Raw genomic sequence first — 265,296 nt, 5'->3', positions numbered from 1 at the left:
GAAAATCTGTGGAATTCCCATTTAAACAGAAGAGCTGGGATGTTCTAGAGCAGGGCGGCCCAAAGCATGACCCACATGCCAAATTAGGCCCATGAGGACGTTTTGTTTGGCCTGCCAAACTGCCTCCTCAAGCAATAAGGCAATAAACTTGTTTTAAGTCTATATATATATATATATATATATATATATATACACACACACACACACATATATATATATATATATATATATATATAAAACATTACCTTCTTATTTACAGTTAAACAATTTTTATATGTATTTTAGTAATAAAATAAAGTGTTATGTTATAAAATCACAGTACTTCACATCTAACCACTCTGAATGACTTTCTTTACATCTTAATGACTTAATTATCTGAACATTTTGGGTTTATTTGGATGGTCCACTGTATATCTACAGTAGACCATCCAAATAAATCAATAATGTGTACTTTGTAGATGCTCGATCTTTAACTAACTTTCAACTAAATATCTATTAATGCAGGTGAACTTGACCATATTATAACTCTAACCATAACACTGATGCTAACACTTTACTGTAGGGTGCTGTTCATAAGGCTACATGACACCTAATAAGCTTGTCATGATAACTTATATAGTGCTACATACGTTTTTATAAGTGTTTATTCCAAAACACATCATTCGCTATAAACGTTAAATTGGACAATTTTGATTAAAGTCAGCTAAAGTAGCCTTTATGACAGATGACGCCTGTTGTAATAAGCATTCACAAACAGATATGTAGGGATATGTCAGCTGTCATGACAACCTTATGTAGGTGTTATATAGACTAAAGAACAGTGCCCTACAGTAAAGTGTTACCATGTTGATGATAATCAACTGAGCATCACCAGAAAGTTTGTTAATGATTTGAGTCTGTAGGTCATCTATAGGGCACCATGCAGATAAAGAGTGGCCAATTTTTTTTCCTTTACATCTAACATTTTATGCAAAGCACATGCATTTTTAAAACAGCAAATTCACATCATTTTTGTTTGTTGACATAACCAGTTCATATCACTTTGCCTTACTGTTTCATCACAGACAATACCTCACAGCTGGGGCCTAGCAGTACTCCTGCTGGGAATTTCTGAGAGTTTAATTTGTTTCCGACGTTTGAATATCTTAGAAGGGTCTGAGTGCACTGGGGGGCTTACTGCTCCAACTTTATCATATTGATTATCTCTATGAACACTGCCGGACCAATAAAACCATCCTCGGAGGTTCAGGGAGGATCCCCGAATCAATACCACAGGACACCACATTTGCTGCTCTGCCAAGATGGGGTCAGCTGGTCAGTTTAGAAGAGAAGCTGGAAGAGCGTCTGCAACATAGACCTGGACGACCAAGGACGCAAAGATTGTCCAAGCGGATGTCAGTGTCGATTAAGCCCGGCGGAATCTCTACAAAAGCTATTGATCCGAGGAGTCAGACAGATACCATAGCAAACTGTGTCTTTTTAGTTTACCATCACCCGGGCATTCAGGATCTTTTCATTTTCCCTTCAAAGGCACATTCGCACACTTTCCGATCTCCGGCCGTTTGAAAAGCACACGTAGCGCGAGTGACCTTGATTTCAGGATGGGCTTTTAGAGCCAAGCAATCGCTGGTAACCCTTCTCACCCTGTCTTAACACAATTCCATTAGCCTTTCACAGCTCAAAACGGCCAGGAGCTGCCCTGAACTCCAGATATGCTGGTTTCCGCAAAATAACGTTTTTGGTGGGGTGATGCCCCCCACCAAACCACCGCCACCACCCTCTGGATCTTCATCTCCTTTTGCCCCCTCAGTTCCCCTTCACTTATCTTCCCTGTGGGCATTGCTTTTGGCACCCTTGCAGTCCGCTGTAAATAGGGCAAAACAAAGCCGCGGTTCACTCAAGGCCAGGCTTTTTTCCTTCCTCTCCCGTTTCCCTAAATTGATTGATACCTTTGAGAAGTCACTTGCTGACGCGCACGCTCCGTGAAGAGAGACGGGCTGATCCGCTGCCCTGCTAGTTTTATATAACGGCTGTGTGGGAGGCCGGTGACAATCGAGAAGGGGGCCGCAGCCCATCCAAGCAGATACGGCTCCCTGTTCGGAGCTGCCGAGATGTGTGGGCAGCCGCTTTTAACAAATGGATGCTGGCTCACACTTGGGCTTATGGGGGAGTGCTGAAATGAAATTATGTAAATACCCTTCAGAGTAGTGACACACACACACCGGATATGGATGCGTGCTCAAAGAGAAATCGCTATTGATTGTAAAATATGACAGAGATCCTTGTGTGGGTCTGCCCTCAAATTTGGAATTTGGGATCTCTGAAAACACTCTGTGGCTTGTTCCGGAAAACAACCGAATCTCAAACCTACATTGAGTGGTGAAAGATCCTTTCCAGTGGCTGCTATCAATCAAAAACCAAGCAGTTAACTTAAATTGTGCAATATTTTACAATTCCAGCAGATAAAAGTAGAGCCGAACATGCTTGTGCAACAGTTCCGAAGTGGCATTCAAAGACAACAACCAAATCTTAAAGGAATGTTATGACCAAGAGACCAGTTTTGCTTATTTATCACTAGAGCGTCGTGCCTAATGCTACCGACAAACTAAAGTCAATAGTCACCCAAATCTTTTTCTGTAAATACAGTGACAAAACATCTCTCAGTTCACTTGAAACACATCCAGGTCTACCATTAAAGTGTGGATACCAAAGATGTATTTTATCAACTACTTCTGAGCCAAGGTACTCATATAAGATTTACCTACGTTTTACATTCAATTACATGAGCCTTTATGTTACGCAAGCAAAACTTGTGCATAAATATGCTTTTATAAATTAGATAATACTTCATTTTCAAAGACTCCCCACCAAAACTTTAGATACTAAGATTTTTAAGGGAGCTGAACTCTTTTTAGGGGAGCTGAGCTCTTTTTCAGGGGAGCTGAGCTCGTTCTGGCATGCTGTACCTCACGAACAAGCAGTTAGTGGCAGGGCTATGTGCAGTTTTCATGATAAGCTGCAGTCTTAGTAAATCCAACATTAAATTCAGACCCATTTTGGGCACATATTGTGCCAAGCCTGCACTTGTAAGGCTCAGAATGTGCGCTGGATTCGAATTATTTAAAGAGGCATTCCATTGATATTTCTCTGCGCAATTCAGTGGTTAAGGTGTAATCAAAGTCATTCAGAGTGGTTTGGTGTGAAATGCTTTGTTCTATAGAAACTTACCAGTCAGAATTGGTCACAGTGGTAGGAACCAGATGTCCACCACTAAAAGCTCCCTCACAGAAAGTTACTACATGATATGGTTATGAATACACTGCCTGATGCACGGGACATTGTTTTATACTAGCTTTGAAAGTTTTGGCCTTAAATATATCACATGTGTTCATGGCAGAGACGATTGCTTGTGAGGCAAAATTGTTCCCAAAGAAATACTTTTTTGCAGATTTTCCACTATTTAACCATCATCAGCAGTATATGTAGTGTGTCAGAAGAAACGTCTAGGTTCACTGGTGGTTCTGAATAGTAAAGAAAATGGCTATATTTGTGTTGTAGACATGGTGATCCCTGGTTCCTATCACCACCACTGTAAAGACATTTCTCCACAATTAGCACACAATTTCACATCAAACCACTCAATGACTATGTTTACATCTCAGTAACTGAACTATGCATTTCATCCATATATGCGCCCATATGTCCTACAAGCTAGAAGTATCCTTTATTAAGGCCATATTAAGGATAAGGATACGGATATATTTCAGCTAGGTTTCATGTTTTAGCATTAGGCCTGCAGTGTGAACTCAGTTCACTCAGGTCACTCCTGTTGTTTACATCGTGCAGCCTAGACAGTGGATTCTGCAGTAATGCTGCTGTGTAACAGTCTAACAGGCATAGTGGAGGTCTGCTGATGTAAGGCCTTGTCTGCCACCTGAAAACAGCAATAACCAGATGGTGCACACCTCTAAAAAAACAACTACAATGCAATGGAGACTGGAACTTCATAGCTTATGCTGAGTGAAGGCTGCAGTCTGGACTGTATTGACAGCAGAAAAAAACTGTAAAATATAAAGGCTGTAAAATATTTTTTTTTGGGTTCACTAATTTGTTTAACAATTACTTATACACATCTAATAACATTATTTCTTGTATAATCCTTAGTTACAGAGGTAAATCTGCTTCAGTTGCTGTTCATTTTAACCCTATATTTAATTGAAGTACAATAAATAAATAAAATGTACTTTTTAATAAAAGTACAAAGACAATGTATCAAATGTTGACACTGAGAAATTTGATTGTTTTTCAAAAAATATATGCCCGTTTTGAATTTGATGCCAGAAATCCGTTTCAAAAACGTGGGACAGGGGCAGCAAAAGACTGGTAAAGTTGTGTAATGCTAAAAATTGAATTTCTAACAACTAATTAGGTTAATTGGCAAGAAGTCAAGAACATGATAGGGTATAAAAAGAGAATCCCAGAGAGGCTGAGTTTTTAGATGTAAAGATAGGGAGGGCCACTCTGTGAAAGACTGCTTAGGTAAATGCAACAGTTCAAAAATGATGTGTCTCAACATAAAATAATAAAGAACTTGGTAATTTTATTGTGTATAGTACACAATATTATTAAAAGATTCAGGAAATGTGGAGAAATCTCTGTATGCAAGCGACCGAAAATCAAGATTAGATGGCTATGAACATCAGGCCATCATGCATTAGAAATAGACATGATTCTGTAGTGGAAATGACTGCATGGTATCAGGAACACTTTCAAAAACCACTGTCTGTAAACGCAGCCCAGGCAAAGAATAAACCATATAGAAACAAGATCCAGAAACACCGCCGCCTTCTCTGGGCCCAAGCATATTTAAGATGGACTAAGGAGAAGTATAAAAGTGTCCTTTGATCTGACAAATCAAAATTTGAAAGTCTTTTTGGAAATACTTGATTCAGCATACTCTGGGCTAAAGAGGAAAGGGACCATCCAGTTTATCAGTGCACAGTTCAAAAGCCAGCATCAATGATTATATAGGGGTGCATTAGTGCACATGGCATCGGTGACTTGCACCTCTGTGAAGGCAACATTAATACTGAATGATATATACATGTTTTGGCAACATATGCTGCCATCCAGATGACGTCTTTTTCAGGGAAGGCTTTGATTATTTAAACAAGTCAATGGCAAACCACATTCTTTATGTATTACAACAGCATGGCTCTGTAGTAAAAGAGTCCAGATGCCAAACTGACCTGCCTGAAGTCCAGACCTGTCACTCTTTAAAACATTTCCTGCAAAACAACAACAAAAAAGTACAACCTGAGAACCTGAACTGCTGAGCAACTGAATATCAAGCAAGAATGGGAAAACATTTCAATTTCAAACCTATAGCAGTGTGATGAAGCACAGTGGCAAACATGCCCCATGCGAACTTTTTTGAAAGGTGTTGTTGGCATCAAATTCAAAATGGGCATATATATTTTAAAAAGCAACAAAAATGTCTTTAGTTTTGACATTTTATACATTGTTGTTTGCACATCATTGCATTCCCTTTTTATTTACAATCTGCACAGCGTCCCAACTTTTTTGGAAACAGAGTTGTAGTTAAGACCAGTTAGTTTGGATAAGTCAATGCAAACTGAAGTGTCTTGTGCACAAAAACCTTCCCATCATTATTAGCGTTTTGGTTGGTTTCTGTTAATTAACTCTCATTCCTCTAATTCCTAAATAGATTTTTCATTGCCGATTGTTATTTTCGAGTCAAAGCAAACTCTCATGTTAAATGTGCATTTGACATGTTTTTGTTTTTCCCACCATGATGGTGTTTTGTATTCAGGTTTACCAGTTTAGTCTGAAACCATGAGTGCTTACAGAATGGCAAACACCAACATTCTGGTCTTATCTAAGCCATGTATTCATTACTGTAGAGAACTATCCACTTAATGCAAAGAAGTTGTTTTAATTGATGCTAATACATTTAACAAAGAAAACTTTGATTCAAGGTAACCTAACTAATTAAAACGTGCACAGAACTTGTAAAAGTGGAGCACTGCCAGCTCAGTGGAAACCATTTATAATTACTGGGCTGTATGAATTAACCTTACTCACAGCAGACGTGAGGATCACTGAAAATTAGAAAGTAACTATAACTCATTTATGAGTTATTAAGGCTTAAACCTGTTAAGTAACAGTACTTTATTTTTCATGGCAATACATTTGCATGGTTTTAAGTCAACTAATATATGCTTACAGTGCATACACTGCAATTAACACGACCATTTCAGTTCAATTCATTTTTATTCATATAGTGGGTTTTACAATAGACGTTGTCTCAAAGCAGCTTTACTCAGATCCGGGCACAAACCCTGAACGAACAAGCCAAGGATGAAGCTGGCAAGGAAAAACTCCCTGAGATGGCGAGAAGAAGAAACCATGAGTGGAGCCAAGACTCAAAGGGGGAAATAGTCTCTGAGGCTTTAACCCTCTGTTTTCTATGGCAAGGGAATTTTAGAGATTTCATATGGTAATACACAATACACTGCTAAAGTCAGAGACCACCCTTCGGTCAAAACAGCCATTATGTACAAGTTATTAATTTTAATTTATCTGGAAAAATCTTTTTTTTTTTTGGTATTTATTGATTAATCACGTCCACTCTTTACCTTTATTACAGCTTCCATTCTTTTCAGGAGACTCACTTTCCATTTTTCAAAGAAATCTGCAGCCACACCTCCAAACTTCAGTCTTAAAAGTAGGTTTTAACATTTTCTGCTTCTTACGATTCCCAAACACGTTCAGTGATGTTGAGGTCTGGACTCTGGGGTGGTTGGTCCATTGTTCTGAGAACACCAGCAGCTTCTTTGTTTGATGTGTTTGTCTCCTTTTCTTAGTAAAATCTTCTTGAACAGATACACGTCCTTTCAGACCCATTTTCTCCTCTCTCTCAAAGGTGAAAGCTTTTAGTGCTGTTTATCTGATGGGGGAAGTTTTGGTGTCTACCAGGTCTTCCAGTTGGTTGTTAGGAGTCCAGTTTCCTCTAAATCTCATCTCATTTCCCAGTTCTTCAATTCAAAATTTTCCTTTGACTTTTTTTATTTCCTGGGAAATATCTTCTGAATACGGAGCCCCATACCACCTGGTGACATCCTGTATAAATAAAAATAAAGTGTGGCCACTCCTTATTAACAAGAACAAGATCCTAATGTGTGGCCATGACTTAGGAAAGGTGTGGGAATGAGATGATTAAGTCATGGGCATTACTTAGTAAGGCATGCTTTACTAAATCATGGCCATGACTTAATCATCTCATTTCCACACATTAATAGAGATATAAGTAATAGTAATAACGATATATATATATATATATATATATATATATATATATATATATATATATATATAATCATCATGTATCCCTTTGTTTTGACATAAATGTGTCCCAAAGTCTGAAAATCAGTATGGAACATACTGTGTTGTCACTACTGAAACACATATTTTTTGGTATTTTCATGAAAAATGTTATGATTTTATGTGTGTAACTGTTCAAAGCTGTGTTTGCTAGTCATGGATTGGCTAGCATGTTTGAGTTCTGCTCACTTTGATAATGACAAAACAGAATTTTTAATCATTTATTTTGATAAAATAAACATAACTTATAGGGTAACTCAAAGAAAAATGATTTCAGTTTAAAGTCAAAGTCCTAGATGTGTTTTCAACTAGCCAGTTTACTAGAGCCAGTTTAGTAGAATGATCCATACATGTTTCAGGCCATACAGGCTAAATAATGATGCACTGCATATGAAGAACCTGGCACTGCTTATATATGTTTCAGGCCATACAAGCTTTATAATGATGCAGTGTAAAAGAACCTGGCATTGCTTATACACAGATTACACAAGGCTTTCTAATGATCCACTGCATATAAAGAACCTGGCATTGCTTATATGACTGTTAGGCCACACAAGCTTTAGAATAAACCAGTGCTTACATACATTTCAGATTATACAAGGCTTTCTAATGATCCAGTGCTTACAAAGAAAGTGCTGTTGCTCGTATGTTTAAGGCCATACAGGCTTTATAATGATCCACCATACATAAAGGACCTGGCATTGCTTAGGGCCTACATATATGTGTTACAGACCACATGCTTTCTAATGATCTGCTGTGTATAAAGACCCTTGAGTTGCTTTAATTTCTCCAATACCGAGCAGAGCTCAGGATCAGAATCATAATTCAGGTATTGTTTCATTGCGTGTTGATGTAAGGTCGCCGCGGCTTGAACCCGAGCCATTCAAGGAGCCATCCCTTTTGCCCAGAACAATACAGCCATCAACAGGACTTGACAGCTCTTGGCTTATCTCTCCGGGCCATGTTGGTCAGCCGGCCAGCTTTACCGCCTCAGTCCAATAGACTGCAAACCACACGCGCCATTATTTCCCCTGATCCTCAAATGACAGTGCAAATCCTCGCCCAGGCTACAGCTTCTCTCAGGCGCCCACCACATAACGAGATCCAGCAGATTTCAGACTTTCCATCCTGATATATGATCACCTCCTGGGGGGCTGGATGGTATGAGTGTGTGAGAGTGTGAGTATCTCCCTTGTTTTTTTTTATATATATACTTTTTACAACATGGTGTGTCCAGACATTCGGCCCAGTGCGCCACTCTCCAGACCGGTTATTTATCTGCAAATTGGTCGCCGGGTCTTTCCAGGGAGGTGGCCGCCACTCGTCTCCCGGTGAAATTGGCGGGGCAGGTTTTAGCCCTCTCACATTCGCCATGGCTTTAGTGGTGTTTAATGGAGCAATCTGCCTCCCTCCTGAATCCTAAAAAAATCACCCCCCAACACCTTATAGCCCCAGATGGCTTTCGTGGTATTATTCATCCCTTCAAAAATTTTCCTACCTTATTTGTCCCCCGAAGCCACATTTTACTGGGCAGTTGACCCTCATCATTCATATTCATCCAAGTGTCGGCAGGCACCCATCGCATCAAATATCGCCCGTGGGGGTTTGCCTGTTTTCCACAGTGACCCCAGCACTTGTGTTGTATTGCCATACTCACAGCAAGAAGCCATTTCATTTAGAAGCACCACTCAGATGAACTCAATCGCAATGAAAGAACATGAGACAAAGTTATTTCTGGCTTGCTGGCATACGCTAACAATATATTTAACCATATTAGGCCCAGCATTGTGTACACAATGAAACTCTCAATGTAAAATGCAGATTCTAAACTTTAAAACTATTCCACATTTGCATATGTAAATACAAGAGTTGTAATCTTTTGATTCAAATTGGAAAAGTGTACAGTGTTGTCATTTTGTAACTTGGAAATGAATGGAAAATATTTGGACGTTGGTAATGCTTTACTTGGATACTCCACTTTAGATACTTTGCAGATACTTCATTTACTTTCAAGTTACATTCAACAGAATATCTACTAAATTGACCATAATTTTCTGTGACTCTAAACCTGCTCTAATCCTAATCCTAACCTTAACCTCAACCCAAAACCTAAACCCAACCCTCACCCTGGTCCAAATCCTAACCCTAACCCCACCACTGTAGTACCAACTGAGTTTCAACAGACTGTTTGTTAACAAACAGTACATCTTTAGAAAATCCATAGGGGACTATAGTGGAGTATCCAAATTAAGTGAGACTTTGTAACATGGGGGAGTAGTGAGTCCCAACAACATATTTTGGTTCTTGCTAAATAATTGAGCAAGAATAACAATATTTTATACAAGCAAGCAAGCTATATGTGTCTATGAGTGCAAATGTTACACTGTACAACACAGGCAGGGGTCATTTTAGTTGTTATTGTCCTCATAAAAATGGTAAACTGAAGCAACACACAATTAATTTAATACATTATTTGAACCAAATGAGCTTTCCAGCTTAGAATGAAGCAAATGAAAACATGAGTAGTGAAGAGAGGTAAGGTATGGACTCTCATTTGCTATACTAAAGCCCTATTCGAGCTGAATTTGTTGTACCAGAAGAGGTCTGCTAGTGTAATTTGTGCATGATTTGCCTGGCCAATTTGTACAAGATAAAGGATCTGTGCAATGTCACCAAATTCCCAGATAGCAAGCAAATATTGGCCTGCTGGCTTGATAAGGTGGCACCCTGCTGACTGTATGCCACTGCAGGTCCATCTTCAGACCATCTAGATTATTGTCCTGAACAATGGAGAGGAAAAAAATTAATGACTAGGTCTAATATAAAATGATTTTGTTGAAAATGTGCTGACACTGACACTGTGCTAGGTTTGTTCCAAATGTTTAACCAGATATTTTAAATATTACTATTAAAATTGTAGCTTAAAGTAATTTACAATGGATAATGAAATGAAGAAATGAAGGAAAAATCATAAAATTGGACTACAAGGGGAAAATTAATGACGAAAAGTGGCACTTTGTCAAATACTCGGCTATACCACTGGTGGGCTGCCCGGAAAATACTGACCAAAAAGCCAATGGGACACCAGCCTTACCATCAGTGGGCCTGCTCTCCCCTTGCTATAAAGGATTAACCCCAAATAGCCCGGATGGAAAGGTCATCGGATGGATGTTTACCTCAGCATTATGCGACAGACACCATACTTCCAAATTAAAACACTTTGCGTGGCTGCATGACATACAAACTAGTTTTAGGCTAGCAAAGTGGGTTCTCTCCACCAAATGCTCACCAAATGCTGCAGAACAAGACAGAAAACACACTGCCTTGCGAGAGGCACATTCAAGATATGTCATTTGCCATATTATTGTAGTTTGGCCATCAAACCAGCCATTAGGGGTGTACTTTGTGTACTTCTGGTGCTGGTCCCAAGCCCGGATAAATGGTGAGGGTTGCGTCAGGAAGGGCATCCGGCGTAAAACTTGTGCCAAAACTATCATGCAGATCACAAATATGATTGCCATACCGGATCGGTCGAGGCCCGGGTTAACAACGACTGCCTCCGGTGCTGTTGACCAGCAGGGTGCCGGTGGAAATTGGACTACTGTAGGTCGAAGACCATCAAAGAGGAGAGGAGGAAGGCGGGTTAGAAGGCAGCGAGAGAGAAGGAAAGGCAGGAGTGTGGAGGTTAGAGTAGGGACTCTGAACATAGGGACAATGACTGGTAAAGGCAGAGAGCTTGCAGACATGATGGAGAGAAGGAAGGTAGATATTCTGTGTGTCCAGGAGACCAGATGGAAAGGAAGCAAGGCCAGGAACATTGGTGGTGGATTCAAACTGTTCTATCATGGTGTAGAGAGGAAGAGAAATGGAGTAGGGATAATCCTAAAGGAACAGCTTGGGAAAAGTGTTCTGGATGTAAAGAGTGTCAGACAGGATCATGAGCCTGAAATTGGAGGTTGATGGTGTAATTTTGAATGTGGTCAGTTCATATGCACCACAGGTTGGTTGTCAGTTAGAGGAGAAAGAGGAATTTTGGAGTAAGATGGATGAAGTGGTAGATGGTGTCCCTAGAGAGGAGAGATTAGTGATTGGTGCAAACTTCAATGGACATGTTGGTGAAGGGAACAGAGGGGATGAAGAGGTGCTGGGTATGTATGGTGTGAAAGACAGAAATGCGGAAGGTCAGATGGTTGTAGATTTTGCAAAGAGAATGGAAATGGCTGTGGTGAACACGTATTTTCAGAAGAGGGAAGAACACAGGGTGACATACAAGAGTGGAGGGAGGTGCACACAGGTGGATTATATCCTTAGCAGGAGATGCCACCTAAAGGACATTGGAGAAGTGGTACCAGGGGAAAGTGTAGCAAGGCAGCATAGGGTGGTTGTCTGTAGAATGCCCCTAGACTCTGGAACTCTCTTCCACTACTGGTCAGACAATCCTTTTTGCACTTGCTTATAACCTCCCTCATGCCTTCAATGTCTGACCCTGTCATTATCCAGCATTTCTTATTTAACTGGTCTGCCCCACCACACTGATAACCTGCCCTCAATCTGTTATGCTCTTTCATATGACCTCCCATATACTGCCTTGTCATTTTGTTTGTAGTATTGGGCTCTTGTTGTCTGTGTTAGTGTGTTATTTATGTGCTTTGAATTGTAAGCGTCTTTGGGTCCTTGATAAAGTGCTATATAAAAATAAAGAATTAATATTATTATTATTATTAGAATGAGATTAGAAACAAAGAAGAGGAAGAGAGTGAAGACAGAGCCAAAGATTAGATGGTGGAAGCTGAAGGAGGAGGATGGTTGCAGGCAGTTCAGGGAAAAATTGCAACAGGCCCTTGGGGGCAGTGAGGAGCTACCTGAGGACTGGGAAACTACAGCTAAGGTGGTGAGAGAAACTGGCAAAAATGTGTTGGGTGTTTCGTCTGGTCAGAGGAAAGAAGACAAGGAAAGTTGGTGGTGGAATGAGGAAGTCCAGGAGAGTATTCAGAAGAAGAAGGCAGCTAAGAAAAAGTGGGATAACCAGAGAGATGAAGGAAATAGGCAGGAGTACTGTGAGGCTAGTCGCATAGTGAAAAGAATGGTGGCAAAGGCTGGACAGTAAAGAAGGAGTAAAGGACTTGTATCGTTTGGCTAAACAGAGAGATAGAGCTGGAAAGGATGTACAGCAGGTTAGGCTGATAAAGGATAGTGAGGGAAATGTACTAATGAGTGAACAGAGAGTGTTGAGTAGATGGAAGGAGTACTTTGAAGAACTAATGAATGAGGAAAACTAGAGAGAGAGGAGGACAACGAGGGGAGAGAAAGTGGATCAAGAAGTGCAGAGAATTAGTAAGTTGGAAGTGAGGGCAGCTTTAAAAAGGATGAAGAATGGAAAGGCAGTTGGTCCAGATGACATACCTGTGGAGGTATGGAGATGTTTAGGAGAGAAGACAGTGGACTTTTCAACCAGGTTGTTTAACAAAATCCTGGAGAGTGAGAGGATGCCTGATGAATAGAGAAGCAGTGTACTGGTCCCCATTTTTAAGAACAAGGGTGATGTGCAGAGCTGCAGTAACTACAGAGGTATAAAGTTGATGAGCCACACCATGAAGGTATGGGAAAGAGTTGTTGAAGCAAGGCTAAGGCGAGAGGTTCAGATCAGTGAGCAGCAGTTTGGTTTCATGCCCAGAAAGAGCACCACTGATGCAATTTTTGCATTGAGAGTATTGGTAGAGAAGTACAGAGAAGGTCAGAAGGAGCTACATTGTGTCTTTGTGGATCTAGAGAAGGCATATGATAGGGTGCCAAGAGAGGAACTATGGTACTGTATGAGGAAGTCAGGTGTAGCTGAAAAGTATGTTAGGGTGGTGCAGGACATGTATGAGGATAGTGAGACAGTGGTGAGGTGTGCAGTGGGAGTGACAAATGGTTTCAAGGTGAAGGTAGGGTTACATCAGGGATCAGCTTAGAGCCCCTTCTTGTTTGCAATGGTGATGGAAAGGTTGACAGATGAGGTCAGGCAGGAGGCTCCATGGACCATGATGTTTGCAGATGACATTGTAATCTGTGGTGAGAGTAGAGAGCAGGTAGAAGAGAATCTGGAGAGGTGGAGGTTTGCACTGGAGAGGAGAGGAATGAAGGTCAGTAGAGACAAGACAGAATACATGTGTGTGAATGAGAGGGAGGGAGGTGGAAAGGTGAAGATGCAAGGAGTAGAGGTCGTAAAGGTGGATGACTTCAAATATCTTGGCTCAACCATCCAGACCAATGGACAGTGTAGAAAAGAGGTGAAGAAGAGGGTGCAGGCAGGATGGAGTGGGTGGAGACGGGTGTCAGGGCTGATGTGTGACAGAAGGATAGCAGCAAGTGTGAAAGGGAAGGTTTACAAGACAGTAGTGCGTCCTGCTATGATGTCTGGTTTGGAGACTGTGGCTCTGTCTAAAAGACAGGAGGCTGAGCTGGAGGTGGCGGAGATAAAGATGCTGAGATTTTCGTTGGGAGTGACAAGGATGGACAAGATTAGAAATGAGCACATCAGAGGGACAGTGAAGGTGGAGCAGTTTGGAGATAAAGCCAGAGAGGCCAGGTTGAGATGGTTTGGACATGTGTTGAGGAGGAATAGTGGATATATTGGTCAAAGAATGTTGGAGATGGAGCTGCCGGATAGAAGGAGAAGAGGTAGACCTCAGAGGTGGTTTATGGATGTAGTGAAGGTGGACATGGAGATGGTTGGTGTAAAAGTAGAGGAGGCAGTGGATAGGGCAAGATGGAGGCAGATGATCCGCTGTGGCGACCCCTAAAGGGAGCAGCCGAAAGAAGAAGAAGAAGAATTGTAGTTTGGCCATCACCAAAATTGATGTGGATTTCAGTAGCCGTGAACTTTTATATTGCCCATTTTTGTCATTATATTACTGTGATGTTGATTCAAACAGGACTGCTATGACTGAAGGAGGTCACTCTCGAATTATTATTTAGCATATTTGTAGTAACAACTACAGACATGGCAGATTAATAGTGGACTAAAGTCACAGATCTCATCGGTAATCACTCAAATTACAGCACCTGCCCAGATAACACTAATTCATCTCAAATAAGGCTTTAGTTGTAACACTGTTAAAACTAACCCCACAGTGCGGAGACTGTACTTTAGCCTAGCTAGCTTTCACTGTGAGTTGTTTATTTGCTTCTGAATGGAGCTGTGTTACAACCACAAAGACATGGACGTGACTAGCAGGATATCGATTCCGCTGTGGTGACCGTGGTGGTCTTCCCTGCCTGGCTGGTCTGCCTGGTGTCATAGATGCGGTTCTGTTGACTAAATTCACTTACATAGTTACATGAATGCCAGCGATTGAATAACACTTTTAATCATTAGTAAGAAAAGAGCTGCTGCTATGTATAAAATGCTAGGTAGCTTACATTAGCTGTTAGCAAATGCTACTAGGGGGCATTTGAGCAAAGCATAGTTCAGATAGTAGTTAGCTAGCTAGATGACATTATCTTATATGAAGATTATGATGGCTCAGGCTATTTCATTCGAAGGAGGACCTTCTGGGCAGTGACGATGACAGCAAAGTGTTCTCATGGGAGCATTTTAGCTAAATACAAAAAGCTAATTAACTAGCTAGCTTGGTATTTTGCTACTGTAACTCTAGTATCACCAGCAAAACCAGCATATATTGTGTTTTGGTTGCTGTGGCTGGTCAACAGCTGTGGAACCTTGTATGCTGATCACCACCAATTTATTTAAATAATAAATAATACTGCTTTCTGTTCACTTTTTGGATTACTTGTCATAAAACATTTAAAGTCATAAAATAATGAAATAATGAATAATGAAATAACAATATAACAAAGACAAGAGAAAATAACAAGACGTATTTAACCCAATAAAAGGTTTTAACCTGACACAACAGGAAAACTGCATCGCTGAAACAAACAATAGGTGACATTCAGAGTCATGTGCAGAAGTGTGGGTGGCCTGGTCAAACCTGTTTTATTGATTTTCTGAAGTGAAAATAAGTGAACCCATCCTCAGAGAACACAGTCCTGCACATTTTACTACTCATTTGCTGTTTATTTGCTGAATTTAACATATTGGGAAAAATATGGCCAGTACAAAAGATATGGCACCTTTTATGTTTGTTGTTTTCCAATACCTTAAAAGAAAATGCACTTTTTTTTTTGCACTTTTGTGCACTTTTTTGCAGAAAAATGCCATTTTGTATTAAAGTGTGTTGTCTATAAAGAATATGTATCGAAATCAACAATCAAAAAGTCTTTGAAACTGTCTTTACAGCTGAAAACAAATGGGTAAATTAACAGTTAAATAATTGGTCATATAAAATTACCTTTATGGATCACTTTATTACTAATATCATATCAGTTTATGGAAAAACAGAGAGATTGGAAGTAAACAAATAGCTAAAAATGATAGGTGAGTAAAAAGGAGCAGTAAACTAGTGAAAAATATCGATTAGAGATAAAGATCATAAACATATTTTTGGTTATAATGTACATATTATGCAGACAGTTTATTCACTGGCCCACATTCATGCAAAACGGACCTCATTAAACATTTGATCCTTGTCCCAGCGCTGCTCTAACAGGGTGAAAAAACATAAATCACCTTATCAAAGAGGACATGACCAGGAAGTGAGGAAGTCGTAAGAGGATGCAGAACGGTGAGCTAAATTGATAAGTAAATCACCCACGCTTGGAAGGTGCAACAACGCCGTCCTGCGTGACGCCAACCAAAAGAACATTGGCCAAGTGTCATAGAGGATTGAGAACAGAAACGTACATGGCACATATGTATTTTTATCCTCCCGTTAGCCCTCTGTACGTTGGGAAGGGGGGGAGGGGGTTGCTGGGAGAGTTAGGTGTGTGGGAGGGAGAGGGAGCGGGAGGCTTTACACACTGAGCCCTGCACTGACTCACCCCGGTGGGCGAAAATCCACGGAACAGCGGGACACCCACGCCCTGGGCCCACTCCGAACCACTACAGCCCCGGAGAGAAACCACACAGAGAGACAGAAAGGAGAGAGATAAAACACAATCACTCCCTTAGCTGGGTATAAATAGTTCACCGCTGGTAAAACTGTTTTAGATAGGAGGATATCTCAGATGCTCCGTTCCAAGCACTGTGATCTGCCATATCGATCGCTTTGCCGGAGTTGCACAGGGCAAAGTACTTTTGCAGCAATTCCTGGTCTAGGAAGCAAGGCAGATTGAGCAGAATGCAACTTTACTGTTTCAAATCTTGCGATCTTACTCCCTGCCGTGATACCGTGTCAATAATGGTGAGATTTAGGACTGACTGTGGTGGTTCAATATTAGTGAGATGTAGTGGCCATGCATTAGATATGATGGCTTTAGATCTTCTTCTATTTCCGTGCAACAAAGAACATGGTTGATTTCCACATACACTCTTAAAATAAAGGTACCAAAAGGGTTCTCTTGGAGCAGAGCTCAGATACAGAATAAAAAATCAATTCACTTTTCACATAACATGTTAGAACAAAATGACAAACTGGTTTATTCTATTACTTTTACACAGGCTGTGGACTACACAGTTAAAAAGATGGTTTTTCAAGAGTTCTTTAGTAAAGGCAATGGTTCTATTTGGAACCATGAGTTCTATATAGGAACATTTGCATGCTTAACCCCTTACATGGCCAGACAGGCCCATAGTCCCCGTAGTAACTGTATAATAAGACTTATTATGCAATAAGCCTGGGATTTTAACCTCCCAGTCTTATCACATACTAAGGCTCATATGCAAACTGGCTGAACTATTCTTAGGTTATAGAAGTGTGTAATAAAACTCTGGGCCTGCTGGCGGACCCTTACCATTTAAGGGTTTAAATGGTTCTTTGCATGGTGAAATGGTTGTTCAAACTGATGGAGAATGTATATATGTACACGTATAAGGTCTCTAAATAGAACCTTTTTAACCCTTGTGTGGTTTTCAGGTCTGTGGCACCCATTTTCAATGTTTACCAAAAGAAAAATCATGTGATTTATTATTATTTCAACCTCAGATATTTGGTCTAGGCTCATTTTCTGTGAAGAACATATAAAATAACACATTCTTGGTTTCTTCACACTGTTCACCCCCTGCACATTTATATTACATATGTGGTGTTGGGCTGAACCCTGTAGGGAATAAAAGTGTGGAGATGCTCTGTCCCTGCTATCTTTTCTCCTCCTACATGGCCTGCTGTTATTGTATGTTTGTATATGTCTGTGTGTCTATGTCTTTGTATATATGTGTGTGTATGTGTGATGGTGGACAACATGGATAGGCTGCTGACTGGCTACAGCTGCTAAAGGAGAACCCTAGACTGGCCACTTGTGATATTTTAAACATTTATGTTATTTTTACATAAATTGTTATGGCAGTAATGATAAAAAAAAACAGTAATGTGGTGGGTCCATCACATCAACACCACACAAGGATTAAAAGTGCTTCTGTATAGCTTGAAAAGGGTTCTGCTACTGTGTACAATCTCAAGCTTGTAACAATAAAAGTATCCTCTTCTATATAGATCCATTTTCAAATAGGTTCTATATAGAATCTTCTATAAGACATTCTCCATCAATCTGAAGAACTATTTTACCATGCACAAAACATTTAAGCATGCAAAAGGTTCTATACCGAACACATGGTTCTAAATAGAGTCATAGAATAGTCTTTACTAAAGAACCCTTGAATAACTATCTGTTTTTAAGTGTCTATGTCTGGAATGCTAATAGACCCAGCAGTTGTGTTTGTATTAGGTAAAAAAATATAATTTATGTAGATGTAAGCTGTAACGTTCAAAGCTAGACCTTAAGTTTAGGCCACACATGTCAAAGCAAGACAAAAGTCATTTGGCTAATTTCTGTTAGTGATGATGCTAATTTCTGCTCGTGCTCCTATGGAATTCTGGTTGAATGGTAGTGCTAAGATAGAGGCCATTCAGATGATTCTTTTCTTGGCCAGTCCAGATTAAACATGGCCATTTGAAACTTGTAAAAGACATGTACCTTTCTACCAGTTTTACAGCAATTCCTTCAGTAAAGACTTCAGGCATAGTGCTGCCACTGCTGTTTTCCATTCCTAACAACTACCTGAAGCCTATGGCTGTGGTTTCTGTTCTTTTCATAATTTCCACTTAAACAGCCATTAAGCACAAGTTATTGTTCAATGTCGTTGGTTTTGCATTTTCTGCTTCTCACCATCCAAATAATCCCAAATGCATTCAGTGATGTTGAGCTCTGGACTCTAGGGTGGTCAGCCCATTGTCCTGAGAGCACCAGCATTTTCTTTGTTTGATGAGTCTGCCTCCTTTTCTCAGTAACAGCTTCTTGAACACCTACACATCCTTTCAGACCCATAGCACTGAGTCGTCTTCTCACAGTGGAAGGATGGACAGAAACACCTGTGGCTGTTTTCAGATCTGAAGCAGCTTGATTTTCTCCTCCCTCTCAAAGATGAAAGCTTTAAGTGCTGTTTATCTGATGGGGGCAGTTTTGGTGTCTACTAGGTCTTCCAGGTAATTGTTAGGAGCCTCTTTTTCTCTGTAGCTTTTAATCATTTTCTTGACTCTAGAATTGGAAACTCCTGTTTTTTCACTTGTTTTCTTTTGACTTTCCATTTCTTTATATTTGACTTTAAATTAGGTAGATAATAGTGGATATGCCATTTAAAATGCCACTCTAAATCATAAAATGATATAATGAATGAAATCTCTTGTGAGTTTGAAGCGAGTTTTGAAATGAACGTTAATGTTCTGGAATGATTAAGGATAATTACATTTTTGTTGCATTAGCAAAAAACTACTGCTGTTTCCAACAGTTTGGAGGGCCACCTTTGCTCTAATGGCGGTTCTTTGAAAGAATATTCCAGTCTTGCCAGTGGTACCAAGAAAAAGTGTTTAAATTATTAGGTGGTAGTCGACTGTACGGTACTGATTTGGTGAATAGAAGCACTTAAAAAACACTCCTAAAGCCAAAGCTAGAGCTAAATTCCTAAAGCCTTAAACCACAGGTCACTAATAGGTGGACTGTGGTCTGAGTCCAGACCCAGAAGTTGTGCTCCGCAGACCTGGACCTGTAACTGATAAACTATGGATAATTATGTAATTTTGACCGGGTGGTCCTATTTTAATTGAAGTAACTTTTCAAGCCTTTACAGTAGCTTTAGCAGCCCAGGAAACTCACAGACCAATCATATGCATGGTAAATATCACACGTGATGCTACTTAGCCAATCAGATCTGTGCATTACGATGAACACTGCGACTCGAGTGAGTAATACACACAGAGGGGAGGGATGTGGGGAGAAACAGCAGTCAGAGAAGAAAGTGAGGCAGAGGGAAGTTATTCCACATTGTCTGCTCTAAAAAAGAGAAAACTGGCAATAAATGTCGTTGAAATATCACGGAATTGTACTTTATTCGATTTGACATTCAGTTATTGACTACATAAGATGTTTATATACCTATCAGGCTACTTCAGTAAACAGCATATGGCACTGAATCAAGATGCAAGTTAGACATTATGATGTTCTGGACCTTTGCTTAAGGACATTTTCTCTAACTGGACCTTATTGAATTTTTATTAAAGAGCCCTGCTTTAAACCATCTGGTAAGAATATGTGGTTCTTGAATGGCATTGCTTAAAAAAACCTTTTTATCTTTTATCTTTTAACCTATTTATTTTAGAGGGTACAGGGCTTACAGTTAATCAGATATTACAAAAGGTCTGGTTGAGGTCTTGTAATCTGCCTATAGTACACATATGTAGCTATATAAGAGAGAAGATAAAAAAAAGCCTGGCTGGGGGCACAAAGCAAAAATGGATGGCTAACATTTTTCATCTTTTCTGCTAAAAAAACACCTCAGAATGTGGCGTCTTCCAGCCTCTTTCTTGGCACTGGCACCAGTGAACTGATAATAAACTGGTTCGGTGACAGAGGGGAGGTGTGGTGGGGAGGAATGGATGCAGCTGCATTCAGCGGCAGAAAGCAAAGCAAACACTAAAGTGACAGCACATTTGTGGAGGCCAAGCAAGGCAGAAACAGAACTACACAGTAGCAATTACAAAGAATCGCACCAGACTCTGGCTAAATGTTCCACCAGGTGATATGGGGGAAAAAAGGCCAGCGAATACAAATGGACTCATGCTTTCAGGCTGACAAAATGGTCTGGATTAGCAGCAAAGCACACAGGTCATATCCTGGAGGGTTGGTAACAATTAAGGGAGATAATTACCCCACGTCTCAAGCCAGCCGTTAGCGTAGCATCGTTGGCCGTCTTCGTTGGGACTAATGGATTGTAACAGTTCACGTTAAGATGTCAAAATGAGTTCATAATGGTATCTGGCAGAAATTGGCCCGTGTCAAATTGTTTGTTTATTTTGTGCCACTGTCCAAGTGCTGTCAGATGCGTCCACAGTTTGGCACCTGATGCATTGTAAAAAAAGAAAAACAGCATGGCGAAGGATTGGGTTCAATGGCGGACGTGTTCTGGACTGGATGCCACTTTTAACTTAACAAGATTGCTGTTCTGGTGCGATGCTTAGACATGGTTGAGCATTTGAAATAAGCCTGTTTCGTTCCCATACAATAGTTCAGGAGCGTAACCAAAACAGTGGGAGGGGGTCATATTGGAGCCTGTGGTGCAGACAACCAGGCCTGCTAAAGTCTTTATCGGGTCCCTCATCTGGAAACTGAGACAGTTGTAAACCACAGCTCTTAAAGATGAATTCCACCAATTTTCCTCAGTTTCTGATGAAAACAGTGGCAGATTTAGATAATTTATTTCAGATTATTTGCCAAAGGAGTGGCATACAGTTTCAGCAGGGTGGCAGTATGAAAATGCTAGCTGAGGGGGCTAGGGGTGGGGGTGGCAAGTGGAGCACAAGTTGTTGTTACGCCTTCCTCCTTACATGTGCAAACACCCAGCCCAGAGCAATGTGAAATTTAGGAGTCTTATCTGTCGTCATGCAGCTCATCCATAGGAACTGTTATCAACAGATCCTTCGCAATTAGCAAAGTATCATCATCATTTACCAATTCTAAACTCTTTAATAGGTAGCCTGAAAAACATTTACAGTACTATGCAGAGATCACCAGTTCATTCAAATAGTTTCAAGTCAAAATAGCCACACACACACACACACACACACACACACACACACACACACGCGCACACACACACACACACACACACACACACACACACGTACACACATTTTCTATGCCGCTTCTCCCTCAGGGTAGCAGGTAGCCATTAAATGCTTATTCATTTTTTTTAGGAGGTAGATATAACCTAATCAACTTGCATAAGAAAGGAGAAAGTCCAAGGGAAATCAATGAAAAAAGTTTTAAAAACTGCAATCCCAAAAATGATTAAAAGCTACAGAGAAAATGAAGCTCCTAACAACCAAGTGGAAGACCTGGTAGACACCAAAACTGTCCTCATCAAATAAGCAGCACTTAAAGCTTTCATCTTTGAGAGAGAGAAGAACATCAAGCTGCTTCAGATCTGAAAACATCCACAGGTGTTTCTTTCCATCCTTCCACTGTGAGAAGATGACTCAGCGCTATGGGTCTGAAAGGATGTGTAGCTGTTCAAGAAGCTCTTACTGAGAAAAGGAGACGGACACATCAAACAAAGAAGCTGCTGGGGTTCTCAGAACAATGGACTGACCACCCCAGAGTCCAGACCTCAACTGCTGAATGTGTTTGGGATTAAATGAGTCATGAGAAGCAGAAAATGTAAAACCAACTTCTTCATTTGAAAGTGTATTATGTATGGGGGGTGGGCGGGGTTTGCACTGGGGTCCATATGCTATTTTCACCTCTGAATTAGTTAGATGGTCCTTTGAAAGCCATCACCAGCTGGAGAATCCTTAGCAAGACTGAAATCAAACCATCTAGCGATTGATCTGACCACTCCATTCTCTTCTACTCGTGTGCTCGTGTGCAACCGACAAGGAATGACATGAGGAGCGCCCCCGGTGAATAAACAAGGAAATTACGCCTCTCGGTTATGAGTTTATGCCCTCAAGAGGAGAGGCTAGATTATCAGGTTTAGCGGGCTAGGCCGGCTTCACCAGAAGGGACCTTCTCCTCCTGTCAGGTGGCTGGTGTGTCGGAGAGATAACATTTGGAAGTCCTGCATGCTGTTGTCAGGCAACCTCGACCCCACATCCCGGCTGTCTCGGCGGCTCCCGCAGACAGAGATGATTAATGCTTGGGGAGTCGGCCCTGCACCAGCCTCAGCCTCAGCCATTGTGCGTGCACGGGCCGATGGGGAAAAGGGAATCTGAGCAATTAAAAAGGGACACCGCTGGCAAAGATCACATTACTCAAAGCCTTCAGCACAGAGGAGTGGAGGGGAAGGAGGGGGTTGGTGAGGGACGAAGGAAAAAAAAACGTCTGCTCCCGTAACAGGGGATCAAAAGGTTGTTTTTTTATCATCACACCACCGCCAAGTCCTGTTGTTACGGTGCCATCGGAAGGCACAAATAAAGTAGCGTCTCGGTAAGATTAGAATGAAAATGGCCAAGGTTATAACCCAGGCAACGGAAGCCAATAAAACCTTCAGCTTTGATTTGCAGGGCCCTGCCAGACACATAATTGCAGAGCGGTAGGACGAGAAGCTGGCAGAGGGAGAAGTGGCATCGGCGCTTCACATTCACAGCTGTCAAGTTTGGAAGAACTTTGTCAGGCTCGTAGTTTGTTGTTGACTGAGGGGAAACTTTGGACATCGCAGGTTCCCTCGCCTGAGTAACGAGTAACCTTATTCCAAAGGATCGCACAAACGCAGCGATGCATCATCCTTACGTCCTTTTGCTTTTGAATTGCTTCCCATTTTAAAGTACAAAATGTAGTGGTGCACTATTTCCATCCAGTAAAAGGACAGCCTAAAGCATATGCTTCCTCTTAGCATCTCTAAAAAATGCCTTTAATAGATTTTTGAAAGGCTGCAACTAATATTCAATAATGTTCAACACATTTGAAAATGGAAAAGCCAATCAAACTAAAATGTTTGCACGGGGTCCTGGGCGGTCCTGAATTTGTCTCAAAATCAAAATTTTGCAGGGGTCTCTGAAAGTTATCATGAAGTTATGCTATTCGTTTTAGGATTAATAGACATTCAGCTATAAATTCTTGTCATTATTTATGCTGCTTAACAATGGATGAGGTTCTATCTTTAATATTCTTAATGAACTAGTCTGCCTCAGGGTGGCGCTGTAGCAAATTAGTTTGCCCTGTTGGTCTTTTATAGCCTTACAACTATAACTATACTCAGAATACCTCGGAAAAATAGCAGTCTTAAATCTGAAATCCTGCCTAATTTTTCAAGAGATTGGTGGAAAGAGTGAATTGTTACTCATTTCTCAAACCAAAGATCTATGTGTAAGATCTAAATTATGTGAGTAAGACTGCACTACTAAACCAGAAAAAAAGCCTTTCCAAAAGAAGAATTGTTGAACAGCACAGCTAAGGCATGTAAGACATTAGCAGTTAGACTGTGCTAGAGTAGACATCCCCCCAAACAGTTAAGTGACCCTTATTAGTCCCACAATGGGGAAATTTCACTTCCGCATTTAACCCATCTGTGAAGTGAAACACCACATATACACTAGTGAGCACACACACACTAGGGGGCAGTGAGCACACTTGCCCGGAGCGGTGGGCAGCCCAATCCGCAGTGGCCGGGGAGCAGTTGGGGGTTAGGTGTCTTGCTCAAGGACACCTCAGTCATGTGCTGTCGGCTCTGGGGATCGAACCAGCAACCTTCCAGTCACGAGGCTGGATCCCTAACCTCCAGCCCATGACTGCCCCATGCACTTCTAAGGGGGAATGAACAACCATTTAATTAGCAAGCCAGATACTAGCTCAATACTAGCTCATCATCATTAGCATGCAGTTGTAATTATTTAATTGCATAATTTAGAATGTATATGTATTTAGAGTTTAGCTATGTAGCTATTATGGAAATTTTCACTTCATTAGGATGTAGAACATTATATTCTATAATATGAAGCTGATATATAAGTAATATATGCCAACCAAATATGAATGTCTTCTATCATACATTGTTAAATATGTGTTACACATACATGTATACATTGATATATAGCTAAAACATATTTCCCATATTAGAAATAGGCCGTTTTTAAATATGGAAAACATATTTTAGCCATTTCTAATATTTGTCACATATAGACACATACATTACTCTCAAAAGGTTTGGGATATTTGGCTTTTGGGCCAAATTTCAGGAGGAACCTAAAATGCTTTTGAATGCACATGTCCAGCTGTTCAGTTAGTACTTTTTGCACAACTTGCTGTTCTCTAACAAGGAGCAGGTGTGTCTAGTCAATACAGAACAGCCCTACACTTTGTGAATGGTACAGTGACCATACTACTGAATAACATCATTAATCCAGCCATTGTGCCTCTGCATGAACAACACAGGCCTAATTTCATCTTCGTGAATGACAATGCTCCAGGTCATCGAGGTCACATCATTAGGGAATGGCTGCTGGAGACTGGGGTACCTTAAATGGAGTGGCCTGCACTTTCTCCAGACCTGAATCCCATAGAAAACCTATGGGATCAGCTGAGTCGCCACATAGAGGCTCGTAACTCTGTACCCCAGAACCTCAATGACCAGAGGGCCGTCCTTCAAGAAGAGTGGGATGCCGTGCCTCAGCAGACAGTAAGTCGACTTGTAAACAGCATGAGATGTCGTTGTCAATCTGTAATTGATGCTCAAGGGCACAGGACAAGTTATTGAGACGCTGACATTTTTTGTTGGCGTATACCCGCCACTGTTGTTGACTTTTGTTTCAATAAATTGTTTGAGATGAGGAAATCACCATCGCATGCTTCTACTTAAATGCCCTACTTTCATAATATAATATCACTGTAGCGTGAACTTTTTACGTTTTCCATAAATTTCAACCGAAAGCCAAATACCCCTTTTTGTGAGTAGTATATTAAGTTAAGTGATACTTTTTTAATCCCACAAATGGGGAAATTCCACCTCTGCATTTAACCCATCTGTGAAGTGAAACACCACATACACACTAGTGAATACACACACACTAGGGGGCAGTGAGCACACTTGCCCGGAGCGGTGGGCTATCCCCAGCACCCAGGGAGCAATTGGGGATTAGGTGTCTTGCTCAAGGAGACCTCAGTCATGGACTGTCAGCACTGGGGATCAAACCGGCAATGTCCCAGTTACAGGGCCAGTTCCCTAACCTCCAGCCCATGACTGTCCCCTTAAATGTTACATATATGCCAACTTTTTGGCCATTTTCAAATATGTTGGCATATATGTCACATATATGTGTCCACATGTGACAAATGTAAATTGGAGATATATTAGCATATACGGTAATATATGTCATATACTTGAAAGCCATATATGGCCATTTGTCACATTTCAGTATGCATTTATTACTTACATTAGTCAAAGTCAAGCCAAAGTTTATTAATATAGCACTTTTTACAAGTGTTGTCACAAAGCAGCTTTACAGAAAAATCAAGGTCTGAGCCCCCATGAGCGGCCCCAGTGGCGACAGTGGCAAGAAAAAACTCCCTAAAAGCAAGAGGAAGAAACCTTGAGAGGAACCAAGACTCAGAAGGGGAACCCATTCTCCTCTGGTCCACACCGGTTATTAAACAGTGTTAGTATAAAGTACTATGGGATTTGGAGACCTATTTGGTGGGAATGTAATTGCATGCGACACGCAGTAGAACATTTTATTACATGGCGGACCCCCACAAGCAGACGAATCTGACTTTTGCAGGTGTGTAGAAAGAGTGTTAGAAAAGAATTCAGTCAAAAACGTGGTAAAGGACGTGTCTTCAGAGCAACTTGTCCGTAAATGATCTACTATTGTCATCTTATCTTCATCAGTATAATGGAGATTTTGCATTTGAGGCCTAAACATCGAACAGGACCTTCTTTTTAAGTCTTGTGGCATTTATACATAAAGACGTATGACGTGGCTCAAACGACTCCCGCCAAATCTGTCCCAGTACCCCCGACTTTGAAATGATTATTTCAGGTTTTACAGGGCGATTCACAGTGGTGCACACTCAGCATATATTTAGTGTGTTCTTTCATCTCTATACTCACTAAAGCTACTTCTTTCAGTTTTAACACAGAGGAAAAGATGAAACATTGACTTCAAATTGTGCCAGAACTATTGCACAGGCCATATTTTATGCTTCATTTTCCCCAATATGTTAAATTCAACAAAGAAACAGTGACTGTGCATTAAAATGTGTAGCAGCATTTTCCCTGTAGGGGGTGTTTTTACTTATTTTCACTGCAGTGAAATCATCTAATTTGACCAGGGATGCCCTAAGTTTTGCTTCCAACTGTATTTGATGGGGATGAAAATTCCCCATAGTGGTTACATGCACTCTAAAAAAAGACTCTTCAAGCGTTCTTTACTAAGGCAATGCTTTCATTTGTATAGAACCACAGGTTCTATATAGAGCCATTTCATGCTTAAATGACTCTTTGTATGGCAAAATGATTCTTCAGGTTGAAAGAAAATGTGTTGTATATGGTTCTATATAGAACCTTGTTTAAAATGGAAGAACACTTCCAGTTCTAGAACCATTTAAAAGCTTTTTGAACCATGCACAACACCATCAATAAGAACCATTTTACCATGCAAAGAACCATTCAAGCAAGAAATGGTTCTATGCAGAACTCATGGTTATAAATTACCCCATTACTGAAGAACCCTTGAAGAAAGATCTTTCTAGGAGTGTAGGGCCCACTGAAGGAGGCATATACTGACAGACATAAAGGTTCTGTGCAGGTACATTTTGGGTCATCAAGGTACAAACAATGTAAATGTTCCCTCAAAGGTACAGCAGTGGTTTTAAGGTCCAACCGTGAACCTTAAATCAGTTTTTCCAGGTGAAAAGTTCGCATTTGTACCTTTTCATAACCGAATGTTTTAAAACAGAGCAATAAAATAAAAGGCCTGTAGACGAGAGACGAGACGGGGTGTGGAATGAAAATATCATTTCAGTGAATTATAGTACAAGTATGTTCCCTGACTAAAGGTATTGAGATGTACCTTCAAGAGTACCACCCTAGTGACAAGAGGAGCACTGCCCCAGTGACATAGAGTGCACCCAAGCAATGACAGTGATAGTATGCGATAAATTCTAGAAGGTTCTTTCTTTCATTCCTAAGGAACTTTCCCATGTCTGTCCCTCTCATACTACATCTGTGGGACAAATCTGCTACACCTTTCTCCACCACTCCACTTCTGTCTTCTGCTATAGCAGCACAAGACAAACCTGAATTACGACGCTAGCTGTCAGAAGCTAATCAGGGCTCATCCGCACCCGCCCTCCTCACTTCTTTGTCCCGCTGTTGTTTTTGTTTGATTAATTGCGGAGGCATTCAAACTGGGAGCAGAAAAAAAAAAAAAGAAAGTGAGGCCTAGCGTCCATAAAGTAGCGTTCGCTAATGCGGCTTGGTGAAAGCTGTTCGCTATCCAAACTGATTAATCACGCAGCACTTGGAGGAGTATTTCTTTCCTCCTGTGATTAAGTTAAATCGTTCATTAATGTTCGCCCGCCGCCACGGTGTGATTTTCATGAAGGTGGACATGTCTGGCTGTCGCAACCTTCCACTTCGATTAGCGCGCCTTGATCGCGGACAAGAACTCCAGCTAATAACACTAACGCACCACAGCCCATCATGTCCTGCTTTTAAGTGGAGAAAAAGCTCTCGAGTGGCTCCATGCGTTCTTGTGGGTGGCTTAATTATTCTCTTATTAATCTCTAATTTCTCTCAATTTCATGATGTGTATCTTTTGTCCGGGGTAGGGGGGCTTCTTTAGAGATTTATTCACAATCACAATTAATTCTCTTTGAAAAAGGCAAAAGCTGCTGAAATTTTAAGCAGCATAAACATGACACTCTCAGAAAAAAAGGCACTGAACTGTCACTGGGGCAGTTCCCCTCTTGTCACTGGAGTGGTTCCCTCAAGGAGCGATCTCAGTACCTTTAGTCAGGGAACATAATTAAACCATAAACCATCCATTGACATTATATTTTCTAAGTTGTATTGACTCCACACACCCCATCTCATCTTCTGGCTTTTTATTTTATTGTTCTGTTTTAAAACATTTGGTTATGAAAGGGTACAAATACAAACTTTTCACCTGGAAAAACTTATTTAAGGTACACAATCGGACCTTAAAAGCACTGATATACCTTTGAGAGGATGTTTATTTTGTACCTTGAAGAAGAAGAAATGTAGCTGCAGAGAACCTTTATTTCCAACAGTGATGCCATGCAAAATGATATGTGTTTGAAGTTTTAGGCCACTACTGAAGTTTTTAGGCACTATAAGGCCCGTTTCAATGATCAGAACTCTCTATACATTTTCACTGGATAGCTTGTGTTTTAGTGACGCCAATTGGAGTAAAGCGACTCAGGTTTTGAAAGTAGCACTGTGCAAACATCTGAGACCACCAGTCAAAACAGAGGTTAAGTAGAAGTAATTCATTTTCAGCATCAGGAAAAAAAAATGCCCAAATATAATATCAGATTTTTCAGTATTCAGTCCATCCATTCCACTCAGCTTACATTCTTTTTACAAGCCATGCTCTCAATTTTTCATACTTCAGTTGGTTATATTTTCTGCTTCTTGTGATCTATGTAATCAGAAATTACAAATATAGATGCATCAGTCCATAAAACCCTACTTTGAATATGAGACACCCAGCTTTGTTGTTATTTTACAAACATTATTCTATTTTTTTGTCTGATACCTCTTCTCAGTAATAGCTTCTTGACAGCTACATATCCTTTCAGACCCACAGCATCCCAGGTCACATATTTGAGGGCTGGAGGTTAGGGAACAAGCCTTGTGACTGGAAGATCACCAGCTCAATCCCCAGAGTTGACAGGACATAACTGAAGTGGCTTTGAGTGTGCTCCTGGTCACTGCGGATAGGGCTACCACTGCCCCTAGTGTGTGTGCATTCACTAGCATGTATGTGGGTGTTTCACTGCACAGATGAGTTAAATGCAAAGGTGAATTTCCCTGTTGTGGGATTAATAAAGGGTCATTTAACATTATATAGTCGCTGTCCAAAAAAATCTCCATTTTTGGTGATTTTTATTTTTCTGCTTAATTTCAACACATCCGCTGTACTTTACATTGTGTGAAAATTTCATGATGAATGAACGAATAGAAATGCTATAAAATCACTTGGAATAAAGCCTTTTTACATTAACTTGCATTGGAAGGTAAGAGTGTTTTTGCTTTCTCCTGTAAAGTTTTTTTTTTTTTTTTTTGATTTTGGAGATACTTGTTTTTCTTTGGACAGCGACGATGTGCAGGGTTGTTGCTAGTGATCTCATGTTCTCTGTAGCTTTTGATCACTTTTGAACACAGGTTTTTCACTTATTTCTCATTTGTCTTTCTCCTTCCCAAAGCAAACGGATTATCTTATATCAAATCTTCTCTGAAATATCTCCTTTCGTCCTGTTAGATGCACATGAGAACGCTGTAACTGGTTGGTTTTAAGATTGGAAGGATGGCTGAGTTAAAGTGGCAGTGGGTGCACCAAAAAAAAAAGAGTGGACAAATTCAATACTGATAGATTTGATTTACTTAGTGTTGGAGGCTATGTGTCATTTTCTCATTCTGGAAATTGAGTACCTTGTACAGAATGGCCGATTTTGACTAGAAAGTGAATTAAGGTAATGAGACCATGAAGGTAGTGCATAAATAAAATATAAATTACAACACAAATTTGACCATAAAACACTCACAAGTCTAACTAGGCTGCAATTATTTTAACATCCATTTCTTTGACTATTTTACGACAGGGGAGTTAAAGTCGAGCACTAAAGGGGCCATAATAAAAAATCTCAACAATTCTGCGGGCCAGAGAAAAAATGCTTTTATTTCATTTTTAGTGAATGTTGTGCTGCAACCCAAACTGACCACTGTTTATTCAAAATATGCAAAAACCTTTTTTGAATACTTGAAAACTTCAAAACTTAAATGTCCTCAAGGGCTCAGTCTACCTATTTGCTTGAACAGATGCCTGGCATCCTTTCTTTGCTGCAAGTTCATTAATACTCCGGCTTTATTTCTGAGCTGCTAAGCCTTTATAGTGTTTATATATTTTTTTAGTTTATATACTGGTTGAATTTCAGCTAAAAAGCAGCTGGTGTGTAGAACTGAGCTGTTGAGACTGTTGTTGGGGTTGGAGGGTCAGAGCGTACATTACGTTGCAGTGGGTATTGTAGTGCAGCACATTGGGAATCGAGCTAATATTAAAAGAAAATTAAAAGAAAACCTTTGCGGGCCAGATAGGATTGTGCCACGGGCCTGATCTGGACCACAGGCCTTGTGTTTGACAAATGGGTTTTAAGCAGTCACAGTTAAACAATCCTGAAAACTGGGATTCCTGCAGCCACCTCGGCCCCCCCACATCCCGCGTCCCTGTCTGTTATGCTTTCACAAAATGCCAATATACCATCTTTTCTCTTGGAAGCTGGAAAAAGATGACTTAATTTTTTTTTCTACAATAAAATCCAGTTTCTCCCTGTGCTAACGATGTGTTTTTAAACGAGAAACTCTTTGTTAAAAACCTGCAGCGCGGCGATGGAACACCACAGGCCTCCACTTCAAAAAGACGGAGTTCAACTTTTTGATGTTTGTTTTAAACAGAGACGAAGAACAAGTGTTTTTCATTAATGAGTAGCTGAAATGTCGAGGACACAGGCAGAGGGTACGGGAGCAAGGTGACATTTATTCTCCGCGGTTTGGATTTCAAGAGCTCCGTGACAGAGCCGCTCTTGACATGGACTCTCTCTCTCCCTGTCATTTAATTAACCTTGGTGCGGATTAAAATGTTATCCGTCGTTATCTGAAAGCGAGGGAGGAGGGCACCGGAGCACTTCCCCCCGTTTGTTAAGGCGTCGGAGAGTGAGATGTTCCCCGCTATCCTGGCACATTAGGATAATGTGCTTTGATATTTGAAGGAGTTATTATGAACCATGAAGAGGGAGCAAACAGGTAGTCTTTTCTCTCCTGTAGCGCTGAGGTCTGACTCCCTGCTAAGGTTAATCCTCAGGATTCAATAATAAAAAAAGAATACTGAAGGTGCCGATTCTCCAGACGCTTGCTTCCATTCTGCGAGCGGGGTCAAGTGGCACACTTTTGGCATGTTAAATAAACGGATGTTCTTGCACCTGCAGATAATGGAATTCAAAGTCTTTCTACAACGAAAGTCTTTGGCAAAAAATAAGTGTCCAGTATTCATATGTCCAACGTGGATGGACATGAAAGACTGCTAAGCAGCTAAAGTATACAAATACAGTATATGGCCTCCATTCTAATTAGTCAGTTTTCAGCCACAATCATTGCTACCAGGTGCTCAAAATTAAGTTTATGTTCGTGTAATCTCTATAGACATAGACACTGGGTCATTCTAAAAAGTTCATTCAACATAGTACTGTTAAAATTTCTTCACAGCAAGTCAGTGCATCAAATTCTTGCTCTACTAAAGTCACCCTAGACAACTGTAAGTGCTGTTATTATGAAGTGGAAATGTCTAGACCTGGCATGTCAAAGTGGGGACCTTCTGGGCCAAAGTGCTGCGAGGATTAGCATTTACCCTCATCTAATGCTTTGAATTCACTTCATGACAGCATCGCTAATTAGCTGATGAGCTCACTCAGGTGTTTTTAATGAGGCAGTGTGCAGTGTTTTGGCCCGCAAGGACTACTCAGCCATGAAGTGATAGACCACCCAAGCTCACAGAGTACATGATTGTGAACTGTTGCATGCTTTTCAGTTTACTTTTCAGCGTATACTCATGCAATGTGTCCAGCTTCAAAATACAAATAATATGAACTTAAACCTCACAAGATATGTCACTCTTATTTGTTATGTTTGGCAATAAAGAGGTGTTATGATGTAATTAAAAACACATTATCATTTCATGTTGATATCAAGATGGCACATTAAACTTTATTTAAATTGCAATATTTCTTTACATTATAGGTTAATGCTATACCCAAGTTGGACCAAAGCTTTCCTGGCATGCTATCTGCTATTGTCACACAGTGCTTGCGCATATGTGAGCTTGAGTAACAAAATTAAACAATAAAATAAAGAATCTGATTTATATTTTATGGGCACTGTAATTATTTAATAGGGCACATTAAGATTAGGTCTGTTTTTGTTCTTGGATAAAGAAATAAACATTATATTTTTCCAGTCAGATCTAATCTGCATGCACAATACCACATTATTACAATAATTAAACAAAAAATGCCCTTTCAGACAGTTTAGCCCCTGCCCTCGCCTCAAGCCAAGTGTGTACACCACTGAGCTGGAGTGCTATAAACCATACCATCATTTACACTCTGGAGCTGTAGAAGCACATTCTCTGGAGTGATGAATGATGCTTCACCATCATGCAGTCTGATGGATTAATCTGGGTTTGGCCAGAAGAAAGCTGCCTGCTGCAGTGTATTACCTGCAAAGTTTGGTGGAGGAGGAATAATGGGCTGTATGGTTTGTTGTAGAAGAACTTGACTGTCCTGCACAGAGCCCTGGCCTCAAGCTCATCTGACAGATTTGGGATGACTTGGAATACCAATTGCAAACCATGTCTTCTCATCCAACATCAGTGTCTGACCTCACTGCTTTTGTGGCTGAGAGGGACGTGGATCTCTACAGCCAAAATAGGGAAAGCCTTTGCAGAACACGTGAGTACATTCCAATGCATTACTTGGACGCCATTGATTTCACACAAATAAAACTGTGTACATATAGCATATAATCCACACATGTACAGCACACATTACCAAGCACATTTAGCCAATACAAACCTCCATACAGCACATATAACCACAGTCACCTTTTATCATCATAATTAAAGCATCATGGAGCTTCTTTTACAAGGTAAACATAGCAGCACACAGATTACTCCAATTCCACATTGCTGAGCCATTTAACTACGGCCATCATGGACATGCACGCTCACCAACTACCCTGTGGGCTGAATTTTAATGAGCTGAAAGGGACAAAGACAAAGATATTATATAGGGAAGATCAGCCAGACTGCACCTCACCACTGCCCATTGACCTCAAATGGCCTGTAATGATCCCAAATCATACCAAACTTAGGCCCAATGACGTAAGCGTGCAGTCTAAATAATGCTGAATAACTTCATAACCTGCCCCAGCCTTGCAACTTTTGTTATGTCTCAGGGTGGCAGCCCCCCCCCCCCCTCACCCCGTCTCCAACAGTCTCTATTATTAAGCACAAGTCCTGGGTGCATTGTCTTGTGCGGGATGGAGGCTACAGCATCTGCTGACCGCAGGCGCGGCGTGGGAGGACTGCACCTGGAGGCACTCGCTCTGTGCTCCGAATAGAGACAGCGAGGCTGCTGCGTAAGCGAGAACGCGACATCTATTTTATCTGAGCCTGAAAGGAAAAGGCGGGCATTTGGGAACCGACTGAAAAGCCAGTGCAAAGTCAGACACTCCATTCTCCAAATGTGAGGGCCAGATGCACTTCTGCTTCATACGGCTCGGGCCAATTAGGGCCAACCTTAGATGACCTTGGAAGTGGGTTCAGCCAGATTCACTCTGTTTCGCCACATGCACCTACTGCAACTAGCAAACATATAAGCACATATGTAGCACATATAGCATATACAACTAGGGCTGCAACCAAGGTCAATGATTTAATTGGGCCCATATTGCAGAATGTAACCTACTTCACACAGTGCACAAACCAAGCTACGGGTAATGTGTGTAGAACACATAAGTGCTAGTTTCTGATCCTCATTTATGTTTTTCATCATTTCATTATGATCTTTTTTTGACCCATTTACAGTACTGTAAAAAACAAATTTGTCTTTGATATTAAATAGTACACTAGTTTTACAATAAATACAAATATTAATATAGTAAGTATTGATTTTATGTATGTCAGTGTGTTGGTGTTAACTGTAGTTTTAATTCAATACCTGGTTTATCTAATCAGGACTTTATTCAGTTAAATCAGTCTATACGGTGTCTGGGGTCTTCCAGAGGAAACCTGAAACCTGACATTGTTCTTCAAACTAGCTCACAAAGTATCAACTACCTTGCAACTGTATTTATGCTTATTTTCATTTATTCTAATGCTTTTACAAGCAGAAACACACTTTTTTGTCCAGATGCCTTTAAATAATGTGTTTAGGTGCCTCAGACTTTTGCACAGTATTGTATAATGTTGCATAACTGTGCATGTTTAATTCATTCATTTTCCTCCATTCTTCAGTAAACTGCTATTACTCTTCCCTAAACTGCATTGCGTTTAGTTAGTGTTTAATTTTATTTACTTAATTGCTATTCACTCATAACTATTACCAATTGTATTTTCAACTGTAAACACACACCTATTTACTAAATAAACTGACAGTTTCACTTGAAGAAAGAAGGTTCTTCAAGGGATCTTTTGTAAAAGCAATGGTTCTGTTTAGAACCATGAGTTTTGTATGGAATCATTTAATGCTTAAATGGGGTTTTAAACACTGTGTCCACTCACTGTCCACTCTATTAGACACTCCTACCTTCTTATTCCACCTTGTAGGTGTAAAGTCAGAGACAATAGCTCATCTGCTGCTGCACAGTTTATGTTGGTCATCCTCTAGTCCTTCATCGGTGCTCACAGGACGCTGCCCACAGGACGCTGTTGGCTGGATATTTTTGGCTGGTGGACTATTCTCAGTCCATCTATTCTCAACGACACTGAGGTGTTTAAAAACTCCAGCAGCACTACTGTGTATCCACTCAGACCAGCGCAACACACATTAACACACCACCACCACAGCAGTGTTACTGCAGTGCTGAGAGTGACCCACCACCCAAATAATACCTGCTCTGTCTCAGACAGACCCCCCATGGGGGTCCTGACCACTGAAGAACAGGGTAAAAAGGGTATATATATACTGCTCAAAAAAAATGAAGCGAACATTTAAACAACACAATATAACTCCAAGTAAATCAAACTTCTGTGAAATCAAACTGTCCACTTAGGAAGCAACACTGACTGACAATCAATTTCACTGCTGTTGTGCAAATGGAATAAACAACAGGTGGAAATTATTGGCAATTAGCAACACACACTCAATAAAGGAGTGGTTCTGCAGGTGGGGACCACAGACCACTTCTCAGTACCTTTCTGCTTTCTGGCTGATGTTTTGGTCACTTTTGAATGTTGGTGGTGCTTTCACACTCGTGGTAGCATGAGACGGACTCTACAACCCACACAAGTGGCTCAGGTAGTGCAGCTCATCCAGGATGGCACATCAATGTGAGCTGTGGCAAGAGGGTTTGCTGTGTTTGTCAGCGTAGCGTCCAGAGGCTGGAGGCGCTACCAGGAGACAGGCCAGTACACCAGGAGACGTGGAGAAGGCCGTAGGAGGGCAACAACACAGCAGCAGGACCGCTACCTCCGCCTTTGTGCAAGGAGGATCAGGAGGAGCACTGCCAGAGCCCTGCAAAATGACCTCCAGCAGGCCACAAATGTGCATGTGTCTGCACAAACGGTTAGAAACTGACTCCATGAGGATGGTATGAGGGCCCAACTTCCACAGATGGGGGTTGTTCTCACAGCCCAACACCGTGCAGGATGCTTGGCATTTGCCAGAGAACACCAGGATTGGCAAATTCGGGTGGGGTGGGGTGGTATTTCTTTGGAGGGCCGCACAGCCCTCCATGTGCTCGCCAGAGGTAGCCTGACTGCCATTAGGTACCGAGATGAGATCCTCAGACCCCTGTTGAGACCATATGCTGGTGTGGTAGGTCCTGGGTTCCTCCTAATGCAGGACAATGCTAGACCTCATGTGACTAAAGTGTGTCAGCAGTTCCTGCAAGATGAAGGCATTGAAGCTATGGACTGGCCCACCGGTTCCCCAGACCTGAATCCGATTGAGCACATCTGGGACATCATGTCTCGCTCCATCCACCAACACCACGTTGCACCACAGACTGTACAGGAGTTGGCGGATGCTTTAGTCCAGGTCTGGGAGGAGATCCCTTAGGAGACCATCCGCCACCTCATCAGGAGCATGCCCAGGCGTTGTAGGGAGGTCATACAGGCACATGGAGGCCACACACAACACTGAGCCTCATTTTGACTTGTTTTAAGGACATTACATCAAAGTTGGATCAGCCTGTCTTGTGTTTTTCCACTTTAATTTTGTGTGTGACTCCAAATCCAGGCCTCCATTGGTTAATAAATTTGATTTCCATTGATGATTTTTGTGTGATTTTGTTGTCAGCACATTCAACTTTGTACAGAACAAAGTATTCAATGAGAATATTTCATTCATTCAGATCTAGGATGTGTTATTTGAGTGTTCCCTTTATTTTTTTGAGCAGTGTATATATGTCGCTGTTGTCGGAAGAAAACCTCATCTCTCCATTTTTGACATTTTTCAGTTTTTGCCATAATGTGAAAATGCCTGGTACTCTTTACATTGTGTGTAAATTTCATGATGAATGGACCAAAAGAAATGACCCAAAACGACTTGGAAAAATGTCTGATTCCATTGACTTACATTAAAAGTAGGTTTTTCCTTCTCCTATATAGTTACCATTTTGGAGATACAAGGTTTTCTTCCGACAGCAGCGATATATATATATATATATATATATATGTAAGTCAATGGAATCAGACATTTTTCCAAGTCGTTTTGGGTATATATATATATATATATATATATATATATATATATATTTATTTTTAAGGAGTTTTGCAGATTAAGTTGCCGTTTTACAGCAGAATTCGATATGAACTATTTCTCACAGCTCATTGAAACAAGTGGAGGGATTCTCGGACTTATCAACGTGGAATGTAAACTGAATGTGAATGCGATTCATTACATAACTATGTGACTAATTATAATAATATAGAAATACATAAGTAATTATATTTGAATTGTATCACAAAGTGACAGCAATAACTACTGACTTGGATATCCACCCCAAATAATCTAAGACTGAACTGTTAATGTTCAGGAAAGTCTGCAGATCTTGGTTTATAGATTAGAAGCACAGAAAAGAGACAACCAGCGTTTCATTTAATTACTGTTTCTAATATTCCAGGATTTGACTACTTTTTCATCACTGTTTCTCATAATGTGACCCTCTCTGCCTTGCAGGGAGAGGAATAATATGGCGTGATTAATTATTCAAACCCGTTTCGCGCTCACTTGTCCCTCGGCACCCCCACCGACAATGAAAAGATCCACAAATAACCATCCAGGTAAATGTTTTCTTTTCTTTTTCTGTGGAGCAACGTACACCGTAGTCACCCTGAACCTTCCCATCAGCGCAGAGGTACGAGCCGGTGTCGGATATTAAAGCGGACGCCTCGGCCTCTTATGTACCTCATCATCTCCTTCCCACCCCCGCGGCCTCCATCACCAATAATCTTCCCCCCGTCAAGAGACAAACACAGCAGCAGCGGCGGAGTCCGGGAAAAAAACTGCTGACACGCGAGCATATGAAAGATTGATGCATCGCGTCCCCCGCCCTGGCCGCCTTTTTTTTCCCGGGCTGTTTGCCTGCTCGAGAGCGAGAAGGTACAGTCCCCCAGTGTGTTAGCCGCTACTCGCTGAATGTTTTATGATTCTGGAGCATTGGGGGAACGAGGTGTGGCGCCGTTTGGTTTTCTCCAAGAAATTGGGCCCGGTGGGCCTCCTGGGACAGAGCGAGCGAGATGATGCCTCCTGAAAGAAGAGAAAGAGCTGGGGTTGGTGGGATGGACGTGAACATTCCTGCCACTCCTGATTTCGTCTTGTCCAAGCATTCCTGACAGGAGAGCTGTCTTGGAAGCAAGACTGTTAGCTAGTCGGACATGTGTTGTTCAAGCTAAATAGTAGAAGACAGTTTGCTGAAATACTCCATAAGCACCTTTTCCAAGTGTCCTCCCCATCAAAAGTTTAGGGACGCCTACCTTTCCTGATTACATTAGGACGACCAACCCGAATATGGTATGTTTTTTTTGCAAGCTAACACGTTTTTCAGCTTTTGCTACGCGCAGTCATTACCGCAATGGTGCTCTCCTGCAGCTGCGCCAGGTTTGATTCAGCTTCAAATAACAAGCCTTTCATTACTGAAAACCTTCAGTCTGAAGGGGCACATGAGGCGCTAACAATAGGCTAAATGAAATGGCTAAAAAGTAGTTCCAAAGCATGCTAGCTAGCACACTAGCTGTTAGATCCAAGGTTGTCAGCTAATCTAGCTTCAGTTTTATACGGTACAGATCTTTCTTTTAATATTGACTAAAGTTTCAGCTGGGTTAGTTATTAAGCTTTCTTATTAAGCTTTCTTTTAAACACTAGGTGCATTCCAAGGCCTCGGCTGCAAGCAAAGTGTGGGGACTCCTCCTTTGCAGCCTATCGGCCACACAAATGGAACAATCCTAACGAGGCTGCGTAGTGATGTCAAGGCCCTGCCTCTTGAAACTGAGGTGCAAAACTTATAAGGGAGCATATATAAAAATACTTCTGATTAAAATGTGATATCTACGCAGACGCATTAAATCAATAATTTCATATTTTATAAGGCAATGAAGATGAATTCAAGGACGCGAACAACTTTCCTTTTAAAACAACCTCCAATGGCTCAGTCGGCCTACTATGACGACACAGCCTGTATGTATGTAGTACTTCAGTACTGTTCATCAGTCTGCAGGCTTTTCTACAGCCTTGTTATTTGTAGCCGTGTCAGACCTGAGGGTTTACTTTGGTAAAATGCAGGCTGAAGCTAATAAGATGCTAAAATTCACGACTAAAGACTCAAGACTTGCATTAATCAACTTGTGAACATTTCTGTTTCGGAATATCTTTTTCAACGAATGGTTGAGGAAAAAAATACAAACATACAGTTTTCCACTGACCCCAGATTATAGTTGATCAGCCAAGCCATGATTGGGGTTGCAGTTTTTCTTCTTTATGGAGCTACAAGGCTGATAATGCTAACAAACACTAGAAGTCAATAGTCACCCAAATGTTTCCTGTAAATACACCCCCAAAACTTCTCGCAACCACAAGCAAGTCTTTATTAAGGTCCCCCAGACTTGTTAGCATAGCTTTGTACACAGTGTGACGTACCATGAATGTGCATCACCCAGGGATATGGACACACACACACACACACACACACACACCTTCTAAGCTGCTTTTCCCTCAGGGTCATGGGGGATGCTGGAGCCTATCCCAGCTGTCATTGGGCAGAAGGCAGGATACACCCTGGACAGGTCGCCAGTCCATCAGACAAACACATTCACTCACATCTAGGGGCAATTTAGCATGTCCAGTCAGCCTGACTGCACATCTTTGGACAGTGGGAGGAAACCGACGCAGACAAGGGGAGAACATGCAAACTCTACACAGAAAGGACCATGGTCACCCGACCGGGGAATCGAACCCATGCCCTTCTTGCTTTGAGGTGACAACGCTACCCACCGCACCTCCGTGCCATTTATATATATTTATAAACATATATCTTCAATTTCAGGATAGTTATTCATGAAAAGAAGCAACAGAAAGCACAAACGTAACCTTAGTGTCCATATGTCTATGTGACATGTATGCACGCAAAACAGTGTCACATTTGCAGATGTCGACAATGCAAGTTACCCCTTTTTTAACCATCCAAAACCACCATTGAACCTACAAGCGTTTTCTGAATTTTAATATGAATTGAATTTTAAACTCCAGCAGCACTGTTAGGGTCCATGGGAGTCCTGGCCACTGAAGAACAGGGTAAAAGGGGGTAACAAAGTATGCAGAGAAACAAATGGACTACAGTCTGTAACTGTAGAACTACACAGTGCACCTATAGAGTAAGTGGAGCTGATAAAATGGACAATGAGCATAGAAACAAAGTCATAATGTTATGCCTGATCGATGTATATTGTATAGCACATGCTCTGCAACTCTACGCAGCATGGTGCGGCCGGTGTGTGGTGGCCTTAATGGATAAAGAGAGGTTGGAAAAATGAATTATGACAGTTTTTTTTAAAAGAATAGACGGATGTCCTAAGACAAATGTCCTAAATGGATCTCATAAAAGAAGAGTAAAGTACCGTAGTGTTAACTGAAAACGAACAGCAAAAGAAGGCAAAGTGTCCCAACACTTTTGACAATACAGAGAATGCTCCACAGGTTTGAGGGAACTGGAAAATGGCAGATAAGTCAGAGACCTGAAACATTTCCCAAAGTGCCTGCACACATTGTTCCTCTGAGATGAATTAGTTCGAGACACTTGCTTCTAAAGAAAGAAATCTCACAAACTAATGAGTTCTTGTTGTTATTGCAGGGGAAAAAAGCTCCCGCTCGCTGAGAGTTTCAGCAGCAGGCTAAGTTGACCTGTCTGTCGCTACCATGGTAACGTCGGAGTGGATCTGTGATGTTGCCTGCCAAGCGCTGATATTTATAACAATCCTGAGCTTTATGTTAAATTGTTAACCTCTTCCTGGAACAAGGATGATATCCCATTCCTATAGAACATCACAACTGTCAGCATCTACTCTATGAAGTTTCTGAAGGTTATCAAGAGGGAATGCACTTCTGATGCTCCTCACAGCCTAGATGACATGCCTTCCTCCTTACCTCTGAGTGCGGGGCGACATATGGAAAGAAGATAGACTTGAAAACAATACGTGCCACAACATTTGCACAACCGAGACGCCGCACATACATAACGGAAAGAGATCAGACATGCTGTTAAGGCGAGTTTATTTGTTCTGCCGAATTAATTCGCTCAGGATTTCCAGCACGGCAGGAGGAGGTTATGTCGTATAATTGGACCTTGCTCCCAAATGTCACCGCTTTATTGGAAGAACCTCCTCCGTTCTCGCAATTTCAGCCACAGGTGGCAAAATGGGGCTTTTTTCTGTCTTCGCTTAATGAATTCAGTCACGTCGCCCAATAATTGAAACCACCTGAGAGCAAATTAGTAAATAAGTTGATTTGAAATAAATTTACAGCCAAACCAATAATGAGTTTATTTATTAAAGGAAATATAAAGAGGAGAGGACTCTTTGTGGGGACATTGGTTTGAAAGAAGGAGGGACCATTATTGAGTGCCTTTCCACTTAAGTCTATTTAATCCACTTCAAGTCAGAAGTCGTTCTTCGCCTTCGGTTGTTTGTCTTGTCGCTTCCTTTTACATATTGCTTAATTGCTATATAATTCTCATTAACGGCGCATACTGCATAGCTTTAATTACACATGCACTATGTAGAAAAACATAACAAATTACCAAGTGTAATGACGCACGATTTCCATAAATAATCATAAGGTGGGCGGAACTGGAGCCAGTGTTGGCAGTCATATTATCATGTACAAATTAAAATCTTTTCATCTTTTCCGTGAGGTTTTTGAAGCATCAAAAGAGCTCGGCGAGTACAATACCTTCCCCAGCCTTTGCTCCACCTGCCTGAAGGGGTAGCGGGCCGCCGCATTCATTTCGGCCACTTCCGCTCCCGCTAAATGGGGTGGGGAGGTGGTGGTGGGGGGGGGTCAGCGCTGATGAGACGTGTCCCTCTAAATTGTTTGCCGTGACATTTGGGGGCCCAAGCAATCCACAGCTCATTTTAGCTCTCCAAGATTATTTGGAAAGACCACCGCCTGTTAGATCGATAGAGCAGAGGGAGAGACAGAGATCATGGACTGCGGAACAAAATCTGTCTTACAAATATTGTTGGTACGCATTTATTATCCTACTCATTCTGTTGCTTGTAAATTGAAGCACTCAAATTAAAGATTTTCTGTGGTTGAGATTCAGGTTTCTTTGCAGTGGTGGTGATAGGAACCGGGGGGTCATTATGTCTACAGCACAAATGCATTTTATTGACTATCCAAAACCACCAGTGCACCACGTTGAGCTTTTATATGTAATGATGATGGCAAATAGTGGTGAATCTGAAATGCATTTTCTTTGAGGACCGTTTTACCTTATAACACAAGCCTACATGTACGAACAATGGTTTTCTCAAAACCATCATAAAACAGTGTATTCATAGCTTTAGAAGCATTACACTCAGCTTCCTATCACCACCACTGTGAACCATTCTGACTCAGTAAATTAGTCTAGAATGGAGCACTTCACACCAAACCACTCTGAACAACTTTGTTTACATCTTAGAAATTTAATTATTCCGAAATGTAGAAAATCAGTAGGACTCCCTTTAAACGTATGCGCCTACTGGGTCCACCTGTAGCACAATTAATGCCATGAGAATATACTCCACTTGACCTCTGCTTCACGAATGGTTGGTTTAGCTCTGCAATGATTTGAATGTAAAGGCAAAATTGAAGGAAAACCCAAGTGTTTGAGATGTAAACAAAGTCATTTAGAATGAGAAATTTAGCAGAGGAATTTGCAGGCTCCGATTTCTTTACAGTGGTGACGACAGGAACTAGGGGTCACCATGTCCACAACCAAAAAAAGCTATTTTATTTACTATACAGAACCACCAATGAATGTTTATATGCAGTGTGGATGATGATGAAACAGTGGTAAATCTGAAAATCTTAAATCTTTGAGGGCTATTTTGCCTTAGAACCACCCCCCCATATGTATCCCTCCACCATGAATGTATTTGTACCCATTTCATGTAATAACTTTATAGGAGGGACTTTGTAGAGGCATGAAACTCTTCTGACTCCAGATATCTGAGTTGGTCAGGTTCTCTATAACAGAGAATTTCACATCAAACCATTCTAAACAACTTTGTTTAATCATTTAATCACGCTGAATAAAAACAAAATCAGTGGAAGTCAGTCTTCTTTAACCAATCAGGAAGCCTTCTGCAAACAATGAATTAGCATAGAACTCTCAATACAGATTAAACACACTAACTGCACATTTAGATACTCATTGCAACGTGTTTTCATAAACTTTGCCTCTCCATTTCCCCCTCGGGGCATTCCCGACGTCATCGTAAGTCCCATTCCTTTACTCCGGCAGCTGAAGTGAAGTTTGTTCACTTGAGCTAATAGAGTAATGGGATGTTCACCAAGATGAGCTCTTGAGGGGCAAAGGATTGAGTGAACATTAGTGTAACTTCAGCAGCAGAACTAGCATTTCCTTCCTCAAACCCAAAAAACAGCACACAAAGCTGTTCATAAGCAAAAGCAATGAAATACATATTTCAAACTGACAACATTCTCTATTTGCTGTTCAAAGTGTGATGCATGTAGCGAACTACAGCATCTGTTATATATGACTGCTGATACACCTTCAGTACTTTTCTCTGCAAGTTTGCTAGTTAGCAAGCTAAAGGCTACACAGCTAGCAAAAAGAAAGGCAATGCATCACAGTTTCATGCAAAAGCTTACAGAGACACAAAGCTGTTGTTCAGGTAATTTATGTAGGTTATGTTCAGACTTCTCAAAGAATGCTTTGCATTACAAAGTTGGCACGGCTAGCTAACGGCACAAAAGTCAAAGATCAGCCTTCATTAAATTTAATTTCCAGTCAAAATGGAGATGAAGTTCGCTTTTCAGCATCAGGAAAAAAAGCAGAAAACAATAGAAAACTGCCCAGAAGCCTCAATAACTAAATAGAACGGTAACACTTTATTTGGATGGTCCACTGTAGATGCTTTGTGAATGCTCAGTATATCTTTAAGTCAAATTCAACTCAATATCTGTTAAATGCAACTGAACTTCAGGTTCAGTGTGAAAGAGCTTATTAAATCTATCCCTAACCCTAAACCTAACCCTAGCCTTAACCTCAAGGCTAAACTTACATCTACTCCTAACCTTAACCCTAAGCACAATGTTGTTGATAACTGAACATCACCATACACTCTGTTAATGATTTACATATCTGTAGAGCATCTATAGGGGACCATCCAAATAAAGTGTGACCAATGTAACATCTTTTTTTTTCTTTCAGTGTCTGGTGTGTCCACTCTTTGCCTTTCAGTTTTTCAAAGAAATCTTTCCACACCTCCGAATTTCAGTCTTAGAAGTTGGTTTGGCATTTTCTGCTTCTCACCATCCAAATAATCCCAGCCACATTCAGTGGTGTTGAGGTCTGGACTCTGGGGTGGTCAGTCCATTGTTCTGAGAACACCAGCAGCCTCCTTTCTTGATTGGCAAATTAGCTTCTTTTTGTGTATTTCCTTTTTTCAAAGATGAAAGGTGTAAGCGCTGTTTATCTGATGGGGACAGTGTTGGCATCTACCAGGTCTTCCAGGTGGTTGTTAGGAGTCCCATTTTCTCTGTAGCTTTTAATCATTTTTGAACTTGGAAACTCCTGTTTTCTTCAGCACATTCATCTTCAATTTCACCATGCAAAGAACCATTTATGCACAAAATAGTTCCATATCAAACTCATGGTTCTAAATAGAACCACAACTTTTATTAAAGAACCCTTGAAGAACTATGTTTTCTAAGTGTCGTAGATGATTTTATATCTAATCTCAGAAATATCTCCTGAAAAATTTGAATAACTTTGGACCAATGTCATTTCACCCCTCACCCCTACCTCTGAACCCTTAGCCCTCTATTACACATTCACGTCTAGGGGTAGGGTGTCCCGATTTTTGTTGAGATAGAGGGGTAGGACGAAGTGTTAGAGCTACATGGCCCTCCAAACAGAGTGTTATGAAAAACTAGCAAGATGGCTGCACTAGCGAGCATAGAAACCCACAAATGTGAGAATTTTCCCTGTTAAAAATGTTTATATTATATGATTTGATGTAATTTCAGTGTATTTTGATCCTTTTCTTCATAACAAGTATTTTAAAAAATCACTAATAGTATGCCTATATCTCAGAATCTAGTCCGTTCCACCTTAAATAGTCCAGCACCGCTGACACCTGAAATGCCAGAATGTAATTGCTGCTTAATTTAAGGTGGAACAGAGCACCACCAGTAGTCTGTTAATGAAATAATGTTCTTTTTCTATTTTAGGGTTGTTCCATTTCATAGTGGAAGATTTCAACCACTACCTCTTGTAAATCAGTTTCAAGGGGCAACACTCGTAAACAAGGGGTAGGGGTAAAAATAAGACAGGGCCTTAATGATAATTTTGACTGGAAATTAATAAAGGGTGGTCTTGAACTTTGTAGCTCACTATGTTAGTCTCACTGAGCTAATCAGATAGCCATGAGAAGTTTGTAATGCTGGATAATTAACTGGCTTAATCGACCAAGCCATGAGTGTTCCAGTTGAAGCATCCACTGTTAGCCGTCTAGCCAGTAGGAGTTGGCAGTTGTAAAAAGAGTACTAATATAGGGCCTGTGTTGTCTTGCAAGCAACGTAGGCTACAACAAGTGACCACTACAAAGTTAAAGAATGAAGAGCCATGAAACAAAAACAACAAATTTCTTCAAATCAAAGCCAAATTCAGAGAGACAACTGAGACGACCAGTGCACAGTGGGACTTCATATATTATATAAGTTGAAGTCAGCACCAGGTGTATTAGTTGTTGATGGTGTGCTGGGGATGCTGATGCTTAGCCCCACCTATCAAACGCACGTTTTGAGGACCATGGGGCCAGAATTAAGATCCCGGGATGAGAGCAATCAGGCGTCTCTGAAAATGCACGTGGGCAGCACAAAAGCGGCCCTGGCGGTAATTGCTGGTTATTAAAGCCCGTAATCACTCCCAGCGCGCAATGAGGTATAATGAACTTCACTGATGGAGCCGTCTCGGAGGATACGAACGTCTTGTACATGCAGAATAGAAGGAACCGACAGAGAGAGAGTGTGAGGAGAGTGGGTGAGGGAACGGGGAGATGTGGGGGGAGGGGGTGTTAATTTGGGAGCACAGCGGCGCAGGATTGAAAGTGATCCCTCTTTGTGTTTGTCTGTCGACGTCCTTAAGGGAAGTAATCAGCTGTAACCCCAGAAGTGCATTTCCCCCCCGATTGGCACTCGAAAAGAGGAATCAGAACACCGTCAAGTCGAGATGTTCCGTCACAGCTGCCCACACACTCGCCCGCACATGTCCACCCACCACCAATTCCCAAACCCGCAAAATGACTCCCCAGGCCCCCGTTCGCTCGCGATGAGTCGAGCGGCTGTATCACTTTAGGAGAGGGAGAATAAAGAAGAAAGACTCAGGCCTAATGATTGCATGCAAAGATGTTTTACCCTTAAAGGCCGACACTGTATTTCACAATGTTTACAATGAGTTATTTACAGTAATATACTACATATTTTCTGTAATAATACAGTTATTGATTATGTATAGATGTTCAAATTATCAACAAACTATCTGTTAAAACTGCAACACTGTTGAGTTTAGGATCAGGGTGAGGATTAGGTTTATGTTTCGGGTTGAGGTTAGGGCAAGGGTTGGGTCCTGTGCTAGAGTTCAGCAAAATTAAAAATGCATAAGTGAGATTTTCTGTGCATATACAGTGCAAAACATGATGGATTTATGTGTTCATTAATATTGTTGTTGTGTGTTTTTTTTTTTTTTTGAATAACACATTTATAGTTCTGGTAAAATTAAAAGTCTAGTTTTCATTTTAAACTTGGCCAAGTACATTTAAATTACTGACTACTGAGTTGCCTTACCTTTGCAGTTCTTATGTAAAAATACAGAAGGTTACTGTATATTGACTATATGGAGCGAGTCTTCACAAAACACAAGTACAAGTTACTGTTTTGCTAGATTTACTGTTAATATGATACATTTCATTGTGTACGAGTATAAAATGTAATGCAACTCGTAGACAGTAATTTACTGTAATTTTACCGTATTTTTTTACAACACATGCAGGAAGTGGGGGGGTCGGGGTGGGGGTGCTGAAATTTCAGTATCGTTTATCTGCACTTTCTAAAAATAATTTAAAAACAATAATCTGAACATGCTCGTTCTAGGGTGGAGATTTCTGTTCTAATTAATGTTTTATTTATGTATTTCCAAAACCTGCAGTCACCATGCACTATTTAAGTTAATGTATGCCTGTGTGTATTTTCATTACAGTGAGCCAAATCACCTCCCTCACCAACAGGGGGCATGTAAGGTTTGCCTCAAATTGGCCTAATATTGTTTTTTCAACACTTTATAAAACTAAAAATTCTGCTAACATAATAACGTCCTACATGTTGGATACATTTTGTCCAACCGAAATATCTCCTGCTTGACGTGTGTTGAATCTAACATGATACAATGGGTCAACATGTGACCAACAGTCTGGTTGCTGTTTAGCTCATTTGCATAAAGTTTATCCAGAAGGAGAGCAAAGTGAGCAGTATTTATTTTCTCCACTCTTTACCTTCATTACAGCTTCCTTTCCTTTCAGGAGACTCAATTCAGTTTCCCAAAGAAATCTGCAGCCACACTTCCAATGTCCAGTCTTAGAAGCTGGATGCAGTTGTTTCAGATACTGAAGCGAGAGTGAAGCTTTTCTCCTCACTCCTAAATATGAAAGCTTTAAGTGCTGTTTATTTATCATTTGGTGGTCTACCAGGTCTGGCACTTTTGTTAGGAGCACTATTCTCTACAAGTTTTTTTTTTCCCTGTAACTTTGCTTTGATGCAGCTTAACATTCAGCATATATGTATATGTCATATATGTCATATACCTTGTTATGATGTTTTAATTTCTGTTAAACCATTAGTATTCTTTACAGTGCAATATCAACCCATCAGGAAAACACACACCAAATGCCCTTAGTGGCTATTGCACACTGCCAGGAGCAAGCAGAAACTTAACTATTAATAGTTTCTGTGATTTTTTAAGTAGGGATAGCCAGGGGTTAAATCAGGCCTGAAACCGGCAATGCACCAGACAGTTGGTGAAACATTTGACATGGTAATTTTGATCAAGAAACGGGTGCCTAGCCCTATAAAAAGCATGCATCTTTCATTTTTCAAGGACAAGAAAAAGCAATACCAAGACATCACATAGGGGACATCTGGTCTAGTAGGGTTAACTCTTTGACTTATTATTGTCAATTGCTATTCTTTTAAAATGTAACTGTTTCATATATCAAGATAAGATAATCTTTTATTAGTCCCACAACATGGAAAGTCTCAAAACCCTTGGCAAATAATGAAAACGTGTAAATACCCCCATAAGAAAAGGAGAAAACTACAGAAAGTAAGAAAAAAAAACTCAAAGTGAGCCGTAGCTGCTGCAACAGGCTGCCACTCACATGGAACCATGTTGGAATATTATAATTACATAATTACAAAGCTGGATATTTTTTCACATTTGATTTACTTTCTGTATTGACACTACAACCACAACAAAGCCTTAAAAAACACTGAGTGTGTTTACAAGCACTTAATCATTTCTGCTTTGTAACCAGCCAGTAAACTCACAGAAGAAGACTTGATGTAAACGCAATGTAAAACTCAAACGTCCGGCTGCGGCTTTTAAAAAGAAAACACCCCTTTACCTGAAAATATGAATATACATGATCTAGAACATCTAGAACGCGAAGGGTGAGAAATCTGAAATAAATCAGAGTAAGAGCACAGATGCAGTGAGAAATCTGATTACTGAGCTAAAATCCAGCTCTCTTGATCGGATTCCATAATTCAGGTCTGAAGAATCAGAGTGTGCTGTTTGCATGACTATTTGAATAATCAGATAACTGCAGAAATCTGATTATGATCGAATTATTGAGTGCATGTAAACACCCTCAGTGGAACTTGCTGTGTGTTCATTATCACAAACTAAGGTTAAAGTAGAGCCCCTCCAACATGTCTGGCCCCCTTCCCAGAGGAAGAAGTCACACTGTCCCAATGCTCTGGGTTACCCGGCTGACACCTCACACCCACACTGTGTTAATGAACTTGATTCATCATTTCCGATTTAATTGGGGCCATCTTTATTCATCAGCATTTTTTCCTCTTTTCTTCCTTTCTGTTTTTTTTTTTTAAAGAGAATTAAAAGCCTCACGAGGGATCAGGCCACTTTAATTGCGAGCTGATCTGGCCACACAACAGCAACTTGGAGGCCTGCCGAGTCTATTTTGAACAAGCATCAGCGATTTCCCCTTTATTTGTATTTACCCATGTTCATAAAGGCAAACGAGGGGAGTTTTGCGTAATCGCTGACTGCACTTGATATTGTAAGTAGCGTATGTTCCTGTTCCTACAAACGCTCCTCTTTGAGGGGCCAAAGGAGGAGGCTTTTACATTATGGTGCATTCACGACTCCAAAAGGCAACATTTCAAATTCATATAGTTTTCCCTCTGACCAAAATATAACCTATGAAACCGCATAAGCATGTCTGTTAGAGGTTAACTACTTGGCAGGTTTTGAGAGATTCTGTGATTTATGCATGTACAGTGCTAATTAACAATTAGCTAATTATTAAAGAATTAATGTAGCTAACAAATAAATGTGCAAACGTGGAGAGGCCGACTTCAGGCGCCAAAACTGCATTTACAGTGGATGTAAAACGTCTAAAACAGCAGCCGGACATTTCCACCTTGCGATCTATAAAAAGTGAAGAAAACTATCGGAATCATTTAAGGACAAAATAACTTATTTGTCCCCCAAGAGTGCTCACCCAAAAGTAACACTTTGTGGAAGCACCTCCCAATTTGATCACAGCACTCAGTCTTTTTGGGTAAAAGTCTCTCTTGGAACATCTTGACTTGGCAATACTTTCCCACTCTTTCTTGGAAAAAAGGTTTTTATATCTCCTGCACACAGCCCTCTTCAGATCACCCCATAGATGTTTCATTGGGCTCACGTCTGGGCTGTTGCAAAACATTGGCTATGTAAAGATATGCAAAGATTTTTGGCAATCTGATTGAATACATTCCAATTATAGATTAAGACTGAGGTGTTTATTTGCTCACTCTGCTCAACAGTCTGATGGAAAATCTCAGTTTGCATGCTCACTACAAGTAATCCTATTCAAAATGATGCACATGCATAGAGAAGCACTTAGTGTAGATGTTACCAAGATGATGAACATTGTGTGACAAGGGAAAACGTACTTCACATGTCCTTATTAAAGAAGGCAGAGAGGAAGACGTCGTGTTCTGAGACACATAAGCTGGATGTCCGTCCCACTGCCGTCTTTTAAAGCTCAGAGCATAAACTTCGTCTCCTCTGCAGACCAGCTTCTGAACCTTCAAAACTTCTGCTATGATGCAACGAATATGCGCAGAACGTACTTAAACTTTCCGATTGGGAATGTAATCAGATACAGACATTTACATGGATATTATCATTAGCAGATTATTTACAGGATTACACACCCCATTCAATTGGATATAAATTGTATTCCTAATGGCCTCATTCGGACTAGTCTATTCTGATTGAGCTGTTAGTCAGATCATTAACAGTTTATCAGGCTACATGTAAACATGGCTATTGATCACCTTTAGGTGAAGCCATTCTGTTGTTGATTTGGGCCATTGTTATGTCAAAAGATGAAATTATTCTTTATCTTCAGCATCCACAAAGATGCCTCAAGGCCTGGCGCCAAAATCAATCAGTGATTGGAGCTATTCATGATTCCCTTCACCTTGATTACATATAGAATAAACGGGATCTCATTGTTGAAAAGTATGGATCAGGAGATATGTACAAAATAATTTCCAAGGCATTGAATATACAATAAAACACAGTGGAAACAATCATCAGTAAGTGGAGAGAATATAGTACAACAGTGACAGCTCATCAAGTCTGATTAGAAGACAAGCAGAAAACTGGTAGGGAAGATGCCAAGAGGCCTACAGCAACATTAAAGGAGCTGCGGGAACTCCTGGCGGGTACTGGTTGCGCTTTACATGTGAAAACTATGTCCTGTATTCTTCACATATCTGACCTATAGGGTAGGGTGGCAAAATGGAAGCCTTTTCTCAAGAAAAAATAATCAAAGCCTGGACTAATTCTAGCTGAAGAAAAGCAGCCCTAAAGCATGATGCTGACACCACCATACTTCACTGCATATATATGGATTTCTTTTAGTGATATGCCAAACATATTTCTTGGAATTATGGCCAAAGTTCAAACTTGGTCACATCATAAGAAATTTTTCGACATGGTTTTGGGAGACTACGTTATGTTTCATGCACAAATTAGCCCAGACTTAGATGTTTTTTGTATTCTTGAGAAAAGACTTCTGTCTTGCCACCCTATCCCATAGTCTAGATACATGAAGATCTTTGAATGCTGTTGTGAGCCTCTTGGCATCCTTCATATCAGTTTTCTACTTGTTTTGGTTTGGTTTGGATGATTGTCTTCGCTGTGTTCTATGGTATATTCAATACCTTGGAAACTTTGTTGCACACTTCTCTAAACAATACCTTCCAACAATAAGATCCTATTAATGCTTTTTGGTAACACTTTATTTGAAGGCTACCTACATAAGGGCTTCATGACGCATTCATAAGCACTGAATAATGTGTTTATGAAGCACTACTTGAACATTTGTTAAGTGCTTATGTCGGTTCTCACAACCTGACATAAGATGTTTTATGAAATAAATGACATTGTACTGACATAATATGAATAAACATTGAACATATTTACATCTTTATACATATTTAAAACACTATACATAACTATTTATGTCAGCATTCTTAAAACGACATTGTACTGACATCATAGGTGGTTTAAGAGAGGAGAAGAATGGCATGAAGCAAAAACAATACTTCACACATAAACTGTAAAAACAACCTTTATGTATTTATCCCTTTTGGTTCTCTGTCATAATCTACCTTCTGATGTGATATAAAATTGCAACATCATCTTATCCATGCCATGGAGGGAAGAAGGATGGTTTCCAGGCATATTTCACCTGATATCAATACAATGTCATCTTAAGAATGCTGACATAGTTATGCATAGTGTTTTAAATATATATAGTGATGTAAATAAGTTCAATGTTTATTCTTATTATGTCAGTACAATGTCATTTATTTCATAAAACATCTTATGTCAGGTTGCGAGAACCGACATAAGCACTTAATAAATGTTCAAGTAGTGCTTCATAAACACATTATTCAGTGCTTATGAATGTGTTATGAAGCCCTTATGTAGGTAGCCTTCAAATAAAGTGTTACCTGCTTTTTAATCTTTTTGTGGACCATGGCTTTTACAGTAGGATGCAAATAACCAAATAAGACTTTGTATGTCCACTGAATGAAAAAGTTAAAAGTTGTGTACGTTTAATTTTTCGGCAAAATATTTCTTTAATCAATTTCCGTCATTCAGGTTGCACCAATGACTCAAAGCAGCTTTACGTAAGGCTTCTTTCATAAGCTTTGGTGCTGTATGTAAATTCTGCAATTTACACTGAACCAAAGTGAGAATGAGAAATCATCTGCACCAAAAGTGTCATTTGTCACAAACCAACGCTGATTACACCAGGCTGGATTTTTAATGGTTTCAGCAGCATATGCTCCATTTAACGAGACCCTCCGTATGACTTACAAAACACAAGATGGCTGGCGACGTCAACGCTGTCACCGAAACCCTGCACCTGTTTTGCGGAGGTGTGGACCATTTGGCGGCAAAACAGAAACCCCCTTTGAAATGAAAATACACGCCAGAACAAAATGTAAATGAAAACACACTTCCCCATTCAGCAACACATCTGAGCTACCCTCATCACAAATGTGACGCTTTTTTATTTATTTCTTTTTTCCATTCACTCCACCCCTCGCTGTTTTGTGTCTGCTGCGGGCACTTACACCTGTATTCATTGACAGGCAATTTGCACGGGCTACGAGTCCTGGGGCTTTTTTATGTACCCATGAGGGGGTCAAGCACCACTGGTCTAACATAACCCCCCTACCCCACCAAATGTCCCGGAAACATTGAAAATCTCTGACCATCCACCAGACCTGAAGGCACCTCTCTCTCTCTCTCGATCTTTCTCATTCTCTTCCAGAAGAAGAAAGGCAAGGAAAGGAAGGAACGAGGGAGGTAGGCAGGGAGGGGGTGGAAAGACAGAGCGGATAAAAATAGAATCCATTACTCCATTATTACAGCCTATCGTCTGTTGCTAGGCAATGGTATCAGATTAACACTAATTATCATTTTATCACACTTCCCCCCATTCGCTGACATTCTCTCTCTCTCTCCCTCTCTCTACCTCTCTCTCTCTCTCTCTCTCTATATATCCCTCTCTTTCTTTAGCACTGTCTTTCCTCCACGGAGCCTGAATCCTCAGTTTGATTATTTGCGTTGAAAGTCTCAGAGTGCATTTATTAAAATATCTACGTTTTTAGAAGCATTTCATTTCGTGAAAACACTAAATGAATAGAGGGCTTTAGCCGCCCTGCACCTTGGAAATGGAACCCCAGATCCATGTGCAAAAAAAACAAAAAAAAAAAAATACAAAGCATATCTCAAATAATAACCCTCATTGTGCAGTGACGAAGACATCCAGGCTCTTTGTAATAGCCGGGGGTTATGCTACATGACGTACCAATGCAGAGTATCACATCATTTTCATTGTACTTTGACGAAATTGCAGCAACGCTCCCTTTTTGTTCTGCGAGGAAAGCAAGTCTTGTGCTAATTAAAGGGAAGTTGGAGGTGGCATTTAGGAGGCGTCCTGCATTGAATGTGTGAAGGGAAGAGAGGATGCTGCAGCCCGACACCCACCCCCCACCACTCCCCACCCCCCCCCCCTCTGCTCTGTATGTGATTTATTCCTGTGGAACTGAGGCTCCGGTGTAGGCCACAGCTCGAGGGCAATGCGCATTGTTCCGAACCTGCCCATTGTTCCTCCAGCTCAAGGTCCAGTAATGAGCGGCTGCAGAGGAGCCCAGCACAGCACTGCTGTCAGCGTGAAGAATGCAACCACAGCACGAGCGTGCACGCTCACACGCGCAGGCACACATACGCCAACAAGCACAATGGGCATGCTCGCACACAACAGAGTGCATGGACAAGTATGCACCAGGGTTGCACGACTAGTCCCATTTTTGTTGGAAAACGGGTTTCTGCAATGCACATATCTTTAAGGGCAGTGAATTTTTTTTTCACTCACTTATTTGCTAGAATGTTCTATATAGGCTGAAAACGCTCCTTATAAAACTGATAGTTCCACTCCTAAAATCTGATTGGTTGAGCCACATTTGAATTGTATGCTACTACGGCATGGCATGACAAAACCCTTGTGCTGTTAATGGAATAATCTTTGACTCTATTGCTGCTCACATAAACTGCAGCATATATTGATGACGTAACAGCCCTTTTTTGTTGGGCTGATAATGTTTTTAACTAGAACTAGCCTGGTTAGTGAGCTAACAGGCTAAAAGAGCCAACAGCCTAAACACCTTCATCACTAATATCACAGGCTTGAATTAAATCAAACCCAGGCTGAATCCCAAATGGCTCCGTACTCCCTAAACAGTGTGGCTGAATCCCAAACTAACTATGAAGAGTAATTCTAGCCTGCATAGAGAGAGAGTGTGGATGTGTCTGAGTCCCAAATGACCATTTCTTAGCTGTATTATTCACTGTTTGGGTGCAGAATGAAGTATTTAAAACTCTACGTAGTGCACTATGTAGGGAGTAGGGACCCATTTGAGATTCAGCCCTAGCATGACAAGAGGGGCGCCACTGGATTGGTGGAAAATAAGACTCGGTGGTAATTTGGCGACCAAAAAGTATTCATAAAGTGAAGGTTTTCGCATTAAACGGTGCTGTGTTATCTGTTATATGTTCATTGTTATGTGACAAAAAGTTGTTAAAAATCTTTAAATGACAGCAACACACAGTGATGAGTGACCGAATGTTCTCGTCATTACCTGTTCATGGATGATTAGCAATGATACTTTACTCTTTTCTATGGAATATTTGTTTATGTCAATTATTATTAATAACAATTAATATTATTAATTAATAATTAATATTTTTTTAAATGCTTTTGTAATTTGTATTATTTTGCTACAGTAAAATATTTTATTTTATTTTGGACACTAAGGGCCCACATGCAGAAAAATGACCAAGTGGACATACAAGTATGGACATCCTGCACTCTTAAAAATAAAGTTCTTTATGGAGTGCCATAGAAGAGCTGCATTAGGTTCCCTATGAACCTTCAAATGGATGGTTCTTCAGACAACCATTTTTTCAATTTTAAGTTTAAAGGCCCTCCACACAATATAAAGGTGCTAGAACCCTTAAATTGGCACAGAACCTTTACATTATGTCACAGTTCTTTAAACCTTTAAAAGGTTCTTCACAAAATCTTTTTTTTCAGGTTTTAAAGACTGGTTCTTAAGGAAACCAAAAGTGAGCTTGTGGACACCAAACCTTTTTTCTAAGGACAAGGTAATCAAAGGGTTCTTTTGCCACCATAGAAGGATTACATTTGGTTCCCTAAAGAACCATGCTTGAAAAAGAGGTTTGCAAGAGTGAAGAACCTTTTCAAAACAAACTTCACATAATGTAAAACCTTTACACCAATTTAAGGGTTCTTTTTAAAATCTTTACATTGAATGGATGTTCTTTAAAATTAAAAATGGTTCTTCATACACATCTCATTTACAAAAAGGGTTCTTTGATCAAATATTAATTGAAAGCTTCTTTAGAGAAACAAAAGTATGCACATGCACAGACACACAACATAAGCACACACTCACAAGTTCTTTAGAGAATCACTTTTTAAAGACCTACCACATAGTGTAAAGGTTCTAGATAGAGCCCTTAAATCAATACAAAACCTTTACAATATGGGTAGGGTCATTAAACCTTTAAAAGCTTTTCCCACTGACAAATCTCTTTTTCAAACATATTTCTTTGGGGAACTGAAAGTGGTTCTGCTATGGCTTCACTTAAAGAACTGTGCCATCTTTAATTTTTTTGAAAGAGTGAAGCATGTATTTGCACACAAGACTGGAATGCATACACACATTCCCTAGGGAAACTTTCAATCAATGGGTCTTTAGAGAACCATTTGTAAAGTGTCACGATTGGCCCCTCCCAGTCCTGTCCATGTGTTCGTGTTGTTTTGGTTTAGCCCGCTTGTTCTTTGTTTTGGTTTTTTAGTCATAGTTTTAGGCATAGTGCGCAGAGGTCGCTGTGGCGACCCCTAAAGGGAGCAGCCCAGTAGAAGAAGCACAGAGGTCGCCAACTTTCTGCAGAGTCAATCACTACAGACCTCCAAACTTCATGTGGCCTTCAGATTAGCTCAAGAACAGCGTAGAGAGCTTCATGGAACAGGCAGCTTCATCCAAGCCTTACATCACCAAGCGCAATGCAAAGCGTGGAATGCAGTGGTGTAAAGCGCCGCCACTGGACTCTAGAGCAGTGGAGACGTGTTCTCCAGAGTGACAAATCACGCTTCTCCATCTGGCAATCTGATGGACGAGTCTGGGTTTGGCGGTTGCCAGGAGACAGGACTTGTCTGCCTGCATTGTGCCAAGTGTACAGTTTGGTGGAGTCGGGATCATGGTGTGGGGTTATTTTTCAGGAGTTGGGCTCGGCCCCTTAGTTCCAGTGAAAGGAACTCTTAATGCTTCAGCACCGAGAGATTTTGGACAATTTCATGCTCCCAACTTTGTGGGAACAGTTTGGGGACAGCCCCTTCCTGTTCCAACATGACTGCGCACCAGTGCACAAAACAAGGTGCATAAAGACATTGGTGAGGTAGTTTGGTGCGGAAGAACTTGACTGGCCTGTACATGTTCCCACAAACATATTCTTAAACCATGCGGAAAGCCTTCCCAGAAGAGTTGAAGCTGTTGTAGCTGCAAAGGGTGGGCCGACATATTAAACCCTATGGATTAAGAATGGGATCTCACTCAAGTTCATATGCATGTGAAGACAGATGAACGAATACTTTTGAAAATATAGTGCACATATATATATATATATATATATATATATATATATATATATATATATATAAAATTATTTATCATTCATTACATTTATAAACATGTTATTTTTACTTTTAAAATCAAAATATCCCTTTTTGTTGCATCCACAAATGCAAGTTTATGCTGTCCACTGTGTCCAGAAACACTGCTAACTTCCCTGGGCTTGTGGAAATCTGTGTTGTGGTCTAATGAGTCAACTTTTAGATGAAAATAATGGATGTCATGTTCTCTACACTCTCACAAAAAAGGTACTAAACTGTCACGGGGCAGTCCCCCTACTGTCACTGGGGTGGTACCCTCAAGGGTCCATCTCAATCTCAGTACCTTTAATCAGGGAACATAACTGTACCATAATCTATTACAATGATATTTTCTAAGTTGTACTGACTCCACACACCCCGTCTCGTCTCCAGGCTTTTTATTTTATCCATCTGTTTTAAAACATTAGGCTATGAAAAGGTATAAATATGCACTCTCTCACCTGGGAAAAACTAATATAAGGTACATAAATGGACCTTAAAACCACTGTTGTACCATTGAGGGTACATTTACATTGATTGTACCTTGATGAATGAAAACTATACCTGCAAGGTATACAAGGTATTAGTGCATATAGCATGGGTCACTAGCACATCTTTAAAGGCACCATTAACCACACATACTGGAGCAACATAAATCCTAAATTGCTACAGACGTTTTATATTAAGGTTCCATGAATTCAATTATATTCGATTCTTTGAAACTTTTAAAAAGTTCCTCAAACTCACAAATTCCTTTTTCAAACAATGCACATGTACAAACACATGCACTGCGCTTGTTCACAAGCATCCGTGTCCACAGCTGCTTGCTTCTCACTGTATATAAAAGTTTGATCAATGTCTGCTTTGCAGTGCTGACCGTGTATTTGTTTCCAGCTTTGCATTGATTCATCACTTCAAGCCAACCAATGCTCAGTTTCTGCTTCAATCAGAAATCAGAAATCTTAGACACATGGCTAACTGGGCACAGTGTTATATGTTTAATAACACATTGCCAGTTTGCTTAGAAGTAGTTATAACAAAAGCAGCGGGAATACTGGAGATATTAGGGACAGTGCACACATGTAAAACACGCACAAGCTCGCAGCGAGATTCACCTGCTGGGGGACCCTAAATCATACACTGTCATTCCACTTTGAGCCTCCCCTAACTCTTCCTCCAATTAGGGCGCTGGGGCATGCATCACAGCCGCTCTAATATGCATGAGCGTAATGAAAACAGTAGCGGGGCCAAGTTCGATTTCACACTTTATCATAATTTCTTTGGCTATCATTTAGATGATGGATTAAAGAAAACACCCACAGTGCATAATGGGACAAAAGGAGAGCTGCTTTAAGAACTCCTACTGGTAGTCGGACCCAAAGACCATGTGTTTTTTGTGCGTGGTGTGTTGGATTATCTCATTTTGGGGACATTTTTTAATCAGCATGAGCCTAAACAAACGGGGACCACAGCATCTATAAATCTGAATGCAGTACATGGAATTTGGTTCCTTCCGTTTGTTAGCGAGTTTCAAGTTTCGCGTCCGCAGGCGCAGGGATGATTACTGCGCAAAACAGTCCTTTGGTGGCCCAATTCCTGCTTCCTCGCTGCAAATTCCTGACTCTCCACCTCCCCCCCCCCCCCCCCCCCCCTCCACAAAAAAAGAACGACTGGTCCTCACCTTGAAAATGAGCCATCCATCTTTGATTTATTGCGTCGGAGCGGAGAGTTTCCATCTTCGCCCCCCGAGTTGTCACTGCTGTTCTATAATTGGCCCGAGCCGTGTGACCGACCTAGCCAGCGTTTTTTGGGCCGCCATGTTTGGGAATTTTTTCCTCTGTTTGCGCCTCGCCTTGACGTGGTATCAGAGGCGAAAAGGGGGGGAGAAAAAAGTAGGACGCCATTCGCCTCGTCATTAATTGTCCTATCCTTTCTGGAGCCCAGTGGCAGATGAGGGAGGGAGGAGCAAAAAGAGAGCATAATGAACGAGAGCCTGGGCCGAAAGAGAAGTTACCCAGTTGCCTCTTCCTCCAAGGATAGCTCAGGTACAGGATTTCACATTGAGAGAGGTGAGTGAATGGGGATGGTGGGGAAATGATGCTAACGTTGTGCTCTTGAGAATACCACAATGTTCCTGCCATTACTGGCCTCAAAGTGTCACTTGACCGTGTGACGCTCCTTTTGTCCTCCCTACCTCATTGTGTCACGTACTCAGCTGCTCAGTAAGGATGTTCTAGGAGTTGCTACCATCCAGCTGATCCTAGCAGGCCTAACCAGAAATCTATTAGCCATGCAGTCAGAATGGAACACAAGTTTTTAGTCTAGTCAGGCTAGTTAAGCTAAGCAGCTTTAAAAGTACCTTTAGCACTCAGTTTTAAAGAGATGGAGAGTAATAGTGAAAACCATTTAGGATATATCCTCGTGCTAAGTAATGGAGAAGAGACAATAATACCCACCCAGAGAGAGCGAGGCTATGGCATCTCTCGACAATAGGGCCAAAGCTATACTTAGGCATCAATTCACCATATTCACAATCTATCTTGGTGCCACTATGGTGGTCTTCTTGTCCAAATATAATTTGAATTGCTGTGGTTGGGCTTTCGTGGGAAGGATAACCATCTCACGTGAATAACTCTTACATTCTGGGATGATCTCCTGTATGTTTGTGAGACCCCTCTCCACTATAAGACAGGAAAATTGGTGAATACTTGAACCCTGCTACATAACATTGACATAAGCATGCCATAAACACGTCATGGGAGATGTCATAAGCTGTTGCAATTTATATTGTTAGTAGTACTTCCATAAAGTTTAACAGTAGCACCCTCTGTTGTGGTAGAGGTCATGTTTGATGCCATGACAATTTATGTCATATGCTCATTTTTGTTAACTGTACTCTGTAATGGCATCAAACATTCTGGTGTATGTCATGGTGGCATGGCTCTATTATGTTACTGGACATAATATCTTTACTAGAAAAAACAGCATAGCAACAAGCAAAACCAATATGTAGTGTTTTGGATGCTAGTATGCTATGAGCCTGCTAGGTGACCAGCTAATCGAGCACCATAAAAGCATACACCAGTATAGACCACCTTAGACCAGCATGGACTTCATGCTGGTCAGTGCTTGTGTTCCAGCAGGGCTGTTATGACAACTCATGACAGCTTATTGCTGCTGTCGGAAGAAAACCTTGTATCTCCATTTTTGACGTTTTTCAGTTTTTGACACAATTTGAAAGTACATGTTGTCCTTTACATAGTATGTAAATGATTATATCATAGTACAATCATTACAAATGGACTAAAAGAAATGGCCTAGAAGTTGCATTGACTTATATTAAGAGTAAAGTATGTTTTTTCCTTCTCCTGTGAAAAGTTAACATTTTGGAGATTGAGGTTTTCTTCCGACAACAGTGATACAACATCTGCCATGGCGTGTTTATAGCATGGTTATGTCAGTCTTATGCAAAGTGTAAGGGATTTGAACAAGATACAATCCAGCACTTCCAAGCAGCTTGGAAGCAGACTTTGAAGCTAATCTTGTGCTTCCAAAAACAAATCTTATTTTCACACTTTAGTCAGGGTCAACATTTAAATGACAGAGCTGAGGTTATTAGTGGACTACCACTAGGGGGCATGGGATCGGTCCTGTCTTTTTGAGTGAAGCTTGACAGCAGATCCAAGTTTTTCTCAGTCACCTGGCTGGCACCCAAGCTATCTTTGTATAACTAGTTTAGACTGCATACAGCCACTAGAAGCAGTAGCAAGGCTGATAAAGTGAAGGAAGCGCTTGTGTCACTGAAGTGTGTGCGTGGAACTAGATATATACTAGCCCGTGGACTACCTGAGGCTCAGCGCTCTTTTCCGCGAACTTTCTCTCACTGCTAGCAGCCTCTGGAACTTTCCAAGCCATCCTTCTTCCTCTGAAGTGGTTACCATGGCAACCCGGGGAGGCTGAACTTTCCCTCTCCTCCCCACTTTCAGAAACAAAGTTAAATTAAAACGAATCCCTCTCGGGTTTTAGTGGGAAGGGGTGGGAAGAGGATTTAGCTACAGGTATAGCAATATCTCACCTAAACAAGTGCCCTTAAGCAAACAGCTAAATGAAGAAACTGTGCATGAATTAACGACTTTGTTGGGGGTTTTTTTCCCTTTTTTTCTTCACAAAGGCTCACATCATGCCGGGAGCGAGGTGTGCCGTGACATAAATCTTGCCAAAAAGCAGGCAAGAGTGCTGCCGTGGCTTGGAACCGAAAAAAAGACATAACACGACCTGCACGACCGAGCCTTCTCTCGGTCCATGGGAGGCTAATGGAAATTTCACCACATATGCACTTATCCTCATTCAGTCTTCTTTCTTCTCTCCCCCACTCACTGCCATGTGGGCGTTTCTGTCTCCTTCCTACTTTTCCGCCGCCTTTAGTGAGAATCCGAGCCGCTCGAGAACAACGGTGGCACAAATCAACATCTCCAGTGCCAGCAGATGTACGCAGTGTCAAAAAATTCCCTCCCTCCTCACCCTGTTACCCAGAGAGCTGCCGTGTCAAAGACACACATGCGATTTCACCTCGCCACCAGCTGCCTGCAATTACACCGGACCCAGGACTCCAGCAGTTCTTTTGGGCAGGGGGGGAGGTTTGTTGCAAAGCAATGTGAAGCTTGAAAGGTGCAGGTCGCACTAAGAAAATGAGAAATAGAGAACTTTAGCTTTGTTGAGTTCAGTCTACAGGACTCAAGAGCTCTAAGTGTGGCTATGTGGTTAACTCAAGCTCATTGTCTGTAGGTTCCATGTCTGCAGGTTCCTTTAACATGAATCGTTTGTCAACATTAGAATAAATTATGAAGTAGAACAAATTATGGGATCTTCCCTTGTAATAGCTAAGTGCATAGATAAATGCTTATAAACACTTTATAAACACTGTAATGGCAAATCTAAACAGAGGCAGGGCTGTTTGCCACCTGACAACTCAATTATTTTGAATGGATTGGATCAGTTTAATTACATATATATATATATGTACATTGAAATATTCAAAAATGACCAGTTAAGTACATTTTTTGAGACATCACATACATTACAAACATGTTAATGTGAGAAAATATATATACACATATATTTCTTTCATGCGGAAAACATATGGGTTTATTCAGCGATGCTTAGTGTAAACTTATATGATAATACTTGCATTAAAAAACGTTCATCCCCAGCATTTATGTCGCCACATGTTTAGTTGTGTAATGTTTGGCACCCTTGAATCTGCATTATTGGACTTTCTGTCAATTGTTTTGATGCCAAACAATGATGATAACATGGATTTTTGCCACTCCCAGCATGGAACTGTTATTACAAATAATAGTTCGTTTCTCCTTTTCTGTTTAATACAAACATGTTTATAATCTGCACTTTCCACAGAATTACTCCGCTTGTTTCAATGAGCTACCAACGAGGAATATTTAATATCGACCATGCTTTTTTTGTTGCATGTGATAAGATGGACTTCTTAGGGTTAAACTTCAATGGTTGCCATTCTTGAGGCATCTCAAACCACATGCAACCAAACATGGATTACTGACACGCCGGCTTGGCTCCTCACCACAATGCTCACTTATGTCCATCCACTCAGATTCACGAGATAAAAAGCTTAAGAAGATTCCATGCAAGAGAGTAAGAATGGAGGAAAACATGAAGTTAAAGAGAAATTTGTCCACATTAAATGTTTAAACAAAGTCATTCAGAGTGGTTTGGTGTGAAATTCTCTGTTCTAGAGGAACTCACAGTCAGAAGTGTTCACAGTGGTGGTAATAGAAACCAGACGTCTGAAACCTTTAATGCTGTGTTTACATGTTGGTGTGGAAAAATATAACAGCATTCCGTGCCATGCAGCAGAATTGGCCACCGACAGCGGCATGAAGCCATGAAAATTTTGCCGAGGTGATAGCATTACTGGCATTTCTGCCTGTGTGCAGGATCATGGTGTTAGCCACTACTGTATCTTTAAACAAGCTGCTTCTAATAATGTGTTTTTATCAAAGTTCAGGGGTTTGTGAATAATTATGGCTGGATATCTATGAATATTCAGTACCTGTGTTTCTAAAAACATCAACATTCAGTTTATTCCATTGCCACAATCGATGACAAAGTTGGGAAAATTAAATTCCTGCCAGGAACTGCTGTGGAGTTTTCCATCCATTGGCTGTGTTCACATGCAAATATTTTTGCCAATCCAATTAATTACATTCTGATTACAAATTGAGGCTGATGCATTTATATGCTCTCCTCAACAATCTGATGGAAAATCTCTGTTTACATGATCATTACAAGTAATCTGATTCAAAATGACATGCATGCGTAGAGAACTGCTTAGTGTAGATGTTACCATGACAACAAGTCCAGTCAGAGTGAGATGAGCAGCAGTGAGCAGTGCTTGTGTATTAATTGCTATAAAATTATGTCAGACTCAGAACAATCTGTCACATTAAAGAAGGCCGAGAGGAAAACGTCGTGCTCTGAGACACATAAGCTGGACATCCACTGTCTTTTAAAGATCAGAGCAAAAACTTTTGCTATAAACGGGAAAGAACATGCACAGCCTATACTTACACTTTCCAATTGGGAATATGATTTACACAGGCATTTACACAGCAGACACTGTTTTCCCACAGCTTTAAGATAGAATTTATTTATATATATATTCATAGTGGAGGGATACCTGCAGGCAAAAAGTAGACCCCAAAGAAAATCTTTTTAGATTCACTACTATTTTACTATCATTAACGATTCCAAGTTCATGAATAGTAAATAAAATCTAAATCAAATTTTGTGCTGTAGACATGGTGACCCCTGGTTCCTATCACCACCACTGTAAAGAAACCGGAGTCTCTACAATGAACCATTTCACACCAAACCACCATGAATGTCACTGTTTACATCTCACTGAATAAATTATGCAGAAATTTTGTCCAAAAATACCCTTTTAGGCAAACGAAACTGATTACTCATTTACAGTAAGACGAATTGCATGCACTGCAGTCTTAAAGGGGAATTCCACCTTTCTTCAAATGTTCTGTATAATTCAGTGGTTGAGACCTAAGCAAAATAATTCAGAATGGTTTGATGTGAAAGGGTTCCTTTACAGAGAAATTTGCCCAGCCAGATGTCTTTACAATGGTGGATGATGGGAACCAGAGGTCGCCACATCCACAACACAAACAAAGCCATTTTATTTACGATGATGGTAAAATAGCAAAAAATCTGAAATAAATAATTCTTTGGGGACTTTATGCCTTAGAACACCACACCCTTTATGTATCCGTCCACCATGAATTGATTAAAATAAGTGGATTAAATTATGTTTCAGACAAAAATTTCACCACAAAAAACACAATGTATATGAAGAATCATATTCATAACCATTTCATGTAACAGCTTTCTGTGAGGGAGCTTTTAGAGGCAAACCTCTCAGATATCTGGCTCCCATCACCTCCCATCTGAGCCAGTTTTCACACCAAACCACTCTGAATGACTTTGTTTACCTCTTAACCATTCAGATATGTAGATATTTAGAAAAATTGGTTCCCCTTTAACATGCGGATCAGTCCTGAAGTTGCCTGTCCGCATCAGGCTGTGCGACAGTAGCAGCAGGCAGAGCTTTGGAAGTGTGTACTTGTCAAAATGGAGAGGCGAACCGCACTACTGCATTCTCCACTCTCCTCAAACTCCTGAGTGAGTGTCCCGTGACAGGCGGTCCGCATATGGCATTAGCACTTTGGATTAATTTACACCCTCCCACATGGCAAAGGTAGACTCGAGGTTATTTTTGAACAGAGAAGAGAAAAAAAGGTGCTGGCATGGGCGTTATGTTTTTATCCAGGCCATCTGAATGAGTTAATTATCAAACAAGATGGCGTGTGATATTTCATGGGTGCACTCCGGGCACACGCAACAGTTTGGATTTGAGAAATATGCCAAATGTGATTATGTGATTCTTTTTTTTTTTCAAGTTTGGAAAGATATGAATGTCGCAGCGTAAAAAGTGAGTAATGCACATGAGACAAGGGAACAGCACCTTTAGAACAGCCCACACTGTGCATACAAAAACACTAATGTCAATAGAATTAAAGCCAGAAGAAATCTGTTGTGTACCGTAGTCGCTACTCTAGCTTATTGCTTCAAAGTTGTGGAGGGAAAAAAATTGAACATTTCAGAAAGCAGTCAAGTGCACTTAATAGTGCTGGTGAAGATTGCTTTCATGATATGAAAAACAATGGAACATGAATTACCCAAGAATTGGTACGTGCAAATTAGACAGAGGAAGAGATTCTCGCCCACAAACGCTACACAGAATTGAGCGCACCTTCAGAAGTATGTCGGATAAGGCCAGAGAAGGTGTAAGAAAAAGGTTTGTTTTGCTCTATGGAAACACGGACCCAAACTCAAGGTAATTATTGAAGTACGGAAAGTTCCTCACCTGTCGCCCGGCCCTGATTCCGACATGCTCACTAGCCGTCACCGAGGCCGCCAGCAATCATTGCCGTCTACAATTACCAGCACCTGCAATTACTGCCACCTTGCCCGCTGTCATGGACTCGGCGACGCACTGATTAACGGAGCCGGGGGCGGGAGGGGAACATTCTTGGGGGTGGCTCTAACGTGGCTGGTTGCAGAGCATGGGCACTGCTTGTCAAGCACGTCAGGACCCCTTGCAAGAACTCGGCAATTATGGCTTAGTCGAGTGGCCCGCGTTAAAGCTCATTGGTATGGCTGACGACACGCAGCGGCCGGGATAGTTAGAGTGAACTCGTCTGTGAAGGAAAGGTTGGACTGAACTGAATGATGGTAAAGATTGAGGAAACTCAGCGAAAAGGTAATGTTAACATCTTCATGAAAGTTAGGTCAAAGTTCCAGTTGTAGCCAGTCAAATGCATATAGATTACGTAGGTTGTGTCTGGTGCAGTATGATGTACTGTTGTCCGTAGGAATGGGCAAAAAAATCTTTTCACCAGTTGGGTGGATAAACACCAGCATGCAACCACATCTTTTCATCTTTTCTAACTGCTGCCAATGCACAGTCTATGGATGGGCAGTTATGTTCCCCCCAAAGAAATCTGATTGGCCACAAGTCTTTTAACTTTATTTCTGCATCAACATAAATGATTTTCAAACTCAGTAGCTGACAAGAAGTACAGCATTTAGCTTAAATAGCCTACAATTTCTCACTCAATTACAGAAACTACATTTTAAAATATTGATTTAGTCATCAGCAGGCAGGCTTGGTGGATCCCAAAGGGAGAAATCTTTCAATTGTGATTTCGGTTTTCAGGACAAACGGGGAAAATTGTGGCTATATGTTGGTTGTTACACAAACACGTTATCACATGATATTTAGCGTTAGCCATCATGTATTGACAAAGCCTAAAATGAAAACTCTTTGCCTACAAAATATTTCAGTTGGGTTATGTTATGGCTGCTAACAGAATGTATTTTTTCTGTGTCTTCAAGGCTGCTGCTGACTCAAAAAATCTCAAATACGTCTCAAAAACATCTGAAAAGTCTCAAGTCAAGTAAAGTCAAGTCAGGTCAAGAGGCTTTTATTGTCATTCCATCTATGTATAAGTACACAGTGGAGTGAAATTACATTCCTCCAGGAACATCACGGTGCAACAAGGAATAAGAAGTACAAAGTGTGAACGTGTAGACATCGTGCGCAAACAAAAAATTAAGCTAGAAACAATAAATATGATGAATTAAACAGACTTTAGACACAGTAAACAGACAGGACAGTGCAGCACCGACACAGCACTTATTTCTGGACATGAGGTAGTGGAATACGGTGTAGGGATATTAATATGCTGTGACCTGTGAGTAACACAGCAGTTACAGCAGAGGTAGTAAAACTTGAGTACACAGAAGTCAAAAGAAGTCTAAAAAAAAAACTGGTCCTCAGCAGTTTGAGAAACACTTGAGCTTTCAGCTTCTCCAGTTTTAAACTGGTTTGGTACACCAGACTCTATGGTAACCCTATGAATTCAAGCTGGGTGTGTTTAGGTACCTAATGTTGAACAGGGTTAAAAATTTTAGAAAAATGGTCACCTCATGTGAAGGCATTAGTTTTAGCAGAAAATTCAAATTTTATTTAAGGAAAAAAACACAGGTGTCCTTTTACTCTTATGGGATGTCCAGTACCCCTTAAGCCCCCACTAAATTTGAACCCTGCCCCCTCACTGAAGCTGGTATTTGATTGGTTATTAATTTGTCAAGTTGGGTGTCTTTCATCTGCTTTTTTTAGGAAGCTTTCAGGTTGTTGTATTCTACTGCCACTTCCTCATTCTGGTTCTCCACACACATTTAACATCAAAATACAAAACCTGTGCAACACGGCCTGCAAAGCAGGACAAACGGCGATAACACAGCCAGAATAAAATAACACTCACTGCAAGCAGGCTAAGCCCTGCAACTAGCTTACTAATTTAATTGTAATTTAGTTGCTGTATCACATCTAAAATATGGCCAGTAAATATCCTAGCTCTGTGTTTAAGGCTTTTTCAGCCATGGCACTTCAGTGCAGCCAGAACAAAAAAGGAAGTAGGTAGTGAGTTTTTAAATGTTAATTATTACATATTGTTTCTTGAGGGAAATGTTATTTAGAAATGCCATTTATCACAAATACTATATCCTTAAATACCTTTCTTAAAATTTTTTTTTTCTGTACTACTTTTTCTTAAATGAGTCTCATATTCATATTACAACCATTCCCCCTCTGTGGATTCCATGTCCTACTTGAGCCCCCTGTCAAAAACCAGTCTGGACACCGCTGTGGACAAGTCAACACACCAACTGATACATCAGCTAACAGACGTCCATATTGGCTAGCGTAGCGCTGCTACACTAGGGGGACGGTTGCTTGCAGGGATGGGTGGGGATGGGGGGGTTGTTTGGGCATGGAGAGCAGAGGGGGGGCTATTCTACCCACCCAGAAAGAACAAGGCCAATATGTTCTTTTGGTCTCCTGGCCACAGACAGATGGATGGCTATGGTATTGCTGGGGCTAAACTTACAATATTCAGCTGATAAGGCCAACGCTCAGATGGTTGTCCATTCAGAAGCTCGTTTTATTAGTTTATAGGCTAAATGTTGCAGTAAAACCATTTTGTCTTTGCTACATTAGTCTCATAATTCCAGGGTCAGATCTAAAAAACCAGGCATCTGTCATTAACTATGTCTTAGCCGACTGACTTTGTTTAGGTTGAGACATGCTTATCTTAAGGTAGCACATGTTGGGTAAGATGACTATGTACATCTGATTTTCCACCTATTTATTACTTTAAACTAAATGTGGGGCCTGCAAAGTGTTGCTACATTCAGTATCTGCAGAACTCCAGTGGTGTCTCGTGCTTTGTCATCATAACCACCATGATGCTCCATATCCGAACTGCACGATTTCTTGAACCTGAAGCAATGTCTCTTCTTCCCTCAGGTAGATTTATAAAAACGACTGGCAGCACTGCTTTTATTACCACTAAACATCCAAGTTTGAGCTCATATGTCTGTTATGATGTGAATTTTTTTTTATATTTTGAGTGAGTTGCCCCAAACAAATTCAGTCAAAGCATAATCCAACACAACTTGCCATCACCACAGTTGTCCCCGTTTAACCCCCCCCACCACCACCACCACCACCACCTCATTCACTGTCATACCAGCTCTTGTTTTGTCTCAGGAGGTGAAAAGTGATGGAGAAGTCAGGGCTTCGAACTGGAGGGAAATGAGATTTGTGTTATTAGCACCACATGCACAAGCACCCCTCCACAAGGCCCGCTTTCCTCAACTCAGGAAACTAATCTCCTCAACACGCTGTTAATGGCATGCCAGGAAGGTGTGAAAAGAAAAAAAGAAGAAAGAAGGGTGGGGAAGGGGGGAGAAAACGAAGGTGTCTGCTGCTACGTGCATAATCACACCTCCCCACGCGAACGTTGTCACACTCTCGCATTCCTCACCTCCAATTAGCGGGGAGAGGGTCCTAAATATAGCGGCCCCAGCTCTCTCCCAATCAGGTCGGACTGCATGGTGAGAGACTTGAGTGTGAAGTAGCTTGATTAGTTGAGAACGATTGTATGGACCACCCCAGAAAAGGTTAGCAAGTTAGTTGGCCAGGATTTGTCTGCACCTGCGGCCAAGCTGATTGATCCCTTCCCTGGTTAACTGTGTGCATCAATCAATGGAGGCTTTTGAGCGCTCTGCATTGCAAACCATCGACATGATTATCAATTGTACTATTGATTAAGGCTGAGTTTGAGGGCCGGCGGTGATGGCTGAATAGCAGCATCTCTGACCAGAACCCCTGGGGCATCACCCAGATCCCCATTAAGACCAAGAACATCTCGCAAGCCTTTGTTTGCTTTGATGCTATTGGACGGGCACGGCACATATCCATGGCGACAGGGCTGCCCTTTCTAGCAATGGTGACCGCTTGACCCTGCAGGTGGCTGTTGTTCACTTTAGCTTTGAAAGCTTGATGGCTTTGTGTTGGATCTCCCATCGACTCAGAAGCAGGAAGGTACCAAACATTCATCTCCATCTAAAACCATCTCCATGAGACTGTTGCCACAGGCAGCTCCATTCATCAAAGCCCACATCCATCCCGAGCCCAATCAAAACATCGGATCACAATTAAACAACATCTGCCTTTCTTGCAAGTGAAACCACAGACCTTCTGCAAGCACACCCATGTAATTAAATGGTGGACTATGCTGGCCCATCCCACAAGCTTGCTGACTGCTTGTCTCAGCTTAGAGTGGCTAAGGCAGAGGCCCCTGAAGGTGTGAATGTCCTTACCTTTCAAACTCACCAAGCACAAGGTAAATTCAGGTGGCACCTTGCTGGAACTGGTGCTATGTGAAAACCCAAGGGTGGAGATCATCATAGGAAACAAAACAGGATTAGTTCTAGCAGTCTGTAGCAAACCCAAGAAACAATGCACTAAGTAGGTCTGGGATTATGCAACACCATGATTTGCAACACTGTATAAAAGAATCTTACACAACATATAAGAAGATGTCAACAGAAGATCCATGTGTCACCAACTCGAGGCCTAAGACTGACAGTGATACACTGCAAGTTTAAAGGTTCAGCATTGATCTAATGGATCTAATGGCATTCCTCCATACCTCACAACTGTTGGCAAGGACTTCGCAATGAGCCCCAGCACCTTCCTCCTCTTATAGATGGGGTAATATAGTGGCAATCAAAGAACTGCTGGTTGAAATCCCAGCAGGGGGTGCTTGTCTTTATACCCTTCAGCAAGTCACTTATTCTTGGCTGTTCTAAAGCTGTTACGAGGAACATACAGCACCTCTTAGGTTAATGACGTGTCAGCTATATGCCACCGAAAATAATGACATAAACTGAAAATGTCATTTTGTCGAGTGGGGATGTGTGATCATTTCACCAGTGCTGTGTGCTTTTTAAAATGTACACAAGGTACCATTTCCCTCTCTGAGCACCCTCTGAGCCTGGCTGTAATTTGCCGATAAGATCACAGCCATATATAAAAAATTATGATTGAAAATTGAAAGGAAACTCAAAGCTTTAAGGTAGAATACACAAAGGGTTCTTGGAGCAATACTGTAGATGAATCATCTCTGCTTGGAAAAGATACTTGTGAATGTGAAAAATGTTTAACTTGTGAACGTGATAAATGTTTAACTTCTTAAATTTTCAACCTTATTACATCTTATTACAAGCTTATTATTGGGTAACAACATGGAAAACATAGAAAAATGACATTCTTACATTTTAGAAGTGTAATAGAAGTCTGGACGCATTGATGGGTGGCAATTTATGGAGTTAAGGAGTCTTGACATATTATGGGTTCTTCCTAGATCCTTAACATTAGGTGGATGTTCTTCAAAGATAAATTCCACCAGTTTTTTTTTTTCAGAATTCTTGCAAAATTGAACTAGTATGATGTAAACAAAGAGTGGGCTGATGTGAAATGTTCAGAGAAACTTAACAAATCAGAATCGTGGTGATGGAAACCAGATGTCTGATGCATGTAATGTCACTAAATGTTGCCTCATAAAAATGTTATTAGATTAATAAATACATTGATGGCTGAGACATTTTTACAGTAGTTTACAATATGGTTTTCGCTTGAAATGTACTTTTAAAGATGCATTCATGGTGGAGTTTAGATTTACCTCTTTCACTGTCCTCAATGTTTTATATAAAAACTCAGAAGACACTGTCTTTTGGATGGTAAAAAAGGTGTTTGTGTTGTATATATGCTGTAGACATGAATTATTGAATTATGGAGAAATAAAAAACAGTTCTCTAAAGAGCCATCCCATGAAAGGTTCATCGAGGAACCAGAAGTGGTTCTCCTGTGGCAAGGATCCCATTTGGCATCTTTATTTTAAAGAATGTAGAGATGTAATGGCTTTAATCTCTACTTACCAAACTCAAAATCTACTTTTTGAGTCATCTGAATGACCGCGTCCTCCAGTCAGAAAGTATGAGGTACAACAAAGGTCTCGCCCCTCGTCCTTTTACCCTCACCTGGATGAGCGAGCCAGCATCTCAGCAGCAAGCAGTCACTCTGGTCTCCATCCTACCATAGTGAGAGGACATCTGTTTGCCCTGCCAGACGTCCGGCTACCTGCCAATCGGTCGGAGGCTGCTACGGTGACCAGGCTGCAGCCTGGCCTGTGCACACACACACACACATATACGGTAGGTCCCAAAATAGAGCCACAGCAATGCTTATGACAGCTTAAAGGAGAGCCTCTTTCATTATTCAGATGCTACACGGACCTTCAAATTTGCCTTTAGCCACAGATGCTTTGTCTCCCAATATGTGAAATTACATTGATAATAATGACATTCGCATAAGTAAACAGTAATACAGCATATCCTTTGTTTATGAAAATAATGCCTTTAGGCAGGTAATATGATACTTTACATGATAACATGATAAATTACATCACAACATATATTTTTTTTCTAAACATGTCATTTAAGGGCAATTTCAGTTGCAATATAACTTAAATAGTAGCACTTAAGTGTATCAGCACATCCCGTATTATAATATATTCCAAGTGTAATAACAGTTATATGCTTACAGCGACAGCTTAAGATGTTCAGAATAAACACTCAAAAGCACTAAATGCATATTCTATATATATTTAATCATAGCTTAATCACAATTTAAATACATTTAAATGCATTGAAGTGTTACATTTGGTCATTAGAAAATGTACTGTTCCTATGAAATGCACTTAAATGCAGTTTTTTTTATTCCAGGATTATTACATATTATTACAGTGTTATTACTGGGTAACTACATAGACAACAACTCAAACTGACCTTATTGGTTATTTCTAGAACCTTAACATTATGTGGAGGTTCTTCATGGAGGTGAATTTTTAACTAATAAGAAAATTTAACTAATAAGATGTAAACAAAATGTGCTTTGAAGTGAAATGTTCAGAGAATCTTACATCAGAACGTTGGCGATGGGAACCAGACATCTGAAGTATGTAATGCCTGTAAATGCTACCACATACAATGTTATTATATTGAATGGTTATACATTGCATTAGCCTACATTCTTTCAAAAGATGTTTTTTCAAGGGTTCTTTAGACAATAGTTCTATATAGAAGCATGAACACTCAAAGGAACACCTGGTTCTTTTCATGGTGAAATGGATCTTCTGATCAATGGAGAAAATGCTGTATATGGTACAGCAACGGAAAAGGTTCTGCTGATGTTATGATGTCAAGCTGGTAACAATTCTAAAAGGTTCTATATGAAACCATATACAACACATTCTTCATCAATCAGAAGAACCAAATGGCTCTTTGAGTGTTCATGGTTCATGGTTCATGGTTCTTGGTTCTACAGCATTTACTAAAGAACTCTTGAAGAACCATATTTTCCAGAGTGTAGCATGAAATACCCTTTTGAAAAGTATGCTTGATTACTTTTTTTGATGCATGCTTATGCGATTTCAGCGATGACAAAGACAGATACTACAGAGCACAGTTGGCCAGATCCTGTAGATTGCTTGCTGTACTTGGACTCAGCCAAGCAACCTGAACATGCCCAGAAGGAAAGAGAAGAACAGTACCTAGCGCAAGCTGCCAGCACCACATGGTCCACTCTCTGCCTCTTGTAAATGACAATCACACCTTTTTCATAACCAGAGAGGCTGATTAATTCCACGCCAGCGATGCAGCTAATTAATTATCGTCAGGTATAACCTTCTTTTTTCCCCTCTCTGTCAGGAAAGACGAAAAACAGGATCCACATGTGGCCTTTTCATGTTTCAAAAGGAACAAGGCCTGCACAGTCTGCGTTTTGCTTTCAGAACTGTCTGAAAAATGTGCCTACTAAACGAAACGCATGCTGTAAAATCACAATAGATACAGTCCATTCCAGATCATTTACAGCAGAGCACAATTCTGTATGGATCATTCTGCTGAACTGGTTCTAAGCAAGAGTTGGAAACACATTTCAGACATTTTAACTGGCTTGGAATTTAGATTAAACTCCTTTTGCTTTGAGTGGCCCTATGACTTCATTATATTGACTTTATTAAAATGAATAACTGAACATTCCATTTTGTCAGTACCAAAACAATCAAAACACTACTCAAACATTACCAAATGTTTCAGTAGTGACTGTTTCGGGACTGACAATTCAGCTCATTTTGAACAGAACTTGAAAATGCTAGCCAGAACATGACCAGCAAACACAGCTCTCAACAGCTGTACACACAAAAAATCATCATATTTTGCACTGAAATACAAAATATTACTTAATTGCAAAAAATATGCATTTCGGTAGTGACAATTTTAGCTTATTTTGAGCAGAACTCAAAAACACTAGCAAGTACATGACTAGCAAACACAACTTTGAACAGTTACCCACAGAAAAATGTCATATCTTTCATTAAAATACAAAAAAGTGCTTAATTGTAGAAAATATTTGTTTCGGTCGTGTCAATTTCATTTTGAACGCAAAAACATTAGCCACTACATGACTAGCAAACACAACTTTGAACAGCTGTACACATAAAATCATATTTTTTCAACAAAAAGCAAAAAAGTATATTTTAGAAAATATAGGTTTCAGTAGTGACATTTCTTAATGTTTCACACTGATTTTCAGACTTTGGAACACATTTACTTGAGAACAATGGGATCTAACTGATCCCCATGTGGCCATGAGGGACAGGGATGCAGCCTCACTTCCTGTTCTAAAATACAGGGGCGTGGCTAAAATAAGACCCCACCTACAGACAAAAACTTTATGTTTTGGTAATGACACAAAAACTCTATCAAAAAGAGATTTTTTACCAATAAGAGTCCTTGGGCAAGACTCCTAACACCACCTTGGCCTACCTATGTAAAATGATCAAGTTGTAAGTCGCTCTGGATAAGAGCGTCAGCCAAATGCCATAAATGTAAATGTACAGACACCTCCCAATAGAAGGTACCTTATAAATTTTTTTTTATATATTCACCTTATTATTATCTCTGTCAGTGCCTTGTGTTTAAATAGATCTTGAAATCTTTGCAAATATCTACAGTTTGAATACTTCACTCTTTTCATTATTCCATTTTTTGCTGTGTGGCTGCATTTTGAGCTAATTTGTAGGAAGGTCCGTATTTGCTGGTATAGAAACGTTCATACTTTACCATCGACAGAGAAGCGCTCAACGTACAGTTCCTCAAATTGAAAGTGCAGGAACCTAGCAACAGCATGCAGCTGGCGTGAAGAATTTAAGACGTCCATTCGATGAGTGGATGTGTTTTAATTGGCAGCTGTTCTGGATGTTGGCTGGTTTTTCAGACTGTCTTCTGCGCTGTGATGAAGACACAAGAACAAATTGTCAGACTGCAGGTTCAGTGATCTTCACTCGGAGGAAGCAGCTCCGCTTGTGACATTAGAGGCCTCTTGATTTCCCACTGGACACGGCGCGCCAGTTATAGTATCATAAAAATGCAGATTCTGACATTCTCTCTGTCTGCTGGATATGAGGTGAGTACACACAGGCCGGGCGGTCTCTATTCGGTGTAATTAAAGGAGCGGATTTGGAGTTTGTGGGTTGAAGCCAATGAAGGATAAAAACGATGATAATAAGAAAGAGTTGACTTTTTGAAGCAGATCTAGAACTACTCGATATCAATTGTGTAAGCAGCAGTTTGCAGTTTTTCTCTTTTAAATGAAGGCCCATTTTTGCCCATATTATGAAATGAGAGCATAAAAGCTATTACAAAAAAAAAGATATTACAAATATATATTACAAATTACAGACTACACCTCTCACTGAAATAGGATTACTTTACTTCTATCACTTGCTACCTTAACTTCTATATAACTCTCTAAAACACCGACGTTTTTTGTTGAATAACTTTAAAAATATTTAAGCTGGAATTATCATATTTTTATACACACTGTAAAACCTGAAGAGTTATGTCAATTCAAATGACTTATAGGAAACTGATTATCTCAAATGTTTTAAGTTCAATAACCCATTTACACTTAAGTAAATTGAGTAAATTGTACAAACTCCATTTGTTTTGTTCATATTAAAAGGACTGAGAATTTGGGACTTATACTTAAGCTGTACTAACTCAATATAATTAAGTGTCTTCTGACAAATTCATATTGTATTGCAGAGATATGATCATAGACATTTGTAACAATGTCTTGTCGCTACACACCACCTCGCCAAACACTGACAGCACAGTCCACAAAACAGATGCAATCTCTGTGGCATTTAGCCACAGCAAAACCGCACTCAGCAGAAAGAAACTTAGAACTCTGCTCTCTTACCACTGAGCTTTGATCAGTACTGATTAGAATGAATCACAAAAGTTTATAAATCTAGTCAACAAAAGGGAAGGTATGCTGGGGAGAATGATAACACACAGACATGCCCAATAGGTAAATATATGGTACTAAGAGCCAATAGGAATGATGAGTTTTACTCAAGAAAGTTGCACTGACCAAGCATTTATCAAGTAAAGCAGAGAGTCTAAACTAAAGTTTATTCAACTCAAAGATTCAGTTTGATGGGATCTTTGAGTTTGAAATCAGCAAAATAATGTTATGAAAAAGCATGAAAGACCAAATCATGTATGCTGTCTATCACTTTGAGCCACACTATTAAGGCTCAACAATTAATTTTTTAGTTAATTTGATTTTTTTCAGATTAAGTTGCTCCAACTTTCTGTAGTATTTAAGCTGCGTTAACTTAATTCTTTCGTTGAGATGCTACAAACCAATGCTTGAAGCACAATGATAGGAAGCACAATGTTACCATTTTGGGTGGGTTTATTGTAACACACAGAGGGTCAGTTTAACAAGAATCTAGAAAAGTCTGATGAATTAGTGCAAACAAGGTTATTTCAATATAATATTATCTTGCAAGAAACAAATTTTTTTCATCAAAAAATTTTCCAACCATGCTGCATTATATATTATCTTTCTATAATACAGACAGGCAGCTCAATCGACACACACATATCAAATGATGTATAAGAACTGACTTGAGACTGTTTGTCGAACAATGACGAATTTATCTTTTGTCCAGTAATGGGCAGCAAATAAACACCACATGGCAGTAAAATATGGAACATTGTTTCTGAACTGGCAACCTGTCCAGGGTGTATCCTGCCTTCCGCCCGATGACTGCTGGGATAGGCTCCAGCACCCCACAGCGACCCTGATGGAGAAGCGGCTTGGAAAATGGATGGATGGATGGATGGATGGATGGATGGATATACATTGTTTCTGTATAACTATAGCTTTACCAACTGTTTGCATCAGTTTCATTAATATACTTATTAAAAAAACAAAATACTAAGAGCTAAAAGATACTAATAAAGTATAAGAATTTCCCTGTTTTCAGATGTTCAAACCTATGAAACAAAAGACTAATTTTACTTTATTCGTCTTAAACTAACTCCACAGTTTGGAGGCTGTACTCAAGCCCAGTTAACGCTTGCTGTAAGCTTGTCTTTTGCTTCAAAATGATGCTACACTCTAGGCAACAAGTCTAACGTAATATAAGCTTGAATGCTGTGATTTACACAAACAGCTCAGGAAAAAAAAAAAAAAAACTTGTGCTGAAAAAATGACTTACACGCCTCGAAAACATTCTATGGCACAGATTTCTTTGCTAATGAATCGCTCTGAATTCAGGTGGGAGACTGTGGCTAATGTGTAAATGTGACCAGAAGAACGCTCTGCTTGACCTTCTTAAACAACGTAAAATGGCTGTGTTAACATGTGCCCCACATAAGGTTGTTCACCACGCTAACCTATACACATATAAACCCATTATGCTGATTAAAATTATGATATATTATGATGCTGTTTGAAGACCTAGAAACTAGTTTTGAAGTTGATATTGAAGCATTTCTGAATAAAATGTGAAGCTTAGATTGGTTCCCGAATGAAAATCCGGTCTGTTCTTTTTATGTGAGGTTCTCTTCTTCAGTTTAAGGACCTTTATCCATCAGTCTTCCGTTAGCATGATTAGATGTTTCCACAAATTTTGCTGAGTTGCCGAGTTAACAGCACTTCCTGCACACAAATGAAGTCATGCAGTTGCATGTACAAATTATACACAAAGCTAGACAAAATTTATAAAGAGTATATATATATATATATATATATATATATATATATATATATATAGTGGTGGTAATAGGAACCAGGTATTGCCATGTCTACAACACAAATATGTAAAGATGATGGTGGTAAATCTGAGTAAATAAGTTTCTTTGGGTACTATTTTGCATTATTACACCCTGCATGTACCTTTATGCCATAAATGGATCTAAAAAAACATTTCAAGCCAAATGTTTTCCCCAAAAACTATAGTAAAACAATGTCTCAGACTTTAGGAAGCATATTTGCAATCATTTCATCTAACAACTTTCTGTGAGGGAGATTTCAGAGGCATTAAACTCTTCAGACGTCTAGTTCTCACCACTATGAACAACACTCAGTGGGTAGGTTTCTCTAGAATGGAACTGAATGACTGTTTACATCTCAATGATTTAAGTCATTTTGGAAAATCTCAGCATTTTATCCAACATTCGGGCTTGTTGGTGCCTGCAAGAAAATGTTTGGTGCACTCTGGCCTTAAAACTCTACAATGAAATTTGACAGGTGGGTCATATTAGGTTGGAAGACATACGATAAACTAGTTAACCGTATGTGATACTACATTCTCAGAAAAAAGGTAGTAAACTGTCACTGAGGCAGTACCCTTCTTGTCACTGGGGTGGTACCATCAAGGGTACATCTGAATACCTTTAGTCAGTGAACATAATTGTCCCATAATCCATTGAAATTATATTGGACCCAATTGGACCTTAAAACCACTGTTGTACATTTGAGAATGTTACAGTTACATTGTTTGTACCTTGATGAATGAAAAATGTACCTGCACTGAACCTTTATCTCGAACAGTGTATAGGAAAGCATTGTAAAATGTAAAGCATTTTCCATTGGGATTTCTAAAGGCTGCTCTCGCTTTGCCTTCCCTTGCTCCCCATGCAAGAAGAGACTCCAGATGTCTTGAAGGTTTTTCTGTGAGTGTGGTCAGCCACTGTTTCCTGTGTCTCTGAAGAGCGAGACTCTTTCTGCCACGCTCTCAGCCCTGAATGTTCCGCACCACATAAAGATGCCTCCAATCTCACCTCCTTGTATTAAAGCCCTTTTCACCCACACCCAGAATAGCTCTTTGTCTCCTGTGCGTGGGATGATGAATTTTGACTCCTGAGTGCTGGGCTGTGCTCAAACAGGTTGCGGATTAATTCACGGATGCCAAAGTCGAGCATCTGAAAAGAAGCGCTGACCCCTTAGCCTCTGCTAAATGAATCTAGCATGCGCCTAAAGCATGCCGGGAACCAGCCTCGCACTCCCTCCACCCCATTCCTCTACTATTGCGCTTTCAATAAACCATAGTACAGTGCAAACATTTCATAACTCTGTGGAAAGGGCAAAATATCAAAGGACGAGTAATTATTCATCCCCTCCCCCAAGCATGTAGAGAAAGCTGAATTTTTATTTGTTGCCTCTCCCCCCCCTTTTTTGAAATGTCTCATAATATCAGGAAAGATGGCCTACGAATGCAGCCAAATGATATGTAATGACAGAGCAAAGCCTCGTTCTTTGGATTCAACTGCCCGAACATTGTTCCTTCTTCTACAAAATGTCATGAAAAGTTTTTTTTCTGATGACATCTAATCATTACGGAGCAGCCAGTCACAATAAATGAATCTGCGCAAGAGGAAAAAAAAGAAAAAAAGAAAAAAGGCGACAAGAAAGCTTCGTTTTTCACAAGTCTGTCCAGGTGATGTGCCCAGAGCAGCAGAAATGCGCAGCCATCTCCAAGCTTCTCACATGTTCTTTAACAACCTGGCAGCTGGGAGACATCTGATTGGACAGCCCTTATCGCCGTGGCGACATCGCAGCTGCATTATATTTTTAACCTGCAAAGAGACAATGGGAGCCCGAGTTGGTGTCAATCACAAAGTTTTCACTCGGAGTGTTGATGAGGCCTCAGAGTTCACAAAGCTCTCATAGAGGCACACCATTGCTCTCGCTGACGCACACCCTGGTGAAACACTTGCGCATACAACCCACAAAGCCAAAGTTTCCACTGGAGATTAGCTCAATAAACTTCCAACTGTTTACACAGTGCCAAGCCTGAACCAGTGGAGAGCATCGCAAGAGTATCAGAATGTGGAAACAGCGATAGTGGTCATGAAACATGTAGAAATGAAAGAGAATGAAGGCTATGATCTGATTTCATTTGGTATTACACTGTTAGGTCATCCACAAAACATGTGCCAGATGCTAGGAGATGAAGTCTACTTCATATTTTTTTGGAACATTCTTAAAATATATTAAATTCCTAAAATTGTCAATAGGACTGGGGAGAGTGGAGCACCCTGGCTGAAGGGGAACATGCCTACACTGCTCCAACAGCTGTGTTGTAATAGTGTAGAGCACATGTGTCAGGATCGAGTCCTTGTAAGCCAAAACACTGTAGACTTCAGCACACTGTCTCATCAAACACACCTGACTCAGCTCGTCAGCTAATTAGCAAGGACTCCATGAACTGCACTCAGAGTGTTAAATGAGGATCAACACTAATCTTCACAGCACTTTGGCCCATAAGGTCCCCAGTTTGACATGCCTGGTCTAGAGTGCGCTTTTCTCAGTTTTCTTAGCCCCCCGCTGATGTTGTATCCTGAAGGTGGGAGGATCTTTGAAGTGCCTTGAGGGCACAGATAGGAAGCCAAATATCTCGCCTATATTTATCAGCCTCTACCTCAGTGGTGGGATCCCTAATGGTTGTATGGCATATTTGTGTAATGCATTTTGGGTATTGTAGTTGAAGAACACTGAATGGATGGATGAAAATGCAAAAGTTCTGTCAGATATATAATGTATATAATGTACATAATATATATAATGCTGCTCTACAGAATACTGCATAACATGACAAATAACATTAAATGCTGGTTTTAGGCCAGAATTTCTCTTTAAAAAGTAAACTGTTAAACACATTTTCTTGCAGTTAAACAAATTCAAGCACAACACGATTCTGGTCACTTTTGCATCCAAATTCAAAACGATTGGACATATATTTCTAGCTGTTAAAAGTAGTCTTTTTTCATAAGTGCTCCTTTTAATTAATGAGCTGTAAGAGTGTCAAATAATTCACACCTATTTGATTTTAAGCTGTAATATAGCACCATGTTGAAGCATATAAACTAGTCTCAGTCAGAGCAAGCCAGGCAAAAGTACAGCCTCCCCATGAGGGGGTTAGTTTTAACGCAAATCAACTAAGCCTCTTAAAGTTAAAAATAAAAGACATCTATATCCCTCCAATGTAAATTTAACACAACTTTTTAAATGATTTAAGACATAAGCAAATAAGATAAACACAGTCCTTCAGAATGGTTTGATGTGAATGTGCCATTCTAGCACAGCAGTGGTGATAGGAACCAGACATCTAATGTGTTTAATGCATCTGAAAGCTCCCAGAAAGCAGAAAGACATTGTTTTAACATAGTTTTGAGAAGGCTTTGGTCTAACATGTCTTTTTAAAATCCATTCATGGTGGACTGCTATATGCAGGACGTTGCTAGGGCAAAATAATTCTAAAAATAATTTCATTTTCCATCAACATTCCATATGAAAACTAAGACAACATGTGTGGGGCTATTGGTGGTTTTGGATAGCAAATAATATTGTTTTATTTGGTTGTAGACATGTTGACCCCTGATTCCTATCATCACCACTGTAAAGTAATTAGAGTCAGTAAATGAGCCATTTCACATCAAACCATTCTGAAGGACTGTTTACATTACATTAAATTATGCTGAATGTTTGAAGAATCGATGGGTTGAATGTCTGAAGAATCAATGGGTTGAATATCTGAAGAATGAATGGGTTGAATGTTTGATGAATAAATGGAATTTTTATAAAAACATATTACATTTTGGCAGCATAGCTATTACGCTAACAAAAGTATAACATTTCAATTTGAACCTTTTTGACATTTGCAGTTCTACTTTAAGTCAAAAGACAAATTGTTGCTGTTTTCATATAAACAATTATATGCAAAAGTTTGGGCACCCTATTTTATTATTAGTACGTGTTTTATTGATTTGTGAAAATAAATGAGTCTACAGAGAACACACTTCTGTAGATTTTTATGCCCAATAACTGGTTCATTTAAGACATAAAATATGAAATGTGGTTTGTGAATATGTATTTTCATAATACGTTAAGCTCCATGCAAAGAAAAAGAAATTTTGAATGAGAATTTGCAGAAAAATGCCAGATTTGCATCCACGAGGATGTGCTATTTTACTATTTGACTTAGAAAATGAATAAAACATCAACAAAATAACTGTAACTTTTGCATACAACTATAAAGATTTTGAACTTTTTCCATGACTGTGAACAAACATCTCCACGGTTGAAATCCAAGATGTTCCCGATCTACATAACTGTCAGTAGTTACATTCACCTTAACACCACAACACAATGAACCTGAACCCGTCAGGCAGCAGGAACATGGCCGTAAGTGAGAATTACCAATTGAAAATGGCATTCTTAATATAGAAGTAGGATGAGGCATGTACTCCTGCTCTCCCTGACTTATTACCCATCGGCAGAAAAACTAGGTTATAAGAAACGGTCTATATGCTTTCGACGTAAAGCCGAAAGTCACCTTGGATTAAGTGCTGCTGCCTTGAAGATGAAGAATACCACAGGGGGATTGTGCTCTCCACCAATGTATGAAAATGAACATTAAAATGATGCCCCAATCCCACCATCCCACCCCCACACTCCCTATCCCCATGTTTCCGTTCATACAATCTCATCTTCGGATGAAGATCCACACATGGTCCCCAACTCAAATGAATGCGCACATGTGAATCTCATTCAAAGCAATTCTGGCTGAGACCTCGACTCCCATAATTCATTCCATCACTCATCAATATCATCCTCGCAGTAATATGACAATCTGTCATTACATGGTGTGTGGGCTCAATAGCGCTTTTAAAATTGGATTGGGCTCTTTCGCTAGCATGGGGGCTGGGACGTCACATTAGGTTTTGCTGCTCTATACATTTTTGACCGTAACCAGAGAAAAGAGTAGCATAAAACAGCTACATTTAAATATACCTGAATTTTTAAATGCACAGTTATACTCGTGATGTAAAAGCTACCATTATGGAACTGCTACATTTGCACTTCTGGTGTAGATATTTAACTAACTTCTTTCTGAATAGAGTTCCAGCATATAAAATAATAGCATCCTTTGCTCTCATATACTGCTCCCCACTCAGTTGAGACATGATTAAAAAAATGTGTTGCACACATTTAAGAGAAACATGCAATAGGCAATTCATATATAAAAAAATACTGGACTGTTGGGCTGCACTCTGCAAGTAGCCTACACCTTTAACATACTTCATTACAAAATTCAAGTGGGTAGATGTACATACAGTACTGTGCAAAGTACAAGTTCTACCATAAAGACTCCAAAGATGAATATGAAGGAAGAAAGAAAATATTTTTTAATCTCAATAATATTCAATAATTTGATAGATAACTATTTTTTGTAAGTTAATGTTCTTGGTGCAGACCCTGTGATCGGTCCAGGTCTTAGAAAGTCTAGACCCTTGCAGTTCCTGCTGGGGTAGAGCCTCAAAAGCAACCACAGCTGAAAATAATATCTTTTTTTCAGTATATCACTACAGAAATCTCCATTTTTGGCATTTTCAGTTTTTGACATAATATGAAAATGCCTATTGCCCTTTATGTTGTGCATAAATTCTGTCATGAATGGATCAAAAGAAACAGTTCAAAATCACTTAGAAAAATGTCTGGTTCCATTGACTTACATTAAAAGTAAGTTACCATTTTGGAGATACGAGGTTTTGTTCTGACAATAGCGATATGTCACGTCCACTCTTTATTGCAGGATTTTTTTGCAGGAGCTTCAGTTTCTCAAAGAAATCTACAGCCACACCTCCAAAGTTCAGTCTTAGAAGTTGGTTTAGCATTTTCTGCTCCTCACCATCCAAATAAAACACATTCGGTGGTGTTGAAGTCTGGATTTTTTCTCCTCTCTCTCAAAGATGAAAGCTTTAAGTGCTGTTTATCTGACAGGGGCAGTTGTGGTGTCTACCAGGTGGCGCAGGTGGCTGTTAGGAGCCCCATTTTTCTTTTTCGTCATTTTTTGAACTTCAATTTTGGAAACTCTTGTCACTTTTCTTCTTTCATTTTCTCCTTACTTATGCAAGTGAATTACGTTCTATCTAATCTTCTCAGAAATGTCTCCTGAAAAACAAGTAACTTGTGCTGAATGGCTATTTTGAGTGGAAATGAAATAAATGGGTGATCTCAGAGTTTTGCACAGTGCTAGATGTTGGAAAAGTATTGACATATTTTGTTGTAGACTCCTAGATCGCTCATGTATTATTTAGTTTTGATGCTTTTAATGTTGAGTTTGTAGTTCGTAATCAAATTGCAATCTCAATTTTTTAAATATAAGGACTTCAAAACATACATATTGCTTAATACATATTAAACAGATTGCAAACAGCATATAGAAATGTTATTATTAATTATCTAATTCCCACCTGCTAACACAACATTATACAGCTCAACATGCTTGGAGGAGAACACTCCAACTGCTAATTCTGTTACATCAGCTAAAAACACTCGTGCTGTACAGCATCACACCGAGTGATGGGTGGGATGGAGCACTGCCCTACCCACCCAGAGAGAACAAGAAGACAACTGTGCTGTCTTGAACCCCTAGCCACAGATGGCTGTGGCATCACTGTGGATTGGTATGTGGACTACACTGGTTACACTGTTGTGCCACTTCGGAACCCCTGATCACCAAAAATTTTTTGGCAAGTTTTGGTCAAAGTCCATGCCCAATTCAATGCAATTACGGTTTATTTGCTGAATTTAACATATGGGGAACAATAAAAATAAAACAGGACCAATGCAAACAAAATGGCACATTTAATATAAGTATTTTTTCCATATGTTAAATTACTATGTTAAGTAGACAATATGCACTAAAATTAGCAGAAAACAATGTGATATATAAGCATTTCTGCACTGACTTTCAGTGAAAATAAACATCTATGTCAGTTACATCAGTCATACATTTTGCCAGGCCAATCAGTGAGCTTAAATTTAACTTATTTAGGTAGTTTTGATGGTGTATTTATGCAAACAATCATCACAACAATAATATTTCTTTTATTTTGGTTTAGTTAATCATGTATCGAATTTGTAAATTGTTATAACATTTTTTAAAAAATCAAATAAAAAAATATCTGCCAGCAGAGTCTTAACAGTACCAACACATCCCACCAGGGGGCTGTGGGCCACAGGTTGAAAACCACAGAGAATGTGTTAATTAACCCTGCATTCACACCAACAGCAACTTTTTCGCTGATCGCTCACTGGCTGTGGGCGTTTCTGAACTCCAAATGACCTTTGGTTGCCATGGTTTCCCTTGCACCAAGCACAAATCAGATCCTGCTGAGAAATCACTTGTGTGCTTATTTTTATTTAATCCCTGTGTCTGTGCAGTCAATATGTGGGGAAAATAGTATTTGATCTTTGCAATAACTGTCTATTTGCAGAGAAAGCACCACCACCATTGCTCCAGCTCTAGTAGGAATAATTATCTAGGAACCAAAACCGGAGCATTCTGTTTCACAGTGGCTGAGATAAAGTGCATCCTGCTGAATCAGAGCCAGTTTGTGAGAAGCCTGGCCACTTCCTATTTCCCCTGTTATATCAAAAAACAGGACTGCTGAATAGCAGAGGGCACCCTGAGTGAGTCTTTAATGACTGGGAGTAAATGGAGCTCAACGGTTAAAAAGTTAAATAGATTCTAATCACTTACCCAGAACTTTCCTTTAATTTTAGAAAGTAGAAGAATGTATTTCACTGAAAAGCAAAGAAATCCAAACGATATGTTTCCCTTTATACTACATCAAATGGGTTTTGGGCAGCGGAAGGCAGGCATTACTGTTAGTGAGTGCTGATTGGTTGGCGAGCAGAGCAGCTCATTGGCGCCGTTTTAAACTCCTATACCTCAATTTAAAAGCTCTTAAAATATAACAGCAGTGTTACAATGTTTTATGCTCTTCTGTGTTCAGGAAATGATTATATTCTTTTACATCATACATTTTTAAGCATTTATGAACTATGATTTTGCTGAAACGCTCCATATCAACCCTTTCATTTTGTACTTGCTTGGGAGCGCCCTCTAGCATTTGAGAACCCCAGAAGACAGAATGCTCAATTCCTATTGGTAATCGCCACCTCGCTTCACTCCTTACTTGCAGAAAGTTAGACTCTGCTCAAGTTTGTCACATTACTGACTGTACTCCCTTTGCGCTGCATCCTTTCGTCGGAAATGAATGACCTCCAGGCCACCTTGTCATGTTGTGTCACTGCTAGTGTGAACGCAGGCTTATTTTTGCATCACAAACTGCAATAAAATCAATTTATTTAGCCAAAAATAAAAAAATGTCAATTGGCAGATGCAATGTGATGAAATGGCTGATTGTCTGTAGATATTCACATGAAGCAATGTGCTCATTTTTGGACTTAAAAAGCCATTTTTCTAAATTATCAGTATGATAGGAACCAAATGCTGGATATCACGCAGCTTGTGCTGAACAGCTTTGCCTATCCAGTTGCCGATTATATTTACAATAGCTTCTTTCATCTAATAAGTTTAGAACTAGAATCCCCAGAGCACATTACGGTGGTCCAGCCGATGCCCTTGTGATCAGGGCCAGATTGCGCGATGCTAAAAATGCTTTGACAGGCCCATGCTTCCAGCAATAATCAGCACACTGTCCAGCAAAACGTCAGCTGCTGATGTCGACTGGCAAAATATCTATGACCTAATATGCTGTAGACAGCAGCTCATTTATTCCATAGCCTTAGGCCTGCATGTTATGGCCAATATGTTGAACTCTTAACACATTAGATGCAGCACAGTCACAGGCCTATTCCAGGCAAAGGTATTGCTTGGGCATCATGCGCCACCACACTGAAATCAGTCTTCCAGCTTTAAGAGAATGAATCATATATAAGCTCCCAAGTATGACTCAAAATATGACAGATACCCCAACTTAGTGCCTCCAGTTAGACAGTTCCAGCCTGAATAACCAGATTCCTCTATATGCAATAGCACAGCATGATTTCATCAAATACACAGTAGAATCAAGGCAGAACATATACACAATGTTTTTACAATGATACTCAGAACTGTCAAAAGAACTTTGTTTTTCTTAACCAATGCAAACTTTATTTTTGAGGAATATTATTGTTTATCTGTTATTTGTGTTAAACGTCTGATGACCTGCTGAGATATAAAAAACAGATGTTTCCAGTATATAATTATATCATAGGTGTAGGTTATATGGGTCATTCTCTATTTGAAGTGGGAGTTCAGGCGGATATGTTTTTTAAAAAATCAATTTCTTTCATGCCAAAACTAAATAATCTTAATATGTTCATTAACATTTCCTATCATCATACATTATATTGCTAACAACAGGGGTGCAACTACATACTTTCTGAGGTGGATGCAAACATATTATCGCCCCCCCCCTGCCCAAAACCCCGCCCCCCCCCCCCAAAACCCCCCCCTTAACTTAAAGTGACTGAAAAAAATTAAAATTAAAATCAAATATTTAAGCAGGCAAGCTAAAATAAGGAACTTTATAAACAGAATACAAATTAAACTGTAAGATCAAAAAACAAGCAATGAGGATTTAATTAAGAAGAAATAAAATAATTCAGAATAAACTGATAAGTGGACAGGCTAAAATGTAACACAATAAAATAGAGATTAATAATTAGAATAATAAAATATAAGCACAAAGAAAGAGGGTTAAAACACCAAGTTTATATAAAAAAGTAAATTATGGAAATAAAATAAACAGTAAAACAGAAGACAGAATAAATAAAAGAAATAAATGAAATAAAAAGGTAAAAGGCGAAAAGTATGGAATAAAATAAATAAAAAGGTAAAACAGAAAATTAAATAAATAAACGGACAAAATAAATAAAAATGTAAAGGAAAACTCAACTAAAACAGTTACAGGCTGAATGTGTCTGAATGTGGCTAGAAACTAAGAGTTTAAGATGATTTAGTGCCACCAGTGAGCTGAGCTTTAGACCAGGCTGCCACGGTTAGGATATTAACTACAATGTTGACTAGCTAGGTTAGCTAGCTAAACAGGCTACTATAAAGAGCTATGGCTTGACTAATGTCACTCGTTTTGAAGTTAAACCGAGAAAATAACCAGTTCAGGGTTAATCAGGTCGTAGCTGGAGAACCAAGTTTAGCTTTAGCGTTAGCTTGCTGCCTCACTGCTATCATTCATCTGGCTGGCTGGGTAATATTAATATGGCTAGCCTTAGCTAGCACAGTAACATACATCTTAAACTGAAAAGGCGATCTCTTCTGATTGTGTGAATCTATTCACGGTGAAGTACGGGATCTTTGGGGAAACTATGGAAGGTTTGACCTCTATTAGATTGCTTTATTTTTGAATAAGTGCATTTGGGAACGCAGCAGTGAGGCAGCTTTGCTAGAACCCAGTGGTCCAACGCTACTTTCGTACCCTACAGTCTCGTTTTGGTAGACAAAGGTGACGTAGGTGAATAAAGCGTATAAACTGACCAACCTGCTGTCTTTCAACCACTTTGAGAAGCTTTTCTTCATCCATTCAACATCTTTTTCTCTCTCCCTCTTCCGTTCCCTATGGGGCGCGTTCTCAAGCGCCTGTGTTTGGGAGCAAATGACAGGAGGGTAGGGGACGGAGTGGATGGGCGCCTGATTAGTGCTGTGCTGTTTTTTGATGTGTATTATCATACTTGAACAAACAGCTCTTACAGAAAATGCAGACTAGAAATTATTTTCCGGCATCGTTTTGGCGCCCCTCTAGTGCAGCACCCATATGCGCCGCATACGCTGCATACCCCCCTTTTTGCGCCACTGGCTAACAATATTTGCTCATCTGTCTTCACATGCATATGAAATTGAGTGAGATCCCATTCTTAATCCATAGGGTTTAATATGATGTCGGCCCACCCTTTGCAGCTGTAACAGCTTCGACTCTTCTGGGAAGGCTTTCCACAAGGTTTAGGAGTGTGTTTATGGGAATTTTTGACCATTCTTCCAGAAGAGCATTTGTGAGGTCAGACACTGATGTTGGACGAGAAAGCCTGGCTCACAGTCTCCGCTCTAATTCATCCCGAAGGTGTTCTGTCAGGTTGAGGTCAGCACTCTGTGCAGGCCAGTCAAGTTCTTCCATATCGAACTCACTCATCCGTGTCTTTATGGATCTTGCTTTGCGCACTGGTGCACTGTCATGTTGGAACAGGAAGGAGCCGTCCCCAAACTGTTCCCACAAAGTTGGGAGCATGAAATTGTCCAAAATCTCTTGGTCTGCTGAAGCATTAAGAGTTCCTTTCACTGGAACTAAGGGGCCGAGCCCAACTCCTGAAAAACAACCCCACACTATAATCTCCCCCCCACCAAACTGTACACTTGGCACAATGCAGTCAGACAAGTACCGTTCTCCTGACAACTGCCAAACCCAGAGTCATCCATCAGATTGCCAGACGGAGAAGCATGATTCATCACTCCAGAGAACATGTCTCTACTGCTCTAGAGTCCAGTGGTGGCGCTTTACACCACTGCATTCGATGCTTTGCATTGTGCTTGGTGATGTAAGGCTTTGATGCAGCTGCTCAGCCATGGAAACCCATTCAATGAAGCTCTCTATGCTGTTCTTGAGCTAATCTGAAGACCACATGAAGTTTGGAGGTCTGTAGTGATTGACTCTGCAGAAAGTTGGCGACCTCTGTGCACTATGTGCCTCAGCATCCACTGCCCCCGCTCTGTCATTTTACATGACCTACCACTTTGTTGCTGAGTTGCTGTCATTCCCAATCGCTTCCACTTTGTTATAATCCCACAGACGGTTGACTGTGGAATATTTAGTTGTGAGGAAATTTCACGACTGGACTTCTTGCACAAGTGGCATCTTATCACGGTACCACGCTGGAGTTCACTGATCTCCTGAGAGCGACCCATTCTTTCACTAATGTCTGTAGAAGCAGTCTGCAGGCCTAGGGGCTTGGTTTTATACACCTGTGGCCATGGAAGTGACTGGAACACCTGAATTCAATGATTTGGATGGGTGAGTGAAGACTTTTGGAAATATGGTGTATATGCTAAAAGGAGAGCTGCATTCCAAGCATATCTTAAAGTCACTGGTGTTGTATGAATATGTTGTAACACCAGTGACAGTGACACCAGTGACTTTCTGGTTAAATCTGAGGATTTTGTAAATTCTCTGACTCATTGGTGGTCAGGTCACCTTGTAGAACTATTTAAAATCAGTAATAAAATATTTGGCATTATTTTGACAAATTTTTAATTACCCAGCCATTAAAGCACAAAACACCATAAACACGCAGAAGTTATGAGCTGCCTGATAAACAAACTTATTAATAAATTAATGTAATACAGTGAGCAGGTGTGACTCGTCTTCTCATGCTATGAGATGCTTCCTCTATGATGAGCCTGGACCCAAAGAATTAGTTTTATAGAGCTGAAAATACTGGGTTAGAATGCCACATAAGAGTCCTGATAACATCAGTGACCAAAATCTCTGTAACACATGAATTGTTATTAGTAAAATCATATTTTAAATCTAATGTTAATGATATAAAAAGTAAACCTCTTAAAATATTGTTTTATATTAAAAATGATTTCTCAAATGTTGAAAATTGGTTTTGTGACAAGCTGTTTTACAGATGCAGAGTGACTATGAAACTAGAGTCAAAGAGAAATCATAGGGGAAAAGTGTTATTTGATAACTGTGTAAATGTACATACTGACTTTAGGAGCTGTGGCTAATATTTTAAGCATCTTTATAAGCTCTGCAATCTTTGTGACATGGTTTCCCACTACAAAAGAAGAATGACCAATATACAGCTTCATCATAAGTGCAGGTTCTATGTACTACCAGTGTAGAAAAAGTCAGTAAAAATCCTATTAATCTTTAATCTAATTGAGTTTGATTTGCAACAGTCTGTAATTGCATTAAATAAACTACAGACTGAGAGTTTTCCAGTCTAAGTGGTCTGCTGGCTCTGTTAACATTTTTCTAATTCAGCCATCCACAGTCGACACAGAGCTAAGATCGATAAAAAAACAACACAGCAGAGGGGAACCCTCGGGGCCTTCTAGGCCTTTAGAGAGGCCTAATGATTTCTGGGAAGTAAAAAAAATACATGTTCATTGTTATTCAATAGAATCATGCTTGTATTTAAAATTTTACAAGTATTACAAGACTATTCTTGTTTCTGGTTGGAAGCAAAAGAGTTAAATTTCTGGAATATTCTTTGGCCAATCATGACTTGTTTTTCTCTGCAGTATCTGGGGAGATATAGCTAAGCAAGCTCTCCATTGGTTAGGACCTCAGGAGCATAAAAGAAGACCTAACATCTTAGATTAACCATCAGCATAATTATGCACTAACCAATCATTTTTTGATTTCCAGTGGTTGGAAATAGAGTTGCCCTTTCCACTACATCTCATCACGACATCATACGGGATTCATATCTGCAGTTATAAGCCTGTGAAGAAGGGCTAAAATACGCATCTTCTGATTCTTATCGTGTAAATAATCGGATTGTACATTTCATATGAAACTGACCAATGGACACTAAGGAAATCATTAATGACTGACCCATCATGTCGGAAACCATTCATTCTTCATGCAATCAACATCAGAGGCACTTGTGAAATGGCCTACACAGATTACAGCCGCTGGGCCACCAAGGTCCTTATGTCCTCACACTTTACCTCTGCAACTTCTGTAATGCCCTCCCTACACTCTTAAAAAGATGGTTCTTCAAGGGTTCATGACATATAGAACCATGCAGACTTCAGGAACCCTTGGCATGCTTAAATGGTTCTCTGCATGGTGAAATGGTTATTCAGACTGATAGAGAATGCGTTGTATATGGATATCTACACATCACCAAAAAATGTTCTGTTATTGTTACAAAGCTCAATACAATAGAATAACCCTGTTGGAACCATATAGAACCATTTTCTCTGCTAAAGAACCCAAAGAACTCTTAAAGAACCATCATTTTTTAGAGTGTAGTTTTCCCTTAATGCATGCTCAGTGGGAGGAGAGCATGAAATTGGAGATGGAGAATCCCCTTGTCGTTTGTAGGATGGCTAGCTTGTCACTCTAGTTCAGCAGCTGGAAGATTGCAGTTCTCGACTCATTACCCCTCAGTTCTGCAGCCCTCTGTATTTTGATGTGCTGGTGCGAGGAGCCACTTTGATAAGTGTTCCTGCGGTGATGGTCACCAAGACCCATTAGGCGCAATCCAGTCACTTGTAGCCCTCCAGCTTTGAAGGGTTGCTTTGTCCTGGCCTAGCACATCCATTCGCACAATTTGGATGTTGTTTATATGCTATTTTGTTAGCTTCTGTCTCTTGCTCAGTGTGGATAAAAGCGTAGAACCATCTGTGGAGATCCATCACCTCATGTAATCCATAACATCTCCTCAATGCTTTTGCACATAGATATATTAAAGAATTCCACCATTTTTTCAAGATTTTTGAATAATTAAATAGTAAAGAAGTAAACAAAGTCATTCAGAGTGGTTTGGTGTGAAATTCTCCGTTCTAGATGAACTTACTGAGTTAAAAATGTTCACAATGGTGGTGATAGGAATCAGACGTCTGAAGCATTCAGCTGTTATTGTTAAGCAAAATAGTCCCTAAAGAAAACTTATTTTTTCAGATTTTCCACTGTTTCACCATCATAAACTTTCCATATAGAAACTCAGAAGACAGGTGTAGGTCCACTGGTGGTTTTGGATAGTAAATAAAATGGCTATATTTGTGTTGTAGACATTGTGACCCCTGGTTCCTATCACCACCCCTGTAAAGAAATCTGAGCCTCTACAATGAACCATTTCACATAAACTATTCAGAATAACTTTGTTTACATCTCAAAAACTGGATCATGCAGAAAATGTGGATGAATTCCCTTTTAAAGTCAATGCAGCATCTGCTGGACCACCCTGAAGATCTCATATCAGTTTTTGTCTCTGAAGAGATGACTGTGAGCTAAACTGAATTGACTTTAAAACTGAGAAATTAAATATGATGGAAAAACCCAATGTTTCTGTAGAAATTCAAAATGTGCCACGTAAATGGCGATTGCTGTGATAGCCCCATACTGACATGGTGTATGGCAATATATAGATTACAAATATATGATATATATTAGCCTATATGGATTTCACTTATATCTTAGCTTATGTTTGTCACATAGGAACATATATGTGACATACATGCAGGGGTGGGTAGTAACGGATTACATGTAATGGTGTTACATATTAGCACAAACCACATACAGGCAGACTCATCACGTTCTATCTACATTTTTAAGAGTCTGTTTAACTTGAAGAAGAGGAGGGGTGGAGGCTTCTGCTGCCAGGGGAGATTTCTGATGAATCCCCCCTTCCCAGTAGCTGTTGACGAACTTCAGCAATTACTTGTTCGCCTGTGTTTAGTCTTCCTTCATTTTCCTCTCACTCAGGAATCCTGCCTTGATTTCTGAACTTTGCCCTTTGACCGTTTGTGTGAGGCACTGTATTTAAGTCACCTAAAATCAATGATTCAAGAAACAGTGCAATGTTTGTGTTACATTAAATTCTTGATGAAAAAGTCTTGTTGAAATAATTTGAAGGATTTATAATATAGTTTTTCAGTCATACACTCACACATATGTATAAAACACATATTTAATGATATAAGACAGAAAACATTACTGAAATATGAATGGCATATATTACTCCTATATGCCTGTTTAATTTGATATAATACACGGTTTTTAAGCATCTTCTTTGTTTTTTTTCCACATACTTCCTAAAGAAATGAAAAGTACTATGCTAGCTATTCAACTTAACTCTAAAAACATCCACACTGCCCAATATTTGCTACTTACATATATGTACATATATTTTGAGATATATGCCTGACCCTTTATGTGCATGTATGCCCATATTATCAGATTTCAGAACCCCATGCTGGTCTAAGTTTTATTATGCTGGTCTTAGTGCTGTGCTGGTACTGGTTTAGCTGGTCAACCAACATGGTCATGCTGGTTGACCAGCTAAATCAGCATCCAAAACATAACATATGCTGGTGTTGCTCGTGACTATGCTGGTTTTTCCAGCAGGGAAATTAAGTTCACTGGCTAGCAAGAACAAGAAAGGAAAAACTTCAGTCTGGCTATTTGTAACTTCTTTATAATGTCTTGTATCTGTGTTTATAGCCAAGACATGCTTGATGTACAGAATTAGCTTCATTCCGTTTTCTTTTACTGCAGCTATGAGGCTAGCTACAGTAATCTGCATCTATCATTTGTATCGTCCAAACTGCCCACTTACGTTATCCCATATTTGCTTCAAACCACACCAAGTTGTTAAGTAATCTGAAATCTGCAGTAATCTGACTTGCTTCTGTGGTTTGTATGTATGATATCTATAAAAATGATCATAAAAGCTTATCAAATAGGTAAAAGCAGTAGTATCACGCTTCTTCAGCACTGACTTTCTGTACTTTGTTTCATTTTTATTTATAATAGAGTTCCTTACAGTGTCAGAACTGCTTAGGCACAAGCTTAAATAACTTGTTAGCTAATTGGCACACATGGGGTAAAGGGGAAAACGGTTTCATTTTTCACCAGACTGTCTTTAAATAGTCTCTTGAACTATGGGTCTACATTGTTTCCTAGCTGCTTAGAGGTAAACTGGCAGAGATTCCAGATTTCTTTGCTGAGCCTCTCTTGGCTACTGACACAGCTCAGACTACATCTTCCAAAAATCCTGAGAAAAAACAACAAAAGATTTTCATGTTAAATTGTTGCTTGAAGAACCCGCAACTCCATCAAGAATACTTAAGGAATCTCTTCTTTAAAGAGTGAAGATCCGCCACCACCAAACAGTTCTGTAAGTGATTTTCTTTTCTTCTTGTTTTTCTACTACCCTTTCCTATTTCACTGGAGAGCACCTATTTGTCTTCGAGACAGGAAGTGGTCTCTATTTCAGAGCAGAAAGAGTGGAAATTTGGTGTTCACAAGCTTGACAAAGAAAATAAGACTTAAGGTTCTGGGTGAAAGAGGCAGTGCTTTAGTCTGCTGTTGTAGGTCAAGGAGTTAAAATGAATGTAACAATAGGAAAGCTTGCTAGGCTGAGACTTTAATTACTTTATTTTGCTGTACGATCTGAAATGTAAACAGTTAATAAGTGTTTAATTACATAAGCTTCCCAGACAAAAAAAAAGTCACCTTGCGTGTTTATGGTGGTAGTAACTTCAGGTTTCTGTAGATGCACAATGGTGATTGGGCTTTAAATACCTGCAGGGTGTGTGATGGGATTCATTGATTGAGAAAAGGTGGTACAGTGCAGGGAATGTCTATTTCAATGTGTGGAAAATGGGTCACAAAGCAGATCACAAAGTCAATGATTGGCAGAAAGGAGTGATTGCATTTGGGTATGTGAAAGGCCATAGTGTGAAGGAAGTAGCTAAATTTGCAGGTGTATTGAATCGTATAGTCATATAGGTCTACCAGCAGTGGCAAAAATCCCAGTCTACAGAAAATTCTCATTAGAATTGTGGCCAAAAGATGAAACTGACAGACAGGGACCATGAAAAAAAATCCCTTCCAGGCAAGAATTTTTGAAGTCAACGCATGTCCTTTACAACCAATTTCTGTAAGAACATTCAGCAGGGGCCTGCATACCATGAACATATGGAGCAGAGTGGCACACAAAAGGCCTTTGCTCACTTCTGCTCACAGAGTTGCCCGGTTACTGTGAGCAAAGAGACACACAAAATCGGATCGTTTTTACAGCCACGATGGTAAAATGCACATAAATGTTCCTGAGAATGCATCTAGCATGCGAAAGCTCTGGCTGTATCCTACATGTGTGAGAGGGCAACTGAACTGTGTGAAAGGGAAGCTCTTTCTCTGGACATTCTGGGAGTTCATAATTCACTTTACATTCATATTCAGTTCATACTCTATACTGTTTGAGTGCACTTTTTGCTGTTTTTTTCAATGTCAAGAAATGACAAAAATGTGTAACGAATGTTTTTTTCCTTCCACAAAATGTCTGTGTGGGCAACAGTAACTTTTAATCCAATTCTAATCATTAAAAAAATCTCCTCTACAAACACAAACTTTGTATTGACTGAAAGGTTTGAATCTTTCCACAGAGTTTAGAGTAACACTGTAAAAGCCGCCTGCTGTGTTCAGTGAAGTTTTGTTCATTTTTAGAGCTCATCGTAAGTCCCATTGTGTCTTAACATCCACCTTAAAATCCCAGGCTTATTACACACTGAGGCTTATTATTCAGTAACTACAGGGATTTCAATGCAAACTGGCTGAGCTGTTTTTAGGCTATAGAAGTGTGGACCCCACCAGCAGGACCTGGCCATTTAAAGGGTTAAAACACTTCAACAAGTCTGCACAAACCTTAATAAGTACCTGGATGCAGTTTCAGAGATATTTAGTGGTTACATTTCCCATAAAGATTTGGGTGACTATTGACACACAATGTCAGCAACATTAGCTTCGCAGCTGTGGTTTAAATAACTAAACGAGCAAAATCTGGATGACCAACGTGTTTTGGCTGATCGACCCCAACTGTTCTAAGTGAAAAACGACGTGCATTTGATTTCTTGCCGACCCATTCTTTTCAGAGTGCATGTGGAAATTAGTATTGGTGGCAGGGAAAAGGAAGCCATGTAAAAAATTAACTTTTTGAGAGGACATTTATGGCTGACTCGTCATACACTGTGAGGCTTCAGAAGAAAGTGAGCTTATCTCCAACCAAGTGCCGATTTCAGCACTCTGACGAAAGCCTTCCGAGACTCTTGCACCTTCCATCCTCTGAAATCTACCGATAATGACTTGGTTGGTTGGTGGCAGCGAGACAGATAAATGTCTAATGCAGCCAGAGCTGTCCACACACATCGCTCGTCAGCGGCAGTGGAGAGAAGTAGAGGTTGGCTCCAGGGGGAGTGTGGGACCCCAAACTCCAATGACATTTGAGAAAATCCATACATGTCCCTGGCCTTTTGAGAGACAGACTCTTGGGGAGGTAAAGACAATTAGCAGCATTTCTGCAGTGCAGCGGAGGGAGAAAGAGCCAGTGTGTGCCTTTTGTTTCTCCTCAACCTCCCTGTGAAACCTCGAGAGAAAAGCCTTCACAGCCACCTGAAAGGCAAACAGCAAGAGCCAAAGCCTGGTAGGTGCTGCACAAGCTCCACAACACAGCCACACACACCACAGCTGGTTTCTGATTAGGGTAATGTTTCAAAGTGTTTTAAAATCAGTTAATAAGACTCTTCAAAGGTTCTTTAGTAAAGGCAAAAGCCGTTAAAACCATGTCAACTCAAATATCTATGTGAATACTTAAATGGTTCTACATCTGGTTAAATTGAGATCCTTTTGTTTATGATTCTTTTAAGAACCTTTTCAAAAATGTTTCTCTATGGCACCAAAAGGGATTCACTATTGTTGCAAAGAACCCCTTTTTTTTGGTACTATATATGCAGAACCCATTTTGCTAAAAAACATTTTGAATGTTTGCATGTATCTGCAAAAAAAAAAAAAATCGGACGTTCATCCAAAGCATTTATGTGCACTTGGCTCAAGTGACAATTGGGTTCTTTAAGCAATGACAAAGAAGAACCACTTTCTGTTCCCATAAAGAACCATGTCTATAAATGTGAAGAGAGGTTAAAAGAACCTTGATGTGATGTTAAGCTTGAATGGTAAAATGTCTTTAAAACATTCTTTACACTCATTTACAAGTCTAATTTACACAACGGTTCTCTAAAGAACCATCTGCTGAAAAGTTCTTTAGGTAATCAAATTGGCTTCTATGGTACTGTAAAAAGAACCACTTTAGTATATATATTTTTAAAGTGCACTTTTGGTTCCCTAATGAGCATTGTGTAAAAATAGATCTGTGAGTGTGAAGACATTTTTAAAGGTTTAAAAAAATCTCATAATGTAAGTGTTCAAGGCCATTTTAAGGGTTCTTCCTATGTTTTACATTAAGTTTTAGGGAACCAAAAGTGGTCCTTTTACACTCTTTACCAAAATTGTATGTAGTGCAACAATGACAACAGTGGTACCCTTTTTGGTGTATGGAGCTGTTTTAAAAGTTCTTCCTAAACAGGTCCTCAGGGACCCCTAGATGGTCTAGACCAGGCATCAGCAACCCGAATGTTAAGAGCCATTTTGTCCTTTCAGCAAATATCAAACTACAGTACAGGCTATAAACAAAAATGTAGACTTACTTTGCTCTACTTTAAGCTTTAGCTCAACTATAGCCACTTTTCTCACATCTCCAGCAGGAAACCTTCCATCAAAAGTGGAATAGTTCCTTGTAAAATGTCTTTAAATGTTTGATTTTTTTACAAGACGCTTCTCATTCATCAGTGTCTTGTTCTAATTTTCCTGTTCCATCTTAAACAGTGCCTGAGGTGCCAGAAGGTAACTGCTGCACCATTTAAAGTGGAACAGGAAAATTTGGACGTGACGCTGGCGAACAAGAAGACTTCAGCCTCGCGACATCTTAGTGTTTGACAGCTTCGCGTTGCAGATTAAACGCATCAGGAAACCAGTTGTAGTGTTTATAGTTACAAATAAGTCCAATCGTCTCCAAATGATCAAAATCTTTCTCTTTGTCATTTTGTTAAATGCTACTAGCTAGGTGAGACTGTTGTGTGCATTGCTATGGCGACCAGCAGTCTGCAATCTTCAGGGTAAAATTGCAAATGGGCAGTTATGCATTAACTCCAATGTTAAATCTGTGTTAGAACGATCAGCAGAGCTTTATTTTACTGCAAAGAAGGATTATTTTATTCTTATCTAAAAATCTAATTTTGCTGAGTTGCATGTTGCTGACCATTGATCTAGATTTTCGGAATGACCAAAATGTGGACTGGCTGGGGGTCTCACAACAGATTTTCCATCATAGTGAAGAACAATTTAACCACACAAAGAATTATTTTAATATTTATTCTTTGAGTTGATTCATAGTCTTTATAGGAAAACCATTATGGCATGGCTAAAAGAACTCTTTTTGGCACCTTTATTTTTAGCAGTGCAGGAAAACTGCACATTTACACAGAGTGAGTCAAGAATATCAGAGGTGTTATGATGTGCATATTAATAATCCTATTTCACAGATGAAATAAGGGAGATGTTGGATTCATGCTGTGAATGAAACTCTTAAATTGTATACAACACAAGTATTTGTGATAGAAGATGTAAAGGCATACATTGGAAATGATTCCACTGTTCTATTAAAATCTCTCCCTGAGACTCCAAGAAAGAAACCATGAAAGAAAAAAAACAACCACCCTGTGATTTGATCCGAAACCAATTACACTTTGCTTTTATTTCAATTCATTTGTTTTCCAAGAAAATTACTTCTGCAGTTGTGTGTGAACCTTTGGGTACTTTGGGTCAAATTCCACATTCTTTTGATTGTCTACATGAACAGTTTATATAACTAAACATAGAATAAACAGAAAATTTTCATTTCTACCATTTTTCTTTAATGCATGATTACCCTTTATTTGCTGAATTAAAAATTTAAACAACTAAAGCAAAATGTTGCATGTACAATGTTTGGGCACACCTTCAGCTCATGTAGTGTAGGGTCTTGGAGCTCTTTGACTCATTGGGCCTTAATCCAAGTCAAGTGTAGACAATTCCAAATTGCAATAAATTATGTGGGCCTTCAAACCTCTCAGGGTGTTGTTCATGTACTCAACAGCCATGGGCTCATCTAAGCTTCTGACTGAGAAACTAAAACGGAAGATAATTATCTCTTACAAAGCAACAGAAGACTATGAAAGAAAGAACTCTTCCTGCTTGTGATTTCCACTGTGTAAAATATCATTAAGAAATGGACGTTAAAGAGAACACAAGACACAATCTGGAAGACCAAGAAACATCTAAAAAAAAAACCTGCTTAGGTATGCAAAGCAAACCCCCCACATCACTGCAAAGGACCTACAGGAATATTAGGCTGGCGTTGGAATACTAGTGCACTGGACAAATAAAATCTTCTACATGGAAGTTAATCTTAACTGATCTCACCATGAAAGTCAAAAAGCCTGAAGTACACAAAACAACATCTAGATTAGATAGAGACATGTTAGCAATGCAGCATGTGCTGTGAACTGATGAAGAAAAACGGAACTATTTGGCAACCACTACCAGAAGTAAGTTTGGAGAAAAATAAACAGCATCTGATGAAAGTAACACCTTGCTGACTGTTACGCATGTGTGTGTATCTGTTACTCTTTAAAGCCTCACAGTCAGGTTATGAAAATGTTGCCTGAGTTTATGATAGTTTTGAGAACACTTTAGTCTAAAACACACACACACACACACACTCACACACACACACACACACATTTTCTAAGCCGCTTCTCCCTCAGTATCGCGGGGGGTGCTATATATATATATATATATATATATATATATATATATATATATATATAAAAATTATTTACATTGACTTAGGACAAAAAAGGCACATGTAGGGTGTTGAAAGGCAAGATGCCCCCAAATAAATCTTGATTTTTTCAGGTATAGCACTATTTTAACCTGATCAACATTGCATTTTAAAACTCAGAAGGCACATGTAGGTTGATTGGTCATTTTAGATAGTAAATAAAATGGTATATTTGCATTGTAGATTTCTGGTTCCTATCACCACCACTGTAAAGAAATTTGAGTTGGTAAGTTCTTTACAACATTGTTGTATTTTACATCACTCTCTCAATGATATAATTATACAGAGATGTTGAACAAATTGGTAGAATTCTCCCTTAAGGTTCACAGTAACCTGTTTATGTGACCGCTTGAATAGTCTTGTAACTGCCAAAATCAGATAACGATCATATTATTAGTGTGCATGCAAACGCACTCACTGAAAGCACCATCATTAACCTCTCCACTTAGAGCGCATTTAACAACGCATCTCGTTCAGCACAAAGAAGAACTTCTGAAGTGCTTCTAATTCATTTTCAGTTCTCTCCAATGGATCAAAAATAGCTACGTTATTCTTCGCTCATTAGTGCCTCGTTGGAAAAAGTGAAAGTTTGTAAATAACCCCCCCCCCCCTCCATGTAAAATTGACACACTGACACCAGCCTGTCACATCCTATTGTGAGCTCCTCACAGTTTGTCAGATCGCTAACACATATCTACGTCAGCCAAGCCTCAAACACCTGTTCACTAGCGTACCAGCTGGGAATGAGAAAGATGCAATTACGTACCAGTAAAGCCAAGAGCTTTCCTCTGTAAATTCACCTCACTGACTAGAACACGTCTTTATCTCAGAACCTTACATTGTGAGATGTTATACATTTGTGAGAGACACATTTTCTTATCTCTGAAGGTTGAATATGCTACAGTTGTATGCAAAGGTTTAGCACCCCTCACCAAATAGGATATTTGTTGATTTTTGAGATGAAAAGAAGTAAACACAGCCTCTGCTGCAAACTTTTTTTTCTGGAACTTTATAATCAATTTGAAAAAAAAAATAGTAATTGTGTCATGTACACTTTCCTTTGGCAGATATTACAGCTTGCAGACATTTTTGGTACCTTGTTTAAGGAATACTTCCCTCTATCTTCCTTGCACATGCTCCAACTTTTATGCACAGCATGTTCAAAATGTACCCACAGTTTTTCATTTCATGGTCTAAGTCTAAGCTTTTTACATCTTTAAAACATTTATTTTTAGACATTTAGTTCATAAGCTTGTATCTATGCACCAGCACAAGGTAACTTATTTTACACAATGAAAAGAATAATGGCAAAACCTCAAGAATATTCTATCCTTGCTTTTATTTATTGCTGTCAGTAATAACTGGCCATGATGCGCATCAGCCTTAAGTGATGAAGCACTGAAAATACAAAATCAGCTTGAGTGTACTGATTTGCGTTTGTAGACACAGGCCATCTGTAACCATTTAGATGGTGCAGTCACTTGGTGTCATTTTTGTTGCTTTAAAACGAGGAAAGCATTGATGTTTCATTCAAAAGAATCGTTAGAGCACAGGACATTGCTCATTTCCCACATAGTCCCAGAAGACTCCGGGCCAAAACTATAGATTTCTACCACTCTTTTCAATCTATTCTTGGCGAATTTCATCTGGGGTGCAAGGTCAGAACAATTGAGGAGGGTGCAGTGGACAGACACTAACACAGCACATTTATCATTTTTAGCATATGGACGTACGATGCTACAATGGAAGAACGTGTTCAAATACCAGATTTTGTTACTCCATCATTTAGGCCTCATAGATTCACTAGTTAAAACCCACACATAGGCCAAAAGGTCTTATTCGTTTGATTGCGGGTCTTTAGCTCTTTTTATCTCATAAACAGCTCAAAAGCAGAGCCAGACCTGGGCATCAATTTTTTCCGACCAGATATGTACTGTAGTGCTGTAGTGGGTGGATGCGAGAGATGTTGTCATGAATTATTGAAATGTTTAGGCAAAACAGCTCTCCGGGGTTCATTTGGCCAGTGTATTTGATGTTAGATCTTTGATAGAGTGGGGGGGGGTGGGGGGTGGGGGGGGGGTGAATCGACTAAATCCTCTTCTGACAGTTCTGAGAAGAAGGCAAGTATACGCTGACCAAACCATGGTAGCTGTAGGTCATGCAAGGTCGTGTTCTAACAAGCTGGCACTGGCCCATTGAGTCGGACCCATCTAGTGTCAGCTCAAAGATCTAGTGTCAGCTCACACTCTGCAGGAACACACACATACACAAGCGGGGGAAGGTGGGGAGACAGAGATGCAGAGGAAACAGAAGATAAATAGAGCAACAGACCTCTGAGGATGTGTCGTCGTCTTCTGGTTCATCATTAGCATCCGGATGAGTCCTGGGTCTAAGTCGTTGTATTCTATGGGAAAAATTTGTGGCTCAATCACTTTCTGTGCTTATCTGATCACAGAAACTGACCAGCTGCATATGTTTTGTCCTCCATATGTCTTTAAAGTTGAGTTACATTGTTCATTCCTGTTCACACTATGTATTTTTTCTTAATCAATGAAATGTTTATGATGTACAAAACCATAGAAGCGCCTAATTTTGTCTCCAGATGTCAACAAGAAAATCGACAACTAGCAGTTTTATGGTGTTTAAATGCTATTTATGTATTTATTTATTTAACTGCATATGCTATTTTGATATTGTGATACAGCTGATGTCCAGCACAACCATCTTTGTGAAGAAACGTGATTAGTTTTGACCACAGGAGGCTCTCAACCCTCTATATTTTGCCCCTAATTGCTCACTAACATCTCACACAGTGGCCTAGCTAATCTAATAACAGAGTTATGGGGAAAGATATTTTGTGTATGAATCGATGTCCATTCCAATGGTGGAATGGCCACTAGGGGGCCTGCAGTAATACAGTATACAGTTAAAAGAGGAATATGACTATACATATGTGCTGAATGCCATCAAACACTTTTAAGCCTAGTCCAGAGGTTGGCAACCCAAATGTTAAGAAGAGCCATTTTGTCCTTTCAACAAAACTCAAACTACCTTAGGAGTCACAACATTCTGTGTCCATTTTATTGAAGTAACGTTTTACCATCTTGGCTGTAAATATGTCTTAGTGTGTGCTAATGTTGTAGTATAGACTAGAAAGTTTAATATGAATGAAAATACAGGCTTACTTTGCTCTACTTTAAGCTTTAGCTCAGCTATAGAGCTTCTCACATCTCCGGCAGAAAACCGTTCTACAAATTTCTGTCAACATTCAATGTTTTACCAGGCTGAAGTCAGCTTCTCTCTCAGACACCAGAATGCAACTTCCACACCGTTTAGTGTGGAACAAGACAATTTGAATGAAAGGTTGACCAGTTTCATGGCTTTACAGTGTTTGTTAGTTTTTGTCGCAGATTAAACGCATCAGGAAACCAACTGGAGTGCTTACATATGCAAATAAATCCATTTGTCTTCAAATGATCAATGTTTGTCTCAAATCTTTCTCTTTGCTTTTCAGACTGTTGTGTGCATTGCTGTCTATGTACCATTCTTCAGGGTTAAACGGTGAATTAGCAGTTATAGTCGAACTCCAGCTTGTAAGACCATTGTTAAAACGTGTTAAATCAGAGCTTTATTTTACTGAAAAAGAGGATTATTTTAATTTGACTTAAAATCAATTTTGCTCTGGAACCACAGCAGAGCAGTAAAAGAGTCACATGAAGCTCCGGAGCCACATGTTGCTGACCCCATTTCTAAAAAAGTTGGGATGCTGTGAAAAATGTAAAACAAAATGCAATGATCTGCAAATCTTTTAAACTCTATATTTCATTGAAAATGCTTCAAATACAACATGTCATATATTGAAACTGAGAAATCCTATTTATTTTTGAAAAAATATATGCCCGTTTTGAATTTAATGCCAGGAACATGTTTCAAAAAAGTTGGGGCAGGGGCAACAAAAGGCTGATAAAGATGTGTAATGCTAAAAAAAACACCTGGTCATTAATTGGCAAAACGTCAGTAACACTGGGTATAAAAAGAGCATCTCAGCAATGATCAATTAACACAACAATTTAAGAATAACGTTTTTCAACATAAAATAGCAAATAACTTTTGCTTTTCATCATCTACGGTACATAATATAATTAAGAGATTCAGAGAATGTAGAGAAATCTCTATGCAAGGAACAAGGCCAAAAACCAGTATTTGCTGTCTGTGATCTTTGGGCCCTCAGGTGGCACTGCATGGAAAACAGATATAATTCTGTAGTGGAAACCACTGCATGGGCTCAGAAACGCTTCTGAAAAACACTGTCTACGAAAAACAGTTCAGCGCTGCATCCACAAATGCAAATTAAAACTCCTTGCATTGACTCCTTATTTATTTATGTATGTATGTGGATTTGGTGCATCTGACATACATACAGTATCTCACAATGTGAATACACCCTTCACAGTTCTGCAAATATTTTATTATATCTTTTCAGGGGACAACACTATAGAAATGAAACTTGGATATAACTTAAAGTAAGCAGTGTGCAGCTTGGATAGCAGTATAGATTTACTGTCCTCTGAAAAGAACTCAACACACAGCCATTCATGTCTAAATAGCTGGCAACACAAATGAGTACACCTCACAGTGAACATGTCTAAATTGTGTTCAATTGTGTCGCTGTCCAGTTCAGGTTCCACTCAGAACAGGCCTCGCCAGGGTTGACAAAAGAAGTTGAGTCCACATGTTCAGCATCATTTCCAGAGGTTGGCTTCAAAAAATGCCAGCATTGCTGCAGAGGTCGAAGAAGAGGGAGGTCAGCCTGTCAGTGCTCAGACCATACGCCACACAAAGCTTCAACTAGGTTTGCATGGCCATTGTCTCAGAAGGAAGCCTCTCCTGAAGCTGATGCACGAAAAAGCCTGCAAACAGTTTGCTGAAGACAAGCAGTCCAAGAACATGGATTACTGGAACCGTGATAAACTTGTTTGGCTCAGATGGTGTCCAGCATGTGTAGTGGCGCCCTGGTGAGGAGTACCAAGACAACTGTCTCTTGCCTACATTTAAGCATGGTAGTGGTAGCTGGTCTGGAGCATGGTCTGGAGCTGTGGTTCATTGAGGGGAACATGAATTCCAACATGTACTGTGACATTCTGAAGCAGAGCATGATCCCCTCCCTTCAGAAACTGTACTGCATGGCAGTTTTCCAACACAATAATGACCCCAAACACACCTCCAAGATGACAACCGCCTTGTTGAAGATAAAGATGATGGACTGGCCAAATATGTCTCCAGACCTAAACCCAATTGAGCACCTGTGAGGCATCCTCAAGCAGAAGATGTCTAACATCCACCAGCTTTGTGATCATTCCAGTAGCAACCTGTGCAGCTCTGGTGAATTCCATGCCCAAGAGAGTTAAGGCAGTGCTAGGTAATAATGGTGGTCACACAAAATGCTAACACTTTGAGCAAAATTTGGACATGTTCACTGTGAGGTGGATTCACTTGTGTTGCCAGCTATTTAGCCATTAATGGCTGTGTGTTGAGTTCTTTTCAGAGGACAGTAAATCTGCACTGCTATACAAGCTGTACACTGATTAAGTTATATCTAAGTTTCATTTCTATAGTGTTGTACCATGACAAGATATAATAAAATATTTAGTTATATAGTACTCACTTTTGTGAGATACTGTAACTTTTTTTAAATTAAACTAAACAAAGAAGAAACTATATATAAACAGGATCCAGAAACGCTGCCACCTTCTCTGGGCCTGAGCTCATTTAAAATGGGCTGAGGTGAAGTGGAAAAGTGTCTCGTGAATTTGAACATTTTCATTTCATTGCACAGTTCAAAAGCCAGTATTCATATTGGTATAGGGGTGCATTAGTGCACATTGAATGGGTGACTGTGAAGGCACCATTAATGCCGAAAGATATATACATGTTTTGGCAACATATGCTGCTATCCAGATGACGTCTTTTTCAGGGAAGGCCTTGATTATTTTAATTTATTTAAGTCAACATTTTATTTATTTGTAACAACATTCACACTGACTCCTTAATGACATGTAATTCAGAGGATCTGCACTGCAAATTGTTCTGTGTTTGCCCAAATTTAAAATCTTAGATTTGAAAATATGATATGAATTATCTTGTTTTAAAAGCTATTTGTTCATTTCTATCACTGAATTTATGGAATATTCTTAAATTGATCATGATTACATCCTATATTCCTTTTCTGGGTAACAAGCTTCATTAGATACCGATTTGCACCATTCTCTGTCACAATTACTTCAAGACTCAAGACACAAACTCCAGTTCAATTGCTTGATTTAAGAATTACATGTCCAGTTTTGCTTCAGTTTCTCAGCTGAGGTCTTTTTCATCTTGGAAATATTTTACTCTCTGATGTCCAAACAGTATTTTTTTTCTTCTATTTGTTCAATGGTCCAATGTTATCTCTCTCTCTCTCTCTCTCTGTTCAGTTGTCGGTAAATGTTGAGAGACATTTGTGATTTATTTTCTTGTTCTTTTCAGCATTTCTTTTTACATTTCTTGTCAAGTAAAATGATCTTGCTGCATGGACAGAAAATTTCACCAGTGTTAAGTCATTGTCTCTTCAAATTCAGGGTTTGTTTCTTTTTGCACTAGAGTAACATTTTGGGGAAAGATACTGTATATAAATGTAAACTGTAAATATATATAAAGCACAGGACAAATCGTATCAGGTTTGGAACATTTTTGTAGATTTTTTGGAAAAGGAAATAAAGTTTTGAAAAAAAAAATGTATCAGGTTTGAAAAAACAATTGTATCATGTTTGGAACATTTTTGTAATTTTTTTTGGAAAATTATTTCAGGTTTGGAGAAAAAAGAATGTATCAGGTTTGAAAAAAAACTAGCAGTTTCAGAGTATATTGGTAGCTTTTAGGAGAAAAATTGTATCAGGTTTGGGACATTTTTGAAAAATGACTTACACCTAGAGTTTCACATATGAGCTTGAGACCGACTACAAACTGAGGGCTCTACCTTAGTGGTCTATTCATAGGATTCGATGAACGATTTGAATGGCAGGAAACTGTATATGACTCTGAAACATTTTAGGGTGCAAGAAGAGCTATTTTTGAAAATACCATTTATTTTTCCTACAGACAAAAGTCCGTACGGCAATAGCGTATTTCAAACAAACAACATTTCAAAGCAAATTAAATTGCTTCAAACTAATTACATTTGGTGTGCATTGCTTGCCAAAACAAAACCTCATAATCACAGACTTGTTTGTTCTGAGACCTCCAGGCTTCTAGCAGTGCTCAGATGTACACTGTGTTCTTGTTAAGTATACTTACTACTATAACAGCATGTTCGGTAGATCGATTTCATTTACTTCTTTCATTGTGGGAAGGATGCTACCAACATCAGTCTTCACAAAATGCCACACAACCTCAGAGATCTACTGAGAAGGTGGATAAACAATGGTGTCTGGCAAAAGGGAGATAGAATAGAATGCCTTCGCGTGGGAAGACGAAGGGTCAGGGTGAATGAGTGAGGGTGCCCTTTACTACATGTAGAGTACTAGCAACATACCTTTCAACAATCCAATTAACACCTCCAACTCCCTGCAGATGTCCTCCAACCTGTCCCCAGGAACGAGGTTTCTACAAGAAGCCAAGACCTGCAGCAAAGTGGGGGGGGGGATACAGAAGGATCATTGACATGGCTTCTATTTCCCTCTACCTTACCTGTCACTCGCCTCCGCTCTCAGCCGAGGAAGCCGACAGCAGCTTTCGGCAGACAGGTCTTAATGGCCACTAATGGCCTGACGGGCTCAGTCTCGAATACTTAAATTACCCAGCCTACTTCCTATTCATTTTTGCGGAGAACCTGGTGGAAGCTTCCAGGGTTGATCAGCAAGTGCAGAGGTCACTCACAGAGCTTGCAACAGGTTGGATGAAGTGTCCAAAGCAGATGGACATCTTGACTGACTCAGGGGTCCAGAGATTAAGATTTTTTTTTTTTTTTACTAGCCCTACATATTGAAAATTTTTACAGCAGAAATATAGATGTGATTATCCAGTACCTGTCAATAGGGACGCATCTGAATGTATCATCCTCCTAGATGTCTTTTTGATTTAAAGGGTTAAGCTTTTATTTTTCAAAGATGCAAAAAATAGTCCATGTATCCTATATTTCTCAGTTTGAGATTGTTGTTAAACAATGTAACTTATTTCTAGTCATTTTACTTATTTTAAGCAATTTTATCCACCAAACTTGTCTTCTCCAATTGGTAGGTCATTTTGCTTGTTTCAAGTAATATTTCTTAAAATAAGCAGCTTTTTCAATAAGTCAATTCATCATATTATATTCTTACAATAATCTTGTCATTAGAAATATTTAAGAGGTTTTCACTTGCCAAGATATCATTCATCAAACTTTTGCATACAAATGTTATGCAAACTGTAATATATCTATTACTGAGTAATAAAGGCTGTAAATGATGTTTAAAGTTCATAACATGATCATAAACATATTAACATACATATTCCATCTGAAAATCGGAATGATACGAGGAGTTTATCTGCCAGCACAGTTTATCACAATAGATGAAAAAGACTTTACTGGATTCGATTTGCATGTCTATCACATGAAGCAAAGGCCCAACTGAACCTGTGAACCCCTGCTGATAACCTGACATAAACAATACATTTAAAAAAATGGGTTGGTGTTAAAAAAATTGTTGATTATGCCAAATGTCTACATTTGTGGACCAAGTTATCAGAGGTAAGATATAAATGGTCCATAAACTTGATGTGTCAGTACGCTTCATCTTAGAATGCTTGATGGTTTAAGTAAGCTGATGGAATTGTTTTGTCTCGACTTTGTGTTTAAGTTACATCTTAACTGTCTGATTTGAACTCCGCTATATAGGCTTCACTGGGGGCATAAATTGTGCCCATCTTGGGCAGATGCATGCTTTGTAGGAAAGGTGCTGCAGTGCTGGCTGGGTCGAAGTGAAGCCTGTGCTCTTGTTGATGTGTACAGTATTGTTGATGTATTGCAGCTTTGGATTAGGTGGGATGATGATTGCACTGCTGTCAGCAATACCTGACATCAAAAGACTGAGGAATGTTTCCACATAATGTATTTACAAATGCATACAATGTATAAAATGTATGCCACCCACCACTTTTTCACTGCCCGTTCACTTACAACGAATAACCTGTCTGAAAAAGTTGTTCTGGCCCTGGGCCTGCCAGGTGTGAATGGAGCCAAGGTATCCAAACTAGTACTGTACATTGTATATTTATACACAATATTACAGTCAAACAAGTAATAACCCATCCTAAAATAATTTAAACCACAGTTTGGATGGGTGTATCAGATAAATACTTTATTAGTCTCAAAGTGGACATTTGGGTGCTACAGTACCAAAAGAACACAGTATGTAATAAATGATGCATACTGTACTTACTAGACAGTCATAGCAGCATATGGTATAGCAAGCAGCATGTAAAACAGAAGCCACAAGTCTTGCATGAATGTGCGAAGGCTGAAAATGTGTTGTGTTCTTTGCTATCTATGATACATACTGCCCAAGGCTTTAAGCTGCTTCTAAATCTGGTGGTCAGACTCAAGAAGGTAGAAGAGTTTGGCCTGCTGTCCATTTATTAGGACAATATTGGTGTAGACTTTGGCCTGCTGTCCATTTATTAAGACAGTATTGGTGTAGACTTAAGATCATGTGAAATCTACTACGATTGTTCAAAAAGTGTTTGGTAAGTTAATTCAAAGCATAGAAGACAAAAGCATTTGTCCTTAGCAACTCAACTCAACTCAATAACTTGGGACAGTCATGGGCTGGAGGTTAGGAGACCAGCCTTGTGACTGGAAGGTTAACGGTTCAATCCCCTGAGCCGACCGTATGTGAATGAAGTGTCCTTGAGCAAGGTACCTAACCTCCAACTGCTCCCCAAGCGCTGCAGATAGGGCTTCCCACCACTCCGGGCAAGTGTGCTCACTGCTCCCTAGACTGTGTTCACTAGTGTGTATGTGGTGTTTCACTGCATGGGTGGGTTAGATCGTAGAGGTGAAATTTCCTTTTTGTGGGACTAATAAGGGTCACTTAATCTCTTATAAACCTCAGTTTCAGTCATTTAAGCTCCTTGTTATGTCTCATGAGAGAAGAATCTGTCCATACAAGGCTGTAATCATTTTAGCCTGAACACTTTACTAGGTATGGCTGGTCAACAGATGACACTTATCCTTTGTTCAGGCCTCAAAACAACATGTATGACCTTTCTGACCTCAGCCATAGTCTCATACCAAGTTATGATGTCATCCAATACATCCTTTGCGGAAGTTTCACATGTGCTTGCTAACCCTTGACTCACCTCTCTGGATGCTAGAGAAAGTGTAGGCACTTTGCAGCATTACTCCAGCCTTCCAGCTCCAGGACAATTCCTCAGAGATCCGTAGCCCCAGGAATCCGAAGCAGCTAATAGTCTGCAAGGTTGCCCCATCGACTCTGACCCATGTGCGCCTCCCTTTGTGGTTTGACGAAGTCAACGATGAGCCCTTTTGTTTCATTGACATTCAAGACCGGCTTGTTATTATGGTACCATTTAGTGTACTTTGGCCCGGATCAGAGGCGAACATGTTTTGCATAGGAGGAATGTTCAATCATCTCAATGGATACATTAGACGAAGTTACGTTTCCTTTTGCGCATCTGGAAAACTCACTAAATCCTGGTTCGAGTTCACAGCTGAGGCAAAATGCCAGCTACCTGACCTGAATGTCATAGTGCCTCAGATGTTCCACCCAAACAAATTGACTGCTAATGAGCTCCTGCATCTTAATACAGAACTCTGCTTTATTCTTCACTGTGTGAACATCATGCTTTCTTTTTTTGGGGGGTGGGGGGGGGCTGACAAAACATTTGTCATAATAAAGTAATGCAAGACTAAAGCAAGAGATTGCACCTGCTGTGTCGGTATTTAATTAGACAAGAACATCTTAACAAGAAACTTCTTGTTATCACTGGCACAAAATTGGGGAAGGGGAGCGGAGGGAGGGACATGGCCACCCCACTTTTTTCCATTATTGGCTGGTTTTGGGATGCTTTTCACAAAGATACACAGCATATATTATTGAGGACATATTTTTGAGAGTGACCTTTCCATTAAACCTCCAACAATAATACTGTGTTGTCACCAAGCTGAAGCAGAGTGGCTGTGTAAATGAAGACGTGCTGTGCACACACTGAGGTGAAAACACATCTCTGGCTGTGAGCGGCAGCACTCAGCTAGACACCTAAACCCACCACCTATTATTTTCATTAGCATTATGGCATTATTGTCTGTCTAGGCTATACAATGTGGAGAGCTGTTCATCAGAAAAAGGTCTTCAAACCATTCAGTCACCTCACGTGACTATTATTGCCTTTATTTAGCTTATAAAGTAGAAACACTACTGTTGTATATATTTTCAATAAAATAATGCTAATAAAAAAGCTGTCCAAATAGTTATGCTTACTATATGTCATCATCATACAGGACTAGGACTATCTGCTGTCAGGAACTGGACAACACGGAGATCTTTAGCAAGACCTGCGAATGCTACATATGTATTACTACTACTTGTAATGCACTATAATAAAAATGCCAGGCCCAGTGCTTTATTATACAGGGTGATTCAAAAAGATTCCTCCAATTTCAAAGCACCATATTTTTACAACCATAAGGCGCCTAAGACACAAAGATGGGGTCATAGAGTGTCAGATGGATCCCTTCAGTCTTTGAGGAGATGCGACCCCTGAGCAGAAAGCGATTCATGTTCTCCACTTCAATAAGAGTTAATCAGTCATAACTGTGCAACGTGATTTCCATTGGCTGTGAACCTCCAACAGCTCAGAGCGTTGATCGTTGGTTCCACAGCACTGGACAATCTCCAAATTCACAATGAAAGAGCTGTGAGTGCAGCAACACCTGACATGCTCAACTGAGTATGGGATGAGTTTGACTATGATGTTGGTGTTGTCTGTGCAGCTGGAGGAGGTTCATACTGAACATTGAAATGACAAACTTTATGCTCAATTCAACCTTTTACAATTTACTGCATTGTTCTGTAATGATTTTTGAGTGAAATAAATCATTTTGAATCCCCCTGTATATCCACACATATCACTACATACAATTGACTTAATTAGAAACCATTATGTACCAAAACTTACCCAGAACAACAATGCAAATTTCAAAGCAAGTGTTCATATTATATATTCCAGTTTAATAAATTAGTAAGTACCTTTACGGCATTTTGCTGATGCTCTTATCCAGAGCGACTTACAATTTGATCATTTTACACAGGTAGGCCAAGGTGGTGTTAGGAGTCTTGCCCAAGGACCCTTATTGGTATAGTGTAGGGTGCTTGCCCTGGTTGGGGATTGAACCCCAGTCTACAGCGTAGAAGGCAAAGGTGTTAACCACTACACTAACCAACCACCACTTAATACTTATGTGTTTTACTGGCTTCACATGTTGGCCCATTAGCAGTCAGCTGGACTGCTTTCATTTTTTTAGAGAGAAAAGGTTCCGTCTGCTCCCCCTTCTGCTGTGCTGTGGCTCTGCATGTTGTAATGGCTTATAAGCTCTGCTCAGAAGGAGGACTTGATCGTGTAATCAGATGTAACAGTGTGGCAGGAGTTTGTGAAAGGAGCTGCTTTGCGCTTCTAAAAAAAACACAGGTGCAACATCAACATTTTTAGACTTCGCAGTGGATGGTATTTTAAAGTGATAACAAAAAAGTTGATGCATGTGTTTCCCATTCACAAATTTGCACTAAAAGTCTGCAACAGAATCCAGAAATGAAGCACTGATCAGCCCTGACTTCGTAATTGACATTATAATTCAATTATATATTTTCAAATTAAAATGTAACCTAGTTGTATAAAAGATCATCTACACGGAGGTTAATTATGGTGCTAATTGGCAAATTTTAGTGCAATATTTCTATTTATTTGGTGAATTTAACAAATTGGCAAAAATAAATGTGCATTAATTCTTGCATAGGCCACAATATGTTAAACAGAGGATGTAACTTATTTTCATTTAGAAGATCAATAAAGCATGTCATTTAATAAAACATGTATTTTTTAAAAACAATTATCACAACATATAAATCAGACAGTTTTATTTTCAGACATTTGTATTATTAAAACTTTTTTCTTACCCTACTTAGTTGTTTTACATCACAGCACTACTTAATAGTTTTATTTGATTCTTTTGATTTCTTAATCTTATTTGTCTTAGTTTCCTAACTTTTGAATTTGTCTAATGTGGTGTTTCGAGCATCTTTTTGGTCTAATTTTCATTGCTATATTTATACCATTACAAATTTGTTCTTTTCATGCCGTTTTTTTAATATAACGCTGGTCTACACTGTAAATGAGGATCACCCACAGTGTACTGCGACTTAATATAAAGGATAAAAAAAGACAGAATTTCTTGCATTTCTTTGTATGTCAGTGACAAACAATAGAACGATAACTGCCATTGTAAAGGGCACTGATTTTCTGAATATGCATCAGAAAGTAATAATATTTATCATAATAATGGCTTGCATATCACTGTTTTGGCATTCAATATATGATCAAATTATAGCTGTACTTTTTCATATCATTTTATATTCAAATTGCTGCATGTAGGCTTTAGCCTCCCTGATACTGGACCCCCCATTTGTCAAACCAAATTGGTACCTAAAGCATCTGTGTATAGTTGAAATGTTTATTAAGTGGAAAATAATATATTACTGTTGCCAAAACAAAATATTGTATCTTCAAAATGGTAACTTTACAGGAGAAGGAAAAAACATACTTGACTTTTAATGTAAGTCAATGGAACCAGAACTTTTTCCCAAGTCATTTTGGACTATTTCTTTTGGTCCATTCATTATGAAATGTACACACAATGTAAAAGACAACAGGCATTTTCAGATTATGTCAAAAACGAGGTTTTAAATCAATGAATTAACAGAAATGACGTTTAAAGTTAAAACATTTGTGAAAATCTTAAAGAGGTCTGTGCTTGTGTGAATTCATCAAACAAGGCCTACACAGCAGCTTCACCTCAGATGCAGTACGGCTATGGTAGCCTGCCTTCCATTACTCATTATTTATATATACTCTTTTTTGTACACAAGGCCTGATTCTGAGCACATGAGAACAACAAATAAGGATGAATCAGCCTCATTAATATCAGAGGGCGCAGACAAAAGATTTGATGTAAAAGTCTAATGCAAGCAGCTCAGAGCAACACCCTTTCATTATCTGCACCTAACGCTGCTGACTTCAAAGCACGCAGACAGACTATTTAATCTGTAACACATGCTGCAGTGGTGGTGTGGCTTATCAGTCTGGCTACTGTTCTGCTAAATGCTGTTCAAAAGAGCGCTGATTATTTCCATTATAATAGACCCAATTCGCAGAAAACACTAGGAGAAGCATAGAGGGAAGAATTCTAGCTATCCTTGTCTGACCTTTGGGAACAGTGAACATGGCCAGTAAGGCCTAAACGCTGAGGGGACTGAACGGCGATGGCATATTAGCAGCTAGGAGGATTGTGAGATTGTGTGTAATTGTAATTGCTGATTGTATCATTTTAGAGGGGGGTGGAGATTCATAGTGTCAGCTTAGTATATTGACCAAGACGCTGCTCCTAACAAAAAGTCCAAATGCACATCTGGTCGCCGCATACAGCCGGTGCTCGGCATTTCCATGTTGTTTCTGTTATCTGGGGCAGCTCGGAGTCTGATCTGCTGTTCACTACTTCCTAACTTCCGAACCAAAGCTTTTAATGAGAACAAAACACACTTTGGCTTTTTATGCATTTGTAGTTTTTTTTTAAATGTACCTCAGTTGTCCATATAATCTACAATAAGTCAATCAATCTCTCTAGCAAGGTACCTTAGCAAGTAACCCATGCACTCATTATGATTTGAATTTTGACTTCCCGCATAAAGTGTAAATTACACCCAACCAAACATCTCCCCTTCAAAATTTCACTGTAAAACGATGAATTTTAGCATTTAAGTACCACGATCACTGATTCAAAGAAGAAGCCTATGGTGCCCCTTCACCTTTGGAGAAAGTTTAATATCTGCTGCCTGATTAGCTAATCACAATGTGGCAGCTGAACCCATTTGCTCAAGTAAAATTTCTTCATTGAAGAAGAGTGCTCCACCAAAATGAACAGGATGTGGTGAGGAAAACTGGAAAGGCACCATTGCTGTAACTTACATACTACTGTTGAAACAGTGCTACAGTGATGCTACTGTTACACTACTGTCACTGTATTACAGTACTGTTACTGTTAAAGTGCTGTTTCTGCTACTGTGTTAGTCCTGTTTGTGTTACAGTACTGTTACAGTGCTGTTACTGTGTTACAGTCCTGTTACTGTATTACAGTGATGTTACTGTATTACAGTACTGTTACTGTTAAAGTGCTGTTACTGTGTTACAGTGATGTTACTGTGTTACAGTGCTGTTACTGTGTTACAGTGATGTTACTGTGTTACAGTCTTGTTACTGTGTTACAGTGATGTTACTGTGTTACAGTCCTGTTACTGTGTTACAGTGATGTTACTGTGTTACAGTCCTGGTACTGTGTTACAGTGATGTTACTGTGTTACAGTCTTGTTACTGTGTTACAGTCCTGTTACTGTGTTACAGTCCTGTTACTGTGTTACAGTGATGTTACTGTGTTACAGCCCAGAGGGAAGAACTATTCTAAATGAGATCTCGTCTTGATCTCAGGTACTTCTAGGTGTAGTTAAATCCAGTTTGAAATCAGAGTGAAAAAACATAATTTTCTTATGTTTGTGAAATTTGGATCCTGAGTAAATATTTTCTGACTGATCAAAATATTGTTATAAAAGTGGTTTAACTCCTAAGTGTCTGATTCATCTCAGCTCAGTCTCAATTGAACTGTGTTATAGTGCATTTGCTGTGTTGTTACTGTGTTACAGTACTGTTACAGTGTTACAATGCTGTTACTGTGGTACAGTCCTATTACTGTGTTCCCGTGCTGTCACTGTCTCAGTCCTGTTACTGTATTAAAGTGCTGTTATTATTTTACAGCCCTGTTACTATGTTAGTCCTCTTACTGTATTACAGTGCTCTTCCTGCATTAGTCCCGTTACTGTGTTACAGTGCTGTTACTGTTGTTACAGTGCTGTCAGTCATGTTACTGTGTTAGTGTTGTTACTGTGTTAAAGTGATGTTACATTTTTATAGTCATTTCTGTGTTAGTGTTGTTACTTTGGTACAGTGCTGTTACTGCTTTATAATCCTGTTACTGTGTTAGTGTTGTTGCTGTTACAGTCCTGTTACTGTTTCATCGCTGTTGCTGTTCTACAGTCCTGTTACTGCTTTACAGTCCACTTACTGTGTTTCAGTGCTGTTACTGTATTTTAGTGCTGTCAATGTTCTACAGTCCTGTTACTGCTGTTACAGTGGCAGTAATTTTAATGACCACCATAGGTGTCCCAGTACTGAAGCTGGTAGGTAATTGATTGTCCTGGATAGGGTTGAATATCATGTATTGCTTTTTAACTGGTTGCATTCTACTTATGAATGATCATGCTTAGCTTCAAACTGCATGCCTTAACGCTACTAGAACTGGCATGACACAATGTGCAAAGCAGCAGTGCTGTATTTTCGTGATTGCAGGAGTGTCCTGGGCATGCAACCAGTGGCATGATGCTTACGACTCAGCTGCAAAAAAAACAGACTCCTGCAGCTGGAAAAAGACTGCACTCACTGCAACTAGACTAAACCCCATGATTTAGCTTGTTTGTTGCTTAACTGAAATATCACATCTAAACTACAGTTGAATGCAAAAATTTGAAGACTCAGCCCAAACATATGCTTGATTGATTTTCTAAGTTTAAAAAAAATATATGTATATTTCCTGACAATAAGTGCACAATTTCTACTTATTTAGTTTAACATATCAGACAAACTGCATGTTCTCCCCGTGTCTGTGTGGGTTTCCTCCGGGTTCTCCGGTTTCCTCCCACAGTCCAAAGACATGCAGTCAGGCCAACTGGACATGCTAAATTGCCCCTAGGTGTGAGTGACAGTCTGTGTCTGTCTGTGTCTGTCTGTCTGCCCTGCGATGGACTGGCGACCTGTCCAGGGTGTATCCTGCCTTCCGCCCGAAGACTGCTGGGATAGGCTCCAGCATCCCCCCGCGACCCTGACGGAGAAGCGGCTTGGAAGATGGATGGATGGATGGATGGATGGATGGATATCAGACAAATGAAAACTTACAATATAAATTGTGCCATAACTTTTGCACAGGCCACATTATCTGTTGTAGTTGTTTCCCAATATGTTAACTTCAGCAAATAAACAGTAACACTGCATTAAAATGTGCTGAAGTGTGTTCCCTGTAGAGAAGGTATTAACTCATTTTTACTTAGAAAACCAACAAAACATGTCATTTAAACATGGGCGCCAAAACCTTTACGATTGCATATGTATAATAAAATACCTTCACTTATAGCTTGGTGTTGAAGGCTTTTTCAGCCAATGTGCTTCAATGCAGCCACCCCATCCAACTTATGAATGACAAAATATGGAATCTATCGGCTACTTATGATGCCATCGTCAATCAGCTCAAGCCTAGAAGCTCATGTGTAAACATCCATCTGCAACATACAGAAGGAGAAACTATAGAATTGTAACTATCCTTAGGTGACCCAAAGCTTCCTTCCTCTTCCTTCATTATATTCCTACTGTGTTAGACAGGTCCTCATGCCGCACAAGCAGGTAAATGCATTGCTGCTTATGGACATCCTTGACATGGGGGTTTGACTTAATGACCAGAAGAGACGGACATATGGGGGAGACGTGAAGGCGTGATGTGCCATTGCTGGGAGCCTCTGAATGGCGCGTTAATGAACAGCAGCGCCTTCGTTTGGCACAGCTCTGCTCACGTCTGCCATGACAGCCAGCGCTGTTCCGTTCTGCTGATGCCATGCGTCTCTCACGCCCAAAAAGTTCCCATTGCAGCTGAGTCGCTGACAATATCTGTCTCAGAAGAAAAAAAAAAAAGGTGCCGGAAAAAAAAATGCTGTGTCCCAGCACCATCTTGTCCTATCTCCTCTCCCTGTTTTCCCTATTTTCACTTTCTTTCTCGCTCTCTCAAGTCACACACAGAACAGGCCAGGTTTCAGGTCCTTGACAGGGCTCCACTTTTCTACCCAACTCTCCTAATGTTCTTCAGCAAAAGAGCAAAGTTTTAAACTTCAAGATCAGATTGTAAAACTCTATAATTAAATTATTAGCCTTGAGACAAAGAGATTAATGTGCCTACCTCTGAAGCAGTGGTAGATTTACATGGGAAGGGGACCAAGGGGACCTTAGCCAGAGGCGTATTCATGGGGGGGCCAGGGAGCTAGTGCCACCCCAGTTATGGAAGCTGAGACAATCAGCCATCATCAATAAAGCATCTATTAAGCTTTATGGTCAAAATCTGCCATCAGTGTACCAAACATTTATAAGAGTCTGGTGACCCTGCATTTAATAATTAGCATACCTTGCTGTGATTGGCTAATTTACTGAACAAACAGGTGAATGAATGTGCACTGGGCCCCATTTGCCCTGTGAGCCGCAATATGAAGTAGGCTATTTCAGGGTATGTCAAAAATTAGTGAGCTATAATCGTTAATCATACTAACTTATGTTTTACAGCTGAATACATGTGCGTTTTATAGGTGCAGTGCCATCTGGCAAGCTTCCTAATCATTATACTGTAGCGAGGGCAGCTGAAATTATTAACTTCTATGGCCTGTCTATGTGAATTTCTTTTGAAAATAACTGATGCACTTAAAGTGAGGCACTTAATTTACTTAATTCAAGTACATAATTTCCAAATGAATGACTAAAATATGTAATTAATTGTCTTTCAGTTTACTTTTGGTAATAGTTGTACTGATATATTTTATTCATGTGGACATGATAAACAGTTTTAATGATGTAAAGAGAAAATAAAATACATAATGTTATGCTTCATATTAATACAGTATTGCTGTTTTATATATTTTTTGGAACAGGCTCAGTTCTAGCTACGTCCCTGTGCTTAGCTCAAAAGAAACTAGAGCTCCCATATAAACTGTAAAAGCTGATGCTTGGGGGGTGTAGATACTGTCTAATTTATCAACAGTGCCATTATTTATAGCACTATATTTCTACTCCTGCAATGTTTTGTGTGAAAAATAAAAATTAAATCAAATACACCTCCAAAGCATCCATCTGTCCTTTATCTGTGTAAATACTTGTGTTTATGTAGGTATGATAGTTATAACGTATCATTATTATTATCATTATTGCTCAGTGGTCATGGCTGTGGGCCAATATGGAATTGTCACTTGTGGCATTGCATTATTTTGTCTCTGATGGGATCTGTAGGCCTTCACACAACTGTGTCTTTGCTGTGTTTGATCTGATTAGCTGTTCTAAGTGGACAAATGCCCAAAGTAACGATGCATATAGATCTGTTCCACAACAAGATAGTGTTGTATTGCTGGGCAGGATAATTCGGTAACATATATACGTTTCTGTGCACAAAGCAAACTAAACATGTATCTGATACATGATGGTGCTGATGTACTGATGAGCTATGGCAAAAAATTAATGATTACTTACGGACGTCTGGAGAGGCCATGAGCTGTTGCTATCATTTTCTGGATTGTTATCTTGAGATAATGAGTTCATTATCTTGTGATCTAAAGATAACAGGGTTGTTATCTTGAGATCACAAGATAATTAACTCATTCTCTCAAGGGACACTCATGATTATTAACTTATCTCAAGATAACAATTTTATGATCTTCAGATCTTCAGATCCTTCAGAATTAATTCATTACCTTGAGATAACATGAAGACAGTTGCTCCTACCTTCATGAGGTATCAGGTGTTACTTGCCTTGCTGTACACATTCTCTTCAGAGTCTGGTCAACCATCCAACCTTAAACCTGCAACACTCCTATCTACATCTAAATGCACGCCGGCTATAGCTTGTTTTCTAGTTATCAAGATATGTTTAGGTATCAGTCACATTCAGTTTGGTGGTACCTGATACCATGGAAGGGGACTAGTGGAATGAGGAGCAGGCCATATAGCTGCTACCGTCCCTTCTTTTAAAGAGCAAAATGAAGGAAAATGGCTAGAATCAATACATAACACTAAAATAAATATACTCTTGAGGATTGTCTATATAGCTGGTTGTGTGCTGCACCCACAGCACCCACTGAACTTCTGCTATAGCTCTAATGATGCTCAGTTCAACTTACTTCTGTAAGTATCTCCAAAGCCTTCTAAGCCTGCGTTTATTGTAAGTACAGAACATGCTTTTCTTGGCCTCTTTGTTGGAATGTACATGTAGTACAAGACTATGAAGTTATGATCTGTTCCCCTTGCCTTCCAATTTGACTGCCTTTGGGGCAGAGGAAAATTTCAGTGTACACAAATGCAGCATCATGTGTATTATTTCAAAGGAGGTTGGGTTGCTTTGAGTCGTCTTACATTTTTGAGAAAAAAAAACATTGACGGTAAATGGATGAAGGAAAAAAAAACATGACTCAATCCGAGATAGTGTCCTTATCTGCAACAGCACAAGAGATGGAGCCTTGCCCTCCGATGAAGCACTCCCCAAAAGAGGAGCTCAGGATATGGAGTCGGATTATGCTAATCCAATAGGCATTCTACATGTTCCCCCTTCCTCTCCTCTGGCATTGGATCTTTTCAAAGGGGAGCCATTCACATCCCTAATGAGATTACGAGAGAGGAATGGAATTGAGCATTTAGCAGGGCTGTCTTTTTTTTCCTCTTTTTTTTGCAAAAGTGGTATCAGGGACTCTCTCTCTTTCTCTCTCTCTCTCTCACTGTTCATTCCACCAGCTGTCATTTCAATCGATCTGGTGGGCCTGACAGTATTCAAAAAGGCTCACTTAATCTCTTCCAAATGACTTCAGCTGTAGGCTGGGGGTGGGGAGTTGGGAGGGAAGCGTGAGGGTCGGAGAGTCAGTGACCAGCATCGATCAGCAATTTGTATGCAATGCAACGTAGAACGGCTGTTATTTTTGTCAGGGTAAAATTGGTTTTTGGTCATGTGTGGGTGTCGGTGTGTCATTAGGGGGCTCACTGTTGCTCTCTGCTGCCTACTCGCCGAGATATAGTCCTCTGAAGAATGGCGTAATCCTCCTGGGCTAAGCAAAAAAAGGGATTGTATGGTGGGAGGATAGAGTAGAGGAAACAGTGGAGGAGGTTTGAGAGCAAAGAGACAACATGGTTTCAATGTGCTTCTGTAGGAGGGCGGTGTTTGCAGCAGTGTTTGTTGTGGGAGGACGACGCACCTTTGGGGACAAGGGTCTTCAGTAGAGCATGCATCCACCAGGCTGTCAACTTACTCCAGCTTGTCCAGTTCAGGGAATGGTTGGTCAACCTTCAATAACTTGGTGTGCACCAATGACCAACTCTTCATTTCAGCATTTGCCAATTCAAGTTAAAGTTAAAGGGATAAATAAAAAGTTGTAAAAACCTCCTACAGAGGTGCCAAGAAAGATTTAGATTTTCCAGTTTAAAGTCTAGGAAAACCCCCTATTGATGATGTATCTAAAAGGTGGGAGGAACCTTTGAGAAACTACAAGCATCTTGGGGCAGATACTGAGCTAGGCTGGTTGAAATGTTGAAAAGGTATTGGATGAAGCTCTATCACTCTAGAGAACGCAGCTCCACTGTTCCACAGTCCAACAGTGGGGGGATTTATATCTCTCTAGCTGATGCTTGACATTGGACATGGTCACTTTTGGGCAGATACTTGCAGGTGGACTGGTTGAAATGTTGAAAAGGTATTGAATGGAGCTCCGTCACTTCAAAGTTCCACTGTTTCACAGCCCAATACTGAGGGGCTTTTTACCCCTCTAGCTGATGCCTGCCACAGGACAAAGTGACCTGAGGCTCCTGTGTGGCTGCTAGAGCATTCTATTGTTTTGGTCAGTGCTTTTCTATGGAGTTCATACAAGCTTTGTCAACAATACCACTCAGCAATGGGTTCATCTTAAAGTAGCTGGTAGTAGCATTTATTCAGGGTAAGGTATTTTACTTGGTAACAACAAATGTCTAATACAACCCCAATTCCAATGAAGTTGAGACGTTGTGTAAAACAAATAAAAACAGAATACAATGATTTGCAAATCCTTTTCAACCTATATTCAATTGAATACACTACAAAGACAAGATATTTAATGTTCAAATGAATAAACTTTGTTTTTTGCAAATATTCACTAATTTTGAATTTGATGCCTGCAACACATTCCAAAGAAGTTGGGACAGGGGCATGTTTACCACTGAGTTACATCCCCTTTTCTTTTAACTACACTCAATAAGCATTTGGGAACTGAGGACACTAATTGTTGAAGCTTTGGGGAATTCTTTCCCATTCTTGCTTGATGTACAACTTCAGTTGCTCAACGGTCCGGGGTCTCCGTTACGTTTTTTGCGCTTTATAATGCGCCACACGTTTTCAATGGGAGACAGGTCTGGGCTGCAGGCAGGCCAGTCTAGTACCCGCACTCTTTTACTATGAAGCCATGCTGTTGTAACACGTGCAGAATGTGGCTTGGCATTGTCTTCCTGAAATAAGCAGGACGTCCCTGAAAAAGATGCTGCTTGGATGGCAGCATATGTTGCTCCAAAACCTGTATGTACCTTTCAGCATTAATGGTGCCTTCACAGATGTGCAAGTTACACATGCCAGGGGCACAAACACACCCCCATCCCATCAGAGATGCTGGCTTTTGAACTTTGCGCTGATAACAATCTGGACAGTCCTTTTCCTCTTTGACCCGGAGGACACAACGTCCATGATTTCCAAAAACAATTTGAAATGTGGACTCGTCAGACCACAGGACACTTTTCCACTTTGCGTCAGTCCATCTCAGATGAGCTCGGGCCCAGAGAAGCAGGCGGCGTTTCTGGGTGTTGTTGATATGGCAGAGTTTTAACTTGCACTTGTAGATGGAGCGACGAACTGTGTTCACTGACAGTGGTTTTCTGAAGTGTTCCTGAGCCCATGTGGGAATATCCGTTACAGAATGATGTCGGTTTTTAATGCAGTGCCGCCTGAGGGATCGAAGGTCACGAGCATTCAATGTTGGTTTTCTGCCTTGCTGCTTACTTGCAGAGATTTCTCCAGATTCTCTGAATCTTTTGATGATATTATGGACTGTAGATGATGAAATCCCTAAATTCCTTGTTAATTGCATGTTGAGAAAAATTGTTCTTAAACTGTTGGACTATTTGCTCACGCAGTTGTTCACATCCTTGCTTGTGAACGACTGAGCCTTTCAGGGATGCTTCCTTTATACCCAATCATGACACTCACCCGTTTCCAATTAACCTCTTCACCTGTGGAATGTTCCAAACAGATGTTTTTTGAGCATTCCCAACTTTCCCAGTCTTTTGTTGCCCCTGTCCCAACTTCTTTGGAACATGTTGCAGGCATCAAATTCAAAATGAGTGAATATTTGTAAAAAACAATTAACTTTATCCGTTTGAACATTAAATATCTTGTCTTTGTAGTGTATTCAATGGAATTATAGGAATTCCTGTATTCTGCACATCAGCATAATCCATATCACTGTACATAAGATACACATAATATATATCATTTTAATAGAAACACTGCTTATAGAAATAAAAGTTGTGCATTGAGCCAAGCAAAGCTTAGGATCGTAAATACCTACAAAAACATATGGCAGGCTCACTCAATTTGTGGCTGCTTTGAGAAAAAAGATAACAGGGCAATTAATAAGTGAGATTCCCGTGGAGGAACCAGGCCCCTCGACTGCCCTGAGAGGGGAGAAAAAGCAGACCTAAGGCTCTCTTGTTGTCGTAGATCGGCCCAAATCAATTTGCACATTGTCCGTTCGGTCTCCCAAACCCTACAGCAAAGCAGTTCCACCCACACCCCCAAAGTAAACCGCAGTTGTGCCGGAGTGGGGACGCACCTTTCATGTGGTCCTTTTCATCCTGTCTGCCATCCAATGCTACATGCTCTTTGAAGAGCAAGCTTCCCTTTTCATGAGCTTGCTCTGGAAAAGCGATGTAAGCCATCACACTGCCATCTCTTTTGATGCCTTTCTTCTTTCAGCCCTCCCCAACCAAACATCTCCCACCCCTCATCTCTTGCTACCCCCCTCTTTTTTTGCACTGTATGGTGTTGTGTCAGTGATGCCTTTGCGATTATGGCAAAGATGGGGTGTTAGTTTTTAGAAGTGTGGCTCTCTTAATTAACTCACTAATTGGGAATAAAAATAGACATAGCTGTAAGTCTTCGTAATGGCTGGAAATAAGGTTTGCAGTACGTACAGAAGTGGAGGTCCGTGACAAGTCGAGAAACTCCAATCAAACGAAGTGTGACAGTCATCCTTCCCACAGAGGTAACACCCAGCCAAAGTTTACCAAGCTGATAAATCTGTAATTTAGGCAGCAACAAGTTGGAGATGGAAGGAAGAATCAGGAACACGATAAGCCTCAAAAGCCAACATTGGGCACGCAAGAGCAAAGCTGTCATGTTTGCCGCAAAAAAGTCATCTTTAAGGCAGTCCCGGTTGTGTTCCTGTTGGTGGCTGCCTTTGATGTAATACAAGCTGATGCCTTGTAAACTGCACAACCTGACAGCTACTGTGTCTCACAGTGCAACCTCACAGACAAACTTCAGAAGATTTAAGAGAACAGAGAAACTGGATCAATATGCCAGCCCTTTTGACGTTCCGAAACGAACATGGTGAAATCAGGAGATCACAGAGGTCACCAAGCGTCAAAATAGAAGGCATTAAGGGTGAAATGATCTTGCTGTGAACTTGATCTCAACGGACAGTGGGTCTGAATAATTTCATAAGTAATGATCCTCTCGATATGCTCTTTCCAGATATGAAGAGTGCTATACTGTAATAACCAGTGAGAGATGCTCTTCAATATTAAGTTATTTGACGAAGCATTCCCATATCTCGCTGAAGAGTCCAATATGAAGCTATGACAGAAAGAGGATGTGGAGAATCAAATATCACCCACAGACTGTTTGCTTTTCCTGGCCTCTGGCGCCACAGAAAAAGTGGGTAGACCCACATCACATCAGAGTTCTCAAAATCTGTTAATGTTCTACTAAGGCTAAAGGAGGATGAGGGCTAAATCCACCACCTGAAAGGTAAGCAGAGCCTCATTGGCTGATGGATGTTGCCTAGGGAACAGCAGTGGGCTTGGCAAACCTCGCAGGTCCAAAGAGAAGAGCCACCAGGGGCTTGTGGGGGAGCTTGAACTCTCCGCAGCAAAACCGGTCAATAGGCTCTCACCAGTGCGCCCTGGGAAATGGGTCTCCCCTCGACAAAAGCTGAGTACAGCTGCTGACATGAAAAGGGCGCAAACATTTCAGCGTTGACTTTTGAACATCGCTTCAAAGAGGTATATTTGGTCAGAGTGTCATTCAGAGGTGGGCTGCGCCTTCTGTTCTGCAGAGACTAGAAAGAAAGAGGGAATCTACAAATAACCATGCTTATGATATTTTTCTGATTCTTCCTTTATCTGTATGTCTATCTTTGTGTGAAGACCAACCCCAAAATAACATCTGACAAGATAGAACAATGTGAATCTGCCTGTAGAGTCATGTTTTATTATGTTGCCCTTTTCTGCTTATACAGCAATTTTACGGCAGAAAACAAAATAGCAGGAACAGCAATATTGCTCTTGTAAAGCACAAATGGACAAAACCCCAAGTTCTCAGAATAAAAGTGAATAAAACTTACATTTAATATTCCTTTCACACTGAAAGAAGTTTCATTCCGCTGGCAGTGGCCAGATTATGCTTAGATCTGCTCAGATCTACGTTAACCCCTTTCAACTTTTGCATATTGCTGTCAAAACAAAACCTTGTATCTCCATTTTTGCTTTTCAGTTTTTGACACAATTTGAAAATGCCTGTTGTCCTTTACATTGTGTTTAAATATGCAATATGTTCAGCGATATGTTCATATTTTGCTTGATCATGTTATCATTTAAAAATCTCAGATCTCCCTTAATAAATGCTTTTACCCATTGGGGGACAATAGGAGACATTACCCATTGGGGGACATTTAGGAGACATTTTGAACAATGTTCTAAAGCCACCTTAGTCCAGCCCTCAACATCAGTGAAAGTGATTGGGAGGCAGAAAATTTAACCAACTTTTTAGACTGAACTGTGTGTGGAATAATATCCCTGCAGATTTCTTTGAAAAACAAAGTGAGACACCTGAAAGGAATGGAAGCTGTAATAAAGGTAAAAAGTGGACACACTGAATACTAAAGGAGACAGATTATACTTACCTATTGTGCTTAATGGGTCTTTTGACTAGAAGTTTCATAAATAAAAGGTAGTCTCAGCATAATACTATCTATCAACACAGAACACTGTCCTGAAGTTATGGGGCTGCCAAATTATATTCAGAGGCAGAAGTTTGGTGCTGCTCCCAGGTACCTAGAAGGCCAGACGGCCAGCACCCGAAAACAATCTGCCAGATACAACCAAGGAGCAAGTTAGACAGTGTTATTAAGAAGATTAAACCAGTCCTCCATTTGAAATTAATTTGCCATCCAGGGTGTTCGACTGCTGCCGACAAGTTATGGAGGGGTGAAACATGAATCACACAGCTGAGCCTGGAAATATCTGACATTCTACACGAAAGTACAAAACGCTTGACTGCCGAAACATTTACAATCTCCAACAAGTACGAAGGTAAGAAAGCACATGTTTCAACCCTCTGGTTCTCACCATCTGCAGCTGTTTCATATGGCGCATACAGAAAAGGAACAGTGCCTTGAAAGCTGACAAACAAAGGTGTGGGGGGAGGGGTGGTGGTGGAGGTGTGAAGAAACACCACCACAGCCTCTCTCTTCTCCTGCGATGTGGCGCTTTGTGTTGGGAAAAGATAAACGATTTGGAACTGCGTGGGACGCATTCCCTCAGGAAGCTGGCAACAATGCCAAGATGCCAATGAAGGGTGCTGATGGAGAGCAAGAAAAGGGGTGTGAGGGAGGGAGGATAGTGTCGGGGTTGGGATGTGAGGGTTGGACATGTTTGGAAGGTTCTCACACAAGCAGAAGACATGATTTAATGGGATGAGCCGATGGAGGAGAAATCTGCTCAGAGGCAAATGGGATCCAAGGGTTCAGGAGAACTGGGATTGATCCTCCGTGCCACCTTCTCTCCTGCCAGTGTTTATGACTTCTGTGCCAAGAGACACTCTTAGAAATCAATGGCTGGAAGATCCTCAACTCTTTGGGGTAGCAGCCAGGCTAACAAATTCTTTTGGCGAGGATCATGATTACGACGGTTTGGAGTTGTCTCCGAAGACAACGAGCTGACATTGAACGGGGTTTTGGTTTGCATCTGGGGAAGGTGGGGTTCGAACAGTGCGCGTGTTCCTAAGTGTTTGAATGATTGTCACTCCCACTCACAGCCACTTTATGGTTTGCCGTGTCCCTCCCCTGCTCTTCGGCAGAGTCCCAACTAATTACCAGCTCTGTGCTCTGGAATGAGGATCGATTTTTTGCTGCCGGATCCCTCTCAGGGGTGTCTGCGTCTAAAGAGGTGAATTGGCCCAATGGGTCAGCCTCACAATTTTAAATGTCAACGTTTACGCTCGCATGAGCCGCTTCAGGATTGCTTTAGAGCGCTCACCTCACTGCTGTCAGTATCCTCCAGATATGGCTGCAATTCTATTTCACTTGCAGTGATATGACAGTCATAAATAAATGTACAAGCATCTAGCTGGGGCCTAGTAGTGGGTGGTAGTGGCAAAAATTTATATCATGATATAATTAAGATTACTGATGGTTTTAGAATATATTATGGTACAGTGTAATGATGTATATTTTAGTCACATAAAACCTTTTTTGTACTTTAACATTTACACATTACTCTGGATGTATGTTCACTTTTAATAAAAACTATATGTAACAACTGAAGTACATCAAAAATATCTCGATTGGGCAAAGTAGTAGAAAAATCAACAATATATAGACAGATGTCAATATGGCTTTCTATCCCTAACAAGATAAGGGCGAGTGTATGTAAAGCCTACGGCGGCAGAGAGCAGCAAAAATGGTGATGAATGTTGTTGGATAGGTCATATGTACATTTAATTCAGAACACATTCGGTACAATTTACCCCCTTGATAAGGTGATTCAGGCTATCAAAATATCCTAATTACCCTTTTAAAGCTCGTAACATTTTCTGATAAGGACATTCACTGGCTCCTTGTTCAAATTTTCCCGTTCCACTTTAAATGGTGCAGCAGTTCCATTCTGGCACCTGAGGTGTTACGATAACTTCTACACCATTTAACGAAGAATAGGAGAAGTTTTAATTAAAGTTTTAATGCTTTTTTTATTAAATTATTTAAAGGTAACATAATATGCTATCTAGAAGTGTTATGCATGGAGCTACCTATAAATATGCGCTACAGTAGTACATTTCAAAAAGTAGCACAATTTGTCAGAACACCGGCTAGTCTCCATGCTAGGCTAATGGCTAACCCCAAGAGACTGGCTTTTGCTTCAACTCTTTTCCTCCCTTACCTCATTATAATCTCATGTCTGCTCCTTTGACAATTAACTGGACTAACGTACCTCAGGCTGCAACTCACTACACGAAAGTTAAAGGAATCAGCATGTTTTGCCCTTTGTACGCCACGTTATCAGAATTTATTTGCATACCGGTATAACAGTATGACAAAACTAATAACTTGAAAAGGATTTCAACCAACCACTGGGTCCTTAGTCAGATGAGCTTATGTTGGTTTTGAAATCATTAGATAAAAGTCAGGATAAGCTCATAACTGACATCCTGCAGCAACATAAGCATCCCAGGAAAGTCTTGTGAAGAAACAAAGTCAGTAGGGCTGGCCCGAATAATCTTTATATGAAAGTATTTGGTTTATGATGGTATTTGTTTCTATATTTAGTATTCAGAAACTTTTTTAAACAAGAAAAAGTGCAGCCTTAAGTACAATATATTCCAGCAAAAACCTTGAAAGGCTGGTATACTGCACAGGCAGGACAATTTGATGACTCCTCTCAAATAAGCAGGTACAGTGATATGCTTGAAATGACACACTGGCGCCACATTAAGTGAAGCACAAGCGACCGTTCCTCCAACTCAGCTACATCATGTAACTGCTTCAGGTGGCTTTTTTGTCACTTTTGGTAAAAGAGAAGAGTACACTGTCAGAAATAAAGGTTCTGTGCAGGTACCTTTTGCATTTATCAAGGAATAAACAAGGTAAATGTTCCCCCAAAGGTACAACAGTGGTTTTAATGTTCAATGGTGTACCTTATATAAGTTTTTCCAGGTGAAATGTTTGCATTTGTACCTTTTCATGACCAAATTTTTTAATTAAAAGCCTGGAGACAAGAGTCAATACAACTTAGAAAACATAATTTCAGTGGATTATGGTACGGTTATGTTCCCTGACTAAAGGTACTTGGATGTACCCTTGAGGGTACCACTCCAGTGACAAGAAAGGTACTGCCCCAGTGACAGTTTAGTACCTTTATTTCTGAGAGGGTAGAAGTCAGTGTTGCTCTCTAGCTGGACAATCAAGTACCAAGAATGATTACGATAGCACAGCCTTGTATGTGAACGTTACGACTGCCCGCTGTAAACATAAGGACCATCTTACTATGGCATGGCTAAGACGGTGATGCTTTGAGGCCATACACAGACATCCTTGTCTCAGTTTCAGCATAAGTTCCAGCATATCGCTGAACTTGGACACAAAGGAGCAAGCGCTTAGCTGGCCGCCGATGCCCTTTTGTGTAAGCCATGCGCTCATTCAGAGAGATCAGCAAGGGCACGTTACCTCTCAACCATCAATTAATCAACCTGCCCACGCACGCTCTTAATTCGGCTGTAACGGTCATGCTCTCTGTTCCCCAGCAGCCTAGAAGAATCGTTTTTCAGCATCTCAAAAGATCGGCAGAAGAATATCGGCAAACTTGCAAATCACATGGACCACCGCTTCTAGCCAGCACAGCCCCTTTGTCCACATCTCCTAGATAGGATTGGTTGTGTAATCGCACCCCCACACCACTCGGCGCTTGTATAATGGTGGATGTCAGCTTCGCACAAGGTATCTAATTCGCTTGAGGTGCTGCGTAGCAGAATCCATAGCGTCACTAACCGGGGGGAGCATGCGCCACCCACGCAGCCCTATCTGGCTCCATTCAGGAATCATTTAATCCTGACACTAATCTGTGCGTCTGCCTTTCAGAGAAAGCGTTAGGCAAGAGCCAAGTCATTTAGGAGTCAAAGCCACCAGCATGGGCCCCGTGTTGATCTGACATCACAAAATTAGTCCTAAAATTATGACTTTTGCCTCAGAGAGAAAAGTTAGCCCAGGCAACAATGCCAAAACAAAACAAAACAAAAAAGGTGGCAGTCTTTTTCTTTCCGTTGTGTAAAAGAGCAAGTGTTGTTCCACGTTTAGATGTCCACAATTTCCCTTAAAAAGTGGGCACTTCACAAAAGTTTGGTGCCTTTTAGTGGGATATTATGCAATCTATTTTGTGTGGGAGGTATGCTTTTGAGGCACAGAACCGCATTTAGCTAATCCTATACACTGCTTCCTACTCTGAAGAACCTGTTATAGTGAAAGTTAGCAGCGTATTAGCAGAGGTCAGTGCTGACCCCATGTTTGCCTCATCCAAGTTAATCGGGTGGAGGCAAAAAAAAAATCATGCTGGTGTTATCGTCAGGATGAGCCAATGTGTCACTTTAGCGAGAGCAACGTAGGTGGATCCGTACGCCTACATTGTCAGGAGAAGGTCCGAACAGGTTGGAGAGGGTGTAAAAATAGACACCTATTCATGGAATTACTAACAGCTTCCACCAGTATATGTGCTGAGTGCACCCTGTGTTACACAAATCAAGATGAGGAGAGAACAGGGGTTCAGAGTTACTAACTGTGGTTAGAAATCGACTTTATGAAAAAGGATCCGTGTTGAATACAATTTAAAGCAAAATATTGTAGATGAATTTTTTGGAAAACAACATTGTCATCTTTGGCATTTGATTACTAACATTCTTGGAAGCATTTTTTATATTGGAAGTTTTGAAACAATACATTTGGATAAGACTATAGATTTGCATCTTTAAAAAAAGCCTTTGGATGTTAGAATTAAGCGTTTTCATTGTAAAAAGATGATCCTGATGTTTTTTCAGAACAGATTACTCTCAATAACTGAAATAAATCTCACGGTTTTGTTGTTTAATCAAGATGATCCTGTGCACTGTTGTTCAGCTGATTTTGTAGTACATAATTAAGCATAAATCAAGATATAAGCAATGAATTACGGAATCCTTCAGCGCATGTACAGGTATGAATGTGTGAGGTTTCGTGAATGCAGGTATTCTAGGAATTCTAATTCTAGGAATTTTGGTTGTGAATGTGGAGAAAAGTAGATTTTGAGAGAGATAGTTTCATAAAGCGTCTCAGAACTGCTTTACACGGAGCTCTCCAGAAAACATGCTCCATTTGCGTGAATTGTGCCATAATAGGCAGGAATATTTTGGTTAGATTCTACAGGAAACAGCTTTTCACTGATATATGACACATATTTGTGCTAAAGGTGGGCAGAGCTAAGCCTTCATTAGATTCACTCAAACGCAGTTAGACATGTTCAGTCAATAAACATATTTCTGTTGAATTTTGATATTTGTATTGCAGTTTGAGACGAAGTGGTATACTGTCGTAAGCAAAAGTCAGAGGGTGTTGATTCTGAATTTCTAAGTGAAATTAAGTTAATACATCCTCTAGTGTGTCAAACACAAGGCCACGTGGGCCACATCAGGCCCGGGACACAGTCGTATTCGGCCTGCGAAATTATTTGAATTTTATGTTCTTACCGGCTCTTTTCACCCTGAGATGCACTACAGTCTCCTGCATACACTGGAACATGGTGTGCATTCTGACCCCCCGTCCCCCAACAACAATCTATCGCCCAGCAGTTACACAAAAAGACACCTGGTGTTTAGTTCAAGCAAATAGTTAAAAAAAAACTTTGTAAAACAATTTATTTTTATCTAGAACTATTTTTGAATAGGTATTCATTGCTTATTTCGCTGTTACAGTTTGGGCATACTTTGAATAAACAATTGCCCGTTCAGGTCACAGCAAAATGTAAAATAAAAACATAGCTGGACTCCTTTTAGTGGCTGAGTTGGACACCAATGATCTAGAGAGAACACTTTTGCACATTTTAATGCACAGTTTCTGTTATAAGCTGAATTTAAAGTACTGAAAAAAGAAGTAATCAAATGTGGCCTGTGTAAAAGTTTTGGCACATTTTGTTTCATTTTTTTCCCAACATACTACACAACAGAAAAACTCAAATTTGCAGAACCATTCCAAATTTAGGTTTGTCCCATGTTGAACTGTGGTCACCATCCCTCCTTCCTACTTTCCGATAGAGTTTAGTTCCAACCTGCATCTAATATCCTGCTCCTCCTCTTACCACACTTACCTAACATGAATGCATGTGATCCAGCCAATCAAGAGCTTCTGGAGATGTTATTTAGCTGGAGCAGATGTGGCAGGTTGTGGCTGGAACTGAACTCTACAGGAAGGTAGATCTCTAGGTCCAGGGCTGGTGACCACTGCTGTAGAGGACTTCTTTTCAGAACAGAAAATCAACAAAGCATGTCATTTGACTATAGACGCTATTTATCCATAAACCTAAAGAAAAAAGTCGAGGCCACGACTTAATTATCTCTTTGTCATGCATTACTAGGTTGTGGCCACACATTAGGATCTCGTTCCCATGCCTTACTAAGTCGTGGAAACTACTTATCTCATTCCTATGCCTTACTAGGTTGTGGCTAAGCATTAGTATCTTGTTCCCACATGTTAACCACTAGAGACTTAGTAAGCCATGGGAACGAGATTATGCTTTGCTAAGTCGTGGCGTTGCATGAGGATCCCGTTCCCATGTCTTACTAAGTTGAGGTCACAACGTAATTATCTCATTCTCATGCATTACTAAGTCATGACCACACATTAGGATCTTGTTCCAATGCCTTCCTAAGTCATGGCCATGACTTAATTATCTTGTTCCTATACCTTAATAAATTGTGGCCACTACTTGATTATCGCATTCCTACGCCATACTAAGTCTTGGCCACGCATTAGGATCTTGTTCGTATGCCTTCCTAAGTCGAGGCCACGACTCAATTATCTTATTCTCATGCATTACTAAGGCATGGCCATGCATTAGTGTCTTGTTCCAGAGACTTAGTAAGGTGTGGGAATGAGATAATGAAGTCATGGCCATGACTTAGTAAGGCTTGGGAACAAGATTATGCCTTAGTAAGTCATGGCCACGCATCGGGATCCCGTTCCCATGCCTTACTAAGACATGGCCACACATTAGGATCCCATACCCATGCCTTACTAAGTCGTGGCCATACATTATTTATCTAGGAATTCACCAGCAGGCTCTCTAGATAACAGATGCAAAAACCAAAAAGTTAAGTCGGTAATGTGTTTCCTCTGCAAGCCCCACACATTCCACCAGAACTACGTTATCAAGGACCAGCGTGGGTTGAGCTACATGGCTTCTCCAGTCATGAGCGCCTTTGGTCTTTGTCCCTCTGTGACCCGAAGCTCAGGGTTTGAGGGAAGCCCTGGTAGCTCAGCTGAATCTGACATGCCTTTGCTGGCCTGCCACAAATCCACCTGTAACTCTGACCACAGAGCAAAGAGCGAGAAAGATTTGTCCGAGTAAAAGCCTCCAGCCTGACAGTTACCACGGTGCTCAATCACCGAGGCGCGGCAAGCGCTTGCATCCAGCGTGTAATCCGGCGTTATCCGGCCCGCATCTGTCTTCCTCCCTGAACTTTTTTTTTTCTTTTTTCAGCGGAACCGAGTCAGGTTTGATTTATGACAAGCCTATCTGGCTTTGGGGGGGGTGGTGGGGAGGAGGAGGTGAAAGGGGGGGAAGGGGGGTGGGATGAATGGGGTGGGGGTGCCGAAGAAGTGTGGCGACGGGAGAAGAGGAGGGAATCCAGTTTTGAAGTGCCGTCGCATCCGAAAGTGGAGCAAAACTTTGTGAAATATGGGTTTGCAAATATTTTTTTCCCTCCCCCCCTCCCTCTCTCCAAAGTTATTGTACCATCTTAGCCTTGTTTGGCTTGGATGCAGCACTAGAAAAAGGGAGGGAAGCTTTCAAAGTAGAACAAAGTGAGAAGTTCTGAACCTCTCTCTCTTTTTTGGTCTCCCCCCGTTACTCCATCTCGCTTTTGTTCTCCGCGCCTCAATTTTTCACGTTGTATCAACCAAACGCTGCTCGAGTGTTTGAGTTTGGACGCCGTTTGGCCCATGAAAAGGGAATTCGAAATAACAAGGGCCTCTATCCTCCGCAGACACGCGTGTGAAAAATCTGTCCATCGTCCCGGAGAGACCTGTGGGAGTGTGTATGCAACGCCACCCACGCCGATCTCCGTCAAGCTCTCCTTGTGTGCTCGTGCCAGTATAAAACATGGAAGGGGGGAGATAGAGAAAGAGAGAGAGACAGAGAGAGAGAGAGAGGAAGAAAGAAAAAGAAAGTCAAGAGAGGTTGGGGACGGAGGAGGGGCGGAGGGGGAGGAAGTGGCGAACGTCGCCATGGCAACAGGAGCGGGTGAGTGATAAGCGGCGCTAGGAGTGTTAAAGCGTTTCGCAGCCATATCTCTGTTTATGGAAACGCTACGGGACCAGCCAGCAGACACCGATCAAGCTGTGAACTGCTCTCCCACAGCACCGATCTCATTGTGCCAAGCGAATGATATCTCAAGCTGTCTCGCGTTTACAATTGTAAGAGGGAGAAAAAGAGGAGTTGGAAAAAAAAAGATAGATCAGCACCAAGAAGGGGAAAAAGTGCTGAAAAAGAAAGTTCTAGGGGTCTCCAATTTAAGCGTAGGGTGCAAGATGAGCTAAGTAGGGAGGGAATCGAAAGACATCATTATGCTTGACATTTGGGGAATTTAGTATTTTATATCAGCTTCATAAGTAAAAAAACAGAAGGCAAATGCCATAAACAGGACCAGTCCATCACATTTTCTGTACACTGACAGTGCCTTTACAAGCGTGCACTGCAAAAACGATATCTTAGAAAAGCAAAATATAACACTTTCTATGAATGTTACCTTTGTAGGCATCTATAGACACATCCATAACATGTTATAATGCATGCATAAGTCATAAACATGGCAATGAATATTTATAATAATACATTACATGTTATAGCCATGCTTATTATGCATTACAAATTGTTAGCATAATACATTATAAATACTGTTCATAAATTATAAGAGCTCATAAGTGTATTTGTCTGCTCTAAGTAAAGTGAAACGTACTGATCTAAAGCCTCCTGTAAAGTTGAGTGAGGCTTCCAGTTGAAGAAGTTACTGAAACACTAAAACATACACAGTAAAGCACATTACACCGTTAGCTAGGCACTGACTTAACACTGCATATCCAATACTGACCGTATAACATGTTAATAACACTATTTATAATGCATTATATTAACAATTCATAATGTGTAATAAACATGGCTATAAAGTGCAATTCAGTGTAATTCATTTTTATAAATATTTAGAACCATGTTTATAATATATGAATGCATTGTAACATGTTATAAATGTGTTTATAGATGCCTACAAATGTGACATTCATATAAAGTGTTACTGAAAATATCTAATCTCACATTATGAGATTTTTTAAGAATATTATAAGATTCTTGAACCTATTTCCACATTTTTTCCCTTGTTTTAAGTAACTGTATCTCATTCCATTGGCAGACCATTTTACTTGTTTCATGCAGGCAAAATGAATTACAAAATTATAAAACAAACTTCCACATAAAATGACTTAAAATAAGTAAAAATAGATCGAAGTTCAGTATTTTCTAATATTCTTACAACAAGCTCGAAACAATTTAGGTATAAAGGCTGGATTTAAGTGTTTGTATTCACTTGCTAAGATATCATGGAGATGATTATTATTAAATCCATTCAGCCATGAAAAAGACTTTGTAAAATATTTGACGCATGGACAGCTTGTTTCGTGACAGTAAAATGGTTTATTTCATTCTAGGGAACAAACGTAACTAGGGTTTAACATTGAAGACCAACATGTTGATCTGACATTTACAGGCTTTGGCTAGTTCCACTGTTAGAACCCATTCGTGGTCAAATACTGAGGGAAAATGTATAAAACGGACAAGATTATTTGATAAAATTACAGATGACTGATAGCACTTCCCACCATTCTATCTAGAAACACTAGCATGAACTAGGACAACATTCAGTACTGAAATTTCTAAGGCTTCAATATATAATCTATAATTGCACTTTAAACCTGGGTTTTTACATTTATAGATTTTCTAGTTAGTGATTGATACTTTGATATTTTGCCTGTTGAGCTCATAGTGATAAGTGACAGCCAGACAAACGCAAAGAGATGTGAACACCTAGTTTCATCGTTTTTGATGAGATGATTGGTGTAGCTATTCATGACTGGCTCAGAAGCTGATACACACTAGCTAGCTATGTGACAGGAATGAGGCTTGAGGTGTGATCTATTTTATCGGTTTCCATCGCTACGGTTACCAAAGAGGAACATCAGTCACGCCATCTTGGCTTTAAAGCTTGGTCTGAAGCAACACAACACCACAGTGAACAAAGAGGTAATGCATTCTTTTACAGTCCCTTAAGGGGAGTCCTTTCTAGGTATTATCCTGGTAACTGTGAGGTATAAACTCCCGAGGAACTGGGTAACACGATGGTACATTACACAATGTATTAGACTGGAATGTTTAGCAGGTTCTAGCTATTAACTAGTCAAATGTGTCAGGGAATCTCTAAAGTGCTATATCATTATTTTGAGTATAATGAGGGTAGTAAGCTTTTAAACTTGCTGGATAAATGTAAACTGTCCATGTCTTTAAACCTACTGACCATTCCTCCACTTAAACACCACTACTAGTGCATTTCAGTGTGATTTAATGAGAGTCTTGGAACCTGGAACCAAAATACTTACCTAGTCCTTTGGAGTTTGTACATCAAACTTACCTGGTAAACACCTAGAACTTAGGGGACTGTAAAAGAAAGTGCTACCAACAAAGATACATAAGTTCAGGTCCTGAAACACTACTTTGAACTGTAACCCTCCACCTCTGCTTTGGCTTTCCTATTTAATGCCTTATGTATTTTAATTCAGGTTGCACACGTAATATATACTCTTCAGCAGAAAGAAACATATTTTCCCATGTAACTGACATAGATGCTCTACACATCTTTACCTTAAGCAAAATTTAAGGAACCTTAACTAAAAATGTATCTTTTTAAATATTCAAACATCTCAAGTTCACAATGAGTGGGGAACTGATAGGTTGATATTATTGAGAATCGCACTAACCTGGATTTCTACATCCTATCATTAACGGGTGATGAAGTTAACCAAAGGGACTGATCTAGAAACAGGCACCTCCACCAATTACAACCCCAACTGGATGTAACTCAATAACACTGTTTCTTCATCAGCTCTTCAAGGCAACTTGGCCTAAAACTGATTACAACACAATAACTGGTAGACTATGCCTCCATCATCTTGGGTTAAACTCTCAAAAAGGTGCTCCGAAATGTATGGATCACCCAACAAGCCCCCCCCATGTCCTTAGTCTTCACCTCACTCGCATTAGTACATCCCCTCAGAAGAAAGACGTGTCGGACGAGAACGCTCCAGCAAGCCGGAATTCTTCCCTCATGAGGACGCAGAAGAGACGCTGGGGCAAGGCTTTGGAGTATGGTGCGGGTCGAGGGACGCAAGTGCGCAGGAGAATCTCCCGGCCAGCTGGGGGTGGGAAATCTGGAACTCCGCCTCCTCCTCCCATTGGCTTCCGATCTTCAGATCCTCCCAATCGGTTGGGATCGTCTTCCAATGGAGCCAACAGGGCGGCCTACATAGATTGAGAGACATTTAGAAAACATGACTCTAAGGCTTCCACAGATTTTGAGATGTTTGTTAATGCAGGGGTTTCTGGGGAACCACTGCACTGCACAGTTTAATGTACTCCCTGATCCAGTTCACTTCATTGATGAGAACCTGCCTAACATTTTGGCTGACTGACTAGATGACATTAGGATTCTTTGGATTCATCCATACCAGCAAAAATCCCTTATTCCTTATTTCTGAGGATATTTTAACCATCAAGATTAAGAGCAAAATTTGCTAGCTATCCACAACCCTAAGGGTGTTGAAACAGGAAACAGCTGAAGCTGTGCAGGGGCGGTGAGTCCCCAGGACAAAATTTGGGACTCCCTACTTTTATATAATATTTGCCATCTCCATGCCTGGAGTGAGCCCTAATTATCAACCCCTTCTTGATCAGAATCAGGTGTACTAGAACAAGGAAAACACAAAAGTAAACTGCAAAAAGTGGGCGTTCCTGCTCCGTAGACTGTTTTCAGATATACTTTTTGTAAGCTTATTGACCATTCCTCCATATAAACTCAGATGATCCAGCTAATTCAAGTCTATAAAGTAGTGCTCACCAACCCTGGTCCTGTAGATCTACCATCCTGCGGAGTCTAGTTCCACCAAAGTGTGCTCAAGCAAGCACTGTTTGACTGGAACAGATGCATTAGTTAGGTAAAGAGAGGCAGTATGTAATGCTAAGTTATTGACCAAGTGGGAACTGGAAATTTCCGACTTCCATGTTGGAAAAATCCGTTTGAACGATCGCCGAACTTGTAATTCCCGAGCTGGGAATTTCTCAAGAGCTTAGCAACTGGGATAAGTCAGTTTCTCAAAAGCTCCAACTTCTCAGAGTTGCAAAATTGTGACGTCATTCCAAACAGAGCAGGTTAATTTAGCATATTGCTGCTATTGGAACAAAACCTCTTCCACTCCAAAATGATGACATTACAGGAGAAGGAAAAAACCTGCTTTACTTTGAATGTAAGTCAAGGGAACCAGTATTTTTTCCCATTTTGGGCCATTTCTTTCAGTCCATTCATCATGTAATTTACATACAGTGTAAAGGGTAACAGACATTTTCAAATTATTTAAAAGAACTGAAAAATGTCACATACAAAGTTTTCTTCCGGCAACATCGATAAGCTATGTGTGTATAATATGTCAATAAACACAAGGGGTGAGTGGAGGGAGGTGACGGGTGGGTGGACGAGGGTTCTGTGCTCGATGTTTGATCAAATTACATGCTTTCATAAGATTTTTCATTACTAAATTCAAGGTGAAAAGCCACAGCCTAAATCCACTTACAATAAAATAAATGAAGCAATAAACAAACAGCTATTTCAGTCAGACAGAAACGCTTTAAAAGCTAGCTTACTGTGGGTGTCCGCTTTTGGGTGGGAAGTAGGATTTTCCAAGTTGGAAAATTCCAAGCTCCCAGTTGTCATGAATGTAGCATTTGAAACTGAACTCTACAGGCCCCGGTTTCCCAAAACCATCTACGATAATCACGAGGTGTTAGAGTGCGCAGAGTGATGCTCGATCTACCATTTAAGAGCCACCTTAGTTCTAAGATGCTTTTAAAAAGCCCATCCCAGGAACGTAGATCTCTAAGAAAAGGGTTGGTGCCCACTACTTCTTTGACAAAGCATTTGACAAGGTTCAACACATTTGGCTTCTAGCGTGAGAAGGAAGGAGAAATAAGACCCAAAGGCAGAAAACATTACCCAAAATTCCTCATTACAGACTCTGAGATTTAAAACAAAAAGTGTTGGGACTGGGAATCTGTAGTAAATTGATACAATCCTTTTTTTTTTCCAGCGGAGGAACAAATCTCGCTAATTAGTGAGCTGATTGCGAATTAGCAAACGTCTTATCACATCCATGAGATTTCATCTAATGAGGGAGGGGGAAGGTAACAAAGCACACTCAAAGGACACATTCAAAAGGCTTCTCTGAGATGCCAGGCATTTACTTAAGAGAACGCCACAGCTTCAGATTCTACAAGAAGACCGGAAATCAAACACCAATCAGCACTTCCGTCCTAATAGGTCAACACCAAAAGGAAGGGGTGGGGTGGGGGACATACTGACCTCCACATCCATCAGAAAACCCTTTTTAATACATGGCGCCGGTAAGGAGATAAATGAGAGGGAAGCAATAAATATTACTGATTAGCGGCAGACTGGGTTTAAAAAAGGGTTGGAGATGAAAGAGAACAGTTCAAAAGGCAACAGGCCAAATGCACACAGTAACTCGCATTAACACACAGTTGGACAATGGACGAGCTGCTACCAGCCCCCTTTAGCTTTAATCATTCATAAACCTTCAGCGGACAGATCATTTTTTTCCCAGCTCAGGTGGGCAAAGGACTTTGACGGGGCGAGTGAAGTCGAGCCGGGGGGGGAGGAAGAGGGAAAGTGAGAGAAGATGTTGCCGGTGGTTACCTCATCACTGGAATCAGCCAGCTTGGCAAGGGTAAGAGGCAAGCCGCGTTAGGAGAGAAAAGAAACAAAAAAAAAAAAAGCCAAGAAATGAATACGCCAACAAATGAACAAATTAAAAAACACATACAAACCAACAAGAGGATATGCAGACAAGGGGAACCGAAAACACACAAAGAAGCTCCAAGGTTTAAACAATAACTAAAGTGGTCAACACTGTGAAAGCCTGTACTGTATAAAAGTAAAGGAACTCATTAAATACTCATTTAATGTACTTTTAAATGCATTTCAAAGCACACTTTATTTTGATGGTCCCACATAGCTTAGGTACAAATTAGGGTGGGTGATATGGCAAATATATCATGATACTTCAAGACATTTTCATGATACACAATATGCATCATAATATTTCATTTTTTTGGAGATTTAAAAAGTGTGTAAAAATGTGTAAAATAATGAACAGAGCTGTAGATTACTTATGTTTAAAACTAAGAATGAAGTTATATTACAATTAACATCCTCATTATTATCCTCATTATTATCCTCATTAGAATTCCTCATATTTGAAAAAGTGCTGATCAAATCTCAAATCATAGAAGTTATCAAGAAATTGCTGCTAATATATAATGTGGACCATCAAAATAAAGATTGCTACATCTTAGCAACTTTTACACATGCAACATAAAGATGAGTTAAAGAAGGCAAAACTTGGCCAGAACAGTTGGTCAGGATTTGAACTACCAGAACAGTTCATTTCTGTAGCAAGAGTACAAATTGGCGATGCACCGAAATGAAAATTTCTGGCCAAACTCAAAAACTGAAACCAAAAATGTAAAAAAGTTAATCGTAAATAAGAACTGTTTACAGAAACTAAACTTACTAAAGTGATTACACAGGCTACAGTACATGCCACTGAAGTCAAGGTCCCTGAATGGCAAAGGTAATTAATTCCTTTTTTAAGTTTTTTCCACTTTTAAGTTTTACTTTACATTTTAGCACTATTGTTTTTGAATTTTTGTTGCATTCTGCATTATAAGAGGAATGACCTTTCATTAAGTCGTAACAAACCTGCAGTGAGAAGTTCTCGAATGTTGTGCTCTCTCCTGATACTTGGCATGAACAGTGACTATAAACTGTCTAATGTTTATCGTAGAAACCGGTGGGGTGGGGGGTTGGGGGGGTTTAGCTTCTTAATGCTCTGCATGTATTTTTCTGCCATGAGTGCAATGAAAAATACATTTTAGGGCAAAATTTTATCTCAAATTCACAATATATTAGAAACCAACATCTCAGGCATCGGGCAACATACTTCATGTAATAACTTTCAGTGAGGGAGCATTTAGAGGTGGATGTTTGATTCCTATCATCACCACTGTGAACAGTTCTGGCTCTAAGCTTCTCTCAAATAGGGCATCTCATACTGAACCACTCTGAATGACAGTTTACATCTTCACCATTTAATTAAGCAGAAATTTTGAAAAGGAAAAAAAAAAAATCAGCGTGATTCCCTTTTTTTGGAGCTGAAACCTGAGGGCCATTTTCAGCTTGAAGTTTTTGGTGGCCAAAATGTCGGTGCATTCTTAGAGCACATGCAGATTATTATTGATTTCTGCAATTTCATACATCATGCTCCTTTCGTACACACAAGGCAAAAGCACAAGCACACTTCAAACTGCCGTGCAAAGCACATCCCAGAAATTGGTGGCAGCTAAAGCAAAGCCTTGCATCTGTTGCATGGAGTTGCTGCATACAAATCCAGAGCAGAGGCATGCACACACACACCCACACACAGAAAAAGACACCATGCAGTTCCGCGTCAGTCTGTCAACTCGTCCCTGCAGCGCACTGGTCAAATTTTAATGACAGGATTTGAGCTGTCTGTCTGCAGTGCTGACATTTCTCCTCCTCCCCATTGTTCCCTCACTCTTTCCTCTTTCGCGCTTGCTCCTTGTCTCTCACTCTTTCCTTTTCTCTATTTATCTCGCTTTCGCATCCCAGAAAGCTCACCTCATTTGAATCCCCTGATTTCACATGATTTACATGAGGATGCTCGGGATAATTATTGCCTTTCTATTTCCAGCTTGGCAACATACAGGGTATAATTTAACACTCACACACTCACATCTTCCCGACTGGAGAGACAGAGAAAAAGAGAGAGAGAGCAAAAAAAAGACAGATTGAGGGAGAGTTTGGGCAAACAAACTCGATTTCCGACTGCTTGTACTTAAAGAAACAGCAAGAACGCAAGCGCTGTCTTATTGCCTTTACGCTCGCTCAGAGCGAACGAAAAGCGCCGGAAAAATAACGGCCGCACTTGACATTTTAATACAGCCAGAACAGTCTTAGCCCGTTTACCTATAAACAGCGAAGATTCAGCATAAATAGAGGAGCAATCAGGATGTCTAGGGGTTGAGCATGGAAGTCTGAGAATACTTATGGCAAAGCATCTTTAGTCGTAATTACTTTGCGAATATATTAAGGCTTGAAAAACAAAATAAAAACAAAACAAGAGCAAAAAGTGCTGATGTAAACTAAACCGATAAGCTGATATGGACGAAGATTTCGGAATTTAAAGAACGACTGAATATAAGGCCGTCAAAGTTCCCGCGTTAGAAATACGTTAAGGCAAATTATGGCTTCCGCTAACTTTCTTTTATGCATTTTCATAGTTCGACCCATCAATCCATCTATAGCAATGCAAGCTGAAGCCCAGCTGCTGCTGTTGTGCTGATTGAATCTGTGATTATTGACCTCTTGTTCTAAACAGCTTTCATTAAATGTTTTTTTTCAAGGAGATAACTTCAACACCTTCAGCACACTACCTAAATCAATGAGCAGCAAACCGACAAAAGCACAAGCTTGGTGGAGCTCCAGCTGCAATCGAGAGCCTCCACTGTAACAATGAACCCACAAGCGGGTAAACGAGAGTGAGAGGCTGCAATCGCGGAGGATCTGAACCACTGACTGCATGTATGATATATAGGATATTTACACTGGCTGGAAAGCTACCGCTTTCACTGGACGTCAGTGATGAGACTGCAATCATGTTATGGAAATGTAATGTTTGTGATGTAACTACCACATTTTTCTGACTGTATAAGATACCAAAACACTTACACTTTTACTATGTGAAAAAAAAAATACTGCCCAACACATAGCACTGACCAGCAGGGGGTGCTGTTTCTTTAACGTACACTTCAAATACCAGGTAAGGGAAGCTAGGTGGCTAACAATTAGCATGTAACATCAGCTCTGAAGGGCAAGTCAACAATTCAATTATATTATTCAAGTACATAATACACTAATTCAAGTATATTCATACTGCCAATATGGCGGCAATCAAATTTTACAGTGTTTTCTTTTATTCCAACAAGTGTTGATTACAACAGCCCTGGAAGAAATTGTTAGCTTATTAAGTCGGACAGTAGAAGATCATGTATGACACTGAACATGCTATCCCAGTCCATTTGGTTAGCTAAGACTGCTTTATTGTTCATGACACACTGTAACAGCTCACAAACCTCAGAATTACCATAACTGCCCCCTTGAGGTTGAAGCTGGTATGGCTTGCCAATGGTTAGCCAGTTAGTGCCCTGTAATTTTCGGCTTTTCATGTGGCTCATGAAGGGTAAGGGAGAAAAAACAGCCAAAGTTGATACACGATGGTAATCATTAGCCACTTGGCGCCCCGGTAAAGAATTTTTCACCTTGTTCCCAATGGGTAAGGACTGCTGCTGGTCAAAGCTGGTGTAAAGTGTGTTGGCCGATATTTTTAATCTAAAATTCTGAGAGGAAAAAAAGAGGATTTTGAAAGCTGAAACTGCACAATTGATTAATCAAGTGAATCAAGTGTACTGGTGATGGACAATTGCACACAATGTCTTGAGGCGCTTAAGAAAAAACTGAAACGCTGTTCTTCAAATGAGCTCAGAAGATATCAGTTATCGGATACCTTGTGGCTTTTTACTGCATTTGTACTCATTTTCACTTCTAATGATATATGGTAAAAACACACTGACCGCCAATATAAAGGGCTTTAAATAACGCATGTAGGTACCAAAGACTTTTAAACAGTATTACATGTATACTGGCATGGTGTCCACTTCTCTATTTAAAAGCACTGAAACCATTTCTGTATTTCAATTTCTTTAGCCCTATTCGGACAGGATTAGTTTTCCATGGGGAGGAGGGTGATGCCAATTTACCACAGGAAATGTTTTTGACCAAATCACAGGGGACAAGAAATCTCAGTGTAAATGACAGAGATGAGAGTGGCTACACGATATATGCACCACCTTTACTTCAGAAACGAGTAGAAAACATGATGAACCATCTAATTTAGACTTTATTTCATTTACCCTGACATTGGTGTCTTAAGTGAATCCAGTGCGTCATCAGCCATTAATTTGGGAAGTAAATGTTTCTTCGAGCCTTCAAATCTAATAAACTCCTTTTCCACAGAATATGATAGTGCTTTTACCGACATGCTGATTTCTACAGGATTTATATAACCTGTGTTTATTTCTACTGTTAGTTTTAGAGAATCTTTACTGACGCGAGATCGTGCAGTCTGTAAAAATGACAGACATGGCGCATTCATACGGGACTAAAATCACTGAGAGATGCCAGAAATATTACCCCACCTCCTCATGTACAGCTAATCCTGTGTGAATAGGGCTTTCGGCTCCTAAGAAAATAACTTGTTTGTGTTAATTACGCTTTCGCCACACGTTGCAGGCTTCCTCTGGTAACTGGACGTCGACCAAAAAGAAAAAAAAGGGGAAAAAAGCTTGGCATTTTTTACTTCCTATGGAAAATGTTTTGTATCATGATGCAAAAAAACATAATACATATGAAATTTGTAGAATCGTTTCACCCCTACTGTACACCCACATTCACACCATGCTTGATCAGAATTTACATTTTTAATCCAATATGAAAAAATAGCTAATGAAATGCCATGTATGGGAAACGTTTCTAACTTGGCAAGTTCAGGAAGGTTCATAATAATCAAACTGACAGACGTCTCATTCTATATTTAAACCTCCATCCTCATGTCTAACAGTGCGCTGTAGCTGTGCGTTGGACGGTTACTGCCTCTGAGGAATGTATTCAGATATGCTTGACGAAAGGAAAAACTCTCTTCAATATGATTCAGAGCTGAAATTCCACTCTATTACATGACTGTTCCTTAAACCCCATGGAACAGTAGGCAGTTCCACACGTTAATGCCTCTACTTAAGTCAGACAGCACCCTTCATGCATTTCATTCCCAGTCAAAATGGCCATTAAGCACAAGTCATTCATTTTTCAGGGTCAGGAAAAAAGGCAGACATACATATTAAATAATATCTGATTTTTCAGTATTTTCAGTGTCCACTCTTTCTTATTATTACAGCTTCTATTCTTTTCAGGAGACTCGTTTTTCAGCTTTCCAAAAAAATCTGCAGAGATATTTTTCACACCTCGCAGGCGCTGGCCTTGCATACATACAGTGTTTTGGTAACACTTTATTTGGACGGTCCACTGGAAATGTTTAATCAATCTTTAACTAACATTCAAACAAATATCTACTAAATGCAGCTGAACTTGAAGTTGCGTGGGAAAGATTCTACAACCCCAATTCCAATGAAGTTGGGACGTTGTGTAAAACATAATTAACAACAGAATACGATGATTTGCAAATCCTTTTCAACCTATATTCAAGTGAATACACTACAAACAGATAAAGTTTTTGTAAATATTCACTTATTTTGAATTTGATGCCTGCAATACATTCCAAAGAAGTTGGGACAGGGTCAAAAAAAGACTGGGGAAGTTGAGGAATGCTCAAAAAAACACCTGTTTGGTGAGATGGACTGATGCAAAGTGGAAAAGTGTCCTGTGGTCTGACGAGTCCACATTTCAAATTGTTTTTGGAAATCATGGACATTGTGTCCTCCGGGCCAAAGAGGACTGTCTGGATTGTTATCAGCGCAAAGTTCAAAAGCCAGCATCTCTGATGGTGTGGGGGTGTGTTAGTGCCCATGGCATGGGTAACTGGCACATCTGTGAAGGCACCATTAATGCTGAAAGGTACATGCAGGTTTTGGAGCAACATCTGCTGCCATCCAAGCAACGTCTTTTTCAGGGACGTCCTGCTTATTTCAGAAAGACAACGCCAAGCCACATTCTGTACGTGTTACAACAGCGTGGCTTCATAGTAAAAGAGTGCGGGTACTAGACTGACCTGCCTGCAGTCCAGACCGTCTCCCGTTGAAAATGTGTGGCACATTATAAAGCGCAAAATACGACAACGGAGACCCCGGACTGTTGAGCAACTGAAGTTGTACATCAAGCAAGAATGGGAAAGAATTCCACCTACAAAGCTTCAACAATTAGTGTCCTCAGTTCCCAAACACTTACTGAGTGTTGTTAAAAGGAAAGGGGATGTAACTCAGTGGTAAACCTGCCCCTGTCCCAACTTCTTTGGAACGTGTTGCAGGCATCAAATTCAAAATGAGTGAATATTTGCAAAAAACAATAAAGTTTATTCATTTGAACATTAAATATCTCGTCTTTGTAGTGTATTCAATTGAATATAAGTTGAAAAGGATTTTCAAATTATTGTATTGTTTTTATTTCTGTTCTACACAACGTCCCAACTTCATTGGAATTGGGGTTGTAATAAATGTGTTCCTAAACCTAACAATAACCTTAATGCAAAACCTACACCTACTCCTAAAAATAATCCTAATCATCATGTTGTTGATAATCAACTGAGTATCACCAGAAAGTGTGTTAATAATTTAAGTGGCTGTAGATCGTCTATAGGGGACCACCCAAATAAAGTGTACTAGTGTTTGTGCGGCTGACCGGTGCAGCTAGAAAGTTACACAGACTAATTTTATAATACAGTTTATAAAGGAGTGTGGTACATGTGTTTACCCTCGACAGCAATCTGACTTTTGATGGGGTGATGGTTTCAAGCTTGGAAGACCAGGAAATCTGTTTGCGGCATGGAATGTTTAACTAGCATTTTGTTTGATAATCATTTAAATTAACACAAAGTTTTTTAAAGTTTTATTTGGTTTTCATTGAATTTCATGGTTTATTTCAATGAATTTTGCTGGAAAAAATCACCTCCTGGTCTGAGCTGCTGCTTCGCTTGGGTGAAAGTGCTGACCAGTTAACATTTATAGAGGTGATGTGTATGAATCAGACCTTAGATGTTGGCTTTACATTTTCTGCTTCTCACGATCCCAGTAATCCAAAACATAGTGATGTTGTCCGGACTGGGTGTCAGTCCATTGTTCTGAAAACACCAGCAGCTTCTTTGTTTGATGAGTCTGTCTCCTTTTCTCAGTAAGAGCTTCTTGAACAGCTACACATCCTTTCAGACCCACAGCGCTGAGTCGTCTTCTCACAGTGGAAGGATGGACAGAAACTCCTGTGGATGTTTTCAGATCTGAAGCAGCTTGATTTTCTCCTCTCTATCAAAGATGAAAGCTTTCAGTGCTGTTTATCAGATGGGGACAGTTTTGGTGTCTACCAGGTCTTCCAGGTGTTTGTCAGGAGACCCATTTTCTCGGTAGTTTGTAATCATTTTACTGAACTCCACTTTTGTAAATTCCATTTTTTTTCCGCCAATTTTCCTTTGACTTTCTCTTTCTTTATGCAAGTGGAATATCTTGTGTATAATCTACAGCGAAAAAAAATGTATAATGGCTGTTTTGACTACAAATGAAATGAAGCATGAACTCTGACTTTTGCAACGTGCAAAGTTTTAACAATGGTTGCAAAGTGCTTTGTAGTAGTTCCTGAATAATTGGCCGTATCTCACATTTGTGTTGCCTCTGTTAGTAAAAACAGTCTTTTTTTCCCCAAACTTTTCATTATCGCATTAATTAATCAGTCACTGTTTCTGTGCATATAAGACTGATATGAAAAAGAGCTCTATTCTAATAGACTGACTTTCATTGTGCCTCATTCAGAAAGCAGTGCAGGTTGAAACACTCCTTATAGCTTCAGTGTGTATAGGTGAGGCTGAAGTGAAGGGACATTTGCACGTCCTGATTTTTGTGACATCACAAAAACAACCGATTCAAAACATGTTCTTTCTGCGGATTAATCAGCACATGTGGTTGCATGCAAGTGTGAGAACACAGCTGGTCAAACTGCATGCTTCACTTCTAGCACATCCTCAACAGGTTCTGCTAAACTTGGCAAATAAAAGTAATTGTGCTTTTAAATCAGCAGAAGTGTTTTCTGTAGAGGATGGATTTCATTTAGAAAATCAACAGAAAGTGCCCAAACTTTTGCACATGACTGCTTGAACTTGGGAGTGAATGGTGCATTTGAAATTTTAAGAATGTTTATATACTATGACATGGCCACTCTCTCTCTCTCTCTCTCACACATATATATATTATAACTGTTGGAACAAAACCTTGAATCTCCAAATCAAATTTAAGTTTAAAGGAGAAGCTAAAACCTTAATTTACTTTTAATGCAAGTCAATGGAACCAGAATGTTTCCAAGTAATTTTGGGCCATTTGTTTTGGTCCATTTATCATGAAATTTACTCACACATGTAAATGCGACCAAATATTGATATAGATTTTATAGATATTATTGATATACACACACACACATTTTAAATTTTTTCTTTATACTGATGTTCTTAAGGCTTTATCAACAAGGTTAACTTAGCCAGCTGGGTACTGCCATGTATTGTCTTGGCTTTGAGAGGTTACATAAAATATATATTATACAACAGTTAGTTTCGGCCATGCAAGCTGATTGGTTGAGAGGCGTTCTAACTGTGCTGATATTTTGCCATAGCATCAGGGGGTTTTCACCTTCACCGAGTATCACTCCAAAGTTATAGGACAGCTATAGGAGACGTTCAAGCCTTTAAAACATTTACTTCTTACTTTGCGCAAAAACACAAAACGGATACTCTTAAGATCACATTTGAGAGACAGCCGATTTGGTCAGACCGTGAAGATGAGACGACACTAAATTCCCAAACTGCCATCACAGCTGAGCGGCTTTTTAGTCCGCAGCTGTGACAGAAGAACCTGAACAACCTGGAATCAGCCAGAAATGAACCCAATACCATTCGTCAAACGTGTGGTCTGATCTTCAGAGTCTGACCAAATCGGACACACTCCCTCTCATGTTCTATTGCTTAAATACGCCTTCAACAAAAAAATAAAAGCAATAAAGTAATAAAGTTTTAGAAAACAATTAAAAGAAATTTCCTCAAACTAAACAAGCTGTTTTCACGCGCTGAGACCAATGTGTTTTTTTTCCTCTCTCTTTGAAACAAGCAGCTCGACCAACGTGTTCAATTACCTCTGTGTCACATTAAAGCATACTAAATGAAATCAAGACAGCTGCTTCATTTAATTAATTCTGTTAATTATGATGAACGGCTAAAAACAGCTCCTTTATGCCAGCGAGAGAAACTTTTTTTTAATCTTTGTTTGTGATTCATTCCTTGTGATTATGGGCTCTGTGTCATGCAGGTCTTGAAGTATTTCTGATTGTTACTGTGTGCTGGCTGTTTGTAGATTTAACCCTAAAGACAAGGGAGCTCAATCCTGGCCCTGGAGAGTTCAGATCCAACACACCTGGCTTTAATGTTCAGACGCTCTAGAAGGGCTTGATTACCTGGATAAAGTGTTAGATTAGGGTTGGAGCTTAACTCTGCAGGGTGGTAGATTTCCAGGACCTGGACTGGGCAGCCTTGCCTTAGGAGCTTTCGGGCTTTCTTGTCAGCTTCAGAAGAGGCTTCCTTCTGGGACGACGGCCATGCAGACCAAGTTGATGCATTGTGCTGCGTATGGTCTCAGCACTGACAGGCTGACCTCCCACTTCTTCAACCTCTGCAGCAATGCTGGCAGCACTCCTTCCGGCAGCACTCGTGCATCGATTTTTTTTTTAAGCCAACCTCTGGATATGACGCTGAACATGTGGACTCAACTTCTTTGGTGGACCCTGGCGAGTCCTGTTCCAAGTGAAACCTGTCCTGGAAAACTGCTGTATGACCTTGGCCACCGTGCTATAGCTCAGTTTCAGGGTGTTAGCAATCTTCTTATAGCCTAAGCCATCTTTGTGTAGAGCAACAATTCTATTTCTCACACCTTCAGGGAGTTCTTTGCCATGAGGTGCCATGTTGAATATCCAGTGGTCAGTATGAGCGAACTGCACCCAAAACACCAAATTTAACATCCCTGCTCCCCATTCACACCTGGAACCTAACCCTAACCCTAACCCTAACGATCACATGACACCAGGTGACAACAGACATGTTCACTGTGAGGTGTCAGTGTTGAGTTCTTTTCAGAGGACAGTAAATCTATACTGCAATACAAGCTGTACACCGACGACTTTAAGTTATATCCAAGTTTCGTTTCTATAGTGTCGTCCCATTAAAAGATATAATAAAATATTTTGCAGAAATGTGAGGGGTGTATTCACTTTTATGAGATACTGTATTTAGTTGTAGTTTGGTTTTTGTGTAATTTTCTGTAAAATGTAAGTTGTCTCCTTTTTTTCTTGACAATCAACAATAAATAACTTGTACCAAATGATGCTTTTGACTGGAAAGTAAATACAAGCAGGGCAGTCACTTTTTGTACAGTATGTTCTTGTGGACTGACGCACAATTATAAGACATTCAATCGAATGTCTTCCTATAGTATTTGCATCATATAGTCAATTACCGCAGACAATAATCTCCCTGTCCTTAAAACAGAACAGAAAACTTGCTATTTGCTAACGCACTTATGATAGAAGCCAGTGGGCAGAAGCTGCGGCAGCTTCTCATTGGCTTCTATTATAGGTGCGTTTTGCGTGAACAGGTTTTCTCTTCATTTACTGAGCAGAGAGAAATGACTGTCTGCGGTAATGGACCGTGTGATACAGATGCAGCTGAAAGAGATTAGCTGGACAGCTCCTTTAAAATAGCAAGAGCAGTGAAAGTGCGTTGGTAATGAACGCATCGTTTTTAAGAATGCAGTAAAACCTGACACAGGACTGAAGGGGGGTGGGGGGGGTGGGGGACTGTGTGGTGATTGGACAGGGTGCAGTGGTTTCAGCTGCTCGGGCAGCACGCTTGTTAGCCACGCAGAATGCAGCCTGGCCCCTTTAGGCGGCGATCGATGGGTGCAAATTTTCCGCTCACGCTCTTTTCCCCGACCTGCGGGCCACCGCGGCTGATGTGACATGCTACGACGGTGGTGTTTGTAAAAACAGTCCCGTGGGGGTGTGTGTGTGTGTGTGTTTGTGTGTGAGGACACGTGTCGAGTGTTTACCCGCTGAGCGCTGACGAACAGCTTATGGATGATACTGCCGGCAGGGCCGCGCCCCGCACCGATCACAGCCACCTCCGGCTCCTCCAGCAAAGAACCTACAAACCTGAGAGAGAGAGAGAGAGAGAGAGAGAGAGAGAGAGAGAGAGAGAGAGAGAGGGAGAGAGAGGGAGAGAGAAGGAGAGAGAGGGAGAGAGAAGGAGAGAGGGAGAGAGAGGGAGAGAGAGAGAGAGAGGGAGAGAGAGGGAGAGAGAGAGAGAGGGAGAGAGAGGGAGAGAGGGAGAGAGAGGGAGAGAGAGAGAGAGAAACTTATTTAACACATCTTTCTTTCAAAGTACCACAGTACTGATCATAATACCTCTCTCCTCTTAAATATTTAAAAATGAGAAAAAAATTAAACGACTGAACATCAACAACAGACTTCACCCCACATTCTCCACAATGAGAGAGAGAGAGATAAAAAAGACAGAAAAGGCAGAGTGACAGAGAGAGAAAGGCAGAGAGAGAGAGAGAGAGAGAGAGAGAGAGACAGACAGACAGATAGAGAGAGGGGAGAGAAAAGGTAGAGAGAGACAGAGACAGAGAGAAAGGAGAGGAAAGGATGGAGAAAAAGAGAAGGGAAAGAAAAAGCAGAAGGAGACAGAGAAAAGGTGTAGAGAGAGAGAGGGGAGAGAAAAGGGGAGGAGGGAGAAAAAGAGAGAAAGAAGGGAAAGAAAAAGCAGAGTGAGAGAGGGACACTGAAAAAGGAGAGGAAAGGAAAGGAGGGAGAAAAAGAAGGGAAAGAAAAAGCAGAAGGAGACAGAGAAAAGGTGTAGAGAGAGAGACAGAGAGAGAAGGGAGAGAAAAGGGGAGGAGGGAGAAAAAGAGAAAGAAGGGAAAGAAAAAGCAGAAGGAGACAGAGAAAAGGTATAGAGAGAGACAGAAAGAGAGAATGGAGAAAAAAGGGTAGGAGGGAGAAAACAGAGAGAAAGAAGGGGAAGAAAAAGCAAAGTGAGAGAGAGACAGAGAGAAAGGAGAGGAAAGGAAAGGAGGGGGGAAAAAGAGAAGGGAACGAAAAAGCAAAGTGAGAGAGAGAAAAGGCAGAGTAAGGGAGAAATAGAGAGACAGACAGAGGAGAGAAAGGGAGAGAAAAGGGAGGAGGGAGAAAGAGAGAGAGAGAAGGGAGGGGAAAGGCAAAGTGAGATACAGAAAAGACTGAGCATCGACATTACAGAGAGAGGAAGGAAAGAAAGGGGGAGGAGGGAGAGAAACAGTGAGAGAAGGCAGAAAGAGAAAGAGTGCAAGAGATCTGACGTCCTTCTTTCATAGCATCACAGCACTGATCAGAATACCTTCCTCAGATACTCCAAAATAAAACATATTAAATTAAATTAAAACTGAACATCAACAATACAGAATTCACAAGAGAGAGAGGAAGAAAGAAAGAAAGAAAGCACAGAGGAAAAGAGAGAAAAGGGAAGACAGAGAGAGGAAAGCCAAGAGAAGGAGACAGAAAAGGGAGAAAAAGAAACAGAAAAGAAAGAAAGGAGAAAAAGTCAGAGAGAGAGAAAAAAGAGAAAGAAGGAAAGAAAAAAGAAAGACAAACTAAGAAAAATAAGAGGAAAAAGGGGGACAGATTGAAACAGACAAAAATAGAAAGAGAAAGCAGACAGAGAGGAAAGCAGAAGAGAGAGATGGAATGGAGACAGAAGTAGAGAAAGAAAGAACAGATTAGAGGCGTATATGAGCTTCTGAGAGAGGCCATTAAGACAGGGCGAATGGGGAGAGGGTTCGGAGCGAGGGAGCGGAGACGGAGGGAGGAAAGCGAGTGTTTGAGTGCGAGTCCTGTAATGTATGCTCAGACTCGCTTTCGCAGAGTTAGCATTCGCGCCATTCATCTCACTCTGCCACTAACAGCGCGGGCGCCCGGCTCTACCTCAGCTCCGCTCATTAAAACCTCACGCGAAAACAAACAAAGAGCGGAAAGAGCTGCACCCCGGGGTCTTTAACAAAACAACGGTTCTCACTTAGACACAGAACTCTGGTCAAGAGTCAGGCCTGTCCAACAGGAGGAGACCCAGGGGACGTTCTGATTGGACGAACCTCACTTCCACCGTCAAGGGCCCATAAGCTATGCTTTTGTGCTTTTTCCCCCTAAAGTCCACTTATAGTGTGTGTGTGTGTGTGTGTGTGTGTGGACCCCCGCACCAAACACAGACATTCCTGAAAATAAGGTGCCGAATAGAACCCAAAAGCCTTCTCCAGAGGAACGCAACAGAAGAACCACTTCCATTTCTTTCTATGAAGGGTTCTAAAACTAACCACTCTTCTAAACGAGACATGCAAGCGTTAAGAACCTTATTAAAGTCTTAAGGACCTGCACATAAGGTTTGTCCTAGAACCATACATCCAAGGTGAGGTGAGACCCACCGAGGAACCTTTATTTTCCAGCATACACTCTTAAAAAAGACGGTGCTTCAATGGTTCTTTAGTAAAGAAAATGGCTCTATATAGAACCTTTTTGAAATGGCTCTATATAGCATCCAAAAGGGTTCTTCTTTTGTTATGGTGTTAAGCATGTAACAACGAAAGAACCCTTTCAGGTACTATACAGAGCCCTTTTCAAAAAGGTTCTTTATAGAACTGCCTAAAGCACATCTGTGCACATTTTCCATTAATCCAAAGAACTTTTTCATGGTTCTATATAGAACCGCAAACACTCAAAGAACACTGATTAACAGGTTCTTTGCATCATGACAGACTGATGAAGATTGTGCTATAGGTGGTTCTATACAGAACCTTTTTGAAAATGGTTCTATATAGGACCTAAAAGGGTTCTTCTACTGTTGCGGTGCTAAGCTTCTAACAATAGAAGAACGCCTTTGGGTGCTACATAGAGCCTTTTTCAAAAAGGTTTTATATAGAACCATCTACAGCACATTCATGCACATTTTCCATCAATCTGAAGAACCCTTTCATGATGCAAAGAACCCTTTAATCATGGCAAAGGGTTCTGAGTGTTCTGTATGGTTCTATATGGAACCATGAATACTCAAAGAACACTTTGCATGATTAATGGGTTCTTTGCATCATGACAGACAGGAGAATGTGCTGTAGATGGTTCTATACAGCATCCAAAGGGGATCTTTTATTGTTATGGGGTTAAGCATCTAACAATAGAAGAACCCTTTCAGGTGCTATATAGAGCCCTATTCAAAAAGGTTCTTTATAGAACTGCCTATAGCACATTCATGCACATTTTCCATCAATCCAAAGAAGAACTCTTTCATGGTTCTATGTAGAACCATGAACACTCAAACAACACTTGATTAATAAGTTCTTTGCATCATGACAGACTGATGAAGATTTCGCTATAGGTGGTTCTGTACAGAACCTTTTAGAAAATGATTCTATATACTGTAGCACCCAAACAGGTTCTTCTATAGTTATGGTGTCAAGCTTCTAACAATAAAAGAACCCTTTTGGGTGCTATACAGAGTCCTTTTCTTCTATATATAAGGTTCTATATAGACATGCACATCCACATTCTACATGCACATCCAAGCTCCTTAGAACTTCAGCATGAACAGATGGAACTGCTGCAAGTGGCTATATTCTATATGGCCAAAAGTATGTGGACATATGACCATGACCCCATACATGTTGAACATCTCATTCCAAAACCAATGGCTTTAATATGGACTTACACTCCTAACAGCCACTCATGTCCACAACATTTTGGAGTGTGTTTGTGGGATTTTGCATGCATTCAGTCAAAAGAGCTTTTATGAGGTCAGTCTCTGATGTTGGACAACAAGATGGGGCTTGCAACTGACGTCCCAGTTCATCCCAAAGCTCAGTGGGGTTGAGGGCAGGGCTCTGTGCAGGCCACAGGAGTTCCTCAAACTCACACATATTTATGTAGCTCACCTTGCTCACAGGGGGCTCAGTCATGCTGGAACAGAATAGGGTCTTCCCCAAACTGCTATCACATAGTTGGAAGCATATAATCATCTAAAATGTCTTTGTAAGCTGTAGCATTAATATTAACCTTCATTGGAACTAAGGGGCCAAAACACTGAAAATTAGCCCAGCTCATTATCCCTCCTCCACCAACTTTAGTGTTGGTGCTATGCTTTCTGGTAGGTATTGTTCTCTCGGCATCTGCTAAGCTCGGATTAATCCATCAGACTGTCAGACAGTGAAGCCTGATTCACCACACCAGAGAACGTTTTCACTGCTCCAGAGTCCAGTGGTGGCATGCTTTACACCACTCCAGCAGACACCTGGCATTGCACATAGTGATTTTAGGCTTGTGTGCTCGACCATGGAAACCCAATTTCATTTACATGCTACGTGGTTCAGCACTTGGCAACCCTGCTCTGTGAGTTTGCTGCTTTGTGGTGGAGGTGTTGTTGGTCCTAGACACTTCCATTTCATAACATTACTTACAGTTGACTAGGGCAGACCTAGCAGGGTAGGAATTTTGCAAAAGGTGGAATCATATGACAGTGCTGTATTTAATCTCACTGAGCTCTTCAGTTCGACCCATTCTACTGTCAATGTATGTCTATGAAGAATTCACGGCTTATGTGCACTTGTTATCAATAAGAGCGTTCGAAACATCTTAATTCAATAATTAGGAAAGGTGTCCATAAACATTTGGCCTACAGCGTATGTAAACGTGTTGTTTTTTGTGATATCATGGAAAACAGTGAATTCACAGCTGTCTGTGCAGCATGTGCACTATATGGAAGGGGGGCGAAACAATGTTAACATGCTACATCAGATTTTTTAATTCAAGAAAGAGAGGAAAATGTAGTTTTCCAGGATAATTAAATTAAAATTCTTTTATTTTCCCATGACATGTTCCTTTAAGTTACACAGCTTTTCTGAGAAACCCTGCTCTGTGTTCAAAACGTCCTACTGTTCTGTTCCAGTTTGAGTGGACCTGTTTTAATCCAGCTCCAACATCCTAACACACATGCACATCCACTCTTCCCTTAACACTGTGTGCAAGCCTCCCATCCTCCGGGCCAGCTCGGGGTCTCTCCTTAATGAGGCCGGAGAGTCTCTCCTGACTGGCCCCCAGGTGGCCCCTGAGCGGCCCTTGGGAGCTAACGAGGGCCGGGAGCCTTTTGCCTGACGTGACCTTGCTTGGCCCCGTCAAAGCCGGGCCCGGCTTGACTCCGCCCCTCTCCTCCTCCCAATAAAGCCACACAACCTCTGCTGTAAAGGATGGAAGTGATGGATGTTAAAGGGCAAGTTCACCTAGATTCCAGGAATTGGCCAACGGAGGCTGAGAGGAGTCTAGGAACAAGGTTCGGTTTATGGCTGTACCCCTGGGAGACGATGGGATGATAAATGGAGCAATGGTTTTTAGCATCATGCTAAATCTGGCTGGAACCTCACAGTCTAATGACTCTGTCAGCAAACAGCAAGGCAGCGCTGCAGGAACGGAGTTACCATCCTTGCCTTCTTTTGCTTTCCTTTATTAGTATTAGAGATCTGTACAGGTACTCAAGTGCATGGGTAACTGTTCGAGGTGCATACTGGAATCACTATTCGGGTCTTCACTACAATTTACTGTGCGAATACAGAGAGCATATGAAGTTAAAAACAAAGCAAAACGCTGGCATTTGCCAGTAAGTATGTTATGCATACGGCTCTACCTGATGCTTAGGTCCAGAAACAGTGGAAATATATTTATCTGACAAATAACATGTCGGCACATCATCCACTGAGGAGAAAATGCATCATGAGACCTCATCAGCATCCAAGGTGACCTTACCTATGTCCCTCAGCTGTTTTTGGATAATAAAACGTTCCTGTTTGCTGCTACGACAGCACACATCTGCCATGACGCCTTTATGTCAATGAGTGCATTTACATGCACAATAATCTGAAAACTGCAAAAAATCAGATTTAGTCAGTAATCCGATCAATGCCTTTACATGCACTTGAGAAGTCAAATAATGGGAAAACTCTGGGTCTACATGATTCAGACAGTAATTGGATTTCTGCTTTGCAACATTGCGTCTAAGTGAAAATATTAACATCCATCATCTAGAAGATGAAGAATATTTAAATCCTTCATTTCGTCAAGCATGTAGTTGGTCTCCGTGTCGCTCCATAAGTGTTTTGCTGAGTCTCATGGTGACGCTGCTTGCCTATTTACGGTACCACGGTCAAGCGCAGCCTGAGAAATCTGAAAGAAATCAGAGTAAGAGTTCACATGCACTGAGAAATCTGATTACTGAGCTAAAATCCAGCCTCTTTATCGGATTTCAGATTTCCAGACCTTACTCTAATCTATGATACTGGAGTATGCTGTTTACATGACCATTTGAATAATCAGATAACTGCAGAAATCTGGTCATGATCAAATTACTGGGTGCATGTAAACACACTCAGTGTTATGTAGCAGGCGATTGCCACAAACATCTTAAGATACTGTGACAAGTAAACTTGCTCACAAAATTATTTAGCTTTAAAGCAATAACCGTCAACATTACATGGCACAAAAAACTAGAAGTCATTTCTGCGAATGACAAAAAAAATCGATCTGATACACAAAAAAACCCTGGAAAAGAAATAAAAACCTTATATCCCTGTGTTATGCTCTCTTGGACGTCCAAAATACAGATGGCTGTGGCATCAGTGAGGGAGGTCGCAGTCTCCTGAAGATAGGGACCAGTTGTGCCAGGCAGATGATGCAGCTATCAAGAAATGCTCATCAAAGCTTACGGACACAAATTAGCATTGTGCAAACTGCATGCCCACTCTCCTCAAACCACTCGGAGTTGTTCAGGAACCTTACTGAGCTGCTGATGTGGTTTCAGACACTGTATGACATACTACAAACAAAGCACAGTGCCAAGATGGCAACTTCTTCTGCTGCTTTTAGTCTTTCATTGCTACTTCTGTTCATTGTTGAGACATACAGTACTGTACAAAAGTCAGAGACCACCCTATCCTTTATTTAACTTCCATTAAGTGTAAGTTATTCATTTTTCAGAATAGATGAGTAGCTGTCAAGATAAATGTTGGGCAGTATCCCCTTCAAAATATCTCCAAATATGCATGCAATAATTGATGTAAAAGCATTTCTGACACTTTTTCCTGTCTTGTCCTGTTTTATTTTTAAAAAATCAAAATGTTGAGTTTGCTTATATTGTCACCAAGTAAGTGTGCACAGTGCAAACTACTGTGAAATCTCAAACCACCTAACAACTGCTAAATATGAAACTGTAGCCTAGGAGAGAGGATCTGGTTAGCACTGGCTTAGCTAGAATGATAATAGCTGTGCTCCCCACAGAATATGTTACATTCTGGCAACCCACAGCTAAATGGCTAACTTGGCTGTCCTTTACAGAGAAGGCTGAAATTCTGTTTTCAGAGTTCTGTGGTGTTTGGAGTTCTTATTCGCTGCCGAGCCACTGTCTTGCTTAGTTTTTCTGAGGTTTTTCTAGACTCTGCTTCTTTTACCCTCTTTCTATCAGCGCCACCTATCAGTCAGCTCCCTCACCACCAATCGATGGCCCCTCTACAATATTAATGGGTGGAACGTGTTTATTGAGCCGTTCGGATATGGAAAAATTTGACACATCACAATATTTGGATATACCGCAGTATATCTTATGACTGCCATACCACCCAACTCTACTCAAGCAGCCCTTACTGAGAAAAGGGAAGAACATTTGCACTAAAACTGTACAACCGAGATGGAGAATACGCTTTTATTGACTAATCTTGAGTCTAAATTTGTGTTTGGGCCCAACTTCTAAGATTAAACTTTGGAGGTGTGGTTGTAGATTTCTGTGAAAAACTGAAAGGGAGTCTTCTGAAAAAAATAAAAGCTGTAATAAAGGAAAGAGTGGACACACTGCATACTGAAGATATGGTGCTATACTCAGTTGTTGAGGCTCCTGTGCAATTTCCTGCTAAATAACTTTATATTGCTTAAACTACATGGCAGCTTTGGCTGGAAATGAAATGAAATGAAACACTGGACTCTTTTGCACAGCACTGTACACGACAAAGATGTCTGACTGGCTACATTTAGGGTAAGAAGAAAATCTGTACACTTTATTTCTTCCTTAAACATGCATACCTCTGGGGTTTATATGTACGACACACATCCATGTCGGCGACAAGCCATCAACAGGTGAAATAAAAACGAACAGAGGAGGGAGGTGCGGGTGATAAACGAGAGAGCTGAGGGATGTAAACAGACGAGGGCATAAAACAAGGACAGAGCTCTGTGGAATACAAAATGATGTCCGTTCAGCGTCCAGGCCCGCAACACAGGGCCGTCAATCTTCCGGACCTGATCTACTTCAGGAGAAACACAAACACTGCTGGCCTATTCTGTGGTCATAGCATGTTCCCATTTGGTCAGTTTCGCTGTAGAAGTCAACCACAGCAATGCATTTAAAGCAGTTTTCTACAATAATTCTGCCACTCTCAGTGCTCTCCTCTCACAGCATGTGATCTCAGGATCCAGACCTGAGAAATACATCATTTCTGTTATAAGCTCCATTTAGTCAGCTCCACTTATTATATAGGTGCACTCTGTAGTTCTACAATTACAGACTGTAGTCCATCTAGTAGTCCATGCTCACAGAGCAGGTTCTATTTGGGTGGAGGCCCATTCTCAGCACTGCAGTAACACTGATGTGGTGGTGGTGTGTTAGTGTGTGTTGCGCTGGTCTGAGTGGATCAGACACAGCAGTGCTGCTGGAGCTTTTAAACACCTCAGCGTCACTGCTGGACTGAGAATAGTCCACCAACCAACCTGTGGACAGCGTCCTGTGACCACTGATGAAGGACGAGAGGATGACCAACACAAACTGTGCAGCAGCAGATGAGCTGTCGTCTCTGACTTTACATCTACAGGGAGGACCGAAAGGTAGGAACGTTTAACAGAGTGGACAGTGAGTGGGCACAGTGTTTAAAACTCCAGCAGCACTGCTGTGTACCAGCACAACACACACTAACACACCACCACCATGTCAGTGTTACTGCAGTGCTGAGAATGATCCACCACTCACATATTATCTGCTCTGTGAGGGTCCATGGGGGTCCTGACCACTGAAGAACAGGGTAAAAGGAGGCTAACAATGGGCTCAGATTTCTTTACAGTGGTGGTGACTGGAGGGGTCACTATGTCTACAAAACAAATATAGCCATTTTACTGATTATCCAAAACCACCAGTGAACCTACACGCATCTTCTGAGGGTTGACATGTAATGTTGATGACAGTAAAAGTAACTCCCTGCCCTCCAGCATGAATGGATTAAAAAAATAATAAATCAGGCCAAAGCCTTCATTCAAAACAATGTCTCAGGCATTGAGCAGTGTATTCATAACCATTTTAACTGTCTGTGAGGGAGCTTTTAGAAGTATTGAAGACTTCAGACGTCTGGTTCCCATCACCACCACTATGAGCAATTCAACCGAGCATTTCACACTAAACCACCCTGAATGACTTTGTTTACATCTTAACCATATAATTACGCAGACATTTTGAAAGAAAATCAGTGGAGTTCCCCTTTTAGGTATAACTTAATACAGCAATACTTTTTAAAGCCAGTCTAAACAACTTCATGACCTCAACAAAATAGATACAATAGAAACAATAAACACATAAAAAACAACAAAAGAAATAGATAGAAACAGCTTTACTTCTCCAGGCCCTCAGTGTCCTCTCCTTTCTCTCCTTTTCCAAGGCCGAACTTGGCTTTCAGAGATCGAGCTTGAGCAATAATGGTCTCCACCACCATGAGCTGGTTAATCGTGTCCTGAGAATAACAGCAAGATGAAGAGAGATGTATGTAGTGGTTCTGCTGGGTTAACATGCCAGCATGTTGACATGGTTGCTGAGTAATGCTCTGAGGCTCACCTCCAGTTTCTTGAAGTCAGGGATGGGGTGACGCAGATGTTTACTGGTGTGAGAGGTGACCTGCTGGATGGCCTTTCGCACAGAGGGGATGTCCTCAACTGACTCTGGAACAGAGAGAGGCAGAGAGAGACAGAGAGAGAGAGAGAGAGAGAGAGAGAGAGAGAGAGAGAGAGAGTTAAAACTACTTCTAAGACTGAACTTTGGAGGTGTAGAAAAATATCCCTGCAGATGTCTTTGAAAGGCTAAAACACATTTTAGTTTCTTTTTTATTTGAGTTGAACATAAATATACGACATATTAAAACTCCTTCACAGGCCAAATTATGTTTACCCCCTCAATATATTAAATTCAGCAAATAAACAATTTTAATGGAAGGCCAGGAAACGACCCTTTTCAAGTAATTTTGAACCATTTCTATCGGTCCATCCATCATGAAGTTTTAATAGAAGGCAAAGTGTGATTTGTCAACAACTAGCCATGAAAAAAAATGTACGGTCAACTCCAGTATGAATACAAACAACAGTTTCCCAAAACACAGAAACTAAATGAACCCTATAATGTCCACTGCAAAAGAATAACAGGATTTTCAGTGCATGAAGGATGGTCCTGAAGCAGTCTCCTCCTGAGAAAGCTTAAATACCCACGAGATGGAGATGCTTTTAGTAAAGCCTTGGGTTCACTACACGACTTTTGAAATCTGAACAGGTTATAAAAAGGGTATTTCACACTATCCGACTGGTTTTTTGTAGATTTTTTTTATGGGCAACTGAAATATTTGGGATCACACGTTCTCCCGTTACTAGCTGGTGCTGTTCTCCCTGCTGTTTGCACTGATGCAGTAAAGAAGCAGCAGGTAAAATTATACTTTTTTTTTTTGATCCCACAACTGGGGAAATTCCACCTCCGCATTTAACCCATCCGTGCGAAACACCACATACACACTAGTGAACACACACACTAGGGGGCAGTGAGCACACTTGCCCGGAGCGGTGGGCAGCCCTATCCACGGCGCCCGGGGAGCAGTTGGGGGTTAGGTGTCTTGCTCAAGGACACCTCAGTCAAGGACTGTCGGCACTGGGGATCGAACCAGCAACCTTCCGGTCACAGGGCCAGAACCCTAACCTCCAGCCCACGACTGACATAAACTCAGTTGTGCTTGCGCCTCAGACTCAGCTCATTAAAAAGCTTCATTCCACACCTTGTTGCCATTTTTACTTTGTTTACTTGCTGTGTCTTTTGGAATCTGTTCAGATTGAGTTGCTGACCAGTTTACACCAGAGTCGACTTGAAAAAAATCAAACATATCTGATGAATTCTGACCGGTCTGAAACGCGATCGGGAGGCCAAAAATCTGCGGACTACAGCCGACCAGCCCAGACTCGGCCGGAGTGTTAAGCATCAGGGCTAAAATCAGGGCAAAAGTCGTGCAGTGTAACCCCAGCTTAACTCAAGATTCAAGATTCAATAGTTTTATTGTCATGTGCACAGCAGAACAGGCAGTTGCACTGTACAATGAAATTCTTACTTTGCTGTTCCTCCATTCACCATATATACTCTTAAGAGAATAAAAAAAAAAGAAAATATAAGAATAACTCTAAAAAACCGTAGTAAAAGGTAAAAGCAAAAAGTGTACAGTATGTGCAAAGTTTAAATAAAATTAAAGTTACACGTGTGTATGTGTTATGCAACCTAGCTGAGCACCAGTCTACTGTTGTGTTAATTTAGCATGGTGAGTCCAGTTTCTGGTTTCTTAACATCAGCCTGTAACAATCAAAAAAACAAAACTAATAAAAAACTTTTTTTTTAAATCTTCCTTTTGAGATAAAAAAAGGAAAAACAATGCACCCACAAACTGACCTGAAAATGAAGTGAAACTGAAAATAACAAACAGACAAACTAAAGACATTTTCAGAACTTATGTACACACTTCAGCAGTGAACTCTCAACTCTGAAACTAGAGACACTGCACTCACCTTCCTCCTTCACTTTCAGTATAGCAGCGTGGAGAATACAGGGCAGCAGGTGTCTCGTGAGGTCAGCCGGTTTCTGCACGGCCAGATAATGCAGCACCTGCACGCAAGCACACATCAACACAGAGCTCACAGTCACAACAGTCTGCTCTGACGCCAACACGTTTCCTTTCTATCACTTGACTTGTGTGACTTATTGTACCTACTGAGCGTGCGGCGGAGGCTTTATGGAGAACGGCGCGCCAGACGGGCGAGAACTTTTAATTGCTACGAGGTCATTCTGTGTGATTTAGCGCCTCTACCGTATTTTCTTTGCTGCTTTTTTTCCTCCTGACGAGGTTTCTAATAAGACAAAAACCCTTCAAGCCCTCAGACAACCTGAGAAAGATGAGTCTGCTGCAATTACCCTGCCTGTCAACAGTACAGGGACACCAGGCTTTAAAAGGCTTGATCCTACGTTTATCTCCGCTTTTGATATTTATGCACCAATTTGATACTGTAGAATTAATCCGACTGTTTTAGTTAAGAGTGATATATGTAAATGACCTCTGCTGTGATTGGTTGATCTGTGTCGTGCCTTGTCCAGCCTGAAACACTCCTTATAACTCCGTTTTTCAGTTTTTGACATCATTTGAAAATGCTTGCTGTTCTTTGCATTATGTATAAATTTCATGATGACCGAACTAAAAGTGCATTAAAAGTGAAGTATGTTTTCTCCTTCTCCTGTAAAGTTACCATTTTGGAGATAGGAGGTTTTGTTCCAGCAACAGCGGTATATTCAAAAGTACATTTAAAAAGTTTAAGCCTGTTTTTATTGTTATTGTCGGTCATTTTTTTTTATTTGGCATGACTGCTGAATATGAGAACATCAAACATACCTCACTGTACTGCTAAAATCTTAAAGAGAATATTTCAGTTTTATCCTGATCTCTACCTACTGTATCTGTAAGACACAGTCGATTTCCACAGACAATTATTCTATTACGTTTCCCTGAACTTAGAAAATCGCAGAAAAAAACACATTAGCATAAAACGTACTTAAATTTTTATTTGTTGTTTTTTTTTTTTAGAAAAAAGTTGCTGAATTCCATCAATAAATGTTTAAATAACATGTGAGGCTAAAAAATACAAAATCTGTTAGAGTGAACTCGCAAAATGAGTTCCAATTTCTTTTGCTTTCACAAAGGTTTGTGGTATCCATGGTGATCAGGAGGCAGAGCCTCTGGAAAGCAGAAGTAGCGCAGCTTATAAAAAGTTTTGAAAACTTTCCTCACGTCACGCAGCACAAGCAACAACAAAGGACTTTTATTCTGCCACAATTTTAAGAAAAGAGTGGGCAGTAAATCTAATACAAAATTACAATTAAACGCGTTTTATCTGGGCAGTCAGTGTTCATTTGCTCAGAAAAATCAGTGCCAGACTTTTGTAAGTGTGAAAGCAAAACCATTACTCATCAAAATAATAAAAGATGGTAAACGTTCCCAAACTTTTGACAGGCAGCGCCCTCTCCGCTGCGATCAAAGCAAAGGAAAGAATATGTACGCTTCTGTCATTGCCTAGGACAAGTTAGTGGAGCAAATAAAGGAAAAAAAGAAAAAGAGAAGATGAGGGGACGCGAAAATTAAATCAGCAAATTAATTCAAGCTGAACCCCGCACTTAGAGTTTCCCCAAAAGAGCCGGACAGACGGGCTGAAGGACGCGCAGAGACGGCGACCTTCAAGCCGGGCAAAATTCCCCTGAACTCCCCTTCAACTCCGCAGGTTGGGGACACCTTGCCAGAGCGTCACGCTCTAACCCATTTACCGGCGGCTCTGTGAGCCGATTGGTCGGTTGCCAAACCGCTCGGGACGACCCGTTTGAGGCTCCAGCCTGCGTTTGATCGTGTTTTTTTATAGCACAGGTGGCCTGCAGATGGAACAGGACTTCAGAAGGTCCTCAGGTTTGAAGGAGCAGTGTAGTGTGCAGAAGGGAACCGTTTTCACGTACAGACCTTGAATTAACTGAGACAATATGCCAGAATATCGTCAGCTTCTTTAAAGCGACAGTTTAGTATAAAATCAAAGGTACACAGTTGCCCCCTTAGCCTAAAAAGAGCCAATTGGTCATGTTAGGTGACTTCTTAAGTTTTGCACTAGAGCTTTAAGGCTAGTAGCTAATAAAAGTAGACTGCATGGCTAAAATGAGCATTTTATCCATTTCGGAAGGCAAAAGTATTAGATAAGGATCAGAAGTATAAGAGTATAGATTAGTACGTCTGTTCGAGTTTACTTAACAATTCAATGTGGATTGAGGTGAGTGTGAGATGATTTAGGCCTGCGGTTTGCATGATGGTAACTGGTGCTTCTGTTTGGCTACACTAGCCCCGCAGCTCCAGTGTAAAACTAAAGAAGCAAACGTCAGATACCAAACATGTCTTGGCTGATCTACGACACCTGGGTCAAGTGGAGAATTATGCAAACTAGATTACAAAGTAGATCAATAAACAATTGGTGCCATATGACTCAGTTCACTCACCTGAACAACTTTATAATTGCATGTCATGTCAAAAATTGTACTGCTTGTCTGGTATTTTGCCTTATTTGTTCAAAGATTTCACTATACAAAGGCCTATTATACAAAGGTCAAAAGGTTGTTCTGATCAAAACCTGGTGAACGTCTATGGTTTTAGGCCTTGATCAATACTGATATCATATTGAAGCCTTTTGACTGATTCTGACCCAGTTTCACTGAGCTTCTCTACACCTAAAGGGCTCCTTGTGACTGCATTAGGCCTCTCTATGGCCTATATCAAGTCAATGGGTTAAATACTGAACCAGTCCACTGTGCAAAAGCTACTATGTGAGAAATGCTGCCAATGGTCATGTAGTTCTGACATCTATGTTGAAAACCTCTTGGATAATGTTCTACAAACCAGTGTAGCTCAGTACATATGAATGGAAACTTATCATGTGCATAAAGACTTCAGCTCGTTGTTTATGGCAACTGAATTCCTTTTGATGAATTGACATCATTTCGGTTCTGTTTACTCGGCCATTGAATAAGATCCAAACAGCTTGAGGCCTTTTTAGGCCTGATGGGCTAAAATGCTGAAGGGCAGGTAGTGCTTGTACGTCCTTGAACCCGCTCATCGCTGCTTGTGGCTATATTTATTACTGTTTTTTGTGGGTTTTTTTTTATGGGTAACTGTTAGTATTGGAGGGCCTGGGTTCAGTTCCCCGGCCGGGCGACCAGGTTCCTCTCTGTGAGGAGTTTGCATGTTCTTCTTGTGTATGTGTGGGTTTTCTCCAGATGCTCCAGTTTCCTCCCACAGTCCAAAGACGTGCAGTCAGGCAAACTGGACATGCCCCTAGGTGTGAGTGTGGATGTGAATGTATATGTCTGTCTGTCTGCCCTGCGATGGACTGGAGGCCTGTTCATGGTGTATCCTGCCTTCCACCTGATGAATGCTGGGATAGACTCCAGCTCCCCATGCAACCCATAAGGATAAGTGGCTTAGAAGAAAATGTATTACTATTGTTCTGTATACATTACTTTCTTGTTTTTATGTATTTTCTTTTATCATTTCTCATCTTATCTAACTGATAGACTATAGCATCGATATCAAAAACACCTGTGTGCTCCTGGATTTCAACCAGAGCAGCAAAACAGGACAAACACAGCAGCTGAGCTTTTTGCTGTTGTAGAAAAACATCATTTTCGAAGCGAAAAATATCAGATTTTTTACACAATCTGCGTCAGACCTTAAGAGGTCACCTGCTCATCCACAGTCTGACTCAGGACCAATGAACCAGTGAAAGACGCTCACGAAGATGTACCTGACCAACTGTCCACCTCCAGCACTTCAGGCAGAAGCACAGAAAGATTTCTGAACTTCTTGGCTTCAGGACTTGGTGTGTGGCTCAGGTATGACATAAGCAGACTATACTGTGAAGTCTGTTTGAAAGCGAACCAAGATGAAGCTGGAAAGTGGATTTCTTATAGGAACCAATCAGTTCAAAATAGAGTCGAATGAATAAAAACGCAGGCGATTTCAAACAAATTCATCTCCCAAATCTTGTTAATGAAAAATAGCAGACTGCATGTGCTGGGAATCAAGCATGGTGGAAAGCAGAGATACTTAAAGGGAAATTCCACAAATTTTTCTAAATTTCTGTACAATTCAGTGGTTGAGATACAGTCATCCAGATTGTTTTAAGGTGAAATTTGCAGAGAACTTACAGACTCATGTCTTTACAGTGATGGTGATAAAAACCCAGAACTCCTGATGTCTACAATGCAAATGTAACCATTTTTGTTTTACTATCCAAAACTACCAGTGAACCTACACGTCTCTTCTGAGCTTTGATGATGGTAAAACAGTGGTAAATCTAAAACATTCTTTGGGGACTATTTTGCCTTAGAATACCCTTCATGTAAAATCTCAGACATTAGGCAGGGTATTTATTCATGAGCATCTTCCAGGGAGGAAGCTTTTACAGACATTTAACTCAACAGACGTCTGGTTCCTATCACCATCACTGTGAACAACTCTGACTCTGAAAGTCTCTCTAGAACGTGTTTCAAACCAAATTATGCATGATTATGCACCACCACCACGTCAGTGTTACTGCAGTGCTCAGAATGATCCACTACCCAAATAATACCTGCTCTGTGAGGATCCATGGGGGTCCTGACCACTGAAGAACAGGGTAAAAGGGGGCTAACAAAGTATGCAGAGAAACAGATGGACTACAGTCTGTAACTGTAGAACTACAAAGTGCTCCTATAGTAAATGAGGTTGATAAAAATGGACAATGAGCGGAGAAACAAGGTCATAGTGTTATGCCAGATTGGTGTATATGTATGTGTATATGTATAATATTTCATGCTATACATTTTCGTATTGATTCTTATCGATTTTACCTTATGTGTATTCTATGCTTTTCTTGTATGTGTGCTGTTGGAACACTTTGTTTTCCCTTTGCAACTAATAAAGTGTTATTGTCTTAGTACTTCAATGTACTTTAATAAGTGTATTTGCACAAAAGAAGTAGAATTAAACTGTTAATCACACTTATTTATATGACAGTCATAAGCTAAACCTTCCTGGCTGTGAAAGGCCTAGATGGCATATACTTAGTCCGCAATTCAATTCATGATCTTGGATTCATGATTCAGTATTCCTGCAATATTTTGAAAATAATTTGAATGAAGAAAAATGTCTCTAATCACGTTGCACAATTTACTAATGACAATCGAGCTGGGAGGAGTGCTGGGGGGAGTTGCTAATGGTGCTCATTGGCTGGTGTTCAAGGAATGCAACTGCATTACATGGCACTTCTTCTCGGTGCACAGTCATATCTCCCCGTCATTATCCCAACTTTGCATTGCAATATCACAAAGTCAGATGCGTCGTTACACCCCTAGTCCACAGTTAATAACTGTAAACTCACAAGGCATTTCTATGTCTTTCTAATAAACCACCAACTCAATGTAAATCTCTGAAAACATATAAAAACCTTATTTCTAAGTATGCCAGTGAGTTTTGTGAGAATGCTCCCTTCCATCATATTGAAACTAAAACAAACCACACATAAAAGCTCCTTTTCCAGTTCACAAGCTGGAGGAGAATGAACAGACTGAAGATCTTTACCCTCTCGGCCTCTTTAGTGTCATCAAACAGCCTCCTCTGTCTGCGTGCCGGCGTGGCCTTGGCCGTTTCCCAAGCCTCCACCCACATATTGCCTGGGATATTCATCCTGGCACTCAGGTTGCCGCGGACAACCGTCTGGCCCGTCTCGTCAGTCACCTCCTCCTCCACGTAGTCTCTCGGGGAGTACCAGCGCACAAAATCCTCCAGAGAACAACCAGGATTGGCCGCCTGAGGGAGTTCAGCACACACAGACAGAAGCCACATTAAAGCTGCGTGCAAAAGGATATTCTGCTATCTATCAAAAACTCAGATGCTGACAGACAACAGACACACGCCAATGCATGAACATTACACAACTTTATTAGTTTAAAAAGTTCACCTGAACTTTTAATGTAAAATATCCTACTTAAAATGGTTTTAGCTTCTATACAGTACAGTACAATTCAGAGAGCACCCTTCATTTCATTTCCAGTCAAAACAGCCATTAAGTACAAGTTATTCATTTTTTAAAGGTGATATTTCTGAGGAGCTCAGACATAACATAATCCACTTGCATAAAGAAGGAGACAAAGAAAATAAGTGGAACAAAAACAGGAGTTTCCAACAGCTACAGAGATAATGGGCCTCCTAACAACCACCTGGGAGACCTGACAGACCCCAAAACTGTCCCCATCAGCACTTAAAGCTTTCATCTTTGAAAGACAGGAGAAAATCAAGCTGCTTCAGATCTGAAAACATCCACAGGTGTTTCTGTCCATCCTTCCACTGTGAGAGGATAACAAATTGATTGTTTTGGAGATTACTTGAATGGAGAGGAAATGTAACCAACTTCTAAGACTGAACTTGTGGGGGGAAAAAAAACAGTGAAACTGGACATTTTGAGATGCTATAGTGAGGTTTTATGACCAGATAAGTCTAAATGGGAACTGGGATTAGGACCATGGGTTATCTGGGTTTTGACCATCAAATGCAACCAACTTCTAAGACAGAACTTTGGAGGCGTGGAAAAAATATCCTGGCAGATTTAAAAAAAAAAAACAATTTCCTAATAACTAAGAAAGCTGTAATAAAGCTAAAGAGTGGACAAACTATTGAAATTTTTGTATTATATTCAATCACTGATGCTTCAGTCATATGCAAAAGTTTAACCATCTGAAACTTTTTCGAAGTGAAAATGAAAAACATCCTCAACAGAGAACACACTTCTGAACATTACAATGCACGACTACTGGCTATTTATTAAATTTAACACATTGTGAGAAAAAAGTGGCCTGTGCAAAAGTTATGGCACATTTTACAGTTCACGTTTTGTGTTCTTCCAACATGTGAAACTCGATAAACTTGAGTAAACAGAAAGTGTGTTCTCTGTGGAGGGCGTGTTGACTTTAAATCTTAAATCAGGGGTTTTCAAACGTCTCCATATGTTTTCTACCTTTTATCCTGATCCTGAAAAATGAACGAGCCGTCTGTTTTATTCGTATGCAATACGAATAAACCCCTGGTCAAATTCCATGTTTTCCAAGTTAACACAACCTAAATACTGAAATATTTTCAGATCTATTTAGCTGTTGAGGGTTCTGTGTAATTTTTGTTTGTGTTTTCTGTTTTTATTTCCTGACAGTGAAAAGTGAATGTGTACTTAAGTACGTATTTTGACTGGAAACAACTTTTCCAGTACTGGACTGCTTGAAAGCTGTAAATAAAAAAGAAGAGATTTGACGTGTATCCAGAATGAGGGACGAAGCTAAAGAAAATGTTAAAATGACTTTGTTGTGATACAACTAATATCTAGAATTCATTATATTTCAAAAGTGGAGATCAAATCTCAAGGCAGGGAAGTTCACAAAAAATATTATCTATCATATAATAACTTGTTTACAGAATTCTTGAAACAAAACATCTACAAATACCTTTGGGTGAAGAGTATATACCATATTCAATACTGTAAATAGTATTACATACAGCATATAACATGTAGAGCACATAAAAATGGTAAATACAGCAACTTCTGAATGCTAGAATATGCGTATTTTCATACAGAGAGTACGTAAAAGGAGAGAGCGCAAAGATAAACACTGAAGAATATGGCATGAAGACTTATTAATTTAGAGAATTCATTTAGTGTGAATAAACATGATTTATTCATAATGTCAGACACATTTTGCATGTATCTTTGATAAACTGAGCTAATTCATGTGACATCAGAACACTGTCTGATTTGCTCATTGTGAAAGACCAGGCTGCGATTATGAATCACAAAGATGATGAATGCAAGTGAGCATCCCGTCTCTCCAACCGCATGATTGGTCAGCTGTAATGCACATCAAAATTAAATCAAATCAAAGAAAAAAAAAGTGCCCCCTTAATTCCCTCTCGGAATTGTGCAACTCGACCTGTAATCATCAATAGGAGAGCACCAGCGGAATGAATAAAAATGAATGGAATGTTAAAAAAAAAAGAAAGGAAAAAAATCCCATGCAATGCAGTATTAAGCCTTTTAATGGACACTGCCGCATGAATCACCCTGATGGTGAGCAATGAGCGCGCTGGCTTGTCAGCCGCTCCCGTTGTAAATGAGCTGGCTGACAAATTCCAGTGGCAAACTTTCTCCGCGTGACCTTTCTGCCCGTCTGTGGAAGTGCTGCACACTTTCATGGTCGATAATTACTGGGAGATGGAGCAACGGGACATAATGATCTGAGTTTTACAGAAACGAGACAGCTCGGAGACTTAAGAGAGCGAGGTGAGGGGGAGGTGGAGGAATATTTTCATGAGCTGATCTGAATACATTTCAGCTCAGGAACGTTCGCTTAGGCTCTCGCTCCGTTCACGTATGAAAAACTTCACTCGGATGTGATCGCACGCTTAGTGGAGGTTGAATGAGGCTTCAGAAATTAGAATAGCGTGGCTTTCAAGGCCAGAAGAGCAAGAATTATAGATTTTAATTAGAGATAGCACTAACCCGATACGCTCCGATATCAGATCCCGCATTTTCTTGCTGACATCGGCCTAACACTCACACGAGCTGCTACCCAAACGCACCTCAGCTGCCTTGCATATTTCTTTCTCATATGCATCTTAAAAGGCTAAAGGAGATCAGATGTAAGACAATCCACTTGCATAATGATGGAGAAAGTCAAAAGAAAAAAGGTGAAAAATGGGATTCTTAACAAGCATCTGCAGGACCTGGTAAACCTCCAACACTGTCCTCATCAGATAAACAGCACTTAAAGCTTTCATCTCTGAGAGAGGAGACAAGCTGCTTCAGATCCGAAAACATCCACAGGTGTTTCTGTCCATCCTTCCACTGTGAGAAGACGACTCAATGCTATGGATGTGAAAGGATGTGTAGCTGCCAGGAAGCTTTTAATAAAAAAAAAAAAAGACATAATTGAAGAACATCTGCACCAGGACACCCAAACTGGAAGGCTCCGTTCACATTACCCGGTCTAAGTGGCACAAATCGGATTTTTTGCCCTAATGTGACTCAGATCTGATGTTTTCAATTCCGACCTGAGCCTCTTTCTCATGTGGTCCTAGATCTGATACGTACCCAATTTGTGGCCATGCAACCTTAATGCGACGCTCAGATTGGAAAATGCTTTTTTTTCTGCGCGTGCGCCATCATTCAGCGTTGCCATGGCAGCAGCAACGAACAGAAGTTAAAACCAGAAGGTTAAAAAGAAACACATCTCACCCTTTTCTCCTTCGTCTGGCTCTAATAATGAAGCTGAGAGCCGATCAGAGTCAATTATCTTCTCAGCAAACCTCATTCTGACCGTTAGTTTGTGCTGATGATGAACGTGATCCATTCACGTGACGTTACTGAGCAGGACGTCGGTCAGTTCAGGACGACGGTCCATTCGCATTAATGGCAGATTTGAGTCACTTACCTAAACCCGTGTGAACCATCCTGTCAGAGAGATTGGATGTGTGCAAAAAATCGGATTTGAACAATAAGGCTTGTAACGTGAACGTAGCTTAAGATGTAAAGTAAGGTTTTATGGACTGGAGCCTACATTTGTAATTGGGATGACTTGGATTGTGTGAAGCGCAACCAGCTTCTAAGACTGGACACATTGACTGGAAATTAATCTGACTCCACAGTACTGGACTACTTCCTCTGGATCGAGTACTTGATAGCCATGATAGCCTACTTTTAGATGCTCACCTTAAATGAAGTGCTTCCATTAAAAAACAGTTTTTAGTTAGTAGTTTTTCAAAAAGAAAAAGTACTGGATGGACTCCAGTATCAGCCAATACTCTAAGTTTAACGTCCATAGTGGCATTAGCAAAGAAAAAGTGCTCCCATGCAATCATCTCTTATCTAAATCGGTAGAAATCTTTAAAATGCATGGACAAAATTGGAGCGTTTAAAGATGACTGCTACTACTGAACTTAGCTATGCACTTTCCTCCATGTTTCAGGTACTTATTAGCTACATTAGCCTCGTTGCTTATAGAGCAAAACAATAGAAGCACATTTCACACATCTCAGCTGACCGACTGCACTTGGGGTCAGGAGACACTGGTTAATCTATCAATATATTCCTCTGAAAATATCCAACTAACACTGAATGGTGGTGGTATGAGCAAGTAGGGGTTGAAAACGGATGACTACAGCAACGCAGCTTGGGACCACGGCAGATGTCCAATCAGCTCCGGCCTGCCCCAGCCCAAAGCAGTCCGTCAAGTGGTGGCGGGGGCTCTACTTGGGAGGGTTGGGGTGGCGCGTGGTGCTAAAAAAGGGTGGGGGCGTTCAAAGCGCTGTCATATTGTTAAGTCGCCCCATTCATCATATCCAAGACTCTCCATTCTCCACCCAGAGGGAGATGGTAATTAAAGCCAAAATGCCAAATTATGCTTGGCTAAGCACAATTAAAGACAGTGCCGTCGCTAAATTTAGAGGCCATCTCCAGCTAAGGGGGCCATTTACCGCGATGGCCGTGCTCACAGCAGTCATTTGCTGCAGCCTCAACGAGAGAGGCAAAGAAAAAAAAGTTGTGTGTCTGCTCGAGAAAATTGGAGCATTTTGTAGGGCAGCAGGATATGCGAAAAAAATTTTTTTCGGAAAAATAGCGTCACTTCTCATCAGCCGTCGCCCCCTGCTGTTGAAAACGGCCGCCCGAGACAGGCGCTACATAAACAAAATTGAAAATAAGGGTGCGCTCGCCACGTTTAAGGCACTCTCCTTTTCTTCCCAAATCCCTTGTTCCTTAATCTCCTAGGACGGTCCACAGAATAGTGCTGTGGGATAATTCCACGTTATCCGACAGACAAGGATGAAGAGCGCGGGATAAGGTGCTTATGAAAATGAATAGGTGTCCGTGAACGACAGCCGTGAAGCCTCTTCCCTCATTCTCTGCCAGCCTCTTCCCTGCAATCTCTCTCCTTCCTCCCCTTTAAAAAGGTGAACGACGAGATTGTAAAAGGCTGCGCACCTCATCTGCAGGTCAACGGATTCCAGCCTGCCGAAGATTAAGACAGAGGAACGGAGCGGAGGGATTTCTGATCACGGCCTGAGGATGAGGTGTGCAGCCTTTACCATCTTGTCATCGTGAAGTTAAAAGATATGGAGTGGTATTTCGCACCTACTGACATTTCGCCGCCATCGACGGATGTGTTAGGCAAGCCGGAACCTCTACCGTCAAAGTCAGAGCGGCTAAACCCTTCAGACTCAACGTGGAAAACCACACAGGCGACTACAAAGCTTAGCCAGTATCTCGTGTACAAATGTTTGCACTTGATAAATATTTCAGCGACTCCGTTTCCTCTGGTTGCGAAATTACAAAAGAAAAAAAAAGCAGTTAATGTAGCCTAATCAGCTAAATTTTTTACCTCGAATCACTCTGGCATCTGACATACTCGTTCATTAAAGCAACTCCCTTCTCCATTTAAAATTTCCAATTTCTGTTAATTAGCGGTATTCTCCACGGTGGCCGAGATATCATGTGCAATTAAATTAAGCACACAAAAGCAGTACGCGGAATTTCTCTATTCGTGGAGGACAGAGTACAATTCAGGATTAGCTCTGCATGGGGAGGCAGGGTAATGTCATTTTACCACAGGATGTCTGCGATGTTTATGAGCGATTCAGGCAGGATAAGAAATCTGGGTATGCAAAAGTGCGAAAACCACCGCTGGTCAAGCTGCACGCCTTGTTGATTTTCTGAGCGAGAATAAGTTAACAAATCCTCTACATAAATGTCATAAATGCGGCATATTTATGCAAATGTTAATGCACTACTGTTTATTTGCTGAGTTTAATAAGTCCCCCACCCCTCCACGCTGTCTAACAGCGATGAAAGAAAAGTTATATAAATTAAAGTTGTACGACTTGTTGTAAGAATTGTAATAAACTGAGATAGCAACAATTCCATTTTAAAAATAAATGACAAAAAAAGCATAGAATTTTAATTAAAAGCTAAACTAACATTTTCCAATGTTTCTTGAAAGTGTGCACTGACCTTGACTGTCTAATAAAAGGCGGGACTGAGTTCCACAGTTTAGAAGAAGAACAACAGAGTCTCTCCAAATGTTCTGTATTTTATGGAAGGTGTTTGCAGAAGGCCAGCATCTGCAAATCTAGGATTCATGTGTTAGAACATAAACAGACATTCTATAAGACGTACAGGTGCTTCAAAGTCACTTACAATCACAAAAATACTGTAAGAAAATGTAGTTTAGTTCTTTAAAAATGGGGGTTTGGTCTCTTTTTTGAATTCCAGTATAAATAGCATTATAGTAATCAACCCTGCTTGTAACAAATGCATGTTTCTCTGCATTGCTACTGGGCAGAACATGTTGTATATTTTTCAAATAATAAAAAGCAACTTAATAACTACATCTACATATGGAATAAAAAAAAAAGTTCTGAAACGAATAAAACACCCACGCTTTGTGCTTTAGGTTTGGTGTACACAAAGCAGCGTTCTCTGAATTTTAGTATCATAAATCAGTATTTCCGTTTTTCTTTATTTAACTGGATTAAAAATTGACATGCAATGCTATGATCTTTTCTGATGACACCACCTTAAGGTAGCATAACAGAAAAACAAAGGCCCGAAAACTGAACCCCGTGGGACTCCAAAAGAAATGCTAAGATTTTTGTTAGTAAATGAGTAATTTCCCAAAAACTATTTATTAAATATGATTCAAACCAGTCTAAAACCGTGCCTGAGAGGCCTACCACCTTTTCGAGATGGTGCATTAGAAACTTTTTACCTGAATCAACAGAACTGAAAGCACTAACCCTGAGGTCATTCACAAGGACCAATGCCATCTCTGCGCTATTTATCAAATCACTTAGAATCGCCACAATAATTACATTATCCCACCTCCCTATGTGACCAATACAATTCGAATGCTGCTCTAGTCATCAACAGGAAGTGCAGTGTTCTTCATCAGCAATCAATTTCAAATGTGGACATCAGACAGGTGCCACTGAAAGTGCTTAAGCAAATATTGTATGAGAATCCCATACGCCAACAAGCAGCACTGCTCGGTTGCCAAGCTACCATCTTTGTTCAAACACACATCCGATATCAGATTCTCAATATCTGACGTGTCTGGATGACAATAACATGGAGATCATTACTCTTCAAATCCAATTGCAAACGATGCTATTCTGGAACTTCTTTGATGCACTTTTCAGATGAACATCTTTTCAAACCATAAAAGGCAGCCAACCCTTCACTCATGACGGTCATTCACTCATCTACTTTCAAGGAAAAGTTTAAGGAATAGACCAATTTTCACAGTTTTCCCCTTGAAAAAGTGTCAGAAGAGGTTTCACATCTAAAACAATGAAAATGAGGAAAAAATTAGTTTATATTACTTGCCTGTAGTATAAGTTTGTATTGCTAATTCTTAAATCTCTTTAATGATCTCCTTGTAAATTGTAAGGATTTGAAAAAAAAAACAACACAACGTAACGCGGTACATGTAATAAGAAACACTTCAGTGGCTGTCAATATGTAGTGGCTGTGAGATAAATTTGCAAAAATACAATAATCAGCATTCAAATCCTTAGACAGACAACAGTTTACAGACTGTGAAAAGAAAAAAGGAAACCTAAACCTTACTATGTTTCAGTGATTAGAATTTGGTGACAAATTGGAAAATGTTGCTGAAGATCACATTAAAATCAATGAAATCATTCAGGTTTATTTTTAAGTATCCAAGCATTATTGAGTTCAGGTTTTAAATGTGGCACTGTCATAGGATGCCACGTTACCTTGGACACCACTGAGTCAGTTCATGAAACTTCTGAGATTTCGACTCTGCAATCAGCCAATAAACTCACATAATAAGGCGTAACGTAAACAGAATGTCAAACTTTTTTTTTTTTAACGTTGCACCACTTTACCTGAAAATATGAAGACACATGATCTAAAAGATGAAGAATATTTAAATCCTTCATTTCATCAAGCATGTAGTTGGTTTCAGCAGTGCTCCATAAGTGTTTTGCTGCCTCTGATGGCGACGGTACTTGCATATTTCCGGTTAAGCAGTCTGTTTTCGCACATGCGCAGACTGAGAAACCCAAAAGAAATCAGAGTAAGAGTTCACATGCGCTGAGAAATCTGATTACTGAGCTGGGGCAGTCGTGGGCTGGAGGTTAGGGAACTGGCCCTGTGACCGGAAGGTTGCTGGTTCGATCCCCAGTGCTGACAGCACATGACTGACGTGCCTTTGAGCAAGACACCCAACCCCCAATTGCTCCCCGGGCACCATGGATAGGGCTGCCCACCGCTCCGGGCAAGTGTGCTCACTGCCCCCTAGTGTGTGTGTGTATTCACTAGTGTGTATGTGGTGTTTTACTTCATGGATGGGTTAAATGCGGAGGTGGAATTTCCCTGTTTGGGGGATTAAAAAAGTATCACTTAACTTAAAATCTAGCCTCGGATTTCTTAATCAGATCTCTAGACCTTACACCGATCTAAGAGAGTGTGCTGTGTGCATGACCATTTAAACAATAAGATAACTGCATAAATCTGATTAGAATCAGATTATTGAGTGCATGTAAGCGCACTCGTTTCTTTCAACCTCTTGGTCGTTTATCACTGAGCGATAAAGTTAAACCCAAAAGCTACTCATAAGCTATTCGTGTATGACCTCTCTCAACCGAAATGGTAGTTCTCGCTGTCCTGTGCCACCCTCACCTTGAACGATTCCATGTCTGAGAGCAGGCAGGCGCTCTGCATGCGGGCGCGGAGATGGGCACCCTCGGCCGAAGTCCCCAGCTTGGCCAGCACCTCTGACTGCTCCTCCAGCAGGTCCTCTGTCATGGGGGCTGGTTCCTGCATGTGACAAAAACAAAAAGACAACAAGCAAGTTCCTCTGGGTGTTCATTACTGCAGCCTGACCAAAAAATGTCCTGACGCAAGCGCCAAAGCTGATCCGTAATGCAATTAATTGTTAGCATCGCGCAATAATAACAACATCTATGCAAAACATAATAGCCAACATTTACTATTTTACAAATTATGCACATAAACAAGTGCTGCATGTAATCTGGGTATCTTCTCAAGACAACCAAACCTCCAAGGTAAGACCACATGAGTCGTGTCTCTAGGTGGAAAAAAAGTGTGTGCATGTCTGTCTGTTCGATTGGACGGGCCCAGCACATTGATTGGACTGTCAGTCATCAGATATAGAGTCGCATACAGCTGACAGCTCTATAGATTCATTAGTGTGCTCCTGACAGGCCTCCACACCTGTCCTGCAGCACCTGAAACCTCCAGATTCAAACCTTCAACCCACTAATGACCACTGAGCCTCACTAACAAGTCCGCTGCAGGAGGCCAGGAACAAAACCAGACAATCCGACGGAACACCATGCACTCTAATCCTGACACTCTGAGAAGTCAGCTACTTTTTATTTAGACAAGCACATAATACAGTCACTTTAAACAAAATACTGTTACTTTTTTCACAAGGATGATACACTGAAGAAGACACTGTACATTTGTCCTACTCCAGAACAGGAATCTGTATGTAACCCTACTAAGAACAAAGAGTCACCGTCGTATCTCTGAAGTTTTATTCTTGTCTTTCGCGTGACGTCACACTGTAAAGACGCCGTCATTTCGAGGGCCGAGTCAGGGAGAGACTGCGCTGCACGATGCCTTCAATTTGCTGTACTTTGCAAATGATTCACCTGCAAGACGCCACAGAAGCCGAGAGTGACGAAAGACTCATAGACCTTTAATTCAGTGTTTCAAACCCCAGGCTTGGAGCCCCAGCACTGTATATTTTAGTGCTTTTCTCTGCTGTTCACACCTCGTTCAGCTCAAGAAGGGATTAAGTAGCTAATACATTCAGGTATTTTAACCAGAGAGACCAAAATTATGCAGTGCAGGGGTTGCAGAACTGGAGCTGGGGAACTCTGCGCTACAGCGTTTATGCTTCTCCATTCAAACATCATTTAAATCTCCAGAAACAGAGAGTAAAGTTAAACCTGGTTGTTTGCGGCTCCATTAGGGGGACGACTGTTTAGCAGTCAGGATTGGTTGATGCCACAGGGATTCTTACTAGTTACATGACAAATTTTTTACTTTAATGCATACTGGGTATTGCAGTAAATAAATGACTGAAAACATGAAAATGACATAAAACCAGCAAGGCTGAGAGACATAAAGCTGCACTCTAGACTATAGAATAACACAATAAATAACATCCTGCTCTAATTTTAGGCTCCTTAAAAATGCAGATCGTTAACTTTCAATCCGTCCCAGACAAATAGAAAAGGTCTCCTCCTCAAATTTTTGCTAAGAAACGTTATTCTGATAAATTTGATGTTGAGCCGAACCTGTGGACACAGAAGAGGAACTCAATGCAAATGCACGTGTTATGTAATTAAGTAAGAACAGCAAAAATAAAGGCAATAACATATTTCAACTTACAGCAAAGTTATGCAGCTTAACACTAATAATCTGATCCAAGCCATGTCCATTTCCTCAGCACTCAAACATCAACGTTAATCAAGCTGCTTGGCTTTGTCAGACATGTGTCATGAAAGGAGTACAAGGCATCGCCTGGCAAGCACCATTAGCACCATTATATCTGGCTGCTTGCGCCGAGGCCAGCTCAGCTTTCCTCAGGCCTTGTGTTTCCTAGCAAACTGCGTATGGTTAAGTAATGCCGCATTAGTGTAGAAAAGAGGACGCTCAGCGAGGGCTTCCAGCCTTCGGAACAAGCACCCCACTGACCGTCAGCTCCCTGCGAGACGCATCTTTAACTGGTGGTGAAAAGGAGGGAAAAAATAAACACAGCTGGGAGCGTGGCTTGTAATGAATCGAGGCGACGCGGGTCCCTTGCTGCTAATGTTCTTTGAGTTTAGCTATATGCAAAGAAAGACTGCAGGCAAGGGACAAAAAAAGCATCGTCCATTTCTCTCACTATTTGGCAAATGGGTCGTTTTAACAATAGCTAGCTGCAAGCCTCCACCCTGGTACTGTGCAAGCTGATGTATTAAGGTTTTGGGGCGGGTACTTCAGAGAAAGTTCTAATAAAATTAAAAGGAAAAAAGCACCAAGTCAGAGGAGCCATTAGCGGCGCTCCTGAGAAAGTGTGGAGAGTATAAATAGGGCCAGACGAGGCGCCGACGCTGCAACACTTTACCAGCAGACTAATTAAAGCGGTAGAAGGTGAGACTGGGGAGCCATGAGGTTCATTAGAACTGAAGTGCCACCGCTATGAATCTAAACCCGCCCTACACCCCCCCACCGACAAGCCCTAAATTACCATCCCCTCACACTCGCACACTTCCGCTCAGACGTGATGACAGGCATGGTGTGAGAGTGAGGACAGCTGGGGTGTCGGAGCAATGGACAGGGCGAGGGGGCCGGGACAACAAAAAAAATGGGACTCAATAGAATTAAGCAGCAAATGCCTTCCAATCTGAAGGAACCTTAGAAATGTCTCTTACAACCACGTTATTTGTCAGATTTCCTCTATTTTTGCATACTTGTCATGGTAAATGGTTTCAGAGGTAAAATAAAACAGATCATTTCATTTAGGCTGTGACAGGTTCAGCAGCAACATCTGCAACCAAAAACCTCCAATAACTGATCAACCTGTAGTAGAGATTAGTCCATTGCATTGCTGTGAAGGATTTCTGGCCTACTCTTCTTGAATATGCTTGAATAACACGGTGTAATGGTTGAGATTTAAACAAATTTAGATTGGGATTTAAAGTCCTTCAGAGTGGTATGATGTGAAATAGTATATTACAGAAAAATTCAGACAGTGGTGGTGATACTACTATCCAAAACCACCAGAGAAGCTGATGGTAAAATACCACTGAATGTGAAAGTGAAGTCCTTGTATGTACCTCTCTGGATAAAAAAAAGCACCAGACGATCTCAAACTAAGCACAAAGCAAAGTCTCAGGCATCAGCCAATTTATCCATAGCCATTTCATTTAATAACTTTCTGTGAGGGAGCTTTTAGAGGCAGATGTCTGGTTCCTATCACCACCACCACCAAGTGCCTCTAGAACTGAGCATTTCACATAAAAGCTCTCTTAACGACTCTGCTTTCATCTTAACCCTTTAATGATGTAGAAATTGTGAAAACTGGGTGGAATTTCCTTCTTTCAGGTAGGCAAAAAGGCATGCCATCTAAAACAGTTACCTGATGATACTACATTAAATCAAAATCAGAACTTTCTTTTCATTCTTTACTTTGCACTTCTGAGCACCTTGTTTTCTCTTTTGACATTTCATTGCCTAATTATCTAGCGTGCAGTTTCCTCTGCCCTTAGAATATTTCAGGGATGGTTCCTTTGATCTGACACACCCAGTCAACACTCTGAGTTGGCTCAGCATAGGCACGTTTTACTTCATAGAATAAAAAATGAAATAAATTCTGCATCATTTTTTTGGTATTATGACTCATGTTAAGCACCTACCTACAGTTATGTGGCCAATATTTTGTTGAGTGACTGCAGCATACTATTTAAACACTGTTGCAACTATTAATGTACAGTTACTTGATATTTGTTAAAAAGTTTAAAAATTGTAATTGTGGGATGTGTAGCAGTTTGGACACCCTTTTAGCTGTTAAGTCTTAGAGGAAACGACGTAGGGTTTCCGAATTAGAGCCAAAAGAGTGTGGCATTTCAAACAGGAGATTTTTTTTTCCGAAAACTCGGCAGCCGTGCGTAACGACCCCTGGCGGTCGGTGGAACACGTCACACACAAACCGCCCACAGCTCCGCTTACCTCTCCTTGTTGGCTTCAAAATGACACCACACCCGTGTATTTCCGGTAATGCATTCGGTAGTAATCCTCTTTTTTGTGCAAAGAGTGCTTGAAAAAAACAGAAGGCAAAAATCTTTTATGTCTAATTTAAACCCAAATTAAAATATGTTCTCCTTGGGCTATCGCTTTCAATCACACGTGCTCGTAAAGCTGAGATTCTCCCCTTTCCAACGACACGTCAATCAAACCTGTCGACCAACCAGGTGTCATGTTAGGCGGACGCGCAACAGGGGAGGCGGGATATTACCCGGAAGATTAGCGCCAAGAGCGCAGCAGGCACGGTAAACACAGCTTATTTGGCTTTTATAATACAGTTTAAATTGTTGTTATAACAAAATTTTGTCAAATAATGTAAAGAAATACACCATAGGGTGTTGCCATCAAGAGTAGGTAATACATAAACACTTTTTTTCCTGCAAAAATTGTTAGAAAATTAGTTTTTTTCAATTTGGAGAGGTTGTGGTCCTTTGGAGACTTCCAAAGGGACACTTGGAGAAATGTACACAGACATGTATGTACACTGTCTACTCTAGACTGAATAACTTCTGATCAGTGAGGGTAATCAGTTTAAAATTTTACATGGTAAAAATTTGACCCCAAGGGGCAAAATATGGAACTGCAAAAACATTTCATGGACATGACCTCTTCAGTTTATGGTCCCTAAAATCTAAAACAAAAAAAGAAATTTTGAAAAGCGCCTTGTTTTTTTTCCTATTTTTACCATATTTTGGCCATTATAGTTTAATTTAAATAATTTCAAGTGTTTTCAATTAATTTTGTAAAGGCTTTTGAGTAATAATACTTCTTAAAATTGCCTCTGGATTATATAATATTTGAGTAAAAAGCATTAATATTTGGGTGTGTCATTTCAGGCGAAAATTGGCAAAAATAGGCTTGGAGTTTAAGAGGTTAATTAACTCATTAGGCCTCAACTGACTCATTAGAACTGTATCGAAGCAAGTGTAAGGTTGGTCAAGAATTGCCATTATGAAACGTCACCTGATGACAACTCAAGCTCGTAATAAATTCTCTGACTCTACAAACCTTGTGCTAACACTCAAGTACCTAAGCAACTGGATGAGGATCTGAAAATAAGGTTAAATGATGCCTACAAAGATATCAAAGATATACATAGATTCCAGCTCACAATTTCCAATGTCTGAAAGGCCATTAGTGGCAGTTAAGGGGAACTGTGGAAGTCAAGGCAAGGTCTAGAAGGCCATGAAAACATGTAGATAATACTGCTCGTATGCTGGCAAGAAAGGCAAAGCAAAACCCCCATATGACAGCAAAGGACCAACAAGAAGGAGTGGTGCAGCACCGCGCTTCTGTGCAGTGGTGCTTGTACAAAAATGATCTGCATGGAAGAGCCATCAGAAGGAATAGTGACCTCATCCCAAAAGTCAACAACTGAAGTATCCAAAAAAGGATCTAGATAAGTCAGAGACATTTTGGAGACCAGAAACTGTACTCGATGAAAAGAACAGATTCCACTAAAAATCAATTCCAGAGGTAAAAGGGACAGAATCAGTCTAGAAACTGAAGCTGAAAGGCTGGCTTCTACAAAAGGACAATGATCCAAAACATACCTCAAAATCCATCAAGAACTTCTTCAAGAAACACAACCTGAAGCTTTTGGAACGGCCCACTGTTCCCTGACTTGAACCTTGCTGAAAATCTGTGGGTAGATCTTAAATATATGGCACATGGAACCCCAAGAGAACTGCACAAGTAGTAGCGCTCTACAAGTGAGTAAAAACTCCTAAAACAAGTAGAGAAAGACTCTTAGTTGGCTACAAAAGGCGTCTGCAAGCTGTGACATCTGCCAAATGGAGTTTTACTAAATAAAGACTTTGAAGGACGTCCGGACTGTTGCACATGCCACAATTACTATTGCGTTTTTGTCCAATAGTTAAGCTAATCAAATATAAAATAATTGTGCATTAACATTTAACATTAGAAAACAAGATATTTTTTAAATTGTTTGTTGCAGAGGTTGTGCATCCACGATGCCATGACATCTCTGGTTGAAAAACTGGAGGAAAGTCCATTTAAATGCCAAGGCACAGCAGGCCCCAAAATGATGCCCATTGGGATGACCTTAAACATCTTAACTGAGAGTGGGTGCAGCTGTTGCAGTGGGCCCACTGAGCAGATTTGCTGAAGTAGCATGTTTTTTAAAGGTGACTGCAATAGAACTTTTTCAAGTTCCATATTTTGAGGTATGAAAAAAAAGGCTAATGTGTTTTCACATTAGAAGCCTGTGAGTCTGGCAGACGCTACTGTTATCCATCTGTGCCCTACTTTCGTGTGTTGACTAACTGCAGGACACTCTTTTTATGTGCTGCGCTTGAGTTCATCTTACATTGTGATATTATTTCAACTCCCTGTTTTTGGAGGCTGAGGCTGCAGTACTGCGCATTTCATCGCTGTCTGTAATAACGAGAACTATTGTCAATGTGCAAAATAGCGATACATATTTTGACATCGGAATTTCCATAAGCATTAGTGAACGGTTAGCCGACGAACCTCAGGGTAGGAGCTAAAGCAACAACAAAAATGGGGCTTCGGCCTGAATTAGCATAGGGCTGTAGGCTTACTTTTCAGATGATAGCACTGGTGGAGGCTAAAACCTGAAAACCTGTTTTATTGTTTAAAAACAAGGGAGGAAAACTGTGTTGGCCTTTGTGTTGGATGAGTAACAGAGGCTGCCTCTTTAGATGAGCTAATGAGCTATGCTACGTTTAACCTGGTTGCTGATGAGAACTCATCGTCTTCTGTGCGGACAACGTGTCAACATGGTTACTTTATTAAATAAATATTTCTTTTTTTTCTGGACTTTGCTAGCAACAATGCCAACACAACCCAGTATATCCAACTGTAGTAGATCCAAGATAGCGCCGCAGACAGCGACTCTGGTTTGGAGCTCCGTCGTGTTTTGTCTGTTTGTACTGTTATATGTGAACCAGTCTCACTCACATACAGCGCGGAAGATCTGCTGAATATCAGGCAGTCCATGCCTCAAGGCATTTTCCCTGACTGCTTTTTGGACATTCTGGTGAGTGGAGCAGGCGCAGACGCAGGCGTGGGAAGCGCAGTGGAACACTGGTTAAACTTCAGCAGTGTGGACTTCGCAAACCATTCCCCAGCATTCGCATGGCGAATCTTCACTCCTTAGGGAATAAATTGGACGAGCTTTCCCTTCTAACCAGGACCAACAAGGACTTTTCTCTCTCTGCTGTGCTGAGCTTCACTGAGTCTTGGCTCACTGAGTCGACCTCAGACAGCGCGCTCCAGCCCCACGGCTTTAACCTCTACAGAGCGGACCGCTCCATGGAACTCTCAGGCAAGAAGAAAGGCGGCGGAAAACTGCTTTTATATCAACCAAGGCTGGTGTACAGATGTCACTGTGTTAAAGAAAACATGCAGCTCTAATCTGGAAACACTTCTTATACCTGTTCCAGCTCCCTCCCTCAGGCCGGCGTTTCAGCCAGATGAGGATCAGGACATCCAGGCTACAAAAGAGCTTCTTCCCACAAGCCGTCACTCTCTTGAACAGTTCAAATATTGCACAAAACAATATTCCAGCTTCAACTGCACTTCTACATATACTGGTATATAGTGCCAAGTTCAACTCCATCCTCTGGAACTGCTGCTCAAACCAGTGTTTATTCTAGCATCTTACCATAATCTGCCATATTACCCCACCTATCTGACTGTCACCTCATTGATCCCTTTATCTGCCACTATACACCCTTTAACTTTAGACTTTACACATTGTAAGGTTTACAGGTATGACTGTGTATGTGTCTGAGTGAGTGATGGCAGGAATGCAGGTTTTACTTTATTTTATCTTGTTATATTTTAGATTTATTTCTTTTTATTCTCTATGTGTGAATGTCTGTCTGATACTGCGCACTGTGAGCTCCTGTAACCAAAACCAAATTCCTTGTATGCGTAGCAAACCTGGCTTGATTCTGATTCTGATTCAGGCATTTACCAACTCACAAAAAACAAAGCAAAACAGGCCCATTTTACAGCCTTGTTTAAACATAAAATTGAGTTGTTGCCATACTTACCATGTCCCCTGAATACCTGAACAGTTGCTACAGTATTCAAAATCTGGCACCTTGAATGATTAACCTAGTACAAGAGTATCCGTGCATACTGCCAAAGCCAAAGCCATTCATGTTAAGAACGCATAATAAAACCCTTAAATAAAAGCACAACAAAAGCAACGTACATAAATAACCCACACATTCACCTAGAAGAACTACTACAGTGAAAGTAAAATACATGTTATGCTTATATAAATAAAGTGTGTTAGAAAACAACACTAACTAGAATTCATTTGAATGACGGCATTCCTAGGATTCATTCCCCTGGAAACATTTTTAGCTCAGTTGATCTAATTTTGTCATAGGATAATAGTGATCTATGCAGTTAAACTGTACAAGAAAGGCAGGGGGATACATTCGGTAATGAGTAATGCAAAATTAACATATTTTCTTACATTTTTATGAGAAAACTACAAAGTTATTCATTGGCTTTCACCACATGGTAGCATTTGCTAGATTTAGCAACTAGTCATTAAGAAGTGGCAGTTAAGGGGAACTGTGGAAGTCATGTCAAACCGAGGAAAACTCGGAACTCAGAACTGCTCGTATTCTGTTCATCAAGGCAAGGCGAAACCCCCATGTGACAGCAAAAGATCTGCAGAAAGGTTTAACTGATACAGGATGGTGGTGCATCATCACAAGGAAACACACAATGTTGTTCAGTGGAGTTTCACGGATTGTTTTTAGACTATTTTAGATTATCCAAACTAGCCACTCTTTGCCTTGATGAAGCTTTGGTCACTCAAGCAAGATCTGAGATGCTTTTCCAAAATGATGGTTCACACAAATTCCACAAGCCCTAAGACTGTATTCATTTTAACATGCACTCCATCAAGTGCACCCAAATATTTATTTATTCAACACAGCATCTTGTTCTAGGCTAGTGGAGTGAATAAAAAACTTGCTCAGCTTAAGCTGTTACTCCAGACACAGTCCACAGGACTCTTAACCTTCCAGCAGACACCCTCTGTGAAAATTCACTCACCTGAGTGACCGGGATGTAAAGCGGCTCGTCCGAGTTGAGCAGGGTCAGTTTGCCATGGGGCTGCAGTCGACCCTCTGGCTTGATCTTGGCTCCTTTAGCTCCCTCAGCCGGCACCTCCTTCATTTCCTCTGTGTCGCTCAGACACTCATAGAATTCATCCTCGCTGTCACTCCATGAGTCCCAGGACTTCCCAGGAGACCCTCCGGAACCCCCTTGCCGGCCACTCTCGGGCCCCAGGAGTCCGTTCTCGCAGGAGGTCGTGTCCTTCCTGTCCCGCCCACTCTCCTTCCGGTTCTCATCCCGTGCCCTCTTGTGCTCGATGCAGCAGTTGAGCATCTGCGTTACAGTAGGGGACAAAAATGATTACAGTGTCACTAGAGCGGCGTTGATCTGATCCAGCCATATTTTAATGAGTCGGACATGTGCGTTATTAAACCCGATTCAGTTCTGATCCTGTATTATATCAAAGCTGGGAGATGAGACCAGGCTACTTTGCAAATGTTAAAGCAATTTCAAATGTAGTTTACTCTGCAAACACACATGTATTCATGAGATCCTAGCGATGCAGGTTCATGCCAGTTTCTTCCCTTTCAAAAGGCACACAAGGGCTAACATATATGAGTTAGTAGGTAAGTTATATGCCAGGTCTATGACGTGCTTCTCATCTCAAAATAAAGGACGGACAATTACCGAAGCTATTTGAATAAGAATATTTCTGGAACTGTGGTTTGAAGGTGCATATGATAATCTCTTAGGGAGGTCTAAAGAAAAGCATGGAAGATATTCAGGGTATTGCTGCAATTGTAATGCATAAAAGTGACCCTTCTGTGACATCAGCTTTCAAGTCGCAGAATGACACCACACCTGTGTTTAACACGTGCTTGAAAATGACTGCTATGGTTTTATGTTTTCGGAAAGGTGTCAAGTCTTATAAATGATGTGCACTCAAATAAAAAATGATTAATTCTAAATGTGAATTAAGACTTAAAATTGCCAATGAGGTTGGGAATGTTTCATAAGACAGGGCAGTTTTTGGTCCCTCTGCTACAGTTTGCATACTAACACTACTGAGAAAACCATTTATTTCGTTTCTAAAAACATTTATTTCATTTCTAGTCAAAATGGCAAAATTGCAGAAAGCATATTTAACTTAAAACATAACTTCTAAAACATAGAAGCCTTAATAACTAAATATAATATCAATTTTTTCATCATTTAGTGTTTCCCCTCTGGTCTTCATCATAGCTTCCAATACGTTTTGCATTTTCCGTTTCTGAGGATTCCAAATAATCCCAAACACATTCAGTGATGTTAAAGTCTGGATCTTGGGGTGGTCAGTCCATTGTTCTGAGAACACCAGCAGCTTCTTTGTTTGATGTGTCGGTCTCCTTTTCTCAGTAAGGGCTTCTTGAAGAGCTACACATCCTTTCAGACCTATAGCGCTGAGTTGCCTTCTCACAGTGGAAGGAAGGGCAGAAACATCTGTGGACATTTTCAGATCTAAAGCCGCTTGATTTTCTCCTCTCTCTCAAAGATGAAAGTGCTGTTTATCTGATAGGGACAGTTTTGTTGGTCTACCACGTGTAGGACCATATGAAGCTGCTATGTATAATGTTTCTACAATGCCTCGGGAGGAGCTGCTCTACTCCCACCCCAAATCAGCATCTACATTTCAAAGATTTGGTGGTACTCTTTCAGGTCGGGGATGTTGACGCATGGTCACTTTTGACAGGTCATAACAGGCAAACTCCTGGTTTTACATAATAATAGTTTGGTCAAGACAAAAGGTGAAGGATCTCTGAGTTTGGTCAGGGGATAGAAGGGCGGAGCGAGGGAAAGGAAACCTGGGAGAAGGGGACTCTGGGGAGAGACAGGAGATTCTAGCTATCTATCTTCTTCTTCTTTTGGCTGCTCCCTTTAGGGGTCACCACAGCAGATCATCTGCCTCCATCTTGCCCTATCCACTGCCTCCTTTACTTTCACACCAACCATGTCCACCTTCATTACATCCATAAACCTTCTCTGAGGTCTACCTCTTCTCCTTCTACCTGGCAGCTCCATCTCCAACATTCTTTGCCCAAATCCTAGCTATCTATCTAAAAGGTAGTATTAAAAATGATGGTCCTTCAAGGGTTTTTTTTAGTAAAGAAAAAGGTTCTATATAGAATTATGAACACTCAAAGAACCCTTTGCATGATTACAGGGTTCTTTACATCATGAAAGGGTTCTTCAGACTGATGGAGAATGCACTGTATATGGTTCGATATAGAACCCCTTTGAAAATTGCTCCATAAAGCGTTCCAAAACGGGATCATCCGCTGTTACAAGCCAAATAACCTTTTTTGGTACTGTATATTGCCCTTTTTGCTAAGAAGTGTTCTCAGGTAGTATTCATCATATTGACAATATCTTTGACATTGCCTCATTATTCACTCAATTGTAACGTGTAAGTTAGTTATGTACTGGTTATCCATCAGTGCTACCTTCAACCACTGTGAGTGCTATTCTACCGAGAAGTTTTGTATAATATACTAAGCTATAATTAAAAGCACAGCACCACACAGATTTACAGTTTTCTGTCTCTCAGTCCTTCAAATACAGGTCAGTGTCTGTGTTTACATGCAATTTTCTTTCCCAATCTGATTGAATACATTACAATTACAGATTAAGACTGAGGTGTTTATATCTCACTTTACTCAACGATCTGATAGAAATCTCCGTTTATATGCACACTAAAAGTAATCACATCCAAACTTGCACACATGCTTAGAGTACCACTCAGTGTAAACGTTACCATTATAAGCATCACATGAGTCCAGTCAGAGTGAGATGAGCAGTGCTTGTGTTTTAAATTGCTTTAAAATGATTTCAGACTCAGGAAAACTTTCCGACTGGGAATGTAATCAGATACAGGCGTTTACATGACTATTCTTCTTCTATGTAATGGATTATTTAGAAGATTACCCACCTCATTCAATTGGCTGGAAATTGTATACTGAATGGCCTCAATCAGACTGAGGTATATACATGGACATATTCCATTCCAATTGAGCTATTAGTCGGATTATTAATGGATTATTAGGCTGCATGTAAATGTGGCTACTGTGAGAGAACCAAGAGTCACCCTACACAGGTCTTGAGGGTGGTCTAATTTAATCAGTTTTTGGACTCCAGTTTTGGAAAATCCTGTTTCCTTCCCACTTATTTTCCTTTGACTTTCCTTCCTATACCTGATCTCTACAGAAATATTTCCTGAAAAATGAATGACTGGTGCTTAATGGGCATTTTGACTGGAATTCAAATGAATGAAGGGTGGTCTCACACTCTGAAACTGAAGTCATGCTACGGTACACTGGACACCAGTGAGCTGGCAATACCGCATCGAGCCGCTGCAGTGCTCATGCGTCCGAGTATTTTGGGATACCAATTTCTTTCCATAAAATCGTCTGTATTGTTTGATGTTTATATCTAAAAAATTCAAATATTTGAATTTAGCCGTATCACCATCATCCCTCACTCTTCTCTAGAAGTGGTACAACACAGCACATGAAGCACCATTAACTTCCATAAATGCATAAAGAGATGGGCTGAGTGAGAGAGACAGACAGAGAGAGAGTGGGTGTGAAAGAGTGCGAGAAAGAGACGAGAGTGAGAATGAAGCGTAATGGCTGCTTGGTTTATGCCACTCACTTTATGACCACGGGTCCCGTCTGGACGCCCCATTTTATTGAGGTGATTGCAGATAAAGAGGCTTTCTCTGCTTCAGCTACCCAGACACATATTACTCTCTCTCTCTATCTCTCTCCTTTCTTTCTGTTCTCTCTGGGTGGCTTTATTACAGTCTCTCTCTCTCTGTCTCTCTCTCTCTCCCACAGGTATGGCGTGGATGAGTAAATAACAAAGCGAGCTGCTGCGTCTCTGACTCAGACGAATGTCTTTGGAATAGCAGGGAAATGGTCATCAGAGGCCGCACTGGACCTCAGTCTTAAATAAGGGCTTTGGTAATAAACACGTGGATATTGTGACTAATGTTGAAGGTGCAAAAACGTCCAGTTGAAAGTCAGTGTGATGCTGTAAATCTATCGAGGACTGCAATGTATGAGGTACAGTGTACTTTTTAGACCCATTTAGCTACTGTTCTAGGGTGCTTCCACTTTTAATGAGGTAGATTTACTACCCTGGCTGTCTCGGTATCACGCAATTTAAATTTCCATTAAGTGATTCAGGTGGCTCTGAGTCACACAAAGGCCTCAGGCCAAGTTTGAAAGCGAACATTTGGCAAAAAAAAAATTATTTACACAGTTTCTCGCGAATGTAGCCAGTCAGCCAGGACACGTTTGGTGTCTGAAGTCTGCTTCTTTAGGATTGTACTGGAGCTATGAGGCTAATGTGCTTGACTAAAAAATAACTGCTGTGCTATCCAAAATACTTAATAATAATTAAATAATTAAATAATTCTCCAGGGGATATTTTGGTTTGTCCATCTGAATTAATCGTAAGGCAAATTATTCAGTAACTGCATGAATCAAATGTAGATTTTTTATTTTATTTTTTAAAGTTCCCTCAAATTAATAGAACATGTGCTTTATGATCACACATATTGCTATATGCTTACAATTTACAGCTGAAAGCCAAAAATCTTAGATGTATTATTTTATAAAAAAAATAATTTTCACTTTTTTAATTATCACTGAAAAGACGCCATCTGTTTATAGTTTATAGCCCAGATTTGTGAATAAATGGGTCGACTTTCAGTAGAAAAAACGTGAGTTGAGTTCCTTTTATTATAAGGGTTTAAAATGACATCATCTATTTGACTGGAAAGAAGACAGTTACAGCCTCATACGACGCCCAGCTTTAGAATGCACCTTATGAAATACGAAATTTATGAGGAATATGACGAAGTGCGCATTGGAACCACCGGTGGTCTCAAGAAGTTGAAGAGGTTAATGAAAAAAGAAAAAGTAGCAAGCAATACAAATGTAAATAGGGCTCCAAAAAAACAAATAACCTGATAGTTGGATAATTATTCATGTGAAATAGTCGATTAATATTCGATTAATTGGCTCAAATATGGCCTGCGAATGTGACGAGCTGTGAGAAAATACAATGTTTGGCAGTGTTCTGACAAACCGATGTTCTAAAGAAGAGCTAAATTACCACCACAGAAAAAAAAAAACGTGGAGCTTTGTTTAGTTTAATTTTGAGCTGCAGAAAGTAATAAACAATACGTCGAACTTGACATTTCCTACGATAAGACAAATTCTTAGATGGTTGCGCCACTTGGAAACCCTCAAAACTGTGTATATTTATCATGATTTAAAAGGAGATGAACAAGCAACCAGCCTGTGGTGCAAATAGTATTTGTTTACCTGGAGTTTTTGGTGGAGGAGGCAACATCTGAGATCAGGGGGACCAGCAGCCAACCTGAAAATACCAAAATGGAACAAAAACACCTTTAGCTGACGCACTGCTGATAAACCATTAATACGCACACCATTCATGGCACAATAGGCCTATCCCTCACATCCACTGAGGCATTCTTCATGCAAACAGGCGCTCCATCGTCAGGGGCAAGAGCTGGACCAGCCCCGTATTCACGCAAACGTCGGCTCTCATTTGCACACAATGACATGGCAAGACGGAGCACCGGAGGGAACTAGCGTCTGCGGGCCGGGTATTGTTTCTCCAGCCACTTTATCAATGAGTGGGACATCCGCAGCCTTCTCCCTGCAGACACTGCAGGGACAACCGCAGCAGCCAGACGCTACTGGCATACAGCAGGAATTAATCACCACATTTGCCAAGATATTGCACAGTTTAAGGTTAGTGCCGCTTAAGGCCGGGATGGGATGTGGAGATAAAGGTTGGAGTGTGGACAGCTTCAGGCTTTGCAGGGTCTGTTGATGAGGATTTAAGTCAGCCTGTTTTGGATGCCATCTGCCTGTTAGCCCAGTGTTGCCAGTACTTTATGCAATGGTATTGAAGTATCTTGTAAAATTCATTCCATTTCCACATCAGTTTTAGACAGGGAGTAACTGACCTGGTCCATTTCTAAATGAGATATACTCTACTGGCACAACATGTTTACGGACATAAGTTAACCAAGCATGCTTTTTCCAGAATATTCCACTGGTTTGCAGTAGGGCTGGGACCACTTACTGATTGCTGATCGACAAAATAAAACAAACACAAAGAAGAAATGGATTCACTGAGTAGTATAAACAACAAAGCCATCATTTTGTCTTTTAGCCAGTGCAACCCAAAGACACAGCATACTGGTTAACAGCCCATTCTGCTAAATAAGTTCATCACCAACTCAAAGGAGCTGAAGCTACAGTACTGAACACGTGATGGAGTTTAAGCCTCTACTTCAGTTGGAAATTGGAGCATTAAAAGGACTGAACAAACCACAGGAACAAACATGAGCTCAGATGTCAAAGACGCAATCTGTGTTGATGTGTACATCATGAAAAGGTCTCGGGCTTTGACATCCCTTCTGGTGCAAACCAAAACTTTGCTAGGCTAACTGAATATGACTGTAACTGTCACTGTAAGAAAACATGAAAATATCAATAGAGATAATATTGCCTTGATGCATACATGTTTCAAAATCACTTATCATCCCAGTCCTAGTCTGCAGTGATGTTCCTTTATTGCACTATTTGGGAAAAACCTTCACTTTTTGATGATGACGGTTTCTCACATCAAGCAGTTTTTAGTTCTTCACAGTTCCTAATTTAACACGCCTGGAGTTGATCAAGCTTTGAGGAGCTTCTGAACGTGGGAATCAGGTGGATCTGATTAGAGCTGCAATAAAACTCTGCAGGAGAATCACCAGGAGCTAAACTCATTAACAATCAGTTAAGCGCAGGCACTGTTACTGCAGATACTTGGCCAGACTCTTTTGTTCTATGTTAATAACCACTGCTTTATTTTATCGCTTGGAAAAAAAGAAAAACTCTATGTAGTGTTGCTTGCAAAGTTTTGGCCTATAAATAAGCACATTCTCGCTGTCGGAACAAACCGCTGTATCTCCAAAATGGTAACTTCACAGGAGAACCTTCCTAACTTGTGATGGAAGTTAATGAAACAAGACTACTTTCTAAGTAGTTTTGGACCGTTTCTGTTGATCTGTTCATTAAGAAATTTTAACAAAATCCAAACTGGAACTTTCAAATTACAGCGGCGATCTTTAAGTCGTGGGCTGCTGGGGGCAGTTCTCAGAAGCATTAGCACATAGATGATAATGTTAGTAATCAAAACTACTATATAAACAAAAATAAACACATGAACGACAAGAAAGATTCTCCTTTGCAAGATTTTACCCGTAGATGAGGTAATTGTTCTCCCAGCGATAGCGCATCTCCAGCACAAACTCCTGCCACAGGTGGGCCACTGCCCTCATGCCGCCATGGTAGAAGTTGACCAAGCAGATGCACAAGGCCAGCCGGTAGGTCAGGCTGTCAGAGGGAGCTGACTTCAGGAGGTTAAACAGGTTCTAGAGAGACGAGGTGAAGAGCATATTTTGATGTTGAGATGTTTTTTCTGCAGCCTCTGGGTTTTAGTACTGTGTTTTGAGCATTTGTATTATCAACCCATTTAAGCTTGTAATGGTTTCTTTTTAATTTCCTTTATTATCGAGGTTCGTAGAGGACAAATGTGAAAACTAGAATGTCCAATTTTCTTACTGTTCTCTTTTTTTTCCTTAACTCTGTTGATCTTTATTGGAAAATTAAAAAATTCACAAAACACATCATCAATTCATTTTCTCATGAAGTGATAAAATAGGCCAATATCTCAACACCAATCATTTACATTTACAGCATTTGGCAAACGCTCTTATCCAGAGTGGCTTACAATTCAATTATTTTACAGAGGTAGGAGAAGGTAGCATTAGGAGTCTTGCCCAAGGACTCGTACTGGGTCACTAATAGGTGGACCGCAGTCCAAGTCCGCACACAGGCGCTGCCCTATGCGGACCTGGACCCATAATTGGTAAACTATGGAGAATTATTTCATTTTCACAGGGTGGTCCTAATTTAATCGCCGTAGCTTTTCTAGCCTTTACAGTAGCTTCAGCAGCCCGGGAAACACACAGATCAATCGCATGTGTTGTAAATATCACACATGTTGCTACTCAGCCAATCAGATCTGTGCATTACGATGAGCACCGAGACTCGAGTGAGTGGTGCACACACAGGGGAGGGATGGACGAGAAACAGCAGTCAGAGCAGAAAGTCACTCAGAACTCTGGGTCAGACTTTAACGAGTTAACAGTGGCAAAGAGAAAGATTCTTTCACCAATGATATGTTGGATATGATAATATGTTTTGTTTACTTGATTTTATGGTATTGAGGTTAATGAGGGTAATGAGTTAGGATTAAGGCCAAGGTGAGGGCCAAGGTGAGGATTAGGATTAGGTTTTTGGGTTGAGGTTAAGGTCAGGGTTAGGATTAGGCCTGGCCTGAGGGTTAGGTGTTGGGGTGAGGTTATGATTAGGGTTAGATTAAGGGCAGGGTGAGTGTTAGGATTCATTTTTTGGGTTGAGGTTAAGGTCAGGGTTAGGATTAGGGCCACGGTGAGTGTTAGGATTGGGTTTTGGGTTGAGGTTGAAGTTGGGGTTAGGACTGAGACCAGAGTTAGGGTTACGTTTTGGGTAATGGAAGCAACATATTAACAATACATCTATTTAATGTAAGCAATGCATCAGAACATCTACAAGATATTTACTTCAATGTATTGAGATGCTTCACTGCTGCTACATCACTGATATAATGTTTTTGTGTTACTGATAATCTGTTAAGCGTTTATGAATCAGCAACAAAGGACCACTCAAAATAAATCTATTTTACTTTACTGTGTTTATCTTTAGGTATTAACTGTACATTATAAATAACCTCACTATGCCCTGAACAGGCACAGGCACATCACTGCTGTTATCAGTTATAACATAATGCCTTTCACAATCAAATCAGTTTACACCTTTCATTCATTAACAGTCAAACACAACTATAACAAAAAAAAATCTGTACATTGTGTAAAAAGATATACTACATTAATTCAGCCGACATTAATATTAATAGCATTAGTGTTTAAATGTGTAATACATCAAATATTGTAAAATTCATTCAGAGCCTTAAAGGTTCTTGCAGCAGCTTTGTAATGACCGGTTGGCTTCATGTAACTGCCAAGGCTGGACTGACCCACAGATAAGACTGATAATGGCCCTTATTCATCTAAATCAGGTACGATCAAACTTGATCATAAAATGAATGCGCACAAATCAAGTTTCATTCAGTATCTATATGCATGCCTAGTCAGAATGAGGGTATATTCGAGCATAATATTTTGTCAACCTGAAAAAGATCATGATCAGTATTACTAATGATATCAGCAGTACCAAAAAAACAGAAGATATCAGTCACAGTTTCAGTGCACACAAGAAATAGGAGGAAATTTGGTTTGAATACTGCTAACATGTGACTGTAAATCCTTTATTATTTCTTTTAAAAAGTTATTAAGTCTTTATTAAGTTATTCATTTCTTTAATGATTCTTAGCGGGGTCTTCCATGACTGGGCAGATTTTTCAAACAGGTGGCTCATGATCCTGCTGAGCGCTTTCCTCTTATTAGCTCACTTTCACCTCTGCATGAATTAGAGTGGGTTTCATGTAAAGCAGGGGCGCACAATACGTCGATCTCGATCTACATTTACATTTATGGCATTTGGCTGACGCTCTTATCCAGAGCGACTTACAGTTTGATCATTTTACACAGGTAGGCGAAGGTGGTGTTAGGAGTCTTGCCCAAGGACTCTTACTGGTGCAGTGCAGGGTGCTTACCCAGGTGGGGATTGAACCCCAGTCTACAGTGTAGAAAACGTCAGCCTGTCATCTGTCCTAACTATACAATTTGTCACTTGCTTGACATACAGGGCAGCCAGCCAGACATCTGACTTTCTGACACATAAGTCGCTGCGCATACACACACAATGCCGTTAAGTGCTGCAAAACTCTAGCAGTTAGCCTCCAATTTATTTCTTTTGAACTTGAGAAAGGGTTTAAAAATGAGTAAAGGAGCTGGACCAAGTAAGAAGCCTAAAACTTACTCTTTCCATACGGAGTGGGAGGAGGACATTTTCGAAGTGTGTTTGCCTCATCTGCCAGTCTATCATCGTTATACCTAAGAAAGGGAATGTGGAGCGGAATTTTCGGGCTGTTCATAAAAACTACTGCACCGACTTTCCTCCGAAAAGCGAGCTGAGAAGGAAAAAGGTGAAAGAACTAAAATCCCAGTTGTCTGGACAGCAGTCATTTTTCTCACAGCTAACTACAAAAGCGAAGGCAGACACCGAAGTGTCATTTCGGGTGAGTCACCTCATTGTTAAAAACAAGAAGTCATTCCAAGACGGAGCGATGGTCAAGGTACACCAGCATGCATTGTACACATAAAGAATTGTTAATGTATTTATAAATAAATATATGTCTTGCATTTTTATAGTAGGTAGATCATTTTGACTTAGTCATTAGATAAGTAGCTCGCATGCTGAAAAAGTGTGTGCACCCCTGATGTAAAGGATATGTGGGTAAACCGGGCAGGTCATTTGCAAATTATGTGTAAATGAGATACTGACAGGCAAGAGCTCGAAACAGAATCGGCTCAAATTAGCATTTGATTCTGCTGTATGGCAGTTTCAAGAATCTGATGTCGAGTAGTTTGCACAGTGTTGCAGAGATCTAGCTTGAAAAAACACTAATAATGAGCAGCTCATCTTATATCGCAAGGCAAGGCAAGGCAAGGCAACCATCCCAGGAACAGAGGCTGAACTGGTCACTCTGAACACCAAATCAGGTTTATCACACATTTCAAACTTTTGTTTTCTCTTGTTTCCCAATTGTTTCCCCAATTCAGATGCATTCTTTTCCACCCACTAGTTAGGACGCCCCAGTCATACCGTACCTCCAGCGCTAGGAGGGTGAAGGCAGCACAGGCTTCCTTCCAAGAAGCACCACATCTTTTCAAACTGATACTAACGCAATGTCATTAGACAGCTGTACACGCTTGGAGGAGAACACTAACCGCCAGTTCAGTTACATCAGCTAAGAGACGCCTGCACTGACTAGCATCGCGCTGACTGATGGGGGGGGGGCGCACAGATGGCTGTGGCATCACCAGGCATCGAACTGGCTATCCTGATGTTAGGGCCAACACTTACACAGTTTCATTCTTTTGTTTTTCAATTTCAGTTGTTTTACACAGGTTTAAGACCGCATTAATGGGCTAGGTCCTGTTTTTGTTTTCTGAAAAGGAAGAGCTTTAGATCAGTTTTTATTTAGCTCCACTTTAGTTCTTATTTAGTTCTGCCGTTGATTTGCAATGTTTTGTTAAAGAACAAGCTACTCCGCATCTAAATCAGGAAATATGACGACGTGACGAGCACTGATTTAATGATTCGCCACATTTGATGAATCAGCTTCGGTGCATGAAAGCAAGTGCCCACATTTGTTTTCTGTTACATTTCATCTGAAACAGATGCCTAAATTTGCCCCAACATTCACACAACTTACATTAAGCACACCCTAATTAGTATTCAGTAGCTCATGAGCCAATGGTTGTCCTCATAGGTAGACTTTGAGGTCAAGCAGGAGGTGCGATGCCCCCTACTGATCAGAGTTTAAATATTTTTGTAGTGCTATTGACATACATTTGAAAGAATAAAATGTGAAATTAATAAAATGTAGCCTTTAAACAGATGGTAGAGTCATAGGATTGTGTAGTGCGACCTTCATAAAACACTGGCTGCTTGAGCGATAATATTGCAGTATATGAGCTTCTATTGTACTATGTTTTGTACTTTAGGGAGGCAGTTTTTACATCTTCTTTAGTACAGGGACTGAATGATCACTGTTATTATTATTATTGTTATTGTTATTGCTGATATTATCAATGTTACTGATAATGATTTCATTATTTAACTGCAAATCAGGCATTTTTCAGGCTGTTCAACTATTATGCTCAAATTTCCGTGCACTACTACCAGCAAAGATAAAGCTGATGAGTGAAAAAAAAACTGGATGCGAAATTTTCATGCACACATTTTACACTTAGATTTGACCGTATACAATGTTGATGCGTAAGGCCACTGTGTCCTAAACCACACTGTAAAGCGTACAACCTTAATGAAGAGCTAGATGTGTTGTAAACAGGTTGAGAGACGATTTGTGGATGTATGTACGAAAAAGATTTAGGTGACTATTGACTTCTAGTGCTTGTTTGCAACGCCAGCCTTGTAGCTCCTCAATTTAAAAGTAAAAAAGGCAAATATGGACGCTAAACATATCTTGGCTGATTGACTCCATCTGAAAAAAAGCATACATTGGAATTTTTGTCTTCTAAAATTAGTGCTGGTTGTAGTGGTCATATCGGTCCGGCTCTAGTTTTCATGCCACTTTGATGAATTATGGCCCTTATGTGAGGCTAAAAGGCAGGGCTTACATAGTCCTCAGTGTCTTTGTCCTGGTCATTCTTTCCCCCTGGGTTGGAGTGGGTTGCTTTGGCTTCATTTGAGTCAGACTTATCCCCAAGTGAATCTGGAAAGAGATACTGCACACATACACACACACAGTCAGTAAGTGCATCTTCTATTCAAGCACCATGTAATTTTTTCAAGTATATTCCAAATTCAAACGAGCACATTGTAAGTAAAGCGGCGTAACACGTAAGCACAACGTTCTCCGAGACTGTTTCTGCAACTTTGTGACAAGTCTAATCCTTTACTCTCACAAACACAGGCGCAATTAGTTTCGCCCAACTAATCAACTCTTAATTGGTCCCTGGCATAAAAAGACTCATTAGCAAAACTTACATTCATTTTCTCACACCTCCAATCCCCTAAGTGCTCGAGTCCTTGTCTCCCTGACTTTGCCTGTAAACTACACTATGTAAATGTACAAACACCCTCCACCAAACGCGCCAATGTTTTATTCATTGATGAGTCACTGCTGAGCCTCTGGGCCAATGAGATAGAGTCGATGGCCGATGAATAAAACATTAGACTCTTTAGGCTAATTACACAGAAATATGCAATGTCAGCTCCAAGAAGCAGCATCATAGTTTCTGTCTCTGCTAAACCCACAGTCGACTGTTTGCTTTGATATGTTTAACACAAGAATTAAAAATACAATAGACTTTTTGCAGCAAATATGAAATTAAAACTGTATGCAGTGCAGCAGTCGTTGTAACATCAACGGAGCAACAATCAAAGAGAACACATTCATTAATTTTCTGGTCTGGTGAAAGAACTTACTTTGATTTCCTTTGTGTTCGGACATAATCCGATTCTCCTAATTGCATTTTCTTTAGTCTGGGAAGTGCGATGTTCAGCAATATGGCTATCATTTGAATTTTTAGTACCAGATGCCTTATTTTATTTTTTTTTTTCCCAGAACCAGTTTTTGCATTACTACTTTTTTAAAGGTGTAAACAAAGTCATTCAGAGTTGTTAGAGTAGTCATGTGATGGGCTCTGGTCTAAAAAAAAAAGTATAGTTCACAGACATCTGAAGAATTTAATCTAGTCTTAGATTTTAATTAGATTTAGATTTTAAGATTTAGATTTTAAGAATTTAATTTAGTCTCTAAGGCTACGTTTACACAGCAGGTAAATGTGTCCCAACTCCGATCTTTTTCTTCATAGGTGACACAGATGTGTGTCTGTGTGTGAGTGTGAACAGCAAAAAATGCACTGAATCCGACATCTTCAATTCCGATTTGAGACGCTTTCATATGTGGTGCTGAAATCCGATATGCATCCGATCTGCGGCAATGCGACTCAGTCTGAACAGCCAGAGCGGAATTCATGTGACTTTTACGTCAAACCAACTCAACATTCATCATGATTTTGTGACTTAAACATTTTGGCTGATGTTTCTGTATCAAAAAATTAGAAGCGACTCAATCACAGCCCTCCGTGTTTGAAGAGGTTCTGAACGATGTGGGTGAAGGAGCCCGAGGCTGCAGCATCAGAGAACAGTTTAAAGAATCCGAGGACATGAACCGAAGAAGTGGCCGAATAACACGCCCTTTTTAGGGTGAACTCGAACCCATTGTGGGCGATGAGCCCAGCCGTCAACCACTGGAACTATAATCGCTCTTATGATGCTGGCGAACACGACACTGAAAGCTCCAGAAGTGACTGGTGTTCGCTGGTCATCATGACTGTTTACCCCTGGATAAGTCAATTATTGTTCTTTTCCACATGCGGGTTGGTTTAGGAGCTGATCTGTTCAGGCTGATGTCACATACAGATCACATTTAAAAGATCATGTGAACAGCCAAAAAAAAAAAAAACGGATTTGGTGAGAAAATCAGATTCAGAGCCACTTTTACCTGCTGTGTAAACGTAGCCTAACAGCTCCTTCACAAAGTCATTACAGTAAACAGTCATGGATACGCTGCCCGATGCCTCTTTTACAATAGATTTTAGATAATATTTGCCTAAAACATATCCTATAATTCATGTTCAGGGTAGAGATGTACATACATTATAAGGTTAGAAAGAAAACATTATGATTTCCTACTATTTTAGCATCATCAATATTTCACATAAAAACTCATAAGACACATGTATGTCTAGGGCAGTCGTGGGCTGGAGGTTAGGGAGCTGGCCCTATGACCGGAAGATTGTCGGTTCGATCCCCAGGGCTGACAGTCCATGACTGAGGTGTCCTTGAGCAAGACACCTAACCCCCAACTGCTCCCCGGGCGCCGTGGATAGGGCTGCCCACCGCTCCGGGCAAGTGTGCTCACTGCCCCCTAGTGTGTGTGTTCACTAGTGTGTATGTGGTGTTTCACTTCACGGATGGGTTAAATGCGGAGGTGGAATTTCCCCGGTTGTGGGATCAAAAAAAAGTATCACTTAACTTATATACTGGTGATTTTGGATAGTTAATAAAATGGATATTTACATGTAAAGAAATCTGAGCCTCTCATCAATGAACCATTTCACCACAAACCACTCTGAATGACTGTTCACATTTCTGCTTACATAGAAAATCTGAAAAATCAGCTGAATTCTCCTTTTGCAAACTGAAAATGGGTGTGGCGAAGCCAACAAATGAGTATGAGGTGTTTAAGCTGAGTATGTTATATGAGCACAGTTGATGACTGATGTTAATCACATTCAAGTGGGATATCATTTAGACAGCCAATCAGCAGTCAGATTCTGGAACAAGCATGCCTATTGGCTTTACACTTGTGCAAATATTACTTCTTTCAAGTTGAAGTAGAAACATTTCTATTGATTGTAAGTTTACATTTTACATTAAAAAAAACACTTTTTAAAAAAAAAATGTTTTTATAGTTTTTTTTTGTTGTTGTTATTCACAGGTCAAGCCTTATTTCAGCCACGCCCCCTGTAATTTACAGAAGGAAGTGAGACTGCATCCCTGTCCTTCAAGGTGAGCAGTTAGATCCCTATGTTTCTGAAGTAACTGTAAATCTCAGTGTCACTGTTGAACTAAGAAGTGTCACTGCTGAAAAACATTGCAATTATGAAAGTTCTTTTGTGTTTTAATAAAAAAATATTATGAGCTTATCTAGATTGAGGCAATCATGAGCTGGAGGATTGGGAACCTGCCTTGAGACTGGGAGGTCGTTGGTTCGATCCCCTGAGCTGACAGTCTGTGATTGAAGTGCCCTTGAGCAAGACACCTAACCCCAAGTGCTCCCAGGGTACTGCGGATAGGGCTGCCCACCGCTCTGGCCAAGTGTGCTCACTGCCCCTTAGTGTGTGTCACTCAAACCAAGAAGATTGTGGTCTAAAGTCTAAGTCAGTTGAAAGTCTGAGATGTGTTTTGCTCTTTAAATTCTGAACTAGTTTGCTAGAATGATTCATTTGTGGTCATCCTGCCAAAGTGTTATATATTACAGGAAGTGTAGGAGGCCATACGGCTTCTGTTATTTCACTGCACCATGAAAGAAGACAGTCTTCTTCTTCTTTCGGCTGCTCTCTTTAGGGGTCGCCACAGCGGATCATCTGCCTCCATCTTGCCCTATCCACTGCCTCCTCTACTTTTACACCAACCATCTCCATGTCCACCTTCACTACATCCATAACCTTCTCTGAGGTCTACCTCTTCTCCTTCTACCCGGCAGCTCCATCTCAAACATTCTTTGACCAATATATCCACTATTCCTCCTCAACACATGTCCAAACCATCTCAACCTGGCCTCTCTGGCTTTATCTCCAAACTGCTCCACCTTCACTGTCCCTCTGATCTGCTCATATCTAATCTTGTCCATCCTTGTCACTCCCAATGTAAATCTCAGTATCTTCATCTCCGCCACCTCCAGCTCTTTTAGACAGCGCCACAGTCTCCAAACCATACATCATAGCAGGACGCACTACTGTCTTGTAAACCTTCCCTTTCACTCTTGCTGCTATCCTTCTGTCACGCATCAGCCCTGACACCCGTCTCCACCCACTCCATCCTGCCTGCACCCTCTTCCTCACCTCTTTTCTACACTGTCCATTGTTCTGGATGGTTGACCCAAGATATTTGAAGTCATCCACCTTTACGACCTCTACTCCTTGCATCTTCACCTTTCCACCTGCCTCCCTCTCATTCACACACATGTATTCCGTCTTGTCTCTACTGACCTTCATTCCTCTTCTCTCCAGTGCAAACCTCTACCTCTCCAGATTCTCTTCCACCTGCTCTCTACTCTCACCACAGATTACAATGTCATCTGCAAACATCATGGTCCCTGGAGCCTCCTGCCTGACCTCATCTGTCAACCTTTCCATCACCATTGCAAACAAGAAGTGGCTCTAAGCTGATCCCTGATGTAACCCTACCTTCACCTTGAAACCATTTGTCACTCCAACTGCACACCTCACCACTGTCTCACTATCCTCATACATGTCCTAACATACTTTTCAGCTATACCTGACTTCCTCATACAGTATCACAGTTCCTGTCTTGGCACCCTATCATATACCTTCTCTAGATCCACAAAGACACAATGTAGCTCCTTCTGACCTTCTCTGGACTTCTCTACCAACACTCTCAATGCAATAATTGCATCTCTGGTACTCTTTCTGGGCATGAAACCAAACTGCTACTCACTGATCTGAACCTCTCGCCTTAGCCTTGCTTCAACAACTCTTTCCCATACCTTCATGGTGTGGCTCATCAACTTTATACCTCTGTAGTTACTGCAGCTCTGCACATCACCCTTGTTCTTAAAAATGGGGACCAGTACACTGCTTCTCCACTCATCAGGCATCCTCTCACTTTCCAGTACCTGGTTAAAAGGTCCACTGCCTTCTCTCCTAAACATCTCCATACCTCCACAGGTATGTCATCTGGACCAACTGCCTTTCTGTTCTTCATCCTCTTTAAAGCTGCCCTCACTTCCACCTTACCAATTCTCTGCACTTCCTGATCCACTATCTCTCCCCCCGTTGTCCTCCTCTCTCTCTAGTTTTCCTCATTCATTAGTTCTTCAAAGTACTCCTTCCATCTACTCAACAATCTCTGTTCACTCACTAGTACATTTCCCTCACTATCCTTTATCAGCCTTTATCAGCTCTATCTCTCTGTTTAGCCAATCGATACAAGTCCTTTACTCCTTCTTTACTGTCCAGCCTCTCATACAGCTCATCATTGGCCTGAGCCTTTGCCTTTGCCACCATTCTTTTCACTATGCGATTAGCCTCACAGTACTCCTGCCTACTTCCTTCATCTCTCTGGTTATCCCACTTTTTCTTAGCTGCCTTCTTCTTCTGAATACTCTCCTGGACTTCCTCATTCCACCACCAACTTTCCTTGTCTTCTTTCCTCTGACCAGACAAAACACCCAACACATTTTTGCCAGTTTCTCTCACCACCTTAGCTGTAGTTTCCCAGTCCTCAGGTAGCTCCTCACTGCCCCCAAGGGCATGTTGCAATTTTTCCCTGAACTGCCTGCAACCATCCTCCTCCTTCAGCTTCCACCATCTAATCTTTGGCTCTGTCTTCACTCTCTTCCTCTTCTTTGTTTCTAATCTCATTCTACAGACAACCACCCTATGCTGTCTTGCTACACTTTCCCCTGGCACCACTTTACAATCTCCAATCTCCTTTAGGTGGCATCTCCTGCTAAGGATATAATCCACCTGTGTGCACCTCCCTCCACTCTTGTATGTCACCCTGTGTTCTTCCCTCTTCTGAAAATACGTGTTCACCACAGCCATTTCCATTCTCTTTGCAAGATCTACAACCATCTGACCTTCCGCATTTCTGTCTTTCACACCATACATACTCAGCACCTCTTCATCCCCTGTTCCCTTCACCAACATGTCCATTGAAGTTTGCACCAATCACTAATCTCTCCTCTCTAGGGACACCATCTACTACTTCATCCATCTTACTCCAAAATTCCTCTTTCTCCTCTAACTGACAACCAACCTGTGGTGCATATGAACTGACCACATTCAAAATTACACCATCAACCTCCAACTTCAGGCTCATGATCCTGTCTGACACTCTCTTTACATCCAGAACACTTTTCCCAAGCTGTCCTTTAGGATTATCCCTACTCCATTTCTCTTCCTCTCTACACCATAATAGAACAGTTTGAATCCACCTCCAATGTTCCTGGCCTTGCTTCCTTTCCATCTGGTCTCCTGGACACACAGAATATCTACCTTCCTTCTCTCCATCATGTCTGCAAGCTCTCTGCCTTTACCAGTCATTGTCCCTATGTTCAGAGTCCCTACTCTAACCTCCACACTCCTGCCTTTCCTTCTCTCTCGCTGCCTTCTAACCCGCCTTCCTCCTCTCCTCTTTGATGGTCTTCGACCTACAGTAGTCCAATTTCCACCGGCACCCTGCTGGTCAACAGCACCGGAGGCGGTCGTTGTTAACCCGTGCCTCGACCGATCCGGTATGGCAATCATATTTGTGATCTGCATGATAGTTTTGGCACAAGTTTTACGCCGGATGCCCTTCCTAACACAACCCTCACCATTTATCCGGGCTTGGGACCGGCACCAGAAGTACACAAAGTACACCCCTAATGGCTGGTTTCATGAAAGAAGACAGTGCTTTGCACAAATGGAGCCTTAAATGAAGATTGAGGCAAAAGAGAAAAGAACTGAAGAAGATCAGCCGATGTTTTAAGTATAACATTATTTGATAGCTCAATTGGGTATTGATATAATCATTAGCTTCACCCGAGTGGCTGAGCATGCATGTGTGGCGCTCACCTGAAGGATGGAGTTGAGCACGTCGTTGTTGATAGGAGACTGGTCGTGACGGCGATGTCTGCGGATGTGTTTGCGAGCGCTGTGCACCATGTTGGAGACGGACAGTTTGGGGATGGGCACGGCCGTGGGCTCAGTCAGCTTGGACAGCGCTTGCGTGATGTCACTGTTTTCTGCAAGTCCAAAAGTCTCTGTTAAAACGTTGTGTCACTAATCCTGAGGCTTCATAAAAACCTTCATGGACTTTGTACTGTTTGTGCATTATTGTTGCTATATTAACAAAATATTGCAGCTCTGAGTGGTAATTTGAAGGACATTTTATAGGGAAATTCCACACATTTCTCAAAATTTCTGCATGTTAAGTTTATACAAAGTCATTCAGATTGGTTTAATGTGCTTCATTCTAGAAAAACTTACCATGTCTGAATTGTTCAGTGTTGGTGATAGGAACCAGACATCTTAAGCTAGTACCAAAGCTGCCTCACACAAAGTTAGAATATGAAATGATTACAAACACATCACCCGATGCCTGCGACACTATTTTAACATAATGTTTCAGTCTAAAACACATGATCAAAATACATTCCGTGTGGAGGATACATGCAAGTAGTTGCAATACAGAATGGTTCCAAACGAGAACTTAGTTTTTCTGATTTACTGATATTCTATCATCAACATTACATATATAATTACTCAGAAGACTCATAAGTTCACTGCTGGTTTTGTATAGTAAATAAAAAGGCTATATAAGTTTTGTAGACATCATGACCTCTTGTTCCCATCACTACCACTGAAAATGAGTCATTAGATTTGTATACAATGTAATTGCATGTAAATGTAAAATAAAAACAATGATTCATGCAAAACGAAAGTGAAAATGGAAAAAATAGTGTTTTCATACAACAGCAACGTCCAAACACCGAAAATATAACAAAGAGTCCATATTTATTCAGGATAGCACTGAAGGGTTTATGAATGGTTTAAAAATTAGATTGTTAATGGTTATTAGTAACACTTCATTAATTACTAATAAGCAGTTGGAACAATTGACTAAAAAGGGCAAACGTGAGCTGTCACATCTAATAAATCTGAATACGTGCTAAAGCTGGAAGTTTAAAGACAAAAGATCAGTAGAGGTTTAACTGTATGAATGAATGCCGGTTCACCCATTAGGCCAACGACAGGTCACTGTTGTCCTTTTTATTTACGTGTTACAAATGTACATAAACGATTTTATATTCTTCAAGATTTGATAAATAACCATTAATAAACTCATTTTAAACCATTCATGAACCCTTTATATGGGTAGTCTTATTTTAAAGCGGTACCCTATTCATTTAAAAATGTGTAGTGTAAAGGTCGTATTTGGAACACCTGCCATTGAGATGTTTAGCAGCACTGTGACTGACCTTTGCTTTCCTCCTCTACTGAATTCTTCCCCAGTATCTCATCTGTAGACTCCTTCCTACTGCACAGTTTGAAGAACTCCATCAGGAAGTCACCTGGGGATCAGGGAAGGAAGTCAGTCAAGAGTCTTAATACCAGTGACATTAAAGTAGACCATCCAATTTCATAATTTCATAATATTTGGTCGCTGAAACATTGACATCTCCAGTGTTGCCTCATAATAACCGACTATAACAGTATCCAACACAGCAACCAACCCATCACAGCAAAGACTCTGACTTTAACTTATTACCATTACTGTATTACTGTAAGTGGTCCCACTTTATATTAAGTGTCTCTAATAACTGTGTAGTTACATGTGAACAACATATGTCACAACAATGTAACTACTACTGATTTAGTCACTGTTACAGACGTACAGCTTATGTAATTACACGTTTATCAGCTTCAGTTGATATATAGGTACAGTGCAATTACAGAGTGCTAATAATAGAATGACAATGCGATGTGATTAGTAAACCTTGTTACAACACAGTTATTCCACAGTAATAATGTAAAATAAACATGTTAAAAAAATCAAAAAGATACACTTGTGTAATTACAAGAGGCAAAACTGAAGCACTTCTGTAATTCATCTGTAACACTGATTAAATCATCAGTAGTTAGTGTTGTTACATGTTATTAATGTGTAACTACACACTTATTACAGACACTTAATATAAAGTGGGACTCTAAGTTATTACTGTAGTTTCTCTATACTATTTAAAGGCAATTGCCTGGACTGTGGAACAACTAAAATTCTGAATCAGGCTTTATCACATTTTTCTTATTTACTCAACTTTGCCCTTAGAGTGTTTTTCCCTTTAAAAAGCAGTGCGTTTTGTTATAGCTGTATCAGCCGAATAAGCGTCATCAGAATGTGTTTATTACTTAATAAAAACAATAATTCAATGCAGCATCAAGAATATTAACACAGACTAGAAAACAGGATCATACTGGACCAGTTTTACCTTCACTCCTGTTTCCTTTAGAATCAACTATAAAATTTTACTACTAGTTTTTAAACCTCTCAACGGTTTAGCACCTTCATACCTTTCAAAACGAGCATTAAGATCATCTAGTGCTGCTTCTCCACATTACACATATCAGGGTTTGGTTTTTATGCACCAAAGATCTGGAACACATTCGTTGTAAACATCAGTCCAAAAAAAAATAAATAAATAAATAAATAAAAATAATTTTAAAAAACAGTTAAAAACACATTTTTTTAACTGTTTCCTTTATTATTTATTTTTACTGGAACATTAATATTACTTTTATTTTGTTGTTAGATTTTTTATTTATACTTTTATCTTGTGATTTTTAAATTGTAATTATAATTATTTGCTATAATTTGTTTTTAATTATCTCTTTTCCTCTGTTGTTTTTACTTTTGAGCTGCATTTTTAATGTATGAAAGGCGCTATATAATTCATATTATTATTCTTATTGTTATTATTACTATTATTACTAAAAATAATAATATTTTTTCATTATGTGAACAAAGAGTTCTACACCGAACAGCTACAATCAAGAAATCTCTCACAACTACTACACACTGCTGTTTAAAATAATTGGGTGCGCTAGTAATTTATCATGTTTGTGTGTCAATATGCTAAATTTGACAAGCCTAGTCATTACATAGCTACATCATTAATTACACGGTGAATTCCATTCATATTTCATTTACATTTTGCATAGAAAGGTTTGAGTTTGAACTTCTTTCAGTAAAATTTGGATTGAAAACTTGGCAAAATTGTGAAGGATATGTAATATTTCAACAACGACTTCATACACAAACCTTTACCACATTCAACCTTAATAAAACATCTTCTAGTCTACTTACAAACACAAACCAAGATCAGCCGACAGCTTGGAATCTGCAGTTTGGACACAATGTTCTGACAGGGTCAAGGGTTTATATGACCTCAGCTGTAGAAAACTTGTAAAAATTGAATGGTTGGTAAAGCTGACCTTTCCTGTGTGTCAACATTTACACTTTTTTCTAGAAGGTCTACTGAGTTTGGTACAAAGCAAGTGCTTTATAACCGTTTCTTTTCCCTGCAGCCAATGTTCCTCACTACTTTGTCTCCCCAGTGTACTTTATCAGTTTGTGGACACTCTGTGCAGCGCAGAGCTGAAGGAGCAGGACCTTCGCAAAGAAATCTCATCCCTTTCTCCACAGGGAAGAAGTGTAAAATACACAAGGATGGGTTAATGCATGCACTTTTACAGTATTCCTGTTACAGCATCTGCCGTTTGACACTCACGGTTACAAAGAAGGTGGGGTGTGGTAATATGATTGAAAGATGAGTGAAAATTAAATGTGGACATCAAATCAAAGTCCTCATAGGAAAGTCCAGTTGATGGCCATCTTGTTAATGTTACCAGGCAGTTACAAGACCAGACCCCTGTCTTTTAAAATGAGGAGGGACCTTGAAGCTCAAAACCAAATGCCAAATAACCATTTTAAATCTAGCAAAAATGACTCACATGGCATGTAGGGTTTGGCTCAAATAACGCAAGAAAACACGATTTTCAGCTTGTTCTGGCTACCAGACGTGCAGATCTCCAAAACTGAGGGGGAGCTTGGTATATTTTGGTTTCTCCATCTAAATTTACGGGGCAAATTATTCAGTAAGTGCATGAAATAAATGTAAATTTTTTTTTTTTTTTTTTATTTCTTTTTGTAAAAGCTCCCCTCAAAATAACAGAACGTGTTTTATGATCACACATATTGCTCTATGCTTAGAATTTACTGCTGGAAGCCAAAAATCTCAGACGCTCTTTGTATTATTTTATAAAAATAATTTGTACAGTCCAGATCACTGAAGAGACGCCATCTGTTTATAGTTTATAGCCAAATTTGTGGAAAAAAGGGTCGACTTTCAGTAGAAAAAACAACATGAGTTCAGCTTCTTTTATTATAAGGGTTTGAAATGACAACACCGTCTATTTGACTGGGAAGAAGAGTTGAAGCCTCATACGACGCCCAGCTTCTGAATGTAGCTTATGAAATATGAACGTTATGAAGAACATGACGAAGTGCGTTTTGGAAACACTGGTGGTTCCAGAGAGTTGAAAAGGTTAAGCAGCAAGCCAGTTGGCTCTTTTTACTAAGAGCCAGGGATTGCTCCGCCAACAGATGCCATGTTGAGTGTTACAAGCTTTCCCATTCAATTTTCACTGTGTAAGGAGCCTTTGGTGGGATACTGTGTGTTCCGTCCCCGATGACACCACAGCCAACTGTGATCAGGTGGTTCAATACAGCATAACTAGCCTCGCTCTCTATGAGTGGGTAAGACGTCCCTCCTTTTCCAATTCTAGCCAAGACAGGTGTCTCTCAGCTGAGGTAAAGGGATTTTAAGGGCAGTTAAGTGTTCCTCGCCCTCCCAGCTTGGTAGCTTGGTGTAACTGTGGGAAAACTAGCTAGTGAGTATCAAAATACTCTTGGCATTCTGGTTAGGATTAGCGTCATAACAAGCAACTTTATCCCAAAAAGAAGCTCCATATATGCTGAGGCCTTGTTGGCTTTTGAAAACTACTTGTTTTAAGGAGCGTGTATAAAAATCTTACAGCTCTGGAAACAAATTCATACAAATATATGTATCACATTCAGTGCTTATATATGTCTTAGAAGTATTTAAGATATTCAAGGCCCAATCCCATTTCACCCCTTGCCCCTACCACGTGTCCCAGAACAGAGAACAGTCGGCAAGATGGCTGCATGAGTGACCAAAGAAGCCCACAAATGTGAGTATTTTCACATTTATAAAATTACAATAATCATTGTTTTATCTTAGTTTAATGTCGTTTCTCTGCATTATGGTCATTTTCTTCATAACAAGCATTAAAAAACGCTAAATGTATGCTAATGTCTCTAGCTAATTTTCCCGTTCCACCTTAAATAGTTCCATTAGTTCTGATGCCTGAAGCGCCAGAATGTAACTGCTGCACCATTTAAGGTGGAACGGGAAAATTCGAACAAGAATAGCTGACTTTGGCTTCGTATCAGCAATGAATGTGATAAATAATAATTGTCTTATAGCCCCTCTTTGAAAGCATATGATGCCCTAAACGTAAGTAAAGCCCAGCAGTGAGGAGCTGAACTTTTCCCATCTCTTCTATCACTGAAGTCAGACCGGGTCACCTACAGAGCAGCGCTAGTAGCTGTTAATGAAGCAAGGTTTTCTGTTTTTGTTTTTAATTTGAGGGTCCCATTTCTTAGGGCAAGATTTCAATCACTACCCCTTGTAACTCCATTCCAAGGGGTTAGGGTGACAAGCGAAAACAAAGGGTAGGGGTAAAAAGAAGAAATGGGATTGGCCCTAAACTTTTGCATTCAAATGTCTAAGATTTTGAAAAACATTCAAGCAACAATCCATGCACGAAATTAAAGATTATGAAAGATTTTGCTACCTTCCAAAATCCGACTTATTTTTGTCATCCCGTCTTAATCTTCAGTGACTGACGGCACAAAAATCTCAGATACTTACCACTGAAAACTTCCTATAAAATATTCTGCCTCACATGTAAACACTAGCTTCAGTTTTGAAGCAAACATCTGCATTTACATAGTTTTAAGTTTCCTGTTTCACTGGCTTCTGAATACTGGCAGTGAAAGTTTTGCAAATTAGCGTTCTCGCTATCCAACTTTCAAACAGTGTGGATTTGCAAATATATTCTTATAACATCGTATAACATATAATGTAAAAAGTTATCCATCATAATTCCCTAGATAGCAAAAGCATATACCAGTCCACTGGCTTCATAAGGCTGACTGCTTGCCTCTGTATATACTTTTTAATATCTCAAACAGAATTTATTAGGGGCAAATCCATACTCAGGGTCTAAATAACCCAGGGTTAAAGCGCACACTATCAATTAGCATTGTGCAAAGTGTTTTCCTGCCATGTTATCCAAGCTAGTACTGGCATCTTGTGATAAATAGGACAGCACACTGGTTGTTGTATAAGCGCTAGCTTAGCTAGAAGACTAATGGCTTCCCAAAAGACAACTAGCTGTCCTGCTAACACCAGAAATCTCTCTCAGATTTGAGTTAAGTGATACTTTTTTGATCCCACAACCGGGGAAATTGAATGAAATAAGGACTGTTTATGTCCATCTCCAATGCGTTCTATCAGACACAGAAGAGGCTGTTGGTGCAGGAGATTAAACTGGGGTTTTCCATTATCATGCAACTTGGTAAGAGGTGATCATTCGGTAATCTTTAAGGCCTCTGGCCTGACTGTCATTAGCCTAAATAGCAAGCATATATCAATCCGCTGACTTGATAAGATCGGCAGCCCACTGACTGCTGCTTCTGGTCTACCCTCGGTCCACGCAGTTTACTGTCCTGCACACAAGTTCGAACTATTTTCCAGTCTTCTAAAACAGATCCATAATGCAGAGCCTTTATTTTGAAAATTAACTACAACTATGACAAATATTACAAACAACTGAGAGAGAAAAAAAAGACTAGGCCTGATATAAAATGATTTTTATAGAAAATGTTGCTGACACTGTGCTCGATTAATATTATTTACTAATTTACAAAGTGTAACTAAAGAACAGAAAGAAGGAAAGAAAATCAATAAATTGGACTCTGATAAGACTGGAATTTTGGGGGCTCCCGAGTGGTGCAACCGTCTAAGTGTTGGCCCTTTCATCAGGAGATCACAAGTTTGAAGCCTGGTGATGCTACAGCCATCCGTAGCTTGGAGTCCAAGAGACGACAACTTGCGTCGCTCTCTGGGTGGGTAGGACGGCCCTCCTTCTCCCCCCATCACTCAACGCAATACTAGTCAGTGGAGGCGTCTGTTAGCTGACGTAGCAGATCTGGCGGTTGGCGCTTTCCTCCGAGCACCTTCAGCTGTCCAGTGACATTGCGTGAGTGGCAGTTTGAACAGATGCGGTGGAGCATCTTGGAGGAAGCCTGTGTTAGCCGTCACCCTTCCAGCACTGGTAGTATTGTGTCATCGTGTGAGTCCTAACTAGTGGGTGGAATTGGAAACGACTAAATTGGGGATATTTAATTAAAAAAAAAAAAAAAAGAATGGAAATTTGTCTAATAATCTGCTTAACCACCGTTGGGCTGCCTGGAAAACGGTGAGCAAAACACCAGTGGACCACTAGCTTTGCCATTAGCGGCAGCATTGTAATAATTTTGGTTCACAAAGATGAATCAGCAATTGCATATGTAAATGATCTAATTAACATCATTTGCATAGATATATAACTACGCTATGACCAAGTCAGTGTTTGATGGGGAAGACACCTGCGGGGGCTCTCCCTCACCTCTCTCTCGACTTAGTTTGAGCACGCTGAGTTTCTTTAAGCTTTAATCTTAGGTCATGCGGGCCTATGTGTGTTTATGCAAACATGTTGACCTGCTGAGGTCAATCATATTTCCTTTTCCCAGGTTTCCCATAGCTTGCATCCCAAATTGCAACACAGAAATTATGAATGGACATACATTTCTCAATTTTTATCATAGTCATGTGGTGGCAAATCACCCAACACCACACTAGCGTCAGTTGATATTATGTGGTTTAACATTTTACTGAGCGATGAACCGAAAATCACATTCAGAATTGATTTGTTTCAATTATGAGCAGGATTTTAAATCAGTCTATTAGACAGGGCACTGCTCCAAATAGTGAAACAATGTAATCATTTTCAAAAACCAGATAACATGGTTATACTCTGGGTCAAACTCAGGCTCCCACTAATAAGGCTGAGTGGCAGCAGCTCTGTTTCGGAACATACAGGAGTCAACTAATGAATGTTAATGAGCACTGAATGTCTGCTTATAAATATTAATGACTAGTGGGCGGACACAGCAAAAACGGGCAGTGAGTTGGAGATGCATCCAAATATCTAATGAAAATACAGACATCATTTTCAGACAAACACTTACTGACTACAAGCAGACAGACAGACACTCGGGAACAACAGAAAACTGTTACAAACAATACAGTAGCTTCCAAAAATCACAAGTAGACTGTCATTTCTGACGCTGTATTCGGCCTTAAAACTGGAAACCGCTGCTGTTTTTAAATGTGTGACATGCCATTTCTATAGATAATACAAACCACATAAGTAAGTCTACTTGAGATTATCCACGACAGCAAGAGGATGGGGGTCCGCTGTTGGCCCACTGATGACAAAGCTGGTAGCCTTGTGGCTTTTTGGTTAGTGTTTTCCGGGCGGCCCGCTGGTGGTAAAGCTTTAAGTTTTAGACAAAGTTTTTCACTCACAGTCCAACTTACTTATAATCTCTTTGCTTCTTTCTTTTGATATACTTTGTAAGTTTAGTAAATCATTTTAACATTAATATCAGAAATAAAGCCGGTTATACAGTTACCTTTTATATCAGGCCTAGTCTTTAATTTTTTCCTCTCAATTGTCTGTAATATTTGTCCTGTTTTATTTTTTATGTTTGAGGAGATTAAAAACTTGTTCTTAGATCTTATGTGCAATAACCTGGGTGGGCCGACGGTGGACCAGCAGAGGCATACAGTCAACGGGCTTCCAACCTTATGAAGGCAATGGACAGATATAGGCTGGATATCAGTGGTACGAGTGGATCAGACACAGCAGTGTTGCTGGAGTTTTTAAACACTGTGTCCACTCTCTGTCCACTCTAATACACACTCCTACCTTGTCAGTCCACCTTGTAGATGACAGCTCATCTGCTGCTGCACAGTTGGTGTTGATCATCCTCTAGTCCTTCATCAGTGGTCACAGGACGCTGTTGGCTGGATATTTTTGGTTGGTGGACTTTTCTCAGTCCAGCACTGACACTGAGGTGTTTAAAAACTCCAGCAGCACTGCTGTGTCTGATCCACTCAGACCAGCACAACACACACTAAAACTCCACCACCACTTCAGTGGTGGACAAAGTACATAAATCATGGACTTGGGTTAAAGCAGAGATACCCAAGGTAAAATATTACTCCAGTAAAAATAGAAGTTCCTCCCTTTAGACCCACTTGAGTAAAAGTACAAAAGTATTCACCTTCAAATGTATTTAAGTATCGAAAGTAAAAGTACTAAATGATTAATTAACTTAATGCAACTTAAATAAATAATATATTAATAAAAACTTGCTTTAAACTCAGGATCACAGATGAGCTCCTTTACTATGTTGATCTGTAGACCTCTGTTTATAAACATAAACCAGCCCAAACTAATTTACTATAAAATGAAATGGTGTTTGTAGAAATTCAGAAAAAAGCCGCGTCAGTCTCGACTGCATATGTGGACATATTTCTATATTGAGCTCTATTTACACAAAGTTAGGTTAGTTCATCATTTATGTTGAACAGACTCTCCCAGAATTTTACGCTGCTGCGCTGACGTTGAACCGCCTGCTGCACTGGGTCGGTATGACCAACAGGTCAAAACTAGCTCTAAACAAAGTGACCGCTGGGCCCTGATTGGTGCTCTGGCTTTGCGCTTCTTTTGTTTTCACATGTTACACTTTTATAAACACATAAACCAAAAGGAACAACAGATTTCTCAAAATGTAGAAGAGGAAAAAGTCAGATATTTGACTTTAAAATGAAGTAAAGTGAAAGTAAAAAGTCGCCCAAACTTCAGTAAAGTACAGATACTCAGAAAAACTACTTAAGTACAGCAACGAATTACATTTACTTAGTTACTGCCCACCACTGTCCAGCAGTCACATTGTGTCAGATTTCACTCTTTAACAAGGTTCTTCAAATGTTCTTTAGTAACGGCAATGATTCTAATTAGAACCATGAGCACTCAAAGAACCAACGGTTCTTCTGATTGATGTGTTGTACATGATTTTACATAGAACATTATTGAAAATGGTTCTATATAGCACCAAAAATTGTTCTGATGTCAAGCTTGTAACAATAGAAGAACCCTTTTCGGTCCTATATAGAACCATTTACAACACATTCTCCTACAATCTGAAGAACCATTTCACCATGCAAAGAATCAGTCAAGCATGAAATTGAATTGAGTGTTTATGATTCTCTATAGAACCACAGTCTCTACTAAAGAACCCTTGAATAACCATCATGTTCTGTGGCAGTGGATGGTCATGATCAGTAACAGTCACAGAAATAAAGCTCAGACTCAACGCCGCAGCTGTACTGTAACGTAAGACACAGGTGCACTACTTCTATTGTCTTTTATTGCATCGCCCACATACTTGATTGTGACTACTAATTTCTGGCACTGCCTGTCTAACAGAGCTATTTTCATGATGTGCCACTGTGCTTAGCGCAGCTGTTTCAAAGCTATGAGACGGGTTACATGTCTGGCTGAGAAGATACTGATTAATCACCACACCCTCCTTTTTCTGTTCAGCTTCATCTCTTCAACTCTTTTGTGCATAACACAAACTCTGTTGTGCTGATGCTTCTTCATATATACCAATATTTTGAGTAAATTACATGAAAACTGTATTTTTGTTTACTTTCTTGATAAAATGTCGCCAAATAACTTTAGCCAGGAATACTAATATGCCAAATAAGGAAGCTCGGGAAATGCTAACATGGCTAACAATTAAAGAAAGCTAGCAATGAATTAATGGAATGCTAAGAGGCTAACAATTAGTAAAAGCTAGCAATGAACCAATGAAACACTAGCACTGCTAATAATAAGTGAAAGTTAGTACTGAACTAATGAAATACTAACGTGGATCGCAGCCAATGAAAGCTAGAAATGAGCTAATGAAATGCTAAGAAGATAACAATTAATGAATGCCAATAATGAGCCAATTTAATGCTAAGAAGCTAACAATTAATGAATGCCAATAATGAGCTAATGAAATGCTAAGAAGGTAACAATTAATGCATACTAATAATGAGCTAATGAAATGCTAAAAAGGTAACAATTAATGCATACTAATAATGAGCTAATGAAATGCTAGCATGTCTAACAATTAAAGAAAGCTAGCAATGAGCCAATGAAATGCTAACATGGCTAACAATTAGTAAAAACAAGCAATGGACCAATTAAACACTAATAATAAGTGAAAGTTGGTACTGAACTAATGAAATACTAACGTGGGCAGCAGCCAATGAAAGCTAGTACTGAATTAATAAAATGACAAAAGGATAAAAATGAATGAATACTAGCAATGAGCTAATGAAATGCTAGCATGGCTAACAACTAAAGAAGGCTAATAACGAACCAACAAAATGCTAATATGAATACTCATGAAAGCTAGCCATGAACTAATGAAATGCTAACAAGGCTAGCAACTGAAAAAGGTAGTACTGAACTAATGAAATGCTAACAAGGCTAGCAACTGAACAAAAGGTAGTACTGAACTAATGAAATGCTAACAAGGCTAGCAACTGAAAAAGGTAGTACTAAACTAATGAAATGCTAACAAGGCTAGCAACTGAAAAAGGTAGTACTGAACTAATGAAATTCTAACAAGGCTAGCAACTGAACAAAGGTAGTACTGAACTAATGAAATGCTAACAAGGCTAGCAACTGAACAAAGGTAGTACTGAACTAATGAAATGCTAACAAGGCTAGCAACTGAAAAAGGTAGTACTGAACTAATGAAATGCTAACAAGGCTAGCAACTGAAAAAGGTAGTACTGAACTAATGAAATGGTAACAAGGCTAGCAACTGAAAAAGGTAGTACTGAACTAATGAAATGCTAACAAGGCTAGCAACTGAAAAAGGTAGTACTGAACTAATGAAATGCTAACAAGGCTAGCAACTGAACAAAGGTAGTACTGAACTAATGAAATGCTAACAAGGCTAGCAACTGAACAAAGGTAGTACTGAACTAATGAAATGCTAACAAGGCTAGCAACTGAACAAAGGTAGTACTGAACTAATGAAATGCTAACAAGGCTAGCAACTGAACAAAGGTAGTACTGAACTAATGAAATGCTAACAAGGCTAGCAACTGAAAAGGGTAGTACTGAACTAATGAAACGCTAGCATGGCTAACAACTAAAGAAAGCTATGATCTAATGAAATGTTAGGATGGCTAAGAATTAAAGCTGATAGAAGCCTTTCTGTATAAACTCCACTGCACCGACCTGACGAGATGCTAGTACTTCACATTTGCCTTCATCAGTGAATTCAGTTAGTATTCTTTAGTGAGGCGTTCCTTTAATGACCCTGTACTGGAATGTTGGGCTAGTTGTGTACTAGTGCCCACCTCAAGGTTGGAGGTTTGTAAATGTCAATAGACTCTTCTTACCGAGTAAGCACTGGGGATTGTCCGCCTTCCGCACTCTAACAGACCAATGAGGAGCTTGGAGAGGGTCCAAATCACTAAAAGAGCAGAAAGTGGACACGGTCAGTCTTGGCACCGACACTAAGGAAACTAGAATTTGCATGAACCAGTACAGAAATTAAGATCAGAAGAGTGAAATATGTGACAATGCAGAGCTGAATTCAATAAAATTTCATTTTTGGGTGGGTTTAAACTTGAAGGTCGTTTCCTTTGATCCAGGATGAAGCAAAATCAGCTCCAATACTGGCAAATACTTTATCTCAAAAATGGTCTTAGCTTTGATCGGCCTGGCAGTTGACACTGTCTTATTTAAGACCTTTTGGTGTAACTGGCACCTGTCACTTTTAAAAAAGGTGGTTCTTAAAGGGTTCCTTAGTTCATCGCTCTAAATCAGGGGTATTCAATAAAAATTCAATAGGGTCCAGTTAGAGAAATTTCCTCAAGCAAAGGTCCAGAATATGAGCACTGATTGGTCAAACCAGGAGCTGCTTTTTAACTACATATAATACATTTTGTTTATTCAAATATTTACACTTTTCTAAGCAAATAAACACAAACTACACAAATAAATAGATTTTGAAAATGTGTCTTGGGTGCCTAAGACTTTCGCACGGTACCGTACAATGAACGTGTTTACATGCATTCAATAATCCAATCATAATCAGAATTCTGCAGTTATCTGATTATTGGAATGGTCATGTAAACAGCACACTCTGTTTGGGGTAAGGTCTAGAGATCTGACCAAGAAATCTGAGAAAGAGAGCTGGATATTAGCTCAGTAATCAGATTTCTCAGCGCATGTGAACTCTTACTCTGATTTCTCTCGGTACCTGAAATAAGCGAGCGGCACAGCTGCGAGACGCAGCAACTACACGCTTGACGAAATGAAGTACTCAAATATTCTTCATCTTCTAGATGATGTATGTTCATATTTTTTAGTTAAAGTGGTGCAATGTCTTGAAAAACAGCCACATCATGAAGTTTGAGTTTTACATTATGTTTACGTCACGTCGTCTTCTGTGAGTTTATTGGCTGGTTGCAAAGCAGAAATCTGATTCCTGTCTGACTCATGTAGACCCGTAGTTTCCCCATTATCTGATTACTCACGCGCCTGTAAACACTTTGATCGGATTACAGACAAAATCGGAAATTCTTCAGTTATTTTATTATTAAGTGCATGTAAACACACGCATTAGGTCTTTATAGATCAATAAATACTTAAGAAGCCATTTCATGCTTCAATGTTTCTCTGTGTGGTGAAACAGTTCTTCAGATTGATGGAGAATGTCTTGTTGATGCTTCTATGTGGAACCTTTTGGAAAATACACGGCATCAAAAAGGGTTCTTCTAATGAAACGACAGCATTCACATTTTTGGACTATTTGGACTATAGAGCTATTTCCAAAGGGTTCTACATAGAACCATATACAACACAGCCTGAAGAACCATCTATATGGTTCTATATAGAACTCAATGTTCCGTTTAGAACAACTGCCTCTACTAAAGAACCCTTCATCTTTTTCACCAAATCCTGAAAAACTATAATGAATTCTGTCAAATTAGTCCAGTCAATCGTGCCGTTGATGAGTAATCATGCTGCCCAGCCCATATTAAAAAATTAGAGCGGCACAGGCTAGAAAACTCTGAATGGCCCAACAGCTTTCGAGTGGCGTCGACTCGTATGCCTCAAAACAGCCCGAATGATTCGGAGGCCGCAGAGCCATGAAGAGGCTCGAGAGGATGTTTAACGAGAACAGTCCTATTGTTTGCTCGAGCACCCTTCATTATTCTTTTGCCTCCTTATCTACAGGTGTGAGTATTTGTTCCTGTACTTCAAAAAAAAAAAGGGACAAAAAAAAAAGCCCTTCAGAAGTGAGAGCTCTATCATCCCATCCTGGTGCGCTGAATGCAAATGGAGGGAGGGACTTGAAGGAACAACACAAACAGTGTTAATGCAATGCAATGGCTCACTGAGCAGCATTTCATCACTAAACTAAAAAGCGTTAAATTATTCGGCGTGAATTAATTTCGGCTTCAGCGCCGTTCAGTGCCGCTGTTGAGGTACACGCTTCGAAAGCCCCCCACCTTCCCCCTCCGAAGCCAACACCCCACTTTCCACCCCTCCACAGCCATTTGGAGCTGTGAAAAATTATTATGGGTAACAGGTTCTTTGAGAGGTGACAAAAAAAGAAAAAAAAAATTAATTTGGCACCGACATCATCTGTGTGTTTTGATTTTTCGCACCTGATGCATATTCATGCATCACACGCCCCGCTCCTCAGTACCTCATACTTTTATTTTCCACACCCTCCAGTGTTCTCAACTTCGCAAAGCCACTTTGGACTTCAAAAACGTGGCAAGTACTCACGAGTAAACATCGTTGTCCACGACGATGCCCTCCGTCAGGTGGGGCCAGGTTGTTGCCAGGTGCAGCTCGCTGAGGAAACAGAGTATACAGCTTTTTAAAAAAAGAATAATAATAATAACTTTTTTCTCAGTTGAAAAACAGATTTTATAATATAGACATTGCTCATCAAAGGTTTGGGGAGTTCCTTTCCACTTTTGCAAGTAATGTTTGATTTTTGCTGTTTGTTTTCAATCATGTATCATGAATGTTCGTCAAAGTGCCTTCTATAGTGATTTCACACTCAAAGACTGCGATTAAAAGCATACTTTGAAACACTTCTGGCCCAAAGGTGGTTTACAGGGTCACTCTGGACTAATGAAAGATGTTACCATCACTGTGTTTGTTGAAAATTTACTTCCTCATGTCCTACAGTGGAGTATTCCAGAGTGGGATTTTCAGTTAAAACACGAAAAAATTCGGTCCCACTTTATATGACATGGTGTCTAAAACAGCTACATAATTACACATGAACAACATGCGCAACAACACTGTAACTACTAATCATGAAGTCAGCGTTACAGAGACATTACAGAAGTGCAGCCTATGTAATTACACCTGTATCAACTTCAGTTCTGCCTCATGTCATTACACAAGTGGATCTTCTACAGAGGAACTTTCCTTTAGTGGAGTTAAAGTTATATGTTATATTAAGTGGACAGTTACTGTGTAGTTGTTATGTAGGTACTGTGTAAAAATGCAGTGGTAATACAGACGTTGCTTTTGGTTTAATGCTACACATTGTATGTCATTAAAGTTTCATTTTAATATAAGGGGCCGTCTGCTGTTCTGTCACATATACATACAGAATGGTTTAAAGCTGAAACTGGTTATAGTGTTGCAGCACTAGCAACAGAAATGCAAGCTGAATGTCAGGAAAACTGGCAGACACAGTATTGTAGGTCTTATATATACTGGTGGGAAAAAAAACAGAAAAAATGCTGTTCCAGTTATTACAATGTAATTACATTTATGTTATTACCATTATGTAATTACTGGAGAGAAAATAGGCTTTTACCGCTATTATGATACCCATGTGTTATTACGTAAGGTGTACTGCTGTAATCCATCTGTAAGAGTGACTAGATCATCAGTAGTTACATTGTTGTTGTGACATATGTTGTTCACATGTAACTACACATTTATTAGAGACATATATATATAGATATACCTATATATCAGCTGAAGTTGATACACATGTGTAATTACATAAGCTGTACTTCTGTAACAGTGACTAAATCATTAGTAGTTATGTTGTTGTGACATATATTGTTCACATGTAACTACACATTTATTAGAGACACTTAATATAAAGTGGGACCAAAAATTCACCTCTTATGATGTATATTGATAGGCGGTACAGTTTTGAACAACTACACTGCAAAAAAGAAAATCTTTTCAAGAGAAAACATCGTAAATATAGTTAATATATCTAATAATTCTAATTCGGAGGATGCTGTAAGAGTAGAACAAGATAATTCAACTTAATACTATATATTTTTTTTGTGTTTTAAGTTACATAATCTACTTATGCCATTGGCCAATCATTTTGCTTTCTTGATTTCTTTTAATAAGCAGCGTTATCTGCATCATATCTTAAAATAAGTGGAATTATCTGCCAGTGGAACAAAGCAATCACAGTAATATTGAGTTAAACACTTCAAAAATAAAACAAATAGGTTGAATAGTCTTCAACATTCTTACAGTGAGCAAAAATATAATGAGTATATGTTAACTTGCTTATTTATTAAAAGGCGAGTAGGTTTTTTAATGTCTTCAAGGGCCCATATCATAAAAAAATCCTCTTTTTTAAAATAAAAATTATTGATGTATTATGGAAACATTGCTAACATACAGTTTAGTAGTCAACCTATACAGGCCATATATGGAAATTAAGCTTTGTGTCACAAAAGCCATCACATTTGCATATATCCATCTATTCATCTTACAGTGGTTTAGCCCCTTCTAGTCACACTGAAGTTATAAGGAGTGTTTCAGCCTGGACTGTTTGAATGCCAATCAGAATCACAAAAGCTCGATTGCATATACTATCATTAAGGTACTGCAACCAAAACAGTCTTTATAATTCTAAGGGTAATTTAAAGATTAACTACAGCTGTTTTTTGGTACATAAAACAGCACAAATGTCATAAGTGGACCTACAATAACATACAAGCCCCATTTCAGCACTTTAAATCTGACTGAAGCAACTCGTTATGCTTTCTCTCTAATATGATCACCGCTAAGGAAACCTTCTCCATTAAACTCAGCATAGACCTTTGTGAAAATCATTATATTAATAGCAGTCGTCTCTATGGAAGGGCCACACACCTTATTGGATCTTCACAAGCCCCGAACGGAAGTTTGCCGAACTCTACGCCTCCCACTTCTCCGGCAAGAAGGGCATCAAAGTCTGCAATAAGAAGATATGAGCGAAAGTGTAATATTAGATCTTATTATGGCAGATTGTCCAAGCCATATCACTACAGCGGACGCGTCGCCCGCATTTCCCCAGCATTAAACCATTAAGATATAAATGGAGGAATATCATTAGGCTGAACAAACATTTTCTAGTGCAGCTTAATACAGAGGTAAACATCCGTGCTGTGATGAATCCACTGAGTAAACATAATCTTAAGGTGTTCCTATCCGTGCGGCGGGCTGATATGACTCCATGGCAACAATGAAAGCTTCTGAAGCGCATGAAATAAAATTACAGCCTTCAGGCCTGCGACAGGGCACTTGGTTTTAAAAAAAAACAAATATTGGTTTAGCAGCACATGGGTGCAGATTCAGGTTTGAGTCTTAGCTATGCTATGTGTCGACCGAGAAGACCTGCGTGATAAAACAGTAATTATTACAAAATTAACACGTTTTTTCAATATTAATAATGTAAGCTTCAGACATTTGCAATACAATTGTTAAGTAGCTCTGTTCCTCAATATAGCATTAGCAGTAAAGCCATCCTTAATACCATTTTATTTGGTGGGGGGGGGGGGGGGTAAAAGCCAAATCTCCAGTCTAGTCGCTTTCCTCGCTGAGCAGCGTCGCTCATCTACCAGGCCTGCTTACCTCTCTAGGGGGTAGGAGGTAACAGCACAGTGCATGCAGGGTGTAACCCTTGTTGATGTGTTTGTTACTCAGTGGTCTGCTGGACCCACCACATTGTCTTTTTAAATGAATACAACCATAACAATTTATGTGAAAATACCAGATGTTTAAAATATCACAAGTTGCCAGTGTAGGGTTCTCCTTTAGCAGCTGTAGCCAGTCAGCAGCCTTTCCATGTTGTTCACACACACACACACACACACACACACACACACACACACACACACACACACACACACACACAGGGCATAGTAAGGGTTCAGTGCAGCAGAGCACTGTTTGCAGCCATCCAGGGAATACATGCTGTCCAGCTTGCGGCATTGCAAGTAGTTCATATACATTCGGCTATTTAAGGTTCATTCATACAAGGACCTCTACGTTCAAGAGCCTGAATATGGGTGGAGTGGTGGGTTCTCTGGAGTACAGCAGAGCGCTGTGTTTTTAGCTGTTAGCGCTGTTTCTGGTGCTGTTTTAAGCAAATTATAAACAAAGCTGTATTATGGATTGTAAAGTTCAGGGAATTTTTCTTATTTGAGATTTAAGAACAGAATCTACACGCACTGCGGCTGAAGAACACATCATGGATCTGACGGAGGTTTCTTCTTAGACCTTTCTCATGAACAAACTGAAGAAAAAAACTGGAAAGAGGCCCATTTTGAAACACGTTGGCGCATCGTCACACAGTGTTTAGAGGCGAGCAGAAATCACTACACTTCAATCAAACGTTACAGAAAAAGAAGAATTTTGTCTTTTGAATGATTTACCACAATGAATTGTGCTTAATGAGACCAAGGACATGAACTGCCAAGGTATAAAAAGGACCATTTTGACTTCAGGTTGACTTTGAGTAGGTGAAAAATGAAGAACAAAGCTTTTACTAACATACGCAGGGAAAGGAGGTCCAGGAACTGAGAGCAAGATGAGAAAGAAAAATGCTTTAGCGGATATTTTGACTTTGACTTTAGTGAAGTACTTACTCACAGAAAATGTAAAAAGCTCTCAGCCCTCCTACCTGCAGCACATGCGCCTTCCACAGTGCCACTCCAGGCCTCAAGGATCTCTCCGCTGTTCTAAAAGTGAGCCTAAGAGCTCAGCACTTAGCGCTGCTGAAGGCAGGGTCAACCATGAAGCGACCAAGAACAACGGACAGGAGCATGCGGTAAGAGCAGGCGTTCTATTAAACCTTCCTGCAGACCACTGGCTAAGGCCCCATCTGCCTTCTTCAAGGGGTAAAGCCTTCTACGAGAGGCTCAGAAGTTAGGCAATCAATATTCTTTACTATCAGAGAGGATGTGTGAAAGGGACGGGTATTTTGAAGATGCAGAACCAAATTCATCCCAACATTAAGCCAGAAATTGTCGTTTCCGGCTGTTTTGTATGTTCCTCTGTATCTTTCCCTTCAATAATGTTGAATATAATTTAATGGAGGTGTATAAACCAAATGTGACTTGGATTTTTGACTTCATAGGCGAGCAAGCAAGTCAGCATCTCTGAAAGCGCTGTTATTGCATTTTAATGCTTTTTTTATTGTGTCAGTTATGCAGGATTTTTTTATACGAAGAAAGCTGCAGTTGTGCTGTCTGTTTTATCTCATCACGGCTGTCTGTGTGGAGAGGTGCGAGTTGTTTTCTTAGCAGGGGGCGCCTCATCCCTTCCCTTTCACCCCTCGCTGCTCTCTAGCAGCTCAACACAGAGTGTGTCTTCAATTAAGCACAAGTTAGCCTTCATGCTTGCAGCTTCGTAGCATCATTTGATGAGGGAGAAGCTAGATATGACTAATCTGGGATGAAAATTTTGTACAAATCCCACTAAATAAATAAAAACAATATCCATAGTATAACCCACCAGGAGGCTGTTGAGGCCAGGAGTACTGCTGCCAATCTTGGAGGATGTAGGTGAAGCGGATGGCAATGTTGATGGGTGGCAGTGGGGTCAGTGGGCAGCCCTGAAGATTCCAAACATGAAAGAAGATTGGGGAAGATTAAATACCAGTAGCTCTGATTAGCATTACCTTACTACACAGTAGTGGGCAGTATACTATGAACTGTGAACCTATGACAATATCACTTGCTAACGCTATCCCCACAAGACGGGCAAAAATTATGGTAAATGTTGCTTCTACAAGGTTTTTCTGACAACTTTTGGTTCTAATTTTCTGCTCCACCTTAAACAGAGCACCAATTACAGTCTGGTATCTGCAGAGGCACCTGAATGTAGCTGCTGCACCATTTAAGGTAGAATGGGAAACTCAAATAAGAATCTACTTCAGTTTCAACAAATTTCTCAAGTCACTCATCTCATGTGTGCATCCTGTACACTTGTGCCTCTGACTGTCAGACACAGCTAGAATTTGGAAAATATTAGTCATTCAAGCCTCAGTAACAGCTGCTCCACAGCTTGTTTCGTGCACAAGGCATGGCATCGACCACAGCATCGTTGGATGCAGCTGACTGACTCAGGCAGCTTCTTAACAGAGAGGGAACAAGCCCAGCAACTGCTCTGGTGTCTATGCAAGGTTAAGGCTAACCCTAAAAGACTGGCTATTTATTTATGTCCACCTCCTCGAAAACAAGATGAACTACTCCAGAATAGACAACAGGAGGGGATCAAGGGTCTGCTGAGTTTTCATTTTCGTTTCAAACATGACAAACATCCTTGACTCAGACATTCAGCTAAAGGGACTAATGTTAATGTATGTGGGCTTAAGTGTCTGTAAGGTGTATTATCTGAGCTTTTTTGCGACATACCGGTAATAAGGTTATGACAAAACTGACAGCTGAGCAATCATTTCGGCTGGTGTACCACCCACTACTAATTATAGTTCTACACCTGTGTCCTTTATTTGCCGTTTCTGAGCAAAGCGACTAATTCCAACACCACCCTTCAGAGACGAAAAGGATGCATTATACTTCCTGTTGGTATGTTTTTGATGTTACTCACTATCTTGGACTTAAATATGTCCATCAGGCCAGAGAGATGGTTGTACTGGCTGGGAACCTTGCGGAGATGCACCATCTCAAAGTCTGCACGAACTCCAGGGCCCTGGCACTCGCCTGCATACATTTTCCTCCACTTCTGCTGGATCTGGACAAACAGCGGCACCTGGCTACAAAGACACGAGACACAGTGAAAAGATGTAAGATGGCCGTATGTTAATCTTATGATAACTATCAGTGAGCCAAGACATGTCGTGTGTCTGATGTTTGCATCTTCAGTTTTGTATTAGTGCTAAAAGGCCAATATGGCTAACTAATAAAGGAAGCTTATGGACGAAATTAGCACCAATTAGCCCAAGTCATCACACACTTGCAAATCGAAATCAAGTATTCTCAAACGGACATGCTTATGTGGTTATTGATACTGTATGACATACTGCTATTTATTAAAATGGACAAAAGTGCACCAAAAGCTAAAGCCTGACTTTTCTCAGTACTTCTGTCCATTTATATAGATAATACAGTTTTGGAAATCAGTGTATCTGACATTGAATAACAGCTTAACATGGTTTAAGGCAAAAGTGATGATTTAGGTAACCAATTATCAAGACGCTAATCTGTGTGGTATAAGCATCCATTATTTCTTACCTCTGCTTAATTATTTCTGCTCAAATACATTTTGGATTGGTGTAAAAAGTCTATAGACTTTCTATTTTCTAACCCCCTCTTAATTATGTAATTCATGTGTTTTAGCTACATCCAGTGCTAACAGGTGGACAAAATCAAGCACAGCCAAGCAGTCAATGAGTCAAACTGAAAAGCTTGGTGACTTTAAATGTGCCACCCTCATAGGATGCAACCTTTGCCAGAAGTCAGTTTGTAAAATTTCTGCCCCGACAGATCGGTCCAGTGCTATGACTGTGAAATAAAAGTGTCTACAGGCGACAACAGCTCAGCAACAAAGCCGTAGACCACACAAACTGACAGAGCAGGGTCGCAGAGTGCTGAACCGTGTAATGCGTAAATTTCACCTCTCGTTTGTTGTATCACAAACTGCCTCTGGAAGCACCAGAACTGTCGGTCAGGGACTTCGTGAAATGGCTTTCCATGACCCAGCAGGTGTATACAGGTCTAGAATTACTATGCGCAATGCCAAGTGTCAGCTAAAAAAACACCATTAGTATAAAGTAATGAATCACGCTTTACTATCTGACAGTCTGATGGATGAAACTGGGCTTGGTGAACACCAGGAGAACGCTACAGGAATGCACAGTGCCAACAGTAAAGTTGGTAGAGGAGGGATAATGGGTTGAGGCTGTTTGTAGTGTTTGGCCCCCTTAGTTCCAGTGAAGACTGATGTTAATGCTACAGCTTACAAAGACTGTTTGGAGAATTATACGCTTCCACCCTTGTGGCAGCAGTTCTGTTCCAATATGACTGAGCCACTGTGCATAAAGTGAGCTCCATAAAGACATGCTTTATTGAGTTTGGTGTGGAGGAACTCCAGTGGCCTACACAGAGCTTTAACCTGAACCCCACTGAACATGTTTGGGATGAATCAGAAAGTCACATGTGAGGCAGGCCCCCTCATCAAACATTAGTGCCTGACCTTACAAACGCTCTTTTAACTGATTGGGCAGGATTTAATACAAATACACTTCTTCTTCTTCTTCTTCTTCTTCTGGCTGCTCCCTTTAGGGGTCGCCACAGCGGATCATCTGCCTCCATCTTGCCCTATCCACTGCCTCCTCTACTTTTACACCAACCATCTCCATGTCCACCTTCACTACATCCATAAACCTTCTCTGAGGTGCACCTCTTCTCCTTCTACCCGGCAGCTCCATCTCCAACATTCTTTGCCCAATATATCCACTGTTCCTCCTCAACACATGTCCAAACCATCTCAACCTGGCCTCTCTGGCTTTATCTCCAAACTGCTCCACCTTCACTGTCCCTCTGATCTGCTCATTTCAATCTTGTCCATCCTTGTCACTCCCAACAAAAATCTCAGCATCTTCATCTCCACCACCTCCAGCTCAGCCTCCTGTCTTTTAGACAGAGCCACAGTCTCCAAACAATACATCATAGCAGGACGCACTACTGTCTTGTAAACCTTCCCTTTCACTCTAGCTGCTATCCTTCTGTCACACATCAGCCCTGACACCCATCTCCACCCACTCCATCCTGCCTGCACCCTCTTCTTCACCTCTTTTCTACACTGTCCATTGCTCTGGATGGTTGAGCCATCCACCTTTACGAACTCTACTCCTTGCATCTTCACCTTTCCACCTGCCTCCCTCTCATTCACACACATGTATTCCGTCTAACTTAATACAAATACACTCCAAAATCTTATTAAAAAAAAAAAAAAAACTTCCAAGAAGAGTGGGGGACTGTTATATCTATTATAGATATATAGGCTGTTATACAGTATCTCACAAAAGAGAGTACACCCCTCACATTTCTGCAAATATTTTATTATATCTTTTCATGGGACAACATATTAGAAATGAAACTTGGCCGTGCACTTCACACTTAGTGTATTTAAAATCCTTGTTTGCTTTAATTATGTTTTCACCAGGCATTGCAGTCTACTTCTGGACTATAACCAAAAAACAAAAAGAAAAAAGGCTGGCATCTTGTTTTTACCGCACACTGTGTGAAGAGTGGTGTTAAACATGTTACAATCACTGCATATGAGACCCGCCTTTTCATTTTCTAATATGGCTTTGGACAGCATGTATGAACTGCACCTTTCTTCCCCTACGTCATCTGAAATTTGATGTCAGTCATGTAGCATACAAAAGATGTATTTCAGTACCCAAATATTAGCACTTCTCATAGTAAAACAACTTTTGCACATCTCAATACTCAACTGACCATCCTTTTACTTATGTCATTACATGTAAGTCTATGATTACCATAGAAAAATGCGGTAGAACTGCTAATATGAGCCAAGCTGCAGCATGGAAAGCGAAACTGTATCACTTATCAATTTTCACTGCTTATCAAAATAATGTTATCAAGTATGTAACACAGAACAAAACCCTCTCCAAAACGGTAACTTTACAAGAGAAGGGAAAAAAGTCTTAACTAGTAATGGAAGTTAATGTAACAAGTTTGTTTTTCAAGTAACTTTGGACCAATTCTATAAGCTGCCAATCCTATAAATGCTTTGTATGTAATGTAGTCTGTTATGGTCAATTACACACACACACACACACACACACACACACACACACACACTTTCTAAGCTGCTTCTCCCTCAGGGTCGTGGGCGGTGCTGGAGCCTATCGCAGCTGTCATCGGGCGGAACGCAGGATACACCCTGGACAGGTCTGGTCAATTACACTTAGAGTATTTATATAAATACATTTTTGATTAATTAGTCTGCTTTCAGTTGTTTCTGAACTGCTATAAAAAGTATAAAAGCAAAAAAAGTGCAATACACATTTCACTTTGTGTCATTGCACCCACACTAACTGCTCTTCCTAAACATTTTCCATATTGCTATCTTGACTTCGACACCAATTCCTAAACGATACTCTTCCCGATACCTTCTTTTAAATGTGGCTTAAACTGGAAATGAGGTGGTGGAAGTGGGCATATTTACTGACCTTAACAAATCAAGAAGCACTGAAGTTAATAACATGCGTACGGAATCTAATTCATACCAGCCAATCAGCAGTCTAGTTTTTGAAGGAAGTACTCTTATTGGTTAATGGATGCTAAGATTACTTTTGTACTAAAAAAATAAAACACTACACACTTGATTAAAAAAATAAAATAAAATAACACCTTACACTCATTGCTAACAGGTATATATAATCAAGCCATGCAATCTCCTTAGAAAAACACTGGTGAAAGAAAGGGTCATGACTTTGAATTTGCCAGTGTCATGGGATGCCACCTTTGCCACAAGTCAGTCTGTGAACTTTCTGCCCTGATATATCGTTCTAGTTAACTGCGAATGCTGTTATTGTGAAATAGAAGCATCTACGGACAACAACACCCTAGCCACAAAGCCGTAGACCACACAAACTGACAGAGCGAGGCCGCCAAGTACTGATACCTTCTTTTCAATCACAAATCTAAAGTGGGTGTGTCTTAAACCAGAAATGAGGTGTTGGAAGTGGGTGTATTTACTGACCATAACACATCGAGAAGCACTGAAGTTAACAACATGCACACAGAATGTAATCCAGATCAGCCAATCAGCAGTCTAGATTTTGGAGCATGTATTTGTATTAGCTTGAGGATGCTGAGATCAAAATACTTAGATAGTGAAATTCAGCACTTAATGACATGGAATTTGTTCAGACTCAGTCATACTGAAGTATTACAGCTGGTACCATAAACGTACTGAATTTCAAGGCCCAGCCAGGTGTTTTGACCATCTGCATATTTTACAGGCAGAACCAGAACAACTCATGAATTTTGTACTGCCCCATATACAGAACTGTGAAAAAGTTTTAGGAGAAAAGGCTATTTATGTGGTCAGTCCGTGTTTATCTGCTCAGGAAACCACCAATAGTATAATAGTACAATTAGTATAATTAACATAATAAGTAGTTATTTTGCATAAATGTGAGTGTGAAACCTCTTTTCATTGTAGCCCAGTATTATTTGTAGTTATCATCCAATACTCAGTTTGGCTAATCAGGGTTTTACTTTAAACCAGCTGTGCTGGTGATGGACTTGAACAAATCCATGCAATGCCTGGAGGCACTAAGGAGAAATATGAACCCAAATTTAGACAAGCTGCCTCAAAAGATCTCAACTACTTTCTTTAGAAGCCATCCGGTTCATTTATACTGCATTTATATTTGCATGCATTTGTTTTAATATATAGTGGTTTTCCAAGAAAAAACACACTTCCTGCAAAAGATAAACAGCTTGGAACATCATGCTTAGGTGCTTGTTGCTTTTGCACAGCACTGCCTGTCCAGTTTCCCAATGCATACTCAATATATTTGTTCTCCTACATGCAGTCAGCCAGAAAGCAGTTTCTACCAAAGAAATGCCAATTCTCTGGTGCTTTTATTGGAGGCAGTCATTAATCTGATCATACACCTGAACGTATGGTGTGACAGCACTTACTGAACTGTAATGAGCAGGTCCAGTTATCTAAGCAGCCCAACAGCTGGTCATCAGACAAATGAAGCGCAAGTCACTTTGTTCAGTGGCGGCTGATGGCCGAGTCAGAACTGTAATGGACGAGTAAACCTCCAACTGAGCCAACAAGCAAACGCAGCTCAACAGCATCATCTGGTGGTAGCGTGGAGCAGTCGCTGCTTCCGGATGGGGATGAATTCATGGATTCACAAAGTCTCCGAAAAACACCTGACGTGAGCACCTGGCATTCATTACGCTGCACATATGCCTGGATTGGAAGATTTTCAAGAGGCGAGGCTCAAATATTAACGGCTAAATTAGATGTAAGCAATCAGCTGCTATAGCAAAAAAAAACAAAACAAAACCAGCACTGTACCGTGAAACACTGCACACCGACCAGGCATAACATCATGACCACCTCCTTCTTTCTACACTCATTGTCCATTTTACCAGCTCCACTTACTGTATAGGACTGGACTGTAGTCCATCTGTTTCTCTGATACTTTGTTAGCCCCCTTTTACCCTGTTCTTCAGCGGTCAGGACCCCCATGGACCCTCACAGAGCAGGTACTGTTTGGATGGTGGATCATTCTCAGCACTGCAGTAACACTGTCACCGTGGTGATGTGTTATTGTGTTTTGTGTTAGTCTGAGTGGATCAGCCACAGCAGTGCTGAGAGTGGTCCAACACCCCAACAGTGCCTGCTCTGTGAGGGTCCATGGATCGGCCTGATCAGTGTACATTACAGTAATGTATACTGCTAATCAAAAGTTTAGGGACACCTCGTTTTCTTGCAAAGGAACTCCATAAATTTGATGTACAGTAAATAAAGTTGGTCAGAGTGGTTTCGTGTGAAAGGGTTAATTGTAGAGACAGTGGTGACAGGAACCAGGGGTCACCATGTCTACAACACAAATATAGCCATTTTATTTACTACCCAAAACCACCAGTGAAGCGTCTTCTGAGTTTATATATATATATATATATATATATATTTTTTTTTTTTTTTAATGTAACGTTGATTCAGACATCTGGTTCCTATCACCACCACTGTGAATAATTCTGACTTGGTAAGTTTCTCCAGAATGGAGCACTTAACACCGAAACACTACGAATGACTACAGAAATTTTGCAAAATTTGGTGGAATTCCCCTTTAAGTAAGAAATACAGGCTAAAATGTTACCACAAAAATCAGCTATCAGCTAATTAATCTCACTCAGTTTCATGTTCATCAAAGTGTCTTCACTGGTATGAAGAGCATGCTGTGCCTAAATAATAACCAGAGTTTTCTTTATTAAACTACTGTTAAAAGTACTCCTAAAAATCTTTAAACTCAAAGATTTGAACGTACAGACTTTATTCTGAAAAGCTAAGTGCTGAATTCTCATCATACCCTCTTATTTTAAATGAAGTGTATTCATATGTATAACGTATTCACTGCAGTCAGGCACTAAGCTTTACTGAACAAAGAAGTTGCACTCATTTGTAGAAAGAAAATTTTTAAATGCTTGGCGTTTCCAAACTTTTGATGCTAGCGTATCTCTATCTGCAACACCCCTCACATCACCATCGCGGCTATCAATACTTTCCCCTACAAGGCATCTAAGAAAGCAGCTCGAGCCCGCAGATAGGCAGTGACCTCCTGCCCCGCTGAGCTCCGGAAAGCATGGCAGCGAGTTGCCGGGGGCAACGCTTTCATCTTCCAGCAACTCTTTGCCGAGATGTACGCCGTAACCTATTGTAAGAACGTTGCTCCGGGAAACCAGGCGCCCACCCACACACATAAAAACACATACACATTCACAGAGATTTGTTTTTAGACTTTGTCAGGATGTGAGCTCATACATATGTCCAACATTTACCATGTATATTTATTATAACTATGCAGTATTTCTAATGTGTGTATATATAATTCTATATATATAGAATTTGAAGAAAAAGCATGAATTTAAGTGTGATTTCTGTAGAGGGCACACACACACACACACACACACACACACACACACACACACAGTACTTCACAAAAGCGAATACACCCCTCACATTTCCGCAAAGATTTTACTCTATATTTTCATGGGACAACACTATAGAAATGAACCTTGGATATAAGTGTACAGCTTGTATAGCAGTATAGATTTACAGTCCTCTGAAAAGAACTCAACACACTGCCATTAATGTCTAAATAGCTGGCAACACAGGTGAGTCCACCTCACAATGAACATGTCCACATTGTGCTCAAAGTGTCAATATTCTGTGTGACCACCATTATTATCCAGCACTGCCTGAACCCTCTTGGGCATGGAATTCACCAGAGCTGCAAAGGATGCTACTGGGATCCTCTTCCACTCCTCCATGATGACATCACGGAGCTGGTGGATGTTAGACACCTTGTGCTCCTCCTCCTTCCGCTTGAGGATGCCCCTCAGATGCTCAATTGGGTTTAGGTCTGAAGACATATTTGGCCAGTCCATCACCTTTACTTTGAGCAAGGCAGTTGTCATCTTGGAGGTGTGTTTGGGGTTGTTATTCTGTTAGAAAACTGCCATGCGGCGCAGTTTCCGAAGGGAGGGGATCATGCTCTGCTTCAGGAACTCATGTTTCCCTTAATGAACTGCAGCTCCCCAGTCCCAGCAGCACTCATGCAGCTCCAGACCATGATGCTACCACCACCATGCTTGACTGTAGGCAAGAGACAGTTGTCTTGGTACTCCTCACCAGGACGCCACCACACATGCTGGACGCCATCTGAGCCAAAGTTTATCTTGGTTTCGTCAGACCACAGGACATCATTCCGGTAACCCATGCTCTTGGACTGCTTGTCTTCAGCAAACTGTTTGCAGGCTTTCTTTTGCGTCAGCTTCAGAAGAGCCTTCCCTCTAGGACAACGGCCATGCAGACCGAGATGATGCATTGTCCGCGTATGGTCTCAGCACTGACAGGCTGGTTTCCCTCTTCTTCAACCTCTGCAGTAATGCTGGCAGCACTCATGCATCTACATTTGAAGCCAACCTCTGGATATGACGCTGAACACATGGACTCAACTTCTTTGGTTGACCCTGGAGAAGCCTGTTCAAAGTGGAACCTGTCCTGGAAAACTGTTGTATGTAGGCCATCTTTGTGGACAGCACCAACTCTATTTCTAATATCCTCTTAGAATTCTTTGCCATGAGGTGCCATGTTGAATATCCAGTGCCCAGTATGAACGAATTATACCCAAAACACCAAATTTAACAGCCCTGCTCCCCATTCACACCTGGAACCTTGTAATGCTAACGAGTCACATGACAACAGGGAGGGACCACAATTGGGCACAATTTAGAAATGTTTACTGTGAGGTGTACTCACTTGTGTTGCTAGCTATTTAGACATTAATAGCTGTGTGTTGAATTCTGAGTGAGGACAAATATGTACTGCTATACAAACTGTACACTGACTACTTCAAATTATATCCAAGTTTCATTTCTATAGTGTTGTCCCATGAAAAGATATAATAAAATATTTGCAGAAATGTGAGGGGTCTGACACTGTATTTTATACACACACACACACACATATATATACACACATACACACGTCTTCTAAGCCACTTCTCCTTCTGGGTCGCGGGGGGAGCTGGAGCCTATCCCAGCTGTCAGTGGGCAGGCTAACATATATATATAAAATTTAACATATTGGAAAAAACACATAACATAAAACAAAAAATGAGCCATAACTTCTGTATACACCATGTTTATGCACACCTAGTCACACACGCACACACACACCTATTTCCAGTAATTAATCACTATAATGTCCATTGATGTGCTGACTCCTAAAAAAGGCAGGACAATTTTGTCCTTAATGTGTACAAAAAACAAACGTGTGCACACACAGCCTGCGCTGAGCAGAAACAGCTTGCATCATGCCCGCTGTCACTGCAGAGTGCATTAAGGAGCGGAGTGGCGGAGGCTAAAATGTTGATTGAAAGCAAGCCTGTTTTCCTCCCGGCAGGTCGAGTAACTGAAGGCGACAGTTTGGAGCAGGAGAACATACGCTCCCGCACTGGCCACGTACAGCATGAACCAACTGCGGCAGCTCAGTGATGGAGTAAATGTGAGGCAATTAATGTGCATTAGAACAGAATCTAATTTTAAATTGGACAGCTTGGCTTATAGTTAGCAACGATCACTTTGAACATGTCACATCTATAGGCACAAGCGCATATCTGCAGCTGTCATTTACTGCTCATGAAATAACATTTCTCAAAGACTTACCAGAAAAAAACACACTTTAAAAACAGCCATTAAAACTCCAGGCAGAACATTTCACTCTGTGCTGCACTAACTCCAATCAAACAGGACTAATTAAGCTTTCTTTTTAATTAAACGTGCAGTTGGGTCAGTGTTCCTTAAAAACTGATGACATCCACAATGTGCTCAGAGAAGCCTGCTGTGTATCACGTTGACAAAATTTGTCACAAGATCACAGGCCTGAGTGACAGGGCAACGTAATCGGATATTCTCAATGAGTGCCTTTACATGCACTCAGTAGTCCAATCATAATCGGATTTCTACAGTTATCCGATTAGTCAAATGGTCATGTAAACACCAAAGTCTGACGTAGAAATCCAATAAAGAGGCTGGATTTCAGCTCAGTAATCAGATTTCTCAGTGCACGTGAACTCTTACTCTGACTTCTTTCAGATTTCTCAGTCTGCGCATGCCCGAGATCAGATGGAGGATATCGCGAGAGGGCAGGAAAACCCTTTTGGAGTGGCACTTAAACCAAACAGGAAATAAAGCACTTAAATGTTTTTCATCTTCTAGAGGATGTTCTTATTTTTAAGTAAATTTGCGTGAAGTTAAAATAAAAAAAAAAAAAAGCTGAGGCATGAACTGAGTTTACATTACGTTTACATCACATCCTCTTCTGTAAGATTATTGGCTGGTAGCAAAGCAGAAATCTGATTACTGTCTGACCCATTATGATTACTGTTCATGTAAATGCGTTGATCAGATTTCTGACAAAATCTGAATTTCAGCAGTTATCAGATTATTAAGTGTATGTAAAAGCACTCAATGATGAATGAGGAGCCCAATGGCGATGCGTAAAAGGTGATAATTTGCGTTTCGGTTAGATTTAGAGATGACTAATTTACCATTAAACAGTATGAAAAATATGTTGGGGAAACATTTGGGGTCAGATTTAAGAAGTGTGTGGGTTTGATTTTCAGAGAAAAAGAGGTTTGTTAAGACACTGCCTGTTATTTCTCTCCACTGTAATGCCAGCTTTACCATACTTTCCCCTTAATTTAATTCACGTGAATGAAATCAAAAGTGAAAACCGATGTGCTTTGGAACTTCAGCTCATCTCAGAGTGACTCGCTGCAGTAAAAAACAAGCTAAAATAACTGAAAGTCAGTGTAGAGCAGCCAAGTTAACTCTAACCTGAAGAGACAGTTTCTCTGATCCTCGTCTACAGCTAGTGTGCAGTATTTTCAAGTGTCCCGGTGGTTAGCTAAATTTTGGAAATGTCACTGTAATGACAGAAAACGCCTTGTCTTTTTAATGTGAAAAGCACGTGGACATGGCTTGGGAAATTACTGCAGTATGAAGTTTCTCCAGCCAGGAGAGCTGTTAGCAAACAAGTCTCAGTGAATGTGCTACAGAAGAAGCTTGTTAACGCTTGTGCTTAAATGAACATTTATTATAATGACAGATGAAGTAATTTTCAAAAAATGTTGGGCTACTAAGTATCATTTCATGTGTGAGTTTCAAGTTTTTCATGAAAACAGTTAACATTAAAAAAAAAAAAAAAAAAACAGACTAAAATAGAATAGAAAATAGATCAGCACTCCCACATACTGTGAGGGGGCATACCATCAATAACACAATTTTTTAAACTAGAAAATATTGTGCTGATCGCTTTAAGATATTGTCCAGGCCTACAAGAACAATACAATGTTATTAAAATATGTAAAACAAACAAACAAAAAACAAACAAAATCACCTGGGTAAAATAAAGAGAACACCATTCATTATTCTGAGACACACAGATTCATACTGGATTAAAACCAATCCAAAGTTATTATTATCAGACTGTAACAACTACACCTACTGCATGGATTAAAACCAAACCAATCCAAAATCATTTTTAATCAGACTGTAGCAACTATGCCCACTGCAGATTCCAATTCAAAGTTATTATTATCAGACTGTAACAATTATGACCACCCATAAGTCCCTCAGTTATTGCTGTCAGACTAAAAACTGCATATACTACATATTCATATTATAAAACTACATAGACACTGCAGATTCACACTGGATTAAAATCACTTCACAATTATTACTGTCAGACTATTGAACTACACACACACTGCAGATTCATACTGGATTAAAATCACTTCACAATTATTACTGTCAGACTATAAAACTACACACACACTGCAGATTCATACTGGATTAAAATCACTTCACAATTATTACTGTCAGACTACTGAACTACACACACACTGCAGATTCATACTGGATTAAAATGACTAACAATTATTACTGTCAGACTATAAAACAACACACACACTGCAGATTCATACTGGATTAAAATCATTTCACAATTATTACTGTCAGACTATTGAACTACACACACACTGCAGATTCATACTGGATTAAAATCACAACCATCTCTTAAATTATAGTTCCTCCCCAGGTTAAACTAATCCTGCACACATGCAATTTATGTAACATAGGCTAGTTTATGAACATTTACTTTTAAACCAAAGTAAAAAAAATATTTCATAAGATGAAAAAGTACAAAGCAATAAAGTTTTTTCCTGACAGTCTCTAAAAGCAAGTTCCCAAAATGACTGTCTCCCAGGCCGTCAGAAAGTGGGCCCAGACACTGATAATTACAGACTCAGACACTAGCAATGCTATACTGTAAGGGAAATGGCAGAGAATGCTAAAAAAAGGATGTACTTTTACTCTCAGACGATTTTCCAAGCCTCCATAAAAAGGCAAACATTTTAAACGGCCGATTAAACATCTTGAAATAAAGAATCCACAGTCCCACTTTATATTAAGTATCTCTAATAACTGTGCAGTTGGACATGAATAACATGCAACACTGTAACTACTAAGGATTTAGTCAATGTTACAGAGGGATTACAGAAGTACAGCCTGTGTATCAACTTCAGTTTTGCCTCATGTCGTTACACAAGTGTATCTTCTACAGTGCCCTGCGATGGACTGGCGACCTGTCCAGGGTGTATCCTGCCTTCCGACCGAAGACTGCTGGGATAGGCTCCAGCACCCCCCCATGACCCTGACGGAGAAGCGGCTTAGAAAATGGATGGATGGATGGATGGATGGATGGATGGATGGATGGATGGATATCTTCTACAGAGGAACTTTCTTGTAGCGTAGAGTTAAAGTTATACTTTATATTAAGTGGACAGTTCCTGTGTAGTTGCTTTGTAGGTTCTGTGTAAAAATGTAGTGAGTAATACAGACGTTGCTTAATTAAATTGAATTAATGTCATTAAAATTACATTACAAATTAAACTGTTAATATAAGGCGCCGCCTGCTGCTCTGTCACATATACATACAGAATGGTTTAAAGCTGTAACTGGTTACAGTGTCAAAGCACTAGCAACATAAATGCTAGCTAAATGTTAGGAAAACTAAGATACAATGTAAGTGATGTATTAATGTGAGTTATTACATACTTCCTTTTACTGCTGGGGAAAAAAAAAAAACTTCTGAAAAAACAATTGCAGTTCCTGTCTGATTACCAATGTAATTACATTAATGTTATTACCCTTGTGTAATTACATGAGAGAATAGGCTGTTATAACTATTAAGATACACTTGTGTAACTACATGAGGCAAAACTGAAGTTGATACACATGTATAATTGCATACAGTGTCCCTCTATAAGCCATTTGTAACAGTGACTACATCATTAGTAGTTACATTGCTGCTGCATATGTTGTTATTAGAGAGACAATATAAAGTGGGACCGAATCCACAGCCAGCCAATGAGAAAGCAAGATACAAAGATACATAAACAATAGTACTTACCAGCCAGTGTTTGCCAGAGCAATGGAGACAGAACTGAGAAGCAGGTTGCATTTTGATTCACTGATGACAGCTTCACAGTTGGCCCCGGGAGATATGACCACAAACTCATGAACTCCATACCTACACAAGAATTTACAGAGGAGAAGCTCTAAGGCTACGTTCGCAACGCAGGGAACAGTGGAATAAAATCTGCTTTTACACGTTTGTTTTTTTTAATGACAGTAAAGATCATAATGAATCTTCCAATTTGAGCCACTTTCATATGTGTGCTGAAATCTAATATACTGTACATCTGATACAGTGCTAACATGGCCACTGGCTAACAGTACCAGAGAAGTGCAGAGAACTCAGTAAAATTGACTGTCCAGGTGGGGGTGTAGATCCTGTTGCATCCATGTCATTCAGTAAAAACTCGGCTGTATGTGAGAGCTTCACCCAAGAACAGGACCATCAAATTCCTGGTGAATTACAGTACTTTACAAATTCACAGAGCACCCTTCATTTAGTCAATTTCCAGTCAAAAGTGCAATTATGCACAAGGTCTTCACTTTTGAGTGAATATGGGGAAAATAATTACACTGACGCCTCAACGATTAAATATATTAGACTCTTCAGCATTTAATGTGTCCACGTTTAACTTTATTACAGCTCCCACTCTTTTTAGGAGACTGACTTTCAGATTTCCAAGAAATCTGCAGCCACATCTCCAAAGTTCAGTCATCTGCTTCTCACAATCCAAATAATCCCAAACACATTCAGTGATCTTGATGTCTGAAGTTCCACCTTTGACTCGTCAGTCCTCAGAATATTATCCCAAAAGTCCTAGGGGTCATCTAGATGTTTTTGTGAGATGAGCCAATATGTTCTTTTTGGTCAGCAGTGGTTCATGTAAACTGACCTCACCTGAGCCAAGTGAGGCCTGCAGTCTTTTAGATGTCGTCTGTGACCTCCTGAATGAGTCATCAATGCACTCTTGTTAAAATTTTGGTATTTCAGCCAATCCTAGGTTGGTTCATCACTGCTTCAAGTTTTCTCCATTTCTGGATATAGGCTCTCACTGTGGTTCTCTGAAGACCCAGAGCCTCAGCAAATGCTTTGTAACCCTTTCCAGATTTCCAGGTAGATTTCAATGACTTTGTTTCGCATCTGTGTTTGAATCTCTTCAGAACGTGGCATCATGAGCTGCGTTTTTGAGACCTTCTAGCCTGCTTCACATTGCCAGGTACTATTTAAATGATGATTTAGATTCAACACGTCTGGCACGTCTGGGTGTGGAGAGTGAAACTGAAACCAAAAGTCAATTGGATTTGGTTAACTGGCTGATTTAGTAGCTAAGGGCTTTTCACATTCATTTCCTTCAGGAAATGAAATCACCATTTAAAAACCACTTTGTGTTTACTTGGGTTATATTTATCTAACATTAAAAGTAGTTTGATCTGAAACATTCAAGTGTGACAAATATGCCAAAAATAGAAGAGACTGAGAAGGCGACAAATACTTTTTCACAGCACCGTTTCTAATCTAATCTTCTCAGAAATATCTTCTGCTTAATCTTATCTTATCTTAAGCTTAATAATAAGTTTTTGCCCACTAATGCATTTAATAGCCTTTTTGACTGGAAATGAAGAAAGGGTGGTCTCTGACTTTTGCACAGTACGCTAAAATGATTGTTTATGGGAATCAACACTGCACTACAGACACAGCAGACAGAGAGGAGGCTGAAAAACACTGGAGTATTCCTGTAAAGAACTACCCACTGAAAGGTTCTTTAGGGAACCAAAGGTGATCTTCTATCGTTCTGATTTACAGAATCCTCTGGGCACCTTTATTTTTAAGAGTGTAGTGTGGACCTTTGCTATTAGGCTAAACGGTTGAGTGCAGCTGTACCAACCATCTGACGAGGCAGTGTGCCCTGGGAGGAAAGTCATTGTTCATACACAGCAGGTCCTGCATGGCCAGAGGGAAGGCATCTGTAAAAGGATATGGTGTGATTTTAGAGCAGAGGAGGCAAAGCAGCAGAAATCTCCCCCACAGTGACCCAAAACCGTATAGCCGTACCTTCTTCCACATCCTCTTTCCCCTCGCTCTCTACTGACTCCTGTTTCAGATAGTGGTGCGTGATAGAGAACTTGAAATCAGCAAAGTTGATCTCCCGGGAATTCTCCTCCCACGTGCCGCTGGTATATTCCCCCTTGGCCAGGAAACGGGACAAAACAAACTGGGTTTAGTCCCCATGTGTAAAACGAAGACTGACTCCAAAGGTTCTTAAATAAGGACAACTGGAACTAACGTTTCCATGAAGGTACCATATTATTCTTACATGGCATGGTGAGGGGCGTTTTAAGACTACAACCCAACTGATATGAATATTACACTACCAATGTCAATTTTAAGCAGCTAAATACAGACAAAGTGTCAATAACCTATAACATCAAACTGCATTATGTTATCTGGTTAAAAACTAAACAGACTGTATATGGGTTGGGTTCCAAAATGCAGTATAAGCATTTGTACCTTTTTGAAAAGCACAACAGCTGATATATAGTGGGTAATAGAAAAATAAAAATGTATTTAAGGTTGTATTAATCATAATATAGTCCTGATATTTCTTGTTTCTATAAAAGCTCGCTCCTAACAATGTACATCATGAAAAAGAAAGTACATAAAAATAAAATTGGAAAATTGGTTTGACATATTTTGTTGCTTTTTAAAATGAACATAAGTTAATACATTCTCTACACACATGTTAAAGCGGATTTTAATGCACCACCACTGTTTATTTGCTGAATTTATAACAGTGAGATAAAAATTATTGATGCAAAAGTTCTGGCACATTTCATATCTTATAGTTTTTTTTCCCCCTCTTTATTTTAAACCAATCAGGGAATAGGGAAAAGCTTGATTAGCTGGAGCAGGTGTGGAAAATTGTGTTTGGAACTGGGCTGTGCAGAAAAGTAGCTCTCTAGGCCAGGTTGGAGGCCACCGCTGTAGAGGATGTGCTAACCTAGTTTCACGTAGAAAATCAACGAAGCATGTAATTTGACCTGGGGTGTTCAAACTTTTGCATATGATTGTGGTTTACAGGTTCAAATGGTCCAATTTCTTAACCTTAAATAAAAAGTGGAAACTCATACATTTTTAAATAATAGACATGTTGTAGTGACAGGGGCAGAGTTTCCCAGCATTCTTAGCAGTTTCTTTAATTTAATTTTTCCTTTAGTTTCTTCCCATAAAGGCTTTATAACTATGAAACTTGAATCAGTTTGTTTAGAAGCATAATGTAACTTGCGTGTTAGCTTGGGGCTAACATGCTGATGAGGACAATTTTGTTTCATATTTAATTTTACAAACTCAAATGCTCTAATAAACTGAAACTGGAACCATATCAAGTTCTATTTAAAACACTATAATTCACTGAAATAAAAATGAAATTACCTTTTCAGGTGGTTTTCCAACATTGCTGCCAATCAGCTTCCAGTCATTTAGAACTTCTTCAACTCTGGATACAAACCTATAAAAATAATGTTTACCAAGGTATTTAACATTTCAAACTCTGTGACTCTTTATGTGGCCCACACTTCAATTCCTTGCTCTCAAAGCTACAACCTAAAGATTAACTTTGCAATAGTCACTTGTTATGTTTAATCCAAGAACACATGAATAATAAATATAATGCTGTCGTCAGAACAAAACCTCGTATCTCCAAAATGGTAACTTTACAGAAGGAAAAAACTACTTTACTTTCAATGTACGTCAATGGAACCAGAATTTTTTCTGAGTCATTTTGGGTCGTTCCTTTTAGTCCATTCATCATGAAATTTACAAACAATGTAAAGAGCAACAGGTTCTTTCAAATTCTGCCAAAAAAATTGAAAAACATCAAAAATGGACATATGAGGTTTCTCTGACAATAGCGATAAGTTTCTCAATAATATAGTAGTCACTGAATCATACAGAATACTTTATAGTATTAATATGTCCTTTATAGTAGTTGTCCATCCATCCATCCATCCATTTTCTAAGCCGCTTCTCCGTCAGGGTCGCGGGGGGATGCTGGAGCCTATCCCAGCAGTCTTCGGGCGGAAGGCAGGATACACCCTGTACAGGTCGCCAGTCCATCGCAGCAGTAGTCAGTGATAACTTTATAGTAATTACTTTATAATAGTTACTGACTACTTTATAGTGCTACTAAGTTCTTTATGGTAGTTACTGAAAACTTAGTAGTTACTGACTACTTCATAATTGTTACTGAATACTTAACAGCAGTTACTGAAGAACTTACCATTGTTACTAAGTACTTTACTATAGTTACTGAATACTTTATTATAGTTAAATGCTTTATAATAGTTACTGAAAACTATTACTATAGTTACTGAATACTTTATTATGGTTAAATGCTTTAGTTACTGAAAAATCTTACTATTACTTTATTATAGTTAAATACTTCAGTTACTGAAAACGTTTACTATAGTAACTGAATACTTTATTACAGTTAAATACTTCAGTTACTGAAAACTTTTACTACAGTTACTGAATACTTTATTATAGTTAAATACTTTAGTTACTGAAAACTTTTACTATAGTAACTGAATACTTTATTACAGTTAAATACTTCAGTTACTGAAAACTTTTACTACAGTTACTGAATACTTTATTATAGTTAAATACTTTAGTTACTGAAAACTTTTACTATAGTAACTGAATACTTTATTACAGTTAAATACTTCAGTTACTGAAAACTTTTACTACAGTTACTGAATACTTTATTATAGTTAAATACTTTAGTTACTGAAAACTTTTACCATAGTTACTGAATACTTTATTACAGTTACTGAATACTGTTTATTAGTTCCTGAATAATAATAGCAGTTACCAAATAATCCATTATAGTTACTGAATTTTTTTATTGTGTTTAAAAAAATACTTACTAAGTACTTCATTATAGTCCTAAAAACTTTAGAATAGTTGTTGAATAAGCCTTAAGTTTAACATATAAATAACAGCCCTACAGTTCTGACTGTATGTTTCTCTAGAACAGAGCATCTCGCGCCGAACCAGTCTGGGTAACTTTGTTTACGCCCCAATCTCTGAATAAAACAGACATTTACAACAGACAACTCGCCTTTAAATGCGGCTTTAGTGGCCAAACATCAGAAAACGAAGGTAGAAGTTGCAGTTAGCTAGCTAGAGCCGTTAGCCTGTCAATCGAGGCCGTTACGTTTGTTAGGGCACTAACTTTGGCGCTGTACGTCCAAGGGGGATTGGTGGGAGTTATGGAGAGCCAGAATCAAAAAACAACCCAAATCTGTGAGCTGTCTGATCCACATTCACCGTGGAAAACCTCTGCTGGTGATACTCTGTCCAGGGTAAACATACGAGGCTGAAATCGACTTCCTATCCGCCAGCTTCATGTTCGAATTCCCCGTTCCACCTTAAATGGCAAACGCTGCCGCAGTTATTGCTAGAAGGCCCGCGGCGCTAGGACGTAGCCGCTGCACCATTTAAGGTGGACCGGGAAAAGTCGAATAAGCAGCTGAGTTCAGTTTGGTGGTAAACGTTACCTCTCCCACTCGGAGGCGGTGGTGAAGTCCGTAATCTCAAACACATCCGACTCGGGCTACAAACAACAACAGACAAGACGGTTAGAGTGTCATGAGTTACCACAACGTATAAAACCTCGTTTTGTATCTTTATATTTGTACTGATTAAGTCAGACTCACATCACTGTCGGCCGCCATCACGCTCTGTTTATTTTTTTCCTTCCGCAATGCATGCTGGGAAATGTGGTAGAGGTAGAGGCCTGCACACTTAAGTAGCCTTTTTCTTTTAAAGTCGAATCACAGTTTTAATTTCAGATTTTCTGCGTTATTTGTATGGCTGAGGTGTACATGGTAAGCATGTAGACATATAAACAGGCATTCAGAGTCATTTGGCGTGAAATGGTTCATTGTAGAGACTCAAACTCAGACGTCTTTCCAGTGGTGCTGATAGGAACCAGGAGTCACCATGTCTACAGCACAAATATAGCCTTTTTATTTAGCATCCAGAACCACCAGTGAACCCACGCATGTCTTCTGAGTTTTTATATGGAATGCTGCTGATGATAAATATAAAAAAAACTATGTTGCCTGACAACACCCTGAATGGATTTTAAGAAAATAGGCTAAAAGTTTATGCGAAAACTACTGTAAAACAATGTCTCAGACATCAGGCAGTGCATTCATTACCATTTCATGGAATAACTTTCCATGAGAGAGCTTTTAGAGGCGGACGTCTGGTTCCTTCACTGTTCCAAGCAGCCTAGAAGATGTTGGGTTCCTGTCAGCGTTCGAGATGTTGGGGGTCTCCCCGTCTTCCACTGCACCCCCCTCACCCCCCCTCAGATGTTGGATGTTTCAGCTCCAGCACCAGCACCAACCCATCTCTCTAGTGAAAGTCTTCAAGCTGTAATTGTTATTTTTTCATGTTGTTGGTTTGTAACTGCGGCTTTGAAAGTACACCATTAAGCTTCTTGATAGTGTTCAAACCTCAACAGTATTGAAACCATTAACAGAACAGGTTATAACTTCTAAGGTGCTCTTATATCCATCACAAATCAACTTCCTCCTTAGAAGAATTCAGCATTTCCACATTATTGTAAGTAACAAAGGCTGCCAGCCAACATAGCCTGGCATGTGTATCCAAACAGGCGGTGAAGGGTTCTCAGGATCAGCCTTCAAATCCTCCACAAGGACAAAGTAACATTCACATTTTCAGAGTGGAATTTAACACTAAAGAGGATTGAACACATGTTGGCATGCCTTTGGAATGTGGTTTTGAGGAAGTATTTGGATATTAGATGCTGACAACAATATCCTAAAAAAAGTATTTGTGAGTATTAAACACACACACACACACACACACACACATGCTTATCTTTCTCTCTCAACTTCGACCTCAAAGCATTTACATATATTCTCAAATAAGTACTTAGTATTAAAGTATTTATGTGTATTAAAAATTGATTTATCTCAAGATAATGTTGTTATCCCAAAGTAAACATTTGTTTTAAACATAATATGTTACAGTACATTGAAATTTCATTTCATTTTATCATAATCTCAAGATTATGAAAAAAAGTCATCATTTTGAGATAATATTTTTAGAAAGCCTTTTTTTTCCCCCAAATACTGTGTGATTTTTTTGACAAAATAAGTCATTATTTTGAGATATCAAGTCAATTTTTTGAGTAAATAAGTAAATATTTTGAAATTCGTTTTATATATATATATATATATATATATATATATATATATATATATATATATATATATATATATACTTCAGCCATGACATAGAACATTTCTCCTCTCTGCCGGAGGTTAAACATTTAAAACATTAAAAAAAAAAAACAACAATCCGATTCAAACAAATATCTTTTTAAACGTCATTCTCCGAGACGACTACAAGTCCCACTATGCACTGCTCCCCGCTGTTACGCCACTTCCGTGATGAGTCTGAAGGTTCTTATTGCCCTGACAGCATCGATGCGATTAAAGAACTGACACGCAGGAAAAGTACTGAAAACAGATCAAACAGAGAACATGCGCTGGTTCGAGGGCTCTGTTCCAGCAGCCATCGCCGCCTCCAAACAGCAGAACTCTATTTTCGTCGTCGTCATTACAGGTAAAGGACGATAAATGATCCGTAAAGCGAGCTAACAGTTAGCGTCACAGGCCTGTTTAGCAAATAAACCGAGCCAGAAAGGAAACCCCGTTAAACAGCAAAGCAGCTTTCAGCAGCGATTTGTTCTCAAATCTTAACTCACAATGTCGACCTGGCTTTCTTCCGCTGTTTTTAAGCTGTTCAGAAAACGCGAGGAATTTGACGAGGCTGAAAATTCATCAGCTTCGTGTTCGAATTTTCCCGTTCCACCTTAAATGGTGCAGTAGATACATTCTGGCTCCTGAGGCGGCTATCAGCTAGCTACAGAGTGACAGCTGTGCTGTTCAGTGTCATTCGTGAAATATCTTAAATGGTGCAACCTTAGGCGCCTCTGTGTAACTGCTGCATCATTTAAGGTGGAACGGGAACACTGGAACACGAAGCTGGCGAATTTGTACATGGCTGGCTAACAGTAGCGCCAGCTAATCTGCTCAGACAGGTGTACCTCTGTAATGGTAAGGCTAGCTGGCTAGCTAAAGTGATGCAAGTGGTTAAGATGTAATTCACTCTGTAAATAGCTAACTACCATTTACAGCAATGACAGCAGTGCATCGGTCATTCCGTAGCGAGTTAGCTGGCTGCCAGTGTCAGGAATGTCATGGAACAGCAAACCTGTCATTCTGTAACTAGTTTCCATTTTCAAGAATGACTCTAAAAAAAATACAGCTGTTATTCAGTAGAATAACTCCAAACAGCACATCTGTCATTCTTTAGCTAGCTGCCAGTTTCAGGAATGACTCTAGAAAGCACAGCTGCCATTCTGTAGCTCGCTGCCAGTTCCAGGAATGACTCCAGAAAAGCACAGCTGTCATTCTGTAGCTAGCTGCCAGTTTCAGGAATGACTCCAGGAAAGCACAGCTGATATTCTGCTGCCAGTTTCCAGAATGACTCTGGAAAGCACAGCTGTTATTCAGTAGCTTGCTGCCAGTTTCAGGAATGACTAAAGGAAAGCACAGCTGTTATTCTGCTGCCAGTTTCCAGAATGACTCTGGAAAGCACAGCTGTCATTCTGTAGCTCACTGCCAGTTTCAGGAATGACTCTAGAAAGCACAGCTGTCATTCTTTAGCTAGCTGCCAGTTCCAGGAATGACTCCAGAAAAGCACAGCTGTCATTCTGTAGCTAGCTGCCAGTTTCAGGAATAACTCCAAACAGCACATCTGTTATTCTTTAGCTAGCTGCCAGTTTCAGGAATGACTCCAGGAAAGCACAGCTGATATTCTGCTGCCAGTTTCCAGAATGACTCTGGAAAGCACAGCTGTTATTCAGTAGCTTGCTGCCAGTTTCAGGAATGACTCCAGGAAAGCAGAGCTGTCATTCTGCTGCCAGTTTCCAGAATGACTCTGGAAAGCACAGCTGTCATTCTGTAGCTCACTGCCAGTTTCAGGAATGACTCTAGAAAGCACAGCTGTCATTCTGTAGCTCGCTACCAGTTCCAGGAATGACTCCAGGAAAGCACAGCCGTTATTCAGTAGCTTGCTGCCAGTTTCAGGAATAACTCCAAACAGGACATCTGTCATTCTTTAGCTAGCTGCCAGTTTCCAGAATGACTCTGGAAAGCACAGCTGTCATTCTGTAGCTAGCTGCCAGTTTCAGGAATGACTCCAGGAAAGCACAGCTGTCATTCTGTAGCTAGCTGCCAGTTTCAGGAATGACTCCAGGAAAGCACAGCTGTCATTCTGTAGCTCGCTGCCAGTTTCAGGAATGACTCCAGGAAAGCACAGCTGTCATTCTGTAGCTCGCTGCCAGTTTCAGGAATGACTCCAGGAAAGCACAGCTGTCATTCTGTAGCTCACTGCCAGTTTCAGGAATGACTCTAGGAAAGCACAGCTGTCATTCTGTAGCTAGCTGCCAGTTTCAGGAATGACTCCAGGAAAGCAAAGCTGTCATTCTGTAGCTCGCTGCCAGTTTCAGGAATGACTCCAGGAAAGCACAGCTGTCATTCTGTAGCTCGCTGCCAGTTTCAGGAATGACTCCAGGAAAGCACAGCTGTCATTCTGTAGCTCACTGCCAGTTTCAGGAATGACTCCAGAAAAGCACAACTGTTATTCTGTTGCTGGCTACCAGTTTCAGGAATAACTCCAAACAGGACATCTGTCATTCTTTAGCTAGCTGCCAGTTTCCAGAATGACTCTAGAAAGCAGAGCTGTCATTCTGTAGCTTGCTGCCAGTTTCAGGAACGGCACCAAACAAAACAGGTGTCATTTTGTAGCTAGCTGCCGGCTTCAGTAATGGCTCTAAAAAACAAAGCTGTCATTCTATTGCTAGCTGCCAGTTTCAGGAATGACAAGCAGCAGCTATATGTAACACTTCTATTTCTGGCACTTTTTAGAAAACAAATAGTAGAGTCGGCAAGCATATGAAACCTGATGCCTAGACTAGATACTTCCATAAACATTCTACATCATTTCTATTTTCACAAGTAGACCAGCTGTTAAAAATAGTCTCATCTGATCAGCAGATGACATTTTCTGGAAACAGCAGTAGAATTGCTGGCTGTAGAATGATACAAACAAGTTACATCACACTTTCATTAATATGTCAGGTCAGTTTTTCAAGCCATCCAACCATTCATGTCTTTGTAGCTGAGCACGTTAGCATATGAAGATATTCCATGTTGTTGTACAGCTGCTGATCGTCATTGTTGGAAGTGGTAGCTAGTTACAGAATGACCCCTAAACTAGATTCACTGTATGTTTAAAAGTATCCGGACAGCTCTTCGAATTAGTGAATTCATGTACTTTGAGGTGCGTCTTTTGTACAAGTTCTATAGAAGAGCTATGTCAGTGTCACCATGCTCAATGCCAAGTGTCAGCTAGAGGGGCATAAACCTCTCCAGCATTGGGTTGTGGAGCAGTGGAACTGCATTCTCTGTAACGGTGGTGCTTCGTCCAGTACCTTTGGGATCCAAAACAAATCATCCAACATCAGCACTTGACCTGGACCTTGATACTGGTTGTATTAGTAAACAGCATTTCAGAAACAATGTTTGATGAGCAGATGTCTATACTTTTGTACTTATGGTGCTCTTTTATACATCACTAACGAGTTGTATTATGATGTTTAGCTAGAAATGGATTTGAACAACTGACCTTCTTGCAAAATCACTGATGACCTGACCAGATTATGACCTAATGTATCTCCAGAAAGTTGGCATCTTCTTGACAACGGCTGTTGTCTCTTTGCTCCCTCTAGGAGACGATGAACAGTCCAAACAGATGTTGTCCAGTTGGGAGGATGACCGCATGGCAGAGCTCACAGACAATTGCTGTGTTGCAATTAAAGTAGATGCTAAAAGGTGGGGAACTGGGCACACACAACCTGTCAGTGAAAATAACAGCATTGGCTTGCCCTTTATGAAATATGAAATCTCTTTTTGTTTTGCAGTGAGACCTGCGTCCAGTTTTCACAGATATGTATCCTTTGTGACACTGTCTTTGATGTGAATGCCTTTGAGAGTGGCTGCTGACATCTGTTGTGTGTTTTTATCAGTTGATATTCTTTGCTTAAAAAGGATCAAATGAAAAATGTAACTGTTGCTACGTCAGTTGTAAACTTGCTGTCTCGCACCTTATAGCAGTGCTGCAGTAGTCTCTAGAGTGTGATTTTTCTCAGTTAAAAACTAGGAAAACCCCTTCTGATTATGTATATTGAAGTTTTGTTTAACCCTTGTGTGGTTTTGTGTTTGTTACTCTGTGGTCTGGTGGACCCACCACATTGTTGTTTGTTTGTTTGTTTGTTTTTTAATTAATACAGCCGTAACAATTTAAAATACCACAACCATTTCTCCTTTAGCAGCTGTAGCCAGTAAGCAGCCTGTCCATGTTTACCACCCTTACACACACACACACACACACACACACACACACACACACACACACAGCAGGCCATGTAGGAGTGAAGAGACATCACTTATCATATAAAAATAAATATAAAAAAATCACTTATCATATAAAGAGGACAAGAAGATAAAAGCTAAAGTTAACAAGTCAGCACACTATCTTAATACATTACCTTAGAGGGTAAAAACGTCTTTCTGGCATTAAAAATTTATTTCTGGAATAAAAAGAATTTTTTCTTTGCAATTTTGTTTGGCAACCAATACCTAAGTAGCACTAATGCCAAACTCAGTGTCAGGATTTGTTGACACCACAAGGATTCCTAATGGTTGTATGATGTGTTTTGCATAATGCATTCTGGGTATTGTAGTCAGAGGACACTGATGCAAGTGATCGAGATTTTAAACTTTGAGGCTAAGACATGCGAAGCTGCACAACAGAATACTGCATAACACAACATATTAAAACTCTAGTTTTAGGCTGAAATTCCTCTTTAAAAAGGGAGGGCTATGCTGTCTACAGTGTTTGCTGTTTAATGAAGTCATGAATTTCTTCTTTTGGCAGATTTTTAATGAACCTGATATGTAGTTACCAACTGTTCCCTCTTTCTTCGCAGTGATTGTCAGTAACATTGTCTAACAGCACCATTCTCAGTTGGCATGCCTGCAGGTGTTAGATGTCTGAGTAAGTGAAAGAGAAAGTTAAAGTAATGTACTTGTACCTGGTAGCATGTTTATTGCTTCCTTAATGTTGGTTCCACGTAGATCCGGTGGTGTGCATTCCATCCAGTTTTTTCATAGGTGAGAATGGCATTCCCCTGGAGGTCATTGCTGGCGGCGTCTCTGCAGAGGAGCTTACAAAGAGGATAAACAAGGTCAAACAGGTAAAGCAGAGGCTGCTGCCAGAGCAGGGAAAGACTATTAACAACAGATGTCTTTCAGCCTTAGACCTGGGTAGTATGTGATCAAGTAGAGAGCAACCTTGAAACACTAGGTCTTGATTTTGTTTGTACTCGATTCTACAAGAGCCCTGAAATTACTAATGCTCACAGATTCACTATTTTTATTATACTTATTTTATAAGTTCGGGCTGCACAATGTAGGTAAAACATGAGTACAATTTGTAATGTATTAAAAATACATGCTTTAAGGCAGCACAACGGTGCTGTTCACTGTAACTGGTGAAAGGACATGAATATATATTGCAAATTGATTTAGGATTTTCTAACTTGACATAAGATGCAGTAAGACAACATTTGTTTTTGTAATATGTATTTGTGAAACGTCTTATCTTGACCTTGTCAAATCTTAACTTAGGATAGGAAGTTTCTGTAATACAGCCCCAATTTAATTATCTCACACTGTACACCGATCACGACCAGGGTCCTCTCTGTGTGGGGTTTGCATGTTCTCCCCGTGTCTGCGTGGGTTTCCTCCAAAGACCTAAGACATGCAGTCAGGCCAATTGGACATGCTACATTGCCCCTAGGTGTGAGAGTGTGTGTGATTGGGTCTGTCTGTCTGTCTGCCCTGCGATGAACTGGCGACCTGTCCAGGGTGTATCCTGCCTTCCACCCGATGATAGAGGGATAGGCTCCAGTAGCCCCCCGCAACCCTGAGGAAGAAGCGGCTTAGAAAGTGTGTGTGTGTGTGTGGGTGTGTACACCGATCAGGCATAACATTATGACCACCTCTTTGTTTCTACGCTATAGAAACAAATCATATATATATGATATCAGAGTTACACAAATGTGCCTAAACTGCGTTTGCATGTTATCTTTGGGGGTAAATTTAATTTCTGTTGTATAACACTCTCTGGCCAATTAGCCATCACCTGGCAAATTCAGTCCCTATTTGCATTATGCCCACCCACCCTCCCAAGCTTTCTGCAGTGGTGTTGCGTATTATGTTATTATGTTTGCAAGACATAGTTTTAAATGTTGAAAACTTGCTACAACAACCCAATTATTTTGACCAAAATAACGTATATTTATTGGATTACCTGAAAATCATTCCCTTTTTCTTGTGCTATATAGATGCACTCTCAGCAGATGGGCAGTGGGGCCCAGGCCAATGCAGAGAGAGACATGCAAACAGAGAGTTCCTGTGCCGCCCCGGATGCGGCTCCTTCTGCTTCTGAAAGCCATTCTGTAAACAGCCCAGCCATCACATCAGAGAATCCCTCCACCGCTGCTACATCTAAAGGTGAGAGATACTCTCCAGCCATAATAACTGGACCTTTCAAACCTGGATAAAATTTTACTTGAATCTTTGGGTGGGTAATATGACAATATTTTATCGTTGTCTTAATAAATTATGTCAAAATATGATATGGTCACTGCACAGATTTGTTGAGCATTGATACTGTATTAACTGTAGACTAGAGTGTTTTTTGTATATGAAATGACATATTTCTATAGTTTTGAATACTTTGCATATATGGGTTCTTAACATACAAAAATGTATATTTATAAGTTTAATATATATGCACACACATACACACACACATTTGTGTATGTTAGGTACCCAGTAGTGTGAACATTTGTTGAAGTCATGCAAATGTTCATACTTTGCATGTTTCGGGTTGTGGTTTCAGTTTGTCTAAGGCAGTGATGTGTGTCTTCCCACCAAGTTTTATTTTACTTATGAAATCTTTGCATGCCTTTGGTTGAAGATCTACCAAATCACCCTAAGTACTTTGATGTGACTAATCATTTTTTTTGTCATCCTAGAATCTCTGTCCATGCCAGTGGAGGAAGGAGGGGCTTCAGGCCATGCGACTCCAGGTGAGGATAGAAGTCTGTCTTCAGATGACGCATCACAGGCCTCACAAGCAGAGGAACCCTTGGATGCAAAGGTTGAGAGGTAAATGTTTGTTTAGATAAAGCTGTTTTATCTTGCTGTTAGATTCTATATTTTTGGAGTTATTTAGACTTTTAAATAGTTCTTAGAGTATTTTATTTAGATATTTTTATTAGATTTAGGATATTTAGTTTCAACCATATGGAAATCTGCCATTTGTCCATACTTTACAACTCCTTGTCCGCACTGTTGGTTTTCAAGACAGTGGTTTTCAACCTGTGGGCCTGGAAACCCCCAGTGGGCCTCATTGGAACTGCTAGAGGGGCTGTTGGCAGTCAGTTTTTGATACATTTAGAAAATCTTTACAATATGTAGTCATTTTAAATATGACGTATTATTGTTTTCATAATTACGTCATGTTTGGCATTTCAGTGTAATTTAGTCGCCTCATACAGTCTTGGAACTCACCACCACCATCATATGCTAAATTCATTTTTATCATCATATTATCTAGTACTTTGAAGTACCTCACACTTACCAAGGATCAGGTAGGTGTGAGGTACCTAGAACTGTAGAACACTGTCAAAGAAAGCATAACTATTAAAGTGATAGTCATTGATAAGGTTTGCATTTTGTTTTTTTGTTTTTTTCATAGGTTAACGAAGAAACTGGAGGAGAGACGGGAACAGAAAAAGAAGGGTGAAGAGGAGGTAAAGCTTAGGATTTCACACCGTATTGTGCAAAATTTTAAGGGAGTTGACCTAAAACTGTATTTGCTAGTACATTTACTGATGTTCCTTCCATGAGATTTTGCATTGATGATCGTTAGTTTTGCTGTACAGAACGAGATAAAGAAGGAGATCGAGCGGCGAAAGTTGGGGAAGGAGATGTTGGACTTCAAACGGAAGCAGGAGGACGAGAAGACCAAGCGCATACTGGAAGAGCGGAACAGGGAAAAGGCTGAGGAGAGAGCAGCCAGGGAGAGGGTGAAGCAGCAGATTGCTCAGGTGAGCCATCTCAACCTTTACACTTCACAAATATTACATAATTGGCTGATTGCAAGTAATTAAGCTGGCAGCAATTATAGCTGTTATCATTCACAACAATATGTTGCAGATGCATGTAGATGAAGAAAATAGCAGTTATATGTATCAGCATCTAGGACGCATGACAGTTGTCAGTTGGCCATTTTATGCATGTGCTTTAATAGTCACATACAAAATAAAGCAAACCGTTAATCACAATTATTTATACGGCAATTAATCATCAGCTAAAATGTCATGACTGTGACAGACCTAATGCAAGGGTTGGTGTATGGATTACTTGTTGCTACTGCTGGATACAACATCTACTTCTTTTATTAACTAAGAATTAGGATATTAATACATTATCTGTAGTTACTAAATGAACATATCTTGCTTAACTGAACCTAGACTGAGTGTGTGATGCTGTTTTTCGCTCCACAGGACCGTGCAGACCGTGCAGCTCGCTATGCTAAGAACAAGGAGGAGGCTGAGGCAGCCAGAATAGCAGCACTACAAGCCAGACAGGCAGAGCAGGAGATGAAGAAAGAGGCCACAGAGAGAGAGAGAAGGTTCTCTATTCTAAATCTCATGTGATCTTTATCATTTGTATTTATGTATATTTGATGCTTGGCTTCTTAGCTTTTAGAATTCAGCTGTTCTGCTGGGTGAAAAGGCGTCACATCCTACATTCTTGCATTTTATATTTTTCCAGAATTAATTTTTCCAGTTAGGACATTTGCGTTTCAATTTTACAGGATTGTTTTCTAGTCGCTCTTAATGTGATGGAGATTAGAATAGCTGAGGCATGTCAGTCTGTTGTTTTTCTGACAGCAAAGATTTTTAAACAGACTTTGCAACCTAGTTTCCATATATAGAGGAGAGAATGGCAAGCTTTGCCTAGTGCTTGTGTGCTACATCAAACTCTGAGGAAAATTAACTTACATTATATGAGCTCTTTTAATTGGAAATTCAAATTAAAGAATTAATTTTTAATCTGGATCTCTCTGATTGGGGTTCCGTGCAGAAGGTGATTTTTTTTTTTTTTTTTTTTCTCTCTCTCTTTCAAGCGTCATGTGTACCTTCCAGCATTTATCAATAATTTGATATGTTGTCTGTTACAGTTGTTACTTGTATTCTAATACAATAGGCCTTGTGTGTCAGGCAGGCACACGATCATATCTGTAATGACCATTTTGTTGTTGTAGATTTAGATGAACTGTTGTTTGCAGCATCATTGTGACTCATTTGTTCACACACTGTATTTTTTCATTCTTTCCAGTGCTGTCGCAAGAATACAGTTCCGCCTGCCCGATGGTTCCTCCTTGACCAATCAATTCCCCTCAGAGACGCAGCTGCAGGAGGCCAGGCAGTTTGCTGCTCAGGTGAGTTTCCACACAGGTGATTATTCATGCTTTCTAATGCTGAATGGGTCATGGAAACACAATCACTCTGAGCCCTAAGACTTGGCACTGCTCATCACTGGCATATCGTGAACTGTTGAGTGTGTTTACATGCAGATATTCGCTAACAGGCCATCAGCCTCAAAGCTTTTAGAAAGCTGCCAATTGAAAATGTTTTTAGGCTCTTCTATCTGAAATGCTGGTAAAAAGCCTGGTAATTGACTGTTTTGTATTCATTTTGATGCTTGGCTTGGTAATGGTCTAGCTTTAAAACACTTGGACCTGAATTATGGGTTTAGGTAACACAATGCCATTGGCATAAACAATAAACAGGTTTGGGTGACTACCAGCCGATTTTACCAAACAGATGTAGCTTGTAACTGTCTGGCCTGGGCTTATTACTATAATGAGCATGCTTGATTAACAAATCTTTGATTAAGGCTATGTTCACACAGCAGGTAAAAGTGGCCCAAATCAGATTTTCTCACCAAATCTGATTTTTTTTTTTTTTTTTTTTTTTTTGGCTGTTCACATTATATTTTAAATGTGATCTGTATACGACATCAGTCTGAACAGATCAGCTCCTAAACTGACCCGCACGTACAAAAGAACAATACTTCATGTGGCTCGTCCAGAAGTGAACAGTCATGACCAGGCCAGAGAACGCCTGTCGCTCCCAGAGCTTTCAGTTTCATCTTCGCCAGCATCACAGGAGCGATTATAAAGTTCCAATGGTTGACAGCTGGGCTCAACACTCTCGGTGTGTTTGAGTTCGCTGTATAAAGGGCACATTATTTGGTCCTCGGGTTCTTTAAACTGTTCTCTGACGCTGCAGCCTCAGTCTCCTCTGGTCACGTTCATCCGTTTCGTTGAAAACCTCTTCAGACACGGAGCAGTTGCGATGAGTCTCTTCTAATTGTTTGCTACAGAAAGATTAGTCTAAATGTTTATGAGCCTCAGCAGCGCAAATTATGATGAATGTGAAGTTGGACTGACATAAAAGTTGCATGAATTCTAATCTGGCTGTTCAGACTGAGTTGCATTGCTGCAGATCGGATAGGCATCAGATTTGAGTACCGCATATGAAAGTGTCTCAAATCGGAAGATGTCAGATTCAGTGTGTTTTTTGCTGTTCACACGGACACACAGAGAACACGGCTGTATCACATATGAGGAAACAGATGGGGTTTGAGCCATTTTACCTGATATGTAAACATAGCCTAAGACTCCACATTTACAAAACTGTGCATGGGTGATGACGGAATTCTCGTCCTCATCTTTCTTTTACTAGGCTACGTAGCTTTTTGCAGACAGGTATGTGGCACAGATACGGAACATCGCTGTTAGGATTTGTGAGGGACAGGCTTTACCAACCTTTACCCAAGATTGCCGCTGCCAAATTTATGTTTAAAGAGGGGAAATTCTGGCCAAGTACATAGAAACATAGGAAGTCACCAATTATTTATATATTTATAGTTCATGCTGTGTACCCACAAGAACAACATCAATCTAATTAGGAAGCAATTATGGATTCAGTTTCCCTTTAAGAAATTGCGGCCCAGACTGCTTACTCATGATCTCAGATTTTCCCTTGGCTTCTTGCACAAACTGCAGTAAGGAGGCCTGCACAGTCTTGCACAACAGCAGGCAAGGCTCCCAAACAAAAATAAACTTTCTTGTCCCACAGCCAACGTGACTGAGAGTGCACTAAGGAATGCCTGGCATTTTTGCCAAAGAAGATTCAAAAGCATCAAATAAAGCTAGTGTGGTGGTGGTGATGTTTGATTTATTATTTTGCTTTTGGAATTCTTTTCATATAAGCTCCAGCACAGCTGACGAGGAATTGGACATTTTCCTAGTTAGTTTCTTTAATTAGTAGCACATCTTCTGCTCACTCTCTGAAATAGTATGCTTTCTCTACACAGGAGGTTGGCAACAGGTATGGCCACTTCTCTCTGGCCACCATGTTCCCCAGACGGGAGTTTACAGCAGAAGATCTGGGCAAGACCCTGCTGGAGCTGGAGCTCGCCCCAAGCGCCTCCATCGTCCTGCTGCCAGTAAGCCAGTCACTCCAAAGATGTTGGTTCATTTTTGATTGACAAAAGTAGTAGTTTGTATGACAAATACTAACTTATACACTGGCTAGTACTGACTCTAACTTGCCATTTTAACTGGTACCATGTAGAGGTACTCTGTAGATGTTACTTAGGTGGACTTTCAAGAACAACTGGTACTCAACTAGATGATTATCTTTTAGCATACCAGTGGCTGGTGGCAAACGCTACATTTTTGAGGGGGATATGCATAGCAGAATCATTTTTAGGCCACCTAATGTCTATATTATTTACTAAAATGACCAAGGATGTGGAAATCGTGCCTCTTGTCTACCCATGGTTGCTGAATTGAAAAAACGCTTAGTTTGTCCACTCTAATGAAGTATTGTTGACTTTGTGCTTCTCAACTCTTCTGTTGCACATTGTTTTTTTTTTTCCCCATTTTTTTATTTATTTATTTTTTAAAACTATTTAAGGTGCTGTACCTGACTTGTCGATAGATGTCCTCAGTGCAAACTAGTAGATATTAGTGATCTAATCTAGGCAAACCACTACTTATTGACTAGCCCATCTGATGGTGTCAACCACCCTCTACCCTGTCCATTAGTGGGAAGAGATCAAGTACCATGACTAATGATAGATTCATTTTTTTGTTGTTCAGAATTTAATGTAGGCAATGCTGATGTTTGTGTGGATCCCTCTATTTAATGCAGTGGGTTTAAACATATGATGTCCAGTAAATCTCTAAGAAAAGATTTCTTGACAATCTTCTCCATGTTGTCCTTACAGCAATCAGGCAGGCCGACTAACACCGTAGTCCAGTCCTCTGGCAGTGGTGGAATCTGGGCACTGCTGGGGACCATCTTGTACCCCCTGCTGGCTGTGTGGAGGTTCCTCAGTGGGTTCATCTTCAGCAGCCCTCCACCTGGGGCGGCAGCAGCAGCAGCCGCAGCCTCCCGCACTCAGCAACGCTCGTCAAACTCCTTCAACTCAGCATCCACTGGAGAACCAAAGAGGTGGGTTGCACTGTATTTTATTATTATTTTTTTTTTACCTGTCATATGCAAACATATCGAATTATAATCTGTGCTGACCTGACAACCTTCACACATTTTGCATAGCAGCTCTGTATTATGGTACTGAGGTATGAGTTAGCGGGTTATCATTCAAAATATGCCACAAGAGTGTTCTTAGCCAATTGAGACATGAATCTGGATGGATTGGCAGTGGCGATAGTTGTTTTAAACTTTTCAAGATGATCTGACACCCCATGGATGACCCCCCCCCCCAAATGTGATGCGGCCACTGTACAACACAATTTTCCTTGATTTAAGCACCGACACCCTCAGGTAAATGGGGGAATGTGTTGGGTTCGTTAATTTGAGATACATTTTATCAATATTTATGTGTGATGTAGTTGAGTATATTGAGTTACATGTACACAGTACATTACTGTGATATACACAGGCGTCAAACAATACATTAAATATACTTGAGCAAATGAAGTTGCTTGCAACTAGTATGCTAGCGCCTGGAATACATAATTATACAACAATGAATACTATGTTGTAAAAGAAATGATCAAATTAGGTCACTGAACATTAATTTAAGCTGGTTCTTAAATACCTGAACCAGTCTTTCCATCAGGGTTGATATGTCAGTAAATGAAGTACTCAATGTGGATGGACTTGCTTTAGGAATGGCTAAGAAGCACAGTTGTATGCAAGTGTTTGGCAGCTATGGTCAACAAAAAGAATAACAAATACAAAATTAATTATGCACCAATATAGCAGAAGGGGTATGTATGATGTACTGTGCTAAGGTCAGGACAGCAAACTGAAACTTGTTTTGACCATGCTTAATCTTTTCTGTATTGCTGCATTAAAGCTCAGTATGATCAGCCTGTACCCCTTGACTGCAAATCAGTAGGGAGAGACTACAAATGTAAATTTGTATTTGTATTTCAGAGAAACTGTCCGCAAAAGGGTCTTGGAGAAGCGCCCAGAAGACTTCAAAAAAGATGGCAAAATCTACCGGTTAAGAACTCAAGAGGACAGCGAAGATGACAACAACACGTGGAACGGCAACTCCACTCAGCAGATGTAGTGCAATAACACACTCTCACTCTCTCACTCTCTCACTCTCTCTCTCTCTCTCTCTCTCTCTCTCTCTCTCTCTCTCTCTCTCTCTCTCTCTCTCTCTCTCTCTCTCTCTCTCTCTCTCTCTCTCTCTCTCTCTCTCTCTCTCTCTCTCTCTCTCTCTCTCTCTCTCTCTCTCTCTCTCTCTCTCTCTCTCTCTCTCTCGCCCAGTCATCTCTTCTGTGTCTCTCTGACCCGGTTTGACTTGGAGTGCGCGTCTTAATGGTGGATTATGCTGACTTGGGGCTATGATTTTCATTTCACCCATCCCTCTCTCCCCTTTCTCTACAAGTCAACCCTTTTTTTGCATGGGTAGATAAAATCAAGCTAATCTCTTACGTCAGTTTGAATGGAGATCCTGTCTGTGTGCAGACTACTTGATTTAGCTTTCAGAGTACAATTGAGGAGATGACTTCATGTCTTGAAAAAGAAAAAGAAAAAAGAAAAAAAAGTGACCTGTGCTCTAAACTCAAGGCTTGTTGCTACAATGACCTTCTGGCTTTTTATTTAACTGTATCCTGTATGACGTCAAAAAAAAACAGTTTCCAGTAAAGAAAAAAGTGTGAAGGGTTTTTGTGCATGGGGACCCAGCAACCAGTGTGTTTTATATGGCTGCTTGGACCCCTTGGCATGCCCTGCCTTGGCAATAGAATGTTTCTACTAGTTGACCATGGAAGTCACTTAACCACTGTCATTTAACAAAAGAATAAAGATGTTTTTCAATTACTTTTGAGCTGCCTTATGTTTTTTTCTATTCTAGGTAAACATAAGTTGTATGTTTAGGTATATAGCTTTTGCATTAAAAATGTCAAATATGAGACAAATTAGGTCTCTGACAAGGAAATTACTTGGAATAATACAGATCATTTTTGTTTCATTTGGCTAATTTTTCTATAAAGAATCAGAATTCACAGTAGACAAAACACAAAATATTTACTTTTTGACCAAGGCCAAGTGACCACACTGATATGAAATGTCCTAGCACATTCACAGATGCATGTATCTTCAAAGCAACGATGTCCAATTAGCATAATTCTTAGTCCTTACAGATAAATGAGTCCTGGCACTTACAGTGGTGCTTGAAAGTTTGTGAACCCTTTAAATTTTCTAACATTTTCATAAATATGACCTAAAACATCAGATTTTCACGCAAGTCCTAAAAGTAGATAAAGAACCCAGTTAAACAAATGACAAAAATATTATACTTGGTCATTTGTTTATTGAGGAAAATGTTACCGATCAGCGTTTCCGGTAATCCTGCACATTGGCTTTGAAGGATTTTAGCCTATTCCTCTGTACAGAACAGCTTCAACTCTGGGATGTTGGTGGGTTTCCTCACATTAACTGCTCGCTTGAGGTCCTTCCACAACATTTGGATGGGATTAAGGTCAGGACTTTGACTTGGCCATTCCACTTTCTCTTGAGATTCAGTTCATGGACAGATGTCCTGACGTTTTCCTTTAGAATTCTCTGATATAATTCAGAATTCATTGTTCCATCAATGATGGCAAGCCGTCCTGTCCCAGATGCAGCGAAACAGGCACAAACCATGATACTACCACCACCATGTTTCACAGATGGGATAAGGTTCTTATGCAGGAATATAGTGTTTTCCTTTCTCCAAACATAACACTTTTCATTTAAACCAAAAAGTTCTATTTTGGTATCCATCCACAAAACATTCTTCTAACAGCCTTCTGGCTTGTCCATGTGATCTTTAGCAAACTGCAGATGAGCAGCAGTGTGTTTTTTTTTTGGAGTGCAGAGGCTTTCTCCTTGCAACCCTGCCATGCACACCATTGTTGTTCAGCGTTCTTCTGATGGTGAACATTACCATTAGCCGATGTGAGAGAGGTCTTCAGTTGCTTAGAAATTACCCTGGGGTGCTTTGTGACCTCGCCAACTGTTATACGCCTTGCTCCTGGAGTGATCTCTGTTGGTCAACCACTCCTGGGGAGGGAAACGATGGTCTTGAATTTCCTCCATTTGTACACAATCTGTCTGACTGTGGATTGGTGGAGTCCAAACTCTTTAGAGATGGTTTTGTAACCTTTTCCAGCCTGCTGAGCATCAACAACTCTTTCTGAGGTCCTCAGAAATCTCCTTTGTTCTGACCATGATACACTTCCATAAACATGTGTGGTGAAGAGCAGACTTTGATAGATCCCTGTTCTTTAAATAAAACAGGGTGCCCACTCACACCTGATTGTCATCCCATTGATTGAAAACACCTGACTCTAATTTCACCTTCAAATTAACTGCTACTCATACAGGTTCACATACGTTTGCCACTTAGAAATATGTAATATTGTATTATTTTCCTCAATAAACAAATGACCAAATATAATACTTTTGTGTCATTTGTTTAACTGGGTTCTCTTTATCTACTTTTAGGACTTGTGTGAAAATCTGATGATGTTTTCGGTCATATTTATATTTATGCAGAAATATAGAAAATTCTAAAGGGTTCACAAACTTTCAAGCAGCACTATATTTAGTAGGAGCCAGTATCTGGCTTAGTATGCAACG

At 40.2% G+C, this 265,296-nt stretch overlaps 2 protein-coding genes across 3 annotated transcripts; one reads left to right on the top strand and one right to left on the bottom strand.

Moving 5' to 3' along the window:
* Positions 1-136,720: 136,720 nt before the first annotated feature.
* Positions 136,721-247,579, bottom strand: rab3gap1 (RAB3 GTPase activating protein subunit 1). Of its 2 annotated transcripts, XM_037539333.1 has the most exons (25): positions 247,529-247,579; positions 247,370-247,425; positions 245,244-245,319; positions 243,867-243,999; positions 243,700-243,778; positions 241,809-241,928; positions 228,636-228,801; positions 227,541-227,640; positions 224,916-224,997; positions 222,549-222,617; positions 220,145-220,218; positions 208,898-208,990; positions 207,492-207,661; positions 200,736-200,843; positions 195,565-195,737; positions 193,609-193,663; positions 188,237-188,572; positions 179,030-179,167; positions 169,867-170,094; positions 164,237-164,333; positions 162,264-162,367; positions 162,047-162,162; positions 152,383-152,485; positions 141,083-141,103; positions 136,721-138,618 (listed from the first exon to the last, which is right to left on the bottom strand). In XM_037539333.1, the coding sequence occupies exons 1-25, from the start codon at positions 247,544-247,546 to the stop codon at positions 138,370-138,372; spliced, it is 2,964 nt and encodes a 987-aa protein (XP_037395230.1). In that variant the 5' UTR covers positions 247,547-247,579; the 3' UTR covers positions 136,721-138,369. The 2 variants fall into 2 exon arrangements, with proteins under 2 accessions (XP_037395230.1, XP_037395231.1); XM_037539334.1 differs by lacking the exon at positions 141,083-141,103.
* A 1,703-nt stretch (positions 247,580-249,282) lies between these two features.
* ubxn4 (UBX domain protein 4) lies at positions 249,283-263,493 on the top strand. Its single transcript, XM_037539007.1, has 14 exons — positions 249,283-249,473; positions 252,706-252,808; positions 252,898-252,926; positions 254,114-254,232; positions 255,385-255,553; positions 256,081-256,213; positions 256,806-256,860; positions 256,993-257,157; positions 257,617-257,744; positions 258,455-258,557; positions 260,501-260,632; positions 261,419-261,645; positions 262,597-262,745; positions 262,892-263,493. The coding sequence occupies exons 1-13, from the start codon at positions 249,392-249,394 to the stop codon at positions 262,733-262,735; spliced, it is 1,584 nt and encodes a 527-aa protein (XP_037394904.1). The 5' UTR covers positions 249,283-249,391; the 3' UTR covers positions 262,736-262,745; positions 262,892-263,493.
* Positions 263,494-265,296: the final 1,803 nt, after the last annotated feature.

The sequence above is a fragment of the Pygocentrus nattereri genome, chromosome 6, assembly GCF_015220715.1.
Source record: "Pygocentrus nattereri isolate fPygNat1 chromosome 6, fPygNat1.pri, whole genome shotgun sequence".
Lineage (NCBI taxonomy): Eukaryota > Metazoa > Chordata > Actinopteri > Characiformes > Serrasalmidae > Pygocentrus > Pygocentrus nattereri.
Note: the sequence above shows the minus strand (reverse complement) of the source record. Positions and strands in the feature narration are given on the sequence as shown.

Coding starts and splice junctions, on each gene's coding strand:
- rab3gap1 (XM_037539333.1), bottom strand. Junction 200,844..207,491: donor TGCTCAACTCCATCCTTCAG/GTGAGCGCCACA, acceptor GTATGTGTGCAG/TATCTCTTTCCAGATTCACT. Junction 164,334..169,866: donor ACACTAAAGAGGCCGAGAGG/GTAAAGATCTTC, acceptor GCTTGCGTGCAG/GTGCTGCATTATCTGGCCGT.
- ubxn4 (XM_037539007.1), top strand. CDS start 249,392: ATGCGCTGGTTCGAGGGCTCTGTTCCAGCAGCCATCGCCGCCTCCAAA. Junction 252,809..252,897: donor ATTAAAGTAGATGCTAAAAG/GTGGGGAACTGG, acceptor TTTGTTTTGCAG/TGAGACCTGCGTCCAGTTTT. Junction 256,214..256,805: donor TTGGATGCAAAGGTTGAGAG/GTAAATGTTTGT, acceptor TTTTTTTCATAG/GTTAACGAAGAAACTGGAGG.